Source organism: Hibiscus syriacus, unplaced genomic scaffold (genome assembly GCF_006381635.1).
Source record: "Hibiscus syriacus cultivar Baekdansim isolate YM2019G1 unplaced genomic scaffold, ASM638163v2 tig00111059_pilon, whole genome shotgun sequence".
Taxonomy (NCBI): domain Eukaryota; kingdom Viridiplantae; phylum Streptophyta; class Magnoliopsida; order Malvales; family Malvaceae; genus Hibiscus; species Hibiscus syriacus.
Genome location: NW_024062966.1, coordinates 974,113 through 1,213,525, shown reverse-complemented (window position 1 = coordinate 1,213,525; position 239,413 = coordinate 974,113). Strand labels below are relative to the sequence as shown.

At 35.3% G+C, this 239,413-nt stretch overlaps 10 protein-coding genes and 5 pseudogenes across 16 annotated transcripts; 8 read left to right on the top strand and 7 right to left on the bottom strand.

Moving 5' to 3' along the window:
* Positions 1-38,418: 38,418 nt before the first annotated feature.
* On the top strand, positions 38,419-49,070 carry LOC120151559 (zinc finger protein NUTCRACKER-like). 2 transcript variants are annotated; one of them, XM_039163968.1, is made up of 5 exons: positions 38,419-38,424; positions 47,397-47,504; positions 47,597-47,993; positions 48,093-48,950; positions 48,990-49,070. In XM_039163968.1, the coding sequence occupies exons 2-4, from the start codon at positions 47,402-47,404 to the stop codon at positions 48,916-48,918; spliced, it is 1,326 nt and encodes a 441-aa protein (XP_039019899.1). In that variant the 5' UTR covers positions 38,419-38,424; positions 47,397-47,401; the 3' UTR covers positions 48,919-48,950; positions 48,990-49,070. The 2 variants fall into 2 exon arrangements, with proteins under 2 accessions (XP_039019899.1, XP_039019898.1); XM_039163967.1 differs by lacking the exon at positions 38,419-38,424 and having other exon boundaries at positions 47,390-47,504.
* A 3,412-nt stretch (positions 49,071-52,482) lies between these two features.
* Positions 52,483-53,092, top strand: LOC120151494 (annotated as a pseudogene).
* Positions 53,093-59,767: 6,675 nt separating this feature from the next.
* LOC120151460 lies at positions 59,768-86,930 on the bottom strand (annotated as a pseudogene).
* Positions 86,931-90,294: 3,364 nt separating this feature from the next.
* On the bottom strand, positions 90,295-99,579 carry LOC120151486 (nuclear cap-binding protein subunit 2-like). Of its 2 annotated transcripts, XM_039163918.1 has the most exons (10): positions 99,478-99,579; positions 99,240-99,393; positions 98,984-99,053; positions 98,755-98,893; positions 98,623-98,656; positions 98,298-98,408; positions 97,667-97,720; positions 97,468-97,574; positions 97,109-97,218; positions 90,295-90,306 (listed from the first exon to the last, which is right to left on the bottom strand). In XM_039163918.1, the coding sequence occupies exons 1-9, from the start codon at positions 99,493-99,495 to the stop codon at positions 97,144-97,146; spliced, it is 762 nt and encodes a 253-aa protein (XP_039019849.1). In that variant the 5' UTR covers positions 99,496-99,579; the 3' UTR covers positions 90,295-90,306; positions 97,109-97,143. The 2 variants fall into 2 exon arrangements, with proteins under 2 accessions (XP_039019849.1, XP_039019848.1); XM_039163917.1 differs by lacking the exon at positions 90,295-90,306 and having other exon boundaries at positions 97,001-97,218.
* LOC120151484 (DDB1- and CUL4-associated factor 13-like) lies at positions 91,692-96,564 on the top strand. The gene is made up of 16 exons (XM_039163914.1): positions 91,692-91,953; positions 92,039-92,150; positions 92,248-92,275; positions 92,463-92,561; positions 92,698-92,767; positions 92,928-92,962; positions 93,090-93,164; positions 93,276-93,371; positions 94,500-94,563; positions 94,850-94,903; positions 95,065-95,150; positions 95,231-95,291; positions 95,375-95,439; positions 95,534-95,639; positions 95,863-95,951; positions 96,156-96,564. The coding sequence occupies exons 1-16, from the start codon at positions 91,798-91,800 to the stop codon at positions 96,316-96,318; spliced, it is 1,359 nt and encodes a 452-aa protein (XP_039019845.1). The 5' UTR covers positions 91,692-91,797; the 3' UTR covers positions 96,319-96,564.
* Positions 99,580-99,703: 124 nt separating the features above from the next.
* On the top strand, positions 99,704-101,310 carry LOC120151488 (ribosomal protein S14, mitochondrial-like). Of its 2 annotated transcripts, none has more exons than XM_039163921.1 (3): positions 99,704-99,962; positions 100,047-100,168; positions 100,844-101,310. In XM_039163921.1, the coding sequence occupies exons 1-3, from the start codon at positions 99,817-99,819 to the stop codon at positions 101,149-101,151; spliced, it is 576 nt and encodes a 191-aa protein (XP_039019852.1). In that variant the 5' UTR covers positions 99,704-99,816; the 3' UTR covers positions 101,152-101,310. The 2 variants fall into 2 exon arrangements, with proteins under 2 accessions (XP_039019852.1, XP_039019851.1); XM_039163920.1 differs by having other exon boundaries at positions 100,047-100,172; positions 100,848-101,310.
* Positions 101,311-102,247: 937 nt separating this feature from the next.
* Positions 102,248-104,315, bottom strand: LOC120151485 (reticulon-like protein B18). Of its 2 annotated transcripts, XM_039163916.1 has the most exons (8): positions 103,746-104,315; positions 103,675-103,712; positions 103,422-103,575; positions 103,125-103,335; positions 102,971-103,040; positions 102,819-102,884; positions 102,610-102,732; positions 102,248-102,533 (listed from the first exon to the last, which is right to left on the bottom strand). In XM_039163916.1, the coding sequence occupies exons 1-8, from the start codon at positions 104,228-104,230 to the stop codon at positions 102,394-102,396; spliced, it is 1,287 nt and encodes a 428-aa protein (XP_039019847.1). In that variant the 5' UTR covers positions 104,231-104,315; the 3' UTR covers positions 102,248-102,393. The 2 variants fall into 2 exon arrangements, with proteins under 2 accessions (XP_039019847.1, XP_039019846.1); XM_039163915.1 differs by having other exon boundaries at positions 103,675-104,314.
* Positions 104,316-107,589: 3,274 nt separating this feature from the next.
* On the top strand, positions 107,590-108,459 carry LOC120151487 (ethylene-responsive transcription factor 9-like). Its single transcript, XM_039163919.1, has one exon. It carries the CDS (start codon positions 107,595-107,597, stop codon positions 108,276-108,278), a length of 684 nt encoding a protein of 227 aa, XP_039019850.1. The 5' UTR covers positions 107,590-107,594; the 3' UTR covers positions 108,279-108,459.
* Positions 108,460-114,767: 6,308 nt separating this feature from the next.
* On the bottom strand, positions 114,768-120,909 carry LOC120151459 (annotated as a pseudogene).
* A 15,065-nt stretch (positions 120,910-135,974) lies between these two features.
* On the bottom strand, positions 135,975-148,629 carry LOC120151458 (annotated as a pseudogene).
* A 1,806-nt stretch (positions 148,630-150,435) lies between these two features.
* On the bottom strand, positions 150,436-154,366 carry LOC120151575 (probable serine/threonine-protein kinase At1g54610). Its single transcript, XM_039163979.1, has 8 exons — positions 153,762-154,366; positions 153,273-153,557; positions 152,843-153,160; positions 152,251-152,478; positions 151,950-152,050; positions 151,578-151,692; positions 150,880-151,359; positions 150,436-150,698 (listed from the first exon to the last, which is right to left on the bottom strand). The coding sequence occupies exons 1-8, from the start codon at positions 154,212-154,214 to the stop codon at positions 150,537-150,539; spliced, it is 2,142 nt and encodes a 713-aa protein (XP_039019910.1). The 5' UTR covers positions 154,215-154,366; the 3' UTR covers positions 150,436-150,536.
* Positions 154,367-198,353: 43,987 nt separating this feature from the next.
* On the top strand, positions 198,354-200,145 carry LOC120151490. 3 transcript variants are annotated; one of them, XR_005518617.1, is made up of 3 exons: positions 198,354-199,021; positions 199,360-199,577; positions 199,687-199,768. XR_005518617.1 is itself a non-coding variant. In XM_039163923.1 (2 exons), exons 1-2 carry the CDS (start codon positions 198,481-198,483, stop codon positions 199,773-199,775), a joined length of 630 nt encoding a protein of 209 aa, XP_039019854.1. In that variant the 5' UTR covers positions 198,354-198,480; the 3' UTR covers positions 199,776-200,145. The 3 variants fall into 3 exon arrangements, 2 of the variants coding, with proteins under 2 accessions (XP_039019854.1, XP_039019855.1); XM_039163923.1 differs by lacking the exon at positions 199,360-199,577 and having other exon boundaries at positions 199,687-200,145; XM_039163924.1 differs by lacking the exon at positions 199,687-199,768 and having other exon boundaries at positions 199,360-199,586.
* Positions 200,146-212,894: 12,749 nt separating this feature from the next.
* Positions 212,895-214,090, top strand: LOC120151457 (probable ubiquitin-conjugating enzyme E2 25). The gene is made up of 4 exons (XM_039163902.1): positions 212,895-213,054; positions 213,140-213,663; positions 213,746-213,805; positions 213,987-214,090. The coding sequence occupies exons 2-4, from the start codon at positions 213,531-213,533 to the stop codon at positions 214,088-214,090; spliced, it is 297 nt and encodes a 98-aa protein (XP_039019833.1). The 5' UTR covers positions 212,895-213,054; positions 213,140-213,530.
* A 147-nt stretch (positions 214,091-214,237) lies between these two features.
* Positions 214,238-214,702, top strand: LOC120151562 (putative ubiquitin-conjugating enzyme E2 38). The gene is made up of 2 exons (XM_039163970.1): positions 214,238-214,508; positions 214,590-214,702. The coding sequence occupies exons 1-2, from the start codon at positions 214,263-214,265 to the stop codon at positions 214,659-214,661; spliced, it is 318 nt and encodes a 105-aa protein (XP_039019901.1). The 5' UTR covers positions 214,238-214,262; the 3' UTR covers positions 214,662-214,702.
* Positions 214,703-215,190: 488 nt separating this feature from the next.
* On the bottom strand, positions 215,191-237,491 carry LOC120151563 (annotated as a pseudogene).
* Positions 237,492-239,413: the final 1,922 nt, after the last annotated feature.

The window sequence follows — 239,413 nt, the reverse complement described above, 5'->3', positions numbered from 1 at the left end:
TTTCTTCTTCCTCCTCCTCCCGTTTCTCCAAGCTCAAAGGTGAGTTTCTTTGTTTATGGATTAATTGTTGATTTTAAGGTTGGGTTTTGATTATTAGATGATAACTAAGCTTAAGGAAAGCTTAAGTTATCTTAAAATCAAAGTATGATGGAGTTAGGAGGGATTAAAGATTTGAGGTTCTTGGGTGAAATCTTGAAATATAGTTCATAACTAGAATTGGAAGTTAAATTTGACTTGTCAAGGGTCTAATTAAGAAGTTAGAAGCCATAGAATTGGAATTAAAACATATTGTAAAGTTGGTTTAATTCTTGAGTTACATATGAGGAATAGAATTTTAAAGTTAAAGATGGTTTATATGGATATAAATTGGTTTAAGCATGTGTATATGAGTTGAGAACATGAAAGGGGTTGAAAGATGAAGAATTTGAGTTGATTTGAGTAGATTTTCGGGCTTAAAAAATGAATTCTGGGCTATGTGCATCGATGCACATTCAATGTGCACTGATGCATCAAGGGTAAATTTCTAGAAATTGTTCAGTGTGTATCGATGCACAGGAAGTGCATCGATGCATCCATTAAAAATGGAAACATCGAATGCAATTAGTACATCGATGCATAAGGAGTGAATCGATGCACCCCCTTAAAATGAAAACATCGAAGGTGATTGGTGTATCGATGCATGGGTAGTGCATCGATGCACTTCAAAGGAAATAGAATTATACCTTTCTTTTGGTCTAAGAAATGATATATTAGTTTATATCAATTGGATACTAATATGTATCAATGTATTATTATATAGATATCGAGCACGAACAAGTCCCGGAACGATTATCAAGTTATGATTCGATCGCAAGAGAGGAAATTATAAAAATGGATTGGAACTTAGTGAGGTCAAGGTGAGTGCGCATTATTTTATATATGATGTTTAATAGGAAATAAGATTTGCGATAAGTCTAATTTCTATAGTATTATGCATGAAGCATGAACATGTGTTTGTTATGAGTGTCTGAGTTATATGTTATGGTATGTGTTGACATGTTATTGTTTATGTATTTCATGGTTGATGTGAATATATGCTATGTTATGATGATATAAACTATATGATATGATAAGAAATTATATGAATATAAAAGAGAAGTTATGTGATAAGATCTTTGAGATATATAGAAATGGAATATAAGATTACGCGAATACATGATATGGGATAAATTAGGTAATAATATGGGAATATGGTAAAAAGCGAGTTTAGAAGAAATGATAGGAATGAAGTAATCAAGTGTAAAGGTTATATAAACGATAGGAATGTGAGTTGGGTAAGTGAATAGTGGTATGAACATTTATGTTAAATAGTAAAATAGAATTATATCATTGAATGAGAATTCAAACAAGATAGATAATATTGACCTATATGATGATATGAGACTTGAACATAAGTGATAATAGGAACATATAAGATGAGTTAGATGGGAAAGATACATATGCTTAAATAAAATTATGATATATGGGTTGTATGATGGAAATCTACATAATCAGATTACAAAATTATAGGTACTATATGAACTGAATTAGGTAAATAGATTAGATTAGTATATAAATGAAATAATAGAAGTGACATATGTTTATGAGTATGACAGAGGTGATATGATCTAGGTGAATATCATAGAAAAAGGTATAAGCTATATGATATGAGATAAGTTATTTTATATATATATATGATATAAGCTATTAATCAGGACATGTGAGATTATGAGAAGGAGAATATAAATGATGTGAATACAAGTATAGGAGAAATGATATATATATATATATATAGAAAGATGAATTATATGAATACACATTTAGATGATGAAATGATGGATTATATGAACATGTGAATATATATATATATATATATATATAGGATAAGACATAAAAATAAGATATAAGCAATGTGACAAGAAATGTGAAATAGTATGAAAAGTGGATATGAGCTACGTGATATGTGAAAGTGATTTACGTGTTTATACGTATATGTGATTCAACTCATGTGACATAATCTATGTGCTATGTGAAAGTGAACTACGTGTTTATGTGAAAATGTGAAATGACATAAATGATGATGCCCATGTTATGTGTCATGAGAGCTAGGGTATAGTTGGCATGCCAAGAGTCGAGGGTCTACGCGGTCCTTCGGGACATATATGTATTCTTTGGAACATGTGTGAGGTCTTTTGAGACACATACTTGATCCTTGGCATATGTATATGATCCTTAAGGAATTTTTTACGTGGTCCTTAGGGACAACCTTATATGGCACTTCGGTGCATTTCTACGCGGCACTACGGTGTAATTCTACGTGGCACTTTGGTGCATTTATACGAGCTGTGGTGACAGTATTAGTGCACAACCTCTATAGACTCACATATCTATAGTTCTCACATGTGTACATGGGCTAATAAAGAAAAAAACAATAAATATATTACATGTGATTTGTATGCTTTTGTGCTATGAATGGTATTACATGATTTATATGATGATATGTGGATTGTATGATTAAATAAGGGAAATGTTGGTTAAAATGCTAGGTATAAGAGGATATGTATTAAGTGATATAAACGATAATAATATTTATAATGAAATAAGGCTAATGATGGAAATGATGAGTGATGAATATATGTGTGTATATGTTCTTATATGTAATGATATATTGCATATGTGTTATAGGGATTTGTTACATGAATAAGGGTATGAGTGATAGTAGTAATTGTTCATGCATGATTACAAGCTATAGTTTATATTTTATGTTTATTGCCTCACTAAGTCATATACTTATCGTGTGAGTGTTTCACACGTAGGTTACCGAAGTGAGAAGAGTAAAGAGCAATGTGGAGCAAGACAGGTCAGTTCTCCTTACCAAAGGTCAGATCAGAAGAAAGGTGAATAATATATATTTTAATAGATAAAGTTCTAGTTGGCATGTATTCAAAATAATATATTGTATAAGTTCTGAATAGTTCAATAAAGGTTTTGAATAAGTTATATGTAATAATAAATTTTAAATTACTCACTATTTTATACAAGTAAAGGTTTTGAAAAGTCAATGTGACACTTCGGACTCGGATCCGGGTCGGATACGGGTTGGGGGTGTTACAAAGTTTCTGTCCAAAATAAACTCAAAATAAAGATAAATCGATAATATTCAAGCGATAAATGAGAGGTAAATAACAATAAAAATATGTAATGTTAAACTCATCAAATTCCCCCTCACTTATTCAATGCTTGTTCTCAAGCATACATCAATTCACCAAACACTCTACAACACCCTAAATTACGGGTTAGTAGTTTCGTGTTTACCCGAGAGGTAAGTGGACCTTGTGAAATTTATAAATTAAATTGTTGGGCTTAATTGGGTTTGAGTTATGGCCCAAATAGTCAAAAAATGGGATTTTTAATTAAGGGACAAACTATGAAGGATCTAAAGCGTAATAAGACTATTGTTGGTTTTGGCAGATATTGTTGAGGGTTTTAAAGTGGTTTCAGTCATGGGTTTTCTTCCCATTTCTCTTCTCTTCATTCTTCTTCTTCATTTCTTCTTCTTTCATCTCCTTCAAGTGACTATAGCTTCAAGGTAAGATATTGATTTTTTTTCTTGCTTCATTTCGTCCTAATAAACCCCTAGCAACCTTATATTTTTAGAAGATTCAAGCTTTGGGTTTGTTTGCATGAAAAAAGGGGTTTTCCTCATCCAAGCCTTGAGGAGGTTGATTTCTATCCAAAGGAGGTTCATTTCGATATTCAAGCATCAAGGTAGTTTATTTCTAATCCTTTGGAGTATCAAGGTTTTATAAATTTATGTTTTTTGTTAAGATTTGATAATTTGAGTATTTTAGGGTTCATCTTTGATTTCTCAACCAAATCACGTTTTAGGTGTTAATAGTATTTTTTTAATGATTCCTAATTACCCTAAATAACTTACTAAAACTATAGAATAAGTTTAGAACCCAATCCATGTCGTTTGTAGTGATTTTTGAGTGATTTATGAGCTTAATAAAGTCATTCCCAGAAAAAGGATTGATACCTTGGTCAAATGGATCGATTCCAAAGTTTTTGTCCAATAAAGGATCGATTCTTTTCTAAAAGGATCGATTCCTTTCTAAAAGGATCGATCCCTTGGAGAAAATTAACAATCCATCTAAAGAAATGATTGATCCCTTCTTTGTTTTGCTTGATGGAAAAGGATGCTTTTCATTCATTAAAGGTCCTAAGTGTTGTTGAATGTTCTTTTGACCCTTTTAAGGCCCGTAAGATCTAAGGACGATTCATAATAGTAAGACTTAGTTCGTGAGGGACATAAATGACCCAACATACCTAAAACACTCATAGGAGTAGGTTACATAGGGTGCAACCATATTAATTATAATATACTAGAGTATCTTCAATCAAGGACGTATACATATGGTTGGGATTGAAGATCAGTTCATGAGATAGCTGATGAGCGGTACGATTAGCATGTCAGATTTAGTATCGGAGAAGAACGTGGTGCTTCGAGAATATCACTGAACCAAAAAATGATAAGTCGTTCCACTAATTTAAGGGGTATTGAGAGAGTACGATAAGAGCGTTATGAGTGTCGTTACCCAGTAACCAACCCGAGTCAGGTATCGAGCTAACCAGTAGATCAGTCAGTGTATTGCAAACACCATAATCACCATGAAATTATGAAATGCTTAGAGACCTTTTTGGAGGTAGAAATTATTAAAATACCCTGTAAGTAATAATACCCCTCCCATAACGTCCTAGGCAAGAAGACGCACGGAATAGTCTCGGGTTAAGGGGATATGACCTCACCTGACTTTGATTCAGTATCGAGGTTTATTAGCGAGTGATCGAGCTACTTTTTCTGATGTAGTGTGGCATCAGTTGACGTGTGTTAAGGCTATATGAGAGCCTTATAATAATAATGAGATAATAATGTTAATTGTGTGATAACCATAAAATCCTTATGAGGTAAGATTCCATAAGACTTATGCCCTTGTGTGTCGTTGGGGAAACGATGAGGACACCCGAGTAACTTTAACAGTAGAATGATCATCTTGAGTGCATATGATATTATCCAAGTCAATGCAAGATTCACTTTAGTCTCTAGTTGAACATGATATTGATGCTATGTGACCCATACATGTTTCGAGTACTCAAGAGGAGTAGACTAGTCAGGCAAGGTGTCGATGTTGTGTGACCCAAAACTAGCCTAAGGTATTGGGAGGTGTCGATACTATATTACCCTGACCTCACCTGAGATACTTGGGAGATGTTGATGCTGTGTGACCCAGGTCTACCCAAGGTACCATTATTAATCAAATAGAGGTGTGAGTTCCATGATTCTATGTGACCTCAAGTTACACCATGATGTTTACGTATTGTTGAGAGATAGTATTATCATCTCTGCGATACGGGGTATCGTTATCTCTGCGATACGGGGTATCGTCATCTCTGCGATACGGGGTATCGTCATCTTTGTGATTCGGGGTATCATCATTACGTTTGGAATGGTGATGCATTATAGGATGATAATGAGGTTAGAGACTTAGTACTTGTATACTCATGGTGGGGCCCTTAAGACTAAAGAAAACATGAGGCATAGATTCGAGATATAGAACTAGAGGACCTTACGTAAGTAGCACTAATTGGAATCATGTTTGGACCTACTGCTTAGTATTATGTCTTTATCATACTTGTGTTTATGAAATTCATATGTTTCTCTAGATTAACAATTATATAATTGGGCTTTGTAAGCTCAGCCTTCGGATATTTTTTGTTGGCAAGTCCATAGCTTGAGCAGTTCGTGGAGCACTGTTGTCGCAGGACTTCTAGTATCTCTGATAGAGTATTGTACTGTAACTTTGGTGAGCATGTGTATTCATAGAACCTTACTTATGTATTTGAGTTGTAAATTTCAAAATGTATTATTTTGATTTAAATCATTGGTCATAGAGCTCTGATTTTGTAAAAATATTTTTATAATAGTTGTTTATATTTTATTATGATATTATTCAATACATTTGAAAATAAAATGAACAGGTTTTGAGGGTCAAGGGTTACCTCGATAGCTCAGTGTGGCACTTTAGGCCCAATCAGGTTTAAGGTGTTACATTTAGTTGTATCAAAGCATCAATTTGAGTCGATCATATGACCCAGTGGTTTTTTTAGTAAGGTGTTAGTCAATACATGTCACTAGGTGCTCAACGTACTTGTATAAGTCTGGAATCCTGATGGTGCCTCCCTTTCTAAGTCTGTGTAGAAACTTGTAATGGTTGTTCTAAGCATGGTCTCGTATATATGATGTAAAATCGAGCTTCTCATCTCGATAATGTTATCAAGGAGTTCTTGCCTAGATTAGAGGACAATGGGGTCTCATTAAACGCAGAAATTACAGAGGCTACCTTCTTCAGAGGTTTGGTCTCCACTCTCAGTGAGATATTGGATGTCATTCCTAGAGCACAAATTGTGTAGTCGACCACCCAAGATATGTCAATACTGATAGAATCTCTGGTAGCAAAACTGATAAGGTATAACACATTCTAATTCTACGGTTCAGGTGTCGATGAATTAATTTTGACTGATCAGTGGTTGAGGGAGACCATGATTACTATGAGATAATTACACCTTATATCGGAGGATGGGTTAGATTACGTCATCACTTTGCTCAAGGGTGATGCTATCGGCTTGTAAGAGACTGTAGAGATAGCTCTACATCTGAGGGTGCTTACATTGGACCAATTCATAGAGAAATTTAGATGCAAGTATGTTGGAAAGGCACACATAGATAGTTTGAGGATGTAGTTTTGCCAGTTGGTTTAGAGAAACCTTTTAGCGTTCAATTTTGAGAGAGATTTCCTCAGATTGAGTTGTTATACTTCAAAGCTAGTTACGACCGAGAATTTGAGATGCAAGAGGTTCCCTGAGTAGTAGGTGACAAACCCACCTAGAGTGTTTTTCAGAGTTGTCACAACAAGTTAAGGCCGTGGAAATGGTGCAAACTATGAAAAGACAGTTTGTTGGGCGAATCTGGTAGCCCGAGCAGGAGGTCTCATGTGCCAGTGAACCAATCTCAGTTAGTGGCCGAGAGGACTAGTGGTCCGTGAGAAAAGATAAGAGTGGGATCAGCTTTATCACTCCAACTGAGTTAGAATGTAGGTGCAGGGTCTTAGGAGACCTTCAGCTTCCCCATCTGTGGCAAGCTCTGAAGGTTCTAATAAAGTCATGAGTTATTTAGAGTACGAGCCTTGTGGTAAAGATCATCGAGGAAGATGTTTCAAGCTTTCTATGAAATTCCATGGATGCAAATCTTGTGCGTATTTGGTGAGATATTGTCTTAGTTCGATTGGTGTTGGTTCTTTACTCAGATAGGAGAACAGAAGAGCATATCGACATGTTTTCAGATCGACAGTGAGTGTTTTCGCTTGTCAGATCAAAGATGAGATGATATGTATGTTTCCTAACGTCCTACCTTTTTGTGTTGCTTCAGTAAGCATATGTGCACGCATTCTTTTGGGTGACCAGTGAGCTAAGTAAGAAAAATATTTGTGTGGAGGATCTTAGAATGAGAACCAAGTGTCAAGTGGGTCGGCCTTAGCAGAATGAGCAATGTTATCTCAGATATTCTTTGACGGTTCGTGTGATCCACCCGTAGAAAATCTTGAAATCCCAAGTTTGGCATTGGAGGTAAAGAATCTTCACGAGGGTATTAAGAACACCTGAGTCGCCCTAACCAATATGTCAATCGCCTTGTTGTCAGAAACTTCAAGATATGTCTCGGTCAGTGCTAGAGCACTTTGGTTGCTAACTGGGCGCAGATTCCCCAAGTACCCTCAAGGAGTAAGTTAGCCAAATATATGTTTTGAAACAACAGTTTTGAGTTTTCTCTGATTTCGTTAGTGTGTATTTGTGCATGATCGATAAGTGAGTTAGCTAAGTGAGCCACGCCTCGACAGTAGTTTCCTTGCGTGATATATGAGTGCGAGCTATGTATCACACTCAGTAGCATGCAGCGTTGCTTAGTACGATATTTTTTGGGTACCTTGGGTTATAAAAAAATCAAAATCAAGTTCGTTAGGCATCATATGAATAACGTCAGTTGCCATCGGTTAGCTCAATGATGGTAAGCATTAACGAATGTAAAGTGTAAAGCCTTAGAACCCCTTAGTCAGAGTTTAGCCTTATGAGATCTCTGCTTTGTGTTGTGTGCCCTCCAAGAGATTCAAATGTTGTTAGTTCCACTCAACAAGTGATCGGTTTTTAGTTGTGAGTCCCTTAGATGCTCGATCAGATGATCATAGCGTTAGTAAGTCATAAGATATATGAGAAATAGTCAGGTAATGTAGTTGAGTATTGAATTAGAGTTACGCAGCAGAAGCATATAGATTGATGTTAATCGAGGATTATTATCGTATCTTTAGTAGTCAATATTGAGACAATGTTGGCAAGTGATATAACATCTCAAGGTATTGTACGTTGAGTTTCTTATGTTTAATAAGTAAAAGCGATCATCGGGTTATGTAGTGAGTTAACTCGTGTGAGTAAGATTTATTAGAGAATGTCTTAGTGATAATAGTGAATGGGGGATTAACGTTATTCTTGTGGAGCGTTCTGAGAATTCAGTGTCATATAGAGAGAATGCAATTCCTTAGCTTTGAGTTTTCAAAGGTTTTCGCTTAAATTTCGATGTTGGTAGCGCCCTCAGGAAATCGTAGATCGATTTGTAAGTTTGAACTGCATGTCAGATGGTGGGGACTTCTTCTTTTAAAATTAGTTTTAATAAGGTTTAAGCGTTGTAAAGTTCGTAAGTATTTGACCTAAGGTCGTGTCGTTATTTGGACCGAGTAAATTTTGAGGATAAAATTTCTTTTAAGGAGCAGAGAGTTTTAACACCCCAAATTATTGGTTTGTAGTTTTGAGTTTACCCAAGAGGTAAGTGGACCTTGTGAAATTTATAAATTAAGTTGTTGGGCTTAATTGGGTTGGATTTGGGGCCTAAATAGTTACAAAAAGGGGAATTTTAATTAAGGGACAAAATATGAAGGACCTAAAGTGTATTTAGACCATTTTTGGTTTTGGAAGATATTGTTGAGGGTTTTAAAGGGGTTTCAGTCGTGGGTTTCCTTTCTACTTCTCTTCTCTCCATTCTTCTTTTTCATTTCTTCTTATTTCATCTCCTTCAAGTGACTATAGCTTCAAGGTAAGATCTTAAACCTTTTTCTTACTTTATATCATTCTAATAAACCCCTAACAACTTTATTTTCTAGAAGATTCAAGTTTTGGGTTTTTTGTATGAAAAATAGGGTTTTCTCCATCCAAGCCTTAAGGAGGTTGATTTCTAGCTAAAGGAGGTTCATTTCGGGATTCAAGCATCAAGGTAGTGTATTTATAATCCTTTGGAGTATTAAGGTTTCATAAATCCATGGTTTTTGCTAAGATTTGATGATTTAAGCATTTTAGATTTCATCTTTGATTTCTCAACCAAATCACGTTTTAGTTGTTAATAGCATGTTTTAATGAGGTGTAATGACCCTAAATAACTTACTAAAACTTTAGAATAAGTTTAGAATCCAACCCATATCGTTTGGAGTGATTTTTGAGTGATTCATGAGCTTAAGCAAGTCATTCCCAGAAAAAGGATTGATCCCTCGGCCAAATGGATCGATCCCAAAGTTTTTGTCAATCAAAGGATCGATCCCTTTTCAAAAGGATCGATCCCTTAGAGAAAATGATTGATCCCTACAAAAAGAATCAACCTCTTATTTGTTTTTCTCGATTAAAAAGGATGGATTTGTATTTATTAAAGGTCCTAAGTGTTGTTGAATGTTCTTTTGACCCATTTAAAGTCTGTAAGATCTAAGGATGATCCGTAATAGTAAGACTTAGTCCGTGAGCAACATAAATGACCCAACATACCTAAAAACACTCGTATGAGTATGTTACACAGGGTGTAACCATATTAAGCGTAATATATTAGAGTATCTTCAATCGAGGACGTATACGGATGATTGATATTGAGAATCAGTACATGAGATACCCAATGAGCGATATGATAAACATGTCAGATTCAGTATCGACGAAGAGCGTGGTGATTCAAGAATGTCAGTGAACCGAAAATGGATAAGTTGTTCCACTACTTCAAGGGGTATTGGGAGAGTACGATAAGAGCGTTAGGAATGTTGTTACCTAGTAACGATCATGAGTAAGGTATCAGGCTAACTAGTGGATCAGTCAGTGTACTGTAAACACCATAATCACCGGGAAATTATGAAACGCTTAGAGACCTCTCTGGAGGTAGAAATGAGTAAAATACCCTATAAGTAATAATACACATGTAACACCCCCAACCCGTATTTGACCCGGATCCGAGTCCGAAGTGCCACATGGACTTTTCAAAAACCTTTACTTGTATAAAATAGTGAGTAATTTAAAATTTATTATTACATATAACTTATTCAAAACCTTTATCGAACTATTCAGAGCTTATACAATATATTATCTTGAATACATGCCAACTAGAACTTTATGTATTCAAATACATATTATTTATCTTTCTTCTGATCTGACTTTTGGTAAGAAGAACCGACCTGTCTTGCTCCACGTTGCTCTTTACTCTTCTCACTTCTGTAACCTACGTGTGAAACAATCACACGCTAAGTCGTTAACTTAGTGAGGCATAAAATATATAATAAAACTCTAACTCGTAATCCTGCTTGAACAATTTCTACTAACATATCACAAACAAGCATCACACCCACATATACATATAATTATTTTCTTTCCTATCATTATCATATTATCACCTTTCATATTTCTATTCTCTTGTTTATATGATCAATTAAGCTCATATCATATATCTTATAGCATATACAATAATCACTAACACACATACATTACATTCAATGTTATCTCTTATTAGCCCATGTGCACCTGTGAGAACTGTAGATATGTGAGTCTATTGAGGTTGTGCACCACTATGCTGTCACCACAGCTCATATAAATGTCCCGAATGACCTATCCAGAGGTCACAAAGACCCCGGTAACTATCCAGAGGTCATAAAGAACCTCGGCAACTGTCCATAGGTCCCAAAGAACCTAGGTAAACTGTCCATATGTTCCTTATAACATAGGTATGCTGTCCATATGTCTCGAAAGACATAGGTAAAACCCTCGACTCTTGGCATGCCAACTATACCTATAGCTCTCGTATCATATAACATGGGCATTGTATTCATATCACTTCACATATTCACATGTACATTTCTCTTTTCATATGATTTCAAAATCATCTGTCACGTAGCTTATAACACTTTTCTTGTGTTCATATGGCATGTAACTCATTGTCATCTCTTATTCTCATATGATTCTCATACATCAAGTATATCACATAGCACATAGTATAACATATAAACTTATACAGGTCTCCATATACATACTTTCATATACTTCGAATAACAATGCCCTATAACTTCTCACAGTTTTACCTAATCACTTATTTCACATTAATTATATTCTAGTTTCATATATTACTTAATTCAATTTCACATAGCTTGTTACCTATATAAATATTTTCTCATAACTTATCATCACATAGTTCCCATAACATTTTCCTATAGATTCATAAATCTTTACCATATGACTCATGTATTATATGTTCATTTCAGCTCATATATCCTCTCTATATAACTTATTATACATGTTCATATAATCACTTCTGTCAATGTCTCCTCATTTATATATATTATTCTTATATTGTCATATAAATCAATGTTATTTAACTTATCTCATTTTTCATCTAATCTCATAAGTTGGTTATACAAATTCCTATATATATGTATATATATATATATATCTAACTCATGTAATTTATATCCTTTCTCTTGTTATCATATAAATCATTGCTATTTTACATAGTTCATGCTCCTATAATTTATATCTCAGGTTCATATAACTCATCTAATTCCTATAATACATAAATCATTGCCATATAACACATATCATATAAATTCATACCACCTAACATGTAATACAACTAAGCATATTCATGTAATATCAAACATAATCATACAATCATATATTCAACATATTGGAAACAGACTTGTCGTAAGTCAAATTTCCATATACAATATGTATATTCTAATAGTACGCACTCACCTGGCCTCACTAGTCAATATCGATCTGTTATCTTTCCTTGATCGATCTCACTTGATAAGTTCCGGAACTTGTTTATGCTCTGTATCTACATAATAATTCATTGATACTAATCAGTATACTAATTAATATATTCTAAACTATCATTTCTTGGGCTAAAAGAAGAGTCATTTTTATCTTTTAATGAAGGTATTCATCGATGCACTACACCATGCATCGATGCATAAATCCTATTCAATGTTTGTATTTAATGGGGATGCATCAATGCACTCCTTATGCATCGATGCATAAATCCTATTCGATGTTTTCTTTTTAAATTAATGCATCGATGCACTGCATGTGCATCGATGCACCTTAAACAATTTCTGGGATTTATCATCGATGCATCGGTGCACAATGAATGTGCATCGATGCACATTGCCCAGAACTGACATTTTAGCACGAAAATCATCAACTCTTCCCTTAATTCTTCTATTTTAAGCCCCTCTTATGACATTAAACTCAACTATCATTACTTGAACCAACTTATATCCATGTAAATCATCTTTCACCTGAAAATCCTATCTTCCTTATGATATTCAAGAATCATACCAAATTTTCTATATGTTCTAAATCCAATTCTATCACTCCAAATCTCTTAATTTAACCATTGACAAGTCAAATTTAACTTCCAATTTAAGAAATGAACTTTATTCCAAGATTTCATTTGTAAACTCTAAATCTTTAATCTCTCCTAACTCCACCATCCTTTGCTTTTAAGATGATTTAAGCTTTACTTAAGCTTAGTTATCATCTAATAATCAAAACCCAACCTTAAAATCAACAATTCAATTATAAAAAAAGAAACTTACCTTTGGCTCTTGGCTTCCACATGAAGATGAAGAAGAAAGGAGAAGAGAACTCTGGAGAATTCTCTCCCTTTCCACGTGCATTTATCCTTACCAATCCCATTTTTAATTCATTTCTTGGTCAATTGACCCTTTTGCCCTTTATTTCCTTTAATAATTACTAAATAACCTTCATCATATATATCCAATAATCATTGAACTATTTCATTCTTCTACTTTAGTCACCAAATTCTGAAACTTTACAATTTGGTCACTAACCCGGTATTGCGGATGTTACAACACATCCCATAACGCCCAAGGCGAGAGAACGGGCGGGATAGTCTCAGGTGAAGGGGATATGACCTCACCTGATTTTGATAAGTTCAGTAGCGAGTGATCGAGCTACTTCGCCTATTGTAGTGTGGCATCAGTTGACGTGTGTTAAGGCGTAACTCTAGATGAGAGCCTTATAATAATAAGATAATAAAATTAATTATGTGATAACCATAAAAGCCTTATGAGATAAGATTCTATAAGACTTATGCCCTTGTGTGTCACTCGAGAAACGATGAGGACATCCGATTAACTTCAGTAGTAGAAAGATCGTCATGAGTGCATAGGATATTCGGATATATACAAGTCAGTGTAAGATGTACTTTAGTCGCTAGTTGAACGTGGTACTGATGCTATGTGACCCAGACACGTTCTGAGTACTCAAAAGGAGTAGACTAGCTAGGCAAGGTGTCGATGTTGTGTGACCCGGACCTAGCCTAAGGTATTGGGAGATGCTGATGCTATATGACCTAGACCTCGCCTGAGATACTTAGGAGGTGTCGATGCTATGTGACTCATACCTCACCTGAGATACTTGGAAGATGCTAATGTTGTGTGACCCATGTCTACCCAAGGTACCTTTATTAAGAAAAAAAAGTTGTGAGTTCCATGATGCTATATGACCCCGAGCTACACCACTATGCTCACTTATTGTTGAGTGATAGTATCGGCATCTCTGCGATACCGGGTACTGTCATTATGTTTGGCATGGTTATGCATTATAGGATGATAATGAGGTTAAAGACTTAGTACTTGTATACTCATGGCAGGGCCCTTAGCGAAGACTAAGGAGAATATGAGGCATAGATTCGAGAGATAGAACTAGAGGACCTTACATAGGTAGCATTGATTAGAATCATGCTTGTACCTACTACTTAGTAATATGTCTTCAGCATGCTTGTGTTTATGAAATCCATATGCTACTCTAGATTAGCGATTATACTGCTGGGATTTGTAAGCTCAGTCTTCGGATGTTTTCCATTGGTAGGTCTGTACCTTGAGCAATTCGTAGACCACCATCATTCTAGGACTTACAGCATCTCCGATAGAGTATTGTACTGTAGCTTTAGCGGGCATGTGTATTCATAGAACCTTACTTATGTATTTGAGTTGTAAACTTCAAGATGTATTATTTTGATTTAAATCATGTGTCACAAAGCTCCAATTTTGTAAAAATATTTTTATAACAGTTGTTTATTTTTTATTATGATACCATTCAATACATTTAAAAAGAAAATGAATAGGTTTTGAGGATCAAGGGATTCCTCGGCAGCCTAGTGTAAAACTTTAGGCCCAATTGGGTTTAGGGTACTACAGATTCACTATAAAGTTTATGTTAAATCCCAAGTACATGTATTGATTGAAGAAGTTAGACAAGATAATCAAACAAGAGTGACAAGAGAATCCAATAAACAACAATTAACCAAATTAATATGAGATAGATATGCAGAGCTTTTGTTATTTGCTTGTGAGACGAAATCAAACCAAGTTTAGTTTCTTCATGATAAGCGATTGGCGAAGTGTGAGTTTTATTTTCCTCCCATTTTGGATCACTCACTCTTTTTTTCAAGCGCTTATTTTTCCTCTCATTTTTTTAATTTCTTCTTTTTTGCACTTCTCTCTATTTTTTAACTCTATAGTCTCAACTCGTCATTGAATCTTTAAACCAGAAATAAGATGAAAACCCAAGGACCTCACCCCGGTTCTCTAATCCATTCACATTCAAACGATCTACCACTCACAATCGCCTCACAAAGTTACATATATGAAGATAACATCAATCACTAGCAAAACAAGAACAAACTCACTTTTAAGCAACACTAACAATTATACTACAAGGTTAAAAACTTTCATCAAATTATTTCATCAACTCAACTCAATTATTCATGCATAACAAGATCAACTCAAGCTTGAAAACAAGGGATCATGTCAAAACTAACAAGTCAACCAAGAAAATCAATAGTCATAAGAATCGAGATATTCCATCAAACTAACATGAATAAATGAGGTAAAATTCTCACTCTACCGCCTCACTTAGAGAGTATTGTCCTAATACGAAATAAATAAAGTAAACGAGAAGGGATAGAAATACTCCCCATGTCTAACATCGGCAGGTTATCCAGTGATATAGGAACATTGACTTTTATTTGAATTAATGTCGTGTCCATAATTTTGATCTCGATCAGAAAATACCTGGTGTACCTAAAAAATATAGAGAAAATTAAATACCATAAAAATAATAAAATGAGTTGCCTCCCATTAGAGCTTTTTTGTTTAATGTCGTTAGCTCAACAACCTGATTCAGACTACAAGCTCCGCGAGAGATACTTCCTCCACTTCATACGCTTTTTCCAACGAAGAAATTTCTTACGAGGAATTCTATTATCAAATATTTTTTTCCTTTTATCCTTGTAGATTTTTTCGTTCTCAAAGAATATTCTTCGGAACTTTTTCAACTTTGGAAGTTTATCCAAAATCTATAAATTATCTATTTCACCCAAAAATGTGTTCTTTAAATGTTTTGGAAGTGATTTTAATTCCAACTTTAATGCCTGTAAAATAAATGAAAAAATTTAAATTGAGAAGACATCAAATTTAAATTCTTACTCAGCTCTTCTCCAGATAACTGTGAGTACACATTAGAAGCGATATCAGTTCCAACCTTCGAATTCTTGTACAACTCATCAAGAAAATCATGTTCAACATATTCATTCATATAAGGTTTAATTATATCGATAAAGCTAACATTAGCCATAGAGTCAAGATGTTTTATTGCTTTGTAAACATCAAATTTTACCACTTCACCGTTAAAGTCCATGGTAAGAATCTCACTTCTAACGTCGATTTTAGTATGAGTTGTGCATAAGAAGGGTCTGTAGAGTAAGATTTTAGATGAAGTATTTGAAAGGTCATCTTCCATGTCAATGACGTAAAAATGTACATGAAATATCAAGTCATTTACCTTAACCAATACGTTCTCAAGAAATCCTTCAGGATACACCACGAATCTATCAGCAAGTTGGATTTTTACACATGTTTCTTTCAAAGGTTCACCACTAAGTAATCTATATATCGAAAGAAGCATAACATTTATTGAAGCACCCAAATCACACATAGCTCGTTTTATACCTACCCTACCAATTTTACAAGGAATAGAAAACACACATTTGTCCTTGTACTTAGGTGGAATTTTACATTGAAAGACAACATAAATATTTTCACCCAACTTTACCTTTTCATTTTCGATAAGCTTCCTTTTATTTGTGCAAAGATTCTTTAAAAATTTGGCGTACCGTGGAATTTTTTTTATAACATCAAGGAGGGGTATATTAATCTCGACCCTCTGAAAAACATCAATTGTTTATCGCGCTTAACTAGTCTCGACAGAAAATAAGGTGGAACAGCATAGGGAGAAGGTGCAGAAGATGACGCAGGGGGTTATATAGACATGGCACTGACGTTTTTGACTATTTCTTCTTCTCTTGGGTTCTTGTGTTAACTTCTTTAGGTGGCTTAGTCTCAACGACAGTGCCACTTCAAAGGGTCATGGCACTGGCCTTTTGCCTTGGTTTAGCCTCTGTTTGCGATGGTAACTTCCATTGAGACTCTAACCGTCCCACGATTTGAGCCAGTTGACTCATTTATTTTTCCATCTATTGTAAGTGTACTTCAATTCGATTTTAAAACTTTTCCTGAGATATCTCCAATCACACCACAATCGATTATAATGATGAATTTGGCAGCTAGTATAGTTAAGGTGCAGGTGGCCTCAGTTGATAAGCTTGATTTGGTCTCGGATTTTACCCATAGTTAAAATTCAGACGATCTCGCCACCCCGAATTATAGGTGTTGACATGAGGATTGTGAGGTCTCTGGGGAGGTCCCGAAAAATTTCCCACTACATCCACATGAGTCGTAGTATCTTCATGAAGCATTGGACAACAGTCTGTGGGATGATCTGACATCGTGTAGATTCCACATAACCTTGCTAGTCTTGTTTTACCTGCAATGAGAGATTGAATCACATTAGTTAATTTATCAATTTTATCCTCTAGAGAATGAGTACTTATCTCATGAAGTTGTCGTGAGAGTTCACTGGATTAGTGAAATTATTGAGAGTTGGCAGCCATAGTAGAAATCAGATTTCTGGTTGCGACGGGAGTCATGTTGACGAGAGCTCCTCCACTTACACCGTCAATCATCTTCATCTCCATATAAAGTAAACCTTCATAGAAGTATTGGAGAAGAGTTTCTTCAGTTAATTCATGATGTGGGTAGCTAGCGCATAGCTTTTTGAATCATTCCTAATAATCATATAGTGACTCGTTATCTTTCTGGCGAACTCCTAATATACTTCTCCTTAATTCATTTGCTTTCGCCGTAGGAAAGAACCTGTCAAGAAAAAATAGAGTCATATCAGTCCACGTAGTAATAAAATTTGGTGGTAAATAAAATAACTAATCATTAGCCAAATCAGCTAAAGAAAACAGGAAAGCATGAAGTTTAACCTAATCCTCAAATATTTCATGTGCTTTCATACATGAGGAAACCATGTGAAATTTGGTGATATGCTTATGTGGATTTTCACATGGTAATTTGTTGAGTTAATCGATCGATGGAATTGGCCAAGAGGGTGGTGAATTGGTAATAAAAATTTTGGTGGAAGCTTTTGAAGAAAATTGAAGAGATTTGCACAGCGATTTAGAGTGGTTCGACTTTCTCAACTAAAGTCTACGTCCACTACCTTAGCTATCCACACTAAGGATTTTCCAATAAATTCACTAATTTGTTCATTATTTTGAGGCCAAAGAGATAACCTTACGACTCCCTCAAGAATATACCCCAATTCTTGAGAACACTCTTTCTCAAAGAGAAGATTACAAATTTGCAAACTTACAAGGAAATTCTCACAAGGTAGATTGTTTGCACAATTCTAGAACAAAGAAAATAACACTCAAAAATGAATACAATTGAGTACAAGTAGTGTTCTTGAAAGCAAAATGAATATTGAATGAAAAATAGGCTTGAAATGCTCAAACTTAAGGTTTGATGCTTTCTCTTTGATTCTCTCTTGATTATTATTTCTTGTGTTTTCTTGTTGTTGATCAATGGCTTCTAAGCTTGTTTAAATACAACTTCAAATGATTCTGAATGTTGGGGATGATTAGTGGAGTCAAGAGAGCCGTTTAAGTGAGAAAACAATTAATTAAATCAATTGGGAGCGTCAGTGCATCGATGCATAAGGTGCATCGGTGCATCAAGTGTAAAATTCAAATATTTTGACCGTTGGACCCTTAGTGCATCAGTGCACTAAGAGTGCATTGATGCATGAAATGCTTTCGATGTTTCAAAATAGCCAGAGTGCATCGATGCATGGCTGGTGTATCGATGCATCAAATGCATTCGATGTTTTCATAAAACTCTGAGTGCATCGATGGATAGTATGTGCATCGATGCATGAAATGCATTCGATGTTCAATTTATTTCATGGTGCATCGATGCATGGATTGGTGCATCGGTGCATCACTTTGAAAAATTGATTTTAGGCTTGATTTTGGTTTAAAATACTTTGTGAAAATTGTTTCAAAAATATATTAAGTATAAAACACAATTTTACACATTTAATAAGGTTTGAAATTGATCTTGAAGACTTGAAGTAATAATTTGATATTCGAGTAATTAAATTGAATATACTTAGAAAATCATTTGTAAAATCTTAAAATTCATTTATACTTAATTTGTTATATCGAAACATCAAAATGTTTTCAACAATCTCCCCCTTTTTGATATAACAAAACATGTGTGTAATTTTAAAATTTTCTTTGAAAATAAATTTTGAAATTACTCCCCCTTACTTTAACATTTCTCCCCTTTAAAACATTTTAACACTTTAATATTTCTCCCCCTTTTTGTTAGATAAAAAAGACTTAAAATCGATTTAAACAAGGTTTTGAAAAACATAGCCAATTGATATATATATATATATATATAGCTTAAGCTGCTAAGATCAAAGATCAAAAGAGATATTAGCCATTAGTTTCATAATCAATATTCATAATCAAATGTGAAATGGCATAATTGGTCATAATGAACTAATATGATGCAAAAATTAAGAAACATTAAGCTCAAAATAATAAAGTTAAAATCAAACCAAATATATATATAATCAGTTCAGTCACCCAAGCATCCAAAACATAACTCCTAACAAATTCAAACATCTAAGGATCCAAAATAAACAATCCAAAAACATCAAAATCAATCCAAGTTTTAGAAAACCAAGAAAGCATAACAAGGAAACAAATCTACTCCATCGGAGGATCGGGAGAAGGAGGATAATGAGCTCGAACTTCAAGAGTGAGAGAGTCCATTCGTTCACGCATCTCCCGCTGAAACTCAGTAATCTGAGACTCCATGAAGGCAAACCTCAGATCAAACGACTCTAAGAAAGATCGAAAATATGGTGGCGTTTGATCTTCTTGCCGTGCTGGTTCCGGTGCAGGCTCATCGCCTGGTACATAATCGTCGATATCTTGCATGAGCTACTAAAATTTTGGATCATCGTCAACAACCAGAGGAGGAGGAGGAGCACGAGAGGAGCTAGGAGAAGCTCGTGAAGAACTAACTCCCGGAGTTTGCTTACCGGGTCGAAATACCCAAAGATCGGTTTCCTCGTCTTGTTTCTAATCCAATTTCTTCAATGAGGTGAGATTGATTTGATTTTGGAGAGGGATAGGATTGTCGAGAGAGACGTTTAGATCAAGTTTGATAAAAAGGTTACTAAGAAGACATCCATAAATCAATGTTTTGACATGTTTTGAAGGAACAATGTTTATGATGTCCACTAGTTGACTAAATATAATGTGGGGTAGATTTATTTTGATCTTATTCTTAATACAGTGCATCCACCATAAATCCCTAGTATGAATAGTGGAGTACCTACCTCCGGATGGTCTAAACCACCAAGAGATCATCAAATGAAGAAAACGATCTTGATGAGATCGTAGAGTACTAACACTATAGTTTGGAACATAGGGATATTCCACATTTTCATTCTCATTATATAACCCATCATCATCTAACCCAAAACGGAAAACTATAGTCTCGGGGTCAATATTAATATATTGGCCTAAAAGATAAGATCTAATGGCTATAGTCCCACATTAAGTTTGGTTTTGAATGCATACCGCATTGGAGTAGAAGATGCAGACTAACTGTTGATAGATAATAGGTTTGAGGTGAAACAATTTATCAAACTTCCATGTTTTAAGAATCGGAAGGTATTCGAAGTCAATATCAATCATGGCTTGAAGAGAAGGAATACGCTTTTCCCGGATTCTATAGGATTGGAAAACATTTATGTACCTAGAGTACAATTCGTCTCTACGACGTTCATGCATATTAAAACAAGATCCTATAAGAGATGTAGGTGGAGGAGGAACGGGATTAGGAGGTTGGTTTGAACAATAACGACTCGATGACGTTCTAGGGCGTTTGGGATTAGACATGGCTTAAGAATCGGAAAAAGGAATATAACCTGCAAATTGAAACACATGTATGCAATTTAATTAATCCCAAAACTCAATTGAGTCCCCAATAATTCAAGGTTCTCTAAATCAAATCCTAATGGGCATAGTTTTGAAAAACTGTTTAGAAAACAATGTTTGAAAATTTATAATATGTATAGTTTTTCATGAAAACAACATAATTAAATAAAAAACATCATACTTAAATATTAAATTCAGATTTCCGAATTTTTTTAAAATTTCGAAAATTCAAAAATTTATTGAAAATTTTTTAGTTTTTGATGAAATTAGTTGTGAAATCTAGTTTCTAATCATCAAACAATCAATGTCCGATATAATGTTCATCCTAGAACTAATCTAAACTAGTTCTAAAATCAAAATATGATAAAATAGAGGTTTTTAGAAAATTACCTTGAAAATTTTAGATTAATGAGAATGAGAAGTTTTGTACGATTTAATGATAGTAGCAGGATATAGAGATGAAAACCTTGAAGATTCCGACAGAATTTCGTTGATTTTGAGCAAGAGGAGAATTTTAAAGAGTGAGAGAGGCGTGTGGCTAAAGAGGGTGTAGTTTTAGGGTTTGAGACAAATAAGAAAATAAGTCTTTTAAACCCCAAAACCCAACAGATACATCGATGCATGACCTTGTGCATCGATGCACATTCAAGGCGTGCATCGGTACACCTTCATAGTGTATCGATGCACTGTTAGGTGTATCGATGCATTAAGCACAAAAATGTCAAAAATCCGTTTTAAACACTCAAAATGCTAAATTAATTAGCTCTAGTGGTACTGGCAACTCATATATTGAAAATTAATCATGTTCAATCAATCAATTTTAATCCTTAAACTACATTTGAACATAAAATTAATTTTCACCAAAGAACATAAACTCCGCCTAACTAATAGCAATGAATGCAATCAAAAATTACTATTATAAGCATTTTTAATTTATTCTTAAAAATGTTAAAATTATTTTAAACACTAAGTGAAGATATGTCAGTTAAACCTAATTCTCTCCTAAGTGTCCAAAATTTTTCTTTGTCTAAAGTTTTTGTAAAGATATCCGGTAATTGATGCAAAGGATCAACAAATTCTAGAACTACATCTTCCTTAGCGACATGGTCTCTAATGAAGTGATGTCTTATTTCAATATGCTTAGTTCTAGAGTGTTGGATGAGATTTTTAGTGAGACAAATAGTACTAGTATTGTCACACTTGATAGGAATGGTACCTACTTTAATTCCATAATCAAAAAGTTGTTGTTTCATCCATAAAACTTGTGCATAATAACTACCGGCTGAAATATATTACGCTTCAGTGGTAGATAATACAACACAATTTTGTTTCTTTGAAAACCAAGAAATCAGTATATTTCCAAGGAATTGGCAAGTACCGGAGGTGCTTTTCCTATCTAATTTGCATCCTCCATAATCCACATCAGAGAAGGCATGCAAGCTAAAACTAAAGTCTCTAGGATACCAAAGTCCTAAATTAGGAGTGTCCTTAAGGTATCTAAAGATTCTCTTAACAGCTAGCAAATGTGATTCCTTGGGGCATGATTGAAATCTAGCACATAAGCAAATACTAAACATAATGTACGGTCTACTTGCAGTTAGATAAAGCAAAGAACCAATCATTGACCTATATAATTTAACATCCACATATTTACCTCCTTCATCTATGTCATGCTTTGTTGATGAGCTCATTAGAGTGTCATGCGGTTTCCCATTTTCCGGTCCAAACTTCTTGAGCATATCTTTGACGTACTTAGCTTGATTGATGAAGATGCCATCTTTTCTTTGCTTGATTTGGAGTCCCAAGAAAAATGAGAGCTCCCCCATCATGCTCATCTCGAATTTACTTTGCATTAGCTTAGAAAATTCTTGGCAAAGAACATCATTAGTAGAACCAAATATTATATCATCAATATAAATTTGAACTACTAATAAATATTTACCTTTATGCTTTAAAAACAATGTAGTGTCAACCTTCCCTTTTGAAAAACCTTTTTCAGTTAAAAAATTTGACAATCTTTCATACTAAACTCTAGGAGCTTGTTTTAAGCCATAAAGCGCTTTTGTCAATTTAAGAACATGATTTGGAAATTTTAATTCTTCAAAACCAGGAGGTTGTTCCACATACACTTCTTCATTTATAAAACCATTTAAAAATGCACTTTTAACATCCATTTGATATAATTTAAATTCATGAAAACATGCAAATGCTAATAACATTCTAATTGCTTCCATCCTAGCTACGGGAGCGTATGTTTCATCATAGTCTATGCCTTCTTCTTGAGTATACCCTTGAGCAACAAGTCTAGCCTTGTTTATATTACCACTTTCATAAAGCTTATTTCTAAATACCCATCTAGTACCTACAGTAGATTTATTACTAGGCCTTTCAACTAATGTTCATACTTTACTTCTCTCAAATTGATTTAACTCGTCTTGCATAGCCATAATCCAATGTTCATCATTTAATGTTTCTTTGATATTCTTAGGCTCTATGCATGAGATAAATGCAACATAATTACAAATATTTCTAAGAGAAGATCGAGTTGTTACCCCTTTGGATAGATCACCTATAATCTCACCATCCTTGACATAGTTGTACTCTCTTGGGTAAGATACTTCCCTTTCTTCAATGGTTGGATTCTCGAGAGGATCTTGAGTTTCCTCATCTTCCGTTTCTTCCTTTGATGATGGTTCTCCAACGTCATGTTCAACGTCATTTATATTTATAATACCTACATCATCATTCAAACAAGAATCCTTCCTCGAAAGGGGATTATCATCGAAAACAACATGTATAGACTCTTCTACAACTAAAGTTCTTTTATTAAATACTTGATAAGCTTTAGAATTTAAGAAATAACCCAGAAAAATTCCATCATCACTTTTAGCATCAAATTTGCCAAGATTTTCTTTACTTGTTTAAAATAAAACATTTACATCCAAAAGGATGAAAATAGCTAATGTTAGGCTTTTTATTTTTAAAAAGTTCATATGGAGTTTTCTTTAAAATAGGCCTAATCATTACTCGATTAATAACATAACAAGTGGTATTTATGGCTTCCGCCCAAAAATATTTTGGCAAATTATTTTCACAAAGCATGGTTCTAGCCATTTCTTCTAAAGTTCGATTTTCCTCTCAACAACTCCATTTTGTTGAGGGGTTATAGGTGCTGAAAAATTATGGCTAATACCATTTGAATTACAAAATTCAGTAAATCCAAGATTTTCAAATTCAGTTCCATGATCACTCCTAACACTAGTTATAGAGTAACCATTTTCGTTTTAGATTACTTTTGAAAACGTGATGAATTTTTCTAATGCTTCATCTTTAGTACTTAAGAATATAACCCAAGTATATCTAGAATAGTCATCTACCAAGACAAATGCATATTGTCTTCCACCCAAGCTAGTAGTTCTAGATGGCCCAAAAAGATATAAGTGGATCAATTGTAATACTCTACTAGTTGATACATCGTTAATGGATTTAAAAGAAACTCGCTTTTGTTTTCCTTTTGCGCAAGCATCACAGATTTTATCATTATCAAGTTTTAGTTTAGGCAACCCTTGAACTAAATCACCTTGAATTAGTCATTGCAAAATTCTCATACTAGCATGTCCTAGTCTCCTATGCCATAACCAACTATCATGCTCATCCTTAGCAACTAGACATAAATTAGTCATATTAATAGAATCTAAATGCACCATGTAAATGTTTCATATTCTATGACCAACAAGCATAATCCAATTAGATGCAATGTCAATGACTTTACAACCATTAGTTTCAAACATGACATTGAATCCCTTATCACATAATTGACTAATACTCAACAGATTATACTTTAACCCATTCACATATAAAACATTTTTAATTTGTATGGAAGAGGTATTACCTAGTGTACATATACCTTCAATGTGACCTTTTGAATTATCACCAAAAGTCACTTCTCCTCCATTTTTTGCGTTAAGCTCTATGAATCGGCTTTTGTCCCCGGTCATGTGTCTTGAGCATCCACTATCAAGGTACCATGAGTTTGAATTTGTTTCCCGTGCCTTGTAGCAATGCTTATTTTCCTACAAACATAGATTAATTTCTAATTTTTGGTACCCAAATTCTTTTGGGTCCATATTCATTAGTTTCCAAAATCCTAGTCCCCTTAGGTATCCATTTGTGTAGGATATCCTTATCTTTAGTAGTAATGAGCCCTTTAGGAACCCATATACTTCTAACGATTTTTCCATTAGAGGTTCTTCGGGGACCTCTATGATTGTAGTTTTTAAAACTTTTTCTAACAAAGTTGGATTTTGAATTTTCTCCATTTTCAAAACGTTTTGTTCCAACTTTATCAAAAGAAGCTTTAAGACATCAATTTTCTTTTGATGATCATCATTGACCTTTGAAAGTAAATTTTGCAAATTCAAAATTTTCTTTTCAAACTCTTCTAGTTTGATTTGCAAATCTTTGATTTTACTTTCAAAATCATTGTTGGCCTTGGATATGAGCTTATTTTCATTTTTTAATTTTGAGACATCATATTTATATTTTAAAAAAAATTTCTCATAATCCGAAGCCAACACATTATATTCCTCTAATAACTCATCATAAGATAAATCATATAATTCAGATGAGTTAGAGTTTACCTTAGAATCTTCCCCGAATGCCATCAAGCACAAGTTTGCTACTTCTTGTTCCTCTTCATCATAACCTTCTTAATCTGAATCACTCTCATCTTTTGTGGATTTGAGAACAACTCCAATGTTTTTCTTCTTATCCTTCTTCTTTGGTGTCTCGTCAATCTTATCGAGGTCCACCTCATCTTCAAGCATCATTTCATGAGTGATGAGGGAACTAATTAGCTCTTCAAGAGTTAAGGATTTTAGGTTCTTAGCCTCGATGATTACCGTCTTCTTGGATTGCCACGATTTTATAAGTGAGTAAACTAACTTCCTCAAAAGCTTTTTGTTTGGAATGATCTCTCCATATGATTTGAGACCATTGACAATCGTTGAGAATCTATCCGTCATAGCTTTGATATCTTCATTTGGTTTCATCCTGAAATTTTCATAGCTATGTGTTAGAAGACTAATATTAGATTTTTTTACCTCGTCGGTGCCTTCATGAGTGACTTGTAGTTTATCTCATATTTCTTTGGCGGTTGTACAAGATGAAACTCTTCTATATTCATCTGGTCCAAGAGCACAAAATATGATATGGATAGCTTTGGAGTTGAGATGGAACATTCTTGTCTCTCCTTCACTCCACAATCTTGGATGAGTGAGAGGCTTGATATATTCATCTTCTACAACATTCTATGCTCCCATGTCACTTGCTTGAATGGAATACATCATCCTATTCTTCCAATAGGAATAGTTAGCTACATTGATGAAAGGAGGCTTGTTGACGGGCATCGAATCGAGACCGGAGTCGACATTTGAAGTAGAGGCCATTGATAACTTGATAATCGATGTAACTTTTCCCGAATCAACTCAAGAGGTTATTAAACCTTCAAATGAGTGAGGCTCTGATACCAATTATTGAGTTAATCGATCGATGGAATTGGCCAAGAGGTGGTGAATTGTCAATAAAAATTTTGGTTGAAGCTTTTGCAGAAAATTGAAGAGATTTGCACAGCGATTTAGAGTGGTTTAACTTTCTCAAATAAAGTCTACGTCCACTACCTTAGCTATCCACACTATGGATTTTCCAAAAAAATTCACTAATTTGTTCTTTCTTTTGAGGCCAAAGAGATAGTCTTACAACTCTCTCAAGAATATACCCCAATTCTTGAGAACACTCTTTCTCAAAGAGAAGATTACAAATTTGCAAACTTACAAGGAAATCCTCACAAGGTAGATTGTCTGCACAATTCTATAACAAAGAAAAGAACACTAAAAAATGAATACAATTGAGTACAAGTAGTGTTCTTGAAAGCAAAATGAATATTGAATGAAAAATAGGCTTGAAATGCTCAAACTTGAGGTTTGATGCTTTCTCTTTGATTCTCTCTTGATTTTTGTTTCTTGTTTTTTCTTGTTGTTGATCAATGGCTTCTAAGCTTGTTTAAATAAACCTTCAAATGATTCTGAACGTTGGGGATGATTAGTGGAGTTAATAGAGTCGTTTAAGTGTGAAAACAATTAATTAAATCAGTTGGGAGCGTCAGTGCATCGATGCATACCCAAGGTGCATCGGTGCATCAAGTGTAAAATTCAAATATTTTGACCGTTAGACCTTGAGTGCATCGGTGCACTAAGAGTACATCGATGCATGAAATGCATTCGATGTTTCAAAATATCCAGAGTGCATCGATACATGGATGGTGCATCGATGCATCAAATGCATTCGATGTCCAATTTATTCCATGGTGCATCGATGCATGGATTGGTGCATCGATGCATCACTTTGAAAAATTGATTTTAGGCTTGATTTTGGTTCAAAATACTTTGTGAAATTTTTTTCAAAAATATATTAAGTATAAAACACAATTTTACAGATTTAGTAAGGTTTGAAATTGATCTTGAAGACTTGGAGTAATAATTTGATATTCGAGTAATTAAATCGAATATACTTAGAAAATCATTTGTAAAATCTTAAAATTCATTTATACTTAATTTGTTATATCGAAACATCAAAATGTTTTCAACATAATCCGTAGAAGGTATAGAGAAGATAAATTAACCCCGTTTTGAGCTCAAACGATGTTTATCCATGAGGAAATGTGATGCATAACGGTGTTGGTTCGATAAGTGCCGCATCCAATTCTCGGATTGTCTGTTGATCCATTGGAATTGGTTTTTCGAAGTCTTATTCACCGTCAGAGAAGGTTTATGCATCAAAGGGTATCTCCAGATTAAGTTCGGATTGTTGTGATTGTTGTTGTTGTTGTCGCCTTTCTTGTAATATGCATACGTGTGTTCTTCGGGCTAATGCTTCGATCTCATGTACCCAATCTGCTAGTTCGCCTGGATTTTTCTTGGACATAAATCAAAACAAGAAACAATATTAGTAAATTTGTCGAAGTCCCCGATAACGGAGCCAATTTGACAAGCGTCAAATTTTCCAAATAAAAATAATTCATAATTATGACATAAATAAATAAAGTAATATAGAGAAGTAGATTCGATCTACAGGGACTAAAAAAGTTTGATAATGTTGTTCCTTGGATTGAATCAACTGCAAGAAAATAAAAAAATGGATTTAAAATTAATGAAAATAAATGAATAAAATAAACAAATAAATATTAAATAAATAATAATAAGAGAAAAAAACCTCAGTGACCAAAAATCCTATATAATATACGATTTTAACCAACTTTTTCCGGATTTGCCAAAATGACCAACAAAATTGCAATGCGATCGCTAATTCGCAACGCGATCTCTATTATCGCAAATCAGTTTCCAAATTCCCAACGCGATTATTACTATCGCAATGCGATTTTCCAATTTCGCATTGCGATTTTCCCAATTCGCAATGCGAATAAGTAAATCGTAATGCGAATTTGGAAAATCACAATGCGATACTGACTATCGCAACGCGATAATACAAAATCGCAACGCGATACTGACTTTCGCAACGCGATACTGACTTTCGCAACGCGATTCTGACTTTCGCAACGCGATTCTGACTTTCGCAACGAGATTATGACTATCGCAACGAGATAATACAGAATCGCAATGCGATTTTCAAAGTTCGCAACATGTTTTAGTTTCGCAACACAAATTTTTTGTGTATATATCTACGCAGTAGCAAAAACTCATAACCTAAATCCCTAAATCACAACTCATTCCATCTCCATCTATCAATCTCTCCGGCGACATCCGTTCCTATATCCAACGACATCCTTCCCCATCCAGCAACAGGTCTTAGTTTCGCAGCTCGTTTGTTTAGTAAATTAATTTACAACAATGAAATCATCTAATGTTGATCATCTTTGGATAGATTTGTGTTTTGGAGGGTCATGGGAGAATGTTCATGGTGTTTTACAATATATGCCTTTACCCATGAATCTTAAACTAAAACTGTCATTAAAAAAGTTAACTTATGAAACTCTAATGTTACGTGTTTCAAAAAATTGAATTTAGAGCCCCTAAGTGGATTTAGGCTATCTTATCAGAGAAATGGTAAAGTTTATTTGTTAACCGACAATGAAGATGTTGAACGATTCATTACTTACATTAGTGTTTCAAGTGATGATGTTACATTATATGTTGTTAAACCTAGAAGTAGTATTGTTGGGTCAGTAGCGGGTAGTAATCAACTAAGTTTTTCTCAAAACCTACAACCTTTCTCTAATCCAAATCCCATTCAACTTTCAGCACCAAATTCCGATTTTCGTATTGACCAATTAGACGATGATGAGCCAAGAGAAAAAATTGTGAGTACTAGTCAGTATTCGAAATTTGATCTTGGTCAATACCCAGACTTTGATATTAGTCAATACTCAGATTTTGATGATGTTTCAGAAGAAGAAACAGACCCTGCGTGTAATGATTTTGATATTGGTCAATACCTGAATTTTGATGATGAAACAGCCGTTGCCGAGGAAGATGTTGTTGATGATAATGAGGAGGAAGTTACGACTTTGAATGAACATGTTGAACATCCATTCTGTAATTCATATAATCCTGAAGAAGAAAAAGTCCCCGAAGAAAAGAAAATGCCACGGGAGTATAACTGGAATATGCCAGAATTACTTCAGCTACCGGAAGAAGAGTTGGTAAAGAAAGCAGTTGATTGTTACACAAAAGTTATTCGTATCAAGAAAGATGATTGTTTTGATACAAAGGAAGACTTGAAGATAGCTTTGTATACGAAATGTGTGGAAGATGGCTATCAACTAAAAGTTAACAAATCAAGCAAAGATCGTTTTGAAACAAGGTGTATGATTGACAAAAACTGTACGTGGCGTATGATTGCAAAGAGGATAAAAGATTGCGAAATGTTTCAAGTTAGGACTTTTATTGATAAACATACATGTTCAAGAACCCAAGTTTTTCCTCACCATAGACAGGCAAACAAAAAGGTGTTGGGTGGTTTTCTGGCTGAGTTAATGTTTTTGAATGGCAGGGTATATCGGGGACATGAAATTATGACTGACATGAATGCTCGGTTCAAGATTAGTATATCATATTCTCAAGCTTGGAGAGCCAAATGTTATGCCTTGGAATTCTTGAGGGGGTCGCCAGAAGCATCGTTTGCCCAACTGCCGGCTTATTGTCACAATTTAAAGCTGAAAAATCCTGGGTCGGTAACTCATATCAAAACAGATAGAGATGGATGCTTTGAGTTGCTGTTTATCGCCATTGGTGCTGCGGTTAGTAAATCAATATAATTATGTTGACTCATTTTTGTTAGTTACATGCATTTCACATTTAAATGATTATATTTCTTGTGTATATTATTTTGTAGATTCGTTCATTTATTACTTGCATGCGCCTAGTTATTATAGTTGACGGAGCACATTTGAAAGGTCGATACCTTGGAGTAAACTTATTAGCAGTAGCCATGGATGCTAACAATGGGATATTGCCAATAGCTTACGGGGTTGGTAAATCTGAAACTTCTGATTCATGGACATGGTTTATGGGGCATCTTAGGGATTGCATAGGTCCTATTAGCAATCTGATAATCATATCCGATAGGGCAAACTCAATTGACAATGTTGTTAGAAGGTGTTTCCCAGATGCTTTTCATGGACTTTGTGGTGTTCATTTGTATAGAAATCTAAAATCAAGGTCTGCTGGTATAAAAAATCAAAAATGGACATACTGGAAGGCTGTAAAAGCTTATCGGAAAGTGGATTTTAATAAGCATATAAACTGTTTAAGACGTGTTTTGCCTCAGTGTGCTCAAACACTAGAAGATGTCAGGTTTGAAAGATGGTCAAGAGTACATCAACTTGGAGCAAGATATTGTTTCATGACGTCTAATAGTGCAGAATCAATCAACGCTCTAAGTCGTCATTCCCGGAAATTACCCATTACTATGTTAATGGAGTTTTTTCGAGCCTCTATTCAACTGTGGTACTACAAGAAAAGAAACCATGCAGGTATTATTTCTTTAAATTCGTAACTTATCATATATTTTACAAAGTATTATTTATTTAAATTTACAGGAACATTGGAACATCGTGTTACACAATGGACAGAAAAAAAGATAACGAAACGTGTTGTGAAGTCAACGTCATGGAGAGTTGAACCATGTTCAAACACTTTGTTTGAAGTACTGGAGAATAACTTAAATGGGCTTGTCGATCTAAATGCAAAGACGTGTAGTTGTATGAAATGGAAAACATCTGGTTATCCGTGTGGCCATGTTATAAAAGTTTCTCTTCATCTAAACCAAGATGATTCAAGCGCATACGCTATGGATTGCTATAGTACAGAAGTATATCGACAGACTTATGGCGAGATTGTCTACCCTATTCCACATCCTTCTGAGTGGGACATACCAGATGACTTACAAACAATTTTGCCACCAGCCATGGACAGAAGGCTACCTGGCCGACCAAAAAGTCACGATCGTATACCGTCTAAGGGTGAAGAGAAGAAGAGATCGACATGTAGTCGGTGCAAGGAAAGTGGTCATACAAGGTTGACATGTGGATCACCAGTGCCATCACAATCATCTTTTCCTCTACCAAAATATGGATCCTCATCAAAATCCAAAGCTCATATGGTGTCAAGAAAAAGACAATCAAAATCACAATCATCTTTAAAATCCCAATCACAACTGGCTTCACCTTTTGGGACTGTTAACTTAGGTGATTTTTAAATGCAAACGTTGTATTATGTAGATTTTATGTGTGAACTTTTAACATTTTCAGTTAGGCATGTATTAGTAACTTGAGTTTGAAAATTGCTATGATCTGTTCAGTTGTTATCACTTATTAGGCAATCATTTGACTATCGCAACACGGAAATGACGTTCGCAATCATCTTAATGTCTATCGCAACGCGGAAATGACTATCGCAATGTGAAATGAAAATCGCAACGAGAGAATCGCAATGCGAAATGAAAATCACAATGAGAGAATCGCAATGCGAAATGAAAATCGCAACGAGGGAATTGCAAAGCGAAATGAAAATCGCAACGCGAATTTAGTTTCGCGTTGCGATTTTAGTTTCGCGTTGCGATTCTCTCGTTGCGATTTTCATTTCGCGTTGCGATTTTCATTTCGCATTGCGATAGTCATTTTTGCCTTCAACATAATGCAGATTGAAATCAACAAAATCAACCATTACATTTCAATCAATTAAACAAGCACAAATAAGAATTATGTTCACATCAATTAAACAAATCAACTTTTACAAATCATCTTTTACAAATCAATTAAACAATCAAAAAATAAGCAATAATTCTTATTTCCTCATCTACTATTGAATCAACTTTTACAGCCATACATCATTTTCACGCAGCTCACTTATGAGATTAACCTGCATAAACCAAACATTTGCTCAAACAACACTTTCTACACATATAAAACCTACAAACAGCAAATTATTGAATTCTAGGTACTTAACCAAACATTTTCAAACCACAAGCCTATAAACTTACCAATTGTTTATGGACATTTTTATAACACAGATGCAGGTAGGCAGCGTCTCGTATATATCGATCTAGCTATATAATGCCGAAACCACAAGCCTACTGCAGCTCTATCTCTATCGGTGGGAGGTAGATACTTTATACTTCCTGTGATCAAACGCTCCAACGCCAAGCATACGAGAGGACCACAATCCCCTCTAGGTCCTTTCGTTTGTTGTGGTGCGGTCTCGTCTCTGTTAACTGTAATATTGAGCTTCTTTGGCTTCTTGTTTCCAGAACGAGTCCAATAATTTATCGCATCCAATAATTTAGCCAAATGAGAGCTCCATCCCTTAATAATATCTCTTAAATCAGCCAATGATATGTAATTTATCATGCTGTCATATACTATTGCCTTAAGGGATGGGAGCTGAAGCTCGACGAGAAGCCAATGTTTACGTTCCAAAACAGGGATACACACCTGCAATCATAAGTAATAATTCATTCATTTGCGCACTTATTTATGAATACCTTTAAACTCAATCTAAAATAAATACTAACCTTATCGACCTCCCACCATGCAGGATAAAGTTTAGCTTGTCCATTGGCCAACGCAAATGATTCATCTCGTTGATTCTTCAAGTGAACGGCGTTAAAAGACGTCGGCATAATTGTATATCGTGTATTTCTTTTATTTTCCTTAAGTTTCCTAATTATTAGAAGACGTGACACCTACGCATCGATATGCTATTTTACAAAAAAAGACATATATTAGTAACTTACATAAATTTTAAAAAAATAATCAAATTAAAATATAAGAAAAATATAAGACTTACCCCTCCATCGAAATAGCCATTGTCTTCGACCCCTAATAATACGCCCCCCCAAGACAGATCAAGCAACAAATAGATATCATCGTTGAGCTTGCATATGTCAGTGAAACACCTCTGGCTCCGCTCATGTAGATAAAAATCAACTGCGGTCTTAGCCCAAAGGGTGTTATCCAGAATTGTGTCCGGTAGTGGTCTCCTCTCCACTTCAGATACCGGTATGGTACTGGTCGGTAACTCATACGAGAGCCAACTTGAATCCATTATGTCCGACACGTCAGAGGGTTTCTCAAGAATCCTACATATGACGCCATGTGAATCGGGCTCTTGAATGGTGGGAGGGACCTCTTCAACGATGACAGTGGCCTCTTGAACGGTGGGAGGGGACTCTCGAGGAATGATAGGGGCCTCTTCAACGATAGGAGTGGACTCTTGAGGGATGACAGGCGAGTCGGGCTTCTTCTTGCGGTGTCTTCGCACTATTGGGGTGTATGGAGACTTAATAGCACGTGCACGCCGTCTGATGCGTGAACTCTGTCGTGCAAGAAAAAACCGACGTAAAGCATCCACCTTATCGGTCCGCTAAATAATTAAATAAAAATATCAGTAAATAAACAGACATGATATTTAAACAGTGAAAACAAAGACAAATATGTTTCAAACTTGCATTGAATTCACCCAAGTCATTATTCTATCATAGTTCACAAAATGCATCAGATAACAAAGGCAAATATGTTTCAAACTTGCAACACTGTCAACTTAGTATTTGTCTTTGTCTATTGGTTGAAGTAATGCAATTCATTCAAGTTTCAATTTGCAGAAGAAGAATAGTTTCAATTGGAACAAACGAACAAATTTACTTTCAACCAAAAGATAAAACAAAGACAAATACTAACTTCACAGTGTTAAAGAATACACAGTTTAGCAGAATTGGTAGCAACCGAACAAATTTACTTTCAACAAAAAGACAAAACAAAGACAAATACTAACTTCACAGTGTTAAAGAATACACAGTTTAGCAGAATTGGCAGCAACCGAATAAATTTACTTCAACCAAAAGACAAAACAAAAGAAAAATACTAACTTCACAGTGTTAATAAACAGTTTAGCAGTATTGGCAGCAACCGAATAAATTTACTAAGCAATCTAAGTGAAATGGTTAATCTAAGTGAAATTACGAGTAAATTTATCATCAAGTTAAATATGGAAAATCTTAAACTTACCTCGTTGCGTAGAGTATGAACCTCATTCTGCAATGATACTACCATCTCACGTAGAGCGGCAACCTCACCACGTAAAGTAGACACCTCCACACGCCATGCACCATCGTTATCGCGTAGAGTACCGATCTCCTCACGCAAGGCATTGACCTCATCACGTAACTCCCTTGACTCATCCCGTGGAGGTGGAGAACAGGGAGATAGAAGTCGTGGCATCTTTTCCGGTCGCCTATCATGAGGTGATGGTGGAGAAGAGGCTCGATGATGTGACGGGATAGGTGATGGCTCTCGTTGTAGAGGTGTATAGTCGGGTCGATCAGGTGATGGCTCTGGGTGAGGTGATGGCTCTCGAAGTGGAGGAAGTGGAGGCTGCTCATCATTCGTACCATCAAGAAAATGCTGACTAGCTTGCCACCAATCAGTGGCAAGCTCAGCCTCCATGGGTGTCAGTCTCATTAAGGGAGTGTTGGCCTCCTAAAAATATAAAAACTCAAACAAAGTTAAACGTCTACTATTAATAACTTGTTTATATATGATAGTATTTGTGTTAACTTACATTATTTATTGTCGCATATGGTATTAAGTCTTCCCAATCCAACAGACGTTTCCTCTTCCAGGAAATAGCCCTAGGAATATCATTTGAGGTTTTTAAGGCATATGTCCGCATGCTGGGGAAAGCCTCGAATATCCAAATCTACAAACAATATAATAACAAACATTAGTAATTGTTAAATAATTAATTATAATTTTGAAAACATTATATAGAAATTCTTACCTTAAAGGCCCAAACAAAGCCTGACAAAGTGTATTTCGACCCATCGCCCCGCAAACTTTTGCGGTCATCAAAGGCAGACGACAACTTAGTCCAGGTAGCTTTCCATATATACGAATCCCACGGAAACAGATTCCATGCATTTAGGTCCTCTACCAATAATATTAGCTCCTGAGGAATAGGTTGTTTGGCCTCTCTGCCTAAAAAGCCGGCATACAAAGGTAGTAGAAGGCATACTCGGACAACATCGACGTTATTCATCCGAGTAAAACCATCTTTCTTATTAAACAATTTCTTCATGTCGTCGACGTGTAAGTTCGGCTTCTCTATTTACTCATCAGGAAAAACCCTGGATAACCATGATGGACGGGTGATATGACGAGTGTACCGGCCTACATCATCGTGTCCGAATCGTAGACCAGTGATTAAGAAGAACTCATTCCGCCCAAAACAAGTATACGCCGGTGGAAAATTAAACCATATCTCTTCCTCACCACATTGTATATTGTCGGGTAGATTGCTAGTCATGGTCTGAAGCCACAAATGGGTCAAATTAGCATCTCCACCCGGATGCTGTACTCTCAGCCATGGCCCGAAGCAGGTTTCCTCAAACAAATTTCTTTTTGCAGGTGAAAGCTTCGAAGCAATTGTAGTGGCTAGGCTAACTTTATTCCTTAATGTCAATGAAGCCGAAAAAAAATTCTACAAAAACAATAAACATACCAAGTTAGATATACCAAAAACTACACTGTGAAGATATACCAAAAACAATAAACATAAATAGTAGTTTATTCTTGAAACTAAAATTTGCAACATTGTTTTATCTTTTGGTTGAAATGAAAATCGCAACGCGGAAATGACTATCGCAACGAGAGAATCGCAATGCGAAATGAAAATCGTGTTGCGATTTTGGTTTCGCGTTGCGATAGTCATTTCTGCGTTGCGATTTTCATTCTCGAAACTATTCTTCTTCTGTATTACTTCAACCAAAAGACAAAACAAAGACAAATACTAACTTCACAGGGTTAAATACTAAACAGTTTAGCAGTATTGGCAGCAATCGAATGAATTTAATAAGAAATCTAAGTGAAATGGTTAATCTATTATTGAAATTACCAGTAAACTTATCATCAATTTCAATATGAAAAACCTAAAATAATGCAAAAATTTCAAAATAAAAATAATTAAAAAAACTAACCCTCGGAGGTTGATTTTCCATTTCTGAATGATTGTGAGGGATTTCTGACCGTGAATGATTGTGAGGGATTTCTGACCGTGAATGGTTGTGAGGGATTTCGCCGGCGATGGGGACGGAAATCTTCGGAGATGGGGACGGATTTCGCCGTAGAGAGTGAGAGATGGAGATGAGACTGAGTGTTGTGATTTTAGGTTTGAGGTTATGAGTTGCGATTACTGTGGACGGTTCAGTTTCCGATATATTAAGAAAAAATTCGTGTTTGGAATTTGAAAAAAAAAATACGCGTTAATACGAATGGCGCTATGTAAATCACATTGCGATAGTCAAATTCACATTGCGATTTACGTATTCGCATTGCGATTTTCCTAATTCGCATTGCGATTTACTTAATCGCGTTGCGATTTACGTATTCGCATTGCGAATTATGAAAATCGCAACGCGAATACGTAAATCGCAATGCGAATTTGGAAAATCGCAATGCGAGATCGCGTTGCGAATTAGCGATCGCATTGCGATTTTGTTGGTCATTTTGGCAAATCTGAAAAAAGTTGGTTAAAATCGTATATTATATGGGATTTTTGGTCACTGAGGTTATTTTCTCAAATAATAATTATAAAATAAATAAAGTAGAAGAATTTAATAAAGATGATACAGCCTCAAGTTTTGATTAGCCTCAATTTCGATCGATTATCGAAATAAAAGTTTCCCTTCGTGATGTATGTCAGTACAGTCAACAAGGCCTAACCCCTACAGCTAACTCTTCTCTCCGGTTAATCCAAATTTCCAAGTCTATCTCCGAAATCTGATCTTTGTTGGTGTAGCCACTTCTATCACCGTTGAATCCAAAATAACTTTAAATTTTGGAAAAGTCCGACTCGAGTTATAGCATCTCACCAAGAATCGAACTCGATCTTGATTCCTCTTAACGGACCGCCAATAAGTTTGTTCTCAGACGACCAATCAATTCGACTTCTAAACTTCAAGCAAAATAGTCTTCAAATCAACATATACCTTTTGAGTTGAATATGTAATAACTTTTAAGAGAATGACCGATTGCCATTCCCAGTTTCTAGAAAATCAAGAATATTATCTAAAGATATGAAGATCAAGATTCAATTCTCACTGATGGAATTGAGTTTCACAAAGACCTTTGGCTAAGTACAAGTTTAGCCAAGCATGGATTGGACCATGCTTAGCTTTGTGAAAAGAAAATAATGAAAGATATTAAAGAAAAAACAATGGAGATGAAAGAAAAGCATAACTTCAATAAATAACTATGGAAAATAAATTCCAATATGAGTTTCAGTTGTTGAACCTAAGGGGTATTTATAACTCGAGAGTTCTAAGCAAATAAAATAACTCATTCCTAAAATAATCAAAATAAAAATCCTAATAAGAATTCTAATAAAATAACTAATTCTTAAATAAACTAATAATCAAATAATCAAACTAAAAATCATAAATTAAAAAGGTTTATCACAAAAGATAAATATTTAAGTATTATGGTTGAATTCTTCTTCATCTTCTGGATAACCTTGTCCCAGGTAAATTCCAAATTAAATATTCAAGGAAGTTTTCTTGTCTTCTATAAGATATTGAATTGGCTGTCGAAATCTACTAGTTTTTAGCCTAATTATTCCAATTAAGTTCCTATCCAAAATAAACTCAAAATAAAGATAAATCGATACTATCCAAATGATAAATGAGAGGTAAATAATAATAATAATAATATGTAATATTAAACTCTCATCAAAGCTTCTAGAAGGCGGTCCAACCAACATTTCTAGAAGGACAGACGGATTGCTTAGGATTAGTTTAAATTTGAATTTGGAATTATCACTTGTTTTTAGGATTTTATTTGAATATCTTAGGGATTTATCCTTAACTGTTTTTACTTTATCTTTAGGGTCTAGAAAACTATAAATACCCTGGGTAAGCTTGAAACATATCTCAGATTTAGCTTTGTTCTTTGTTTTGTTATTTTATAAAGTTTTCTTCTTTTCTTTCTCGTTTTACTTTTCAAGTTTTTATTTTAACTTTCTTTAAAAATGCTAGGTATGATACCTTTCATGCTTAACAAATTTTTCAATATGAAAAGGCTAAAGTGATGACTCAATTCTGATCGTGAAAATTGAAAAGAACCTAATAACTTTGTGTTAAATTCTCAATTTTCTGCAAACTTGGATTGACAATCGACATTTCCTTTAAAATCAAAACACTTTCATTTCAAAGAGTTCACGTTGGCTTGGATGTTGTTCTAATTTAAGGTTGGGATGAAGAATTGACTAGTAGCAAGTTCGACTTCCCGGAAACACGCTTAATGGTTGTCCACTAAGGGAAATTGAGATCGGATTCGATTTTTATTGAGACAACATAGTCTAAGTTGAGTTTTTCCAAATCTTAAAACTGAATTGACACTGGCGACGATAGTCTTGGTTAATCCAAATAAGGATTGAAATTCAAATATTGCTTTTGGATTGTCTATTTACCGGAGAGAAAGAAGTTACAAGGGTTGGCCTTGTAGACTGTAACCATCATTAATCTGAAGTAAAATTTTATTAGATGATCAATTGGAATTGAGGCAAAGCGAGGCATGAGGTTGTTTACTCAAATTAAAATTTTTTCTTAATTTTAATTTCTTTAAATTTTTTAGATTTATTTTCATTAAATTCTTTCAATTAAAACCCCTAATTTACTTGTCATTTTCGCCCCAATCAGAATCAAAAGTCTTCTACATCAAAATTTCCAAAGTCCCTACGGATCGACCCTTCTTCTCTTTACTACACTATTTAATTATTTCTTTTTGAGATTAAGGATAATTATTTGACAGTACACGACGCTTGTTGGGGTCGAACTAAAGAAGAATAATCCAATGTTCTCAACTTTTTTGGTCTAATAACAATTTTAGTCATTGTAAGTTTAAAAACTAGACAAATTAAGCATTATCTTCTGAATTTTTTATTTTTTTATTAATCTGGTATAAGTACTAGACAGTATTTGTTTAAAGATAACTTTTAACCATTTGACATTGAACGCTCACACCCCTAACATTCCTGGTGCTCGGACCTGGGACCTTAAGGAATAATAACAATTCTTTTACTACCGATGTCGATTGGTTCATGCAAAAGACACGGTAAAGATTTCGTCGTTGCCAATATTTTGAGCTTAAATACCTAATAAGTCATTGTATTTTTTAAAAAAAAAATCTAATATTTTGACCCATGGCAATATTTAGTCTTGACTCCATCCCTGATCAAGAGTAATATAAATACATGAATTATGAAATAAATATAAAGGAATGATGGTCAGTTTAGCATGTGGTGTAATGGTAACATAAAAACAAATCCTAGATGATAATAACAAATGAGTAATGTAACCTTTTGGTATGAGTCCTAGTTCGGTTAACGAGAGATTTGATTAAGTTTGAAGTTGAGTTGAATTATTTCTTTATTATGAGATAAAGTAGGTATAGAAATTAATTTTAGTCTCTAAATTTATTTTTATTAAATGACACTTTTGGTCCCCTAATATTTTGTTTGAATATTTGTTCCATACTTTTTTATTAGTTTGATTGATTGTAAGATAGTATTTATTCGAAATAATGTTAATCATTTGACAATGAAAGCTCAAACACCCCAACAAGTGTAACGCTCCAACCCAACACTTATAGGGATAACAATCATATATTTAACCACTGAGATCGTTTAATTCATGCATCTCATACTTACTAGATGAGTAATGAAACTTTTTTTTGTTTAATCATCAGTATATGATTTATTGACTAATCTGAATCGGGTATTATAGATACCTCATTTATGGGTGTCCATTCATAATATCATATTTTAAACCCTTGGCTTTGCTAAAAGATTTAATATCTTATCTCGTTCTACCAATTATTTGTTAATAAATGGGCAAAGAAAATTTGATTATAAGGAGGTGGGAAATGTCATATGCGTGCCTTGAATTTGGAAAACTACCATGGATGGTTTGCTTGAACTAATGCTATGGAACAACATCAAAACAAAAGAATAACAAGTCCCCACCTTGATTTTCAAAGTAAAAAAAAAAAAAAAGCCCTTGGCCTTGGTTACAACAACACTTAGCTCTTCCCCAAACTCTTCCATTCATTTATATGGTTTGATGTATTAATCAATTAATTAATTAGCCTAAATGTGTCTAAAAAAATTGGAAAACACTGACCGAGAGATCAGACAGGGAATCTAATAAACATAAAAACGGGATCAAACCTTGAAAGTAGAAGCCTTTTTAAAGCTTTAGGGGTGTTGGGGAAGGAGGGAATATTCTGGTGCCGCCACAGTTCAACAGCTAAACTCCAAAACTCTTATACTAAATAAAGACAGGATGCATTTCCATAACATGATTACATAATTATTAAACAAAAAGTCAGCCTTCACAACTTGACCACTGCATGCCCACACTCCCAAATATTACTCACTGCCTTCCTGTCTTTCACCCACATATATATGCCTATGTTTTATTTAGGGTTAATACTCAATCTAGTCCTTCAACTATAACTGTCTTCTTCATCGATATCTAATCTTTTTAATAGATTGAGATGTTTATAAAGTAGTATATTTTTATAATCTTTCTTAGTAATTGGCAATATACACACATTTTATAGACGCAATTACTCAAACCTGAGACATTTAGAAATCTGACACTCTCTTTTTACCATTGACAATGCACACACTCCCTTTTATATATCAGTATTTGCTTGTATATGCCATAAATGACATTATTATCACATGTTACGTTCTTATCGAGTGATATAATTAACCATCATTTTTAATAACTATAAAGTATTTTTTATCATCTATGAATTGGGTTACTATATTTGAAAATATAGTAAGACTAGCTTTTCGATCGGATCATGAAAAGTTGTATATATTTTGCTGGAACAATGCTAATAAACCAAAAATCCGAAAAATAATGCCGATACTACATGATTGGATGAGAAATAGGAAAGCTAGGTTGGATTTTTATAGGGTGCACAACAAAATACTTTCTTCATAGTAAATGAAGTGCTTGCAATATACATTCACAGTCCAAAAAAGACCTAAATTTTGAACTAAAAATCCATCAAATGAAAATCAAAGATACAAACCCTAAAACTAACATTCAAATTATATTTTGTTATGTATGGCTCATAAAAAGTCTCGTTGTGAGGTTACGAATTATGTGGGTTGGGGGTGTGGGGGCGCAGCCCCCGCGGTACGGTACAGGGTTGATTTTGTAATTTATGTACCAGGGTTTTCTATTATAAATAGAGATGTAACCTAGACCTAAAATATCATTGAATAAAACTTCTAGCGCCGCCTAGGCACCGAGGACGTAAGCACATTGCCGAACCTCGTAAAATTCTCGTGTTCTTTCGTTTTCTTTACCCGTTTTCGTCAACAATTGGTATCAGATGTCAGGAGCAAAATTCGAAGTCGCGAAATTCGATGGTCAGGGTAACTTCGGATTATGGCAAACGAGGGTGAAGGATCTATTGGCGCAGCAAGGGATCTTGAAGGCTTTGCGACCTACAAAGCCGGCGTCGATGGATGAGGAAGATTGGGAAGAATTACAGCAGCGAGCGGCAGGAACCATACGATTATGCTTGGCGGACGAGGTCATGTATCACGTCATGCATCTATCGTCTCCAGACGAAATTTGGAGGAAGTTGGAAAGTCAGTTTATGTCCAAATCCTTAACGACAAAACTGTATCTGAAGCAGCGGCTGTATGGGCTGAAGATGCAGGACGATCACGATTTGGCGCAACACGTGAATGTCTTCAATCAAATCGTTTCTGATCTGGCTCGGCTTGATGTGAAAATTGAGGATGAAGACAGAGCGATGATTCTGTTGTGTTCGTTGCCTTCCTCTTACGAACACATGGTGACTACTCTTACATATGGGAAAGAGACTATCAACGTTGAGGAGATTACTGCAGCCTTGTTGGCTCACAACCAGCGGAAGCAGAATGCAGGGGAAAGCTCTCAAGCCGATAGCTTATATGTCAAGGGTAATCGAGATCGTGGACGGAAGCCAGAGAAGGCAGGGTCCGGGAAGCGGAATTCCAGATCCAAATCCAGGGATAAGAAGACGATTCACTGTTACAAGTGCAAGGAGGCGGGACATATGAAGCGAGACTGTCCGAAGTTGAAAAAGTAGACCGATGAGAAGCGTGATGGCTCATCCAAGTCTGTGAACGTGGTCGAGGATGATACTTCTGATTGCAGTGAGGGTGATATGCTTTCTATTTCAACGACACAATTGACGGATGCTTGGATTCTTGATTCTGGATGTTCTTATCACATCACGCCAAATAGGGAATGGTTTTCGACATACAGGCCGGTTAATTCTGGTTCGGTTTATTTGGGTGATGATCGATGTTGCAATATTGTTGGTATTGGTGATGTCAGAATTAAGATGCACGATGGCTCCGTTCGGACGTTGAGTGGTGTTCGACATATCCCAGACTTGAAGAAGAATTTGATTTCCTTGGGCACTTTGCACAAGAATGGTTTTATCCCTAAGGCTGACGAGGATAGGGAAACCATTCGGATTGTTAAAGGAGCATTGACTGTGATGAAAGGCAAGATGACTGCAGGGAATATCTACAGATTGTTAGGGAGTACCGTTGCAGGTGGAGTTCACTCTGTTGAGTCCTGTGATGATACGACAAAATTGTGGCATATGCGCCTTGCTCATCTTAGTGAACGTGGTATGGCAGAATTACACAAGAGAAACTTGTTGCATGGTGTCAAAAGCTGTAAGCTCGATTTTTGCAAGTATTGTGTTCTTGGTAAACAGACTAAAGTCCGTTTCAAGACTGCGAAGCACACAACTCAAGGGATTCTTGATTATGTGCATTCTGATGTATGGGGGCCTTCCACGACATCATCTTTGGGTGGATCTAGGTACTATGTTACTTTTATTGATGATTTTTCACGGAAAGTTTGGGTGTATTTTTTGAAACAGAAATCTGAAGTTTTTGAGAAGTTCAAGCTGTGGAAAGCTGAGGTAGAAAACCAAACAGGATGAAAAATCAAGTGTTTGCGGTCTGATAATGGTACGGAGTACACAGATTCACAGTTCCTACAATTCTGTAAGGAGCATGGGATTCAGAGGCATTTTACAGTGCGCAAGACACCACAACAGAATGGTGTTGCGGAACGAATGAACAGGTCGTTGAATGAAAGAGCCAGATGTTTATGGTTGAATGAGGGGCTTCCCAAACACTTTTGGGCTGAGGCTGTTAACATGGCGTGTTACCTTATCAACAGATCGCCAAGGGCATCGCTGGCTGGGAAAGTTGCAGAAGAGGTATGGACTGGTCATGATGTTAGTTTTGATAACTTACGGATTTTTGGTTGTCCTGTTTATGTGCATGTACCTGCTGATGAGAGATCCAAACTTGATGCAAAATCGAAGGAGTGCATTTTTCTGGGTTACAAGAAAGGTGTCAAAGGATTCAAGTTCTGGGATCCAGTTGCGAAGAAAGTTGTGATTAGTAGAGATGTCGTTTTTGATGAACAGTCTATGTTGCAGCAGAAGCAAGACACGACAGTGGTAGATTTCGAGCAGTTTCCAGTTGAGAAACCAGAAACTTCTCAACCGACTTCTGGTGGTTCCACTACGGATGATTTGCAGGATTATAGTCTCGCCAGAGACAGGGTGAGACGGACGAATATAAAGCCTCCGAACAGATTGGGTTTTGAAGACTTGGTATCTTTTGCACTTACTGTTAGCAGTGATGATCCAGTTACTTTTCATGATGCCGTTACTAGTCAGGTAAACGACAAGTGGATGGCAGCCATGGTTGAGGAGATGGAGTCTTTGAATCACAATCGCACATGGGAGTTAGTTCCCCTTCCTGAGGGTAAGAAGCCGATTGGTTGCAAATGGGTGTATAAGAAGAAACCAGCAGTAACAGAAAAAGAGGGGGAGAAGTTCAAGGCTCGTTTGGTAGCGAAGGGTTTTTCACAGCAGAAAGGAGTTGATTATGATGAAATCTTTTCTCCTGTGGTCAGGCACACTTCAATCCGAGCAGTACTTGCATTGGTGGCTAGTTGGGATTTGCATTTAGAGCAGATGGATGTTAAAACTGCTTTTTTGCATGGTGATTTAGAGGAGCAGATCTACATGCGGCAACCTGAAGGTTTCACTCAACCTGGAAACGAGCATTTAGTTTGCAGATTGAAGAAATCTTTGTACGGGTTAAAACAGTCTCCGAGACAGTGGTATAAACGGTTTGACTCCTATATGATCAAGATTGGCTACAACCGATGTGAGTATGATTGTTGTGTCTATGTTAAGAGCCTTGATGATGGTTCTTTTATTTTTCTATTACTGTATGTTGATGATATGTTGATTGCTGCGAAGAACATGGATGATGTTATCGGTTTGAAAACTTTATTGAGTCACGAATTTGATATGAAAGATTTAGGTGCTGCAAAGAAAATTCTTGGAATGGAAATTTGCAGGGACAGAGACTCAAGGAAACTGCGGCTATCTCAACGGGGTTATGTTGAGAAAATGCTAGAAAGGTTTGCGATGAGCAGCGCGAAACCAGTTAGCACTCCATTGGCGAATCACTTTAAGCTCTCATCAGAACAGTGCCCTAAGACAGATAAGGAAGCTGAAAATATGGCAAAGGTTCCGTATTCTAATGCTGTTGGCTGCTTGATGTATGCGATGGTATGTACTCGTCCTGATTTAGCTCATGATGTTAGTCAAGTTTGTAAGTACATGTCTAAACCTGGTAAGCAACATTGGGATGCAGTCAAGTGGATCTTTCGGTACTTAAAGGGTACTGTGGGACATGGAATTGTTTTTGGGAGTCAGCGGGATAATCCTTTGGTTGTAGGATATGTGGATTCAGATTATGCAGGTGACTTGGATAATAGAAGATCTACGACAGGGTATGTGTTTACTCTTGGTGGAGGGCCTATTTGCTGGAAGTCTACTGTTCAATCTGTCGTGGCACTATCTACAACTGAAGCTGAATACATGGCAGCGACTGAAGCTGCAAAAGAAGCTTTATGGCTTACTGGTTTAGTGAAGGAGTTGGGTGTTCAACAAGGTGGAGTTCAGTTGCTTTGTGATAATCAAAGTGCTATTCACTTGGCTAAGAATCAGGTGTATCGTGCTAGAACTAAACATATTGATGTAAGCTTCCACAAGATCAGAGAGTTGGTTGCATCTGGAGAGGTTTTGTTTCAGAAGGTACATACTGATGAGAATGCCGCTGATATGTTCACCAAGCCAGTTACGACAGACAAGTTCAAGCATTGCTTGGACTTGTTGAATGTTTCGAGTTGTTAAAGAAGCAAGGTAACCCAACCCACATTGAAGTTTCCAAGGGGCAGGATATTCGCCAAGGTGGAGATTTGTTATGTATGGCTCATAAAAAGTCTCGTTGTGGGGTTACGAATTATGTGGGTTGGGGGTGTGGGGGCGCAGCCCCCGCGGTACGGTACAGGGTTGATTTTGTAATTTATGTACCAGGGTTTTCTATTATAAATAGAGATGTAACCTAGACCTAAAATATCATTGAATAAAACTTCTAGCGCCGCCTAGGCACCGAGGACGTAAGCACATTGCCGAACCTCGTAAAATTCTCGTGTTCTTTCGTTTTCTTTACCCGTTTTCGTCAACATATTTAAAAAACAACTCCCTGTACTTAATTTAATCAGTGATCAATAATTGGGGTAACCCTAAAACTAAGCCAATTTTAGCTAAATCAGAAGACTGGAAAGATTTTTTTCTTTTTAGTTTCGTGGAAAATGAGGAAGAAAAAATGTGTTTGACGATAAGTTTGGCATCTCTCTTTGCATGTCACCTTCATTCATTTAGAGACACTTCTTTCATTATTGTTTGAATTCATCTTTTTGATGGAAACAGCACAAATATACGTTCCCCCTCTATGATTTATATTATTTTTTTTTTAATGAGAAAATGATTAAGTCGATGATTGCAAGCAATGATGGATGTAAAATTTTATATTATGAGTGGATTTATAAAGTTTTAAGAATTAAAAACATATTATTAATAAAAAAAAGTATAAAGAGAGTATTTAAATTATATGAAAATTTTGAAATTTTCAAAAACGATCGCTCTTGCCTTACCAACCTTCTCCTCGATCCACCCTGATTACACTTGGACAATATATATACCAAACCAACTTTTGTTTTGGAATTTGTTGATAAATAAAATTCCTTACTATGCTTTTATGATTCACTTTAAAGGAAAGCAACCCAAAGTACTAGTTAAATCACCCTAGGGCTTCTTCCATGTTATCAAATATTTATGATCATTCTGATGATTTTTTAGTTACTTTTCTCTAAAAATTCAAATGATTAAATATGTCACGATAATTCAATCAACAATATACACGAAACTAATATTATACAGCCTAAAATAATAAATAGTACGTTGTCGGTTGTCGGTCGAACAGTCGTGTACTCCTCGTACATTTCTTCAAGGTTTTTTTTTCGAAATAATTGAAACAGCTTATACATGTAGTAGTACGTTATATTACATATATGGAAATGGAGATAAAAGAATTGCAGATTGGTAATAAAAAATGAAAAGCAAACAAATTATGAGATAATGATTCCAACTGAGATTAACTTCCTTAGGACCTCATCATATGTGTCATGATGCACCTTTGGGGTTCTTGCCCACCCGCTCTCTCTTTCTTCAACCTCTTCCCTGACCTCCCAACTTTAACTTTTCACCGCCTCTCATTAAAATATATATAAATACATATATATTACTATTATATTCCACTCAAAAGCAAGTAATTATAATTAAATCAGTACTGCGTATTTGTGTGAGAGAGAGAGAGATCAAATCCTTCGCATATATTAGCTTATGTTATTAGGGTTGAGAAAACCATAAGAAGAACTCTTAGTTTTTCTGGGGATTTTATTTTTTTTTCGTATTAAGCTTTAACAACAAAGATGTTAGAAACGATGGCAGAAGAATCGATTTCGAATGGTTTTATGATGAATCCTGTATCTGGATCCAATCCTCCAGGTGTTGCGAAGAAGAAGAGAAACCTTCCAGGAACACCAGGCAAGTACTCTCTTCTATAAGACTATATATTTGCATAGTTTTCTCTTTTGAGGATCATTTTCACGGTCTATTTGTGTTATGTTTAATACCAGATCCTGAAGCTGAAGTGATAGCTTTGTCCCCCAAGACTCTGATGGAAACCAACAGATTCCTGTGCGAAATATGCGGTAAGGGTTTCCAAAGAGACCAAAACCTTCAACTCCATCGCAGAGGCCATAACCTTCCATGGAAGCTGAAGCAAAGAAGTACCAAGGAGGTGAGGAAGCGCGTGTATGTTTGCCCCGAAAAGACCTGCGTCCATCACCATCCTTCGAGGGCTCTCGGCGATTTAACCGGAATAAAGAAACACTTTTACAGGAAGCACGGGGAGAAGAAGTGGAAGTGCGAGAAGTGCGAGAAGCGATACGCTGTGCAGTCTGATTGGAAAGCACACTCCAAAACCTGCGGCACCAGGGAGTACAAATGCGACTGTGGTACCCTATTCTCAAGGTAAATATATAATTATCCACCATATCAAAGTGATGCTGATTCTTTGTGTAAGGCATCATACTGATTAACTAGAACTTGGTTATTAACTATTTGATGCAGAAGAGATAGTTTCATCACGCATAGGGCTTTCTGTGATGCCTTGGCCGAGGAAACAGCTAGAGTTAATGCAGCTTCCGGCATGCACAGTTTGGCTGCCGCCGGTAATTTCAATTACCAACTTATGGGGAATCCTCTAGATTTCTCCACTGTTTTCAAACCAAATATTTCTTCAAGCAACGATGATGCAATAGACCAAACTAGACGTGGATTTTCCTTGTGGATGGGACAAGCATCTCAGGGCCAAGAGATTCAGCAATTCGGTTCTTTGAATCCGGGATCCATATACAGCGATCCTCTGGTTTCGACGACATCGAACCCTCCTGCATTGGATTATCAGCTAAACTGGGTGTTTGGGAATATGGTCTCATCAGGTAATGCTGATGATCACCAGGTGACAACAAGCGTTTCACTTCCTGTGAGTAATGTGAAGGAAAATAGACCTCAACTTGTGAGTGTCCCTTCATTGTTTAGCACACAACACCAGTCTCATCAAACACCATCTTTCAGTATGTCTGCCACGGCTTTGTTGCAGAAAGCTGCCCAAATCGGTGCGACATCGACCGAGACATCGTTCCTAGGAAGCTTCGGCACCAAGTGTAGCAACAGTCAAGACGGGAACAAGTACAGTGATCTGTATGTCTCAAATATACCAACAACGACAACAGCAAATGATATTTCCACTTTGAACCGACTGCAAATGTACCCCACGAAACGCCGACGCATGCAGAACGAAGACGGTGGCGGCGGAGGAGGAGAAACAAGAGATTTTTTGGGTGTCGGAATACAGGCCATTTGTCAGCCATCTTCAATCAATGGATGGTTATGATATTGAATGACTTTGCAGGGAAGAAAAGTGTTAATCCTAGAGCAACTATTGAAGGGAATCATGAAAGATGAGATCCATGCATATTCTCTTCAACCTTTGAAAGCCATATTCATCCCTTTTAAAAATTATGGCTTTTTTAAACTTTGATAAAAGGGGGATATGATATGAAGTAGTGGGAGCAAAGCAAAAAGAAAAAGAATAAAACTTTTGGAGCTCCATTATTGCATTAATTGTTTCATCTCCATTGTGGTTGTTGTTCTGTAATACTAGATTTAAAAAAAAAAAGTATTCACATATCAATAAAACAAAATAATCTTTGATCATTCTAACTATTTATAAAACAGGGTTTCAACTGTAATTGAAATAATATAATGCAGCTTTCCCCCTCAACATACTATGCATATATATCCATAGCTGTAACTTAACAAATCCAGCGCCAGTAATTTAAACAGCATTCCACTATGGAAATAATGATAGTTATATTGCAGTAAAAGTATCATTTGAAACCGTTATTTCAAAATTATAGTCACAATAAACGTACAGTAACTAAAAGCATGACCGTAATTATAATTTAAATTCCTGACAACACTATAACAAACAAATTGGCGAGAGCCAGAGCATTAATAATTTTCCCCAGCACTAACAAGCTGAGCTGGGACAAAGTCATGCTCATGTATAGGTAAAGTGCGCAAGGGAAAAGGAAAAAAATCGTCATTTCTCTGCCCCTTTTTTTTCATTGCCAAAGATACAATGGGGTTAGGCATGTAAACGAACCGTACAAATACGAACGGGTATGTTCATGTTCGTTCGTTTAACTTTAACCGAACAAATGAACGAACACGAACATAAACGAACAAAAAATTTCTTGTTTGTGTTCGTTCGTTAAAAAATATAGTTTGTTCGTATTCGTTTATGTTCGTTCATTTAAATGATAAACAAACACTAATGAACGAACAAAAACGAACGGATGTAAACGAACACAATAAACGAACGTAAATGAACGAATGAGCCCTCTGTTCATGTTCGTTCATTTAATTAAATGAACGCAAAATCTTGTTCATGTTCGTTCATTTAATAAATAAACGAACATAAGCGAATTTCCCGCCGAACGATTCACTAACAGTTCGCTGAACGTTCGATTCGTTTACTAGACTAAATGGCATTGTTTTGAAAACCGGACCGGTCGGTTCAAACGGTTCAACCGGGAACCGTTGCCTAGTCCGGTTCAATCTAAACCGGTACCGCTATTAGTGAACCGACCAGAACCGCTGAACCGTTCGAACCGGACCGGCTGAAAACCGGAAAAAATCGGAATTTTTTTTTTTAAAAATTAAACCAAACGTCGTTTGTTAAACGAGCCAAGTCGAACTCGAGTATTGCTGAGCTCGACTCGAACTTGAAAATTTTAAAAGTAAGCTCAACTCCACTCAAACTCACAAGTTAAAAATTATCAAGTTCAACTCGAACTCGAAATATAATATTGAAACTTGAACTAAAAAAGGCTTGAACTAAAAAAATATTTAGAAGCTCAATTGAAGCCTAAAATTCGAGCTTGATTGAAGTGAAAGAATAGTTCACTCAATGCTCACCAAAAGGCTCCATGATTTTAAATGTCAAATTACCTCTATTATTTATAGAAGTTAGTTGTGATGCTCTTCTATGTTTCTTAGCAATGTAGGATTGTTTTGTTCTCATATTTTTACTCTTTAGACTTTTGGGATGCTTTTCTATGTTTTTTTAGCCATGTGAGATTATTTTTTAAAAAAAATTAAACCAAACAATATCATTTTGTTATGATTTTTTTAGCCCCAAATTTATTTTTTTAATTATAATTATATAATTATATTTATTATTTAATATGTTTTACCTTAAATATTATGTTGTAGTTAATTTGAATTATTTTGTTTCACTTGATTTTATGGTTTTTAATTTATATATGTTATGACTTGCTTTGAATATGACTTGTGATATAAAAAATTATTTTTTATTAAATATTTTTGGTATTTTTATTTAATTTTTCAAATAATTATAACGTCATCCGATTCTTCCGACCGATCAGACCGATTCAACCTATTAAACTAATGAATCAATAGCTTGGCCGGTTCGTTAACCAATCCGGTTCTGAAAATCACGCTAAATGGGGTCAGTCAAGGACGTGGGAAACACAAGTGGACAAACAAGAGTTTTACTTTGCGGCTTATCTGATTCAAACAAGACATTGAGAGTGTTGTGGTCTCAGATTTTGACCTCTACTGCTCACATTTTCATTTCAAGTTGGAAAATATTTTTATAATTTACGTTAAAATTCGAACTTTTAACCTATTGATGTTATCTCCTAACTGTGATCGTGACCTCATTGAGTTGGGATTTCTTCAAACTCTTTTTGTGTAAGTTGGGCTGTAAATGAGACGAGACAGATCGTGAGTTATTTGAGATTGATTTGATCAAGGTTCGATAAATGCTCAGATCGAATAGACTCGACTCGAGCTCGACTCGAGTTCTTAACGAGCCGAAACAAACTACTCGATATTCGACTCGAAAAGCTCGTAAGCAGCTCGAAAAAATGTTATATTATAATTTTAGATTTTTTAAAATTACATTATTAAAAATACATTATTCATAATTATAAAATTTTAAAAATATATTAAAAATTCTATAATACAACTACCCTCAAATTTTATTTATTTTTAATTAATCAGCCCAAGTCCAATTGTTACATTGTATATTACTAAAAGAAAAATAAAAACTCATTTAATTAATCACATGTTAGATTACACGTGTTTGGTTGATTTTTTTCTTTCTTTTTTGACTCTTTATTGCACAAGTACTTGACAACGTAGAAAAATAAGAAAAAAATAAGAAAAAATAATCAAACAATAGAAAAATTAAAAATGGTTAAAAAAATATTTTTGAATAAATATTCTTATATTTATTTTAAATTAATAAAAAAATTATTTATCTAATGACAAATATTTAATATATTTCTAATGATAATATTTTTAATAACTAATTTTTTAAATTGTTGTTATATTTTGAGGTTTCGGGTTCAAATATCATAAATATCAAAGGTTTGAGCATTTAATATCAAGATAATATATTGTATTTACCTCATAAATCAGTACCAAGTCGATTAATTAATGTATTTGTAATGAACCTTAAATCTTAAACCCTAAATATTAAACCCTAAACCCTAAGTCCTAAACCCTTAATCCGATTATATGATAAGAGTTAAATTATGCGCATCAAGGTAACAGACGTCGACCACCATCCACCAGTGGCGTAATTCACTTCACCTACCATCTTTGACGACCGAGAAAGACCTAAACGTATCCCACATACCTTTGTTTCTTCTTTGCTCTCTTCCACAGTAATACACCTAAAATCCATATTTACAAACTCCAACTTCAAGCTACAAACGAGTGAAAGGTACCCAAACTCATAAGCACTAAAACCCAAACTAATATTTTTCTTCAAGTTTTTCTATCATAAAATTAATCAACAAAAAACATATTAGAGCATCATGTTTACCAAGTAAAACCCAAAACAACAAGAATTAAAAATATAGTAACATCTCTAAAAGCCGCTGCCGCATTTTGTATCCCTTTGGTGATTCCACTGCGTCGCAACCAAGAAGGAAGATTTTTGCTTAGCCATGGCGGACAAGGCAGCGACTATTAGGACAAGGAAGTTCATTTAATTAAGCTACTTTCCAAGAAATCATTTATCATTGATGTTTTGCATCCTGGGAGGCCCAATGTTTCCAAGCCTGAGCTGAAGGAGAAGCTTAGTAGAATGTATGAGGTGAAGGATCCAAATTCGATCTTTGTGTCAAGTTCCAGACTCATTTTGGAGGTGGTAAATCTACTGGATTTGGTTTGATATATGATTCTGTCGAGAATGCGAAGAAATACGAGCCTAAATACAGGCTAATCAGGAATGGGCTCAATACCAAGGTGGAGAAATCAAGGAAGCAAATGAAGGAAAGGAAGAACAGGGCTAAGAAGATCCGTGGAGTGAAAAAGACAAAGGCCAGTGAAGCATCGAAGAAGAAGTGAGGGGAGGGGGATGAAGGAAAAGGTGAAATCTATGTCCATCTTGGTGCCAATGTTTTCCAACAGCTGTTGTTTACTAGTCTCAAGTGTTTAGGTGTTATTGAACAGGTTTTCCATTTTATTTCGGAAACCAGATTCCGGTCCGACTATCCTGTTTTGGTTCCTCTTCCAGTGCAGGATTTTGGACTGTTATTTTTGGGAGGAATTTAATTCTCGTACTTTTGTTGTGGGTGCAAGCTAGTGAAAGTATCATTTAAAAATATAGTAACATAGCTAGGGGAGGAAGTTTTGAAGCAGAGATCAAATATGAGAGTGAGAAGAAGCTTGGAAGGTGAGTTGGTCATGTGACTTAATATCCACATCGGCGGTTTTTGGGGAATAAGGGGTAAAGTGAGTGTATAAAAGGGGATGGGTTTTCAGCAAATAAAAAATAGCATGTCGAACTCGAATCGAGCTTGACTCGAGCTTCAATTGAGTTCGAGTCTTGAGCTTTAATCGAGCTCGAGAATTTTTTTGTGTTCGAGCCTTTTCGAGTTCGAGTCGAGTTTCAGTAATATATTTTCAGTTTGAACTGAGCTTGATAATTTTTAGCTCGTGAATTTTTGAGTTTACTTTTATAGTTTTCGAATTCGAATCGAGCTCAACAATACTCGAACTCGACTCGGCATGTTTACACCCATAGGTGTAAGACAATCAATGACCATGAATTATTGACCTAGAAAATGATTGAGATTTGATAAAATGTATGAAAGTCTCACTTTCATACCCATGTAACGCCTTTAGACTTTATTCTTTTCTCTCCTGTTCTGAATAACAACTTTTTGCATCCAATAAGAGAAAAAGCACGAACCTTCATTATCAAGCTGACTCATAATTTTGACATAATTTCTTTAAAAAATAAAAGATCATTGTCGTTAATATTTCATAGGCACAAAAGTAAAAGGAATATAGTACTAACATGTAAGATAACAAAAGTAATAAATTTTGTTTTAATAAGAATTTGAGAGGAAAGGTTAGCTCTCTTCTAATAAAAGAATTTGGGAGTAAAAATATAGAAAAAAAAATATTTCAAAAGAAAAGAAACAATCTTAATTCTTCGTATAATAAGAGTTTAACATGCTCATCAATCTCCAGAAAATTTCTCAATTTCGACAAAAGCTAGAAAATATTCTTGTAACCCTTCGACCCAAAACTGATCAGCTTTCAAGTTTAGTCCTTGTTGAGTTAGTCCATAAGCCACTTGAATTGCTATTTTTCTTTTGTGTTCGAATAGACAAATGTGAAATATAGCAATCCATGTTTTAATCTCAACAATCATGAGAACAATTGTAGATCTATCATCTTCATTATCAGTAAGTCTTTTAACTACATCTTATTGAAAGTGAAATCCTTAACAAATCCGACTACTTATAAATAGGTTAACGCTTCAATCTCGTCAAAGAAACTAGATAGTTTCTTCTATAAATCTGGGGAGAAAACATATGCAAAAAAAAAAAATAATAGGTTGGGGTATAAGAAGGGGCACGTAAGGGGGCAGACGATTTTTGTTTGTCTAACTTATACTCTAGGTTAATTTTAGGTGTCTAAAATATTTTTTACTCAAAGTAAGTTTCTAACATTTACAACGTTACTCTCTTAAGTATCTATGTGTCTAAAAATTTTATTTAAAAAATATAGTATCATACCTATATTTAAAATATACACCAAATTTCTCTTAAACCGTAAAAAAAATAAAAATCTTAAAATCTTTAATTTCAAACCCGGATTACCTAGTTATCGCCGATCGGCACCGCTGCTGCTGTACCGCTGAACAGTCAGTCACTCACCCATTACCGTTGCCTCCGCTGTTGCTGCTGTCACCTACGGTGGGTGCTGATGCCGGTTTGTCAGATGCTCGTCCTTTGATGTAAAGAAGTGATTATTGCTTTGAGAGAAAAATGGTTTAGGCATTTAAAATTAACAAAGAATATAATTTGTTTATGTCATTGATATTAACCTTTCTCGTATGAAATACAACTCCATTATCGAATTCTCTTCTTGTTCATCTCTGCATTTCCTTTTTCTTTTAACAAGTTGAAAGGAGAAAACCCCATAGATCGTGGAGATTGAGCCCAATGCACCCATTGGGTTACAAACTTGGAACTCCGAGTCCCATAAAACATAAACCAAATCCAAGCCTTATTTCGATCATATATGGCTCCATCATTCCATGACTGTCCATTGGTTTAATGTTTAAAGTTTGGTGTACATTTGAATCTATTGAGCGACCTGGAGTGTTGTTTTCCGCAAAGATTTTGGATTTCTGTAGAAATGTGTGTTGTCAATGGCTATGGAGGTGTTGGTTGGCAACGATGGGGTGGTTTTGTTAGGGCACCAGCTGAGATCACCGAAAGCAGATAAGCCGTTGTGGGAAATGTGTGATTTTCTTGATGAACAAGATCTCTTCAGGATTTGCACCCTGATTATGCTTATGAGGAGAGCGATGTTTATGTTTTCAGAAAGAAGAAGAATGATAATTAGCAGTGTAAGTTTTGGATTGATTATATATACTCATATCCATTTTTCTAGTGAATGCCAGTATAAAAGTATATAGTTAAAACTATAGTAATTGTTCATTAGACTGTTTGCAGCAAGAATTGTGGACTAATGCTTCGACTACTTGTGTTCTTGTTTGAGTAAACTTATGTTTGTTCAAACGTATATATATAGCTATGGATATTAGGTATAATCTTTTGTCTGAATTTATCTTCGGAAATTGATATTAGATTTAATCTTTCACATATCTACCATAAGCATTGCATTTCATTATAGTATCATCACAGAGAATGCTTTCATGGAGCCTAATTTATGACGAATGCTCTACATAGATAGCATGTAAGAAGGAAAAAAAGATAAACTATACTTATGACCACTTAACTATTGTCCCTTTCTATTTTGACCCTTGATTTTTTTTAATTTTTTCAATCAGATCATTTAATTATTCAAGAATGTCAATCAAGCCATCTGCCATTAACATTTAACTGTAAGTGGCTTGATTGAATTAAAATTAAACTTAACTTTATAATTGATTATCAAAATATTATTGTTTTTCTACTTTTGTCACTTAACTATTCTTTGGACAATTTTCACAAATAATGCGTTTTTTTACTCATTTACTATTAAAAAGTTACGGAGATGATAGTCTGGCATGATATATTAGCAGTGTATTTTTGTATGAATAGCTTAAATATAACAGTTTAAAAAGAGAGATATATATAACCTTTATAAATTTGACTAACACTCTTTTTCTTCTCAACTATGCATCAACTTTGAATTAGTATTTAAAAATTAATGGTTTGGCTGATGAGATATGATGGCTTTTTTCCCAATAGGGCCGTTAAAATAATAATTTAGGGATTTATCCATCATCCAATATTATTTAAGGATCTACGACATTTGCTACAGTATCGGACAAACTCGTTACCTCGACAAAATATTATTTTTTAATGGACTCGGATGAGTGAATCCCACATGGTCGATAATTTATTATTTTAATGGGACTCGTCACGTCGAGATGATTAGTCTGTTTAAAAATATATATTTTTTGATTTATTGAAAAACAATTTTAAAAATAGAAACTAAAATAGAGAGAGAGAGAGAGAAACTCGTCACCTTCGAATTCAAAAAACTAGTCGTTGATCAACAAGCAGTTGGGTAACGGTTACTTGGAACTCGTCACCTTGAGGTGACGAGTTTCGTTGGATATTTTAATTATGGTGAATTGTAGCTATAAATAGGGGTTTTGGGTTTTAATTTTTCATCAAACCCTAAATTCAAAAATATTTTGAAAAATCCAACTTCTGTGAATATCCCAAAAAATGGCTTCCCAAGCAGAAATGTTGCGCTTCAATAGCGTCCATATTTCGTCGATAAAACTCCAGCCAGAAGAAGAACGAAGTATTCTTTAGTACATGATGACTGCGAGAGATTCGCATCCACGGATATTGATATATCTTCAGCAATTCGGTCTTTTTCCTGTCATATTTGTATGTGGCTTCAAGGTGTACCCGACGTTGATTCATGCTCTGATCGAACGTTGGCGGCCCGAGACGCATACATTCCATTTCCCGAGTGGTGAAGCGATTACTTTGGGGTGTTCCCGTTAATGGAGCCCCCGTGGTGAGGCGGAACAATTACAAGTCCAAGATATTAGTCTACGAAGTTTTGGGGAAGGTGCCACCATCCAAGTGCATCGATAGCTATCGGGTACGGATGACGTGGTTGGAGCCCAAATTTCAAGTGACTAACGACTCTACCGAGGACAAGGTTATTTTTGCTTCCTGAACATATCTTCTCCAACTGATCGGAGGGATATTATTACCGGATAAGTCCAGTAATTTGGCGCACACTCAGTATCTCCGAATATTAAATGACTTCGCTGAGTTTCGCAATACTAGTTGGGGCTCGATGATTTTAGCCTTTCTATAACGGGAGCTTTGCAAGGTTATAATTGTTGAGCGAGGCGAAAGGCCAATGTAGTAGGCTATCTAATATTGCTACAACCGATTACAACAGCCCCGATCGAATTTCCTCTTGTTAAAAGGTAATTTTTGTTAACTTTGTTTTTAAATTTGAATTAACCATTTTTAATCTTTTTCTATTTTTAGATGGCGCAATAAAATAACCGAGACAAAATTATCAGAGGCCATCGCAATAGATATACGAATGAGGATCGACATCGCAGGTCGATATGCGATATATATTTGTTCTTTCATTATTTTATTGGGTCCATTTTTAAACTTTATATATATATTAACTTTGATATTTAATATTTACAGTTTTATTAACTTTCGTATGCTGACGAAGAGATCTACCGGTTATTGCCACCGCAATTTTTTGAGGGAGTCGATTTATGGTGTGTCGAGACGTCGTTATTACATTTTACAATTGTTGAGTGGCACGTCGGAGATAGAGTTCTACGATAATATGCGTCACATCAGTCGATTCCTACGCAAATCATTGAGATGAATGTGCTCCATAAAATTGATATGTGTGGAAACATACCGAAAATTGGTCGGCGAAGCATGCTAACTACATTGAGCTATAGAATCAGTGACACCTATCGCTCTCCCCGTGGTACGATATTACACCTTTGGAACTAGATTTTGACCATTCTCCCTATCTCCGAAATTGTGAAGCAAATAGGAAACCATATCTCACGACACCACGGAATAGGGGAGAATGGGAAGAACAACAGGCCAGATTTCTCAAGTCCAAAAAGAAATCATCGGTGTATTCTTCTTTTACTTCAGCATCTGCAGCTGAAGAGTATTATAATACATCTCAGGAGACTTTCGATTTGTATCATGCATATCATACACCAACCGAGACTCAACTGAATTGGGTTGGAGGTTCATGGGATGCAATGCAACACACTCAAACATCTTCGACAGAATGTGCGATTGATGGTGAATGGGATCATACTGTATATAGTCAACAACATAGTCACGAAGTTGATTCAGTAACGGCAATGATGGCGTCAAATACCATAAGTTCATCACTGTATTTCGAAAATGGATCTCAGAGGGTGTTAAGTACACCTCCTCGGCAAGATGAAGACGGTGACAATCAAGGCCAACAACTTCTCCATTCTTGACAAGCCCCATGTCATTATCATTCAATCATTCATCGACATCATCAAGAACTTAGAAAATATAAATAAATTTTATTAGTTTGTAAACAATGTTCTTTCAATAAAAAAATATTATTATTTTTTATTAATTTATTTTTTTAAAATTTAACCTGGGGGAACTCGTCACCTCCAAGTGGTTGTTGCACAACTGCCCGTTGACCAACGGTTAGTTTTTTGAATTTGGAGGAACTCATTACACTATCTTTTTTTTTAATTTCTATTTTTAAAATTGTTTTTCAATAAATTAAAAAATATTTTTTAAACGGTCTCGTCATCTCGACGTGACGAGTTAAAGTACAATAATAAATTATCGGCCTACGTGAGACTTACTCATCCGGGTCTATTAAAAAATAATATTCCGTGAAACCCGTCACCTCGAGATGACGAGTTCGCCCGATACTGTAGCAAATGTCGCAGATCCCTATATAATATTGGATGATGGGTAAATTCCTAAATTATTATTCTAATGGCCTTATTGGGAAAAAACAGATATGATTAATTCAATATTGATACTTTAAATATTTAATAAAAATGTTTTGAAGCTTAGAGATGAATCTATAATCTAAATAATAGTTTGTAGATGTTCGATGCACGCTACCCATGGATATTTTTGGCATTCTTTTTGAATTTTCTTTCGTAATTAATCTAAGAATGTGTTTATAATATGGTCCACTTCATTTTTTTCTATTAAAAATAGTTATCATGTCTTTCCCATTAAACTTTCTTTCCAAATCCCACCTACATATGGAATTTTTTTACATATCCTAATGATCAAATCTAAGATCCTCCCTTTGATTTGTCTTTTGTTTGAATTCAAAAAAATTTGAGCCTATCAATCACCAGGAACATGAAAGTTTGGTTGGAATGAAACGGGCTACTTTTTTAATTAATTAAGTTAGTAAATGAGCACATACCTACAATAACCCTTAAAGTCCAGGCACTGTCGCTCTCAAGCAACAGATGCCCTTGCTTGGGTCCATCCATCGCCATTCATTAGTCAGATTTCCTTGTGAAAACCCACAGCCATGAAGATTGAGAGAGACAAAAAGGGCCCAATTCACTTATGAAGGGCAGCAACTTCGGTTGGCCGACGCTCTTCTATCTGCTTACAGCTATCTATCTTCACTCAACCAGAAAAGCTATACTCTTCTCCGATATTCGTCGAAACCATGGCTGCGAAAACAAATATCGAAAACAAGGCAGCATTGAGAATGAGCCACTCAAGCTTTGATGATAATTGTTTCAAGAATTTCACAAACTATTTGTACAATTGTCCAATGTCTTTCTCTATAGTGGGTCTAAACTTCTAACTAAACTATACTAGCTTGATCAGAGGATTCATCGTCGTAGCAGTAATAAGGGGAGAGCTTTCCACCCTTACCGGTATTGAACTTGTTCTCCCCGTCGGCTTCTTTTAACAATTTGACCACCTTTTGCATCTAAGGGCGGTGTCATAATCATTTTTTTTTCAAAACAATTATGACTATTTATTTTGAAAAATTTGTGATTTGAAATTAATTTGGAAAACAATTTGATTTTGGAGTCACCACCAACCATTAAAGTTAGGTAAGTTGGAAACCTTAAACGAAAAAAAAACGGTATGTGTTTTACAAAATATTCGTTTTTAAGAGTTCGGGAGTCGGTTACGTGTGAGGAAGGGTTAGCACCCCCACAACGCTCAAACTTTGGTACCTAAATGATTATATATTGTTTAAATATTGGGAATTACAAACTCGAAAATATATTTATATTACGATCCTGTTATTCATTCGAATTTATTTAAAAAAGTGTTAATTCGGATTATGAATGCTTTTTTGTGTGAACAATCTTCGGAAAAAGCACTTCATTTGTAGTTAGGAGACTTTCCCATAGATTCCCCTCGCGAAAACTTTATTACGCAATTTTCGCAAAGATAAAATAAAATAAAATAAAACAAAATGAAAATGAAAATGAAAAGCAGTAAACAATACTCGAAATAAATAATCATGGAACAAAGAGAAACATCGAATACATAGCAACATTTATGCAGAAAATCTTCGTAAAGACACCTTCCCTTGTAGTTGGGAGATGTCTTCGTAGATTCCCCGCACAATTAAATTTTCCGTTTTTTGTACATACATACATAAAATTATAACGATCAATAAAACAAAGTTACAAACTTGGACTAATAGAAATATGTATGCAAATATGATAAATTAAAATACAAATAAAAAAATGCATGCTCATTAAAATAAAGGACTAAATAGCAAAAACAGAAATTTATAGGACTAAAACAACAAAAATAGAAACTTAAAGGATTAAAATATTAAAAACATAAAGTTAAAGGACTAAAATATCAAAATAGAAAGTTAAGGGACTAAACTGGCTAAAACAAAAATTTAAAAGACTAAAATAGCAAAAACAGAAACTTAAAGGGCTAAAATAGTAAAACATAAACTTAAGTGACTCAAACACAAAATAAAAAATAATTCATATCCACAATCAATATTTCAAATAATATAGGTACCAGAAATGAAAATATTCCAAAAATAATGTTTATGGGCTAAAATAAACTACATCAGAAACATAGATGAGCCAATAACAATTAGTCCTAAATACAACAAATATTAAAAAGTGACCAAAATGAAACATGCATAAATTATAGGGTCATATTCTAACATCAACCAAAATACTAAACACACAAAACCAGTGACTAAAATGAAACATTTACAAATATTGTAAGCAAAGTCTAATATTAACATAAATGACATAACATACAATAACAAGACTAAAACATAAGTTATGATAAATAAAGGCTCGAAATCAAAGAAATTAGATTTTCATTAAATGGCTTTACACAGAGTTTACAAAATACAGGGATCTAAAGTGTAGTTATCCCCAAGCATGAAAACACGAAAAATGGGGGGCCAAAACTGCGTCGTTTTGGAAATAGCATATAATCCTTGTTTATGCTTTAGAAAACCCTAATCACATTTGTTTCTTTCTCTCCCTCAACAGCAAACCCCCGAAGCATTTAGGGGAGAATTCTCCCCCATCTTTTTCATTGCACAAGGCGGCCCAAAGCCCCGACCACCGTGACTCGGTGGTAATGAAATACAAAAATAAAACAAATAACCTCCCCAAATCAACCCCTCTAGTTACCAAACCCTAGAATACAGTCTAAAATAACCCTAAACTAAAAAAATAGAACCCAAGCCCTTATGAGATTACCTTTAACAACAAGGTCCTCTGCTCCGGTGAAGCAATCAATGGTCGGATCGAAGCCAAGGTAAGCCCCTCACTCTATCTCTCTTTTGTTTCGAGTTTTCCTCTGTCTTTTTTTTCACCGAATGGGTTTCTTTTTCCCTTTGATTGCCTTGTTGTTTTTTATGGTCCTTAGATGATAATCATCATCTCTATTTGGTAGGAATGATGTTCCTAGGCTCGGGTAAGTACCAAAAGTCGGATATTTAGAAATCTATGATTTTTTAATGGGTTTTAGATTTGTTTACTGTGGATGACATTTGGGTGCCATTTTACAGTGTGTATGATAATTAGGTTGTTGTTTGGCAGGTTTTGGTGATAATGGTCGGCTTAGGAATCATTGTCGGTGACTCACACGTCGGTCTGGAATTTGAATCGTCGGCGCGTTCATCACATGCGTCTGGTGATACACGTGCCTGGGTGGACGATCTGTCCTCTATTAGCAGCGGCTGACTGCTGATTAGGGTAAAAACCCTAATGTATTTAGGGTTTACAAATGGTTCGGGTCCTGAGTGGCTGGGCTGGTTCGAGTTCCAGCTGGGTTCTAGTGCTGAGTCAGATTATGGGCTTCAGCTGGGTTATGGTGGGTTGGGTTATTACTGTTGGGCTATGGGTTGAATGTTAGGCCTTTTGATTTGGGCCTCGGTTGGCCTGCAAAAAAATGAAACAAGTAAATTACTAATAATAATAATAATAATAAATAATAATATAATATTTTTGGTAGACCCAGACAAAACATGGTGTCTACAACTGTGATAACTCCGTAAAAGGTCATATTTTTGGGACCTTTTCACTTAAGTTATTGAGTATCTAATAGCTCATTTAGGACCATGTAGATGCATTTAGAAGCATTTAGTTGCATGTGGTGGAATTCATTATGCCGCGACATTTTATTTTTAAAGCGGTGTTGCCTTATGGGAAAGGTGCTTGTCTGATGATGTGCAGGTATTGAAAGTAATGAAAAGAGGAAATGAAATGCCATGATATAAGGAGATTGCTGAGCAGAATGAAAATTCCAAGTTAAACCGGCATTTCGAAAGCGCTTAAAGTGCGAGAAGATATTTTTGAAGTCAGCTGTATCCGACTATCCGAGAGCTCTGCTAGAGAAATCCACCTCGAAGATCCGCCTGGAGGTATCAGCACTGCAACTGCTGGTCCTACTGATGACGCCGCCTGACCCTACAGATCATGTCTGTCCTTGGGCGCCTGCAATGAGATTATGTCGGTCACTCAACCAGTTACCCAGGCTGTATCATAGCATGTCCTGCCCGACTTCCAAGTAACTAAACCATGGTTTTAGGGTTTCCTAGGAAAGTTAACACCAAGTCCTAGGATTAGTTTTCCCCTATAAATAGAGGATAAAGTCATATTGTTGAAGACTTTAGTTTCACCCAGATTTGAGCTTAAAAAGTTAGAGAGAGAATGTCTCATCTTTCTCCGTCAATCCTACTTATCGTGGCATTTCTCCTTGACAAGTCTGAGGGAGTGACGTTCTGAGCGTCCGAGAGGAGCCAGTCTACTGGGAGCAGTTCTTAGTGGCCGAGGGAAGCATTGGGCAATGCACGTCGAAGGCTTTTGCTCATCCCCTTAGTTCTTTGCTTTCATATTTTATTAAAGGGTTGTAAGGAACGAATGAAACTTGTTTTGTTCTTGTTTATTTCAAACCCCACCATGAACTAATCCTATTTGGTGGGAGTTCGCTTGGATATTTAAGTTTTATTTCACTGAATGGTTGTTTTTATATGCTTTAATCTGTTTTTGTTTATGAAACTTAATGCCTTAAGGTTGTAGGAGCTACGAGAGTAGTCTTTCCTTAGGAGGTTCTTAGGGTTTAAGAAAATGTCTTGGCAAAATATCTTTAGTCTTCGAGAGAAGCTAGGGAGGAACTATATAAACAAGGGGTTCTAGGTAGTAACTAGGCCTAATTTACCTTAGAGATAAGGCTAGGATTTTATTCGACTAAAAAGAGATGTACAAAATTAATAGGTTTGATGTTAATGTTTCCGCAAAAAGGTATTGACGAGACATATCCTGTTATCTGAACCAATAGGATCACTGCAGGGGTTTACACCAATCGAATTTTCCAGGGCATCTTTAATCTATCGAGTCCCTTACTAGAGATAGCATAGGGCACCTCTATAGACTCTGTCAGGCAGGTTAGGCATAGAAGAAATATCATTCAGAGAAATAGACTTAGATTTTCCTAGTGACTCCTACCACTAATTCCCATAGCAGCTTGTCGTGTGAGAAAGCTAAAGTCCTATATATATTAAATCTAGTAATTGCATTTCATTTTGCCTTGACATTTCCATTTGTTTGCATGCATCACAATTTAATTTTCCACAACATAATCAATTGCTACCTCACTGCCATCATCCATTTTCACATCAGTTATTCCATATTGCCACAACATTCTCATTTGTATATACCATCACTAACTTTACTTAGGTGACAAAGTAAAGTGCCTTGACAAATCTATTTGATTTCTCCAATTCCCTATGGAGATGATACTCAACTTATCACTTTATTACTTGTTCGATTGTGTATACTTGCACACATATCCGCACCCATATTTTTGTACTCACAAGAGCGGACAAGTTTTTGGCGCCGTTGCCGGGGATTGACAACTGGAAGTTAATTTGTTTTGTCAAAGCATTTTTATTTTACTTGTTCATTTTTTGGTATAGTTTTACTTGTTATTTTCATTGTCTTTTTCAGGTTTTTATTTTACGTGCTCAAGCAAACATGTATCAGATCAGAAATCAAGGAATTAGTCAAGAGAAATATCATAATGTCGAGGCAATTCCGAATGCTGGGAATGCAGCTAGGCCTCGTAGTATTTGAGATCATTTAAACCCTATCATGGACGACCTAAGTACTAGAATTGTGGCACCCATGATTCAGGCAGCCGACTTTGAGCTCAAACTGGTTATGTTCGACATATTGGACTTTATTGGACAGTTTGGTGGTACTCCTCAGGAGGATGCAAGGCAACATGTTTGGGCATTTTTAGAGGTTTGTAACACCTTTCGACAACAAGGTGTGCATGAAGATGTGTTGAAATTGAAGTTATTTCTATATTCTTTGAAAGATCACGCCAGGGCATGGCTCAATAGATTACATTCTAGTTCGATAAGGTCTTGGGATGACTTGTGCAAAAAAATTTTGCTACGGCATAATCAACCCAATATGAACAACCATCTTAGAAATGTCATAGCATCTTTTCACCAAGGCGATGAAGAGTCTATGTATGAGTGTTGGGATCGATACAAAAGTTTGCTTCGCAAGTGCCCCAATCATGGATTCCACGACTGGACTCAAGTTGTGATGTTCTACAATGGAGTCAATGCACCCACGATGATGATGCTAGATGCCTCGGCAAATGGGACATTACTTGACAAATCACCAGTAGAGGCAGTTGACATTCTGGATAGGATTGCCACCAACGATTACCAATTTTCATCTATAAGGCTTGACCTTGGGTGAAAATCACATGGAGCTTTCGAGCTAGATTCTAAGGATTTGGTGTCCGCCCAACTTTCTGTTATCACCAATATGTTGAAGAATTTGCAAAGGCCAAGTGAGATGAGAGAAGTAAAGGCATCCAATTCAGCATGTTTATTATGCCATGACAATCACAATGAGAGCGAGTGTCCGACCAATCTGGAATCCATTCACTATGTAGATAACCATAATCAAGGTAACAATAACCCCTATTCTAACAACATTAGTTGGTGTCAGCGTCCAAACTTTTCTTGGGGAAATCAAGGAACCAACAATACTAGTCAGCTTGCTAGGCAGTAGGACTTCAGTGACTCCCAGGGTTTCCAAATGAATATGCCATGGCATAATTCTAATGAGGGAGTACCATCTTCATCTAACACAAGTTCTTTGGAGGCCACAATGCTAGATTTTATAACAACCACGAAGACCATGCTGTATGACCATGCAACCTCTATAAAAAACCAATAAGCTTTACTCCAAAGCCATAGTTTATCTTTGAGGGCCTTGGAGGGTTATGTTGGTCAAATTGCCACGGCATTATATTTTTGCTCACATGGCAATCTACCTAGTGATACTGAAGTCACTTAAGCTCAAGACATGGAGCATTGTGGTACATTCACATTAAGGAATGGCACCAAAAATCTATAAAGATGCTAAGTTCGGGGGGTAACACTCGGAGAGCTCGGTCATGAGATTATGCACGAAGATCCGAAGTTTCAAGAAGATTCACATTTGTTGGAAAACAATGAGGAGGGTTCGAAGAGTGCAGCCAATGAAAACACAAAAAAAATTACCACGGTAAAAGAAAAACCCCCATCAGTAGGAGTTGATGACCAAAGGAAAGCTGTAGAATTTTGCCACAACAAATTTTTATGCACTAATAATCACTTAAAGCTTGATGAAGAAGATAAAGAGGAGCTCGAAGATATACCAAAGGAGATAAATCAGTCTAGCTTACCAGGTATAAAATTTGAATCTTTGGATTCTATTAAACTCACTCATCCTAAACCCCAAGTGATTGATCATCTGTCTAGACTAGAAATTATAAAAGAATTAAGGAATGAAATGGAGATTAAGGAAAAATTCCCTAATGAAAATTATTATTTGCCACAGCAATTTTGTGGCAAGCTAACATTGTCAATTTTCTCGTTAGTGTTGTTTTGCTTCCTTAATTGAACAGCCTAAGAAAGAACAAGGTCATACACGATGGTGGTTACTGTCATAGGGGTGACCTCAACCTCTCCAACAAATTTTCTGCCCAAATGATTTCAAGTTGCCACAACAAAAAGATATCTTATTCCACTACCATTCAACTTCCGGAAAAGAGCACTTTGAAGCAAATAGGACTACTGCAAGGGTCCTATAATTCAGATGTGAAAGACTCGAAATGCCAGGTCAAAATATTTTGAAGGCGGGACTATTATATATATGGGGCATTTTGGTCTACATTGGTGCTCCAATCGAACGAGACAAGAATGTCATCACAATTTGAGATGTTTGGGAAAGTGCGGACTCCCAAACATGTGGACAAGGGTAAAACCCTACAGAAGCCGCACCCACTTAGAAAGAATACTCAATTGGTGTTGGCACAAACGATGACATTGTTGATAATGTCCACCCATATGCACAAATGCCACGGCAAATTGCAATACTTCTGGACAAGCAGACCCAAGATCAAGTGGTGAATCCGACCAGCAACCTGATGACCTTCTTTTCCTATATCAAGCGACGTGATAGTATGTGGCAATAGCCTTCATAGAGCTCATTCTGCAGCCTACTTAGTCAACAGATGAGACATAATCCGAGATGTCATGACAAGCTCCTTTGCGTAGGAGCCGACGCCGCCTGAAGAAGGCATCTAAGCGCAAGGAGCCCCAACTCTTAACCATCTCTGAAGGTCCCAATACTCTTCCAGTTGCACCCGCTTCTGATTCCGAACACTCCAACCCCACCCAACTGCGTAAGCGCACCTGTGGAACGACCGCCGCACCACCACACGCATGAAGTCAAAGTACCTTGCATTGCATTGCATTCATAGCATGTAGTTTATTTTCCTTAGTTTTAGTAAGCATTGAGGACAATGTTTCTCTCAAGTTTGGGGGAAGTAGGGTTCTCGTATCATTGTATGATAGTAGTAGTAAAATAATTATGACATGATATGAGTAAATGTTCGAATAGTTTTCTGGAATTAGTTAAGGATACCCAATGATGATGAATTCTTGATGGCTAGGATATAATGTACATGACTGGTTGAGGATGATAGAACCAACTCTAGGACTTGCTTCTTTGAAATCCTTGAACAAACGATTGTATGTTTTCCATGCTTGAGAAACTTAGAAATTTTTTATAAGAGAATTCTTAAAATATATCGTGGCATAAAATTTTGAATGATGAAAAACCCACTAAAAAATAAAAAAATTGAAAAAAATTGAAAAAATGAAAAAGAATAAAGTTGTGAATAAATGCCTCGGCATATCTGTAGAGAGACACTTCGCTATGTCATGGCATATGAGTGAATGAAAGTAGTCACAGGATGACTCTACCTGACTAGCTCGGGGGTGGAAGGTATGCTTCCTTTCACCTAAAGTGTGTGATGGTAAAGTGATGGGCTGACTCCCCTCATAGCAGAAATAAAGGAAAGAAAACAATGTGGTAGTAAAAAATTCTAAATGTCATGGCAAATTAAGAAAGCTTGCTTAGAAAATTTTTAAGTTTGTTAAGCATGGACTGGATACAAACACGCACACACCCACACAAAGAAAAAAAGGTCATATTTTTTGGACCTTTTCACTTAAGTTATTGAGTGTCTAATAGCTCATTTAGGATCATGTAGATGCATTTAGAAGCATTTAGTTGCATGTGGTGGAAATCAGTATGTCGCGGCATTTTATTTTTAAAGTGGTGTTACCTTATGGGAAAGGTGCTTGTCTGATGATGTGCAGGTATTGAAAGCAATGAAAAGAGGAAAGGAAATGTCATGACATAAGGAGATTGCTGAGCAGAATGAAAATGCCATGACATAAGGAGATTGCTGAGCAGAATGAAAATGTCAAGTTAAATCGACATTTCGAAAGAGCTTAAAATGCGAGAAGATATTTTTGAAGCCAGCTGTATCCGACTATCCGAGAGCTCTGCACGAGAAATCCACCTGGAGGGATCAGCACTGCAATCGCCGGTCCTACTTGTAACACCCCCAACCCATATCCGACCCGAATCTGAGTCTGAGGTATCACATTGACTTTTCAAAACTTTTGCTTGTACAAAATTAGTGAATAATTTTAAACTTTTATAACATGTAACTTATTCAAAACGTTTACAAAACTATTCAGAGCTTATACAATACATTATTTTGAATACATGCCAACTAAAACTTTAGTTGTTAACATACATATAATTCATCTTTCTTCTGATCTGACCTTCGGTAAGGAGAACTGACCTGTCTTGCTCCACATTGTTCTTTACTCTTCTCACTTCTGTAACCTACGTGTGAAAAACTCACACGCTAAGTCTATGACTTAATGAGGCAATAAACATATAATGTAAACATTTACTAGTAATCATTTCTTACAACTCATATATTGTTATATGTAACAAATACATACATATATATATGTCATAATCATTCATATCTCTTATCTCCTGTTCCTATGATCTTTTATGTCTATATTATATATCATGTCATGTAAAACATATATCCTATCGTAAATCAAACACACAAGCAACTATATCATCATCTTCATTCTTATCACTATCATTGATTCCTTTTATCATATAATCTTATAATTACCATTTGTACCATCATATATCACACATAACATTTCATAAGGAAACAAACATATCATATAACAGTTTATTAATAGTATCTCTTTATTAGCCCATGGTACACATGTGAGAACTGTAGATACGTGAGTCTATTGAAGTTATGCACCACTATGTTGTCACCAAAGCTCGTATAAATGTCCCGAATGACCTATCCAGAGGCCACAAAGACCCCGACAACTATCCATAGATCATAAAGAACCTCGGCAACTGTCCACAGGTCCCAAAGAACCTAGGTAAAATGTCAATATGTCTCGAAAGACATAGGTAAACCCTCGACTCTTGGCATGCCAACTATACCCCTAGCTCTCATATCATATAACATGGGTATTATCATTTATAACATTTCATATCACTTGTTATTTCTCTTCTGTCACATACCACATGTATGGTAACCATATATCTTATATCTCACATGTATCACAAGTGCATGTATTCACGTAGATGTTTCATATGACTTATACCATTTCTCATTTGTTCATGTAACTCTCATGTCATATCATGTAACATAACACATAATCATATAGCTTACAGTTTACACCTATCATGTTATTTCACATATACACTTTTATATCACATAAACTCATATATATCATGTCACATATAATAACATATGACACATATACCCATAACTTCATATCACATACTTATATCAATTCACACTTAGTCACATGGGTCATTTTTCATAACATATATCACATCACATATGTTCATGGGTATATCCCATAGCATATAAATGAACATATAAACTTATATATGTATTCATGTGTATACTTTCATCTAGCCTATATATCAATGTCACATAACTTATCTCATAACTTATTTGATATTCCTATATATTCTCATCTTATAACTTATATTACCTATGTATATAACCTTATGACTTATTATCAAGTACTCAATTCATGTTCCTATATGGTTCCATCTTTATCATATAACCTATGAGCTATTCTTATATTACCCTATATCAACCATACTTTGTTTATCTCACTTTTCATATCATTCATTTATCACATACATATCACTTTGCTTATAACACTTCTCTGGTTTTCATATGACATGTAAATCATTGTCATATTTTGTTCTCATATGTTTCCCATATATCACATATTCATATAGGCTCACGATTTTTATCACGTATCATGTCATTTCACATATACACTTTTATTACATTAAAAGATGGACATGTAGTCTTATGTGCCCTATCAATACTATCTATTCATATAATCTCCTTTTACCTTATAAGTAAATACTACTTATTTTATCTCACCTTTCCATTTATTCTCCTAATTATTTATATCAATTCACATGGTTTATTACACAACTTATATCACCTTTTAATGTATTACAGATATCTCGTCATATATCTTATATCTTGTCATCATATCATTACATATAAATAAAATGTCAACACATATAATCAAGCATACATACATTTCATGTCATTCACATACTTATAATCAAGACTTCATGCACTATAACTATCGGAAATAGACTTATCACAAGTCCAATTTCCATATAATTCTATAAAATAAGATGCACTCACCTTGGCTTCACTAATTTTCAATCCACTTTATGATTTCCTCTCTTTCGATCGAATCTTAACTTGATACACAACCCAGAACTTGTTCGTGTTCGATATCTACATAATTATACATTGATACATATCAGTATCCCATTGTTATAAGCTAATCTATCATTTCTTAGACCAGAAGAAATGTCTATTTCAATTTCCCCTTAAAGTGCATCGATGCATGCTACAGTGCATTGATGCACATAGCATCGATGCATTCTTTAACATGTGCATCGATGCACTACTCATGCATCGATACACAAATAACCTTCAATGTTTTCATTTTAAAGGGATGCATCGATGCACTCCTTATGCATCAATGCACCATTTGCATTCGATGTTTCTTCTTTAAAGAGTGCATCGATACACATTGAATGTGCATCGATACACCTTGCCCAGAATTTGCATTTTAAGCCCGAAAATCCATTTAATTCAATTCAAATGCTTCATATTTCATCCCCTTTCATATTCCTTACTTACATATACATATTTTCCCTCATTTCTACTCAATAATCACTTCTTTAACCTCCATATCCTATTCTCCTTAAGAAATTCAAGAATCATACCCAAATTTCAACATGTTACAAATCCAATTCTAATACTTCATACATGTTAATTAGATTGATGACAAATTAAATTCACTCTAAAATCTCATTAAAGAACCATCTTTCAAGATTTCACTTATTCCTCTCTTTTCTTTAATCCCCTCTATTCTCTTCATCTTATTGTTTCAAGATAATTTAAGCTCTTCTTATGCTTAATTATCACCTAATAATCAAAACTCAACCTTAAATTTCAACTAATAATCAACAAATAAAGAAACTCACCTTTGCATAGCTTGGGCACGTTGGAGAAGAAGAAAGCAAGTGAAGAAGAAGAGAGTTTTCATCTTCCTCTCCCCCACGTGTTAATCTCCTAATAAAGGGGAGAAAATATCTTTCCTTGTCAATTGACCATTTTTCCCTTTATTTCATTTAATAATTACCAATAACTTTTATGATTTATTTCCAAATAAATCATTAAACTAATCCATGGTTCTACTCTAGTCACCAAATTTTAAAACTTTACAATTTGATCACTAACCCGGTATTGAGGATGTTACACTACTGATGATGCCGCCTGACCCTGCAGATCATGTTTGTCCTTGGGCGCCTGCAACAAGATTATGCCGGTCACTCGGCCAGCTACCCAGGCTGTATCATAGCGTGTCATGCCTGACTCCCAAGGCAACTTAACCATGGTTTTGGGGTTTCTTAGGAAAGTTGACACCAAGTCCTAGGATTAGTTTTCCCCTATAAATAGAGGATAAAGCCACATTATTGAAGACTTTAGTTCCACCCAGATTTGAGCTTAAAAAATTAGAGAGAGAAGGTTTCATCTTTCTCCGGAAATCCTACTTGTCGTGGCATTTCTCTTTGACAAGCCTAAAAGAGTGGCATTCTGAGCGTTCGAGATGAGCCAATCCCCTGGGAGAAGTTCTTGGTGGCCAAGGGAAGCATTGGGCAGTGCACGTCGAAGGCTTTCTCTCCTCCCCCTTAGTTTTTTGCTTTCATATTTTGTTAAAGGGTTGAAAGGAACGAATGAAACTTGCTTTGTTCTTGTTTATTTCGAACCCCGCCATGAACTAATCCTATTTGGTGGGAGTTCGCTTGAATATTTAAGTTTTATTTCAATGAATGGTTGTTTTTATATACTTTAATATGTTTTGTTTATGAAACATAATGCCTTAGGTTGTAGGAGCTACGAGAGTAGCCTTTCCTTAGGAGGTTCTTAGGGTTCGAGAGAATGCCTTGGCAAAATATCTTTAGTCTTCGAGAGAAGCTAGGGAGGAACTATATAAACAAGGGGTTCTAGGTAATAACTAGGCCTAATCCACCTTAGAGATAAGGCTAGGATTTCATTTGACTAAAATGAGCTGTACAAAATTATATGTTAGATGTTAATTCTGCTACAAAAAGGTATTGTCGAGACATATCATGTTATCTGAACTAATAGGATCACTGCAGGGGTTTACGCCAATCGGATTTTCTAGAGCATCTTTAATCTGTCGAGTCCCTCACTAGAGATAGCATAGGGCACCTCTGTAGACTCTGTCGGGCAAGTTAGGCATAGAAGAAATATCATTCAGAGAAATAGACTTAGATTTTCCTAGTGACTCCTACCACTAATTCCCATAGCAGCTTGTCGTGTGAGAAAGCTAAAGTCCTATATATATTAAATCTAGTAATTGCATTTCATTTTGCCTTGACATTTCCATTTGTTTGCATGCATCACAATTTAATTTTCCACAACATAATCAATTGCTACCTCACTGCCATCATCCATTTTCACATCAGTTATTCCATATTGCCACAACATTCTCATTTGTATATACCATCACTAACTTTACTTAGGTGACAAAGTAAAGTGCCTTGAAAAATCTATTTGATTTCTCAAATTCCCTGTGGAGACGATACTCAACTTATCAGTTTTACTTGTTCGATTGTGTATACTTGCACACATATCCGTACCCATATTAGTACTCACAAAGACCGGACAAGCTGCCCCCTCTTTACACATTCTTGTATTAACAAGAATAGGGCAAAGACAAAAATGACAACCAGTTTTTGTTCGGTTCTCTTTTTTTTTGGTTTAAAATTTAATGTGTTTGGTTGGTGGGGATGACACTGCTCATATGAGATGAAGAGGTATGGTCATCTAATAGTGACACGACTCCTACGTGTTGAGGAGATCTGGTCAGTGGATGACATGGCTCATACGTGATGAAGAGTTCTGGCCATCTTTAGGAAGGGTGATAACTCGGTTCCTACGTTATGGGGACGGCTGATTATCTAGGGGTGACACGGCTCCTACGTGATGAGGATATATGGTCAAGGGATGACACGGTTCCTACGTGATGAGGACGGTTGGTTATCTAAGGGTGATATGGCTCTTACGTGATGAAGAGGTCTGGTCGGGGGATGACACGGTTCCTACGCGATGAGGACGACAAGCCATCTTTAGGGATAATGGTTTCAAGGGAAACCGACTCATAAATGATTCTTCAAGAGAATCTATCTCAAAATAGACAAAATTCGTTTCAATGAAACGACTCAAAGATGATTTTGTTTTAAGAGAAACAGACTCAAAGATTTTGTGTTTCCAAAGAAACTGCCTCAAGGGAGACAAAATAAGTTTCAATGAAAACGATATCAAAGGTTTTTTTCTTAAAGAAAATTGTCTCAAGATAGACAAAACTTTGTTTCTAAAGAAACGGACTCAAAGATTTTTTCCAAAAGAAATTGTCTCGAGAGACAAAATTCGTTTAAAGAGAAACAACTCAAATGATACTAATAGTCGGCTTGTTCCTGCTGGTGGAGGAAATACCTTCAGAAGATCTGATCTTTCACATCAGTATGTTGAATCTCCCAAGATGCCCAAACATTCGATGTTGAATCTCCAAAGATACCCCATCACTTCTTGCTTGAGCACTGATTCTGAGCATAAGCATTGTGTCTGTGAGCTACATGTCAGCTACCAAGATCCACTCCAGAGAGATTGTATTGTTTGAAAAACATTTTTCTTCTTCTTTTATTTTCAAAAGTTTGAAAATAGCAATTGAAAAAGTTTTGAAAAATGTTTAATCAAAAGTTTAAAAATATTACCCCTTTCGAGGTTTCACAGTAGACAAATCATAAAACAAGATTTCATTGGATATCAAAGAATTCATTACACTATTAATCCTTTAATAAATTATAGCTATTTGACAAGTTTCAAGATCAATATTATCTTGAAGAAATGGTTAAGTAAGGAAATGATAAAAAATCTCAAGTTATTGTGTTTAGTCAAAGGTATGGTGTTCTCATTTAATTGTTGTTCACTGATATGATGAAGTGGCTTTTGTACTCATTTATTGGAAGTGTTCTCTGACTCCCAACTCTCATGGTCATACTCGGGTTATGTGATGCCTTATCAATGGATTTGTGTGATCGCCTCTTATGCAATAGTTGCACAGCTTCATATTTGAGCTGTCTTTTCAGGTTTTCAACTCGAATCATCCTTTGGTTTCAAGATGTTATTTAGAATTTACGTCTTGAACCCCCCTTTGTTATTTTTTCTGTCATGCATTAAAGATTTTAGAAAACCTTTTGTGAATAAAAGATTAATCCTGATTGGCGAGATAAAATATGAAGATGGTCTCTTCTGTTTAGAAATCCATGTATGATAAGAAGGGACTTTTAAGGCAAGTAATGTAGGCCATGGTTCACGGTTATGAAATAAATGTATACATAGGCCCAAACAAGTGTTTAAAGGTAATTAAACCAATGATCAATTCACTTTGATACCTTCAATCTTTTCTCGCTCAATTTGGATATGCTCGTATGTGTCTTTCTCTTGGTGTTCTATGATCTTCGAGTGAAGTGATTCTGGAATGATTGTGCTTGATCAATCTCATGGTTTGAAGCTCGATGTGTCATTTGGCTCGAGTGAATCTTTGTATGTGCTTCTTATCTTTTTTCTTTCTTTTTTTTCTTTGATTTTTTTCCTTTGCTTTGTTTCTATTTTTTCTTTGCTTCTTTTTTTTGTTCTGATTTGATCTTTGTGCTTCGAATTAGTTCACCTTTCGATATCTCATCTGAATCAATGTCTTTACTCATGCAAGTAGATTTCCTTCACATTGCCCCTAGTGTGGAGGGTGATACTTGGTTAGGGTTGAATCAGAAGAAAATATCATTCAGGCTCAAATGGGGATGCAAGGGATATATTTTCTCCTTTTGTGAAGGGATAATGAAATAATGTCATTCATCATTTCATACATAGAAGTCCTTGCAGAAGAGGTATCCGATATATATTTTCAGAATTAACTTTTATTCACATGAAAACAGTGTAATTAATGTATGATAGAATCATTTTGAATTAATTTTCTTTTTTATGCTTCTTGCTCCCAGCATATCTCTACGTTCAAGCTCCCTTTCAGAAAATTGGTGCGAGATTCCCCAAGCCGTGTCTTATTGTAGGAGGTTCATGTTCAAGTAAACATCTTGTACTCAATGTCTTCAGGTTTTATTGGTAGAAAAATATCGGGTTCGCATCTAAGAAAATGATGGTTTAACTTTATTGACTCAAAGAAATGTATGTGAATGACTTTTAGGTCTAAAAAGGACAAAGTCAATGTTTTATGGTCTCAAAAAGAGGGAATGTCAAAATTTGGTTCTTTGGTAGTGACCATGAATTATTTCGGGTAACACAATCGAGAGATTTTATTTTGGTTTTGGATTGTATAAGAAAGGTTTAATCTTTCCATATGTCAAAATCTATAATTCTTGAAGAATTAAAAGAATCTATAACTCATTCAATATTGAAAGAACTAAAGATTAAAACTTGTTCAATTATTCACCTTATAATGCAGCATAAGTTCAATCATTAAGATTAAAAATATTTAAGCATATGTTAAAGACAGAACAAAAATGAGTTCAAGGAAAACAATACTCTCAGTGCAAATAGTATATGCAATGCCCACATCCATCTTCGATTGTCCATGCCCTTGAATCCATCAGGTTCTGGATCTTGTGCTTCAGTGCCTTACAATTTTCAGTGGAATGTATAGAGCTTCCTATATGGTAACTGCACACGACTTCAACATAAAAAAACCTCAGGGATCAGGGACTCTTTTCTCAGATCATCCTGGAGGCTCAGTCCTACAACCAGTAAAATAGCTTCCACCATACTGATTTCAGGTTCTTCTTTTACTTGTTCGAATCTTGCTTCTATTCTCCATGTGATGTCACGTGATCAGGATCACTTCCATCGAATCCTCCATGAATTAATTTCATGTTTTTATGAATGATGCATGTGAAAATGCTTAAATGAATGCCATGCAGAATGCAAATGTAAAAGGCATCGTTTTCCAAAAGTAATCATTATTAGAAAGAGTTTCATTCATTCAAAAGAGTTTTCATCTTTATAAAAGAGATCAATCTACGAATGTGGTTCGACCCTTTTATTTAGCTCCATGATCTCAGTTATGACCCCAGCAGTTTCCTATTCATTCTAGAAATGACTTCGAATCCAGACAATGAGTAATTGAGCTCAGCCTCTAAATCGCCTCTTGAAGTTGAATAGAGGTTTATACTCCTTTATTGTTGTTGTCCAATCTTGTATGTTGAAAGTGAAATAGTTGCATGCAGAATTTCGGCATTGTAATAGAGCTTTAAGTAACGACTCATCTATCTTTACGCAGAGGAGATAGGCCATGTCACCATATTTCTTGTGAAATTTCTCCTTGGTAACTACTCTCCAAATATACCAAATCTTTATCAGCTCTTGTAGATCAATCTACTTGAAACTGACGTTAGCATTTGTGGACATCTGTGATACATAATCTCCAGGTAAGCTATATCATTTTTCCCTTCGTTTCTTCAGAACAAGCTCAAATCGTCGGATCAGGTTCTTCTTTGTTATGAAAACTCTTTTCCATCTCAATGACCGCTCTTCTAATCTAATGATTACTTGGTTAATCAACACCTTTCTTTTATTTATGATGGTCATGCAGAATGCAAAGAAGCAAATGCATATGTAAAAGTGATAATCCTCTGAAATGCAATGCAAAGAATGATGAAAAATTACACACACAAAAGGAAAAAAAATAAGTTAGTAACACAATCAAAAGGGAAAAACGAATAGTTAAAAGATGATATCTACAGATAAATATAACACCTACCCAATCATGATATCTACCTCAGCATGCTTTTATTAGGTTGTAATCCTACCCAAACATTCTTTCTACCCAAAATAATTATTACCAATGAAATGATCCTAATCGCATCGTATCTAGTTCGCATTCTTTTGATCAACAAAATTTAAAGTAAAAGGAAAGGTGCATAAACACTTCTCCTTTGTGTATACTTATTTTGGGTACCTACTGACGGATAAAAGTTCGGTATGACTATACTTAGGTGACCGTTCTACAGTTCACTATATGTATGGTTTCTGCTCTAACATGAAAAGGGTACTCGAATTGTCCTTGTTGGTGCCGCCTTAGGTTGTCAAACCCTCAATCTTGGCCCATTATAAGCTCGTGCGGATCAAGTTCAATTCGAGAGGATACATTCCCTTATGTCTATTTGGAGAAACAATTTATCTCATGTAGACATAAGGTATAAGAACCCAAAAGGTTACTAGCTAAAACCTATACGGAGAAACAAATTATCTCACGTAGGCTAAGCTTTCACCTCAACTTAAAAGGGACAAAGCTCGTAAGTGAGCTTATGGTATGTAAATGTGTGTGTTGTGTGTGAGGAGAATCTCACAAACCTTTAAAAACACAACAAAAAAAATAACATTCTCGTAATTTCCAAAATTTGTTCAAATCCGAAAAATCACTTAAATAAAAAATCAATTAGTTTAAAAATAATATGTTGAAACTCAAAATAAATAAAAGAATCATAAATTAAATACAATTTAAATTTGTAATTCCCAAAAATAAAAAACAACGTATAATCATTTTGGCCTGACTCTCGAAGTCCCCAATGGAGTCGCCAAGCTGTCATAACCATTTTTTACAAAAAAAAATAAAAATTTTTAAAAACAATTATGACTATTTATTTTGAAAATTTGGTGATTTGAAATTGATTTGGAAATAAATTGATTTTGGAGTCGCCACCAACCATTAAGTTAGGTAGGTTGGAAACCTTAAACGAAAAAAACGGTCTATGTTTTACAAAAGATTCGTTTTTAAGAGTTCGGGAGTCGGTTACGTGTGAGGAAGGGTTAGCACCCCCACAACGCCCAAATTTTGGTACTTAAACGATTATATATTGTTTAAATATTGGAAATTACAAACTCGAAAATATATTTATATTACGATCTTGTTATTCATTCGAATTTATTTAAAAAAAAGTGTTAATTCGGATTATGAATGTCTTTTTGTGTGAACAATCTTCGGAAAAAGCACTTCATTTGTAGTAATGAGACTTTCTCATAGATTCCCCTCACAAAAACTTTATTACGCAATTTTCGCAAAGATAAAATAAAATAAAACAAAATGAAAATGAAAAGCAGTAAACATTACTCAAAATAAATAATCGTGGAACAAAGAGAAACATCGAATACATAACAACATTTATGTGAAAAATCTTTGTAAAGACACCTTCCCTTGTAGTTGGGAGATGTCTTCGTAGATTCCCCGCACAATGAAATTTTCTGTTTTTTGTACATACTTACATAAAATTATAACGATCAATAAAACAAAGTTACAAACTTGGACTAATATAAACATGTATATAAATATGATAAATAAAAATAAAAATAAAAAAATACATGTTCATTAAAATAAAGGACTAAATAGTAAAAAAATTACAGGACTAAAACAACAAAAATAGAAACTTAACGGATTAAAATAGTAAAAACATAAAGTTAAAGGACTAAAATATCAAAATAAAAAGTTAAGGGACTAAAATGGCTAAAACAGAAATTTAAAGGACTAAAATAGTAAAAATAGAAACTTAAGGGTCTCAAACACAAAATAAAAAATAAACCAGATCCACAATCAATATTTTAAACAATATAGGTACCAGAAATGAAAATATTCCAAAAATAATGTTTATGGGCTAAAATAAATTAAATCAGAAACATAGATGAGCCATAACAATTAGTCCTAAATACAACAAATATTAAATAGAGACCAAAATGAAACATGCATAAATTATAGGGTCATATTCGAACATCAGCCAAAATATCAGACACACAAAACCAGTGACTAAAATGAAACATTTACAAATATTGTGACAAAAGTATAATATTCACATAAATGACATAACATACAATAACAAGACTAAAACATAAGTTATGAAAAATGAAGGCTCGAAATCAAAGAAATTAGAATTTCATTAAATGGCTTTACACAGAGTTTACAAAATATGGGGGACCTAAAGTGTAGTTATCCCCAAGCATGAAAACACGAAAAAGGGGGCCAAAACTGTGTCGTTTTGGAAATAACATATAAGCCTTGTTTTTGGCTTTAGAAACCCCAAATCCCATTTGCTTCTCTCTCTCCCTCAACAGCAAACCCCCGAAGCATTTAGGGAATAATTCTCCCCCAACTTTCTCGTTGCACAAGGCGACCCAAAACCCTGACCATCGTGACTTGGTGGCAATGGGATACAAAAATAAACCAAATAACCTCCCCAAATCAACCCCTCTCGTTACCAAACCCTAGAATCTACTATAAAATAACCCTAAATTGAAAAATAAAACCCAATCAGCTACGAGATTACCTTTAACAACAAGGTCCTCTGCTCCGGTGAAGCAATCAATGGCCGGATCGAAGCTAAGGTAAGCCCCTCACTCTATCTCTCTTTTGTTTCGAGCTTTCCTCTGTCTTTTTTTTCACTGAATGGGTTTTTTTCTCTATGATTTCCTTGTGGTTTTTATGGTCCTTGGATGATAATCATCATCTTTATTTGGTAGGAATGATGTTCTTAGGCTCGGGTAAGTACCAAAAGTTGAATATGTAAGGATCTAGGATTTTTTTAATGGGTTTTAGATTTGTTTACTGTGGATGACATTTGGGTGTCATTTTGCACTGTGTATGATAATTAGGTTGTGGTTTGGTAGGTTTTGGTGACAATGGTCGGCTTAGGAATCATCGTCGCCGGCTCACGCGTCGGTCTGGGATTTAAAGCGTTGATGCACAAACCAGGGTGGACAGTCTGTCCTCTGTTAGTGGGGTTAGGGTAAAAACCCTAATGTATTTAGGGTTTACAAATGTTTCGGGTCTTGAGTGGTTGGGTCAGTTCGGGTTCCAGCTGGGTTCTGGTGCTAGGTCAGATTATAGGCTCCAGCTAGGTTCTGGTGGGTTGGGTTATTACTGTTGGACTCTGGGTTGAATGCTGGGCCTTTTGATATGGGCCTCGGTTAGCCTGCAAAAAAATGTAACATGCAAATACTAATAATAATAATAATAATAAATATTAATATAATATTTTTGGTAGACTCGAACAAAAACGGGTGTTTACAAGCGGTTAATGTGGGGAGAGCGTTAGTGCATAGTATACCAATATCGAGTACCCTGCAAATTTGTTCCTTGTAGGTAGAGTCCAGTCTGGGGTCGATTACTTGCTCCGCACCCTTTTGGTTGTAGGTTGAGGAGACCCATGTTACCATGTCTTTCGCTCCGAAGTCTGGATCGGTTGTGGGTTTACCGATAACTAACTCTAAGAGTATGACCCCGAAACTGTAGATGTCACTCTTCTCGTTCATTCTTAGGGTATATACATATTCTGAATACAAAATGAAGACATAATGGATCAACAAAGTTCATATTATCATGCCAATGTACAATTAACCAATCAACAAAAAGCATCAAGAACGAGCAAACCTGGTGCAATGTAACCATACGAGCCTACAATCACATACATGGATTCTACTTTTCCCAACTCTTTTAACAAACTTGGCAAATCCAAAATCTGCAACTCTGGCACCGAATTCTCCATCTAACAATAAGTTGTTCGATTTCACGTCCCGGTGAAAAATTGGAGGAACACAATCATGATGCAAATAGGACAATCCCTCGGCTGCATCCAAAGCAATCTTATACCTAGCTGGCCAATCTAACAAGCCTCCTTACTGCTATACATCAAATCCCCCAAGCTCTCATTTGGCATGTACTCGTAAATTAGAAGTTGTCCATCTCCTGCATTACTAAGCACAACTATGTAAACTTTTCCAGAGGCTCCACTTCCTAACATTCTCTTTCTTAACAAAATATGTGATATCATATTCAATAAAACCGATCTTATGAAACGATCTCCACTTGGTTACAGTAGCTCTTTTCTTGTTCTTTTTGAAACTCTTGTACTTCATGTAGAACCAAACAATCCCTAAACAAAAACCAGGCCGACAAACTCAAAAATAGAAGTAAGAATCCACATACAGTTCTCGTTCTTAGATAGATTTATCTTCGGGAAAAGACCATCCAAGTCACCACACAATCCGGGATTCCCAACGAAGCTGCTCCTGTAATTTTCCTTGTCATAAAGAGGAGGAAGGTCCCCTGAAAGCTCGTCATTCGACAAATTAAGCACATTCAGCTTTAAATTCTGCAACTCCATTGGAACTTTCCCGAAAAATGAGTTACTTGAAAGATCAAGATAATTAACCACATGCAAGATACCGATATCACTGGGAATACTCACAGATAGCCTATTGTTAGCCAAATTTAACTCATTCAAGTTCATCAATCCCTTAACTTCTTCTGGGATCGTTCCATTTATCTTATTTTCACTAGGATCAAGCTTAACCAACTGGCTCAATTTCACCTAAGATCTAGGAATTTGGCCCGTGAATTCATTTTCACTAGCAGATATCTCTACCAGTGTCTCCAAAGACCCGATTTCATCCGGTAACGATCCGGGGAAGCGGTTTCTGGAAATTGATAGAATGGATAGATTGTGAGCACTTGAAATCGTCTTTGAAATTTCTCCACCAAAGGAATTTTCAGCAAGCTCGAGCAGAAGTACTTTGGGTAACCCCCAGAAGTCGTCTGGAATTCGACCCGAGAAACTATTGTGCTTGAGCCGTACTCAGCCCAAACTCGTGCATCTGCCTAGACTTTCCGGAATTTTGCCTGAAAATGAATTATAAATAAAAATAATATCCTCTAGCTGCCCTTTTGCACACAAATTTTCTGGAATTTCGCCAGAAAACTGATTATAAGATAAATCCAAGCTTTGTAATGGCGAGTTTGCACCAAATTGACTTGGTAATGGCCCGCGGAGTTTGTTGTTGAACAATTTCAGCTCGTGCAACTTTTCCGACCGAGTTATGCTCTCCGGTAAAGTCCCTTCAAGCCTGTTGATATAAAGATTCAATGATTCGAGCTGTAATCCTCATAAACTAGTAGGAATAGTCACAGTTAGCTCATTCATGGACGTGTCGAATTGCTTCAACGCAGTTAAATTCTCTATATTTAACGGCAACTCACCAGATAGAGAGTTGTTATACAACTCATTTTGCTCAATGCTTTTCAACTCAGAGATTGAACTAGGAATCGACCCAGTAATCCGGTTCAAGGACAAATCAAGATTTCGAAGGTGAACCAACCGACCGAAACTCGATGGAATTCGGCCGACAATATTACAACCGGAAAGGTCAATCGATTCGATTCGACCAATGAGTGAGTTGTAGGAAATGCCGCGCCATTTGCAAGGAGTGTTGTCCCGGTGGTTCCAGTAGGAAAGGGCATGGGTTAGGTCGGAAAGGCTTTGCTTGACCTGCAAAAGATAAAGACCTTCCTATTTCAGAGCAAAAGCATGCGTCAGAGGATTCAAAAACACCAGCAAGAAAATCAGAATCATCGTTGCTGTATGAGGATCGGGTTTTGGTTTGGATGGAATTCAGTCCAGTTGTATGAATGTAGGTTTTAAAGGTTTAAAGTTTTTCCCGAAAAATCGGTGTTTTTCTCAAAAAATTACTAGTGATCGGTATATTTATTGATCTAACATCGGTCTCGGTCATATTATATTTTTTTATCTAACATCCGTAGCAGTAAAGCGTGCTCCTGAACCGCGTTATATGTTGATTTGACACCACGTGGAGCATAGCGCCCCATGTACCGCGCTATACGCTGACTGAGTTATACGTGGGGTATAGCGCGCCCCCTACACCGCGCTATACGCCAAGTAGGGGTATAGCGCGGATCAGGGGCCGCGCTATACGTCGTACCAAAATTATATTTAACGCGGTCTCTGGTCCGCGCTATATAATAATTATGTATACCGCGGTGCAGGTATCGTGCCTTATATGTTTATAAATACCCTCCTCCGATTACGTTTCTCACATCTCCTCTCATCTCTCCTCTCAACTTATAAATTAACACAATAATTCCGTCAACAAGTAATAATTCTGGCAATCTTCTCATATTTGATTTAGAAGTTCGTGCGATTTTTCGTTATAAGGTAATTTTGTTATAATTTTTTAATTATACTTATTGTTTATTTATTATCATTATTTGAAAAAATATTATACTAATTATTTTCAATTAATTTTTATGTTTGTAAAATTGAAAAGCGGGGGCATACGTCGAAATAGTTTTGCAGTGCATGTAATAATATAAAATTATATTATTTAAATTATTTACATTGATGTGTAAAAAATGTATTGTGTTATATTTAAGTTCATATATAATTTATTTAATCAGGTTTGTTTCAGTTTTTTTTTTACAAATATAATATTGCCGCACTTTTAAACTCAAAGAATGACGCGACTTTCAGCTATTGTTTATTATGATAGTGAAATTCGAGAAGATGAAATCAGCGTTGTTTTCGTATCAAATGAGCGTGTTAAAATATCATTCAAGAGAAACATAACTCTTGAGGAGCTGATAACGAAGATTTCGAGGAAGATTCATGTTGGAAGTAGTAGAAGAATGTCGTCATTGCAGTATAGATTTCCAACATCATTGTTGTCATTAACTTATACAGCGTTCGAACTTTCGAACAATGATGATGCTCAAATGATGGTTGAAGCTCAAAGTAATTATTTAGACGTCGCTATTGAGATGTATGCACATTTTGTTCAAGTGCGTGCTGTTCGGGGTCAATCATTAAGCTCTCACTATGGGCTAACTGAACAAGTTGATCAAGTTGACAGCCCGACTACAGTAATGTGTAATGATTTTAATGCCATAATAGGGAGACATTCATCCGCAACTCCTTACGATATGTACCGAGGTGGGTCTACGAACAATCCGTATGGAAACACCGCGTCCAGTTCAAGGGGAAGACATTCATCTGAAAATTTCTTTGACCATATAGAGATGACATCGACGCAACCATCTGTACAGTTTCCATTTGACACGATGGCTTCAAGCTCTAGGGGAGGCATTCGACTGCGAGCTTTTTTCGATCTCAATGTCGATATGCCTTCTAGTTCAAGGGGAAGACATGCAAGTAGTAGGTTCTTCGACCTAAATGTGGAGCGCATGGAGGAACCATCATCTCCACCAGAAGAACCGCTTTGTGAGCCTAGTACGGATGGTGCTGAGACTGAACTATTCATTCACCCAGAATCACCGCAATTCAACTCCGATGATGATGATGTAGATGAAGTACCAGGAAATGTGACACAAACTGACCCTCTTGCACACATGTATGAAGCTGATTATGGTGCAATGTACGAGCTAGAATTTGCGGATATGCCTCATCTCGGTGACTATGGATATTACTCATCAATAAATAATGGTGAGTTATCTTTAGGCATGGAGTTTTCAAGCAAAGAAGAAGCGATGATGGCTATCAAAAACTACAATATCCGTAATTCTGTTCAGTCCAGAGTCAACCGATCGACGACCGAAAAATATGTATGCTACTGTGCCCGACGTGAAAACGGATGCAATTGGATGGTTCGAGTATCGAAAATGAAGAGGAAAAACAACATATGGGAACTAACAGTATACAACGGTCCTCACACATGTTGTGTTGGAGGGGTCAACCAAGATCATCCCAACTTGGACTCTGAAGAGATATGCCAAGCCATCATGCCCATGGTAAAAGTAAACTCTCATATAGTTGTTGCAGTGTTGATTTCAGCTATACAATCGCAGTATGGGTATACTGTCTCCTATAAAAAAGCTTGGTTGGCAAAACAAAATGCCATTGTCAAACTTCATGGCGAATGGGATGCATCTTACAACGAACTTCCAAGTTGGTTTAGGCTGGTGTGGACGTTGAATCCTGGGACAATTGTGTACTTCGAAACCTCCTATGTATACCATAATGATCGAGTTCATCGCGATCGATGCTAATTCTATCGGGTTTTTTGGAGTTACCCACAGTGCGTTAATGCTGCCAAATACTGCAAGCATGTGGTCCAGATCGACGGGTTTTTTGGGTTTTTTGGAGTTCTTCATCGTCGTCGTCCTGAACATATACATTAGGTTGATGAGGAGCTGATGACGATGAAACACCTCCATAGAATAAGGACCCTGGAGGTGTATGACTGACTATCCCACCGGCCTGCGAAAACTGGGAAAACTGGGAAAACCCAGACATCGCTGAGTGTGAAAACTGTACAGGAGGTGTCTGTGTTGCGGCCATGGGTGATGAGTTTGAACCCGCCAAATATACAGCATATGAACCCCAAGTCAGATATATAAAAATAGACCCATAATAGCCTCCAGGAGGGGTCATCTGTGACAGTGGCGGCGGCGGGGTCATAAAACCAGGTGAAGGCGGCGGTAGCGACATCTGGTAATGGAAAGGCGATGACGGCATCATATATGGATGTGGCATCATAAATGGTTGCGGTGGCTGCTGTGAAGGTCCTGCTGGTGTAGTTGAGGATGAACCGGAAGCACATGCTCTCCGTCCACGAGTCGGGGGACGATGGTGCTGTGTCGGTGAACGTCTCTGTCGACGTCATGGAAAGGTCTGCCCTCGTGCATCCTCGGGAAGTAGAAACGGATTCCCGTTACTGTTGAACCACTCACAATAATCCTCAGCATACATCAAGAAGTCAGTAAAATGGGCTCTCTACGTGGAAGGCGCCGATGTCGATCCTCCCACAACATGACCCACTCATGATGCCTCACCAGCCAATCTGTATCTGTCTTGTCTCGTCTATCTAAGCTATGCAACTCGTCCATATTGCGAGGTGCTTCCGGAATTGGTTGAAAACAACCAAACTGCCGGAGCACGCGATCAGTGGAGTGTCACTCGAAGGTCGCATAACAAATCAGATGGACCATCGCCATCCAAACATCTAATGGAACCCTCAACTCAGGTGGGATTACCACCCTCACATCATCAGTAGAATATGGCACCCATTCAAACTAAAACAAATAATATATAATTTTTATCAAAATAATAATCTAATTATATAACTATAATCTAAAATCGATTTTTAAACATTAAAATTCATACCTGTGTGCCAGCCTTCTGATCGATTAGCACCCTAATTTTTTCTAAATCATCATGTAGCTCCTGATGATTTTTCCTATCAGTAGACCACCTATTCAAGGAAAAAAATTTATTATACGTTGTATAAAATTATTAATATACAAAATCAGTTTTATAATTACCTCAGAAGTAGTGGAAATACGAATGTGTTCTTCACAACGGGACATAAAAAAGGCAATCAATACCATGTCCAAGACTGCAGCAGCAGGAGACATCTGCCGATAGCATTACGCCTGTAGTCAGTGGCTCCACACATCCCCATGTACAGCAAAGCCAAAACTGTCGAGCCCCAACTGAATGATCCGGCGAGACGAAAGTCGCTAAGATGTCGCAACCACATACAGTGAACTAGGTTGCGTGATTTGTCCAGCATCAGCAACCCTCCTATCAGCTGCAGTATGCATGCCCGTGCATACATCTTAACCTCATCCTCAGAGACGTCTACGCTCAACTCCCGAAAATTGGCATCTAATCAATTTAACGGTATCCTACCTCTGATAAAATTTTCCGTGACAGGTCCTAGACTATCCCGACACAAAATAGTCCAAAAACCGGAAGCTATCCCTGATATCACATCTCCATCCACCGAAAGCCCCAGGTGGATAGAAACATCCTCAAGCGTGATCGTGCACTCTCCGCACGGAAGATGGAATGTGTGGGTCTCCGGCCTCCACCGCTCTACTAAGGCAGAAATCAGGTCTGGCTCTATCTTACAGTAACCTTGATATCTACTTATGTAACTGAATCCAGTCTCTATTAAATACGGCAAGACACGGTTGGGTATCACTAACTTAAGATTCCTAATAAAAGGATCTAATACAAGGTCCTTCTCCTAAAAATAAATAATTACAAAAATTAATTCTTAATCTAATAATCATGCATTAAATAAATCAACTAATTATTACTAATAATTTAAATTAAATTAAAACGTTAAAATGTTACCGTATCAGCAAAGTGTCGAGATATTTAATTATTAATCTAATAATCATGCATTAAATAAATCAACTAATTATTACTAATAATTTAAATTAAATTAAAACGTTAAATGTTATCGTATCAGCAAAGTGTAGAGATATATGATTTCCTTCCGAGCGAAGTAGACTGCCTTCCATTATATATCTGCAAAAGAATTATATTACTAAAATATTAAATAAAGTAAAATACTTAAATAAATTAAATACATAATATTAAAAATATTATAAAATATACCTTAAAAAGAGAGAGTATTTGAGAGAATTTGAGAGAATTTGGTGTGATAAAAGTGATCGAGGATGGGGGTATTTATAGGGAGGATTGGGATGTGGACGGGCGGGTATTTAGGGGTACAGCGAACCCTCTGCACCGTGCTATACCCCACGTGTCAGATAACCAGGTATAGCACGGATCAAGGGCCGCGTTATACCCACATGGCGCCAAATCGCCGTATATCGCGGGGCAGGGGGCGCGCTATACTCCACGTGACGTCAAATCAGCGTATAGCGCGGTGCAGAGGGCGTGCTTTACTGCTACGGGTGTTAGATCAAAAAATATAATCTGACCGGTGTTAGATCGGTAAATATACCTGAAAAAGTTGGTGTTTGGGTGGTGGCGTGCGTCCTCCTGCCATTGCCGAGGTGATGTATCAGAGATTAGGAGGATGGGGTGAAACCCAAGTTCGGATAAATTTGGGTGTAGTTTAAAAAGTGGTTTCAAACTTTTCACAAATTTAAAATTTCCGACCGTCAAAAAGACATTAGCAATCACATTGCTTTTTGAAAAACCAATTTATTTCCGCTGCATAATTATTATGTACGCGGTTACTGACATATGTCATTATAAATATGTTGTAATGTGTCAGCGAGTGTTTGGCCTAATTTTTCTCTTTTTCTCGTTATTTTTTTACATTTTGATCTACAACAATATTAACTTTAATGTTGATTAGTGTTTATTTTATGTTATATTTTATGTTTAAATATTTTTTATTGTTTATTATTATTATTACTTATTTATGTATTTTTATATAAATTATGTGCATAATAATAACTTTTTGAAAAATATGCTTAAAAGACTTGAAAATTTTATTTTTTTTGTTCTGAAATTAAGGCTGGAACAGTAGGCATGAATATGAGTATTAAAAGGCTGATGTGACAGATTGTCAGCAAACTTTTAGAAGATCAATTTAGTAGCTTTTAAAATGTCTAGTCATTAATTCTAGAAGGAGGATGGATAATTGGAGCATTTCAAAATTCAAGTTTTTAGGAATTATTTTTTACTTTTAGGATTTAAATTCAAACAATTATTGTTTGTATTTTCAGCATATTTTTAATATTTTTAGAAATATATAAATACCTTCTTAGGATGAGCTTAAAACATGAATTAATTCTTAATTTTTGGATCATTGTGATCGAAAACCTTTCTTTTTTGTTTTTATTAAAATTCTCTTTTAGTTTTTACTTCGTTTATTTTTAAAGAAGCTTTTATTTTTAATGTTAAGTAGTTAATTTTCTTTCAAGTCGAGGGTTGAAGCGATGACTCAATTCCAACGTGAGAATTGAATATCACTTAAACAACTTCGGATATCTCTCTCAGCTTCTTTGAGCTTATTTTCAAAATCAAAACGATTTCAAAACCAAAGATTGACGTTGGTCAGGATATTATTATGGTTAAATGTGTGGGAAGAATGATCAGCTTATTGAAGCACATTCGACTTCCTGGAAACACACTTAACAAATTGTTTGATAAGAGGAAACTAATATCAGAATCAATTATTATTGAAACAACATAGTATGAGTCGATCTTTTACAAACTTAAATGTTTTTTTATCTACAACATTATTGTTGATTAGGTCAATTTTCCAAAATCGATATCAAGGGTTGCACTTGGGTATTTGGTATACAAAGCATAGTCACAAGGATTGGTCCTTGTAGACAAGTAACCAACGTGAATCCCGAAGTAAAAAACCATTTTTGATGATCCGATGAAACAGAGTCAAAGCAAAAGCCTAAAGATGACTTATACCATATTAAATTTATTTCTTTTTAATCTTCTTTATAATCACTTATTTTCTTACTTTTATTATACTCTTTTCATATATAAATCCTCACCTTAACTTAAATATTATTCAACTAACTTATTGGCTCAGAGATTAAACAAGCATAAATCAGAAAGTTTTCTTAGTAATTGTGGGATCGATCCTTACTTATCTCTTACTACGTTTAATGCCCTTTATTTATTATTTGAGAAGAATGAATTATTTTGACGCGAAGACGACGAGTGTAAGATATTTATTATTTTTATTTTACTTTATTATAGAGTATTTTTATTTTTAATAATCCTTTTTATGGCACCTTTTTTTACCTTTATAATATCTTTTTTCTATGTATTATGACACATTTTCGGTCGTTTAGTCGTTATTTTTGTTTATTCTTTTTTCAGGGTTGGATTTGACATCACCACGATTGATCAATATGATGTTTTATTTGTTATCATGTTGATATTCACTGCTTTGGACCATATGATTAGATTTAGATACACGATTTGAGTTCATGGACAGTATTTTCACGTTGCCCAATTTTGATTTGGGATTTATCGGCGATCTTTCAATAATTTCATCTCCTTTTGTGATTCTTTTGTCGATGCGGTCAGATATGTTTGTATCTATCTTTTACGTATAAAAAATGCATAATATCAATTCTGATTTACGATTTGTCGATACGATCGTATAAAATACTAAAAATTTAAAAGTTTTGTGTGTTTTAATTGTCAACACTAGTTTTTATGATCAAATATATACTTTTTATTGCAATTTACAATAAAGATTGTAGAGATCCAGAGTTTAAAGATTATATTTTATATATTTTTTAAGAGAATACACAAATCAATTTATGAGATGAAGTAAAAAAAAAAAACTAATAATAGCAGTGATTACATAACTTGATGAGTTCCTTTCGGACACAACGTTGGCAGCGTCCAAGCTCTGATTTTTGTATAAGAGATGAGTTCCAGAAGAATTATGATAAAAACGATTCTTTATCCATTATTAAACGAGTAGATCGAGTCAACTCATCTGAGGAAGATAGATAATTCATACATCAGCGCTTTGCTTTGGTAACAAAAATCAAAGGAATGACTCTCAGTTTCAAAGCTATTAAAATAACCTTTGAATTTGCATAGTTGCATACAAGTTAGCCAAGTAAAGTTGGTCCCATTTACCATCACAATATTGGACGGAGGAGGTTATAAAATAGAGCAAGACGTTGATCAGAATATATAGCTCTTAAATACAACGAAATGATTATCATATTTTGCTCCAACTAGTTTATCTCGGTGGTTAAAGTAATGTTGTTTTTTTAGAGATCACGAGTTCGAACACCAGTGGCTACAGCAAAGTGATTGGTTATTTATTGTCAAATAATTTAAAATATTTAGAATATACAGTAATCACCTTTCAGTATATTTTTCATCAAAGTTTCTTTTATTCAAAATTATTCAAAGGACAAAATTATATATTAAACCTTTTTAATTCTATTAACATTGTTGGAAATAATTATTCAAAATTTTGTGCCTTTGAAAATAAATATGTATTATATAAGATAATATTTAAACTTGATAATTTCTTTTGTAAAATTAACAATTGATTTTTTCTTATCAAATTGATATTAGTATTGACTCAACATCTTAAGATCCAGTCAAGTAGTTGACATAACATTGATTTATTAAAATGATAACATTATTGAATGTTTATTGTCAGTCTTATTAGTTTTTAAAATGACACACCATTGATTTAATAGTTATTTTTTAGAATTGAAGTACTAATCTGAAATTTATTTTCAAATTTAAGTACCAATTTGAGGCAAAAGAGTTCGTTCAAGTATCAATTTGTATATTAAGCCAAATAAAGAGTAAAGATGAGGTGGGCCTCACATTGGGCTTTATTTAATTGAACCCAGCCTATCCAGTCGAGGTGAAATCTTCTAACCGTTTGGACCTTGCTTTTCCCTGTTGTCTTCTTCTAGTTCTAGGGTTTAAGTTCGCCTCTCCAAGCCATTAGGGTTTTCCTTTCTGAGGACTGAGATTCCCTGAAGAAAGGAGAAGAAAAAGAAAATGAAGGTGAAAGTCATATCACGCTCCACAGATGAGTTCACTCGAGAACGAAGCCAAGACCTGCAGAGGGTGTTTCGTAATTTCGACCCCAGCCTACGATCCCAAGAGAGAGCAGTCGAGTACGTCCGCGCTCTTAATGCCGCCAAATTGGACAAGGTACATTCACGATTCAGGATTGAATTACTTTTTTTTTTATCTTTTTAAATTGAAATTTCATTCACTTTCTGATTATTTTGTTTAGATTTTCGCAAGACCGTTTATTGGAGCAATGGATGGGCATAGAGATTCCATCAAGTGTATGGCAAAGAACCCAAATTATTTGAAAGCAATTTTTTCCGGTTCTGACGATGGAGGTTATTTTTATATCTTTAATCTCAATAGTCAATAGTACCAAATATTAATGAAATTGCTGCAAAAGCTTCTAAGTTCTCATCTCCCATCTCTTTACAGATATCCGACTGTGGGACATAGCCTCCAGGTATTCATAGTACATATTTTCTTTACAATTTTGTTGCATTACTACAATGATTGGTGGCAATAGAGTTGTCAAATATCACTTTAGTAACATATTTGTTTCTACTCCTTTGATATATTTTGGTAGTTTGTTAAATTATTCTTTAAAAGGAATCTTGATTGACATTTAGTTTTGAAAATTTGATTTTAAGGCGAACAGTTTGTCAGTTTCCTGGTCACCAAGGTGCTGTACAAGGTTTGACAGTATCGACAGATGGAAGCATTCTTGTATCATGTGGAAGTGACTCCACGTAAGACCCAAATTTAATAGTTTAGTTTGATTTTCAATATTGTGTGGAAGTTGGTTAAGCTGGAATTTAAACACAGGTTCTATCTCAAAGTATCACCTAAACTTTCTCACTGTTCAATTCTGTTTGGTTTTTTTAGTGTTAGGCTCTGGAATATTTCTGATGCTAATCACGCTGATTCAGATAATCTTTCTGATAATTCAGCCAAGGTTTGTCTCTTTATATTTCTTGTATTTCTGCAAAAGCAATAATTTTCAGTTATAGTTCTTTCTCTACTTAATTGCCACTGTTCCCTTTTTAATTTCCATCTTTTTTAACCAAGAATTTCATTGTTACTGTTCTAAACCATCTACAACTTGCATTGTTCAGCCACAAGCAGTTTATGTTTGGAAGAATGCATTCCGGTAAGGATCACGACTTGTCAGAAAATATCTATATTATTTTGGCCTTTTCTTCCTGTGGATTATGGTTTCTGATTTTTTTTCCTTTCTTCTCGGGTGTAAACTGTAATCTTTACCTTGTACTTTTCAGGGCTGTTGACCATCAGTGGGATGGTGATCTCTTTGCCACAGCTGGTGCTCAAGTAGATATATGGAACCACAACAGGTTTGATCTCCTCCCGTCTTAATTTTACTTTTTTTTCTTTTTCTTCTTTTTCCTTCTGCATAATGCAGATTTATATGTTTGTTTTATGAGTATGTGGCTTTCCTTAATTAGGTCTCAGCCAGTGAACACGTTTGATTGGGGAGCAGACACCACAATATCTATTCGATTTAATCCAGGAGAGCCAAATATCTTGGCAACATCAGCTAAGTATGTGTGGATGCTTGTTTCTGGATAAAACATTGTGTATGTTTGATAGAAATTGAATAACTATGCAAACTGCAAAGTTCAAACCTTTTGATTTTCTAATAGTTGACATTGTATGCTCTATCCGAGAAAGTTAAAATAGATGACTAGAACAGATCAATGATGTTCACATTGATAGATCAAATTATACTAAACATAATCTAGCATCTCATGTCTAAACCTCAGTCTGCCTCACTTTTTGAAGATGAAATTAGAGGGAGCTAGCGTCTATTAGTGAGATCCATAATGTCAACTTGCTTGCTCTGTAGACCAAAACTATATAGTCTTCCAATAATATATTTATCTACAATAGGTTCCCATGACTCTCTCTATGGTACTTGTTAATTTCTTTCCATGACATGACAGCTGCTAGGGTATTGTCATTTTATATTCTACGATTTCATGCTTTTTTGTAAAATAGGTAGTAAAAAATGTATTACCTTTTTTATTTCTGGGTCAATTCTGCAATCTAAGGAAACAAACTATTTATAATTGGTTTTGGATATGATTTTTGGTCTTCTGTAATCTTAAGTGATTTTATGGAGGATGGTGTGTTATTAACTTCAGTAATGTGCTTAGGCAACAGTTTTTTGTTCAATGCTACTTTTAGTGCACACTTTGCATGAGGTTTAATTTTTAATTTCTATAGTTGTTTTGCACTTTAGTGAAGCAAGAAATTTAGCTAGAGCCTTTCTGGGAATATTTTTTTAATGTGATTGCTATTTGTCTATATAATGTGAATTGCCCATCCAGCTCAGTTGGTAGAGCGCAAGGCTCTTAACCTTGTGGTCGTGGGATCGAGTCTCATGGTGGGCAATTCATAATTCTGACTGTCGGAGGTCTTCTACGGAAGCTGCTCTCAACCTGGCGTTGGGGGCAGCCTACTATCCTACCTCCCCTCACCCCATTACATATGGGAATAGGGTCAGCTAATTTAATTATTTTAGCTATGCAGATCAATGTAGGTCTTTGTCTTCCTTAACTCTATTCTGTTTGACTTCCTGAAAATGTATCTTCTTGTTTTCAGTGTTTTAGTATGTATTATAAAGAGTTTATCGTTATTTGCATTCATTTTTCTTTTTCTGTTTTTAGTGACCGGAGCATAACATTGTATGATCTGCGGATGTCATCCCCAGCAAGGAAAGTTATTATGAGGGTAAGTCTTGGCACATTGTGAATGAAAACATGGAATTGGTATTTTTGCATGAGAGGATAATCAGATCATTTTTATTGCAAATCTGAACTTTTTGGTCCCTTTTTATTTAATTATAAATGCTGGTGGTTTTCATTAAAAGAGATGTATAACTTGTTAAATGTATATTTAATGTGGAATACTTTCTTTAGTGGCCAATGTTTGGAATTTCGCATTTAGTGATTGCTTATCAGTAATACTGTAAAATCGATGATTCTTCAAGGGCAATCTGACTTTTATTTTTTTACAGACGAAAACCAATTCTATTGCTTGGAACCCAATGGAGCCTATGAACTTCACTGCGGTAAGGGAAAACAAGTTGAAGTTTCTTTGCTTGAAACATTTGTTGACATTTTCTCGTGGATGCTTCTACCAATTCTTATATATTATTTTATAATTTTTTGAAAAAAATAATGAAAGAACGAGAAACAAATTGTTTGTTCTGAAGATCTCTTTTAATTGCAGGCAAATGAGGATTGCAATTGCTACAGCTATGATGCTAGAAAACTGGAGGAGGCCAAGTGTGTGCACAAAGACCATGTTTCAGCAGTGTACGTCATTTAGACGTTTTGCTTGATGTTTAAGTAATATATCTTATTGAAAATATTAAGTTCTCTCCTTTTTCTTTCAGAATGGATATTGATTTCTCACCAACTGGTCGGGAATTTGTAACGGGATCTTATGATAGAACTGTGAGTCTTTCTTTTCTCTTTTTTGTCCACTGTTTCTGTTCACCATGGACATTGTTAGTGTCTAAACAATTTTTTTTCCACAGGTCAGAATTTTCCAGTATAATGGTGGCCACAGTCGAGAAATCTACCATACAAAGAGAATGCAAAGGTTTAATTTCTAATACTTTAGACAATTAAGGATCTAATAAGGGATTTTCATTTTATTGAATCTGTTATTCTGATTGTTTTCCCTCTCCTTTTAGGGTGTTCTGTGTGAAGTATAGCTGTGATGCCAGTTATGTCATTTCGGGAAGTGATGATACCAACCTTAGGGTCTGGAAAGCTAAAGCATCAGAACAATTGGGAGTAGTAAGAATCTCTTCATTTGACATGATTCATTGGGATTTCTACACTTGGATCATATTTCCTAACTATTGTAAAATTTGTCAAAGCTGTCTTATCAACTGTCTTTCTTTTTATTCAAATTTCAGTTGTAGCTGCTTTAAGATGGATCTTCTTGAACATTCATTGTTACGGTCGGATTGTATTGCATCTCACTTAAGTATCTCATTCATTCTTCTGCCTTATGCAGGTACTTCCAAGGGAAAGAAAGAAACACGAGTATCTTGAAGCCGTTAAGAATCGCTACAAGCACCTGCCTGAAGTCAAGCGTATTGTAAGGTAAAATTGAAAATCAAGACTTGGTTCACATTTGGTATTTTTTGTATATTAGGTCAGGTTTTTGTTTCCAGTGACGTGCGCGGGGTTTTCATCAGCTTAGATAAAATGAAACATGGAGCAGGAGATTGTTTTCATGTTATATTTGATGAATACAAATAATTTTGTATTAAGTTTTTAATGCTTCTGTCGTTTATGATTGTGCAGGCACAGGCACTTGCCAAGACCAGTTTACAAGGCGGCCAACCTCAGACGCACTATGATTGAAGCAGAAAGGAGGAAAGAACAAAGAAGGAAAGCTCACAGTGCCCCCGGAAGCATAGTGACTGAACCGGTTCGTAAAAGGAGAATCATAAAAGAGGTTGAGTGAGTTGCACGTTAATGTGTCCTCAGAAACTGCACCTTGAACAAGCTTCAGCTCTGCAGTTCTGCAGTTCTCTGTAGTCGAATGCAAGTTGTCTGCAATTCAATTCCTCCGAATTCAATGACATATCTGCCCAAGTCTCAACTAAATTTAGACTGTCATGAACTGAGGCAGCATCTTTTTACTTTCAATTAACATTTTTGTCACAGAAAGTTGATTGACATATTATATATATAATTGTAATGTTTATCACAAACTGCTAAGGTTTTCTTAAATGAAATTGGATTCCTCAATTGCAGTTGGGTATGTATTTTGGTATCCTGCAATTTCTCTCTTAATTGCAGTATCTTTTCATTTTCTTGGTTCTTTCTACATGCTCTTCAGATGCTTTTTTTTTATCAATCTTTGGTGATTGGAAGATAGTATTTGTTAGAATTCTAACTCAATTGACGAAAAGTACACATACAAAAAACAAAACTTACATTATTTGAGGTCTCGTAATGGGTACCAGACTGCATTATCAAAATGCTACACTACAGAGAACATTAGTGGAGTTTGAATTGCAGAATCAAGGCCAATATAACAGAAGAAATCACATGATTTGCAAAGAAATAAATTCATTACTCTAAACATACAACAAATGGCTAAAACCCACATCTAAGTCGGTTGCAGAATACTGCCCCAAAATCACAAGTCAAGCAGCAGCATTTGGTGTTCTATTGTAACATGAAAACCCCGAACGTTATACATCTGGATCATCTCTTACAACTGCATGAAAATACCAACAATTCCCCACCCGGTTATTTCACTTCGTAAGACAAAAACTATCCATTAAGGCCGTCGTTTACGATCATCTTCTTCTTCATCATCAGAATCACCACTCTCCCGGAAACGTGGATTCTTCTCCTGTTGAAAAAAAAATATGGTTTAAAATGTGCAACAGAATGGAAAAGTGAAAACGACATTGACATTGGAAAATGCAATTAGCATCCTATCATCTTTTATTATTAGTTTATTTTTAAATTTTCTGCCTTTCCTGAAAGCATTTTATCTAAAGCATCCATCTCCACCCCAAAGTGTCACCTGACGGCTCATATATAATTAAGAGCATGTAGGGGGTACAATAATAACTCAGATAGTGTGGTGAAGCATTACCGGTCTAGAGTCATGATCAGAGGCTCTCCTGGATTCGTGTTCCGACGATCTCTTTGAGGGCTCAAGTCCATAGCGGTCATCCTCTCGGTGTCGCTTCCGATGGTAATCTGCTTTATCAACAATCAATCAAGTCCATGAATGGCTTAAGCAGGTGTCCACATGACAAGAATAATTAGACATGCACTGCAAAGATAAATACCTCTCCCATGACGATAAGAACCACCATGACCATGTCCCCCACCACGCCGACCATCTGTAATCATATAACATGTCAGTATGTTTTACCTTTTCTCCGAGCATATTAACACCCGAAACAACAAGAAATGCACATTAATGGACAGAGAAGTCCACAGACATAAACTTTAAATGGTATCCAGGAGATTTTTCTTCGGTAGAAAAGATTAAACCATGAGAGGAACAAACGATTATTAATGAAATTTGCATAAAGTGAGAAACAAAAGAAAAAAATAACACCTCACTGCCAAAAGCAAACAAATTATCTATCAAGAATATACAATTAAGCCTATTTTTCCAAATATGTTCATAATTAATTTACGATAGGAGAGGCTAATCATTTCTAAGAGAACCAAACATTTTCCCTTTTCCACTCATTATCATCTTCCAGTTTTCATTTGAAGCCATTAGCTTATCTTTTTCTTGGTTCTTTAATATATAATATAGCGTGCGGACCAGAGTCCATAGATCCATATTTTAAAACAAGGAGCAGAAAATAATAGGCAACTTGATGGTTTTATGAGCCGAAGATGGAATAAGTCTAACCAACAATGCAAAATATATAGATCTACAATCAGAAGTATGTAGGAACTCACACTGAGGGGCCATAACCGGTGGGAAAGAACCCAAGGAGCCGGCACCATAATCTACAAGCTGCCTTTGTGCTTCCAACTCTCTTTGAACTAATTTTCCATAGCCACCTCTACGTATAGCACGTTAAGGTGGGAGACAATATATAGAAAAAAAGGCATTCTGAATTTCTCAATTCATAAGATCTCATGAGAGCCGAAACAAGTGATTATACAAAATTCTGAACTGATATTAGACTTCAGTATTAATATGCTTATGCATCTTTGTTAGTTTCGGAACAAGATAAGAAATCACTAGAATCAAATTTCAAACAAATACTTGAAAGGATATCAGGATCATAATCAGTTCGATATTCATCTCGTACCTGCATTAAATAAAACGAGAAATAAAAGTTTAGCAATACTCTCTCCATCCCATTCTACATATCATAGCAAAGTTGCAGGCAAAACAAAAAGAACTTACTTGGCCACCACTTCGACCACGGCCCCATTGCCTTCCTTCTAGGAATCCCCAATCGAAATCTACACGAATCGGGCGGTCGTCAAGAATAGTCCCGCTAATGTATTTAACAGCATCCTCTGCATCTTCCCTAGAATAATACCTGATAAAAAAAGCCCAAAAAAAACGCAGCAACCAATTAAATAGCTGTAAAACGAATATTACCAAAATTTACGGGGAAAAAGAGAGTTACAAGACGAAGCAAAATCCACAAGGTGTTTTAGAGTTCTTGTCAAGGCCCATGATTATTTTCTTAATTTCACCAGCTCTAGAGAAAAGCTCGTAAACTTGTTCTTCCGTAGTGTAAAAAAAAAAAACGCAGCAACCAATTAATAGCTGTAAAACGAATATTACCAAAATTTACGGGGAAAAGAGAGTTTACAAGACGAAGCAAATCCACAAGTGTTTTAGAGTTCTTGTCAAGGCCCATGATTATTTCTTAATTTCACCAGCTCTAGAGAAAAGCTCGTAAACTTGTTCTTCCGTAGTGTAAAAAGACATGTTTCCGATATAGACGGTGTTCGAATTGAGGAGTGCTTGCTCGAATTCCTCTTGAGTGCCATTGAATCTTCTGTCTCGGTATGCTGAAAGCTTAGCTGGGTCCTATGATTTTAACACCCAAAAAATTTGAGAAAATTTATCATCAAGTAATTCACATTGAAAGAAGCTGGGAAGAAAATAACGTACCTTGAACAAGGAAGCCATTGTCCTCTTCAAGAACTCCCAAAAATTCGTACTTATTGCATCTAATGAATTATAAAGGTCGAGGCTTTTGCCCTTGCCTTTGGCCTTGATGAACACTACAGTAAAGTAGGTAGACTTCAGCAGGCTAATAAAAGATTTTTGGGCCGTGACTTTTACGAATAAAAAAGGGTTCTTTCTTCTTTTTCTAGCCTTTGGCCCATTATCGTTTACCCGCTTCGCCTTGACTGGAAAAGCTTCCAAAACCCTATTCCTTGCAGCGGCAGGAAGAGAAAGGTAAATCTTTTGATATTTTGGTGTCTAAAATATACCGCTAAGTTGCCAATGGCTTCGTTTGTCGCCGCCGCAAGATCAGTTCTCCGATCAAGTTTTACTCGCAACGCTGCGGGTGGGCTCGGCCCGAAATCCAGAGCTGCACCATCTCCGTTTCGTGTCTCCTCAAGGATTCCTCTCTCCAACTGCATTTTCAGGTCTGCCTTTCAACACAGAACAGCAAAAAAAAAATCTTTTTACTATATATAAAGGAGATCCTCTCTTGGTTTTGGGTGTTGAAGGTGTCCGGTTGAACCGAGTACCGGCTTGCAGTCGGTGTTACCGTATCGTTCTGCGACTGCTTCGGCTTTGACGAGTTCCATGCTCACTGTTTCTCGCCGCTGCTATGCTTCACTCTCGGAAGGTATCAGGATTTCAGTCTTTTACATTATTTGCTTTCTGGACTGTTTATTATTGAGCTTCGATGAGAACTCGATTTGCTATAACTTATGTGCGTTTCCCTTTTGTTTTGGCTAATTGGATTCTGCTCAACCTTTTGAGTTCTCTTCCTTAGTCTTGTTGGATTTCTGAATGATTACTACATCTCTTGTTGCAGGTTGAAGAGACTACTTTGTACACGTTGGGTGCATTTGAGGATTGAAATTTGAAATAATAGGAAGGATCCATTTTAAAACCTAGTATAAAAACATATATCTGTTCTCTTTTGTAGTGTACTTGCATTCAATAGAGAAGTAGTGATTTTATCAATTTGTCTGGTAGAAACTTCTCATTCTTTTTTCTTTTGATTAAAAACTCCTCAATCTTAGCTACCTAGGATGTTACCTTGTCGTTCTTTTCCTCAGTTCGATTTCTGGTTAGTTAGCATCTCCAATGTTCTTGTTCGGTTGTTTGTAGTCGTAGGAAAAGTAAAAGAACTTGCTTGTAGTTGCTGTCCTAGGGAATATGCTATTGCTCAGATTCAGTTTAGTTTCCATGTATTGAGTCATGAATTTTATTTTATAAATATTGAGACTACATTCAATTAGCTTCTCGTCACTCTTTAGTAAAAGGGTCTGTGTCCCTCATTTTCATGTTGTAGGCAAGATGTCGGACAAGCGGAATCTCCGAGATCACAAGCGTAGATTGCTCGCAGCTAAATATGAATTGAGACGAAAGCTGTATAAAGCCCTTTGTAAAGATCCCAATCTTCCTAGTGAAATGCGGGACAAACATCGTTATAAGTTGTCCAAGTTGCCAAGAAATAGTTCCTTTGCACGAGTAAGAAACCGGTGTATTTTCACAGGTCGCCCTCGTTCTGTTTATTCGTTCTTTCGAATTTCTCGTATTGTGTTTCGTGGATTAGCGAATGAAGGTTCTTTGATGGGCATAAAGAAAGCATCTTGGTAGAAACCACCTAACCAATAGAACAAGGGTTAACTGGCGCCAAAGGAATCTCTGGACTTATTTGTTTTCTAGCTTCTTAGACTAGACATATTATGCTTTTTACTGCTAAGAAGTGATTGAATACAACATAAATGGAGGATTAATACTTATTTTGTGGTTTCACTCCAGTCTTTTAAGGCTTTCAGTTGAATGCTTGACATTTTGTTTTCCTCTACCTGCTTTATTGGTTTTTATAAGAAGCTCATCGGTTCTAAGATACTATAAGCAATGGCTACTGTGTTTTTATTCCATATAGTTCCATCAACGATGTAATTGTAAACTCAAGCATTAGCCCAGATATCATCTTTCCATTGTAAAGTTTCAGATATGTTGCTGCAAGATCCTCAATGCACTTACAATGTAACTGTTTCATGAAACTGTTTCAGTTTATTGAAATTGATATAAGAATAAACTCAACATAATCAGTAAGGAACTTAGTGATAACATGAAAGTTGAACCTAGACGTTTTCATCAATTAGACAAGCAACAGTCATATTTGTTATGACATAAAGAAACCAATTATGTAAATAGTGCTTCTTAACATTAGACTCTTTATGTATATGCTAGTACTCTACTAGCAAAAGTAGAGTAGATTTATGAAATATATTGTGACTTGAGTCACTTGATGTAATTATCGATCGATAATCCTTTATCTAATGTTCGAATTTGTGCAAGAAAAAAAAACGTACATAAGGTCATTTGTAACATTGAAATATAGTAAGAGATTATAAATAATGTAAATTGTCATCATAAATTGATTCATGTAATATAACATGAAATCTTCTTGTGACTTCTTATTACATATTCTTGATAAGCTTTCATTTTCTGAATAAGACACATGTAAGATACTTGAGCAACGATGAAGTAGAATCAAACACAATTTATCTAAGATCTTCACTTTATCTGTTTTATTGGATGATTTTCATTTCTCTCCTCCACTCTATCTATTGCTTTAGTACAAGCACAATTTCGGAGTTTTGGATTCTTAATAGATCTTGTGGTGCCCTGATTGGTATCATCCAGTTGTATAATTCTCCAGGTCAGTTTGATTTAATGAACAGAAACAAATGCCTTATTTATTACACACGTCACAAGAATGCATCATGTTAGTGTTTAACTGTTTTCTAGTAATCAGATCAGCCTACTGGGAAAAATCCAGCTTCATTACAGCAGTTCATTTTTTGTTGGAATGATTAGAGAAGCAAATTAGTTTTTCTTTGATTTCTCTCCTGCAACCACCAAGGCCTTCTGTGACTGCTCTCGTTCCACTTCTTTGGTCTCCCCTTCAACCAAATCTTGCCGTAGATTTTGCCGGCAATACCGGATTATTGCCAGAGTTATGAGTGCTGTGTGAAGAATCATCGAAGTTAGCCAAAATAGATGATGAAAACAACCTCACATTATTTGACACACTCAACTTACCAGTGAAAATACGGGTTTTTACACTAGAGAGATTCCAAAAGACGGTCGCTGCTGAAGCTGACACAAGCTTTTTACGAGAGCAAGCTCCCCATACTTCAATGGCCAATTGTTTCATGTACTCAGCTGCATACCCACAAATTCACTTGCATCACTAAATTGCATATGCCAGAAACAAATCATCAAAATATTGGGTGGTTATAATTGCATACCCTTCTGGTTGATCAGACTATAGTAACAAGAGTACAGTTTTGGCATGGTGAAGCTGATGAAAAATCCTGCTCCGATGCAAACAATGATTCCACATCAAAATTTTAGATAAACACAAACTTCATTAACAGAGATTCAATGTAAAATCCTATACCAAATGCACACAGTCTCCACAGGGTTATGATGTGGCCATACTCGGCTCCGAGGAAGAGCAATGGAGCTACCTGCAATCGGAAGAAAAGATTGCTTAGTTTTCAATTTTGTTATCATCATCAACCAAAAAAGGAAAAATTGATTTTGGTAATCACCTTGAGGGTCATGGATGGTTCCCCGGAGAAGAGTTTTCTAATCACTGAAATTGCAAGATTTGTAGCTGGAAGTACCAATTTAGCTAGTGTCAGAAAATCTTCTTCCCTCAGCTTGAATTCATTCCTCTTCTCAACATTATAACACACTGAGTTGGAGAAGAAGGAAACGCCTAAAAACAGAAGACCAATGTGGGATAGCACAGAGAAAATGCTACAGACATGAAGAACAATTCAGGGTTAGTGTAAAATTCCAAAATGAAAATCAATGGAAGATGAAAAGAACAGGAGACATATTACCTAAAAGTAACACCTTTGGTAAAGCAAGAAGATAGGAAACAAAGACATCCGAATCCAAACCAGAGGCTTGATTTTGCAACATCCGTCCACATGACCATATCAGTAATCATCTTTCCGATCCGATCAAGATTACTCTTTTCGCAATCATCAGCTTCTAAAACCATTAAAAACCAACGAAACATGAAGAATTAAGAAGCACAAGAAGCCAAAAACCAAAATACATAGAAAGAAAAACAACGGGAAAAATGCATACTTGGGGACAAACTCGAAGAAGGAAGAGAAGGGATCGAACTGGGTTTCTCCTTCTTCGGTTTCCCGCTATGCCTTTGTTTCCTTTGTTTCACCATCTCCTCCCCCAAAACCAAATCCCTCTCATCTCTCAACTCCATCTCCATCCTCCTCCTCGACCTTCTACTATTCCTAGGGGTCCCACATCCCAAACCACCCGTCTGGGCAGCCCTGGTTTTGCGGTTCCTACGATAACCACCACCTTGCTCCGCCGCTGAAACTTCCTCCGCCATTTCGATCCTATCGGCGAGCCGGATTCTCGATTTTCGCAGAGGAGAAGCAGGGGAGAGAAGCAGAAGTTCGTGGAGAGGCAAAGAGCTGGTAGACGATCTAAGAGAAAGAGGGGACGGTGAAGCTGGAGTAGTCACTTTCTTGGGGCAAGGCGAAATGTGGTCCAAAGAGAGAAGTGGGAGATTGGGTCTTTCTCGTTCTCCGGATTCAGCAACGGAGTAGCCGATTCTTGCAAGACGAGAAGCTGATTTGGACCGAATGTTTGAAGGTGGGGTCGAAATGGGATCCATTACTAGAACAGATTGCTGTGTTTTCCTTGAATTTATTGCGAGCTAGCTAGATTTCGGGGAATCGGTGAGAGAAAAGTAGAAGAATTAAAAGATGTGATGAGGAATCTTGGGGGTTGTCTTGAAGAAATATAGAGGGATTGTTGAAGAAATGGAAAGAGCCGTTGGAGAGTAATGGGGAGGGACTTCTGGAAGTTTTTCAAAGGGAATGTGGGGCCTCTCCTCACAACGGTAGGAAAATGGAACGGCCCATCTTGGTCGTCGGTCCAACCATTTAAATCCTTTGTTGGGCTTGCTTTTGGATACCGTTCCAATATTTGAAACACCTAGCAAAGCTATAATTTTTTATTACTTAAACTAAATTATTTTGAGAATTTAAATTATTAGGTGTAGATGGTGGTGGTTCACTTTTTTTCCATAAATATTTTATAATTAATTGTTTATTTTTTAAAATCTACGATAAAAAAATTAACCATGATTGTTGACACTAGATCTTTTGGTTTACACGGAAAATAATAAAATATTATTATGCTTATAAGTAAGTCCAATAAAAGTAAAAAACTATTAAGACTTTGTTAGTTATTTTTTAAGATATATAATCTCAATTTGTTAATAAGATATTTTCTGTTAAAAGATAAGTATATATCATTGTCAGTCTAAGTCTAGATGAAATAAAAAAATCATATTGTTAAATTATATTTTGATATAACAATTTAAAGGCAAAATGTTTTTAGACTTGAATTGAATTTATTCAAAGTTTTCAAAAGTTTTCAAAAATAATTCAAATTCCTTAAAACTTAGAATTGAGCACAAAATGCTTTTCGGGACAAGAAATACCGATAATGTTCTTACATTATCGATACTTCATGAACAGTATCAATATCAAAGGTAAGGGAAGTATCGATACTCACTAGGTAGTATCGATACTACCAGCATTGCTCAAATTTCAGAATGCATAAATAGTACTGATGCCCAAAGGGGTACCGATACTACTTTGTATAGTAGTATCGATACCATAGGCATAGTATCGATACCATGAGGCTCCAACGGTTAGTAACGGCTAATTGATTTAAAAATAACAAAGGTAATACCGATACTCCCTTTAGGAGTACTGATACCCTCTGTATTAGACAGTTTTATTTTACAGAAAAAACATCCTCAAACGACTCCAAACCACTCTCAACGGCTATAAACGACCACAACTTCATTATAAGATATAAATACAAGTTCAAGACACTTAAAGAATGGTTAGAACACGTATCCAAGCATTCAAACACAAAATAAGAATTTTTCAATCTTATTTTCATTTCTCTTGTAAATATTAGTGTTTAGTGAGCTAAATTTGTAAACACCCTACCTTTGAGATGTTTTATTGTTTACTTCTTTTTACCTTTTGTAAAAAGGAATTGATTTTAGTTTAACCAAGTGAAAAACTAGGGAGTGTAAAGGTTATCTCTTGATCATTGAAAAAGAAAGAATAAATTAGTGAATTTGTTAAAAAAACCCTTAGCGATGAACTAAGGTAGTGGAGGTAGACTTATTTGAGAAGTCGAACCACTATAAATCGATGTGCAAAATCTTCTATATTTTCTTTCTCACCTTATTCCTTAAACAAATTTTTGTCAATTCACCCCTTTTACAACTTTTTTGATTGTTCAATTGAGCCTCTTCGATCCTAACACATTTCATTAACTGCAAAATGGAACAACGTTAAATTCAAAACCTAACACTTAACCCTTCAATTAGGATGAATATTATATGCAGTTTTTAATATTTTTTCAGGCGGAAAATCGGAGATTAGTAGACAAGGACGAGGGGAGTAGGCGTTTTTTGTTTTGGTAACATTGATTTAAGAGCTTCATTTAGCTGACAAAACTCAACATTATGGTTGAAGAATTAAGCCAAGTCGATATTTAAATTACACCCTGCCCAATTCTCTGTAACCAATAACTAATTGAGCCGCCATTTGCCATTGCCCCAATTACCCACATGGATGAATAGAAGATCGCTTTTTTAGTTTTTTTAAATTTTTTTATATAATTTAATTATATTTTAAATTTTAACATTAAATTTTAGGTCCATCTACTATGACAAATGGTTGGGGCATAAAGAAGAAAATACAGGTCCTAACATAACGTCATGCTTCACTTTGCATTACAATATTTGGTCATTGCAAAACTCAGCCTAAAGATGCAGCAGTGTAATTTACTTTACTTGACCGACTCCACCTAAATTGCGACAAAATTCAACTCTATTATGTTATAGGCTTTAGGCTAAGGCTTATGCTATTGGTATGACTACTTCAAAACTCCATTCAATATTTTGGACACACCGATCATTTAATGACGTTCACATGCTACTGGTACTTGACCAGAACAATTTTACCCATCTTATATTCTCCGAAATGTTTAGTGTTATTACATTTTATCATTCTTTTAATGTATCGTTAATTCAATTTATTACAAAAATCAATTTATTTTTAATATCTTAAAGATTAAATTAATGATATTTAAAAGGTGGTATGTTTTAAAGGTCTTAAGAATTTTTTAGAAGGTCAAGTTCAGTTGTCAAGATCTTAAAAAATAAATTAATTGTTAACCAATAGAGTTAAGGACATGTTGATACAGATTAAAATTAAATGATGCTTATAGTTTGAGAATAGGATCACAATTTAGGAACTGATTGAAATGTCCTAAAATTTAAGACACTAATTTAAAATAAAAGCTATAATTTGAGGACTTTCTACAGAATTAGCTTATCTTTAAAAGATTTTAATTTGAATATTTGAAAATTTTAAAAGACAATTTAATGACTAATGACTGGATGATTTGAATACATTGAGTTGGGGAGACGTGCAGTCAATTAGGTGTTTGACTGAGGCGCCGCCCAAGTTAGGAGACAATACGATACATGGTACGAGTTTTTGCATTCACCGCTTTTCCCTTTTTGAGTGGATTCCACTCTCCATTCAATTTCAAGTTTCAACCTCCAACACAGCCCACGTATACCTCTCCATTGTTAACTAATTCAAATTCAATAGATTAGGAAATCTACTACTACTATTTATGGGTTAGTGTGGAGAGCGTTGAGCACGACGATGTTGCAAAAGTGGGGGGAAATGACAACCTCCCTTGGGTGCTTTTAAGTGATGACTGATGACCAATTCAAGCGATTGACAGTATCAGCTAATATTCGGAATTTGCTTTCCTAGACCGACAGTTAAGAGAGAGAAGACAGTAAAATCAAAGCCACGGATGAAGAGACGCGTGTCCACTCGCATACCCTTTGGTAGCTTCTGTCATCCGCTCCTGCTCCTATTTAATACGACTCAAACCAAATTACACCTACAAAAAGAAAGAAAGTTGTCATGGCTCCCAAACACAAAAATGGAAGCAAAATCTTGATGAAAGCAAACGTTAACGGCAACAAAGAAGTGCTTCTTAGGGGTGTAAGGAAGAGGCCATGGGGGAGATACGCCGCCGAAATCAGAGATCCCGGCAAGAAGGGCCGTGTTTGGCTCGGTACATTTGATACGGCTGAGGAAGCTGCCAGAGCCTACGACGCGGCTGCGCGTGAGTTTCGTGGACCTAAGGCTAAGACCAACTTCCCTTTACCGGATGAAATGATCAGCTACGTGAGTGACATCAACAAGGTCAGGAACCAGAACCAGCAGAGCCCTAGCCAAAGCAGCACGGTCGAGGAATCGTCCAGCACAACGGCGGAGAGTGGAGTCAACAGTGTGACCGCGGCCGTAGCGAGATTCCCTTTCGCGTACCACCAGCAGCTGGCTCTGACTGGTAGAGTCCCCAATGGTAGGATCGGCGGTATGGCTCAGTCGCGGCCGGTTCTCTTTTTCGAAGCCTTGGCTGGAGGAGCTGAAGGTGTTGCTCGAGTTTATCCCTTTCGGTTCGTGCCTGTCGGAGTTCAGTTGGGTTTAGGTTTCGCCGGCGTTGCCCGGAGTGAACCGGACTCCTCATCGGCCAGTCCTTGTAAGGCAAGGATACCAGCCCCTCTCCTAGACCTTAATCTTCCTCCTCCGGTCGATGCTTGACATTTTCAATCTTTTTTCAATTTTCACGGCGTCATCTTAATCCTCTGCATCTGAAGGAAGCTTAGAAAAACAAGCAAAAAGAGAACTGATATTAATCCCTGTATTTTCTAATATTTTTAGCCACGGTTTAATCCTTACTCTGATGTAAATAATTTACGACAGTAATCTGTGTTTGTTTTTAGCAACCGAGAGGAAAACATGATACATTATCCTAGATGTTTTAGGTGTATCCTCTCATTCAAGAACCAATAGTTTATGTCCGACATAAATTTTTGAAATATCAAATCTTTATCATTCAGTTTTTTGTACTTTACGCACATCAAATCTTCTTCTCCGATAATGGATATAACCCAATACTTAAAACAGGACTAAAATAAAGAGAAAATGACTCGGGATCTTCTTTACCCCACCAATTCATGCTAACAGTGACTATATAAAAAAAAAGGAAACAAGAAAGCTCCAGTTTAACATAAAATAAGCAGCGATCTGGCGAGTAATACGCGTCACCGACGGCAAAATAATAGTAGACAAATTTACGAATGGACCCCGTGTTGACAGTGGTTTGTGGTAATAGCCGGCAAGCGGCAGGCACGTGTATTTTAATTAGATTTTGGTCGCCCAATTAAATCGAGGTAGATTAATAGTAATAAATCATTTTCTGAATACATATACAATTATTTAATTGAAATACTCTTGTAAAAACCATTTAAGGGTTTAATATAATATATGTTTATTATTAAAAATAGACTTCATCGGTGATCTAGGAAGAAGATGAGTTATGCATGTCATATTGAGCTTAAGATGGTTTTATTCAGCGTTGCTAATTATTGATGTAGGTAACTTGTTTTACCCCAATCCATTATCAAAAAAATTGAGCAATTGTGTTCGAGATTTTTTTGGAAGGGTTCGGATACACCCGTTGCTGGAGCAAGAGTGAACTGGGTAAAAATTTGTAAGCCTAAATCTGAAGGAGGCATGGGTCTCAAGGATATTAAATCTTGAAATTCTGCATGCTTAATTCATCAGACCCGAAAATTACTTGCAGGTGAAGGTTCATTGTGGGTAGCATGGACACACAAATACATCATCAAACACAAACTTTTGGACTATGGATGAACCATCGAATTCCTCTTGGTGCTTTTGACGTATGTTGAAATTAAGAAGCATGGTCAGACCGCTGATTGCTTCTTCTGCAAATAATACGAAAGAAATTTGGGAAGGTATTCGGCCAAAAGACAGCAAAGTTACTTGGGAAAATCTTATATGATTTCCCCTTATATACCGAAGCATAGTGTGATTTATTGGATGGTTTTATTGGATCGGCCTCCCACCAAGGAAAGATTGTAACGCTTTGGTCTGGTTACTAATACTGACTGCATATTCTGTTATGAAGCTAAGGAAACTCGAGATCTTCTTTTTGCCAATTGTTTACGGACAACTTCTATCTGGAAGTCTCTTCTTCAACTTTCAGGCTTGAACAGACCATCCTCATCATGGTATAATTTGCTGGAATGGGCAATCACAACATGAAAAGGTAAATATTTGATTTCTTCCATATTGAAACTCTCTTGGTGCGCTTTTAACTATACCATATGGGAAAAAAGGAACCGAAGAATCTTCACAGGGAAAGGCAGAAGCGAAGAAGAAATTATTAACACCATCAAGATGATCGTTCGAACTGTCTTAAGCAATAGAAATGTCAATAGAAATGATGCACAAATTTAGCTCTATGTAATCATTGGGATATAGTATAATTTTGTTGTACATAGGTCCCTCTATTTTTTTGTGACAAGTTAGTGAACCGGTCAGCTATCGGTTTACTAGTTCAACCGGTCGAACCGGTTCGACCGGTCGAAAGAACAGGACGACGTCATAATTATTTAAAAAATTAAATAAAAATACCAAAAATATTTAATAAAAAATAATTTTTTATATCACAAGTCATATTCAAAGCAAGTCATACCATATATAAGTTAAAAACCATAAAATCAAGTGAAACAAAATGATTCAAAATAACTACAACATAATATTTAAGGTAAAACATATTAAATAATAAATATAATTATATAACTATAATTAAAAAATAAATTTGGGGTTAAAAATCATAACAAAATGATATTGTTTGGTTTAATTTAAAAAAAAACAATCTCACATGGCTAAAAAATATAGAAGAGCATCCCAAAAGTCTAAAGAGTAAAAATATGATAACAAAACAATCTCACATTACTAAGAAACATAGAAGCGCATCACAACTAATTTCTATAAATAATAGAAGTAATTTGACATTCAAAATCATGGAGCATTTTGGTGAGCATTGAGTGAACTATTCTTTCACTTCAATCAAGCTCGAATTTTAGGCTTCAATCGAGCTTCTAAATTATTTTTGAGTTCAAGCCTTTTTGAGTTCAAGTTTCAATATTATATTTCGAGTTTGAGTTGAACTTAATTTTTAGCTTGTGTGTTTGAGTTGAGCTTACTTTTAAAGTTTTCAAGTTCGAGTCGAGCTCAGCAATATTCGAGTTCGACTTTGCTCGTTTAACAAACGACGTTGTTTGGTTTAATTTTTTTTTTAAAAACAAAAATCCCGATTTTTTCCGGTTTTCAATCGGTCCGGTTCGAACGGTTCAACGATTCTAACCGGTTCACTAATAACGGTCAACCGATTTAGATTAAACCGAACTAAGCAGCAGTTCCCGATTGAACCGGCCAGAGATTTCAGAAATTCGCTTCCCCCGTGGGTCCCGCTGTTCGTTGGCAAAATCTGTGGAGTAGATTTCGCACCTCTTGTTTCATGACGATACCGTAATTACACGCGACTTCAATAATTTCATTTTGTCAGATTCTGTAGTTTCCCTTGGTTTTTTTTAAATAATTTGTTGGTGGGAGTGTTACTTTTGGTTCCATCTCGTGGCGCGTGGAGATTCAAAAATAACGTTAGAGCGAGAAAGAACCATGGACGGCAAGTGAAGGGGGAGCGGTTGAGTACGGCGCACAGAACCCGCAGAAAGCCAGAAAGCCAAAAAAAAAGAGTAGGGTAAACTACTTATTTAACCATCCAACTATCATTTTGATTTCATTTTCGTCACCTAATTATTTTTTTTTCAAAACTATCATTAATATTACATTTTAATTTTATTTCGATTAATTCAAAAAATATTTTAATTGCTTGTTGTTAAAAAATTAAAAATAATGATAATATACTCTCATAAGATAATAATACATTATCATTAAAAAATAAAATAATACCATATCAATAATTTTGTTGAATTTGGAAGAAAATAATCAAATATGAAAAACATAATCAAAATGACAGCGAATGACCACGTACAGAAGACGTGGCCGAGTGTGAAAAGGCAGAGAGTGATGAAAGCAAGGCCGCCGCTGTAGGGTGTATTTGTTTGTATATTGGGGGTCAATTTCTGGGTAGTTGTTCAGTGGGGTCGGTTGCCCTTTTTTATTTTTGGTGTTGCATATTCGCCAGCCAAGTGTATGGGGTACGTGAAATGCAACCGTCAATAAGAAGAAGAAGAAGAAGAAGACGACACTCATTTTAAATTATGTTTAACCAGAAACAATTATTTTCCCATCCGATATCATGATTTCCACGTCATTTAGAGTTTTAAACTCATGTTTTCTTCTGCGTAGAGTTGATTTTAACAGCAGCTTCTTAAGAGAGGAGACTTTTTCATTCCCCTTTCCTTTGATTTTCAATCTCAGTGCTCATTTTTGGTAATACATACATTCAGAAAGCATCATCGCTATTTTCAGCACCTAAGTTCAACAATGCCACCATCAACGCCAATTCAAAAAAGTTGTTTGGTAATTTTTTATGACCAAAATAAAAAAAAATCTGAAAAATGGTAGTTTAAGATGCAATTTACCGTAAAGGAAATCATCGAGTAAACAATGGCTTGTATGAAATTTGAGTCCGAAATAAAAAGTCGAGATGGAAATGCATCGTAGAAGATAGCTGGCCTGGCGGGTAGGGACCAGCCTTGAGAAAGCAAGGGTTAAAGATGAAAAGTGAGGCATACTTAGTTATGGAAAGTGGGAGGGGTTGAGGAATTGTCATTTTCGTTGTTTGGTTCGTATTTTGTGATTTAGGACACGAGTAATGTTGGGTTTATAGAACAAGTAGATGTATATTTCTTACAACTTTTTTCACCATATAATTCACCATTCCAATTACAACTTGCTCACGCCACTAATCATGATTTCTTATTTTGAACAATTTACATGAATAGTTTGTCATATATATATATATATATATAAAAGATAATATCAGATCAAATATGATTCTCAATCTTTTTTATATCGAACACTCACACCTTTGGTATCTATAGTGTTCGAACTTGAGTCTTCAATGAATAATAATAATTCTTTTACCACATAGATTACTTCATTCATGCTTGTTTATATACACATGCAAGAAGGATTGAGGAATATTGGAGGTGCAATCCTATTCTTTAAAAATTATAAGTTATCATATAATTTTTATATTTTTTGTATTTTGTATTTATAATTTTATTTTACACCTCTAAAATTTTATAATTTTACACACTTAATTTTTTTAGGTAAATTACACATTTAATACATGAATTATTACTTTTGTTCCGTTTTGATATCTAAACTTTATATTTTTTCTTCAAAAATATATCTAACGTTTAGTTTATGTTTTATTTTGGTATTCCGGCATTAAAAACTTAACGGTGATGTTGATGTATTACCATAAGGTAATGCTACATCATCATTGAAAAAAAATAAAAGAATAACATGTCAGCAATTATGATAAATTTTTTAACGTGGGATACCAAATTAAAACCTAAACTAAATGTAAGATATGTTTTTGAAAAAAAATAAAGTCTAGGTGCCAAAACAAAACAAAAGTAATTGTTTATATACTACACATAATTTACCCTTTTTTATGTATCTTCGTAAATTTATAATTCATAAATATTTTTTAACTCGCACAAAAATAATATTTTTTCTTTTAGGGTTAGAGTTTAAGGTTTAGGGTTTAAGATTTAAAATTTAGGGTCATGATTTATGGTATTGGGTTTAAGATTCATGTTTAGAGTTCATTGCAAGTTTTTAGGATTTGGGATTTTGAGGTTTAAGGTTTAAAATATGGGATTAAGATAAAAAGAGAGATTGTTTTATTGTGTTAAAAGATATTGATTTATTGGCTATAAATTTTAATTAAAACTAAACCATTTATTTATTTGAATTTAATATTTAAAAAATTAGTGTAAAATTTATTAATTTTACACAATGTAAGTGAATCTTGCGCCTATACATATAGTAAAACAATATCTTTTTCAACCCTAAACCCTAAATTCTAAACCTCAAATCCAAAATCATAAAACTTATATTCTAAACCCTAAATCATAAACTACAAACCCTAAAACTCAAATACTAAATCTTAAATTCTAACATGAAAAGAAAAATATTACTTTATTGTGAGTTAAAGAAATATTATTAGTTTTACATAGTGTAAATGGATCATAACCCCTCTCTCTCTCTATATATATATATATATATGCACGTGTGCAAGTTAAACCTAATTAGTTTCAAAAGTTTCCATAATTTTTTAACAAGATTTATATTTTTATAATTATTTTATTCTTAAAAAGAAAAAAAGAAAGAAAATAAATTTATAAATTTATGTTAAATGAATATATTTAATAAATTATTTATTAGAAAGTAGTTCATTAAAATACAATATTATTACATTTTTATGTATTTGATTTATATAAAGGAAGAAATATATAAAAAGTCCCTTTCATAATTTTCTTATTAATTATAAATTTATAAAATACTTCATAAATTATAAAAAAGTACAATTGATCCTTTACAGATATACACTCAATTCATCAATTGGTTTAATGGAGTTATAAGCATGGTTTGACTCAATAAATTGTTGCTGGTTGAACAATCAAAGTGTTTGATTCAAGCAGAAGAAATACTCTAAAATATATACAAGAAGGCTCTATAATTTGCAGCAACAAAATAAAAAGCTTGATTCCCTTCTGCAATGGATTTCACATTCACCCTTGACAACAGCTGTGTGTTGGGGGGAATTGAAGTAATGGATGTAACCTAAAGCAATTTGAACTTTCTTTTTTGCCCTCTTTGATAAGGCAATCAGTACTTGGCAGGAAATATCAAGTGTATTGAAATTTATACAATTATACAATGAATACACAAGAATGTTGTTGCCTACGGTCAAGACTGGCATCAAGTCATTACCTCAATGATGAAGTGGAAATTTTTTCTTCAAGCTGTTGGTAACGAACGGCGACAAGTTGGGCATTCCATCTTTATGTCCATCCACCGTTGCAAACAACCGGAATGAAAGAAATGATCGCACGGGGTTACCTGTTAGAGAAATGCAGTTTAAATCAGGTCCAAAGTCAACAAATTGACCTTGAATATCCCCAGCAATTATATATATATATATATATATATATATATAATAATGCTGGGGATATTCAAGGTCAATTTGTTGAGTAAGATCAATGGCAGTCATTCAAATGACAGTCTGTGGTATGGTTTGTTTCTGGATCAAATATTCTGTAGTAGCTATATTTCTCAGGTAGTATCTGCAAACCAGAAGTTCAAAGAATTAGAAACGAAACACGATTAACTGAACTAGAAATGGCTAGAAAGGAACGATCTACAATGATAACAAGTTCCACCGAAAAGAATTAAGTGGTTCCCATGTCACAACAAGGGAGGGTTGAGAAGAAAAATGATTTCGTTAACCACAAGAAGACCATAATTATAACATTCTTAAATTAACTGCAACAAACCCTGGCTTACGTAATTCCCCAAGGTGTTTTCAGTCGAGTAGTATCAGAGGCAACGTACATGCACTTACTCAGGTTAATGAGTTATCAAAAATGAGTGGAAGAAATGAAAATATAAAGGTTATACATGAAGAGTAACAAAGCTGCATCTGACCTGACGAGGAATAAACCATCGAGATCCAAGATAGTGCTGAATAAGAAGAATGGATGCTTGAAGTCCAATGAATACACCCAAAAAGATACACCAGCTCTTGTCAGGTTCGATTCGCATGAAGTTGTGAGGACATCCAAATATATATAATGGAATTGCTAGCCGAGTAACAGTCATGCCTAAGATGTAATGAGGATGCAAAGGTTTTTTTGAATCACGAATGACATTGGTGATTATTTGAGGTATCCAAAAGGAGTACAGAAGGAGAAGTATGGGCCGCAAAAAATTATGAAACTCATACAAGATCAAAATGCCTCCTAAAAGGATCCCATCTGCAGATATTTGTACTAGTTAGATCAGAGTAACTCATCAACTAGGCATAAAATTCATATATTAACTAATTCCAAATGCTATTAATACGATATAGTATCATGGAAAAAGTAAGGACATTGAGCAGCTAACATCGAGAACTGTTTACAACAAACAGGGCGCAATTACACTCCCTCGATCATTTCTCAAAACTATTTCTACAAATATCACTTGTAAATGATATAATTTCCTTTTAGTATGTGACAACCATAATCCACTTTAGACTTTCTAGCATTATTTCCTATGTTCGAAAAGTGGTGCTTATGCCATTCACATCCCCCTTTTCCCCTCTATACCTTTCAGTTTTGGATTTGGGATGATGTTCTAGCTACTATAACAGTAGAGACGGTCAAATTAGTTTTTTCAAGAAACCATCTTTTGGCTTTTACTAACACTAAGCTTCCTATTGATTTACAATTTTACACTGGTCTGGTTTTTGGCTGTATTATCCTCTAGGTTTTCAGCTCTTCTACCTATGGAAAGAAAAAAAATTAAGTGACCTTGTCTTATCAGTCTAAGATAATAATGCTAAGATTTATATAAAGATACTTGATTTAAAGAGATCAATTAGATTTGCTTGTTTTAAATAGAGACGTAAGGGAGAGAAAGATGGACATGTAATCTTTTCCCAGGTCTAACCTATTGATAGAATATGGTGTCTGAATAGTGGAATTTATAAGAGCATCAAATAACTGGGTACACCATCAGGATTAGACTGGGTATCAAGGCCAAGAAGCAAGATTTGTGAAAATCCATAGAAACAAAAGTAATGATTGCGAATGGTGGCCAGGTAAGTTTATGCAAGAGAAAAAGACAAGAATTATTTGTCTATACTCCATATATCACTTTCGGCAAATCATATGCACAAAAAATTTCAATCCACAAATGCAAAATCTTTTCTGCACTTACAGAAACGGCTATATAGAACTGATAGCTCGCGCCTCATTGTCTCCCAACCTTCACCATTATTCATAGGCCTACTTGCCTTCCATATTGCGAGAAGGTACCTCATCTCAAAAATGGAGAAGACTACAAACTTGAAGAAAGCCGCTGTTGCAAAAGCATTAAATAAGGATTCTGCAAAAAGAATGCAACAAGAACTTAGTAGACATAGACCTTTGAAAAGAGCAGGGTGGTAGAAGTGATCTATTGTTCTTTGTTAAGCCATCAACCTACTATCAGGTGCAGAGCAGATTCAACGTGCACTTTCAAATGAAACCATTCACATTTGATACTGGACAAGACTTGCCCACAAGTAAAAAAGAACAATCTGTGAAATTTCTAGCAAACATTTTTAATCTGAGAACCATAGCGCCCAAAGTTCCCCCCGAGGCCAATGCAAAGATAATTCATCAAGTTCTAGTCTTGGATCCCCATTCTGGTTGCAAATAGAGTACGGCCACTAGAGGGAGTGGATATAATTGAAAAGGAAAAGGTGAGAGAGACCTTATGTTCTTTATATATTTTAGACGAATGAAGTAATTTTAGCATTTCTTTGGGACAGTTAATTAATACTCACCAACCAGCATTCCTGCAGTGGTAAGAGGCAAAGATAAGCATCCATGATAGCTTGTTGACCAATCGATAAAACTGAAACTTTCGGAGCTCCCTGATAAACATGAGTAAAAAAAGCTTTTATTAATCACAACGAAGTAAGCTAAAGGTTAATGCTATATCAAAATATAGCATCCATGCAAAATAAGCTTGTTCCGTTGTCCTTTACATTATATATACTTTAAATTCTCACCGATTGTGTGTTGCTATGTTCCATTTGTCTGATTAACAGAAGGACTTGAAGGAAAGAGACCTGATAATAAACAATTAAGGAATACAGGCAAAACAGACCAGTGATATTGCACTGAAAATGATAAGGGATGACATATAAAGGATACAAAGGTGACCATTAAGGTGTAGTTAACTGCTTTATTGTAATAGACTTCAATGTTAACAGAAGTCGCATTCAATAGTATAGGTGAGAAACAATCTTCATCATCATCCACTGTAGGACTCTCCATCAATCCTTCGATGTGATAAACATGAAAGAAAACTCAGGCTGAAGTGAAACATGAAAGGGAATTATTTCTTTTAGCCAGGTATCAACTTTCTTCAAGTTAAAAGCCAAAAATCTAATACATAGGATAAACAGCCCCAATCTGGAGACTGTAACTATATAGATAAGGTAATTAAAAAAAACTATATAGATAAGGTAGCAGTAAACCGTTTTGTCCGATTGACCAGACATTCAGATAATGCCATTTCTCTAAAGAAAGACTTTTGGAGACATAAGCAACACACTAGCAGGTATTATATATGTCATTCTACATTTGAACCCATTCTCAAATTCCAAATATGATGCAAAATCAACATTAAATGCTAGTGCCAACAATAGCCTAGTGGCAAGACTTTTGTGTTGTGTGAGAAATTGGGTTCAATCCCCTAGCATCACTTACCCCAATCATAAAAAATAAATAAATAAATTCTAGCAAACCACAAATGAGTATGATACAAAGCATTACCAAATGGTATGGGTTGAACAAGATATAATCTTCTTCCTGACTCAGCTCTCCCTCCTTTCCACTGCAATGGCGTGTCAGTAAATATGTCAGAGTTGAACACAATGAGCATTCACAAAATGTCTTCATAAAAGAGCATATGAATGGAAGTGAGAAAGTTAACAAATATATGGCATTTTCCTTTTTCTGGTAATTGGTTGGACATGAGTTCTGACCCCCCTCCAACTTCTCCCAAAAGTTTCCCAAGTCAAATAGAAAATCTCCAAAAATTGGGTAACAATGGTTTGGAATACTTTATTTGCACCCTTTTGTTGCAGTTAGTCGACTAGTATGCATTTCTTAGTCAAGCAACATCCAATCAAGCTGAAAGAACTATTAATGAGCAATCAACATAGTCCAGATTTACCTGTTAGCTACCATTCGAATCTGTCTAAAAGGCCATATATATACACCCTTTACCCTTATTTGAGCACCACCAACATTGTGTTTGTTGCCAAACACATCATGGAAAGTAATTACACCCTGTTATCACCACCACAGATGAGAAACAAAGTCAGACTATAATTAGAAGTGGTAAGATACAGCCTGTGTGTATATATTACAGTGATTGAAATTCCATGTCACTCATGATTGAAGTTAATCCATTGAGTTTGAGTTTGCAAACACCCTGTGTGTGTATATATTTTGCATCTAAAACACAGTTCAATTATCCTAATAAGTTCACCAAGCAAGCAAATAAGAGCGAATTTCCATAATATGACCAAGAACCCCCTTACCTGAACATAATGTACACCGTTATTTTTGTTAGTGTGCTAACTAATTCAATGACTGAATCACCAGCTGATTTCCTGAAATCAGGAAATTTGGAAGAGCTATTCATAGACTCCAGAAATTTCCAACTGCCTGCAAATTCCAAGTCAAGCCAACAAACAATTGTCAACACAAATAAATTTGCTTAATGAACTCAATGATTGAAGTTAATCCATTCTATTACAGTGATAAACTAAATATCTCAAAAAGTTACTTTTAGAAGCTAGACAGTTCATTAGTTTCCCTCCTAAACAAGTCTCTTTCTTCATCCAAAAAAACTGATACAAAGCATCTGGTTTGGTAAATAAATTTGCATTTCTGTTTTACTTTGAGTGTTCATGGAGTGCGGGTTTTAAGCCTTTGGCGAAAGATACTTTTACCAACATTTTCCAGGAAATTCATAATCTAATCATGTCATCAGGAACAACTGAAGTGATAAATAAAATAGAATACCAAGCATAGGGGAATAAAGAGATGATGCAGGCAAGACAACACAAGCAAACAATCACAAAACCGCATGTTACATCAGCCATATACAATAAGATCCAGAAAATGCCCCTATGCATCAACTCTAATGTGCTTATGATTGAATTTGAGAAAATTTACTTACCTCGATAAGTTCCTGTTATGTTCCATGCATGAAATGGACCCAATTCACTTTCATCTTTTCTAACAAATAGCCACTGCTGGATACATTAAGAACATCAGATAAATTTATCGCACCCAAAATGAAGGGCGCAAGGGATGAAGAACACATGGAAAATTTAAACAGCAGTAGAAGAACCAATCTGCTTTTCCTAAATAATTTGCACCAGACAAACAATTAACTTTAGATCAAGGTGGCGACATTTTCCAAAACAAGAAACGATCATAGAACCCAAATTCCAAATGAACAGCACGTTATCTGTCTAATTTGATTTAATTTACCACAAATTTCTTGGCAAAATGAAAGATTAACAAATTCCATGGCATTTAAGGAAACTTCAAGCATTGGTATTTAGCTCTCTATTATGAAAATCTACCTATATACGCAACCTAATTTCCGGTTTCAATCACATATGTTCTCTGGGCAAGATTGCTAAATTCCATCATCAAACTTGACATTGCCCACTTCCATTCGCAGCATTTCATTATAAATCAACAAAACAATAACCAGTCAAAACCTATAAAACTGCAATGAGTAAAGCACCAGTCCCAAAAAATACAAATTTGACAAAAATCAGAAGCACAATAACCAATTAAAACTATGACTTTGACATTCAGAAGCAAAACCCAAAATTTCAGCTTTGCTCAAGGAATTTTTTTTTAACAATAATTAACATCAAAAAAGAAAAATCATATGGAATTAAGAAGCACCAACCTCATCCCCCCATGACCGAGCCCTCTCCCTTATTGGTCTCAATCCCGCCTCTGGCTTTAACATAACAAAACCAAACCATAATCCAAAAACAACCCTGAGCACAAACCCTAATCTCCTCCTCCTCAAAATCCACAAAAAATCCAAATATTTCCCGGTGATCATATCAAAACCCCGACATCCCATTTCAACAAAAACAAAATTTAGATGGTAGATTATCCGAGAAAATGATATAAATCCAACTTCAATTTCCCGCTAAGAAAACAAATATGTTCAGAAACTGATTTAGATGGTAGATTATCCGAGAAAATAATATAAATCCACTGCAAATTAAGGAGAGCGCTAATAAAAGAGATTGCTTCAAGTAGAGTTATCTGAACCAACAATAACCAAAGATCAAACAGTAGAAAACGAGAGCTCAACAAACCAATCTCCCCTTCCTTCTCTCTCTCCTTCGTCTTCTGGTGTATATAAAATTCAATTATTTTATAATTGGTTTAATTTAAGCTAACCCAGAAACGAACTTTCACCAGAAACAATTTTAGACCCAGAGACAATATCAACACACTTATTCAAAAATATTATTATCAGAAAATACGTGAAGAAGTATACATGAGAAAATTTTAATCTAAAACTGGCTTGGCAAAGTAGTGGTTTGTTGGTGACATGATTGCTTAAGTTTTGGTGATTAGAAGTCGAGAAAGAGAGTCTCTGCCCTCTAGGTTTTAGTTGGTTCCGTTACGCGCTCTGTAGCGGGTTGGGATTACGTACCAATCAGGAAGAGTCAACCATATTTGATTTGGTCATTACCTTTTCAGTAAACTACACTAATAGTCACTGACCTTCTAGGACAATTTCAATTTGATCAACGAAATCAAAATAAATTCATTTGAGTCACTATGTTAAACCATTAAAGGAAGCAAACAGGACAAGTTAAAAAATCTTTAAAAAATCGAAATAATCGTTTCTTCTTTTATTGTCATTTATGTTAGAGAAAATAACTTCAGTGACCAAAAATGCCTTATAATATATGATTTTAACCAATTTTTTTTGGATTTGCCAAAATGACCAACTAAATCGCAATGCGATCGATAATTCGCAACGCGATCTCCGGTATCGCAAATCAGTTTCCAGATTCGCAACGCGATTCTGACTATCGCATTGTGATTTTCCAAATTCGTGTTGCAATTTTCCTAATTCGCAATGTGAATACGTAAATCGCAACGCGAATTTGGAAAATCGCAATGTGATTACGTAAATCGCAATGCGAATACGTAAATCGTAATGCGAATCTGACTATCGCAATGCGAATCTGACTATCACAACGAGATTCTGACTATCGCAATGAGATTCTGACTATCGCAATACTGAATTTCAAATTCGTAAATCGATTTCTGAATTCGCAACAGGTTTTAGTTTCGCAACACAAATGTTTTGGGTATATAACTACGTAGCAGCATCAACTCATAACCTAAATCCCTAAATCGCAACTCATTCCATCTCCATCTATCACTCTCTCCGGCGACATCCGTTCCTATATCCAACGACATCCTTCCCCATCTGGCAACATGTTTTAGTTTCGCAGCTCGTTTGTTTAGTAAATTAATTTACAATAATGAAATCATCTAATGTTGATCATGTTTGGATAGATTTGTGTTTTGGAGGGTCGTGGGAGAATGTTCATGGTGTTTTACAATATATGCCTTTACCCATGAATCTTCAACTAAAACTGTCATTAAAAAGTTAACTTATGAAACTCTAATGTTACGTGTTGCAAATAAATTGAATTTAGAGCCCCTAAGTGGATTTAGGCTATCTTATCAGAGAAATGGTAAAGTTTATTTGTTAACCGACAATGAAGATGTTGAACAATTCATTACTTACATTAGTGTTTCAAGTGATGCTGTTACATTGTATGTTGTTGAACCTAGAAGTAGTGAAGTTGGGTCAGTAGTGGGTAGTAATCAACTAAGTTTTTTAACCCCAGTTTATGGTGCTCAAAATTTAATGGTTCCACCACAATTTCATCACCAAGCAAATATTGTTTCACCACATTTCCAATACCAAACACAATCTCAAAACCCACAACATTTCCCTAATCCAAATCCCAATCAACTTTCAGTACCAAATTCCGGTTTTTCATATTGACCAGTTAGACGATGATGAGCCAACAGAAAAAATTGTGAGTACTAGTCAGTATTCGAAATTTGATCTTGGTCAATACCCAGACTTTGATCTTGGTCAATACTCGAATTTTGATGATTTTTCAGAAGAAGAAACAGACCCTGCGTGTAATGATTTTGATATTGGTCAATACCCGAATTTTGATGATGAAACAGCCGTTGCCGAGGAAGATGTTGTTGATGATAATGAGGAGGAAGTTACGACTGTAAATGAACATGTTGAACATCCATTCTGTAATTCATATAACCCTGAAGAAGAAGAAGAAGAAGAAGAAATCCCTAAAGAAAAGTCCCCGAAGAAAATGCCACGAGAGTATAACTGGAATATGCCAGAATTACTTCAGATACCGGAAGAAGAGTTGGTAAAGATAGCAGTTGATTGTTACACAAAAATTAATCGTATCAAGAAAGATGATTATTTTGATACAAAGGAAGACTTGAAGATAGCTTTGTATACGAAATGTGTGGAAGATGACTATCAACTAAAAGTTAACAAATCAAGCAAAGATCGTTTCGAAACAAGGTGTATGATTGACAAAAACTGTACGTGGCGTATGATTGCAAAGAGGATAAAATATTGCTAAATGTTTCAAGTTAGGACTTTTATTGATAAACATACATGTTCAAGAACCCAAGTTTTTCCTCACCATAGACAGGCAAACAAAAAGGTGTTGGGTGGTTTTCTGGCTGAGTTAATGTTTTTGAATGGCAGGGTATATCGGGGACATGAAATTATGACTGATATGAATGCTCGGTTCAAGATTAGTATCTCATATTCTCAAGCTTGGAGAGCCAAATGTTATGCCTTGGAATTGTTGAGGGGGTCGCCAGAAGCATCGTTTGCCCAACTGCCGGCTTATTGTCATAATTTAAAGCTGAAAAATCCTGGGTCGGTAACTCATATCAAAACAGATAGAGATGGACGCTTTGAGTTGCTGTTTATCGCCATTGGTGCTACGGTTAGTAAATCAATATAATTTTGTTGACTCATTTTTGTTAGTTACATGCATTTCACATTTAAATGATTATATTTCTTGTGTATATGATTTTGTAGATTTATTCGTTTATTACTTGCATGCGTCCAGTTATTATAGTTGACGGAGAATATTTAAAAGGTCGATACCTTGGAGTAAACTTATTAGCAGTAGCCATGGATGCTAACAATGGGATACTGCCAATAGCTTACGGGGTTGGCAAATCTGAAACCTCTGATTCATGGGTATGGTTTATGGGGCATCTTAGGGATTGCATAGGTCTTATTAGCAATCTGACAATCATATCCGATAGGGCAAACTCAATTGACAACGCTATTAGAAGGTGTTTTTCAGATGCTTTTCATGGACTTTGTGGTGTTCATTTGTATAGAAATCTAAAATCAAGGTCTGCTGGTATAAAAAATCACAAATGGACATACTGGAAGGCTGTAAAAGCTTGTCGGGAAGTGAATTTTAATAAGCATATAAACTGTTTAAGACGTGTTTTGCCTCAGTGTGCTCAAACACTAGAAGATGTCGGGTTTGAAAGATGGTCAAGAGTACATCAACTTGGAGCAAGATATGGTTTCATGACGTCTAATAGTGCAGAATCAATCAACGCTCTAAGTCGTCATTCCCGGAAATTACCCATTACTATGTTAATGGAGTTTTTTCGAGCCTCTATTCAACAGTGGTACTACAAGAAAAGAAACCATGCATGTATTATTTCTTTAAATTCGTAACTTATCATATATTTTGCTAAGTATTATTTATTTAAATTTACAGGAACATTGGAACATCGTGTTACACCATGGACTGAAAAAAAGATAACGAAACGTGTTGTGAAGTCAACGTCATGGAGAGTTGAACCATGTTCAAACACTTTGTTTGAAGTACTGGATAATAACTTAAATGAGCTTGTCGATCTAAATGCAAAGACGTGTAGTTATATGAAATGGCAAACATCTGGTTATCCGTGTGGCCATGTTATAAAAGTTTCTCTTCATCTAAACCAAGATGATTCAAGCGCATACGCTATGGATTGCTACACTACAGAAGTATATCGACAGACTTATGTCGAGATTCTCTACCCTATTCCACATCCTTCTGAGTGGGACATACCAGATGACTTACAAACAGTTTTGCCACCAGCCATGGACAGAAGGCTACCTGGCCGACCAAAAAGTCACGATCGTATACCGTCTAAGGGTGAAGAGAAGAAGAGATCGACATGTAGTCGATGCAAGGAAAGTGGTCATACAAGGTTGACATGTGGATCACCAGTGCCATCACAATCATATTTTCCTCTACTAAAATATGGATCCTCATCAAAATCCCAATCACAACCGGCTTCACCTTTTGGGACTGTTAACTTAGGTGATTTTTAAATGCAAACGTTGTATTATGTGTATATTATATGTGACCTTTTAACATTTTCAGTTAGGCATGTATTAGTAACTTGAGTTTGAACATTGCTATGATATGTTCAGTTGTTATCACTTATTAAACATTCATTTGACTATCGCAATGCGGAAATCGCAACGCGAATATGACTATCGCAACACGGAAATGACTATCGCAACGCGGAATTGACTATCGCAACGCGGAAATGACTATCGCAACGAGATAATCACAATGCGAAATGAAAATCACAACGAGTGAATCGCAATGCGAAAATGAAAATCGCAACGCGAATTTAGTTTCGCGTTGAGATTTTCATTTTTGCATTGCGATTCTCTCGTTGCGATTTTCATTTCACATTGCGATTCTCTTGTTGCGATATTCATTTCCGCGTTGCGATAGTCTGTTTTGCATTCAACATAATGCAGATTGAAATCAACAAATCAACTATTACATTTCAATCAATTAAACAAGCACAAATAATAATTATGTACACATCAATTAAACAAATCAACATTTACAAATCATCTTTTACAAATCAATTAAACAATCAAAAAATAATAATGAATTATTTCCTCATCAATTATTGAATCAACTTTTGCACCCATACATCCATTTCACGCAGCTCACTTCAGGATTAACCTGCAGAAACCAAACATTGAATCAACAACACTTTCTACACATCTAAAACCTACAAACAACAAATTATTGAATTCTAGCTACTTAACCAAACATTTTCAAACCAAAAAGAGTATATATGTTTAACAACACTTGCATTTGACTTACAAATTGTTTATGGACATTTTCATAACGCGGATGCAGGTAGGCAGCGTCTCGCATATATCGCTCTAGCCATAAAATGTCGAAACCACAAGCCTACTGCACCTCTATCTCTATCGGTGGGAGGTAGAAACTGTGTACTTCCTGTCGTCAAACACTCCAAGCACATGCATACGAGAGGATCACAACCCCCTCTGGCTTCCTTCGTTTGTTGTGGCGCGTTCTCGTATCTGATAACTGTAACATTGAACTTCTTTGGCTTCTTGTTTCCAGACTTAGTCCAATAATTAATTGCATCCAAGAATTTAGCCAAATGAGAGCTCCATCCCTTAATAATATCTCTCAAATCAGACAATGATATGTAATTTATCATGCTGTCATATACTATTGTATTTAGGGATGGGAGCTGAAGCTCGACGAGAAGCCAATGAGTACGGTCCAAAACAGGGATAAACACATGCATCGAAATGTAATAATTCAAATTGCGCACTTATTTATGAGCACCTTTAAAATATTTAAACAAATATACTAACCTTATCGACTTCCCACCATACAGGATAAAGTTTAGCTTGTCCATTAGCCAACACATATGATTCTTGTCGTTGATTCTTCAAGTGAACTACGTGAAAAGACGTCGGCATAATTGTATATCACGTTTTTTTTATATTTTTCTTCAATTTTCTTACAATTAGAAGACGTGTCACCCATGCATCAATATGATGTTTTACAAAAAAAGACATATATTAGTGAATTACATAAATTTAAAAAAAAATTAATCAAACTGAAATATAAGAAGAAATATAAGACTTACCCCCCCATCGAAATAGCCGTTATCTTCAACCCCTAATAATACACCCCACCAAGATCGTTCAATCAACAAATGCATATCATCGTTGAGTTTGTATATGTCAGCGTAACACCCTTGGCTTCGCTCATGTAGATAAAAATTAACTGCGGTCTTAGCCCAAATGATATTATCCAGAATTGTTTCCGGTAGTTGTTTCCTCTCCACTTCATCTGCCGGAATGGTACTGGCCGGTAACTTATACCAAAGCCAACAGTCATCCATCATGTCCAACACGTGAAGGGGCTTCTCAATAATTCGATATATTATGCCGTGTGAATCGGGCTCTAGAATATTGGGAGGGACCTTTTCAACGATGACAGTGGCCTCTTGAACGGTGGGAGAGGACTCTTGAGGGATGATAGGGGCCTCTTGAACGATAGGGGAGACCTCTTGAACGATGACAGGTGAGTCGGGCTTTTTCTTACGGATTCTTCGCAGTATTGGGATGAACGGAGACGTAATGGCACGTGCACGCTGTCTGATACGTGAACTTTGTCTTGCAAGAAAAACCTGACGTAGAGCATCCACCTTAGCGGGCCGCTAAAAATAAATTAATACATAAATCAGTAAATAAACAGACATGATATTAAACAGTGAAAACAAAGACAAATATATTTCAAACTTGCACGGTATTCACCCAAGTCATTATTATATCATTGTTCACAAAATGCATCAGATAACATTCCAGAAGTAAGCACTTATATAAACATTTAAAAGGACAACATATAGGTTTAGTGCAGGTTCAATGACAACATAAAGAGTAGTAGTTTATTCTTGAAACTTAAATTTCCAACATTGTGAAGTTAGTATTTATCTTTTGGTTGAAGTAATGCAATTTATTCAAGTTTCAATTTGCAGAAGAAGAATAGAATCTAAAACTTAAAATCGCAACGCGAAAATGACTATCCTAACGCGAAAATGACTATCGCAATGCGAAAATGACTATCGCAATGCGAATTTGACTATCGCAATGAGAATTTAACTATCGCAACGAGAGAATCGCAATGCGATTTTCATTTCGCATTGCGATTCTTTCGTTGCGATAATCAAATTCGCATTGCGATAGTCATTTTCGCATTGCGATAGTCATTTTCGCATTACGATAGTTATTTTCGCGTTGCGATTTTGTTGTTGCGATTTTCATTTCGCATTGCGATTCTCTCGTTGCGATAGTCATTTTCGCGTTGCGATAGTCATTTTCGCATTGCGATAATAAACTATTCTTCTTCTGCAAATTGAAACTTGAATGGATTACATTACTTCAACCAAAAGACAACCAAAAACAAATACTAACTTCACAGGGTTAAAGAATAAACAGTTAAACAGTATTGGCAGCAACCGAATGAATTTACTAAGCAATCTAAGTGAAATTACGAGTAAATTTATCATCAAGTTAAATATGAAAAATATTAAACTTACCTCGTTGCGTAGAGTATGAACCTCGTTCTGCAACGATGCTACAATCTCACGTAGAGCTGCTACCTCACCACGTAAAGTAGATACCTCAACACGCCATGCACCATTGTCATCGCGTAAAGTATCGACCTCCTCACGCAAGATATTGACCTCATTACGTAACTCCCCTAACTCATCCCGTGGAGGTGGAGAACAAGGAGATAAACGTCGTGGCATCTTTGCCGGTCGCCTATCATGAGGTGATGGTGGAGAAGAGGCTCGATGATGTGACATAATAGGTGATGACTCTCGTTGTGGAGTTGTATATTCGGGTCGATCAGGTGATGGCTCTGGGTGAGGTGATGGCTCTCGAAGTGGTGGCTGCTCATCATCTGTGCCATAAAAAAAAGCTTACTAGCTTGCCACCAATCAGTGGCAAGCTCAGCTTCCGTGGGTGTCAGCCTCTGTAATAGAGTGTTGGCCTCCTAACAATATAAAAGCTCAAACAAAGTTAAACGTGTACTAGTAATAACTTGTTTATAAACATATGGTAGTATTTGTGTTAACTTACATTATTTATTATAGTATACGGTAGTAAATCTTCCCATTGCTGCAAGGACCGTTTCCTCTTCCAGGAAATAGCCCTAGGAATATCATTAGAAGTTTTTAATACATATGTCTGCATGGCAGGAAAGGCCTCAAATATCCAAATCTACAAACAATATAATAACAAACATTAGTAATTGTTAAAGAATTAATTATAATTTTGGAAACATTATATAAAAATTATTACCTTAAAGGCCCAAATAAAGCCTGACAAAGTGTATTTGGAACAATCACCACACAAACTTTTTCGATCATTAAAGGCAGACGACAACTTATTCCATGTAGCTCTCCATAGATATGAACCCCACGGAAACAGGTTCCATGCATTTATTTCCTCTACCAATTTAATTAGATCATTAGGAATAGGTTGTCGGGCCTCTCTGCCTAAAAAAGTCGGCTTGCAAAAGTATTAGAAGGCATACTCGGACAACATCAACGTCATCCATCCGAGTAAAACCATCTTTCTTATTCAATAATCTCGTCAAGTCTTCCATGTGTAAATTTGACTTCTCCGTTGACAGCTCAGGAAAAACCCGGGAAAACCATGATAGGTGGGTAATATATCTAGTGTACCGATCTACATCATCGTGTCAGAAGCATAGACCGGTGATTAAGCAAAACTCCTCCCACCCAAAACACGTATACGCCGGTGGAAAATCAAACCATATCTCTTCATCACGACGTTGTATAGTCTCTGGTAGATCGCTAGTCATGGTTTGAAGAAACATATGGGTCAACATAGCATCTCCACCCGGATGTTGTACTTTCAGCCATGGCCCGAAGCAAGTATCCTCAAATATTTTTCTTTGTGCAGGTGAAAGCTTCGACGCAATTGTTTTGGCCAGGCTTACTTTATTTCTTAAGGTCAATTGAGCCGAATAAAAGTTTTGCAAAAACAATAAACATATCAATTTAGATATACCAAAAACTACACTGTGAAGATATGAACAATAAACATAAAGAATAGTAGTTTATTCTGCAAACTTAAATTTGCAACACTGTGAATTTAGTATTTGTTTTTTGGTTGAAGTAATGCAATTCATTCAAGTTTCAATTTGCAGATGAAGAATAGTTTCTGAAACTTTAAATCGCAACACGAAAATGACTATCGCAACGCGAATTTGACTATCGCAACGCGAAATGAAAATCGCAATGACAGAATCGCATTGCGATAGTCATTCTCGGTTTCAAATACTAAAATTGAAAGAAACTTGAATGGATTGCATTACTTCAACCAAAAGACAAAACAAAGACAAATACTAACTTCACAGGGTTAAAGACTAAACAGTTTAGCAGTATTGGCAGCAATCAAATGAATATAATAAGTAATCTAAGTGAAATGGTTAATCTATTATTGAAAACACCAGTAAACTTATCATCAATTTCAATATGAAAAACCTAATAATAATGCAAAAATTTCAAAATAAAAACAATTAAAAAAAACTAACCCTCGGTGGTTGATTTGGTTGATTTTCCATTTCTGACTGTGAATGATTTCGCCGGAGATGGAGACTGATATCGTCGGAGATGGGGATTGATTTCGTTGGAGATGGGGACGGATGTCGTCTTAGAGAGTGAGAGATGGAGATGAGACTGAGTTGTGATTTAGGGTTTTAGGTTATGAGTTATGATTACGGGATATACTGTGGACGGTTCAGTGTTTCGATATATTAATATATTCGTGTTTGGAATTTGAAAAAAAAATACGCGTTGGATACGAATGGCGCTATGTAAATCGCATTGCGATAGTCAGATTCGCATTGCGATTTACGTATTCGCATTGCGATTTACGTAATCGCATTGCGATTTACGTAATCGCATTGCGATTTTCCAAATTCGCGTTGCGATTTACATATTCGCATTGCGAATTAGGAAAATCGCAACGCGATTTTGGAAAATCGCAATGCGATAGTCAGAATCGCGTTGCGAATCTGGAAACTGATTTGCGATACCGGAGATCGCGTTGCGAATTATCGATCGCATTGCGATTTAGTTGGTCATTTTGGCAAATCCAAAAAAAGTTGGTTAAAATCGTATATTATAAGGCATTTTTGGTCACTGAGGTTATTTTCTCTTTATGTTATATTGTTTAGTGGCTTCTTCGATCGAAAAAATTATTAAATTATTCATCTTTTTTTCTCGTCACAAAATCTTTCAATATCCTTAAATCTCAATCGAAATTAAAATTTTAAATTTTTATCCATCATTATCAACCATCAGATCAATTTAAAATCAAATTATGTTAGTCTTTTGACTAAATGAAACCTTCTCACAGTAAGGATTGACCGACGACTGTTTCATTCATCAAAAACTTAGCTTGTACGAAAGATACTAGTTTTGGAATCTTAAAAAAAATGAAATCATACTTTAAAATATCACATTAATTTTTCTTAATAGTAGCAAATGACAATGACCGTAATAAAAGCGAATTACAAGTTTAGTGCTTATAATATAATTTTTTGAAAGTTTGATTACTAAAATTAAAATACTCTAAAAGTTTAGTGACCATTGGTGTGGTTTACCCTTAACGTTTTTATTTGAATTATACAAATATAAATGTGCCATATTATAAATTTTTTATTTGAATTTAATTTTTACAAAATTTGATATGTATCTCTATCTTACATTATTTATTATATGCTTAGATATTATTGTAGTCAACATAAAAATATTGTACAGATTTGAGAAAGTACCCTTGATTCATGGTCGAGTTACCAAGCATACTTATGGGGAGATCGTTGAGAAGATCAATTCACGCCTTAGTGGTTGGAAAGCGAGAAATCCAAATATTGCGGGAAGAACGGTCCTCGTTAGCTTAGTCACTTCAAATATTCCTACCGACACAATAATGACTGCCCAATTGTCGAATGGTATGACTGAGGATACTGACAGAGTTAACCGGAGAATTTTATGGGTGACAATGAAGTTAAACATTGTCAACATTCTGTAGCCTGAGATGAAGTCTGCAAAACCAAGACATTTTGAAGGTCTAGGACTCAGGAAAATGAGACAACATAATCTACTGCTTGGAGATCCCAGTCAAATAATCTATGGGTGAAAGCCTTTAAGTTGGTCTATGGAGTTGGTGATAATCTGCTGGTCTATTCATCCATTCCACATCATCGGTCCTCATGGTCCCATGCATGGAAGAGTTTATTTTAGGGTTTAGGGTTTACGTTTTTACTTGGATTTGGAAGCTTCTTGTTCCTCCTAGGTGGAAAATCTTTATTTGGTGGGCTTGGAGAGATAAACTTCTCACTGATGCACGAAGGGAGACTTGAGGAATGATTGGTTCGCCTGGCTGTAGTATTTGTTGATAGTGGTGTAAATAAATCGAGATTGAACGAACAAGATTAAGTTTGTGTTCGTTTGTTTATTTTTGTAGGTGTTCGTGTTCTTTTGATTTTTTAATATTATGTTCCTGTTCGTTTATTTATTTTTGAAGGTGTCATTGTTCGTTTAACGTTCACGAACATGTTCATTTAATGTTTGTGAACATGTTCTTTTAAATGTTTGCAAACATGTTTGTTTAGCGTTCGTTTAACATTAATTTAATGTTCGTGAACATGTCCGATTAGCGTTCATTTAATGTCCGTGAACATGTTCATTTAGCGTTCGTATAATGTTCACAAACATGTTCTTTTAGCGTTCGTAACATTAGAGAACATGTTCGTTTAGCTTTCGTGAACATGTTAAAAAAATGTTACCAAACGAATAGAAAAGAACAAATTAAAAAGAATCACTTAATAAAACTTATATAACATCCACAATAACAAAATACAATCTAAAATATACTAGCAGTATTTAAAAACATCCATAAACGTTTCCATATTAAAACATTTACAACATGTCATATTTTAAAACATATTTGAAAATAAAATGGAACAACCAAATCAGACATAATAGACTATTGTAATAAATGGGTCAATCTCAACAAAACAACAAAATCAAACAACAATAGAAATCCCTAAACACGATTGTAACATAATAAACAATACAATCAAAACAACAAAAAGAAAGTGGCAAGCACAATCAAAATACTCTGCTAAAACGTTAATCACCTGTAGAACCTAAGAGATAAAATCAAACATCAAGAATGGGAAGATAAAAATATACCAACAACTTGAAAGATAATTTAGATTACTAAAGTTGGTAGTATAAATTATTAGGTGGTGAATTACATATAGATTATAGTGATTTCATTCAAAAGGTAGGAAGTGATGTGGGCTGTCCTTTTGTTATGTTAGACAATTAATAAGCTATGTATAACCCTTAAAACTTACTAAATTGTATTTAAAATTTAAATTGGTGCAAGAAAATTAAATACCTTTGAAATTCTTTAAAACTATAACTTCAAAGTAAAGAAATCTCTTAAATTCATTCTTTGCCCTACATAAAAAATAAAATTAAATGATCAAATTAAATAAATCAAATATTAAATAAATAAAAAAATACTTAAAAATTACTTACTTTAGATTTCTTTTTAAACCCGTAAAAGTTTCAATACCAATAGAAACCACAAAGTAATATTTACATATTATCTATTCCTCTTTCGAAGAGTTTCGAAACTTTCCCTATAATTTCAAAACTTTGTGTGCAAGTAGCCATTAATGTGAGAATTTAATGCTTCAAATGGTTCCAAACTCCCTCCAATAACCCCAAACGGCTAGAAATCAATGAGAGCATATAAAAGGGGTATTCAAACAGCCAAGAAAAGACAAGAAAGCTATTCCAACAATCAAAGAGCATTTAGAGCCAAATTTGTAATCTATTTTGTCTTTCTTACATAGAACACTATTACATACATCGTATTTTTCATCCTAAGTGTTCTTGGGTGTGTGAGAGTTTCAATTTGCAAACATTTTATCTTGTGAGGATATTCGAAAGTTTGCTTTTTTGTAATTTCTTCTTAGGAAGGGTTGTGCACTTGAAACTTTGGGGTATAAGTCTAAGTGTGTTGTAAGGTTACACCTTGTCCTAAAAGGTTTGAAAAAAATTAGTGGATTTGTTGAAATCCTCAGTATGGAAGCTAAGGTAGTGGATGTAGACTTCATTGAAGAAGTTGAACCACACTGAAATTACTTGTGTCAATTTTTCATTTTCTTGCAAAAAGCTTCCATCATTTTTCAAATTGCCAATTCACCCCCTTTTGCCCATTCCATTGATTAGTTTGACTCAACAAGGATCAACTAAGTTATGTGGAATCTTCACGATGTCGGATCATCCCACTGACTGTTGTCCAATGCTTCAAGAAGATACTATATAGCCCACGTGGATGTTGTTGGAAATTTTCTGGGACCTCTCAGAGACCATATAACCCTCACGCCAACACCTAGAATCCGGGGTGGAGAGATCATCCGAATTTAAACTATGGAGCAAATCTGAGACTGAATCAAGCATATCAACCAAAGCCACCTCCACCTCAATAGTATTAACCACAAAAATCATCATTGGAGTTGATTGTAGAACGTTTGGTGATATCTAAAAAGAAGTTTCAAAACCAAATTTGTTATTAGCTTTTTATTATTTTAGTTAAAGAATATTATTCAGTGTTATTATAAAATTATTCCTTCAGAATCTTTCTTAATCATTATCAATATATATATATATATATATTATGTAAATGTAGTTTTTTGCATCTAAAATCTCTAAGAAGAATAATACATTCTTTTACCATTAAGATGACTTAATAAATTTTATTTATAAAGGTTTCTTTATGTTGAACAATAATTAATTTCATATAATTTCCTTTGGTTCAGTTTTAGTTATATATATATATATAAATATATTAAAGAATTAAATATAAAAATTTATTTAAATAATTTATTCAATGGGTCAATTTTGAACATTTATTTAATTATATAACAGATTATATTTAAACAACTTATTTAATCTGATTGATTCACATTTCACACGTGAGTCAAGTTATTTTAAAGAGATAAAAAACACTTAGATTTTTTCTTTCCCAACAAAGCAACTAAAAAGATTATTTCACATACTAACTTGTTACCTTAAAAATCAATTCGTATTTAACTTTAATAATTAAATAGAATCGTCTCGAACATTTTTAGGCCTACGAGAAAAAAATTCAAAAGTAAACTTTTACAGAATGAAAATACATTCTATTGATTTTATATTAAAAAGTATATTCTATTAATTTAAACAATTAATTTAATATTATATTAATAAATCATAGAAAAATAATTAAATTTTGTCTAACATTTTTTTATTGTTTTGTTAAGAAAACACCTTAAATGCAACTAAGAGAATAAAAAAATCAAATGTGGGTATGAATTAAATATTGAGCTCAATTTTGAATAATAAATTAAAAAAATATAATAACATATTATTTTACCGTTAGATTGAGATTGGAGAAGACTAATACTTAAAGAATATTTTTTAAATTGAAGAATGAGATTTATATAAAAAAGGAGACAACATGATTAGATTTAATTCAAAATTAAATGAATTAATGAGAGTAGTGGAGAAAGAGGTGAGAAATTGAGAATTTTATGAAATTGAAAAAATATGTCTTAATTATAAAAGTAGAAAGTGAGATTTAAAAAAATTAGAAGCCTTAATTATAAAGGTAAAAACTGAGATTGAAAAACATTAGGGGCCTCAAATATAAAGATAAAAAGTTGGATTAAAAAATTAGATACTCTAATTATAAAGGTAAAAAATAAGATTTAAAAAAAATTAGATACCCTAATTATAAAGATGAAAAAATGAAGGCCCTGATTACAAAGATAAAAACATTGAGGCCCAGAGCAATTGCTCAGAGCGCTCCCCTAATAGTCGGCTTTGTAATTAAACATATATTTTTATATTGTTATTACTTTGAAGATAAGAATTTAAATACACGAACTAATTGACTTTAGTAGTAAATGAATTGTTATTATTCCTTGAGGTATCGGTTCGAGCACCATGAATGTTAGAGGTGTGAGTGTTCAATATCAAATGGTTGAGAATAGTAAACAAAGACAAACACATAATTTTATGTTATAGGGAACGAAGAGATGAACTTATAAAATTAATTATAAGAGGACAAAAAGAGATTATTAATAAAAAAAATAAAAGAAACATTTAGAATATATATAATTTAAAATTTTTAGGGGCAACTGTCCCAACCCCTCAATCTAGATGATCACAAAAATGAAGCTTTTTTACGATCAAATTTAGGAATTAAACTAAAAAAAGTATCTAACTAGGGAGATGAAACAATCAACTCATTTCTTATGCTTTACAATGTATTGATTCGATGATCTCTTGAATATGTTTTACAATAACGACTAGTTATAAATCTATTGAATTAAAACATCAAAGAAGATTCAAAATAAATTAGGAAATGTCATCTTTCAACAACTTATGGTAAAGTCTAATGGTAATTGGAATCTGCTTCCTATAAGCTTGAACTTTAGCTAATAAAAGACTGAAGTTTCAAGAATTTCAACTTATAATAGTACACTGAAAAAAAAATCAATAGAGGACATTTACGATCTCAACACCTCACATTGTGAAGAAGTATCCTCTCGTTAGTCATGTGTAGAGTTAGGGCATATATTCTATATTCGAAGGGGGATCTGATAAACAAAAGAACTATTAATTGTTATTGTTTAATCTTGGGTGTTGGAAGTGCTTCCACAAAAGACATTGTGATACGATTCTACCTTTGAAGACTTATTCTAGGAGAAAGTGGAAAGTAAATACACGTGGCAAGAAATAAATTGCAGATTGTAAAATACCAATTCCATATTTTTCAACTACTTGACTCACATGATTTTTACAATCCACACGTTGAAGATGAATCACAACTACCAAAATATTAGCCTGATTTTTAGGGATTTAATTTTGTTTTTCAACAAATAAATGTTCAAACTAGTATTATATATTGGTTGGGATATGTTATTAGGAGGAGTGAAATATTATTTGAATTTTCTTTAGTTTATTACTTGTAATAGTGTTAAGATTCGTCAGTACTATGCTTAATAAGAATTATCGTTCTTTTCTTTCTTCATCATTTCTTTTTTTCCAAAGTCAACTACTATCAATTTGGTATCAGAGCCAGGTTTGATTCAAAATGGCAAAAACTCGTAACACTGCTTCTCATGACCAACCACTCAACCCTCCAATCAATCTAAACATTTTCATATCATAATCTGACAATCCATATAACGACCCTATTACCTTATAACTTACGTCAATTGTTTTTAAACATTTCATGTACCATGTTATGAGTTTGACTATGGAATTTGAGTCCAAATCATGTTGAAACAATATTACTAGAGGGTCTAGTTGGTTTTTTCCCACTACTTTACCCCAACATCAACCCACATCATCTTTTGCCATTTGAGAAGCAATCAAGTGATAATAACTTCCAAACAACCATACACACCCACACAATACCATCCCAATAAGCACCCACCAAAATACATCACGTCTAGTACCGTTGAACGACAAAATCAGATTTCTAAAGGTCTATGTTTCCGCTACAAAGAGAAATTTGGTTCTGGTCACAGATACAAAATGTGTACTTTCTCTTTATTGGAGTTTACACACGAAGATGAAGAGAATGGAGAGGATGATGACACTAATCATGAAGTTGAGTCTACTGATGCAACACTTGATGATCTTATGCAAATTAGTTTTCATGCAATTTTGGGAAAATCATTTGGCACCACAATGAAGTTGAAAGGAATTCTCAATAACAAAGAGGTTCTTATCTTAGTGGACAATGAATAAATTTATAATTTTTTTGAATGAAGGCATTATAAAAACCCTCAAACTTTTAGTATAGTTTATTTTTTCATTCAGGGTTTATATAAAAAATGGGGACGTGATTTATTACAACTGTATTTACGACATTGAGATACAATTACCAAGCCTGAAAATTATGTAAAATTACTTTCTATTTATAATTGGAGGTGCTAATCTTCTTTTGGGGTATTCAATGGCTTGCGCTGCTCAACACTATGCAAGCTAATTGGAATGAGATATTTTTAATCTTTGAGTTGAATGGAAAAAAAAATTAAAGTTGTAAGGAGTGCCAAACAAAACACAAGATGTTTCATTCCAATATTTGGCCAGGGAAGAACTCACTCCTGGAACACTTACTTCACAGAATCAAGTACTCTAAACATTGTTTCATGAATTTGCTATTATATTCAAAGAACCCAATACACTTCCCATTTTTCGTTTACATTCCCATTTTATACCTCTTGTCCCAAATTCCAAACCACCAAATATCAAGCCTTATTGATATACATTTTACCAAAAATCTAAAATTGAAAAGCAAGTTTCAGACTTACTTGTTTTAGGTTTTATTCACCTAAGTTTTAGCCCTTATGCTAAACCTATTCTTTTAATCAAGAAAAAAGATAATACTTGGCGAATATGTGTTGATTATAGATCCTTGAACCAAATAACCATACCCGAAAAATACCCAATACCTAATATAAATGAGCTTCTCGATGAGTTACATGGTGCATCTGTTTTCTCCAAAATTGATTTGTAGTCGGGATATCATCAAATTTGAGTCAAAGCCAGTTATATTGCCAAAATAGCCTTTCGGACTCATTCAAGACAATATAACTATGTTGTAATGCCATTTGGCCTTACCAACACCCCATTAACCTTCCAAGTTGAAATGAATGATCTTTTTCGATCATATCTCATGAGATTTATTTTGGTCTTCTTTGACAACATTCTTATATACAGTGCCTTAATTAAACAACACAAACATCTCCGAATGACTCTTAAACTTCTTTGAGATAATTAACTTTTTGCTAAAGCTTCAAAATGTTTTTTTTGGGCAAACACAAATATCATTTTTGGGGCATATGGTTTCAACAAGGAGTGTTGAGGTTAATCAAGATAAAACCAAGGTGGTTCAAGCTTGGCCTCCAATTTGAAGGAATTGCATGGGTTCTTAGGCTTAACATGACATTATCGCCAAATTATGTAAAATTATAGTATTATTGCTCGACTATTAATTGATCTCACTAAGAAAAATGCTTTCTGGTGGTCACCTACAGCTGATAAAGCTTCCAACAACTAAAGAATACTTTAATTTCAATGCCTATCTTATGTTTGCTGGATTTTAATCAACAATTCACATTTGAAGTGATACTTCTTCTGACGGAATTAGTTTCATATTACTTCAACAATATCATCATGTAGCATATTCTAGTAAGGGGTTCTCCTTATCTAATCACCTAAGGTTTACTTATGATCCTGAATTATTGGTTCTTGTCTTAACTTTACAAAAATGGAGGCACTGCCTGTTGGGATGACATTTTTTTCATCAAAATATATCATTATAGTTTGAAATTTCTTTTAGAGCAACATGTTACTACAATCATTCAATGATGTCTACTTATTAAGTTGTTGCCATTTGATTTCTCCATCTTTTATAAGGTTGGAAAAGAAAACAAAGAAATTGATGCTCTTTCTTGTCAACCTTAATATGCATATTTTTCCCTTTAACCATGCCCGAGTTATTTTACTTTACAATTTTACAAACTGCTCTTCAGGTGGACCTTTATACCAGTGTAATTATAGAGTCTTTGTCCATAGATCCCACCTCTCATCCATGTTTCCACGTGATTGACCAGAAACTCTATTACAAGAATCATTTGGTAATTTCTAACAATACCTCATTGAGGTAGAAACTTTTATCAGAGTCTCACGACTCCATGTTTGTGGGTCATGAAGGATATCTCAAGACTTTGAAAATGTTATCTTCAATTTGAAACAAGATGTGAAGCATTATGTTCAACATTGCCTCACATGCCAACAAAACAAATATCAGACTTTGGCGCCGACAGGTCTTTTGGAGCCTTTAACTATACCAGAACGAATATGGGAAGATATTTCTCTAGATTTCATCACCAGACTCCGTAAATCCTAAAAGTTTGATTTGATTATGGTGGTTATAGATTGTCTTAGTAAATACTCTCATTTTATACCATTGTCACATCTTTTACTGCCAAAATTGTTGTTGAAAATTTTTGCAAGGAAATTGATCGACTTCATGGTATTCCTTGATCTATCCTCTTTGATTGGGATGCAATATTTCTTAGCACTTTTTGCAGGAATTTTTTCGATTGAGCAAAACATGTTTGCGTATGGGGACATCTTATCACCCATAATCAGATGGCTAAAATGAGGTGGTCAATAAATATTTGGAGGCCTACTTACGATGCTTCACTTGTGAACAACCTACATCATATAGTTTGTTTCTTTATTGGGTTGAATACTCTTTCAACACTAGTGGTCAATAAATGTTTGAAGGCCCATTGAGATGGTCAATAAATGTTTCAAGGCCTACTTATGATGTTTCACTCATGAACAACCTACATCAAGGAGTTTGTTTATTTATTGGGTTAAATACTACTTCAACACAGGTTTTCACACTTCATCAAGAACTACACCTTTCAAGCTCGTACATGGGCAAGAACCTCTATCACTTCATCCCTTTATACAAGTCAGAACACACATTGCAAAGCTCGAAGCTAAACTTCTTTAGAGATATAATATGTTACGTCTTTTAAAAGCTAATCTCTTAAAGGCACAATCACACATGAATGTACAAGTTGACTCAAAGTGTTGGGAATTGATTTTTTGACATTGGCAACTCTGTTTTCTTATGTGTCCAAACATATCGTCAACACACTCTTACTAAATCCATACTTTTTTGGACCCTATAAAGTTTTCCCGCTCTTAGCCAACTTCCAACTTGTCCCCCAACTCCCTCTCTATTACTTCTAACTGGGAACTATTGTTATCTCCCTCTAAAATATTAGAGTATCAATGGATTAAAGTCGCAAGAGTTCATACTCTAGAATTATTAGTCAAATGGGATGATCGACCTCTTGAAGAAGCTAGTTAGGAAAACTATGATCTTTTTGCTGGTCAATTTCCTTTTTTACTACTTGAGGGCAACTTGAACTTTTAGGGGGGAGTACTGCTATGAGTCTACCTTTGAAGACTTATTATAGGAGAAAGTGGAAAGAAAATACACGTGACATGGAACAAATTGCATATTGTGGAAGGCAAATTCCATATTTTTTAACTACTTGACTCACATGATTCCCACAATCCACACGTTGAAGAAGAATCACAACTACGCCTGATGTTTAGGGATTTAATTTTGTTTTTCCAACAAATAAACACCCAAACTAGTATTATATATTGGTTGGGATTTGTTATTAGGAGTAGTGAATTATTATTTGAATTTTCTTTAGTTTATTGTTTGTAACACTGTTAAGATTATTCACTGTTACACTTAATAAGAATTATCGTTCTTTTCTTTCATCATCATTCCTTTTCTTCCAAAGTCGGCTCTATCACATTATATCTAACAGGTGCCTTTGTATAAAAGTATACTTAAAGAACAATCAGAAGCAAACTCAAGCCTATGGGATCTACAAGGAATATTTTTTGTAACAAGAGATCTAATTAATGTATATGAAGTTGTGGCTAAAAAATTTATCTAAAATAGTTCAACATCCTGAAGAATAAGGACAAAATTAAAAATTTCACAATTATGGGTTCAAAAGTAGTACCATTCCTTTCTCCAACGTAGATATTAGTATAGGCAGCCTGAGAGTAGTGATAATAGTAGGTAAAACACAAGAAATACATCCAATAAGAGTTTCTTTAATTTGAGAAGAACAACCATCTTGTAAGATGATCTTCTACGAATAATCCCTCATATTAACTTAGAGGTACTCTTCATGGGAAGAGTTATCTCTCCCATATATATAAGCAAAATATAAAGATGTTACATACTCAAAAAGAATATTCCATATTGTTGTAAAATTTGACAACTAATGAACATAAAAGAATATAAACAATAAAAAATTAGAAAATACATAAATCATATGACACTCTTGTAAGGTTTACGAGACTTACAGTTAAACTGAAACCCTCTGGTGGAGCATCAAACCATCAGTCATATGAGTTAAAAAAATTAGATAGTGGAATCCCAGACTATGTTGGCCACTTTACAAGATCTTCTTCTAGTTCAGTTGTATAATGTTACAGTCGGAGGAGATGAGCATGAAGAGAACGAAGGAATTGGGGAAAGAAAAAGTCTAGGGTTAGGGATTAAGGATCGAGGCACTAGAGGGGATTGAAAGAGGGGAATTAGGGATTAAAACAAAAGAAGAGGGAATGATGTATTTACCCTCTGAAGTGGAGTAGCCTGTGTACCTGATTCATAAGGCATTGGATCTGCTCGAGTCTCATGTCCATGAAGAGTTGGAGTAGCCCAAGTTCGGTGGCCCAGTAACCTGAAAAGAGAAAGATAAGATTAGTCTATTATAACTGTTAGAGATGTACTGTCAGCTGTCATATTTTTCCATTTACATTTTTAGACCTATAACTAAATAATACTGGCAGAGAGGCATTTGATTCCTCAAGTTATGAATGAAACATTTCCCTTCTTCTGAATTCTTTAATTATCTACTTTCTTCTTCTTGATTCCTTTCTATTTCTCTTAAACAATAACAAATTGGTATCGAGAGCCTCGGTTTCTAGCAAAATCAGTGGGCATGAAAAAGAAGAATCAGAGTATGGAAACTGATTTATCTGGTTTACAAAACCAGATGGAGGAACTAACAGTTCTGGTGAAACAAAGACAAGATGAGACTAATCCACCTAAATGGTGAGAGACTCAGGAAAACATGATTACTACACTAGAGTCTAGAATGGCTACGAATCAAGGATATGTTGAGGAACTCTTGAAGATTCTGACTGGTAGAAAGGAGGACCAAAACCAGTATGCCGATGACCAGGTACAGACCTCTAATTCATCTAATATGAGTGACAAACAACTTGTTAAGGTGACAATGATTAATGATAAGACTCGGTTTACTTATAAACCTGATGAACTTGGAATTCTTAAGTCTAAACTAGATGATTTGCCTGTTCATCTGGCTAGCTTTAAAAATGACAACCAAATAGGGGAGAACAGTGCTATTAGAAATCAGTTAATGGCCTTAGAGGTGGATAAAAGAGGTACATAGAGGTCTTCTAATATGACAGGAGCAATGTGGAATAGACCAAAAATTGAGCTGCCAATTTTTGAGGGAATTAATCCAAGAGGGTGACTACAAAAATGTCTTAAATACTTTTCTCTTTGTAGTATTGCTGATGAGCAAAGAATGGATGTGACTATAATGTATTTAGCAGGTAAGGCTGAAATATGGTTTGATGGTTACATTATGCAAAAACATCATGTGACATGGCATGAGTTTGAGGCAGACCTATTTTAAAGGTTCAGTTGCAGATCTCTTGCTGATATAGTGGGGGAGTTTACAAAGCTATTACAAAAGGGGTATGTGGAAGAATATCAGGACATATTTGAGGAATTACAACCACATATGTTATTACAAAACCCTACACTAAGGGAAGAATTTTTTGTCTCTGTTTATTAGTGGGTTAAGGGAGGATATTAAACACAGAGTCAAGGCTTTGGAACCTAAGTCACTTTCTGAGGCATGTAGGCAAGCTAAGTTATATGAGTTGTCTGTGGATTTTGAAGGCAAAAGATTGAGATCAACCTTGAGAAACTCACCCTACCCAAACCTTTTATCTACTCAAAAGCCAAATCAGCTACCAGTACAACAGAAAAATTCAGCCAATATATCACTAAAGCAGAATTTAATAGATTACAGGAGACAAAACAATTTATGCTTTAAACGTGGAGACAAGTTTGCTCAAGGTCATCAATGTAAAATTAAGAAATTGAATATGATGACTGAGGATGACACTGTTTTACCCTCAGAAAATTTACCAGCAGATTCAGAGTATCCAATTATGCATGAAGAGGAGAGCCTAGAAATATCTATGAATGTTATTATTGGATGTATTGGTCATAATTCATTGAGGATACAAGGAACAATTCATGGGAGACAATTAAATATATTGATTGACAGTGGGAGTACCCACAGTTTTTTAATACCTCAGTGGGCTGATGCTGGTAAACAGGTAGACACTTCTCATCATTTGGCTATTACAGTAACTAATGGACAATAACTCTACAGTTCAACAAGGTGTAATGAGGTGGAATGGAAGATGCAAGGGCACTCTTTTATACATGATTTTAGACTACTTCAGTTGGGAGGCAATGATACGGTATTAGGTGTGGATTGGATGAAACTGTTTAGTCCAGTCTTGATGGACTTCAATAACATGACACTGAGTTTTGTGCATAAAGGGGAGCAAATTATTATATAGGATCAATAACAATCTAATTTTATGCAGCAGATTTCAAGAGCTACCCTATTGAAGATGACAACTTCTGATTCACCTATTTTGGGATATGTAGTACTATTCACTATGTCTGAAGGTTCCAAGATTATTCCTATAGCTATTCAACCTCTCTTGGACCAATATCACTCTATTTTTGCTGAGCCTACAGGTCTGCCACCTACAAGGAATCATGACCATGATATTACTCTTAAACCTGAAGCTACTCCTATTAATTTAAGACCCTATAGATTTCCACATAATCAGAAAGCTGAAATGGAAATGCAGATTGCTAATATGCTCTCCTCCTCTATTATTCAACCAAGCAAAAGTCCATTTGCTTCTCCATGTCTTTTAATAACAAATAAGGATGATACTTGGATGTTTTGTGCAGATTACATGAAGCTAAACAACATGACAATAAAGGATAAATTTCCTATTCCTGTGGTGGATGACATATTGGATGAGTTACATGGAGCAGTCTATTTTTCAAAAATTGATTTGAGGTCTGGTTATTGGCAAATCATAATTAAACTTGAGGATATCTACAAGACAACATTCAAAACTCATCAGGGCCACTATGAATTTAAAGTAATGCCCTTTGGGCTTACTAATGCCCCTGCTACATTTCAAGCTCTAATGAATGAATTATTTAGTTCATTTCTTAGAAAATTTGTCTTGGTATTTTTTATGATATCCTAGTCTACAGTACCTTTATGGCAGATCATATTGTTCATCTCCAATTAGTTTTGGAAGTTTTGAAAATTAATCAATTATTTGCCAAGATGTCCGAATGTTTCTTTGGACAGACTCAAGTAGAGTACTTGGGCCATATTATCTCAGCTTCTGGGGTATCTACTGACCCTTCTAACGTGGCAGCTATGAAGAATTGGCCTGTGCCAAAATATCTAAAATATTTGCGTGGATTTTTGGGATTAATAGGCTATTACAGAAGGTTTATAAAGGGTTATGGTACAATTAGTAAACCCTTGACACAGATGCTTAATAAGGACAATTTTAAGTGGACTAATGAGGCTTTAATGGATTTTGAAAATCTAAAGCATGATATGTGTGTTGCCCCTGTTTTAGCATTACCAAATTTTGGTAAATGTTTTTACTTGGAAACAGATGCAAGTTCAGGGGGAATTGGAGCTGTATTATCTCAGGATGGAAGACATATTGCCTACCTTAGCAAGACACTTAGTCCTAGACATGTTGCCCTCTCTATATATGAAAAAGAGTACCTCGCTATTCTATTAGCAACCTCTAAATGGAGACATTATTTAGAAATTAGTCCTTTTGTTATCAAAACAGACCATGAACCTCTCAAGTACTTATTGGAGCAAAAATTAACTACTGTTATTCAAAAGAAGGGATTGACTAAACTATTGGGGTTGGACTACACTATTCAATACAGGAAGGGTAACTCTAATGTAGTTGCTGATGCCCTCTCTAGACAGTGGGAAGATCAAGGTCAATGCTTGGCTATGGGTACTACCTTAATCATTCCTAGTTGGGTACAGGAGGTGGAAGATAGCTATAAAGAACATAAAATGGTTGCTGACTGGATATCTATATTAACAATCAATCCTAGTGATGATCCTAGGTGGAAATATTCTAAGGGTATCCTTAGATTTCAAGATAGGGTTTATATTGGGGCTACTAGAGCTCTAAGATTATAGATCCTTCAAACCATACATGATTCACCTCATAGAGTTCATTCTGGTACACATGCCACTTATCAGAGGATTAAGGCTTATTTTTACTGGCCTAGGTTGAAGGCTATGGTAGCAACTTATATTAGGTCCTGTACAGTGTGTCAACAGACTAAATTGGAGCATGTTGCTAAGCCAGGACTCCTATAACCACTACCTATTCCTCAACAGGCTTGGGAGGTAATTACTATGGACTTTATAGAGGGTTTACCTACATCTTTGAAGAAAAACTGCAGTTTGGTGGTAGTTGATAAGTTTACTAAATACAACCACTTTCTAGCATTGTCACATCTCTATTCTGTTGCTGATGTAGCTAAATTATATTTGGATATTGTCTATAAACTTCATGGCCAGCCTAAAATGGCCATTTCTGACAGAGACAATGCATTCACAAGTCTCTTCTGAGAGAACTAATGAAGCAATTAGGCACTAAACCCTATTTAGTTCTGCTTACCATCCAGAGACTGATGGTCAGACAGAAAGGGTGAATCAGTGCTTGGAACAATATTTAAGGGGCCTATGTATTTTTCAACCAAAGTAGTGTGCTAAATGGTTTCCACATGAAAAGTGGTGGTATAACACTACCTATCACACTGCCCTAAAGCTTATACCATTTCAGGCATTGTATGGTTATAAACTTCTACTATAGTTTGGCAGACAGAAACTAAAGTGCAGAATGTTAGTGACTTAATGAGTAGCAGGAAAGATATTAGACAGTTAGTGAAGCTACAGTTAGAGCAGGCAAGCAACATAATGAAACAGCAAACAAACAAAAAGATGACAGAAAGGGTATTTGTAGTGGGAGATATTGTTTACCTGAAGTTACAACCATATCGCTAAACGCTAAACTTCACTGGCCCTGCGAAAGAATTTAAAGTTAGCAGCAAAATATTACGGTCCTTACAAAATTATTGAGAAAATTAGCGAGGTCGCGTATAAATTGGACTTACCAGATTTTTCCCGATTGCATCCAGTTTTTCATGTAAGCCTCTTGAAAAAACGCGTGGGTGACTCAGTAGTTTCTTCAACAGACCCTCCTGCAATGGACGATGATGGTCAGATTCGAGTCGAGCCATATAAGGTTATGGGCAGAAGAATAATAAATAGACAAAACAAATCTGTAACGTAGTTGTTGGTGCGATGGAGAAACCTCGATGAAACCAGTGATATGTAGGAGGACTATACTGCTCTCAGAGTACAGTTTCTAGGGTTTGATCCTTGGGGACAAGGATCGATTCCAGTGGCGAGTATTGTTACAGTCGGAGGAGAAGAAGAGCATGAAGAGAACGAAGGAATTGGGGAAAGAAGAAGTCTAGGGTTAGGGATTGAAGATGGAGAATTAGGGATCGAGGCACGAGAGGGGATTGAAAGAGGGGAATTTGGGATTAAAACAAAAGAAGAGGGAATGATGTATTTACCCTATGAAGTGGAGCAGCCTGTGTACCCGGTTCATGAGGCATTGGATCCGCCCGAGTCTCATGTCCATGAAGAGTTGGAGCATCCCAAGTTCGATGGCCCAGTAACCTAAAAAGAGAAAGATAAGATTAGTCTGTTATAACTGTTAGAGATGTACTGTCAACTGGCATATTTTGCAATTTACGTTTTTAGCCCTGTAACTAAATAATACTGGCTGAGAGGCATTTTATTCCTCAAGTTATGAATGAAGCATTTCCTTTCTTCTGAATTCTTTAATTCTCTACTTTCTTCTTCTCGAATCCTTTCTATTTCTCTTAAACAATAACATATCAATATTCTTCAATTACTCCTCCTTGTCTGCCTCAAATGGATATGGCAATATTGATAATCCAAGCTTTAGAAATTGTAAAAAAAATCAGGTTATGAACAAACTCAAATTTTCTGCATACTACATTAAAACTTGGAATCCACGTATAATTTAATTAATGTACCCAAAATATACACACCAATATTATTGACATCAGAATCTCCAAATGCCACAGTACAAGCTTCTGCAGACGCAAATCGAAACATATTATCATTATCACCATCCTCTGCTCTGGCACATATTTCAGAATATCCTTTATGTGTATTTATCTCCTTAAATTTATAAAGACGGTCTTTCCGAGCATCGCCAACATTTTTCTCATCAGCCCAAGTAACTATGTGGTTAACTTTCTTTGCTCCTTCAGATTTAAGAGGATTTGAGGACAACCTTACTTGATCCCACGACCTTGTCAGTATCAGTTTTCTTCTCTGCTACAGTACTAACTGTGCTTGAAGCATTTTAATGAAGGAAATTTTACAATGCTAGAATTATTTTCCCTCAAAGTAGATGAGGATCTCGATATCAAACAATTTTCCTCAAAGTCTTTACAAACTCTTTTTCCTTGCATTTCTTTCGATTTCAAAGTAGAAAACCCTATCTAGATCCCGGGTTGTCTTGAAAACAGTATATTTATCATTCATATATAATTTCATTAGTAAAAGTCCATCTTATTAATAACGTCTTTTAGACTACTCGGCTTTGTTCTTTGACTCTGTCAAGACTACGAAATTCTTAGAATTGGTATATTCATTGTTCATAATTATGACACTAGTAAAACATGTCTCATTATTAACAAAGTTATATCCTTTACCCAGCTTGAAATTGCTAGAATCAAACACAACTAAAAAACCCCCGCATTTTTTTAACTAAAGAAAACCAAGTTTTTCTCTGAATAATAACTTGAATAGTACAGGAGGAACGTCTAACCTTCATTTTTCATTTTTTTTGTTTTTTTGAAGGTGAAGGATTAGAGCATTGGGAGGACCCACCAAAAAAACTTCCCTAACTTTTATTTCCTCGTTCTCTTTAATCTTTAAATAGGAAAACCTTAGTTCTCCATTCTTCCCCAAATCCACATCGTCAAACAAACTCAAAACCGCATTAAGTTTCGCGTGATTCAAAACGAAACACCTCTCTTCTTATAAATTCCCAGCGAAACCTCGGCTATTACTCAAACAATCGGTGGAGCAAAACCTACTGGTTTTTTATAAATCATAAACTCTGTGTTCTTTCAAAGAGATACGATAACGACCTCTTCGACGGGGCTCCGAAGGTGAGGGGGTAACCTCAAGCGTTGGGAATCGACCTCTCGGATACGACATCCTTGTAATTGCTTCGAGCGAAGAGATGGAGTTGAATCTTGTGTACGGCTTCTAAACTAAAATTGACTGGTCTTTCGCCATTGATCATGAACTTTTTTTTTTTTTTTCATTTTTGGAGAATTTTAATTTTTCTCCCTTGCGAAGATCTCAACAATGAGTATGCACGACTTTGAAGCGAGTTCTTTTTCCGGTTTTTTTAAAGGGAATTTTTAAGTAAAGAAAAGTACAAATATATTAACAGATAATTAAATAAGTTTTCATTATAAAAGTCAATTATGGGGAGAGCATAAGACTGAGGATTTAAAGGTCTCTTGCTATCCCAGTTAATATTCTCTTCCTACAGGTTATGGACTACCCATTAACGAGACTTTCCCAATTTTTTATTTCATTTTTATTTTGCTAAGATATATTATAAAATAAGCGGAATTTCACCCTCCAACTTAAATTTGTATGAATAATATGTGTATTTTTTAATTAAGGATAAACGGAATAAATATTATTTAAACAAGGCTTAAAGTAAAAGTAAGTGATTAAGTTATGTAATTTTTTTTCTTTTAAGTCCCTATATTATTTTTGGTCAAATTAAATCTTTAAATTATTACATTTAATTCTTACCATTTTTTTAGTTAAAATTATATTTTAGTCAGAAAATAATTTAGGAGCTTAAAGCAAAAATTAGTCATGATTAAAGAACTTATTTTGACAAAATATAGTTTAAGTAATTGTTACATATAATAATTTAAGGACTTACTTATTTTAACTAAAAATAGTTTAGGAGTTTAAAAAAATAATGTAGTTTAAGCCTTTAAATGATCAGATTTGAATATATATATATATATATATATACACACGCATATTGATTTTAAGGAAAATAAATTTGTAAACGAAGGCTGTAAATATATTTAAAAGTATAAAAACAATTCGTTAGTACCAAAATAGATTCAATGGGCATATGAGATAAGATTGGATATAAGATCTTTTAATATCTAAGGTTTGATCCCACGATAAATAATTTAGGTGTACAAATCGTAAATTCAAATGTTACGTACTATTATAATATTCAAATGATAAAAAAACTTTTATTATAAAATATATAAAGTTATTATTGGATCATAGGTTATATATATATATTGAAATTTCTAATGATGATGTAATGTAATTTTAAAGCGTTACATCATTAAAATTTATCAATTGATCGAGTTATTAAGAATGTTTATGTTGTTTAAATTTGTACAAATTTAAACCCCGACATTTGTTTTGAGAATATAATACAACTTATAAAAAATGTGTTATATCATCGTTTAAAAATTAAACCTAAATTCAATAATCGAATTGAATGTCAAAAACTAACATAAAAAATCATACTCTTCTCTCTTCTATAATTGTTGTTTTATTTTAATTCGTGTTTATTTTATTTTATAAAATCATTTACAAATTTACAAGTTCTAATCATTTATTTATTTTTCTTTACAATGATAATTTCAAAACAATATCTGTCATAATTACTGGTTTTTTAAATTTTTATATCAAAGTTTAAAAGATTCAAGTTTACACTTATCTATCGAATATAATTGTAAAAGATATATAAATTATCACTAAAATAAAATATGATACTTAAATTTAGTCGGCAGTAAAAATACACACTTGAGTATATTATTTATAAATATTCTGTTCATTTGATTAAGTTGGACTTAATTTATAATATGATAATAATATTGTGTTCTTACTTACTCTTAGTTGTAAATGGATTCTCCAAACCTTTCTACTCTAATATATATTATTTTTATTATAGTGTGAATAATACTTAACACATTGTTTTTCGAACACAAAACTACAAGATACATATCGATTGCAATTTTGGAGCTATAAACAATCGAATTATGATCTCTCTGGGCTTCAAATGTTAGCTGATATTGTCCACCTTCACTACCAGCGGAGACGAGCAATAATGAATTTGTTCGTCAATTGTAGTTCGCATTTTGCAAAGTTTATTTATAGACTTTTTTCTTGCCATGTCTTGCTCTTCTTCGAGCAAACTCTTGGATCTTACGGTCATGCTCTTTTAGCATCTGATCCATGTTGTCGGACAGCGCGAGCAACGGACCCGATACGTACATTTTGTTTCCCCTGGGGCTGTGACCTCCACCATGCTGCACCATGTTTCATTAATTAGTAGATGTTCATTCATACGAAACATTAATGCCGGCTTTTAGACCAGCTATTAGATCATAGGTAAAAACCAAGCTAAATAAAAGCATAAAGGAACCATTGATCAACTCGTTACCACGTCGGGCTCTTATTAGAAGTTGAAAACAATGTCAAGAAACTAACCGGGATCGATTCCCCATCGCAGGCTCTTCCACCTCCTGGCAGCAGGGATTCTTTTGTCTTCGGCATATGACGTATGATTTCTTGTTTTCTGGCCGACTCGAATCCATTAAATGATCTGCGTGCCTTGCCTGCTTGGTTTCTTGCTTCTAGAGTCGATGCCCCAGGTTTCAGTTTGTGGTTTTCCGAAGCCGAAGTTCTAGCTGCTACCAGGCCGGATAATTTCGATAAGTTGGCTTTGGAGGAGAACATAGGAAGATCATCATGTTCCTTCCCGGACTTCCTAAGCACAGTGCCATTGACCAACGGGCCTGAATGTGAAATTTTCTTTCTGTTGTGCCCCGGGAAATCTCTACTTTCTTCTTTTGCAGCTGGTGTCTGTTTCAGGGGCCGCGGATCGATTAAAACACCAGAAAAGGAATCAGCTCTACCGGTATTCAGCATCTGATTCCTGCTCTTCAAACCAGGATGGTGTTGTTTTCCCTGTAATTAGAGGAGCCGGGGCACCAAGCGCAAAAAAAATATGAAAAATGCTAATGTATATATGTTTTCACATGAAAATAGTTTTCTTTTTGAGCTACATCTCAAACTTATAATCCTCCGCTGGAAAAGAAATCCCAGAAGAAAATGTGATATTGTTTCTTATGACTGATATTTGAATGAATAGCCGTAGTATGTTTTTTTTCTTCTAAAACAATTACCTGCGTTGATGTTGTCAACTCGGTATTAGACTCGGATGTCGATAATGCAAGTGCTTCCTTTGGTCCCCTCTTTTCCATGTCAACCCTTGAACCCCTGCTCCCACCAACTCTTTGCCTAAAGGACCGTAAGAAAAAGGTTAATCTTAAGAAGAAGACTTCTGAATCGTAAGCTATCAAACTCAAGTACTTCTAAGGTAACAAACAAAAACGGCCCGTCATGTTATTGAAGATCAGTTATCGATATTTTTTATTATCAAACATAGGTACAAACTTTTATATGACAAGGCAGACAAGTAATTTATACCAGAGACAACATAATCCATGCTGATCTTGATCTTTTAAGTTGATAAAAATAAAAATTTTAACATGTACCTTCTAGATTCTTCATCCCGCAACTTGGCATCGATCTCCTTGCTTGGAGGATACTTAGGAAGACTTGAAGGATCACACGCAAGGGGTTGTGTAGTAAAGAACTGACAAGAAAGGAAAAGAAAGAAAACCGGTGAAAATTCATAACAGCTAAGACCATAAAGAATTTCATGACTCAAACCAGCTAAAACATGTTTTTTCATGGTTGCAACACACCCATCTTAGTTCCGATTCGATAACTACAAATAAAAAATCTCCTTTATTAAACAAATTCATTGGAGATGATTGATCATCGTGTGCATACCTCACTCTTCAGAGCAAAAGCTGCAGTTTTTCGATGAGCAGGATTTATCGAAAGCAAGGTCTCCATGAGAGTTACAGTAGGAGAAGGGAAGTCTTTAAATGTTTCAGCGATACATGGTCTATACGGGTGTAGAGGCTTGAACACTGTTGAATGAGGTACCTTTGCTCTTCTCCAGTATTCATCGGTTGGCGAGCCGCAAAGCTTGAAAATCTTATGTAATTGCTCAACCTACAAGGTGCAGAGATCTTAATTCATACCTGCCGTTTACTTAGAATATAATATCACCTAGAGAGAAATTTGGATTCATAAATCATATAGCTTCTTGGTGGAAGAATTGCGAGCAAGCACACCAGAAAAATGTATCATATATCATAACGAAAACCATTTAGTATGACATATCTGAACTGCCTTTTCTGCTAGCAAACATCAGTTTCCGCACATGTACATGGCGTAAACTCATCGATAACTCTCAAGTTTAATCAAGTTTAAAGACAACAAAACAATACAAAAATAAAGAAAATAATCACGCACTGTTAAGTCCGGGAACAAGCTACTCATTAAAATTGGAGTATTTGACTCTTGATTGCAGTACCTCTGTTTTCCCAGGCAAAATAGGTTTGCCTGAATACAGTTCCCCAAGTATGCAACCAGCACTCCATAAATCTACTGCAACCCCATAATGAGAAGCTGCTAACAAAAGTTCCGGTGGCCGATACCAAAGTGTCACTACACGACTGGTCATTGGAACACTATCGTGAGGATCAAAATGACACGCTAATCCAAAATCTGCAATCTTTAAGATTCCATTACTGTCAATAAGAAGATTTGAACCCTTTATGTCGCGATGAAGAACACCATGGCTATGACAGTGATCAAGTCCACTTAGAAGTTGCTGCATGTAGCATTTAATCTGACCGAAAACCGAAAGAAAGTTACAAACAAATACTGAAATTAAAGAACTTTCCAGTAACATCTGAATAAATTGTAAAATGAGATAACAATAAAAATCATTACAAGATTACCTGAGGCTCAGGAAACTTGATCCCGGGAAGCGATGCAAGTCCCACAAGATCATGTTCCATATATTCGAAAACAAGGTATAAGCTGCACGACGTCGGGGATATGATCATTCCTTCCAGTTTAATAACATTTGGATGATCAAGTCTTCGTAAGAGAACAATCTCCCTCGCCATAAACTTCACACTCTCATGGTCATGATTATTAAACTTCACTCTTTTCAGAGCCACAAGTTTATTATGAATGAGGTCACGAGCTTTATACACACTACTATATGTTCCTCGGCCAATCTGCAAGAATGAAATACTGTCATGCAAAAAACAAATGAAGAAGAATGAGAATTTCATCATGGAGAGTGTAATTGGTATAGATGCATAGCTGCATAATAGGCTGAGTTTCCTGTGTCAAACTATATCACCATGTACCCTACTACAATATTAAAAAATTACAGCAACAATTATATATAAATAGAGGATCAAGCCAAGAGAACATACTTTATCCAACTTCTCGAAGGAATTGGCCCGTCGCGGTATCCATCCCTTGATAGCTTCACCTGCCACAGCAACAAGCCAAGCAGGCCACCCTGCTGCAACCTGCTCTCCTTCTATGCTATTCAGTACCCTTTCGGAACCAGGTTGCTGACCGACGATCATAGCCCCACACTTTTCTACCTTATTGTTCTCTACAACCTCAAACTTATCAATGACCCTCTTCTCCTCAACATGATCATTGTAATGAAAATGATTCGAATAACCGGATTTCTTATCGATCAACAAGACTTTCACATCACCACCACTATATTTATCCTTTGATCGAACAACTTCCTCTCTTCCCGATGAATTAGCCGGACGAACAACCTTCTCTAATGACCCTTTTCGCTTCAGCCTCTCTTGGTGGTTCTCACGGCTATCTTCAACAGCCGCGGACTTAGAACTCATGCAACCCATGTTTCTATATTATATACACAATTACAGTCACCAACAACAAATAACCTCCTCCAACAACCTTAATTCACCACTTAAACCAATAACACCAAGGAATTCATAAATCTTTTATAATCCAATCCATTAAACAGCCAAAGTCGAAGAATTTGTACTACTCAACCGATAAAAACGTCATAGGTAGCACGAATATTGGACCTCAGACTCTGATGAATTAACTCCAATCAAAGAAACAATCAAAACCCAGAAATGTTTCAGAAGATTACAACAGTGGGGACGACATAGTACCTGGAAAGGTGTTCAGAGATTGAGGAAGAGAAAGAGAAAGAGAGAGGAAGCTTTAATTAACCGCCAAGGAAACTATGACCGTCTGATTTATTTATATAACAATAATGCTTTAATGCGTAATACTGTGTACTATTATTACTTTACATAACAAAATATAACAGAGACGGCTTTTGCCGGCTCTGGCTAAGTCAACAGAAACCATTGCGTCTCCATCTTTATCTTTCAAAAACTAGGATTTTTTCTCCATTAGGAGTTTCTTCATTTATTTAAAGAGATAAATACAGAGACTGGGAACAGATAAAAAGTGGAAAGCTGACTTGTTTGTTTGCATTGAACGCCTTACGATTTTGACTGCTACATTCTTCTGTCTGGTTTTGAGCTTCTAGGTTCTACCGCAAAATTTATTTTGCTATTTTCCACAACTGATGTACGGACACCACTGTTTTGGCTTACCAACTGATGTACGGACTCATCGAGATGGTTGGGGTTTCCTGCCATTTCACGAATGATTTATCCGATGTGGGACATGAGTTGCTTTAAAATCGCAAAAGATGGTTTTTCTTCAATCATTGAGTACGTTCGTTGTTGGCTTTTGGTTGGTGCCATTGGAATAAGGGAATATTTATTTAGAGGTTTATATTATGATTATTTGATGAATAAATATTAAAGTTTTTTTTTATCAAATATGTATTATAATATACAATTCTTTTATATGTATGGCATATAAGAGACGAGTCATAATGGATCAACAATATTATTTGACACTATCGTTGTTAATTTCAATGGTAACTTGTCAGATACTTATTTACCTATAGTTTATTAAGATTTTTTGATATCAATACATCTGTAATGGTATTTTATTCCCTAAAAACATTGTTAACTTTATTCTCCCATCAAACGATAACAATATATATATATATATATATATATTAAATTATATAATTATATTTATATAAATAATATTTAAATAGAACACTTAATAGGTTCATATAATTAATCTCATTATAGCTGAGAGAGGGCATATTCTTGTTTTGACTTTTTTCATGAAGTGGCAACTGAGAGAGGGCATATTCTTGTTTTGACTTTTTTCATGAAGTGGACACTGATCGAATAGCTGCAGATGGACTTTGGTATTTCAATTCTCATTTGTTGATATTACATCGGTTAAAATGAGAGGAGGACCCTATGTTGGTGGATCTTAATCGAATTGATTTTTGGCTCATTATAAGTGAATTGCTTATAGGGTTTATTTCTAGCCAGGTTGCAACCTAGTTGGATAATTTTGTTGGTACTTATTGATTACGATTATGAGATCAAATCCCTGATTTATAGAGGGAGCCTTAGACTTCGAGTAGGTTTGGATGTTCGAAAGCCCCTGAAAAGGAAGAAAATGATAGCATTACTTAATGACCAATGTACTTACACTATTTTTCAAGACGAAAATAGTTGATTATTTTGCTTCCTTTGTGGTAAGTTGGGGTCATGGTGACGGTTTCTGCCCACTGTGTATTCTTTAGAAGAAAAATGAATTAGTGGTTTGGCGGGACGTATCATTACGAGCGCCTCCAAGGCAAAGGGGGATGGCTACAAGCCCTTGGTTACGAGAGGATGATGTAGGTGATGGCTCCAATGAATCTTCGATGACAGTTTTAGCATCATCTAATTCTAGCAATAATTCTAAGAACCGATCTTTAATAGCCTGGGTTGCACAATTTGACTTATCAAATGGAGGGGCGGATGTTTTGATTACACTGGCTAACGAGAATAATCCGTTGAAAAAAAAAAATGAAAGTGCAAAGAGACAAAAGAGTGTTGGTTTGGATTAAAATTCTAATTTATCGGTAGGTCTGTTGCCCCAAGCTAATCGGAAATAATGAAACTCCTAAGTTAGAACGTCCAAGGATTAAGGATGCCTCGAACGATTTGATGTCTCCAGCATTTCATGTGAGATGCTAATCCTTATGTAGTTTTCTTTATGGAGACAAAACTTCAGAATTACCGTATAGAGAAAGTACGTAAGTCTTATGGTTATTTACATGGTATTGAAGTATAACCGCTTGGAGGTCAATGTGTTATATTTCTTTATGATTTTTTTCCAGTTCCCATATTGATGTAATGTTTATTGCTGATTCTGATGGATTGACTTGGAGATGTACATGTTTTATGGCGCGCCTGATGAAAATCGTCATGTAGAATCTTGGAACCTTTTGCGAAGTTTGCATGATATTTCAGATATACAGTGGCTAGTGATTGGTGATTTTAATGAGATCATGTTTCCTTTGGAAAAGGAGGGTGGTTTAATTCGTAGCGAAAGACAAATGATGGCCTTCAGAGATGTGATTGATGATTGTAGACCGTTTGATGTTGGTTATAAGGGTACTTGGTATACTTGGGAGAGTGGGGAACTACCGCTAATAATATTCGGAAGCGATTTGACAGAGGTTCGATGAGCGACTCATGGAAGCAATTGTTTCCAGATTATTCATTTCAACATTTGACCCATTCCTTTTCGGACCATTTCCCATTGCACCTTAATACTGTTTCGCCCTAAATAATCGTAGGAGGTGGCATTTATATTTCGATGCTTCATAACTTTTGGAAGATTATTGTGAAGATAAAATCAAACGGCTCTGGTTTGAGGATGAGGAGCTAGTTACGTCAAAATTGAACCATGTTAGCAGCGATTTGGATGCTTGGTGTAAGCATGTTTATTTTATTAAACTATTAACAGAAGAATATCTTCAAAGGAAATTAGCAGATTTAGTGGAACAACAGTCGACAAATGAGGTCTTGGGTGAGATTGTTGTTACAAAACTAACACTGAATTTAGAAGATGATAATGAGGTTGAAACGATGACTCAATTTCGATAATGAGAATTGAAAAACACTTGATACTCTTCGGGTTACATTCTCAATTTTCTAGAATCAATGATCGACAATCGGCCATCCTTCTAAAATCAAAACGTTTTCATTTCAAAAAGTGTATGTTGTTTTTTATAGTTGCTTCGATTAAAAGTTGGGAGGAAGGATGGGCTTGTAGCACATTCAACTTCTTATGAACACACTTAGCGGCGGTCCGCTAAGGGAAATTGAGATCGTATTCGATTCTCATCGAGACATTATAGTCCGAGTCGAATTTTCCAAATCTTTAAACTTAGTTGACAATGGAGACGATAGTCGTAGTTAGTCCACAAAATGACTGAAATTCAAAGATAGATTTTGGATTGTCGGTTTACTATAGAGAAAAACAAGTTATAGGAATTGGACCTTATAGACTGTAACCAGCATGAATCCGAAGTGAAAATATTGTTCAATGATCGATGGAATTTAAGAAAAGCGAAAGCCTGAAGCTGATTTTACCATATAATTTTTCATCTCAATTTATTTTTCTTTAATTTTCTTTAGATTAAAATCTTTATTTTCTTTTTAATCTTTCAAAAAAAATCCCCCATTCTTTCTTATATTTTCATCCAAAACCAGAATCGAGAGCCTTCTACATCAAAAATTTCCTTAGTCCGTGTGGATCGACCATTACTCTCCCTATTACTATTTTATTTCTTTTATTGAGATTAAAGAATCTATTTGACAAGTAAAACGACGCGTTCCAAGAGACTTGCCCACCAAAGCCAAATAGTATAGGGATTGGGCCACTAATGCTAAATAGTATAGCGACTTGGCCACAAGGGTTAAATAATATAGGGACCAAGAAACAGACATACATGTAACATAAATTTGCATATTTGCATCAAACATTCATCATCACATACAACAATAAACTTAGACTTCACTCTCACGAGGATGTCTTTATAATTTCTCTTGAAATTTTGTCTAATGTAAGATCATTTTCATATGCTCATGAAGAAAAATTTGAAAGCTTATCATATGATTTCATTTTGGCATTCTTGAAAACATTCAAAATAGTTGCATTCATACATGCATAATTTTTACAAGCCTTTCAGGTCAGAAATGATCAATGACAACTAGATCTCCTCGACACGAAGGAGCAATGTCGTCTTCAACAAGCAAGTTATCTAAAGGAAATCATGTCTCATCAAACACGAAGAAGCAACATTGTCTTCAAATCTAAATTCCACCAGCGAAGAACCAAATCATTCAAATACGACTAGACGTCCTCAACATAACGGAACAATGTCGTCCACCGACTAAACCTCCTCAACACGAATGAGCAATGTCATCATAAACGACAAGATCTTTTCAACATGAAAGAGCAACACCGTCAATAAACAGCGATTGTATCCTTTGAGATTTTTTCTCTTGAGACAAAATATTCATCTTGTTTAAAATAGTTCCCTTGAAACAAGTACATAATTTGTTCCTATTGAAGCATTTTTATCTCGCTCAAGATAGTTACTTTTGAAAAACGAACTTAAACAAATTTTATATCATTTAAGACATTTTTCTCAAAAGCAAAAAACATTATCTCCCATGAGATAATTTCTTTCACAACTATTGTTGTCTCACTCCATACAGTTTCCTTTGAAGCCTAAAGCATTGACATTGTTTCCCTTGAAACAAATTTTGACTTGCTTAAAATTTCTTTCTCTTGAAAGTATAACATCTGGCATCATAAAATTTAACTCTTTTGAGTATGTTTTCTTTTCAAACAGGATCCCATAAATCTATCTCAGTAGTGGATCAATCATTTTTAAATCATGACTAGACCTCCTTAATGCGAAGAAACAATGTCATCGTCAGATTTGACTTCGAGCAAATTACCCGAAACTACTAGATCTCCTCATCACGTAGGAGTCGCGTCTTTTCCAAAATCAAATTATCTTTAGGAAATGACTTCCTCAAAGCAAAGGAACATGTTGTATTCATATGCACAATCTTTCAGATACGACTAACTGTCCTTATCACAAAGGAATAACGTCGTCAACAAACCCGTCATTCTTAAATGAAATGTCACATTATAAAATAACTATCAGACTTCCTCAACACGAAAGAACATATCGATTGTATCCTTTTAGATTGCTTCTCTTGAAGCAAAATTTTATCTTGTTTATCATAGTTTCTCTTGAAACACAAAACGAATTTTGCCTCACTTGAGCCAGTTTTATCTCAAAAGCAAAAAAATTTTCTCACATAAGATAACTTCTTTTGAAATCAATTTTATACCGATCGAGACAGTTTCCTTTGAAACCCGAAGCATTGACATCGTTTCTCTTGAAACATGTTTTATCTTGCTTAAAATTTCTTTCTTCTGAAGGTGCAACTTCTTAAAATTTAACTCTTTTGAGAATGTTTCTCTTGAAACAGAGTTTTGAAAACATCTCCCTCGAGATAAGAAGTTTTCTTTCAGTCTCATGAGACAACAACGAATTACAAAATGAAAGATAAAATCGAACAAAAACTCGATGTCTTTTATCTTTATTTATTATTATTATTATTATTATTATTATTATTATTATTATTATTATTATTATTATTATTATTATTATTATTATTATTATTATTATTATTATTACATGTTACAACAAATTGGCCCAAACCAGATTACAAATTGAGCCCAAAACACCAAACTGTCCCACTTAACCAAAATTACATCAAACCCTAAACCCCAACTAACCATAACACTAACCATTTGCTGCCGTTGCCATCGCCAAGCACGCCACCGATCACCTTAGCCGAACCATCATTGTGCCACTATCATCACTACAAAAAAATCGAAACAAATCATATCTAATATAATAAAATATAATAAAAACCATACCCAAATCTATCAATTCTCAGAGAATCTAAAAACTACTCATATCCCTGTCATCTAGCCACTCATGTCACTCACCAAACAAACAACCATCACCATTTTTTATAGCATGCAACAACTCAAAAGAAAAGGGGAGAAGGGATTCGAACGGAAGAGGGAAAGATGTTCGAACAAAAACAAAACAAGGGGAGAAAAGAGAAAAAACATAAGAGAATACAAATGAGAAGGAAATGAGAGTCTCACCTTTGGTCAATGGTATTTTTCGGCGATCGGAGTTCCTTCCCACACATCCAAACGGTGGAGAAGCATCTCTCGGGTGGAAGACCAACATATTCCGAAACTGGACCGATCCAACGGTCGGATGAGGAGATAAGAGAGTGAAAATATCGAAAGTTTTTAGGTTAATTTGTGAAGATCGGAGCGTTTTTTAGAGAAACCAAGGCCGGAGCTGAGCTCCTAGTGTCGTCGAGACGATCCTTCCATTGAATTTTGGTGCCAAACGACCACCGAAGAACGATGGTGGGCGGTGATTTTCTCTTTCCCGGCGAAGCACTGTATCCTTCTTTCGCTTTGTTTATGTTTGGAGTTATAAACAAAATGAGCTCTTTCAAAAAAAAATTATGATTTACGTACACATGTATTAATGCATTGGTCATATTGTGCGTCAAGCCATCTCAATTTTGAATGAATCTTGAGTTGGCCTCTTTTCTTGGACTATTGCATTTTAATTCCTCGTGTTTGCCTTTGTATGATAATAGGATGTTATTGTCACGGGCTAGGAACTTGGGTCCGAGACACTGGTGCAAGTGTCTGACAAAGAGGTTCAAGACAGAGGATCGGGCTTGCTAAGACATTGGTGCAAGAGTCCGAAAGGGAATCTCAAGATAGTTATCGGGCTTGCCAAAGCCACCAGACTTGGCCCATCGCTTGGAGAATTTTATGGAGCCCGTTCACATTGGCCGTGCAGAAAAGGAAAGTGGCATCATATCTGAAGATGATCACAGAAGCTCGGTAAATATGGCAAGAGGCAACAAAATCAGGAAGATACTGTGGGAAAATCTTACCATATCCAGTGTGAACACCTATCCAAGGAAAGAATCCTACTAATGGATGTAATTAGGAAGGATTTGGTTGTAATTCCTTGATTTAGGGGATTTGTCATTAATTGGGCAAATCATAGCCGTTGATGTAAAACGATCTAGGCCATTGATTGAGAGGGAGCTCAACTATAAATAGAGAGCTCTCCTCCTCATTTGAAGCACCCAATTCCATTCTTCTCTTTGAGAAAGTAATAAAGCTCTGAGGCATTTGCTCTATTCTTTCTGAGTTCTTAGTTTCTTTGTTCTTGTTGCCTAGCTTGGTGGCCAAGAGTAGCCACCTTCGTGTTAGCACTTCCACACGATAGTCCGACCTTGTCGGCATTCTAAAGCTTCCGCAATCCGAAGCCTTGAGGGCTTGGTTCCAACCTTTGTGAGTTTGCACACTCATTTAGCTTGGGTAAGGCTTACTTAGTCGCCGATTAAGACCGAGGAGCGTCTAAAGCGTCTAAGGCCGCACGACCCGTCAGACCTTGACTCTGATATTCCGACGGTGTGAGGCGTCGAAGTTCTGGGGGCGTGACAAGTGGTATCAGAGCGAGTCGTTGTGGGCAAGCAACGATCGTTTCAACCGTGTGTTGGTGGAAGGTGCGAGTCGGGTAAGTTTGTTTTACTTACTTTCAATCAATTTACTTTGATAATTGAATGGGGCACAAGAAAAGAGGAGTTTCCGCACGCAAAGGCAAGGAGTGCCATGGTGGGAAACAGGAAGAGAGTCCATTGGGCTCGAGAGCATCGTCGGTGTCCAAGAATGAGGATGCCGTGATGAGTTCGCAAGGAATGCTCGAGGCAACGATAGCACACCAAGAGGAGCCGGTTCTCGAGGTAGAGAGGCTCAAGGGTGACGCCGAAGGCATGTCCGAGCGAGACACGTTCTCTCATGAAGACGAGGAGAGTCTTCACGAGGAACAAGAAGAACTGACGATCGACGAGAAGTGGGTTTATTGGATGGAAGTTATTGCTGACCATACCGAGAAGCTCATTAATCTAGAGCATATCTCAACTTCGTGGGAACAAAGGGTCGGTAGACTTGAACAAGCCGAGGATGAGGCCAAGCAGACCCAAGGTGTTGTGGAATCCCGCCTTGATCGATTAGAGTCCATGGAGGGCAGATTCAAGGTCGAGACGCAACGAGTTCTTGACGAGTTGGAGATGGTTCGAGGGAGAAATGCCCAAGAAGCCGAGGTAGCGGCTTTGAGAAACGAGGTGGATGAGCTCAAGAGGGAGCTACTCATATGCAAGGGAGCAATGAGTGAATGGGGTGCGCTCAAGACCTTCTTGGAAGGACTTAGACCAGGGGCGATGCTCGGGGAAGAGCAAGGTGATGCCCAGAGACTTTCGGGAGCCATAGCTGTAGCCGGAACGCTAACTGAGCTTGCTGATGTCAAGCCAAGTAGCAATGTGTCGTCCAGGCCCATGCCCAGGGATAGTGGCAACAATGGGGGAGACCGGGAAATGGGTGCAGCGGGGAGGTGGTATAGAAAGCTCTTCGAGTGGCCAAGTTGAGCCATCGACTGTTCGCGGCCAAGGAAAGCCATCGGGTAAGAATGGCAAGGCCAAGTCCGGGGAAAAGAAGAAGGCGAGCAAGGAAAAGCTCAAGTGCTACTTTTGTGATGGTCCTCACTTGATTAGAGGATGTCCCGAGAAACGTCGCCTTACAACCATCATGGAGAGGATGGGAGAAGGAGGAGTAGCAAGCATTGGCGGAGGCAGAAGAGTTCAAGCTGCCAAGTCAAGGGAAAGACTTGGTCCGATTGATGGGATCAATGCGGCCAAGCAAGAATCAAGACGAGGCAAGGCTGTCGAAGATGAGGCAGTCAAGCCAAGAAAGAAGCCAGATGCGATTGCGAATGATCAAGCAATCAAGTCAGGGGCAAGACTTGACGAGGCTACATGTTCCAAAGTAGCCGAATCAAGGGGAAAGCATGGTGCGACTACAAGTTCTCAAGTAGTCAAACCAGGATCGAGACGTGACGAGACTGCGGGTGTCAAAGCAGTCAAGCACAGGAAAGGACCCGGTGCGATAGCAAGTGATAAAGCCGTCAAGCCGAGGGTGCAAAGTGAGCAGGTTCGCTCACAGTATGCCAAGATGGAGGCGTGGTCCAAGTTGAGGCGTCTCAGGCATAAGGGGACATTGAAGGAGTATGTGAGCCGATTCAGAAGACTCATGCTCAAAGTCCCAAGTTTGACTGAAGAAGAGGGATTCTTCACCTTCATGTTCGGGTTGAAGCCGTGGGCAAAGAGGGCGTTGGAGCGAAGGGAAGTCAATGAGCTATCTGAAGCCTTGACAACCGCGGAGTCCATCAAAGAGTTTGGATTCAAGAAGAATAAGACTTCCAAACCAAAGCCGAGAGCCGAAGGTAGCGGTAAGCGATCCCGCAATGAAGGCAAGTCGAAGGATGAGGAATGTTGTTCCTCGAGTGGTAGGGAAAGTCCACTCAATGATGAACCAGACGGTGGATCTGGTAATGATGTGTGCACTAGTTCAAGTGACACAGATGCTAAGCCGAGGGTAAGAATCGAGCAAGCGAAGGGGCGCAAACTTGAGGTGCCAACAATGTTGCGAGATTACCCGAGAGGAGCCGAGTCATCCAAGGTAACGGATGAGCCCAGGATCGAGTTGTCCAAAGAAGAGGACGAACCAAGGATCGAGGGGGCGTTGCAACTTGGCTCAATACGGTTCATTTCTGCCAAAGCAAGTAGAGGCCAAGGGCAGACCAAGTTGTCCATGTCCAAGGAGTCGAAGCAAGGGCTTGCCGAGGATGTTCAAGAGAGGAACAATCCTTCAAAGACTCGTAGACAAGAGTCGAAGGAGGCCAAGACGTTGAGGGACAAGGCAACCGTGGAGACACCACCCATTTCAAAGGTGGGAAGCGAGCTCCACCCTTCGTGTTAGAAGGGAGGATGCGAGGAAGGGCATCGGACTTTGCCGCGAGAAAGTGCCGATGCATGATGGCGCAAAGAACTCCAATGACAAGGGTTCAATGCGGGGAGTGTCAGACTTCATTGAGCAAGAAGGGCTGACGCAAAAATTTGAGCAAATGCCAACTAAATCAGAGGGGAAGGTACATCTCAACACTATTATTGTGTTCTTGTGAGCTTGATTTGCAACTTTAAATGAGTTTAGGTCGGGCAAGACCTAACTCTTAACGCGGATGGAACAAAGTTTGGATGGGATCCAAGACTTTGCCGCAAAGGACAAGGAGGTCCAAGTCGAGGCAAATCAAGACTTGTAGGAAGGAGTTCCTACGGAAGAGATGCACTTGTGGGCGTGTTAGCCCATTTCATCACTTGGCGGCAAGAGCCGAAGCAAGCACAGCCATTATGGGAGGCTGAGTCCTTATGGGGGGACATGAGCAAGCGAAGGCGTCAAAAGGCAACCATGTTGATGTGAAGTATGGCGCGAGGGATCGTGAAGTTACATGCGGCAGAAGCCAAGGCAAGCAGTTCGTATGGGAGGACCGCAACAAGCCAAGGCAAGGAAAAGTATCCAGAGTGGTGTTGCCCAGGATCGTTGAGTGCAGCGACGAGGGCGTCGCTAAGTTCAGTGGGGGAGAGTGTCACGGGCTAGGAACTTGGGTCCGAGACACTGGTGCAAGTGTCTGACAAAGAGGTTCAAGACAGAGGATCGGGCTTGCTAAGACATTGGTGCAAGAGTCCGAAAGGGAATCTCAAGATAGTTATCGGGCTTGCCAAAGCCACCAGACTTGGCCCATCGCTTGGAGAATTTTATGGAGCCCGTTCACATTGGCCGTGCAGAAAAGGAAAGTGGCATCATATCTGAAGATGATCACAGAAGCTCGGTAAATATGGCAAGAGGCAACAAAATCAGGAAGATACTGTGGGAAAATCTTACCATATCCAGTGTGAACACCTATCCAAGGAAAGAATCCTACTAATGGATGTAATTAGGAAGGATTTGGTTGTAATTCCTTGATTTAGGGGATTTGTCATTAATTGGGCAAATCATAGCCGTTGATGTAAAACGATCTAGGCCATTGATTGAGAGGGAGCTCAACTATAAATAGAGAGCTCTCCTCCTCATTTGAAGCACCCAATTCCATTCTTCTCTTTGAGAAAGTAATAAAGCTCTGAGGCATTTGCTCTATTCTTTCTGAGTTCTTAGTTTCTTTGTTCTTGTTGCCTAGCTTGGTGGCCAAGAGTAGCCACCTTCGTGTTAGCACTTCCACACGATAGTCCGACCTTGTCGGCATTCTAAAGCTTCCGCAATCCGAAGCCTTGAGGGCTTGGTTCCAACCTTTGTGAGTTTGCACACTCATTTAGCTTGGGTAAGGCTTACTTAGTCGCCGATTAAGACCGAGGAGCGTCTAAAGCGTCTAAGGCCGCACGACCCGTCAGACCTTGACTCTGATATTCCGACGGTGTGAGGCGTCGAAGTTCTGGGGGCGTGACATTATGCTTGGGATCTTCAATTTTTTTTGTTCATTTTAGTCACTGCCTTGTGGTTTAATGTTTGAAGCTTTATGGTTTTATAGCTTGTTAGTCCCTGTTTTTTTATATATTCGATTTAGTCCATTAAAATACTTATGTTCATTTATTTTATGCTTTTTGATTTGACTACGTTATTTATATCTTCCTTGCGATTTAATTATTGGTTGTCATTTTTCCTCTTAATAGTTGTGTTATTATGTCATGTGTGTATGCTGTTATACTATATGTACTGTCTACCTTTTTTGCATTATATGTATAATACAATATTATATACATAATTACTACTAAGTACATTTCTTCTTCTTATTATTATGCTTGCTTTATAAATAAATAAATAAATAAATAAATATGTATACATGTGAACATTTTATTTTTTATTAAAATCAATATTTTAAATAATTATAAAATGCTTGTTTTTTTATTTTCTAATTTTTTATTTGTTTATTTGCTTGAGTATTGTTGAGTTAATCGATAGGATGAATTGGCCAAAAGGGGGTGAATTGGCAATAAAAATTTCAGTGGAAGCTTTTGTAGAAAATTGAAAATATTTGCACATCGATTTAGAGCGGTTCGACTTTCTCAATCAAAGTCTACGTCCACAACCTTAGCTATCCACACTAAGGATTTTCCACAAATTCACTAATTTGTCTTTATTTTGAGGACAAAGAGTAACCTTACAACACCCTCAAGAATTATACCCCAAATTCTTGAGAAAACTCTCTCCCAAAGCAAACTTACAAAAAACCTCACAAGACAACATGTTTGCACAATTCTAGAACAAAGAAAGAACACTCAAAGATGAATACAATTAAGCACAAATTGTGTTCTTGAAAGCAAACTGAATATTGAATGAAAATAGCCTTGAAAATGCTCAAACAATAAGTTTAAGGCTTTCTCTTTGATTTTCTAGCTTCTCTTTGTAATTATTATTCATCAATGGCTCCTGAACTTGTTTAAATACACATTGGATTGATTATGAATGTTGGGGATCATTGGTGAAGTCAATAGAGCCGTTATGGTGTAATTATCATTTAAAAAATATGTTGGGAGCGTAGGTGTATCGGTACACTATCAAAGTCTATCGGTACACTCAGTGTAAAATTCAAATATTTCGACCGTTATTTGACCAAGTGTATCAGTACATCCCATGCGTATCGGTACACTAATTGCATTCGATGTTTCTCGGAGCCTGGAGTGTATCGGTACATCGACTATGTATCGGTACACTAATTACATTCGAAATATGGGTGTATCGGTACATCCATTTATAAAACTTATTTTTGGCTCGAGTAAGGTTCGAAATACTTTGTAAAAATTGTTTCAAAAATATTTTAAGACTAAAACAAAATTTTACACTTAAGTAAGGAGTAAAATTGACATTTAAAAACTTGGAGTAATATTTTTTATATTTGAATAATTTAATCAAATATATAATTTAAATCGAATATAAAATCTTAAAATTCATTTATACTTTATTTGTTATATCGAAACATCAAAATGTTTTCAACAAGTATTTTTAAGAACATCTATCATGGAATAAATGTGAATAGCAAAAACTGGATAGAAATAACGTGATTCGATATAACATTCGAATAAAAAGTAAACTTGAAATAAATTGAGCATGTTTTTTAAATAAAATGTTATTTAAATAAAACGATTCTATTTTCCTGCCTTTAATTGGACTACTATTGTGAATTTAACAGGATTTATCCATTTTAATTCCTTATTTCTTACTGAAAAGAAATTATTCTTTATAAAAAATTATATTTATTTTATGGAAAATATCTCAAACTAAGAGCGGTCTATGGAAAACCCTTCAAATATCTGGAGTAAAATTCCTTAAAACGCATGAGTGAAACAATGTCTCATCAATTTCAACTTAATTAATATAAATATTTTTGTGTGTTTATTTATTTGTTTAAATTTGTACATTTTGACATTTTATTTATCACTTTCATGTCATTTATTGTTGTTGTATTCATTACTCTTTCATTTATTTTTTCTTATTTTTGTATAATAAAAGGCAATGTTGCTTTATATCAAGAATTAATAGGATTGTGTCCAACATGACTGGTTAACGATTTTTGTTAAAAATTTTTGAAATAAAAGGCCATCCTTTTCAAATAAAATTGAGTGAATTAAATTCTTTTTAGAGTCAAATATTTTACAAAGAAATTCACTCTTTTCAAAGATTCGTTTATTGAAATAAAAGGATTGTAATTTAAATTTAAGACTCGACTATTTAAAATTCCACTATTTTAGACATCGTATAATCGAGATGTACTAATTTTGGGTTTTTGGGGTGCTTACCATTCCTCACGCGTAATCGACTCCTGAACTTTTTTTTAAATGAATATTTAGTAAAAGCATACAATTTTGTCTTAAAGTGTTTTTTCTTAAAATTATTTAAAAAACCATTTTTAGGTATTCGACCTACCTAACCCAATGGTCAATGACGACTTTAAATTTTAAATGAAACAAAAATTCAAAATTTCCAAATTAAATTCATAATTATTTTTGATAAATTGATTTATTTATAAAAATTGTTATGACATTGACTTTACTCATTTATTCATATCGTAGTTGTGTATGATTTAAACATGTGCAATATCTAACGTAAAAATCATCGGTACCTAAAAGAACTTTCATTAATAAAATTTTATATTATGAATTTTATATATTTAATTTTCTTTTGCCAAATTAGATATTTTTTTTATTTTGTTCTCATCTTTATATCAATCTATTAGATCTATTAAAAAATTATTATTATCAACAACCAATTAATCTAGTGGGATGAGACACTAGTTTTTTTAAATAAGGTCAGTGGTTCGAATCCTGATGATTTCAAATAGCGCAAACTGGGTTGAATTGATCGTCCTCGGTTACTCGATCAATAAATCGAAAACCAGTAGTTTATAAAAAAAATTCATTCGTTATTGACGAATTCTTCCTTACCTATAATCTTATTTATCCAACTCATCATTCCAAGTATTAAAAATAAAAATAATTTTTAAGAGTTCAAAGTTTACTTTTACTTTTGAATTTTAAAATTAAAGTGTTTGAGACCAAACTTTAAGATTTAAAAATTTAATTCTAAAAAAATTAAAGAAACATAAATTAAATTAAAGTATTTAAGACTAATTTTTAGACCTAGAATTTATTTTAATATACAAAATAACGTTTTTATTTTATGTTCTTTTTTCTGTTTGTTTTTTTAATAAATTTTGAACGGAGATGAATGATAATGTATGCCATATATTTAGTTATAATGAATATAACATAGAAATTTAAAAATAATCTTTAAGCATCTAATTTAACAAAATATCTAAACACCTAAGTATAATTTGGATAGTAATTTATCAATTAAGCTCAAAGGAATTGTAGAACATACTGCCCATTTGAGTTGTCAAAGGAAGCATTCACTTGTATGTACATATGTGCATCCTAGTAGTTGAGGTAAATGTAAGCTAAATTCAGTTCATTTTGTTTCATTGTATTGGTTTGTATTACAGTCAATAGTAATACAAGACAAAAGTTGAGGGCTGTAAAAGGCATTTTTGAAAATGTTGGTGGTGATGGTTGGTCCATTAATGGAGGACCAAAGCATGCCAAATTCATTCATCCCAGTACAGCTCACCGACATAGGCTATGGAGTAGGACCTAGGGTGGGTTTGGTTCACGAAATATAAGATTATCAGTGTGAATGTAAGATTACTAGAGAATATGATTACTGGGAATGTTGTATTTTGTGTTTGGTTGGTTTAGTATGAATGTAAGATTATCGTGTTTGGTTAAAGGAATAAAAGATTATTAGAATGTATATTTGACCAAATTGCCCTTATTATATATTTATTTTTTAACAAGTTGGAAAATATTTATATATTTTCTTTAAAAAATTTAAATTCATAAAATTTATATATATATTTTACAAAATTGAATTTAATGAAAGGGTAAAATTTTATTTTAACCCCTGAACTTCATATAAAATTTTAATTATAGACTTTTTTGTAAATCTAAAATAGTTTAAGGATAAATTTGTAATTTAACATTCGTAAAAAAATTATTATTTAATGACATAAGAATGATATTTTTGAAAAAAAAAATTAAGGGTATTTTATTCCAAAACGTCGGTAATCCAACAATACTCAAGGAAAAGGAGGTAATGACATTCCCGATAATATACCCCAAAAAATTTACTATTGTAATAAAATATTATCGGGAATGAGATTCCCGGCCAACCAAACATGGGAATGTGGATTTCATTTTCAGGGGAATCTCACATTCCTTGAACCAAATATCCCCTAAGTGTTTGTTTATTTGTATTGCTTTTCCACATTTTCTCCACGTAATTAATTTGAAAAATAAACTAAAAAATAAAGGGGCTAAAACGTTCAAAAGGTTGGACTTGGGCGACAGGAGGCATTGTCCTGTTATGGAAATTTGGATAGTTGCTGGATTTGAAATAATCAAAGAATGTAGACTAAATATACATTTCGATACCTTAACTTATTTTAAAGTTTAATTTGATAAGTAATTTTTATTCTGTTATGTATCTTAATTTAATTTTAAGGTTCAGTTTGAAATCAAAAGTTGTTTTTGGGGTTCAATTAGATATCTAAGCTTAGGTTCTTAGCTAAAACTGCTAATTTAACTTGATTTTTTGTCCAAATTGAAAATTACATTAAATGCCATATTTGAATTATGAAACCAAGTTTAGATACTATTTTTAACAAAAATTTAATGATCTGGTACCTGGCTGGAATAAAAAAAATAGGTGCCAAATTGAATCTTTTCGCTGAGTTGAAGTATTGGACAAAAAACAAAAGTATCAAACTGAACTTAAAGTCAAGTTCAAATTCGAAAATGTGAATTTACCCAAAATTTTATTTGAATAATATTAAAATATCACTTATTTATGGCGTTTTACCGAAAAACCAACTTAATATTAAAATATTACATATCTAACATTCATTCACGAAAAATACCCAACTAGCACCAAAATAGTGAAAAACCATGAAAACCTACCTAAGGCACGTTTGGTAAACCGTACCTTTCCCCCTCACGCGTTGGCGCTTCTCCTCTGGCTTTCCTTTGATTGCCACAGTGTCTCACCCACCTCCATCCCCTCAATCCCCTGCCATCCCTTCCTCCATTAATTGACTGAAAAAATCAAAATGTATCGTTGCAAGAAAAGCATTTTCTCCATTTTCCAGAGAATATATGTTATGTCATAGTGTTTCATCCCATCAAATATATAGCATTTATGGGAACAACTCCCTGACTACTGACATATAAAAATCTCAATTTACGTAATTTCTTGAGAGGCTCGTTCAAAGGGAAGCGCTTTTCCTTTTTTCATAAAGTCTCCGTCATGTTATAGTGTCTTTCTCCATCAAACATAATTAACGAAAATAATTGCCTGAAACCTCAAACTCTCTTAAATTCTCTAACTCTCTAACTCTGAACTATCAAACTATGAAACTTTCAAACTCTCAAATTCTCAAAATGGCTTTTATTTCAACTGTTGTTTGTTATGATGGAGAAATTTAGGAATATGAATTCGGGGTTGTTTTCCAATCATATCATTACTCATTACCTTCAACAGAAACATCATTATTGAGGAATTAGTAACAAAAATCGCAAAGAATGTTTGTGTTGAAAATACTAGAAGACTGTCTAATCTTCAGTACAAATTTTCGATTGAAATTTTTCCTTTAACATATACAACATTTAACCTCTCACTGATAAAGATGTTATTATGATGGTTGATACTTCCAATCAAAATTCAAATCTATTATAGAAATGTATGCCACATTTGTTTGCGTTCATGTAGTTCGTGGAATGTCATTATTCTCCCACTATGGGTTGCCTCAACCAGTTCATCAAGTTGACAGTTCAACTCAAACAATCTGTAATGATTTCACATCATTAATGGGAAATCCACCTCTTGGTACCATTCCATCAAGTTAATAGGGATGCATTCATCTGCCAACTTCTTTTTCGTCAATATGGATATGCTTTCTAGTTCCAGGGGGAGATAATCATCTGCCAGTTTCTTCGACCTCAATATGGTTATGTCTTCTAGTTCCATGGGGAGACATTCATCTACTAGCTTATTCGACCACGATATAGAGATGCCTTTGACACAACACTCAGTTCATAACACATATGGTGACATTCATTAAAGTTCCAAAGTAAGGCATTCATCTGCGAACTTGTTCGACCTACACATCATATTATATATGAACCTTTATCTCTACCAGAAGAACCTCTTTGTGAGCCAGGAGCGATGGTACTGAGACTGGATTATTCGTTGAACTTGAATCATCGCAGTTCAATATGGACTCCGATGATGATGTGGATAAAGTTTCCATAATTGTGTTTCAATACAAACCTCCAGCACATAAGTCTGAAGCTGATTATGACGCGATGTACGGGCCAAAATTTTTGGATATGCCTAATGTTGGAGACTATAGGAGGCATTTACCAGTCAACGATGGTGATTTATATCGTGGAATGGAGTTCACATCTAAAGACAAAGCAATGATGGCAATAAAGAATTACAATATTCGTAATTCAGTTCACTCTAGATTCGATTGATCTACCACCGAAAAGTATGTATGTTATTGTGTCGAATAGGATAACAGTTGTAACTGGATGCTTCGTGTTTCAAAGAGGTAGATAAAGAATAACATATGAGAATTAACAAAATACAGCGGTCCTCATACATGTGCGTGAATGATCAACCAAGACCATCGAAACTTGGACTCCAATGTGATTTGCCAAGCCATCATGCCCATGATCAAAGCAAGCTCTCACATAGCTATTGCAGTGTTGATTTTTGTAATACAATCTCACTATGGGTACACTGTCTCCTACAAAAAATCATGGAATATAAAACAAAATGTCATTATAAAACTACACAACGAGTAAGATGCATCTTACAACGAACTACCCAACTGGTTTAACTATTGCGAAGACCGAATCCTAAGACAATATTTGAGTTCGAAACTCGTCATTCCTACCATAATGATCGAGTGCTTCAAGATTGATTTCAATTCTACCGTGTTTTCTAGACTTACCCACAATGCATTAATGTTGTAAAATACTGTAAACTCGTAGTCCAAATTGATGGTACATTATTGTACAAAAAATACAAGCAAGTTTTATTATTGGCAATAGTCCAAGATGGTAATCGTAACATTCTTCCCGTTGCCTTTGCCCTTGTTGAAGGAGAAGATACAGAGTCTTGGGTTTTTTCTGAGAAATCTACGGTTACATGTTGTTACGAGGGAATGTATTTGTGTCATTTCAAATCGAGAAGTTGGGATCAAAAAAGCAATAGACTATTTGGGTCCAATGTGGAAACCATCACACGTCCAACATCATCTCTGTATATGATATATTACTGCAAACTACATCGAAAAATACAAGAAGAATGATGAACGCCAATTAATTATACTCATGGGTATGTTACTTTTTACAATTTTGTTTCTCAATCATTTTCATCTAATCTATTTCTATATCACACTAACTAGTATATATGACGACTTAGGTTACACACATTTACCTCAAATGTTTGAGGATATGCTTTTCGAGGAAAAATAAGCATGGATACAATTAAATCAGTGAAATCAATAAAGAAAAGTGGAAAAATGCTTACGATGGTGGATATTAATGTAACACCCCAACACGTACCTGACCCGGATACAAGTCCGAGATGTCACATTGACTTTTAAAACAATATTCTTATAAAATATCAAAACATTTGAACTCATATTAAGAAAATACAATATTATACTATTATATTATGCTTCATTATAAAAATTTGAAAAAAATACGTATTTATGAATAGTGGTACAGTGAATCGATGCATTGCTACAGTGCACCGATGCACTAAAATTTCGAATATAAATTTTGCATCGATGCATTACTACAGTACTGCTACAGTGACTTTCGTAAAACGTTCATAAAACTCGTAAAAATTTAATCGTTCATTACTATACATTTACATAAATATATTTAAAACGTTACAAAACTCTATCATATGATTTTACAAACTGATTAGAACATATCGGATTTAAACCTTTATTTACATGCCAACCAGTATCCTTATTACAAAATACATACTATACATTTCTTTTCTGATTTGATCTTTGGAAAGGAGAAACTGACCTGTCTTGCATAACTCTTATCAATCTTCCTCTTCTCAAAACCTACGCGTGAAACAATCACACGCTAAGTCGTTGACTTAGTTAGGCATATAAAACATATAATAAAACTATAGAACATTTCATATATATATACCATCATCATCATAATTTCTATTTATCATATGATTTTGTACTTATCATTTCTATATATCATATAACACACATAACATCATATAATTCATGAAATATATTTCATATCACCAAAACATATACATCATATGTATTGTATTTGTTATTATCTCTTTATTAGCCCATGTACATTTTTGAGAACTTAAGGTATTTGAGTACATTGAGGTTGTGCACCACTATGCTGTCACCACAACTCGTATAAATGTCCCGAAGAACCTATCCAGAGGTCATAAAGAACCTCGGTAATTGTCTATAGGTCCCGTAGAACCTAGGTAAACTGTCCATATGTTCCTTAGAACATAGGTATACTGTCCACATGTCTCAAAAAACATAGGTAATTCTGTCCATGTGTCCCGAAAGACATAGGTAATTCTGTGCATATGTTCCATAGAACATAGGTAAACCCTCGACTCTTGGCATGACAACTATACCACTAGCTGTCATATTACATAACATGTGCATTATCATTTATGACAGGTCACATATTCACATCACTTATTCTTTCTCTTCTGTCACATACCACATATATGTGTAACCATATGTTTCATATCATATCACATGTATCACGTATTGCATATTTATATGTCACATAGTTCATATCACTTTGCATGGAATCACGTAGGTTGTTTCATATAGCTTATCTCATTTCTCCTTTGTTCATATACATATGTCATATCTTATTCACATATGTTCATATATACATCACGTAGCACATATAATTTCCATACCTTTATCATATAACTCATATAACTTTTCCTGCATATTCATGTCACATAATATATATTGTATGAACTCATATCATGTTTCATAATATGAAATGAATCATATATCAAAGTATTAAATCTAGACTTATCACAAGTCTAGAACTGAATATACTATTATAATCATGCTATGCATATGCACTCACTTTAGCCTTGCTTTGAATAAATCCTAATCCTTTGATTGTTCCAGAATTTGTTTAGGCTCTGTATCTACATAAATATAATTTTCAAGATGATTATCAGAAGCCTAAACCTTATACTTCGATGTTATTAACTTAAACGAATTTAATAAACTCATATTTCTAATTTCCTTTAGGAGTGTATCGATGCACTATGGATGCATCGGTGCCCAACTTAGATTCGAAATCCCCATACATCAATGCACCCGTTAATACATCGATGCACCTTCAAATTTTGTCTTAGTGCATCGGTACACACTCATAGTGCATCAATGCATCTGCCCAGAATAGGCTATTTCATCCGAAAATCATCAACACTTCACCCAAATTTTCATGTATAAAATCCTTATTATGCTACTCAATTCATCTATAACAACTTTAACCAATTCCTATCATTCCAACACCTTATAATCTTCCATATTTCATCCAAATTCTTAAGGCTAAGAATCATACCAAACTTTCCATGTTATCTAAAATTAATTCTAACACTTCTAACTTCTTATTCTCATAGATGAAAAGTCAAATTCATCTTCTAAATTCATTTAAACCTTCTTATTCAAAATTTCACTTAAAAACCCATTTTCTTTAATCTATCATAACTCCTTTATCTTTTGATTTTAAGATAACTTAAGCTTTCCTTAAGCTTAGTTATCATCTAATGATCAAAACCCAACCTTTAATTCAACAAACAATAAACTAATTAAGAAACTCACATTTGCTTGAGCTTTCACATGGAGAAGAGAATAAGATGAAGAAGGGAATTGCTTGGAAACTTATCACTTCAATCATGCTCCACATGGGTATTATAATACCCATTAATTATTATTTAATTATTTTCCTTGTTCAATGACTCATTTGCCCTTTGACTCCTTTAATATTTATAACTTTCAGGAAATATCTCCACATAAATCATTGAACTATTCAACTTTTATCCCCAAATTCTAAAATTTTACAATTTAGTCACTAACCCGATATTAAGGATGTTACAAATCTCCCCTCATTTTAAGAAAATTCGTCCTCGAATTTTCCCTGCACATCTTGATAAAACATATCTTCTAATGTTCTCATGTTGCTTCACTTACTTAATATTTCTTGTCGTTATCAGAAAACTTACTTTTCAATCCTTTAGCTTTACTCAACCATACAAATCCTCATTTCCTTCACTATATCACATTACTATGATCAAAATATACAATTGTATCCAATACATTTTCATCAAGAAATCTTGTTAGCCAATGCTAACCCTTTCTTCTATAGTACAAACCCTTATCATATCCACACTCTTTCTTATACACAATATTATTCCTTTGTTTCAAATTCATAACTCTTATTTCATTCATCTTATAAATGTATCACTGATGTACTTATTCTCAAACTATTCTACGAACAATAACCATGTCATTTGATCTTTTAACGTTCTTATGGTGACATTTGTCTACCATATTCTAGCTTGCCCACGTAGTAACGAAACTACTCAATTTAATTTCTCCACTTTGGAGAAATTAACACCTTCTAGCATTATCTTCATATCATTTATCCAAAGGTCTGTAACAACAGAACCTTTCTCAAATTTTACCCTTGAACTCGGGTACTCTTAACCTTTTTAACTATTTCAATACATTCATTCTATGAGTTAACAAAGTATACAATTGAAAACACATTGGAAAATCATTCAACATCATGAATCATTCTCTAATCTTATACAGGCACTCCATGAGGTGTTCGCTCTTCTCCCTACCTGGCCAGGGCAGGTGAATTGTTATTGCCTTTAGGTCTATCGCCTTCTACTTCACTTTGGAAGCTCTCATATATTCATGTGCTCATATCATTTCTTTTATCACATATCACGTATGCATGTGATCATCCAATTCATATCATATAACATATGTCATTTGCATATGTTCACATATGATCTATCATATCATATAAACATATATATCTCATAAGTCATTCTCATGTATTCACTTATCTTATATAACATAACAATTTAACTCTATTACCAGGACAACACACTCCTTACCCTATCAGATCAGAAAATTTTCCACTTTATGTTGGCATGTATACATTTTAAAACACTTTTGACTTCGTTTTTAGCCTAGAATCGGCTAAACCGTAGCTCTAATACCATTAAATGTAACACCCCAACTCGTACCTGAGCCGGATACGAGTCCGAGATGTCACATTGATTTTTAAAACAATATTCTTATAAAATATCAAAACATTTGAACTCATATTAAGAAAATACAATAATATACTATTATATTATGCTTTATTATAAAAATTTGAAAAAAATACGTATTTATGAACAGTACTATACGGTATGAACAATACCGTGAATAGTAATGAACAGTATCATGAACAATGCTACTGTGCATCGATGCATTGCTATAGTACTGCTACAGTGACTTTCGTAAAACGTTCATAAACCTCGTAAAAATTTAACCGTTCATTAGTACACATTTACATAAATACGTTTAAAATGTTACAAAACTCTATCATATGATTTTACAAACTGATTAAAACATATCAGATTTAAACCTTTATTTACATGCCAACCACTATCCTTATTACAAAATACATACTATACATTTCTTTTATGATCTGATCTTTGGAAAGGAGAAACTGACCTGTCTTGCATAACTCTTATCAATCTTCCTCTTCTCAAAACCTACGCGTGAAACAATCACACGCTAAGTCGTTGACTTAGTTAGGCATATAAAACATATAATAAAACTATAGAACATTTCATATATATATACCATCATCATCATAATTTCTATTTATCATATGATTTTGTACTTATCATTTCTATATATCATATAACACACATAACATCATATAATTCATGTAACATATTTCATATCACCAAAACATATCATATGTATTGTATTTGTTATTGTCTCTTTATTAGCCCATATACATTTTTGAGAACTTAAGGTATTTGAGTACATTAAGGTTGTGCACCACTATGTTGTCACCACATCTCATATAAATGCCCCGAAAGACCTATCCAGAGGTCATAAAGAACCTCGGCAACTGTCCATAGGTCCCGTAGAACCTAGGTAAACTGTCCATATGTTCCTTAGAACATAGGTATACTGTCCATATGTCTCAAAAAACATAGGTAATTCTGTCCATATGTCCCGAAAGACATAGGTAATTATGCTCATATGTTCCGTAGAACATAGGTAAACCCTCGACTCTTGGCATGGCAACTATACCACTAGCTATCATATTACATAACATGGGCATTATCATTTACGACAGTTCACATATTCACATCACTTATTCTTTCTCTTCTGTCACATACCACATTTATGTGTAACTATTTGTTTTATATCATATCACATGTATCACGTATTGCATATTCATATGTCACATAGTTCATATCACTTTGCATGGAATCACGTAGGTTGTTTCATATAGCTTATCTCATTTCTCCTTTGTTCATATACATATGTCATATCTTATTCACATATGTTCATATATACATCACGTAGCACATATCATTTCCATACCTTTATCATATAACTCATATAACTTTTTCTGCATATTCATGTCACATAATGTATATGGTATGAACTCATATCATGTTTCATTATATGAAATTAATCATATATCAAAGTATTAAATCTAGACTTATCACAAGTCTAGAACTGAATATACTACTATAATCATGCTATGCATATGCACTCACCTTAGCCTTGCTTTGAATAAATCCTAATCCTTCGATTGTTCCAAAATTCGTTTAGGCTCTGTATCTACATAAATATAATTTTCAAGACGATTATCAGAAGCCTAAACCTTATACTTCGATGCTATTAACTTAAACGAATTTAATAAACTCATATTTCTAATTTCCTTTAGGAGTGTATCGATGCACTATGGATGCATCGGTGCCCAACTTAGATTCGAAATCCCTATACATCGATGCACCCGTTAATACATCGATGCACCTTCAAATTTTGTCTTAGTGCATCGGTACACACTCATATTGCATCGATGCACCTACCCAGACTAGGTTATTTCATCCGAAAATCATCAACACTTCACCCAAATTTTCATGTATAAAATACTTATTATGCTACTAAATTCATCTATAACAACTTTAACCAATTCCTATCATTCTAACACCTTATAATCTTCCATATTTCATCCAAATTCTTAAGGCTAAAAATCATACCAAATTTTCCATGTTATCTAAAATTAATTCTAACACTTCTAACTTCTTATTCTCATAGATGAAAAGTCAAATTCATCCTCTAAATTCATTTAAACCTTCTTATTCAAAATTTCACTTAAAAACCCATTTTCTTTAATCTATCATAACTCCTTTATCTTTTGATTTTAAGATAACTTAAGCTTTCCTTAAGCTTAGTTATCATCTAATGATCAAAACCCAACCTTTAATTCAACAAACAATAAACTAATTAAGAAACTCACATTTGCTTGAGCTTTCACATGGAGAAGAGAATAAGATGAAGAAGAGAATTGCTTGGAAACTTATCACTTCAATCATGCTCCACATGGGTATTATAATACCCATTAATTATTATTTAATTATTTTCCTTGTTCAATGACTCATTTTCCCTTTGACTCCTTTAATATTTACAACTTTCAAGAAATATCTCCACATAAATCATTGAACTATTCAACTATTCAACTTTTATCCCCAAATTCTAAAATTTTACAATTTAGTTACTAACTCGGTATTGAGGATGTTACAATTAATATGAAAATATGACAACCAACTTAGTCAAGGCTATCAATTCAATCTTAAAGGGGGCGTGTCATTTACCAGTAATTATTTTGACTAAAATGATGTATTTTCATTTGGGTCAGCTTTTTGCGAAGCTCGGGTGTCAAGCTCTTACTTGGATGCAAAATGTGTAACATCCTCCATGCCGGGTTAGTGATTAATTTGCAAAGTTTCAACATTTGGTAATTTAAGTATAATGATGGAAGAGTTTAATGATCTATTTGGGTTATTGGGTGTAGGATTAAATCATAAAGAAGGAGAATTAAGAGGGCAAAAGAGTAATTGAGTAAAGGAAATAATTAAATATTCCTTAGGGTGAGATTATAAATCACGTGGGCATTTGAGATAAGCCTTCCAGACTTTTCTCTTCTTCTCTTCCTTCTCCAACCGCGTGAAGCTTGCAAGTAAAGGTGAGAATCTAAACCTTGGTAGTTTCTTTAATTTTTAAGATTGGAAATGAAAGTTTGGATGTTATATAAGCTAAAGGAAAATGAGTGTTTTAGAATCTAAACCGCGTGAAAGCTTATATGACATTAAAACTACAAGATAAGTGTTTTAGAGATAGATTTGGAAAATGAGTTTTTAGATGAAAATTTGATATGGATGAGTTTTTGATGTTTGAATAAGATTTTTGACTTGTCAATAAGCTAATTAAGAAGTATGAAGTAATAGAATTGAAATTAGAACAAGTTGGAATTGGAGTAAGATTCTTCAATTCTATATGGATGAGTAGTTTTCTTAGTTTTAGAGGTATTGAATGGATAATCATTAGTTTAAGTAAGTGTATGAGAGCTAAGAGTATTAAAGGGAGTGAAATATGTATGTTTGAGCTGAAATGAGATGATTTCCGGGCTCAAATTAGGATTTCTGGGTTAGGGGAATCGGTACCCATTCAAGGGGAACCGATACCCCCTCAACGAATATGATTTCCAGAATGCTAGAGGGGAATCGATACCCCCAGGGGGGGAACCGATACCCCCTCATCGTATATGAAATTCCAGATTACTTGATGGGAATCGATACCCCCAGGGGGGGAACCGATTCCCCCATGAGAAAAAAAAGAAGAAAAGAAAAGAAAGATAGACTAAGCTATAAATTTCTTAAATTAGTAAGCTATTAAAGCTTAATTTCAAGACATAGACATCTGATGATCATCTTAAAAATTATGTTTATGTAGATACCGAGCCTACTCGAGTTCGGGAACAATCTACAAGTAGGATCGATCGAGGAAAAAACAAAGAAGTATAGGTGAGTGCATATGCATAGCATGAATATAGTATTATATTCAGTTCTAGACTTGTGATAAGTCTAGATTCCATATTTTGACATATGATCACATTCCATATTATGATACATGACATGAATTTATATTAAATGTATTACATGACATGAATTCATATGATATGTATTGCATGACATGAATATGCAGAAAAGTTATATGAGCTATGTGATAAAGGTATGTAAATGATATGACTATGTGATAAAGGTATGGAAATAATATGACTACGTGATATGAACTACGGGAAATGTATAAGCCCATGTTATGTAGATGAGAACTATAGGTATAGTTGGCATGCCAAGGGTAGAGGGTATACTCGGTTCTTTAGGACATATGTATATCCTTTGGAACCTGTGTGAAGTCTTGAAAGACACATACTTGATCCATAGTATATGTATATGATTCTTAAGGAATTCTATGTGGTCCTTATGGACATCATTATATGGGACTACGGTGCAATTCTACGGGCACTTCAGTGCAATTCTACGGGGCACTTCGGTGCATTTATACGAGCTGTGGTGACAGCATAGTGCATAACCTCACATTACTCAGATACCTTAGGTTCTCAATATGCTATCATGGGCCATTAAACTTATTAATACAGATTCATGAATGTTACAGTCATACGCTTACAGGTATGGATATGAATGATGTATACTACATGGATTAAGTACATGTTTGCATCTCATCTCATATGATCATGATATCTTCATTACATGTGCTTTATTATTATTGCCTCACTAAGTCGATGACTTAGCGTGTGAGTGTTTCACACGTAGGATCCGAGGAATTAGACGAGACTGGTGAAGCAGCTTGACAGTATTACTCCTGCAATCATCAGATCAGAAGCAACTTAATCAGTAGGTCATTTTGTGATGTAAATAGCAGTTGGCATGTAATTAAAGGGTTAAGTTGTGTATGCTCTGAATATTTTGGTAAACTTATATTACAGTATGTATATTATTGTATTTTCTTAATACAAGTTCAAATATTTTACTATTATTTATTAAGAGTTGTGTTTTAAAGTCAATGTAGTATCTCTGACTCATATCCGGGTCGGGTATGAGTTGGGGGTGTTACATTTAATGGTATCAGAGCTATGGTTTAGCCGATTCTAGGCATAAACCAGAGTCTATGGAGTCTTTAAATAGAATACATGCCAACAAATAGTGAGAACTTCTGATCTGGTATAGTATGAGTATGCTGTTTTGCTAATAGAACAATGTGTTTATTCTTATTAGATGTCCGGACATAATAGCTCCCGAAGTGAAGCGGGAGAAGATAGGCATGCTGAAAGCAGTAATTCACCTGCCCTGGCCAGGCATGGTGAAGAACAGGCATCTTAAGGAGTGCCTGTGCAAGATCAAGATACGTTCTTCAGAACGTTAGACGCTATTCTGACGTGTCTTCAACCTCCTGCTCCACTAACTCCAAGAATGAATGTAGCAAAAGAGTTAAGAAGTTTAGGAGCTCCCGAATTTAAGGGAAAAGCTGAGGAAGGTCCAGTGTCAGCGGATCTTTGGTTGAATGATTTGAAAATCATGTTAGAGGGTCTCCACTGTTCTGAAGTGGAGAAATTAGATGGAGCTGTGTCTTTATTGAGGGGTCAGGCGAGGATATGGTGGACGAACGTCACCATGAGGATGTCAACCGACCAGTTGACTTGGTCTTTGTTTTTAGAAGAATTTAAAAACAAGTATATTGGAGATCAGTTTATCCGACAAATGAAGCAGGAGTTTATGAATTTGAAGTAGATGAGCCACTCTGTATATGAGTACGAATGTGAGTTTAATAAGCTGAGCAGGTTTGCAGCTGAGCTTGTGCCTACTGAGAAAGATGCTTGCGAATGGTTCGTGGAGGGCTTGCGCCCTAGGCTTAAGGAAATGTTGATAGTATTAAACTTGTCCTCGTTTCAGGAGGTGATCAATCGTGCAAAAGCTCTTGAAATGGCTCAGAATGAACGATTTGGGGACTCAAGAGTTCAGACATCAAAGAGGATGACTACTTCTTCTAGCTCAGCACCAACAAAAAGGGGAAGAGACTCGGGATTTCGATCACAAACCATATCAGAATCAGTTGCATCGTCTGCTAGGGGAGCAAGTCAGGCAAGACCTAGACAGACGCAGTCAGTGGAATCTGGTGCTGGGAGATCTACTCCGGGTCAAGGGAGACAGTGTCAGCATTGTGGGAAAAACCATTATGGAACTTGTCGTATGGCAGCTGGGACTTGTTTTCGATGTGGAGAGGCCGGACATTTTGTCCGGGATTATCCATTGATTGTTGGTGAGCCGGCACCATCTGGAAGAGCTGGTTCTTCCTCACAAAGAGGACGAGGAAGAGGCAGAGGAAGGAACCCGTCTGAATTCTCTGCTCAACCTGAAGTTCGATCCACTGCTCGAGTATACAACCTAAAGACAAGTGAAGACCGTGATGACCCTGATATTATAGCAGGTACTTTTCAGTTGTATGATAAATTAGTATTGGTACTGATTGATCCGGGTTCTAATTATTCTTATATTACAAGTAAGTTAGTAAAGGAGTTGGGGATTCCCTTAGAAGCTACGAGTAATGAGATTATAGTAACAACTCCGTTAGGCCATAGTGCCTGGGTGAATAAAGTCTGTAAGGGGTGTCCCATAAAGGTTCAGGGAATTGAATTCCCTGCTAATCTGATGGAATTACCCTTTGACGAGTTTGAAGTGATTCTGGGAATGGATTGGTTGTTCCGTTATTATGGAGATGTTAGTTGCAGATTGAAAAAGGTAACTCTGAAAAGTCCAGAAGGAATAGAGATAAGTGTGAGCAGTGAAAGGTTTAATCCTTTAGCAAATGTAATATCAGTGATGTCTGCCAAGAAATTATTGCTACAAGGATGTCAGGGTTTTCTTGCAAATGTGATTGATTCAAGAGCTCAAGAGAAAAGGTTAGAGGAAATTCCAATAGTTCGAGAGTTCCCTGATGTTTTCCCTGCTGAATTGCCAGGATTACCTCAGGATAGAGAGGTAGAATTCCAAATTGAAATAATACCGGGAACAGCTCCGATTGCAATGGCACATTATCGAATGGCTCCGAAAGAATTGCAAGAATTAAAGAATCAATTACAAGAGTTGCTAGAGAAGGGATTTATCCGACCAAGTGTATCGCCTTGGGGAGCTCCGGTGTTATTTGTTAAAAAGAAGGATGGATCAATGCGTCTTTGCATTGACTATCGGCAGCTCAATAAGGTGACCATCAAGAACAAGTATCCCCTTCCGCGCATTGATGACTTGTTTGATCAACTAAAAGGAGCTTCGGTATTTTCGAAGATTGATCTACGTTCGGGTTATCATCAATTGAAGATCCAGGAGAAAGATATTCCGAAGACAGCTTTCAGAACGAGATATGGTCATTATGAATTCATCGTAATGCCATTCGGAGTAACGAATGCATCTGCTGCTTTCATGGATCTCATGAACAGGATTTTTCAGCCCTATCTAGACCAGTTTGTTGTTGTCTTTATTGATGACATACTGGTGTACTCGAAATCCCATGAAGAGCATAGCACACATCTGAGGATCGTCTTACAAATTCTAAGAGATAAGAAGTTGTATGCCAAATTGTCCAAATGTGAGTTCTGGTTAAAGGAAGTAATTTTCTTGGGGCATGTGATCTCGGCAGTTGGGATTAGAGTAGACCCTCAAAAGGTTAAAGCTATAATGGATTGGGAAGTTCCTAAGAATGTGTCTGAAGTTCGGAGTTTTCTGGGACTTGCCGGTTACTATCGAAGATTCGTTAAGAATTTTTCGATGATTGTGCTGCCTCTAACAAAGCTAATGAGAAAGAACGTACCATTTGTTTGGACTTCTGAATGTAAAGAAAGCTTCGAAGCTTTAAAGAGAATTCTGACGGAAACTCCGATATTGGTTCAACCGGAATCTAGCAAGAATTTTGTAGTATACAGTGACGCATCCCATAACGGGTTGGGGTGTGTACTAATGCAAGAAGGAAAAAGTGGTAGCGTACGCATCGAGACAGTTGAAACCACATGAAAGGAATTACCCCACTCATGATCTAGAAATGGCTGCTGTAGTATTCGCTCTCAGGATTTGGCGTCATTATCTTTATGGGGAGCGTTGTTACTTATATACTGATCATAAGAGCCTGAAGTACCTGATGACTCAAAAAGAATTAAATTTGAGGCAACGTATATGGGTAAAGTTCTTAAAGGATTATGATGTGATAATTGACTATCATCCCGGAAAGGCTAATGTGGTAGCAGATGCTCTGAGTAGAAAGACGTTTGCAGCTTTACGAGCTATGGATGCAAGATTATCTTTAACGGGAAACGGTGGTCTTTGTGCAGAATTAACCCTTAAACCAGCATGGTTGGAACGAATAGGAGAATTGCAAGGTAAAGATGAAATGTGTTTGAAAATAATTGAACAAGTAAAGAACAAAAGAGATTAAAGACTTTGAGATTAAGTCAGATGGAAATCTATATTGTAAAGGAAGAATTGTAATACCTGACAATGACGACTTGAAGAAAGAAATATTAACAGAGGCTCATTGCAGTCCGTTAACGATGCACCCGGGTGGAACCAAGATGTATATGGATTTGAAGAATCGATTTTGGTGGTCAGGGATGAAGCGAAGCGTCACCGAATTTGTGTCTAAGTGTTTGATATGTCAACAAGTCAAAGCCGAGCATCAAGTTCCATCAGGATTATTGCAATCGCTTTTCATTCCTCAATGGAAATGGGAAAATGTTACGATGGATTTTGTTTCGGGGTTACCCTTGACTCCGAACAAAAGAGAATCAATCTGGGTAATTGTTGATCGATTAACTAAATCAGCGCATTTCCTCCCGGTTAGAACAGATTTCTCTATGGAAAAGTATGCAGAGCTGTATATTAGAGAAGTTATTAGATTGCATGGAGTACCTGTTTCCATAGTCTCTGATCGGGACCCTCGATTCACTTCTAGATTCTGGAAATCCTTGCATGGAGCGTTGGGGACTCGTTTAAACTTTAGTACGGCTTTTCATCCTCAGACTGATGGGCAATCAGAGAGAACTACTCAGATATTGGAAGATATGCTGAGAGCATGCGTAATGGAATGTAAAGGATCATGGGAAAAGTATTTACCGCTGGCAGAGTTCGCTTACAACAATAGTTATCAGTCTAGTATAAAGATGGCCCCCTATGAAGCATTATATGGAAGAAAATGTCGTACTCCATTAAATTGGTATGAACTCAAAGACCGAAGTGTTCTTGGTCCGGATTTAATTCAGGAGGTAGAACAGAAAGTTCGAGAAATTCAGCATAACCTCAAAGTGGCCTCTGATCGGCAAAAGTCTTATTCTGATCTTAAAAGGAAAGAAATTGAATTTCAAGTTGGAGATAAAGTGTTTTTAAAAGTGTCTCCATGGAAGAAGGTGTTGAGATTTGGACGGAAAGGAAAATTGAGTCCTCGGTTTATTGGACCATATGAGATTGTAAAGAGAGTAGGACCGGTAGCATATCAGCTAGCTTTACCACCTGAAATGGAAAAGATACATGATGTTTTTCACGTTTCAATGCTTCGAAGATATCGATCGGATCCCTCCCATATTGTAAATCCAGAAGAGATCGAGGTACAACCGGATATGACTTATGAGGAAGAACCGATTCAAATTTTAGCAAATGAAGTTAAGCAATTGAGGAACAAGACTATTCCTTTGGTCAAAGTGTTGTGGAGAAATCACAAAGTAGAAGAAGCAACGTGGGAGCGTGAAGAGGATATGCGACAACAATACCCTCATTTGTTCGTGCAATGAAAATTCGAGGACGAATTTTCTTAAGGGGGAGAGATTTGTAACATCCTCCATGCCGGGTTAGTGATTAATTTGCAAAGTTTCAACATTTGGTAATTTAAGTATAATGATGGAAGAGTTTAATGATCTATTTGGGTTATTGGGTGTAGGATTGAATCATAAAGAAGGAGAATTAAGAGGGCAAAAGAGTAATTGAGTAAAGGAAATAATTAAATATTCCTTAGGGTGAGATTATAAATCACGTGGGCATTTGAGATAAGCCTTCCAGACTTTTCTCTTCTTCTCTTCCTTCTCCAACCGCGTGAAGCTTGCAAGTAAAGGTGAGAATCTAAACCTTGGTAGTTTCTTTGATTTTTAAGATTGGAAATGAAAGTTTGGATGTTATATAAGCTAAAGGAAAGCTTATATGACATTAAAACTACAAGATAAGTGTTTTAGAGATAGATTTGGAAAATGAGTTTTTAGATGAAATTTTGATATGGATGAGTTTTTGATGTTTGAATAAGATTTTTGACTTGTCAATAAGCTAATTAAGAAGTATGAAGTAATAGAATTGAAATTAGAACAAGTTGGAATTGGAGTAAGATTCTTCAATTCTATATGGATGAGTAGTTTTCTTAGTTTTAGAGGTATTGAATGGATAATCATTAGTTTAAGTAAGTGTATGAGAGCTAAGAGTATTAAAGGGAGTGAAATATGTATGTTTGAGCTGAAATGAGATGATTTCCGGGCTCAAATTAGGATTTCTGGGTTAGGGGAATCGGTACCCATTCAAGGGGAACCGATACCCCCTCAACGAATATGATTTCCAGAATGCTAGAGGGGAATCGATACCCCCAGGGGGGAACCGATACCCCCTCATCGTATATGAAATTCCAGATTACTTGATGGGAATCGATACCCCCAGGGGGGGAACCGATTCCCCCATGAGAGAAAAAAAAGAAGAAAGAAAAGAAAGATAGACTAAGCTATAAATTTCTTAAATTAGTAAGCTATTAAAGCTTAATTTCAAGACATAGACATCTGATGATCATCTTAAAAATTATGTTTATGTAGATACCGAGCCTACTCGAGTTCGGGAACAATCTACAAGTAGGATCGATCGAGGAAAAAAACAAAGAAGTATAGGTGAGTGCATATGCATAGCATGAATATAGTATTATATTCAGTTCTAGACTTGTGATAAGTCTAGATTCCATATTTTGACATATGATCACATTCCATATTATGATACATGACATGAATTTATATTAAATGTATTACATGACATGAATTCATATGATATGTATTGCATGACATGAATATGCAGAAAAGTTATATGAGCTATGTGATAAAGGTATGTAAATGATATGACTATGTGATAAAGGTATGGAAATAATATGATTACGTGATATGAACTACGGGAAATGTATAAGCCCATGTTATGTAGATGAGAACTATAGGTATAGTTGGCATGCCAAGGGTAGAGGGTATACTCGGTTCTTTAGGACATATGTATATCCTTTGGAACCTGTGTGAAGTCTTGAAAGACACATACTTGATCCATAGTATATGTATATGATTCTTAAGGAATTCTATGTGGTCCTTATGGACATCATTATATGGCACTACGGTGCAATTCTACGGGCACTTCGGTGCAATTCTACGGGGCACTTCGGTGCATTTATACGAGCTGTGGTGACAGCATAGTGCACAACCTCACATTACTCAGATACCTTAGGTTCTCAATATGCTATCATGGGCCATTAAACTTATTAATACAGATTCATGAATGTTACAGTCATACGCTTACAGGTATGGATATGAATGATGTATACTACATGGATTAAGTACATGTTTGCATCTCATCTCATATGATCATGATATCTTCATTACATGTGCTTTATTATTATTGCCTCACTAAGTCGATGACTTAGCGTGTGAGTGTTTCACACGTAGGATCCGATGAATTAGACGAGACTGGTGAAGCAGCTTGACAGTATTACTCCTGCAATCATCAGATCAGAAGCAACTTAATCAGTAGGTCATTTTGTGATGTAAATAGCAGTTGGCATGTAATTAAAGGGTTAAGTTGTGTATGCTCTGAATATTTTGGTAAACTTATATTACAGTATGTATATTATTGTATTTTCTTAATACAAGTTCAAATATTTTACTATTATTTATTAAGAGTTGTGTTTTAAAGTCAATGTAGTATCTCTGACTCATATCCGGGTCGGGTATGGGTTGGGGGTGTTACAAAATGGGCATGTTTATCACCCAATATTAGTAGCAGATCTACAACAAAAAGTTGCAGCATCAAATAAAATATCGGTGATAAGCATTTCTCGCACCCAGGAATTGTTTCGTGTCATAGAATTGTCAAAACCTCTTCAAGGGATTGAATCTAACTCTTTCAGAGTTAATCTACGAGAGAGATGGTGTGACTGTGGGTTTTTTCAAGCTCTAAAAGATTCATGCTCCCAAGTCATATTAGCTTGCTCACATTCTCGTTAAGACTAAAAGCGTTATGTGGATCCCATATACCATCTTACAAAAGTATTTAAGGTATATGAATATGATTTCCCTCCCCCTATAAGTAATGAAAAAAGACCCAAATGAGGTTCATACTTGGCTTTCAATTATACCATATCCAGACTTATTAAGGGATCCAGGTCATCCAAAATTAACTCGAATTCATTGTGATATGAATATTTGAGAGACGTCAAAAGAACACAAAAGATGTAGGCATTGCAAAAACCTTGGCTATAATAGGAAAAATTGTTCATCTCTTTTATCATCACGTAATCGATGACCACTACTCATGTACTTCTATTTTCTAATGTTTCAAGTTATGTTATTTCATTTTCTTTAAGATCCAATTAATGTGATTTGAGCTTATTTATACCAGAAGATGTCCCTTAAGGTAAAAAGGTAAATATTACACATAATAAAAAAACTTAATATGAAGACAAAATAAATATGGCTAAAATACTAGATAAAAACATAATAAAGATTACAAATAAGAGGTAAAAATATAATTCATTTCATTTGATGGAAACCTAAAAACAATTAAATGAAAATATTACAATAAATGAAAAATATCATCAACATTATATATCGATGCCTCCTTGAATGTGTTCCACATGGTGGTGGTTCTCTACTTCGATGAGGGTTTCTTCTAGGAGGTTGCTCTTCCTCTTCACTCTAATCGTCTTCATCGTCATTGTCTTGATCGTCATCGTCTTGAACATCATCATCACCATATACATTTTCTCGATAACCCATGGACGACGATGCAGAACCTCTATAGAATAACGACCCTAGAGGAGTATGAGTAACCATCCCACCACTTGTTAAGAATTATGAAAACTGTGAAAAACCATAAATGGATGTCTGCGATCCATACTGTGAAGTAAATGTTGGATCCATAGGCATAATCGTATAATATCCACCAGGGGTGTCATAAAACCCTTTTGGCTGTGTACGTAGTCATGCGATGGAGCCACCTGAAATGATAGATATGGTATTTGAAACAGTTATGGTGCCATTTGAAAGTGGGGTGGTGGCATCTGAACTGGTGATCTAGGGATGTAAACATATGTCGATGGTTGTTATTGTGATGGTTCCGCTGGCATAGATGAGGACGACCCGGAAGCGTCTGCTCTTGATCCACGAGTGGGGGGACGATGGTATTGTGACGTTGGACTTTTCTCTCGACGACGATGAATTGCCCTTTCATGCTCCCTCTGAAAGTAAGAATGATTTCCCGTTTGTATTGAACCATTCAATATAGCCATTTAAAACCACGATATTAGTTTCCAATATATACTGTAACAACCCAATTTAGGGGCTAAATTTAAGAAATTATAAAGCGGTGAATTTAATTGGTATTTTTGGAAGGAATTGAGGATTAAATTGTAACATTTCAAAGTTGGCAGATCGTTTTAAGAAGTGCAGGAAGTTCAGTGACTAAACTCATGGTTTACCCATTTTTATTATGAGTTGAATTATAAATTCCCCATTCTCGTATGTTTTCTGGAAAATTTTCAGATTTTCCCTCTCCTATCAACCAACCTTCAACTCCGATCTACTCGCCGTCCGACCTCCGATCGACAAGCCGAAACCACCATCATGTTCGTTGTAAACCGAGGAACAAAACCCCTCAAACCTTTCGTCGTGAATCATCGCCGTTCGTCGTGGATTTCAGTCGGAAGTATCGTCGGTAATAACTCAGTTTTAGTTGGTTTTACATCGATTCACGACGATCGGGTCATCCGTTTACGACACCTCCCGCACCATCGTGTTCCTTGTGCCATTCCTAGTCCACCGGTGTCCTCCCTTTTCTCCGGCGGTGGCGGTGCGTGTGGAGGTGAAGCGGTCAAAGTTTTCAATTCGTTAAAATCGAGCTCTCCGCCGTTCAAAAAATTGAACCGAGCTTTGTAAGTATCTCGAAATCGCTTAAAATAATTTTTAGGAATTTTTCCAGGAATTTTTCGATATCAGGGCACTGTTCACGCGCCCCCACGCGACGCCACTGCGCGTGGGGAAGGAAAAATGACCGGTTTGACCGGTTTTGGTGCATAGTTGACCGGTTTGACCGGTCATAACTAGACCCGACCCGACCCGTTTACCCGACCCGTTGATCCGACCCGACCCGTTAACCGTTGACTCGTTGACCGTTGACCACTGTTGACCAAAACTTTGACTGACTTTGACCGGGCATTAAACGACATTTGACTTTAACCGAGTCTACCTATCCTGACATTTTTCGACGTTTCAAATCCAATTCCGCTGTCTGTTTTTCAAAATTCGAACCCGAAGGCCTCAAAATTGTCGATCAAACCCGTTGACTTTGATTTTGACCGAAAATTTCAAATTTCTGAAAAGTCATATTTTATACTTTCGACGTCTTAAATCCGAATCCGAAGTCCGTTTCGCCAAATTCGAACCCGGTAAGCTGTTTTTCACTAATTTATCACCTGATTCGATCCGTTTATCGTAATTAAGCTTCGTTTCTGATATAATTTATGTTGATATGTATCTGAGAAATTATTGGAAGTTGAATTGAAGATCAAAGGCATTCGAATGGGATTTTTATGATCGATCAGTATTACACAGAAATCGAGGTAATACTTTACTACCTCTTTATGCTTTATAGAACATATTGGTATTGGTAAATGCATGAATGGAAATGTTTGGTCTCGTATGTATAATTAATGAAGATCTACACTAGATACGAATACGGTAGAAAGTAGGTAACTGAATATGGCTCAGATTACTATTATAAGAAATTGGAGGACAGTTTGAATTAAATTACAAGTTCTTGAATTAAGTGATAAAAGAATCAACCATGGATATGTAGATTATAATTTATCTCATTAAAGGTACTTAGATGATAAATTATGAGAATATTTCGATTAGGTAAAATTACGAAATTACCCTTATGTTGGAAAATGACAAGAATTGTCCCTGGAAGTAGATTAATAAATCTGAAAAGAATTATTGATCTGCTAAAACTATTGATGTGCATAAGAAATGTTAGTTTTACTTGGAAATTATGGATAACCAATTTTTAACCCCAAGAAGGTTTATACTAGATACTAGAAGTCTTTTAAGGAATCATTTCAAGATCAAAGAATGTTTGAGGAAGCAATTAATCATAGGATCTCTATATTATATTATTTTTGTTAAGAGCTAATATCGAAATTATCTGGTTAAAAAATTACAAAAATGCCCTTGAGAGGTTAAATAGTCAGAGTTGACCCTGAAGGAGAAAACACTTTGAGGATTTGTACTTAACTCGATTAAGTACAAAGTTAATTATTAATATTCTGTCTTTGTAAAGAAAAATTCATAATATTGCGTTTGTAAAATCCGAGAAGGCACTTGACCCGAAAATATCCGAGTTATGAGTAAATACCTGAAGAACAATTTATCAGAGGGTGCTCTTTTATCAGAATTGTTCGAACGGACTGGAATAGATGATAAATTGGAATTAAATAATAAGACCGGATGGAGGAAAAATATTGAAATACCGTGGATCTGTAAAATAACCAAATTACCCCTGTAATGGAAATGACCCAAGAATATCACCAAGCTCAGGAATGATGGGATATCATTGAGCTCTATTATGATTGGAATAAAACTGAAAACCAAAATGACCAAAATACCCTTATGGCCTATATTAAGTAAATGTCTTGGATTAATTAAGGAATCCAAGTAAGCATAGTTATTGGACTACCTTTAAAGGTAATGGAAAATAATTTAAGTGCGTAGATCAACCCTAAAGCTATGCCAATTCCTGAATGGCATAGATATTACTGGAACATGTATTCGTCTTCTCAAGTTTGGCTCGATGATAAATTTTGGAAGTATTCAGCTCAGCTCTAGATCGTATTCAATACTAAGAATTGGACGTTTGTTCGACAAATCAACCACGGAGACCAAATTGAATGGAATGGAAGTACAACATGTATCTGAAATTCAGGAACGTTTGAATTACTCTGGAAAATCCTGAAGTAACTGGAATTGACATGACTGCTAAATGAACTAGGTAACCTCAATGACTGAGGATTTAATAAGTGATTTGGATAAGTCTGGAAACTCTGATGAGTTTACGTAGTGCACAATTACAATGGGTTATGAACAAATTAATCAAGTACGTCAGCATTCCATAATATTGTGGAAACGTGGAAATGAAATAAAGACATTGGAAGATTTATTCAACGATGATTCCGAAAATGGTCTACGGACAAGAATTTGTGGTATTAAAGAGTAAATACCTTAGAAGGAAAATGAATTGACCAGTCGACATAGATTGCTAAGGTTTTGAATCTTTGTTCTCAAGTTGTTCGATTATCCGATCAATTGACATAGATGTATAGGATTCTGAATACCCTTCTGATTACGTACAGCTTCTGAAAACTGTCCGAATAAGATAATATCCTAATAATTCACATTCTGAATAACTGATGATTCTGTCAGTTAATGAACTCTTCCAATAGTGATTCTAAATTCCAACATTCTATCGACATACTGAAGAACTGTGTTTCTCTGCCTGATACAGTACCTCTAAATAATACATGTAAACTCTGGTATGTTCCCTACTCACATGAATATTTTATCTGATTTTCGATTTGAATTCTGATATGATACTTGACATGGATTCTGATATGATATCTGACATGAATTCTGATCTGATACTTGACTTGGATTCTGATATGTTACTTGATCTAATTTCTGATATGATACTTGACCTGATTTATGTTTTGATTTTTGATATATCCGTTTACGGACGAAAAATGTTTTAATTGGGGGGTATTGTTGAAGGAAGAAGTTTCGCAGGTTCCTCGGCTTTGTGCTCAGGGCCTTATATGATGTGTTGGGTTGGGTGTATGGTTCTGGGGAACCTACACATTATGATGTGATGGGATGGGGGTATATATATATATGTTTTAAAAAGATCTGAAAAGTTACATGGTTTTTGGGAACACACTAGATAACATATTCTGATCTCCTGAACTCAGTCATCTGAAATATTTGTCTGAACTGAAAGCTCATTGTCCGTTACCATCTGAAATATCAGTAGGATCTCTGCTCAGCATAAAAATCTATAAATATTCAGAAATAATAAGGATATGTATGTTTATCTGTATCTGCACGTTCTTCAGCATCATCTGGTAGTTCTGTATTACTGAGCTTTTCGAAGCTCACTCTACTACTCACCTTTTCAGGTTAAAAGAATTGTACCAGTGCATCTATCGACTTCAGTAAGGGAGTTCTTCCGGCGTTGTTTCAGAGTATGGTACATGTGATTAGGGGGCATGTAATTGTATTTTGATTTATATACGAGTCTGAAAATCTAATTTATTTTTAAATAGCGACAAATGATTTTATAAGTTTACATGTTCTGATAAAAAGTTTTAAATTTTCCACTATTTTTACAGTGGGTCGCTCCGGTGGCCCAAATGTGATACCCCAGATCGGATCTGGTTACCCTTATCGGTCTGTGGGGGTTACATATACTCTCGATGGGGTAAGCGTTGATGTCGGTTCTCCCATATCACTAACCAATCTCTATGCTTCACCAACCAATTAACCTTTTTCTTGCCATGTCTATCGATATTATGCATATTGTTTAGATTTATTGGTGCTTCAGGAATATTGTGTGAAACTGATGCAGAGGGATCCAAGACAGATGATGTTGAGCTGTCAGATTGCACCTTGATGGCGCTGAGATACCATGAGTTGGCAGATCAGCGCAAAGGCGGGAATTGATTGTGATATGTTCCTCATTGGGGCCGTTTTAAGTGTGCTTCAGTCTTTTGGCCATAACTTTGGCTACGGGTGTCAGAATCGAGCATAAGACCCCAATACGAAAAGCTCTTTTCGACGCGCACGCTGTCCACATCGAGCTATGCTCTATGTGGACTTTTTTCGACCTCAAATTATGTCGTTTCCCCTCCGAATCACTAGATTTAGATATTTTTTACTATTTATGGTAATATTTCGATTATCAATTAGGAAGTCATTTTAAATCCGATTTCGGCCGAATTTTTCGCAGATTGCTTATTTTATTTTGAATTTCAATTTAGAGTGATTTTTGGGATTTTTCTATTTTTGGTAAAATTCCGATAAACAAGATTTTTGGCTATAACAATCCAGCTTGTGGACTGATTTTGGATAGTTTTTGATTTTATAATATTTTATTAAACTCTAGAGACTTTTTTTTCTCTGGTTTTTGGGCGAATTTTCTCTTGTGAATCATCTGTTGGAACTAGCCTACAGGATAATCGTTATTCTGTCTGGCGTCAGAAACCAAACTGATGAAGCACCCGGTCAGTCGGATGCCACTCAACAATAACATAACAAATAAGAGGTACAACCGCCAACCATACATTCAATTGCCCACTCAAGACAAGTGAGATGCAAGACCTCATTTCGTCATTCAAATATGGTAACCATTTGAACTAAAACAAAAATATATATTTCTTTTCAAAATTTAAATGAGATTCAAATTATATAAAGACAATTAAATGAAAAAAAATAAAATTAAAAAACATACCTCTACACCAGTTTTCTGGTCAATGGGTAATCGAATATCTTCTAATTCTTGTGGGATATTATGATGATCTTTTCTATTTGATGACCACCTATTTAATATAAAAATATATATATGGCATTCTATAATAATAAAAAATATTATTTAAAAATAAATTTAGCATTGAAATTACCTTGATAGTAATGGAAAGACAAATGGCTCATTCATGATAGGACACACAAAAAAAAGCATGTGATACCATGCCCATGATTGGATAAGTATGAGATAGCTGCCAATAGCAGTTTTACTATATTTTGTGGCCCGACACATTTCTCTAAACAAAAATATCAACATTGCAGAGCCCCAACTCAACATGTCGACTACTTGAAAATCGATAAGATGCCGCAACCACATATAATGGACCTGGTTCTGAGACTTGTCAAACATCAATATCTCTCCAATAATTTGTAATATGTATGCTCGGGCAAATGTTTTTTTTTCATCCTCAGAACAATTTTCGCGCAATTCTTTAAAATTTTTCTGCAACCATGCTAACGTTATTCAGCCACCGTTGAAAGTCATCGGGGTATCACCAAGATACTCTTTGCACAAATTCTCCCAATCATCATCCGCCACACCACAAATGGCAGTTCCATCTACAGGGAGCCCCAACTGCATTGAAACATCCTCCAGGGTAATACTCCACTCCCCACATGGCAGATGGAACATGTTTGTCTTTGGCCTCCACCTCTCAATTAGTGCAGAAATAAGGGTGGGTCCAAGTTTACAACCTCCTTTAATTTTTGCTAAGTAATCGAATCCATCCACATAAAAATACGGCCATATATGCCTAGGTGTATTCATCTTGTTGTTACGAATAAAAACTTCTAATATTAGATTAGTTTCCTAATAAATAAATTCTAATCGTTAAAATTTGAACTAATATTTCATAAATGATTTAAATAAATTATAACAATTTAAATAACATATAATCGATATCTGAATATTCGAAAATTTAAAAAAGAATGTAGTTTTGTATTATGATTATAACGGCAAAATGACTTGAAATATAATCGACATCCAATAGCAACATCCCGTATTTCATTTCTTTTAACCGCATATAATAAATATAAATTAAATAAGTTTACTATTAAATAATAAAATAATATATTATGTAATAAAATAATAATAAATTTATTAAATAAAAAATAACATTATTCATTATTGCCTAAAACTTAATAGATGGCAAAACTTATAGACGAGAATAATATATAATTTTGGGTTGGTTTGTATGAGGCAAAAGGTGGTTTGTATAGTGGATGAGAGGCCGGGAAACGATTGGTAGGAATGGTTGGGCAAGAACGACCGAGAAAATCTGGACATGATGGGGAGGCACGTCACGTCGGGCACGTCTTTGTAGGGTGAAGGGGGGAGGCGCTCCACGTAGGACACACCTTTCACGGTGACATGGAATGAGCGCCACGTCAGATGTGCCTTACATGCGTTTTCCCAGTTAGACATTGTTTCAGTCATAGTTTGGATATTTTTCATCTACAAGTGTTAGATAGATAATATTTTAATATTAATGTGATTTTTTTCTAGTAAAAACGCCCTTATTTATAAATGTATGTATTTTCTGTATATTTGTAATTGTTACCCTTAGGGGGTGTTTTGATGGGGGAATGTGGGATTCCCATGGAAATGAAATTCACATTCTCCCGTTTGGTTAGTCCGGGAATCCCATTCCCGGTAATGTAAGATTACCAATAGTGAATTTTTTGGGGTATATTATCGGGAATATCATTACCTCCATTTCTTTAGGTATTGTTGGATTACCGACGTTTTAGACTAAAATGCCCTTAATTTTTTTTCTTTCAAAAATATATTTCTTCTGTCATTGAATAATAAAAATTCTACGAAGGTTAAATTACAAATTTATCCTTAAACTATTTTAGATTTACAAAAAAAATCTATAATTAAAATTTTATATAAATTTCAGTAGTTAAAATAAAATTTTACCCTTTCATTAAACCTTTTTATATTTTCACTTTTGTAAAAAATTATATAAATTTTATGAATTTAAATTTATTTAAAGAAAATATATAAATATTTTCCAATTTGTTAAAAAAACACAAATATATAATAAAGATAATTTGGTCAAATATACATTTCAATAATCTTTTATTCCTTTAACCAAACACGACTTACATTCATTCTAAGTCAATTAAACATAAAATACAACATTTTTAATAATCATATTCTCTAATAATCTTACATTCTCATTAATAATCATATATTCCGTAAACCAATTCATCGTTAGTCTCTTACAGGTTACATAGGTTTGCTGAAAGCATTCCAAAACTGTGACGCCATCTACTAAGCACGTATATTACACGGCCCAATGATATGATGCAATAATGCTAAAATTAAATCCAATTGATGTAATTGCGCTTGGTATTTCCCGTTAACCTGCTCCCTCAAATCTGAGAGTATCCACTTTTTCATCAGCTCATCTCAGAGTCTAGGACATAGGAGACTACCAAAAACTCTCCAAGAAAACAATCCCAAATAGACATGGAGCAGGAGCAGGAGCAGGAGCAGGGACAAGAAGCGCCGCCGTCCACTTCTCCCACTTCGACACCACCTCTTCTTCCCCCGCCTGCGTCATCGTCGTCATACACGTTGTTCTTAACGATTATGAGCAAAAGGAGAACATGGGTATTTCTGTTTGTGCTGGTTTACGCCATACTTTTAGCTTCTTCGTGGAATTCCCTGAAATCGATACTTTCTTGGTACAAACACCAATCCCGATACGCTTCTCCTTCTTCGGTTTGGCCTGCCCTCTATGCCTCCGTTCTCCTCGGTGCCGTTTTCGGGGTGCTTTCCATGGTTGCGGCGCTGACTGTGGTGGTGCCGGCCACTCTGGTCACCTGGATAACTATCGTAGTCTTGCTCGCTTTCTTTGGGAAACCAAAGCGGACTTTGGTGCTGGAAGGGAGGAAAATCACTAGAGAAATCGCTGGCTTCGTGTTCAAGATTTTGTTGAAGGAAGGGAACCTTGTGGCTGCTGTTTGTGCTGTTTTGGGTTACTTCGCACTCTTCAGGAAGAACTCCGGTGAGTGATTTGAGGCCTTATTTTAGCTGGAGATCTGGTTTTTCTATGTGCTTATTCGAAGAAAATGTAGATTTTTCATTTTAGTTTTTTGATAATTCGAATTAAATTAGGCATAACCAAAAGCAAAGGCAAGCCTTTTATTAGAGGGCTATGTAACAGTTATTACCCCTGTTTTTGTTGGTTCTCTGTATAAAAGTACTCACGAGCTGTTATTTTCACTCACTTCAAAATTTATCTGTATAGTAAATATTTTCCAGTGTAATGCATAATTTAGTTTTTGGTAACACTAGTGAAATTAACTGTGTTCTTGGAATGATTTCCCATTGCTTTACTAAAAGCCATGTCAGGGCGTGGAAATGAGAGTTTGGTCCCCCTTCAAATTCAGCATTGCCATTTATCTAGTGCTTGGACATTACCATCTTAGAGATTCTGTGTTTTGCGTGACAGAGAGTTACCCCTACCCTTATTGACAGAAACTGAATTAGCCCGATAAACATTCGAATACGAGTATATACGGGAAGATCCTTAGACTATACGAAAAAATCCATAGACAAAGGTAAGCATGCTTGTGTCGAGTATATATCCTGTAGTACCATGTCTATTTCCACTCGTCGAGGTTCATGTTGTTAAAGATGACTGAGAGCTGTTCCTCTGAATCATCGCAGGGCAGTACGGTGTACCAAATAACTTTGCGGTTGCGGCTTCCAAACGTGAACGACATCGACAAGAATCACGATGCAATTGCCGCAGTTAGCAGAGCAATACGGTGTACCAAAGATCTTTGCGTGCTGGCAAGCCAAGTATCCGTTCATGAATGCCATGGACATAGGAGCAAAGAATCCCAGCATTGATGTTGGAGCAACACATCACTACCCTCGTGTTGCAGATGGCAAACAGATCGAACTTCCTTAGCATGATTGCAGCTCTTTTTGCAATGGCATTCTCCTTATAACTCTCATATTTGGTATTGGGTTTTATAAAGGGTGTTGATCGAGAGCATTGTGGTCAAGTCTTAGGGGATAGCCATGTGAATGGCTGCACAATAGATGAACCAGATAATTGGCTAAAATTATATGAACCAATCTATATTGTTCTTTCAAATTGAAAGTCATCAGCTTTTTTTTTCTGGTAATATGGTCATAATTTTGCCAAGGTTACCAATGGATGCCCGACATCTTCCTAGGACTCACCGCTCACGTCGTCGGTTGTTCAGAATATATCTTCACTCACTAAAAAATTAAAGAAAATTAAAAATAGGTCGTATCAACGTAAAATTGTATATCCCTCTTGATCTCACTAAGCAATGAATGTTATGATTTAAATTTTGTTGTACCTAAGACCGTGAGAGTTGTACTTTCATTTTAAATTAATATTTTTAAAAAAAAAGGTAATTTAATATCGACATTAATGGGTGATGGGCATTAAGCGTCCAGATCATTGCAGGATCATATATTATTGCCAAATGATATAAATCAAGATTCCTTCAGATTTCTTGTGCATCTGATGTACAAGGTAAAACTATTATTACTCATGTAGTTGCATTATTATTACTAACTCAATTTAAGAAAACGACGTCGCGGGATTAATTGTATTCTATTATTGCTCCACATAGAATTATGACCGATTCAATCACTCTGGTAAAATAATTTTTTATCAAATCATTGGTCGATTTTGAATTTGTATTTCATCTTTAAATAATTTTTACTTATTGTCTCTTATTAGAAAAATAAATAAATTATATATTAGTGATCAAATTTTAAATTTTACATTAATTATAGCTCTAAACGTAGTCTTTAAATTTTGAGTTTTGTATTAATTTTGGTTCTAAATTTTAGAATGTTTTGATATTAAATTTTACATTAATTACAGCATTATAGCAGTGGCCATTACAAAAGGGAGGAAGCATAAAAACCTGGAATCTACCAATGAATTAAAAAAAATTAAGATTAAATTCATGACTTCCTAAAAGAAAAGAAAAAAAAGGGGTTTTGTTTTTGGTGCTAGCCTCAATTGACAAAAAGCAAAATTTGTTCACATCTCCGAAGAAATTCCCAGCAACAATGACCCATTAAACCAAGCCTCCTTGCGATGTGATCAATAAATGAAATTGGGGTTACAGGTTTCCATTGAAGTGTAGAGAGTATCAAAATCTGAAATAATCGGATCCGGACGATATGAAGACGATGGATTTGTGAACTATAGTTTTTTTTTTACTTACTATTTTATGTATACTGTAGAACTAAGTTTTTGATATAACAATTAAGATAAAATATTTTTGGACTTGAATTTAATTTATTCATAATTTTTCAAAGATTTCAAAAATAATTCAAAGTCCATTTTAAATTGGAATTGAGCAAAAACTGATTTTTGTACAAGTAATACCGATATTGTTCTTTGAAGTATCGATACCACATGAACGGTTCCGATACTGTTATTAGGGTATTGATATCATAGGCAAAGGAAGTACATATACCATCAAGGTGGTATCGATACTACCATGAAGGCTCAAATTCCATAATGCAAAATCTGTATCGATACCATGCAAGGGTATCGATACCATAGTGCAAAGTAGTACCGATACTCATCAGACAATATCGATACTACAAGGCTCTAAAGGCTAGTTAAATTTGAATTTAACAAAGGTAGTACCGATACCCCATGGTGGAGTACCGATAATTTATGTTCTATACAGCCTTATTTTGCAGAAAATAAATCCCCAACGGCTAGATACGACTTCAAACTCATTTCAAGCTATAACAACAAGTTGAGGACACCTTAAGAAAGAAGAGAACATCTATCCAAGCAATCAAACACAAGAGAAGAAGTTTTTCATTCTTAGTTTATCTTTCTCTTGTAAATATTTGTTCTTGTGAGCTTAATTCTTGTAAACACCTACCTTAGAGATGTTTTCTTGTTTACATTTCCTTTCATTGTAAAGGGCTTTTGGTTCTAGCTGAGCCTGCCAAAAGCTAGGGAAAAGGTTCTAGTTAAAACTAGGGAGTTGTAAAGGTTATCTCTTTTTCCTTGAAAAAGAAAGAACAAATTAGTGAATTTGTTAGAAAATCCTTGGTGAGGAGCTAAGGTAGTGGATGTAGACTTAGTTGTGAAGTCGAACCACTATAATCGCTGTGCAAATTGTCTATCTTTCAATCTCCTTACTCCCTAAACACAAGAACCGTCTCTACCCCTCTTGGCAAACCCTTTCGGTTGTCGATTCGAGTTTTTGCAAAACCCAACATATACATTGCTTGGGTTTTTGTATTTGATTAATTTTTTGTTGTTGTTGAAGAAGAAGAAGGTGATTTGACGGAGGTAGCGTGCCATGTCAGCCCTAACTAATGGAAGGTAATGGCAGGGAACTTACTTAAACAAACTCAAAGTTCGATGATTGTATTGCAAGTTTTAAAAGTTGGTGACCAAAATGCAAGTGCCCTAAAATTTTAGGGGTTATTTATATATTTTACCCTAAATGACTAACGAAATAATCTACCTTATCAAATATTTCATTCATTTGATTTTGCACGAACCAACTTACATCAATGGTTAAATGAATCGTTATTATTCCTAGAGGTCAATACAGCAGGGTGATTGAGCGTTCATTGTCAAATGGTTGAAAGTATTTAGAACATATACTACTTTGTAATCACCTTAGTTTAATAAAAAAAAAGATTTCATTTGATTTTCCTGTGAATTATATTTATATGGGTTATGATCCACTCACACCTATTGTAAAACTTTACCATTTAAGGATCGTTAGATGAAGGAATATACATATTTTTAAGGTGAAAAAGTATTTGAGTCCCTTAATAGTTTTTAAAAGGAATTAATGTGACTCAAATTATTTTTGCACTCAATATGGTGTTTTAATCAACGTTTTTCGTCATTGATCGTTACGATACTGATGTTACAGTTTATTGTGCTAACATATCATTAAATTCGACCCGACCCATTAAAAATATTTGATGCTTTGTTAATTACCGTTACAATTCATGATACATTTTAAATTATAACTTATTGAATACGCATGTAAATTATTTGAAAAAAACAGAGGAAAATATGCCATAAAAATAGAGTTATTAAAATATAAAAAAATGTGATAAAAAAAATAACGATAGTCGATAGTCAATACCAAAATTAATATCGTCGCTTATCAACAAAGATTAAAATAAAATGCTATCAATTGCGCTCCCTAAATGAAACATACAAGATATAAATTTTAATCCATAACTTTCAACGTTATTATTGTTGTCAACAATCTCTAGAGCAAAAAATAATGGAAACCCTAGGGAAACAAGACCCTCCCTCCCCGCCATCTGACGGCACCATAGAAGATCGACAAAGTAAAAAAGCTCGTCAGCATAATGATGAACCCCCAGACAAGTCCTCAAACAAGATTGGATTGATTGATGTTGTGATGCACTCGGCCGATCCCAACCCCGTGAATCCGGTCGCGCCTCCCATATCGTATAGTGATACTCTCATGGGAGCATCCAGAATGGAACAACCCCAGGATGAATTTCTTCTTGATGGTGATGAAATAGAGATTCTAGATGGCGATGTTACCTGTGAATCAGTTGATGGCTTAATCTCCATTGTTTTTTCAGATCACGTTCAAGCTTTAGTCGAAAAGTGCTTCGCGCAAACTTTCGTCGTGAAGCTTCTTGTCGCATCGGCCATTCGACTCTTCGAAGCAAGATCCTTGAACTTTAGAAGCCCTCACAAGCGTTCTGTCTCATGGACATTGAGAATAATTATTTCCTTTGTGACGTTCTCCTCGCACATAGACTATCTCCAAGACCTTTTTGATGGTCATTGGACGATCTTTGGCCATTACTTAAATGTTGAACCCTGGTCTTCGAATTTCTTGGTCTCTCCAGCCCGCCCAACTAAGGTCGTTGCATGGATATGTCTCTCAGGTTTACCGATTACCTTCTATAAAAGAAGCCTGATCACCGAAATTGGTGAATGCATCAGATGAGTTGTTAAGATAGATTACCAAATAGAGAGTGGTCGCCGTGGAAGATTTGCACGCATGGCTTTCCGTGTGGACTTAAAAAAACCTTTGATTTCCACAATTCTTGTTAATGGCCGTGTTCAGCTAGTTGAATACGAATCTTTGCCGACCATATGCTTTTCCTGTGGCATCTATAGTCATGCACAAGATAATTGCACGAATGCTGTTAGCAGTGACAAACTTGACACCCATCCACTCTTGGCAATGAAACAACACCTGTCCCGCCTTTAGTACCATTTGTTGAAAACTGAAAACCTAATCTGTATGGCCCTTTGATGGTTGTTTAGTATCATCCTCGACGATCTATTCGGAAATAACTCTAACCCCAAAATTGCCACAGTGATCGCCGATTATGATATGGACCAAGAGCTGCTTCAACAGTCGGCCGCGATGACTTTGATGCAGCTAGACCATACAGATTTGTGTGGACCTTTGACCGTTGCTTTGAATGATACAGTTAGTGTTCCTGGAATGGAGACCGAAGTTCCAATACATGATTAAGCATTGGTACGCCATTTTCTCTTATAATTTTTAATGGTTAAAGTCTTCTGTTGGAATGTCCAGGGATGTGGTAATCCGAGATCATTCATGGCTATTCAACAGTATTTGCGAGACTACTCTCCTGATGTGGTTGGTTTTCTTGAACCCATGTAAGCGGCTCTAAATCCGATAATGTTATTGCTCTGTTTGGTTTTTCCAACTCCCACCGCATCGAAGTTACCGGTTTCTCAGTGGTATTTGGCTTTGTTGGTTTGGTTTCGTTCACAATGAAGTACTAGTTAATCATTTTCAATATCTCAATTTTCGTATCACTCACATCTCAAATAACAAATCTTTCCTTGCCACCTTTGTCTATGCTAGCTCCAATGCTTCGAAGCGAAAGCTCCTTTGGCGTCATTTGCGGTATCTCGCTTCCATCATTTCTTCCCCTTGGATTTTATTGGGCGATTTCAACGCTACTCTCTTTGTTTTTTACATGAAAGATTGTGCTCGGTCCTCGGGTCCTTACAAAGATTTCCAGGAATTTCTTTTTGATTTGGATCTTCGTGGTATGGGATTTCAAGGTCCGCAATTCACTTGGTTGTGTGGTTCCGCTCTTGTTCGCCTTGATAGGGTTCGCTATAATTCAACATATGATAAGCTTTTTCGGATGCTTCTGTCTTACACCTCTTGCTCATCAGGTCGGATCATCGAACTCTCCTCTTTAATTTTGGCGACCCTTATAAGTCCCGGGTAAACCACATTTTTTACTATTTTTCTGGGTGGCTTTCTCATGAAGATTTTTCGAGAATGGTCCTTGACAACCGGACTACTGCCTCTACCATATCTGAAACATTCTCTCAATTTACTATGGCCGCTGAGTTGGAACAAAACTATCTTCGGATATATTGGCACTAAAAAGAGAATCACCATGACCCGCTTTCATGGTACCCAGAGAGCCTTGGAACACCAAAACTCCATCTTTTTAAGAGATTTGGAATCCAAAATCCTCCTTAAAATTGAGCAGCTGCTTGATCAAGACGAACTCTTATAGAAACAACACTCTCGCTCTGATTGGATAATTAAGGGTGACAAGAGCACGAAGTATTTTCATCACAAAACAATTCAGTGAAAACGCTGAAGTAAAGTTACTACTTTTAAGATTTCTAGCGGTGATTGGTGCTATGATGAAGATCTACTCCGCAATGAGGTCATCCTTTACTTTAAATTCATCTTTGTTTAGGGCAATTTTTCCTATGGAACTTATCCTCGTGTTGGGTGTTTTCCCCATATCCCGTCAACGTAAATGGAGGCTTTGGATGCCATCCCGACCCCTACTAAAATTTTGAATGCTCTTCGGAGACGCCTCCTTGAAAGCTCCCGGTCTTGATGGCCTTCATGCTGAGTTTTTTTCCAAAGCCAATGGGATGTAATTAGGCCAACCATTGGCGATGTTATCCAGTCGATTTTACGTAGTGGGTCTCTTGACCCAAGCCTCAATATAAAAACATTGGTTCTCATTCCAAAAGTGACCACTCCTTGTTCTTTTTCAGACTTCAGGTCGATTAGCCTCTGTTCCTTTGTCTACAAATTACCGATGAAGGTTATTGTTAGACGACTAAAGACTTTCATGCCTCTCCTGATTCAACCAAACCAAATAAGCTTCATCTCTGGTTGTCAATAACAAAGAACTTAATCAACCAAGAGGTTATTCACTCCATGAAGGCCTCTAAAAGCACCAAAGTTTGGACGGCAATCAAAGTAGATCTTGAAAAGGCTTTCGACCGAATTTGGTGACCTTTCATTTAAGATACCCTCTCAGAAGCTAGTTTTCCTCTGGGCATTTCCCAAGTCATTATGCATTATATCACCTCGTCCTCCACACAAATACAATGGAATGGAGATTTTTATTCTTCCTTCCACCCGAAAAGGGGCGTCAGATAGGGTAACCCTCTTTCTCCCTACTTATTTATCCTTGCCATGGAACGCCTAGGGCATCATATCCACAATGCAGTATCGACTGGTAACTGTAAGCCTTTTAGGCTTGTTCACAATGGGAGCCCTGTGTCGCATCTACTTTTTGTGGACGACTTAATTCTCAATGCTCAAGCAGACCCTACGCAAGCCAAGCTTAATGATTCCATCCTTACCGAGTCCGGCGTTTTCTTTAGCCATAAAGTTAATAAGTGGAAGACGTAGATTTTCTTCTCACCGTCCACTAGTCCTCAGTCGAAGCTATCCCTTAGCTCGCGTTTGGGATTCCAATTGGTTGACTCCCGCGGGAAATACCTCGGAACACCAGCTTTCATAAAAGGGCCACCTATTCGGACTATGAAATTATAGTGGATTGTATGTGATCCAAATTAAACAGTTGGATCTCTCGTACATTGTCCAAGGCTGGGCGTTTGACCCTTGCCAAATCGATCTTGGCTACCATTCTGACTTTACAAAAATCCTTATTTCCGATTTGGATCTGTAATGAAATAGACAAAATAATTCAAAAAATTATCTGGGATGCATCAACAACTGTGAAAAAACTATATTTGGTCGCAGGGGACATAATTTGTCAACCTCTTGATCGAGGTGGTTTTGGGCTCTACTTTCCCGTGATCACAATCTAACTTCTCTATTAAAAATTAGTTATGCTCTTCTCACACAACAGGATGTGTATTGGGTCATTCTTCTTAGACAGAAGTATAAAGTTTTGTCGTGTTTCCCTCTCTCCATTAGTCGGCTAGCTTGTTCAACCCTTTGGCATGGCCTATCGAATGTATGGGAGTTACTCCGTTCGAACATCGCTTGGTCGCTTGGCAATGGCGGGACTATTCGTCTTTGGGATGATGTCTGGGTGCCTGCTCTTGGTCCACTCTAGCTATGGTCCCTAAATCCTAGCCAGCTTGATTCTACCCTCCTCACAACCGACTTGCTTACCCCTACTAGAGAATGGGATATTGATACGCTACTTCTGCCTGATGATATCCCTTATATTTTAGGGATCCACCCCCTATTCTGGAAGATAGTAATGACTGTTTCTACTGGCGCTAGGATCCTAAGCTATCTTTCTCTGTAAAGTCAACTTACGAACACTTGGTAGGAGAGCGCTGGCTCGAGAGAGATCCCATTTGGAAATTGACTTGGTCTCTACAAGTCCCCCAACAGATTCGACTGTTTGTTTGGAAGGTTCTCCACAACAAACTCATGACCCAACTAGAACGAATAAACTAGAAGCTCTCCAACAATCCCATGTGTCTGACGTGTGGTACTGCAGATGAATCCATCTTGTACGTACTTCGCGACTGCCCGACCGTCTGTGGGCTATGGCACAAGCTTCTTTGTACTGATCAACATGATTTCTTCTCCTCTGATCTTCGCCAATGGATGCTTGACAACCTCAGGGCAAGGACAACCCTACCAACCACAAATATTCCTTGGAACATCCTCTTTCTGACGTTACTCTGGCAATTATGGAAACGTGGGAATGAGTTCGTCTTCTCGGACGTCTGTTGGCCTTTGAACGAGCTCCTTCACTGTAGCATTGTTTGGGTTCGACACTTCGTTAAATCTGGCTCGCCTGGTATCCCTCGGCCAAGTCGGTCCACCTTTGAAGTCTCCTAGTTAGAACCTCCAGGTTGCTGGTTCTGTTTAAATACTGACGTTGTTGTGGATGCAGCTAATGACAGGAGCTCTATCGGTAGAGTTGTTCGCACATATGATGGTTCATGAATTCTCAGCTTTTGCAAGAATATTAGGGTTTCACTCATCCTTCACGCAGAGCTGTGGAGAATCTTCCATGGCTTGCAAACGGTTTGGTCTCTGGGATTGAAGATGTTGCAGGTACAGGTTGACAACTCTGAAGCAGTTAAGCTTGTCAATGATCTCCTTGCTAATCGGAGCAGGTTTCCGTTGGTTAGCTCGATTACAAAGCTTCGTCAACGTTGCTGGTTTACTGAAATAATCTAGGTTCCACGTGAAGGTAATCAGTGGCGGATAGCATGGCTAAATTGTCCTCATCTAACCATCACTCGATGACTCTCTATGACGCCCCTCCGGGTCTGGTACGACTTCTTGAGCAAGATGCCTCGTGTTTACCCTACTACAGACGCTCCACTGTTTAGTTGTTAATTTCTCCCTATTCGATTAAAAAAACAATCTCTAGAGCAAGTGATTAAAAAATCTTATTTGACTTTGAACATATATAACCTTATATTTATCCTAAATTAATAAAAAAAAAATTAAAAAAAATCTTATTTGACATCTTCCTTCTTCCTTCAGTTTTGGGTCCAATACCATTAGGAACAAAATTTCATTAGATAGGAATTATTAAAAGAAACATCATTATTGTTTATTTTGTTATCATTATAAATGTAACATATCATTTTTTTTTAATTTGAAAGAAAAATAATTTTCTTATTTAGATTGATTGAGAAGACAGTTTCTAAATTTATTAGAATACTCTCTCTTTAATTATTCAAAACAGAAAAAATTATCGAGAAAAGAAAAATAAGTGAATCACAATGTTAATGTTTTCGTGAAAATTCATTTAGATACTTTTATTTCCAATAATATTCACTTAATTGATTTAAATTTACATGCATGTTCAAGGAATTATGATTTAAAATTAAATTTAATTCATAACTTTCAATATTAGACACAATATGTAATTAATAAGGGATCAATTTAAAATCTAGTAAGAATGTTACGCGTGACTGATTCCGAACTCATTTCATTTGTTCAAAGTTTTTCAAAATCTTTATTTTAGGTTAAACTATGATTAAAACTAATTATATATTTGAATGAATAGGGATGAAATTGAAATTTTAAAAGGTTTAGGGACTAATTTAGAATGAAGATTATAGTTTCGGGATGAAATTAAAATATTTAAAAGTTTGATGGCTAATTTAAAATGATAGTCATAATTTAAAGACAAAATTAAATATTTTAATATTTAAGAACTAATTTCAAATGAGGGTCATGCTTTAATAACATAGAACACGCGATACAATTATTTTTCTTTTAGAAAAGTAAATTTATAAGTATTCAATTATATTAGCCATAAATGATAGACGATGATTTCAATTTACATGAAATCTCATTTTTTTTAATAATTAACCTATAAACAACTATCATTAACTATTTAAAAAATAATCATTACGCTTATTATGTTATTATCACTTGAAGATAATAAAAACAAATATAAATTGTGATTCCATATATTTAAATAGACAAAAGATTATTGTACCATACTAAAAGAACAATTTAAATCTTCGATTCTTAGGAACTCCGGAAAGCACAAATGGAAGTGATAGAATGTTCCAAGAGGAATGATCCAATATCTAAACATTTATTATGAAGTCGCAATTAGTTAAAATGATCTCTATGACAGATTCATATGATCTACGAGAATTACAATATTGTCATATGATTGTATTCAGTTAACTTATTAGATAAAATTATGATCTTACAGTTGATATACACGCTAAATAGTGAAGCGTATTAATTTAAATCAACGATTGGTTTTTCACCATACATTTTTTCACTAAAATTGAAAAAAATAAACCGTCATCGATCTTTATCATCTATTTGATTTTATCAACAAAATTAATTAGATAAATTTAGAAAAGTCTATTTTTAGGTGGGAAACGAGTATGATGCTCATCCCGTTTAAATTATACAAATGAAAGACAATATCAAGTTAATTTATCCTCTTAAAAATTGAATCCGACTAAAACAAATGGTAAAAGAGTATGTGAGGTTATCGTACTTAAAAAAATAAATGTAACCCTCGTGATTTTTTACACTTATTGTGTCCCTCAAACAATATGAATATTTGATCAATGGTTCCTATCGTTGAGCCGGTATGGCATTTCATGTTGCTGACGTGATACTTCACGATCTTGACGTAATAATCCATGGTAGCTGGTGATGTGGTTGATGATGTGTTTGATGGGCTAAATAGTTTTTTTTATCTAGTTTGAGGATCAAACTATTTTTTTAGATTCAAGGACTTGTTTGATTTTTTCAAAAAAAAAATTAAATTTTAAGTTTTTAATTTAAACTATACAAATATAGAAATATTGAATATAAAATATTAAAAATAAAAATTAAATTACTATATATATATACTATTCATAATTATTGAAAATGTTATTGTTAAATGATTCATTCAGTTTAGAGAGAAATTCTAATGTAAATTTTATATTTATTTAGCAATATAATTATATCGTTATGTTCTTAAATGTCATTTTAATGTGAGTTTTATTTTATTTATTTATTTTATAGAGATAAATTTTTTATTTTTTAAAAATATTAAAAATAAAAATTATGAATAATAATAAAAATCTCAAACACCTGAATTTTATATTTAGTGAATTTTATTTTCTTCTATCTATTATATTCATTAAATACCAAATGTAACAAAGATGGACACGGCCACATGGTAGCATGTCTCATGCTTCCCTTCATCCGTACGACGCAAGTGTTACCTAACCTGGTGCTCTCTTTGCCTTACCCAATATTAAATGTGTTTTTTTAATTAAAAAAATAAATTAACTAATATCTTTATTCCTAATTATCTGGATAATTCAATCACAATTCACAACACTGCCGTATTTGCTACTGCCTTCGTGCTCGTAATATGTTTACATTTGTGTTTGTATTTAGGGTTAATTCATCAGACACCCTCCAATTTTGATATAGATTTTAAATTCATCGTGAAACTTCAAAAAAGTTATAATCAAGCATTCATAATATATATGTCAACATAGTCATTAGTTTGACATTAAGTGCAAACTAAAATTTGTCGTAAACTTAGAATACATGGTGTTTAATCATTAGTTTTGAGTATTAAAAGTTAACTTAAATTGGATATAAACCAAATTTAAAAGGGTGCATCAAGTTTATCTATTATAAGAACAATTTATGTTTTATGTTTTAAGAAAAAAGTAAGTATTTTTTAAATTTTTGTTGACATTCTCTGTTTTCTAACACATCCATCATTAGACGCACACTAATATGTGAGGGCTCAATTATAGTGTTGCTTTGGAATTTGATTTTCGTTGCTTTTTGATGAATGATCTTATGATTTGATTGTGGGATTCTGATCGGAGTTCTCTTTGTCTGCGTGTTTCTCTCTCTCTTATACTGAATGAGTTTAGTATGGAATTCTTTATATGTGTTTTTTTAAAGTCTCTGTTTGGTTGCCGGGAAAATTCTCTCCACGGGTCTTTACTACCTGTGGAAAAGAAAAGATAGGTTATACTTTCTTTCGCTTCCCTCTCTTGTTTCTCTGTCGGCAAGCGGAGCCATGGGTTAATTTCGATTGTTTCGATTTGCCAAATCGTTTTCACGTAGATGATTTGTTCTCTTTGAACCAAAGCATGTTTTGTTCTGTTTCATTCATAACTTCGTGTATTCTAAAGAAAAAACTGCCATGTTGTATCTTGCATGCAAATGTTGATTTGGCATTTAGTATTTTTAATGATTTGGTCGGAGTTCTCTTTTTCCTTTCTTCAACATTAACAGTGAAAGCTTAGGGTTTCTGTCTTGTAAGAACTAGAAAAATTAGCTCAGTTTAATTTGTTTTTTTATTAAATAGGAGTTAGTTTTATTAAATAAATATAGAGAATATGATAAAATTATAATAAAAAAATTAAATATATTAACATGTTATTTTTTTATAAGACCATTAAATAGTAAATATCTATTATTAAATAATAAAAATATAATCATGTAAATAAAGTTAAAAAACTCAAGTAAATGGTAAGTATCATTAATACTAACATAAAAAATAAATATATCGATGAAAACAAGTTAATAATTTATTTTATCACAATATAAACACGATCTATTTAAAGTGATTGTCAGCAACTATCAATATGAGATATTCGATCCGATGGTTCAAATTAGGAATGAATTAGTTAGTTAAAATAATGTAAAATCCAACCCAAAAAAGAAAAGATATGCTATAAGAACAAATAAAAAGAAAAATAAAAGAAGGAAATAATACTAAATCTTAAATACGAAAACAAAAATACAAAAAGAAAGGAAGTGTCCCTCTCCTAGCAAGGAGAAAACCCTAGAATTTTTAAAGAAAGAGCAAATAAAGTTTAAGATAAGCCCTTTAAAGTGTAAGTAGTGGAGTAAAATATTGTCATGTGATTTCTTGGAATATTAACGTTTTCTTGCCCTATAAACTCCACAAGAATTTTGAAAAAAGCTATCATTCTGTTTTTCGATCTATAAAGAAAGAACATATTTGAGGATAAGTTCTTTCACTGTCATTTTTTTTCCAATTTTATATAATTGTATTACACTATTTGGACCCCCTTCAGATATGCAACCTTTTCAGTTTCAGTTAAATATTTGCTTGAACTATATGTTGAGGAACCAATCTTCTTGTTTAGATTCTTCTGTCTGATGCAATGGATATTGAACAATTGATGATTCAACTAAGATTTTGATGCTTTCTTAGAAAGCTGGCATGGACAGCAAGGGAAAGACTAAGATATGCTGTGACAAGAAGTGGGAAAACTATGTTAAGGTACGTGTTTGCATTTTTAAATAGAAAATTCATTTTATTTATTTCACCAGCTTGCCTTTAATTGAATTTACCTTTTTTTTTCCAGGATGCTTCAGCTAATGATCAGGGAAATTCTGTCAGTATAGCAGGGTCCGAGGACAGTAACAATCCTGCCAAGAGTTCTACTTCGGCATTAATCAATTCGAATAATATGAATGGTTCTAACTCTGATTGTCCTATGTTGATGGGGAGGAGGATTGTGACGATGACTATGCTGATTATGGTGACGATGACGATTTCTTATATGAAGATGATTATTCAATTATGCAATCCCATTTTGAAAATGTGGATCTTCCTCTGGGGTCGAGGCTTTGATTCCTTGGTTGAAAGACTCTGCTCCAATTGGAAATCTGCCTCCTTCCCTGGCTGTCCCAACCTCCCCCAAGACATCAAATTTGGCCGATAGCAAGCTGAAGTCGACTTCTACCGATACTTCAATGGTCCCAAGAGAGTCGGGGTCTGATTCCAAAGGAGGAAATGGAGATATGCAAAAATTTCTCAGTTTCAAACATTTTGATGTTGTGGATGATTCTCGGACCATCATTACAGCATATGAACTCATCAGGAGGGGTAAGTAAGCATCTTGTTTTTCTTTCAAGCTAAATTTGTGAGTTTTTTAATATAACATGATTTTTGAACTTTCTCTTGATAGCAACCAAAGGAGTGGGCAAAGCAATACAGGAGTGGAAGATTCTTGAAAAGGACTTAGCCGGTGAGTTCTGATTCATGAAAAAGTTTTCTGAAATGGGTGCCATGTCATAGTGTTTGATAAGGAATTAAGTATGACTCATTGTTAACCATTGCCATATCTGAAATTATGCGAACATTCCCCGCTGAATAACGTGTAAACAACAGCTGCAGTGATTTGAATGACTCAAACCATTTTTTTACAGAAACTATATATGTGAGAGTTTATGAAGGAAGAATGGATCTCTTAAGGGCTATCATTATAGGACCTGCTGGTACTCCATATACCATGACGGCCTTTTGTTTTTGATTGCTTATTCCTGCGAAATATCCCCACGAGCCACCGGTGTTCACTGTTTATCTGTGCATTCCCCCAAAAACTTATTTTACGTTGCTTAATGAATATATGGTAATTTCTGTCAGATGGTTTATTACTACTCTGGTGGCCTCGGTTAATCCGAATTTATACAACTGTGGTAAGTATGTCTAGCCTTTTGGGTACCTGGCATGGAGAACAGAACGAGATGTGGGTTCCAGGGCAATCAACCATGCTACAAGTATTGGTTTCTATACAAGCTCTTATTCTGAATGCCACACCTTTCTTTAACGAACCTGGGTATGAACGTGTTCATGTTGGGGCGGAAGGTGAGAGGAAGTGCAGGAAGTACAACGAGGAAGTTATTCTATCATTAAAGACCATGATCTACACACTAAGAAAACCACCGAAGGTATATGCCTATCCATCAATTTCTTCTGCCATTATTGTTATACCCTTTTACATTTGATCGAATCGCTCGGTTTCTCGACAGCATTTTGAGGACTTTGTTACCGGTCATTTCCGCACCGTGCACTTGACATCCTTGTGCGTGTCAAGCGTATAAAGACGGTGCTTGATAGGCTCTGTTGAGGTTAAAGATGGTGTTCCAGCTTTGGCCCCTGTTTTTATCCTCCCATTAGTTAAAGAGATTCATTTTATCTCGGACAGGGTGCACTCAATTAGACTGATTCCAAGGGTGTGAATGGGAGGCTGATAGTTTTAGCAAAGATGGAATTGGTTGATGTTTAGTCGTTTCCAGTGCGTTTTATCGTTGAGTTTAGGTTTTTGGTTCTGTTGAGTAGCTTAGTCTGTTGTGTTTTTCAGTATGGTGTTTATGTTAAATCTTATGTAATTTCGGAGGAGTAATAAAGTTCCAAGGCACTCTTTTCCTCCTTCTTTGATCAAGAAGGAGGTTTTTTAAGGCGGCCTGTCATTCTTATCAAAAAATATTTATATCATCATATAAACAATATTTATATCACTACAATCTGAGAAGTTACACACCTCTGCATCATCTATCACATTAGAATCTTTTTGGTCGCTAATAATTGTATAAAGTCCAACATGAGACAATATACAAGCGAACCATAAACTCAAGCAAGGGGATATTTAGAAGAAAAACAAGAGAGAATCTTTGCAAGCAGACTCGTGTGTACATCGACGAATTACAGACCGAGTTGAACAAATAAGTCTTACACCTAAAGTTCAACAAGCCAAAATGAATATGGTTTATCATTTATGAACTGCACCTGAAAGTTTTGGTTAAAGAAATTTTACTTACCAGAAGATATCGAATCAAGCTAGGCACTGGAGGATGAGGAGTGGCTTCTATCCAGCTCCGCACTCAACATGTGATGTAGAAGAACATCAACTCTTTGACTACGAGTCTTAGTGCTGTGCATCAGAACGGGATAAGAGAAATCAAAATGCCAGTTTAGTTAAAACATGGAACAAACTGAGTGCGTTAATGAACAAATGTAGAAATATCGAGACAGCAAATACATACCCAGCGAGTCTTCTTCGACCTTTTCCTGAGCCAGCATCCTGGGAATATGAAAGTGGACATCAGATTTATATCCCTTTCAATGGATGTATTAACACTAATTTGTCGGATAACATCCATGGTAACGGAATGACAATGTGCCCTATCATACATGGTAGAGTAATGCGATTATAAAATGTACCGACCTTGTCATCACCTTCTTCACCAGTCCCTGATGCCTCAAGATCCATTTCAGCGAAGAATGCCTCCAAGACAAAAGCTACAACCTGTATTTACAGAAGAAAGAAAAATAAGTTTTCTCCCCCTTTTTATATTGTGTCTGCAACGTTAAATGGAAATGAGAAATATTCTCAAGACTTACCAAATTCAAAAGCAACAAAACAGTAACTAGGTAGAAGCTGATAAAATATACAAGGGACCAAGAAGTTCCAGTTAATTCCTTGTAGCTCTGTAACAGCAACTCAGAAGGAAAAAGAAACAAAATCATGCCTCCAGGGACGGGTATATCATTTGAGTAGAGCAAGAGGAAACATAAGAAAATAACATACAGGAGCAAGCAAAATTCCATTGAACTTGTGCAAAAGAATGCAATAAAACTAGAAATATCATATATAATTACACTTTCTTTTTTAAACGTAAATCCCTGTCTCTTAGGCAAAAGTCTTTTCCCAACAATCGAGCGACTAGCAGTTCTTGAATAAGGATTTAGGAGGATGACTTCTATCAAAAGGTGGGCAAACATTTGGATAATTCTCAAATTTGCGGCCTATTTGTTCGCTCGGGAGGTAGTCAGGTTGTGTAGGAAGTCGGGATTTCTTTTTACTGCCCTTTACGCAGCGTGATGAACTCCTCTGGGCTTACTTAGCCCACCATCCTACTTGTACAATTTTTGGTGCAAGAATGCAAAATGTTTTTGTTGTAAGGACAACAAAGGAATAAAATCAAGGAGACTAGCTATGTATGTATTTTTTTTTTTCAGAACTGTCCACAAAAGCATGGATCATGAATATTGAATCTGTGCCTCATTTTATGTTAATGTGTACATAGCTTACCAAACAAACAATATCTCGAATATAAAAAAGGTGGTACACTTGTTTTCAGAATTATTTTAGATGCTTAGAAGTTCTCAGAGATTATGAGTTAACTATCGAGGCAAAGAAACAGCAACACTGCACCAAGATAAAGTTTCTATAATGTGAGAGTTCCAATAACTTTTAAACTAACCCATTAACAGTTCTAATGTAGAAATATGCACTTATGCAGCAAGTGTTGTAGTAGAGGCTACAAGCAGCAATGAGGAGTATATCCAAAAGTGAAATAGATTAAGTCTACCCTAATCGACCATTCAAAGAATACATCGGGATGATGAATAGCAAGTATGCTCCTCTACATGTCCTAAACAGAATTGTGTTGAAAGAAGACAAAATGAAAAAAAAAATCTTGACACAAAAGCAATACCTGCATCCATACTTGCCAATTTCCCATCACTAGCAAATTAAAAAGTGTGACCATTCCGTTTGGATAGTCATTAAAATTGAAGAGCAAGTAGCTGATGTTGTCAAGGAAAGTCGCTGAATATTAATATAGTTCAAAACATGCAATTGGCTCTAAACATACCTCTGAAACCAAATGCAAAACTTCCTAATCCTGTAAATTGCCACGATTGTTGGTGCAGCCTATTTATTACAAAGGCATATATAAGACGGGCTTATAAACGCCAAAAAAGGATACTCATTTTCAGTGAGCTCTGATGCATCTAGATTGGGATTCCCAGCATTGACAATCCCGCCAAGATCTAGAACAAATTGTGATAATTTCCATTAGTAACATAATCAGATCATTGATTGGACTGAATAATAATCCACAATGAATTCTAGGATTCCAGGAATCGGAAACCATTTTTCTTTAGGATAAAAAATTCACAACTACGTTGTTTGATATACTGAGGCAACTTTAATAAAATGTGGCATCTGAAATCCTGGTAGGCAGGCAGACGACGGTAGAATTAAAATATCCGTAGTACCTGTACACCAATTGAGCAATAGATGCATAGGATACAAAATATAGTCCCAAGATATGGCATTAGACTTGGAATTAGGGTTAAGAATGTGGCAACAAAAGCTCTGTAACTTTGGACATGCATCAGGAGCCTTATCAATCTTAGCATTCTGGCAAGAAGAAGGTAACGAATCCTGTAGACAAGAATAGGCGCAAATGAGATTATTTAAAATCTTAAAAATGATGCATATAATAATAATATACATACTTTGAAATATTTTGTCCTTACCATTCTCCATTTGAGAAAAAGTAAAGTCCATCAGGAGTTGCAAAGTTATAGTTTCTCCTATAACTGCAAGCACAAATTTAATAAAACGAAATTCAGTAGCCTATTAACAAATGAAGCGTTTCAAGTTGAATGGACAAATATTGCAAACGTAAACATGCAGTAGTGCACATGCCATTTGCACTATCCACAACTTGTACGCTACTTGTTTGCAAATTTATACAGCAGCTAACTTCAGTTGAGAAAATCAATACAGCAGCGTATTCCTTAATATATTGAACATGACATGCAGCATATTCCTTAATTTATCGATCATAATATGCAGCATATGCCTTAATATATTGATCATAATATAAGTCATTTCATATCTTCAGCTTTTACAGGTTACCTAAAAACTTTTACAACAGTCAACATTTAATGAGGCGCTCTTTTCCTCCTTCCTATGGTTTTAGTGCTGCAGTATGTGTTTAGGTAGTTAAGTCTTATGTTATAAGCAGACTATGGCAGTATGTGTTTAGGTAGTTAAGTCTTATGTTATAAGCAGACTATGGTTATGGATTGGTTGTATGTTATGCTTCAGATTAATATAATTCAGAGGCGCTCTTTTCCTCCTTATGTCCTTCATGTTACTTATATAACATGTAGGATATGAAGGGGTTTTTTTAATGAGGCCTATATTCTATAAAAAAAACAGTCAACATTTAAAAATTGGAATAAGATCAATAAAATTCATTTCCTAACAATGCCATCCTCTATTATCAGTCACCAAGGAAACTCTAAAGCAGTCCGCTTAATTTCTTCAAGAATTGACAGTTGACACAAATGACAACCAAGTTTTCACAATTGGTTTAACCGGTAATTAAATTAAGGTGTCGTCAAATATAGAACATGAAACAAAATAATTCCTGAAATTTGCTTTTCTGAAAGCTCATTGTGATGTTTTATAATAATTATTATTAGAATTTCAAAAAATATGAAAAATAAAATTGGTTGCTTTACTTTAATAGATCTAGGTAAAATACCAATGATTTAACTTGGCTAATTACCTATTATCCATGTAATAATAAAATCAAAGCGATTCTGACCATCCCTCCAATAATTTGCAAAGCCATATGCATACACTTTCAGTGCCATTTCCAGTACATATATCCAGCCTGTCAAATGGAAAGAAGCGCATGAAGCACCATGAAAGTAAGCAATAACATGTCATACATGTTGCATACAACAAAACAAGCATTAAATCATGCAAATTTATGAATTTAAAAAAATTATTTAAATCCAGGGAGTTAATTACAAAGCTCAAAAATCTTGACATGCATTAGAAAGTACCTACCAAAGACAAACTCAACCTCTTGCCACACCTTCTGCCCGGAGTTGTTTTCAATATCAAGCTGCAGGCGAATTTATATCACAGAAATTAGTCCAAGACTATAACTCAGAATTTAAATTTGGCAATATAAATCCTAGCGATCTAATCATCTGTTGATTTTTCAAAGTTCCATCCAATGACAAAAAGATAATGGTAAAAGCAGATTAGGGGTATTCTGTTGATTTTTTAGCCAAAAATGCACATGCACATTTCTCTCTTGTTTCTTAGTGTCACTTCGCTACCACTCCATAGGCATCAGACTTTCAGATCGTTGCATAAGTTACCTTATATATTTACTTTTAGTTCCAAATAAAGTTAAAGTGGCAATCATGAGTCCATGTTGGAAAGAGCAAGAAACAATGTAGAAATTGGGAATCAGAACATTCACAACATTAGATAAATTTTTCAGAATTTGATGCATTCACAACATTCTCAGAATTGAATTGACAAATTTTTCTTCAGTCAGCAAACTAGAAGGGAAGTTGCATGTAATCTAGACGCATAACTAGTAACCAAGTAGTTTCCTACTGCTTAAGTGCATGGTATGCCTCCTAGAGAAATGTAATAATTAAAATGAGAAACAAGATTTTGTTATTGTTGGAGGCTCATTGAAAGAAATTGAGGATAGGGAGATTGAAGGTTGTTTTTCAGAAGGAGAATGCTCCAGATTCAAACCTGGTTTGCTGATCAGAAGAGCCAAAAGAATTTTGACAAGGGAAGCACTAGATCATGTGAGCATTGATACAGCCTACTCTCCAGCATTTTCAAATATTTTGGAAGAAGCTTTAGCTACATGGGAGGTTAGTAAGCTTTTGGGGGTGTCTTTCAAGGAAGGAAAAGAAGCCTTTCTAGAAAAATCATAAGCCTAGAGAGAGTATCGAAAGGTATCATCAAGGTGATCTTGGAGGAGGTGATTAGTTTGATTGGGGTCATTTAAGGAGATCGACATTTATTTCAATGATGAATACAAAATTAATCATTTGCTCATGGAATGTTAGGGGTTTGGGTAAAAAACAAAAACAGAGGGCTGTTCAGAATTTATGTTCTAAGATTTATCCTTCTTTTCTATGGCTGCAAGAAACAAAGACAGAGAAGATTAACACGTCATTTTTTAGAAGGAGTGGGTTAAACAAACTCAGAGGTGTTATTGAATCTAGTTCGATCGGATCCTCAGGGGGTTTATTGTGTTGTTGGGATGATAATATTTTCGAATTGGAAAATCACATGTAAGCAGCAGATTTATAGCCATAACGGGTAAATTTCGAGCCAACAATTTCAGTTGTGGCTTCATCAATGTTTATGGTCCTTAGTGGAGGAGGAGAAGACAAGTTTTTTTGAAGAACTAAGTCTTTTTCTAAGAGATCAGAATTGTCCGGTTTGTGTAGGAGGGGACTTCAATGCTTACTTGTATGAAGAAGAGAAGATTGGCAGAGGGCAGAACAGAAATTCTATGAATCTTTTCAGTCAGTTTATCCTACAATCTGGTCTTATTGATTTACCTATGATTGGAGGCAGATTTTCTTGGACAAATAAACAAGATAATCCAACCTTTGTAAGACTGGATTGTTTTCTTGTTGATAGTCAGTTTTTGGCAGCATTCCCGGATATAGTTCAGTCCATTCTTCCAAGGTCTGTGTCAGATCACAATGTTATAATTCTTGAGAATAGGGGTGTAGATTGGGGTAAAAAACCTTTCAAATTATTCAATTACTTGATGGATGAGGAAGGTTTTGAGGACTTGATTAAGTCATCTGTTCAAAACAGTAAGAAAACTCAAAGGAAAGTGGGCGTTTTTAATATTTTGAAGAATGCCAAAGGTGCAATTAAGAACTGGGTTGGGAGAACAGATCAGTATCCAAAAGCTTTGATTTCTGATTTAGAAGAGAAAATTCAAAAGTTAGAGGCTGTCCAACAGCAGCAGCATGGTGTTTCAGACAGAGAATTAATGGCAGATTTGAACTCTCACAGAGCAGAATTGTGGAAACTGCTTAAAATTCAGGAGCAGATAGGTTTCCAGTATTCTAGATCAAAATGGATTAAAGATGGGGACCGCAACACAAGATACTTTCATACTTGTGCTACAGTTAGAAAGAAGCGAAATGCATTAAATGCACTGAATTTTGGGGGAATTACGATTCAGGATCCGATTGCAATAAAGGCAACAGTTAGGGATTACTTCTTCAAAATTTACAATGAGCGTTCAACTCTGGAAATCGATGACATAAGGCTGGATTTTAGCAAAATTACACTGGATCAGAATCAGTTGTTACAGAGAGAATTTTCTGAAGATGAGATTTGGGAAACCTTGAAGTCTTGTGACAGTAACAAAGCCCCAGGGCCGGATGGTTTAAATTTGGGATTTTTCAAGAGGTTCTGGCCTGTTTTAAAGGAAGTAATTACGATTTTCTTTCGAAATTTCTATTTGGGAAAAGATTGGGAACATGGTGTAAACCATACATTCATTACTCTTATTCCAAAGATTTCGAATGCTGGTGGCCTCGATGATTATAGACCTATAAGTTTAGTAGGTGGGCTATATAAGATTTTATCTAACTGTCTATCAAGGAGGTTAAGGAGCTGCATTTCAGACATTATCAATCCTTCTCAATTTGCTTTCATCCCAGGTCGACAAATTTTGGACTGCTCTTTAATTGCTAATGAGGGAATTGATTTTGGAGGAAGAAAGGTTTAAAGGGTTGTTTTTAAAGTGGATTTTAAAAAGGCATATGACATAGTTGATTGGCCTATTCTTTTCAGAGTAATGAGGAAAATGGACTTTGGTTCTACATGGATTATCTGGATCTCGAAATGCGTCACAACAGCTTCTATATCAGTTTTGGTTAATGGGGTTCCTACAGAGGAATTCCCAATGGCAAAGGGTATTCGTCAAGGTTGCTCTTTGTCTCCTATGTTATTTAACATAGTTGGAGAACTCCTTAATCTTTTGCTTCGTAGGGCTGTTTCAGAAGGGTTATTTTCGGTATGGTTATTAGCAGGGAGAAGGGAACTTTCAAATTATCCCACCTTCAATTTGCTGATGACCTAATATTTTGTGGTGCATCTAAAAAGCAGGTTATGAACGTTAAGAGAGTACTTCGATTCTTCGAAGTTATATCTGGTCTCCAGTTGAACTTAAAGAAGTCAAAACTATTTGGGGTGAATATGAATGAAGAGGAAATAAGAGATTGGGCAAATTCGGTGGGTTGTACTGTTGGTAGTTTTCCTTCAGAATACTTAGGACTACCTCTGGGAGCACAAAGTAATTCTTCTGCCCTATGGGATCCAGTGGTTCACAGTTTCAACAAGAAGTTGGCAGGTTGGAAGGCATCCTCTCTTTCTATGGAAGGGAGGTTAGTTTTAATTAATTCAGTCTTATGCTCGCTTCCTACATACTATTTTTCATTGTTTAAAGTTCCAGCTTCGGTGTACAAGTCAATCAATTCTATCATGTCCAACTTCTTATAGGGCGGAGGAAATGGTCAGAACAAGATTCATTGGGTGGGTTGGCCCAATGTGTGCAAACCGAAATTCGAAGGTGGATTGGGGGTTCCAAACATTGACAAGGTAAACAGAGCTTTATTAGAAAAATGGTTTGGAGGTTTGCTAATGAAAGAAATGCGGAATGGAGGAGATTGATTTGTTCTAAATACAATTTAGACTCTTCTTTACTGCTATTTGACAATAAGGTTACACCCAAATTTTCATGGATTTGGAGATCCGTGGTGAACAATCATTACAGAATAGACCCTACTGGCTGTAAAATTAGAAGCAACTATTCTGTTCAAGTTGGCGATGGGGGTAGCATTCGATTTTGGCAAGATGTTTGGGCAATGGATCAACCATTAAAGATCATTTTTCCGAGATTGTTTTCCATTTCCTTAAACAAAACTGGAAAATTATCTGAGTTTGGTGATTTTAGCTCAGGCAGCTGGTTTTGGGATATACATTTAAGAAGGGAATTGAATGATTGGGAATATGAGAAGTGGTCTAATTTGATGACAATTATTTCAAATATTCCCTTTCAGTTGATTCATCTGACGTACTGGTCTGGAAAGGCACTGGAGATGGGGTATTTACTGTGAAATCTTGTGTTAGTCAGTGTTATTCAGGGACCTCAAGTTCATCAGATGTTAATTTCTGGAAGAATGTTGTTTGGAGTGGATTACTGCCTCCAAGAGTGGAGACATTTGTATGGCAAGTTGTTTTACAGAAGTTGGCAGTGAAGTCGCTCTTGTTAAAAGAGGTATGATGGGTATAGATGACTTGTTGTGTCCTTTTTCCAAGCAGTTTGATGAGACACCCTCCCATTTATTTTTACTTGTTCGGTGGTTTGGAGCATTTGGAATAAATTCATTAGGTTCTGGAACATTCAATCTGTCTTTCATGTTGATACAAAAATATTTCTCCTAGCATGGGCTGATTTGAGGATTAATTCAACCATATGGTCATTTATTCCAGGGGTTGTCCTATGGACAATTTGGAAATTCAGAATTATATTGTTTTTGAAGGAGGAAAGGTAGATCAAGCAGAACTCTTCTTTTTAGCTAGATTCAGGCTAGCTTCATGGTACTTAGCTAAGTACAAACAGGTTTCGATATCTAAGGATTTGCTTATTTCAGATCCTTCCTTAGGGGATTCTTGTTCTCCTAACTCCAAACTGATTGCAACTATGATTAATTGGTCCCCTCCCCGAAGGGCTTCATCAAATTAAATGTCGATGTTGCTACTACTACTGACTGGAAGAGAAGTGGGATAGGTGGTGTTTTGAGAGATGATAACGGGACAATCATTGACTCTTACAAGGAATCCGCAGGTCCTGGTCCTCCTACTTTGATGGAATTGAAATCTATCCTAAAGGGCTTATCTTTCTTTCACACTATACGACACAGATTAAAGGATCGGTTGATAATTGATAGTGACTGTAGGGTGGCAGTTGACTGGGTTAGGGATTTCGTTTCATGTCCTGTTGTTTATGCTTACATTGTTAAAGATATTATTGAAAAACTTAGACTGTGTGAAGGTGTTATCAAATGGGTTAATAGGGCAACTAATCTAGAGGCAGACGCTCTAGCTAAGGCTGGAATTAGTTAATATTTATGTTGTTTTTAAGGTTGTAACTATTTAGGTTGTCGATTTCCTTCAAGGAGTTTTAGGTTTTTGTAATATATTGTATTAAGTTTATTATTAATAAAATCCAAGGCACTCTTTTCTCCTTCCGCTGATTAAGGAACTTTTTCAGAGTTCCATTAATCATGAAGGGGGTTTTTAATGAGGCCTAATATTCCTATCAAAAAAAAGAAAGGAAAGGGGAAGCTTTAAACAATTACTCGTGGGGCACTGATCAAGTTATTTTTCAGTTTATAACCCTATCTTATAATGTGATTCAAGACAATTTGGAGCTCCTAACCGTGGACATGAGAAAAAGCAAGAAAGAAATCCACACCCCAGAGGCACAGTTCCACATAGTTTCCAAACTCATAATTTTGAGACAGAATGAGTTTGACTCCAATGTGGGAGTACTTTGCAGGAAATGTAGTCTGACAGCACCAGCATCAGACAATGCAAGTAGAAAAGGCACAAACAAAACCAGCATGTACAAGAGACATTATTCTACCTAGTTTCCAAAATCTTAAATTTGATATAAAAATTAGTTTCGATTCAATGCGTGAGTACTTTGTAGGAACCGTAATCTACAACTGAAAGGTCGGCATCAGATAAATGCAAGTATATTTGTTCTATCAAATTGTGGAACTACTTGCATCACACAAGGAACTTATCAAAGAATATTAGTTGTTAAAGCAAATTCTATACTAATATTCATCTAGATAAAATATGTTAAGAGGCATACCGTTGTCTCAACAATAACTGCAAATAGATTCAGTAAGAGAATGAAGGATATTATATATCCAAATTTGGGACTCCGAACAAAGGCTTTCAAATTTTCAGAGAAAGGTGAACGGTAGATTTGAAATCTTTCGAACAAAGGTGGCTGCACACCATAAAAGATCCTGTTGTCATAAATATGAACATGTTTTGAGAAGGTTAATAGAAAAATGGACTTACAGTATCCTCCTTTTGAAATCTTAGACCAATGGCGTTGCAAAGATCAGTAAATTCATCCAAGTTGATCTATATGTAGAAAAAGATCAAATTCAGCAAAAATAACATTAAACGAAGAATAGAGACTAATAATATTGTATAAACAGTCAATGAAATGAGTATAAAAGATATTTAGACAGAGCTGCATACAAGAAAAAAATATAAAAGAACAAATAACTATTTAAAACAATAAAATAAAATTATCTACATTGCTTTTTATAATCTAAGGTGTGTACAAGGTGGTTTCTATTCAAAGACTCAATTATTTAACAATGAACACTTATACGGTTATTCCCTGTGCATGCATAGTACTCGAACCCGGGACATCAAGGGATAATAACAATTCCCTTAACCACTGAAATTGTTTGGTTCCTACTATTTAATGACTTTAGGGTAAAAAATTTCTATGTATATATTTGTGTCGGGCGGGTCAGATGTGGGATTACTCAAGACCGGATAGGGTAACGGGCGGAGGGATATAATAGTACTGACCGATACCCAAAAGGGGAAAAATGCTCAAATTTAATCAAATCAAAATGGTGAAGTAATAAGTATATACCTTGAAGTCACGACTATCATCCAGTTCATCAAATATTAACTCAAATTCTTCCCTTGATATTTTTGGCAAAGACCTGAATACGATAATTGGAGCCAGGCATACTTTAGCATGCACAATATCAGAAGGACTAACAAAATAAAAGAGGTTTAAAGTTCAATAAAATAAGAACTGCATGTACATAATTTTTACTTTCATAATTGTATCAAATATTTATCAATTATAAGATACAAAAAGAAAACTAGCTAATCTTTGACAATCAAACAGGAGACTGATTTTTTTTTTTCTGATTCAAAGTGTTTTGATCGTAATTAAGATTAGCAATGCGCTAAACAGATTAACAAGAGAGACAACTTGTTAATAATGCTTAAAACTATTCCCTTATTTGAGACTGATATTCCTGCATCCTTTCTTCTTTTAACATAACTCATTTCCTCCCCCCCCCCAAAACAGTAGCCAAATCTTAAATGACTTAAACCCAACAGAACCTGCGCAAATTCCACATCTTAATACCTATTAGAAGCCGGAGAAATATGTATTGATGCAAGAGACAAGAAGGCAGTTTACTTCTAGAAACACATTAAATATGGTGTTGTAATTAGTACCTGTAATTATTTAGTTCTTCAAACAGATGAATGCATTGCTCCTTGTTGAGGAACCCAACATTCTGCATGTAGAAAAGGAACATTCAGAAAACTTGACTAAAATCACATCACCGCATACTAGCCTTCTCCTGCAATGTGGGGTTGGCTATATCAATAAAGCAGAAATAAGTGTTTTCAAATATCACAATGACAGTCAAACAAGATAAATTAAGTTGACTAAGACTGCATAAAAGAAACAATGATAGTCCTTTCACAAGCAGAAAACAACAGGACAAATCACTCAAACAGAAAAAAGAAATTGTATTGTGAAGGAGTCATGCTACTTGTCAAACATTTTTGTCCCTACTTTTTATCCACTTAATGTGGCAAATGTTTTTGGATAAATCCAATGGTGGGAGCTTCCAATTCATGGATAAATCAACCTAATCAAGTCAAACAAATAATTGGGAGAAAAGTGTCTTCCATTGAAAAGTCTCTCTCCAGAAGTAAACACGAAACATATGATCCAACCAACAATAGCAACTCATGGACATAAAAATTCTCTCTATATCAACTTTACATGATGATTCAAACATCTTTAACCATGATAAATTCTACTAAAAGAAACATGAAAGATTGATGGTAGTGGTCTAATTTGTATCCTTGAATTGCTCATCATCAGAACTGTCCCCATGCTATTTTTCCTTGTCTTACTTTATCCATCTATTGTCTTTCAAATTAGTTGCTTAGACAATATCATACGTTATCTTTATTCATTTTATCTTACTGATACACTTTTAATTATGTAGTACGTACTGCCAAAGGACTATATATATATAGTGAATGAATCCTACAAGTCCCCACATCCAGCTCACAATATGAAAAATCTAACACAGAGATGAAGCTATGCACGAGTTACACATACAAAAAAATTTAGCAACCATATATCGCTCACAAAGATAGCAGCATTTACACACAGAGCAATTTAGAATGTAGAAGGGATACTGGACCAGTAAGTGAATAATGTACTTACATAATCATCAATAAGGTCAAAGGCTTTACACAATATATTTCTCCTATTCCGGTCCATCTCAGATACTTGTTTTGCAAGCTACAAGAAAAGGAGATTTAAGCACATATGCTTAATCTTTTTTTTCCCTATGAAATGAGAGTCATCATAATCAATATTAAAATAATAACAGATCATACAAGCAACAATAAAAACAAAGGAACAAACCTCAGAGCAAAAGTAATTAGAATGAACAACAAACCTCGCCTTTGAAGCTATCATATACAACAGCAAGAATCAAATTTGTAACGAAGTAAACCCCAATCAGGACATAGAGAACAAAAAAGATGGAGTACCAACGTGAAGCCCTGTAGCCAAAAAATTGAAAGATACAAAAAATCAAAGGAATTGCCAAAAGAAATTAGGTTTTAACATGATCGAAGTATACAATAGAAGATAACCATCCTGATTTTCTTAAGAAAAGCTAATTTACCTATTGTAATACAAAAAATGCATAAATAAAGCTAAACTCCAAATTGAGTTTACCATAATCACCACTGGAAGAAAAATGATAGGACAAGACAAAAATTGATCGTTACAGAAAAAACAAACAAGCAAGCAACTAACACTATATAGATTATAAAACAAAAGTGGAACAAGCAGGAACTAAGAAAAGAGATAAGTGTGTGAAGTTTCATGAAATGTTTACAAATGTAAAAATATTTCCCTGTAGGGGGAAAATGCCATCCATTTCAACCATTCTTTTTACATTAAATAAAGCCAAATATTTCTTAACAGCACAATAAATAACAAACATTCAACCAAATCACCATTTAATTCCAAACTTACTTATAGGCGGGTATCCATACATCTGGGTTGTTCGATGTGGTGAATAATACAAACATCTGATACAACGTGGTACCAAACGAGGTAAAGACCGTTTTACCCTGTTCTGTATCTTCAAACATAACATATGCTACCCAACTGGCAAACAGAAGAAATAACAGCCACAGAGCCTGCAATCAAGGCAGATGAGACAGTAACTAAGATTGCGCTCGGAAAAACATTAGTAGTATATAATTATAACCAATATTGGACCAGATTAGAAGGAAAATACATATTGTTCAAAATTAAAATACAGCAGGCATGGATACTGGTATGGTGATAAGAAAGTATACAAACCAAGACATTCAAGTATGTTCCAATCATTCCAGCCAAAATGATGATGCTATTTCGTAGTTCCCTAAGTCATAAAGAGGAAAAATATTAAATGAAAATAGCTGAAATCACAGAGAGCAAAGAAACACAACTTCCTTCAAACATGTATATTAAAAAATTATCAGTAAAATCATGTAATCTTTACAATGATAAAGTGAATTTGCAGTCAAGATGTATAGACCATTGTTAAATAGGTCAATCGGTATGTCAAAAAGCTAAGGAACTCTGAAAATTATTGAAGAACTAAATTCAACAATGGGCATAACAATCTATAAATGGTCAACTTGTGACACCCAGAGCAGACCATATTAGTCTTAGCTCAACCTATCCAAAAATTATTACTCCTTTTTTTCTGGTTTCCTTATCTCGGAGAAAAACGACACAGAAATGTTAGAGGGAAAAAGAACATACTTCTCTTCCCACCGCATTATTTTAACCTTACACTTCAACTGGTTGTGGACCCAATTATGGAAAAAACACACAAGAGAGAAACATCTATACAGAACCAAACGGTTTCAAGTGAAGGGTGCCATCAGCCCAAGAGGAAACATCTTATCTTTTTTCATGTCCCTGAAAAAAGGATTAACGAGGAGACGTGACCCATCCATTACCTTCTCTCAAACCAATGAAGTTAGCCTAAAAGACTAGGATATATTAAGTACACACCATGCTCCATCTCGTGGCCGCACCAAGCAGTTAGTGATGTGTAAAATCATGCTTACTCCAGATTAAATGCTGATATTAAGATCAATAACTGGTCTAAAACTAGGTTGTCAATTTTATCAGGTTGTGAACCTTAGCAGCACATAAACACCATATAAAATTCACTATTCAAAATCTCAAATTATCCTCGAACTCTCTATTATTCTCATAGATCCATATGATCTCTCTGATCAGATCAATCAATGAGGATGACCATGGAAAAATATGTTGGTAGTTCAAAGATAAATGGAGCATAATTTCACACCATGCATCTGCAAAACCACAAGCGTACATTTTTGGCTTACTTAGGCTCAGTTCTGGACATTCACAAGAACAGATAGATGCTTGTTAGACGTATAAAATACAAGCATATACACATGAAACACTTTACAAAAAAAGGAAGGTACAGATTTTGTCACTCATTACCTAATGCTTAGGATGAAAAGAATAACTCTGACATAAGGTGCAACCCTGAATGGAAGAGAATTCATGGCCACTGGAGACAAATAGATGAAAAAGACCAGTAAATCTGCGACCATAATCAAGAGGCAGATGACCTGGAAGTTGAATCAAGATATGCAGTGTTAAGCTACATCATAAAATGAAAGAGAAAAGCAAATTATATCCTGAAGATAACTATGAGGATAATGTCGGGGAAATCAAGATAGTAAATTCTATACATAGAATTCAATAAACAAAAGAAGCAGTTTTAGCCCTTTTGAAAGACAATAATTAAAAAGAAGAAGAAAAACAAAATACAACATGCAAAAGCCAATATCAAATCGTAAGAAATTATCAATGAATTATTTGATTTATGGAGGTAAAAAGAATAGAATAGCACAAAGTCAAATCTTTTATTGAAACAATAAGTGTTCAACTCCATTGTTTAGCTTCAAAGGAATAAATTCTACTAAAAGTCCATATTGTTGCAAAGAGAAATTGGAGACAGGGTTAAACAAAGCATAAACACTATTGTGGATTTGGGCATTGTCAGACGGTATATATGTCCAACACCTTATGAACCATCATCCCTGAATATGGAATTGCATTCAAGAAGTCCAAAACAGGTCCAACATGGGTATAAATGAACATGGAAGAGTATAACTTTGGAATGATATTCTTGTCATTCTGTCTTCTACCTTTTTCCTTACATTGAAGAAGTACATATATGAAAGAATTTTATCCAAATACAGTACGAGAGAGATTAGGGATCCAAAACAGAATCATATGCAAGTACCTTTAACAGATTAAGGGGACGCTTCCAATAGATACTGGGTCCTTCATAGGAAATAGGGAAAAAAGTATGTATTGCTAGGACAATGAGAGTCACAACCTGCAAAACAATATATAGAATCCAAGGTTTATGCTAGTGAATTTTAATATGAAAGACACATTAAATTGATAATTCAGGAAAATCACTAATTTTTTACAACCACATAGCATATAGCAAAAAGCTATTGGGTGTCTTGAGAATAACCCCATAGAAAGTTGTTGAAAATAGGGCTAATGTAAAGTGAAGTAAAAGGAATTAAGTGATGAAATAAATTAAATGACAAAGGTAAGGAAAAGTGAAAAACTTCACTATCGTATATTCATCAAAAACAGGTTACAAGTTTAATAAATATACAGTAGGTGAGAACAAATATTTAATTTAAACTAAACTACTTAGTAGTTATCCTTATCTATCTAGCTTTCTAAGAGTTACTGTTATATTAAAATACTAACTAATTATCCTTATCTATCGCATAACCTACACTCTCCCTCGAGTTGGGGAGTAAATGTTGAAAAGACCCAACTTGGATATAATCTCATCAAAGGTAATTCTTGGAAGTGCTTTGGTGAGAATATCTGCTAACTGATTCTTCGTTGAAACATAATTGAGTTTCACCGTTCCACCATTCACCTTTTCAGAGATGAAATGTCTGTCAATCTCCACATGCTTCGTTCGGTCATGATGAACTGGATTCTTTGCAATACTTATTGCAGATTTACTGTCACTTTGAAGTTCAAACCATTTGTTGGCACATAACCCTAGCTCAATTAACATTCTTTGAAGCCAAATTCCTTCGCAAATTCCAAGTGTCATTGCTCTAAATTCTGCTTCTGCACTACTTCGACACCAACGCCTGTTTTTACTTTTCCAAGTAACCAGATTTCCCCAAACAAATGAACAATAACCAGTTGTAGATCTTCTTTCCGTTAATTCACCTGCCCAGCTTGAATCCGAAAATATTCTTACTGTTCTATCATCACTCTTTCTAAAAATTAACACATATCCTGATGTCATTTTCAAATATCTTAGAATTATATTCACAACCTCTAAATGTTATTCTCTTGGATCATTCATATATTGACTCACTATACTGACAGGGAATGCAATATCAGGTCTAGTAAGTGATAAATAAATTAGTTTACCTACTAGCCTTTGATACTGTTCTTTGTTTACAAGACTTCCCAATTCTTCTCTCCTTAGCTTACGATTTGCTTCCATGGGTGTTTCTGCTGGCTTACATCCTTTCATTTCAGTTTATGATAGTAGATCAAGGATATATTTCCTTTGATTGATCACTATTCCTTCTTTTGACCTTGCAACCTCCATGCCTAAAAAATAGCGTAAAGTTCCCAAGTCTTTGGTTTCGAACTTCTTCGCCAGTAGCTTTTTCAATCTTTCTATCTCCATACAATCATCACCTGTTAGAATGATATCATCCACATAGACAATCAAAATTGTCTTTTGTTGTTTGAAGCTGTTTTGACAAATAAAGTGTGATCCGACCGACATTGCTTGTAACTATCCTGAATAATAACCTTTGTAAATCTGTCAAACCAAACTCTTGGATATTGCTTAAGTCCATACAAGGACTTTAGTAATCTACATGCTTTTCCTGTATTACTCTTCACACCCGGTGGAATTCGCATATATACTTCCTCCTCCAAGTTTCCGTTTAGAAACGCGTTTTTGATGTCTAACTGATGAAGCACCTAATTCTCATTAACTGCTAATGACAGTAACACTCTCACAGTGTTTAGTTTTGCTACCGGAGCAAACGTTTCATGATAATCAACTCCAAAAGATTGAGTGATTCATTTCGCCACTAATCTCGCCTTATATCTTTCAATGCTACCATCAGCTTTGTATTTTACTGTGAATACCCATTTGCAGCCGACTGGTTTTTTATCTTTCGGAAGATCAACTAGAATCCAAGTATTATTGTTTTCCAGTGCTTTTAATTCATCTTCTACTGTCTTTTTCCACTTGGGATCTTTCAATGCTTCTTCCACCGTATTTGGAACAATAATGCTATCTACACTTGTTGTAAAGTTCTTAAAACAAGGCGTTAGCTTTCCATATGCAACAAATCTCTCAATTGGATAATTTCTGCATTTTCTTACTCCTTTCCTTTGAGCAATCAGCAAGTCATTATCATCAATAAAAGCATTTAATTCAGTGGAAGAACTCTGATTACCTTCTTCATTCTCCAAAGGATTCTCGTTCGGTTTCGGTTCATGACAGTGTCCATGTTGTGTGGGAGACTCGGGATTAGGTTCAGGGATTGATTTAGAAATTGGTTTTTGTCGTGTCTTGTAAATCTGCAACTCAGATTGAGGTATTCGAGGCGAAGTGATATGTTGATTATGCCGAGGTAAATGTGTTACGGTGGACTGGTTTGGCAAGGATACGTTTTCTGGGTTTCATAGTGTTGTTTGGTCTGGCTGTAGCGATTTTGTAGGCTTATTCGATTGGTTTAACTGGTTTGACGGTGCTGGTTGATCAAAAAGAGCTGGCTGCAAATAAAGTGACAATTGTTGTGAGTCAACAAACTGATATTCATTATATGACTCCCCTAAATAGCAGTTTTAAAGAAAAAATGTGTTTTTTCAAAGAAACTAACGTCCATAGTAATAAATAATTTCTTTGTACGAGGATAATAACGCCGAAAGCCCTTTTGAGTCGATGAATAACCCAGAAACACACACCGAAATGCTCGATGATCTAATTTGGACTTGAAAAGAACATTGTTATGAACGAACACAGTACAACCAAAAACTCTAAGGGGTAACAATGAAGTCATCGGTTTAAAATTGGGAAAAAAATGAAGAAAAACATCTCTCGGACACTTAAATTGTAACGGTTTACTAGGGAGACGGTTAATCAAATAAGTGGCAGTTAAAAGGGCTTCTCAAAAATAGTTAGGAACATTTGTGGAAAAAAGTAGAGACCGAGTAACCTCAAGAAGATGCATGTTTTTTCACTCAGCAATCCTATTTTGTTGAGGAGAATTGACACAAGAAGTAAGACGAACAATCTCGGTTTCCTGAAAGAAATAACCCAAAACATTGGCAAAATACTCACTATCATTGTCAGAATGAAACATTTGGATTGAACACTGAAATTGAGTTTTAAATATCTTATGGAACTGTTTAAATATTTCACAAGCTTCAGATTTGGTTTTCATGAGAATGGTCCAGGTAGTACAAGTGTGATCATCAATAAATGAAATAATCCACCGAAACCCATGTAAAGATGCAACCCAAGATGGTCCCCAAATATCACTATGAATTATGGTAAATGGTTTGGATGATTTATATGGAGAAGGTAGATAAACACTCTTAGTTTGTTTAGCAAGTGGACAAATATCACAAGAAAAAGATTTCAGACTTTTATTGACAAACAAATTTGGAAACAATTTTGCAAGATAAAAGAAACTGGATGTCCTAAACGAAAATGCAATAACATAACATCGATTGAAAGTTCAAGTAAAGGAAATTGTTGTATAACATTGAAGGAAGTGCATGAGTGGGAAAATAAAGTTGTTGGAAGTAGGTAAAGACCCCCACAAAGCCTAGCACTGCCAATCACTTTCCCCGAGTTGAAATCCTGAAATTCATAAAAATCAGAGTTAAATTTTGTGGTACAGCATAAATCGCCAGACAACTTGCTAATTGAGATAAGATTGCAAGTGAGATTGGGAACATAAAGAACATGAGATAACAAAATATCCTGATTTATTCGAATAGATCCATGACCGGCAACACCAGATAGAGAACCATTAGTTGTTCGAATATGAGAGATAGACGAGTCGGCATGAAAAGTGTTAAAGAGCCGAAGATCACCTGTCATATGATCACTTGCACCAGAATCCACAATCCAAGTAGGAGTGGTGGATGTATTAGCCAAAGTAGCAGAAGGAATTATACCTGCAGGTACTGATTGGAAATGAGTGTTTAACTGACTAAAAAACTGTTGCAACTCTTCCATTCGTTTTTTTAGTAAACGAACTTCTTTGTAAATCAGTATTCACAACACAGTTTCTTTGAGTATCACGTTGTTGATGTTGTTTTGAAGACTTCCCATCAGTAGGCTTGCCATGTAATTTCCAACAGGAATCCCGTAGATGGCCAACCTTCTTACAATAGTCACACCAAGGTCGCCCCTTCTTTGGTTGAGTAGTAGTTTGAGAGTGAGTGAGCAATGCAGACCCTTCAGCGGACTGGGAATCATGAAGCATAACGGTACGTCGACTTTCTTCGTGTCGTACTGCAGAAAATATTTCCCGGATTGAAGGAAGAAATTTGAGTCCTAATACTCATCCTCGGACTTCATCAAGATCCCGATGCAAACTGGACAAAAACTGGAATATCCGACGCTATTCAACAATCTTCTTGAATAGAGCGACATCTTCTACACACCTCCATTCATGGGATTCGAACAAATCAAGTTGCTGCCATAGGCACGACATTAGAGTAAAATACTGAGTCATGGTCATGTTGTCTTGTTTGAGATTGGCAAGTTGACACTCGATCCCAAATAAAGCAGCAAAATTTTCTAGATTCGAATACATCGCCTTTGCAGCACTCTAAATTTCAACCGCTGTTTCAAACAACAGCAAGTTTTCCCCCACAGCAGGAATCATGGAATTGATGAGCCATGACATAATCATGGTATTCTCACTTAGCCAGGTTGAATATTCAGGATCCGTCACAGCGGGAACTGGTGTGGTCTCCAAAAGATATTGTTGTTTGCGTCGACCGGTTATATAAAGGCGAACAGATTGGGACCAAGCGATATAATTGTCACCATTCAATCGGTTACAAGTGATAGAGGCTGAAGAAACATCAGAAAGGTTTGAATGGGGCAAATTAACAAGAAATTTCGAAGTGACCTCCGATGAAGAAGTGGCAGAATTCTTGATCGACGGCTAGATTTAGGTGAAGGATCGGTCACCTAACTGATACTATGTTGAAAATAGGACTAATGTAAAGTGAAGTAAAATGAATTAAGTGACGAAATAAATTAAATGACAAAGGTAAGGAAAAGTGAAAAACTTCATTATCGTATATTCATCAAAAACAGGTTACAAGTTTAATAAATATATACAGTAGGTGAGAACAAGTATTTAATTTAAACTAAACTACTTAGTAGTTATCCTTATCAATCTAACTTTCTAAGAGTTGGTGTTATATTAAAATACTAACTAATTATCCTTATCTATCGCATAACCTACAAAAGTACATGCTCTCATGGTACTCTTACACATAACCAAAAGCCAGCAAAGAAATGCATTATATAATACATACCCACGAAAACAAACAAACTTGCGCTTATTAGTTATTACCATACAGAAAAAATGCGGCAATTTTTCACTGCTTTGCCTTAATCTTCTTTTTTCTTTTTAAGGCACATGATGTTTCATTAAGTTATATCACAAATTCACAATCCAGAGTGATATAACGCATAAGATCGTGCAGGCATAACAGGCCCTATTTGTTTTGTAATAAACTGGAGAATTTTCCAAAATATATATCTACCTATATTACCATACCTCGTATATAATGGACTCTGTAGCAGTCAAGTAAGGCAACTGCCCAAGAAAAAAGTAGCCCCTATCACTGCAAGAATATGAACTACTCGTCCAACACCACAAAGGCTTCTGAAAATAGTCAATCAAGTTTGAATTAGATATTCATCTCTATAAAATTTCAAAAGCATTTCTTCATTTTCCATTTTTTTGTTCATCCTGGTTAACCAGAAGGCCTTGCACCACCTAATTGAAATTTAAAGTAAATAGCAAAAAGAAAAGTTATGCGAACCTCAAAAAGTTTAGAACAACCAACGCAAAATAATTAAGGGTCCAAATGATATCAAATTTAATGAAGATGAAGTAGAACTTTGCAGCACTTCCAAAGCTTGATTTATCAAGAATTTGCTCGGGCAGACCAACACCATCCTCAGCCTAAATAACGATGCCAATCAAATAAGTTCTCTCCTTTTTAAATTATTTGAACATAAGAGTAAACATATAATTTGGTCACTGCTTGTGATGTTAAGTTAAAGAGTACTTATTTCAGATACTATTTCAAGTATTTGTTAAAAGAGAGGATAGTATAACTAGAACGTTGAAATGGCACAATGATAAATATGTACAGATAAGAAGAACAAATAATAAACTACTATCATACTGTTTAACCAAAAAAAAAAAACAGACACTAGATGTCTAGATTCTGAATGCTAGAGTAAACCTATTGTATTTTTGCACTTCAATTACAAACTTCCACCTATTACTATTCTGTTTTCTGTAGTGTTCAACATTTAGATATACTAAAAACCTCTGTACGCTACGAATAATAAATGATCTTCAAAGAAATTGTCCTGAAGCTCAATCCAGTAGGCTAGAAACATAATTAAAAAAAATCAAAAGAAAAAGATTGTTAAAAGGAAAGGTAATCAGTCATTTTCAAACAAAAATGAGAAAAACGAAAGATAATTCAAAGAATTAAAACAGAAATCTCCAAACAGAAAATCGAAGGTGACCAGATCGACGAGGGCAGCTGCTTGCTGATAAGGAGAGCCATAAGTAATAGCTTCAGATCGACGATACAAACGGCCTCGTCTTCCACCGCCACCACTTGTTTCTCCGTACAGCATAGGCTTATCCATTTCTTCTTTTGACGTGTCTGGACTGGAGTGACACGGTAATAAACACAGCGAGAGTCGAGAAGCTTGGATTATGAACGGAGAGTTTGGATCGCTCCTCTTATGACTCGAGCTGGAATCATAATGATGCTGACAGATACAAGAGAGAACGTGGGCTTTGGTTATACGCTGGTGCATCTGGATCTTTTATCTTTCTCTCTAACGACATTCGTATTTTTCATTTTAATACCTATTTTTTAAATTCATTTTAACGTTTTCTTGAGTTTATTGCTTAAATTATCGCCCCATTCAGAACTAAGGCGTCCTTGTCCCCAAACTTTTGGAACAATGTCAACCACAAATTTTTCAAAATTTTAGTTTTATCCTCTTAAGAGTTTAAAACAATTGTTAAGTTACTAAAATTTTAGAAAAAAATATATGTGATTTTTTTTAAGTTTTTAGATCTCTCAAAATTTTCATTAAATCCTAAAAAAATAAAGTTTTTTTTAAAACTATTAATTTATATTTATATACTTTTTGAGAAAATATTTATATATCTTAAAAATTAAATAAAATATATAAATAACTTGTTTTAATATGTTCTCTAATTATTTCATTTCAACAAATTAAATACGTCATGTATATACAGTTAACTCTTTTAAAAGTTAATCCTAAGATCTCATCCGCATTTGGTCTCATTGAAATTTACTTAATAAAATTTATTAAAAATAATAATTTATGAATTAATTAATAAACACAATATATTAATTTAGTAAACAAACTATTATTTTTCTAATAATAAAATTATTATTTTTATAAAATAATTATTAAAATATCAAGATAAAATTGAATTCGAAATTAAATTGTGGCATTATTATTTATCAAAAAAATTTGTTATTTAATGAAATAATATTTCAAATATTTTGAATTTATAGTGTGTGAACCAATTTTTTTACACAATAATCAGTTGGTCTAGTGGGATGAAACACTAGATTCGTTAAATAAGGTCAGAGGTCTAAATTCTAGCGATTGCGAATAAAGGAAACTGAATTGAGAGAGCCACTATTGATTATACAGTATTTAATTTAAATTAATCGATCAATAAATCAGATACACGTCATTATAAAAAAACAACTTTTTCTTACTATTTATGTGGATGGATCAATCAGGTCCTCATTGTCCATCCATTTTTGTCCTTTTCCACATTAAGTTCTTCTACGTTGTCATGACAAGTAGCCTACATAATGGCCCATTTTTTTAATATCAATGTTGACTGGAGGAGGTTGGGAGGACATATTGGTCCTTTTCAATTGTATTGTGATTTTGACATTCTTTTACCAAAACTCTACGCCTTGCCGACATGAATATTATTTAGGATAAACAACCATACTGGTTACTCAAACTATTACTATTTTTTATTACCAACTTTTTTCCTATAAAATCATCATTAATATTATTTTTTATTTTCATCATTGATAGTTGGGACCAAATTGAAAGAATGATAATAATGGATGACTAATAATTACCCTAAATAATATCTATCCGTGTATGCAATTTCAACCAAAGAAAAATCAAAATCAAAATGACGAGTGAAGTTAATTATAATCAAGTTTGATAATATGAATCAAACAAGTAAATGAATTATTGTTGCTCCTTAACGTTTTGGTTCGAACACAAAAAAATGTTGGAGAGTATGCATTTAATGTCAAATGATTAAGTTTTGTATAGTTTCCTCAAATTAATAAAAAAAAATCAAGTTTGACAAGTATAGGTATGTTTTTGTATGTATCATAATTTTATCCAGATTCATCGTATTATGCTGGTAGGTTCAAAATTATTAAATTTTAGCAAGATTGACAAAATGATTAACAATGTAGGTAGTTGTAACCACTTTAAATTAATAAAAATATATTAAATATGAATGCGTTTTTGTTATCAATTAATTAAGAAAAATCTGAATATATATTATCTTTTAATGATTTTAGACTATGAGCAATCCATGACATCACTTGAGTATTCAATGTTCGATTAAAATGTTCCAAGAAAATAACCAAGAGGCATTTCGAAATTCGAACAA

Coding starts and splice junctions, on each gene's coding strand:
- LOC120151559 (XM_039163967.1), top strand. CDS start 47,390: ATGTTAGAAACGATGGCAGAAGAATCGATTTCGAATGGTTTTATGATG. Junction 47,505..47,596: donor AAACCTTCCAGGAACACCAG/GCAAGTACTCTC, acceptor GTTTAATACCAG/ATCCTGAAGCTGAAGTGATA. Junction 47,994..48,092: donor TGTGGTACCCTATTCTCAAG/GTAAATATATAA, acceptor TATTTGATGCAG/AAGAGATAGTTTCATCACGC.
- LOC120151490 (XM_039163923.1), top strand. CDS start 198,481: ATGGAGCAGGAGCAGGAGCAGGAGCAGGGACAAGAAGCGCCGCCGTCC. Junction 199,022..199,686: donor ACTCTTCAGGAAGAACTCCG/GTGAGTGATTTG, acceptor GAATCATCGCAG/GGCAGTACGGTGTACCAAAT.
- LOC120151485 (XM_039163915.1), bottom strand. CDS start 104,230: ATGGATCCCATTTCGACCCCACCTTCAAACATTCGGTCCAAATCAGCT. Junction 102,885..102,970: donor GTGGAGACTGTGTGCATTTG/GTATAGGATTTT, acceptor GCATCGGAGCAG/GATTTTTCATCAGCTTCACC. Junction 102,733..102,818: donor TAGTCTGATCAACCAGAAGG/GTATGCAATTAT, acceptor GTGGGTATGCAG/CTGAGTACATGAAACAATTG.
- LOC120151488 (XM_039163921.1), top strand. CDS start 99,817: ATGGCTTCGTTTGTCGCCGCCGCAAGATCAGTTCTCCGATCAAGTTTT. Junction 99,963..100,046: donor CTCTCCAACTGCATTTTCAG/GTCTGCCTTTCA, acceptor TGGGTGTTGAAG/GTGTCCGGTTGAACCGAGTA. Junction 100,169..100,843: donor CTATGCTTCACTCTCGGAAG/GTATCAGGATTT, acceptor TTCATGTTGTAG/GCAAGATGTCGGACAAGCGG.
- LOC120151562 (XM_039163970.1), top strand. CDS start 214,263: ATGTCTAGCCTTTTGGGTACCTGGCATGGAGAACAGAACGAGATGTGG. Junction 214,509..214,589: donor CACTAAGAAAACCACCGAAG/GTATATGCCTAT, acceptor GTTTCTCGACAG/CATTTTGAGGACTTTGTTAC.
- LOC120151575 (XM_039163979.1), bottom strand. CDS start 154,214: ATGGGTTGCATGAGTTCTAAGTCCGCGGCTGTTGAAGATAGCCGTGAG. Junction 153,558..153,761: donor CCTTCGAGAAGTTGGATAAA/GTATGTTCTCTT, acceptor TCATTCTTGCAG/ATTGGCCGAGGAACATATAG. Junction 152,051..152,250: donor CTTTTGCTCTGAAGAGTGAG/GTATGCACACGA, acceptor CTTTCTTGTCAG/TTCTTTACTACACAACCCCT.
- LOC120151487 (XM_039163919.1), top strand. CDS start 107,595: ATGGCTCCCAAACACAAAAATGGAAGCAAAATCTTGATGAAAGCAAAC.
- LOC120151484 (XM_039163914.1), top strand. CDS start 91,798: ATGAAGGTGAAAGTCATATCACGCTCCACAGATGAGTTCACTCGAGAA. Junction 92,768..92,927: donor TTTCTGATAATTCAGCCAAG/GTTTGTCTCTTT, acceptor TGCATTGTTCAG/CCACAAGCAGTTTATGTTTG. Junction 95,952..96,155: donor GAAGTCAAGCGTATTGTAAG/GTAAAATTGAAA, acceptor ATGATTGTGCAG/GCACAGGCACTTGCCAAGAC.
- LOC120151486 (XM_039163918.1), bottom strand. Junction 99,054..99,239: donor CGAGCTTTTCTCTAGAGCTG/GTGAAATTAAGA, acceptor TCTCTAGAGCTG/GTGAAATTAAGAAAATAATC. Junction 98,409..98,622: donor TCGAACTGATTATGATCCTG/ATATCCTTTCAA, acceptor AACGTGCTATAC/GTAGAGGTGGCTATGGAAAA.
- LOC120151457 (XM_039163902.1), top strand. CDS start 213,531: ATGGTCCCAAGAGAGTCGGGGTCTGATTCCAAAGGAGGAAATGGAGAT. Junction 213,664..213,745: donor ATATGAACTCATCAGGAGGG/GTAAGTAAGCAT, acceptor TTCTCTTGATAG/CAACCAAAGGAGTGGGCAAA. Junction 213,806..213,986: donor TCTTGAAAAGGACTTAGCCG/GTGAGTTCTGAT, acceptor ATTTTTTTACAG/AAACTATATATGTGAGAGTT.